Source organism: Hemiscyllium ocellatum, chromosome 18, assembly GCF_020745735.1.
Source record: "Hemiscyllium ocellatum isolate sHemOce1 chromosome 18, sHemOce1.pat.X.cur, whole genome shotgun sequence".
In the NCBI taxonomy this organism is placed as follows: domain Eukaryota; kingdom Metazoa; phylum Chordata; class Chondrichthyes; order Orectolobiformes; family Hemiscylliidae; genus Hemiscyllium; species Hemiscyllium ocellatum.
In genome coordinates, this window is record NC_083418.1 from 32,368,892 (window position 1) to 32,639,123 (window position 270,232).

General features: G+C 41.4%; 2 protein-coding genes across 2 annotated transcripts; one reads left to right on the forward strand and one right to left on the reverse strand.

Moving 5' to 3' along the window:
• Positions 1–31,751: 31,751 nt before the first annotated feature.
• Positions 31,752–232,543, forward strand: myrf (myelin regulatory factor). Its single transcript, XM_060838633.1, is given in 26 exon segments — positions 31,752–31,960; positions 126,397–126,498; positions 133,417–133,764; positions 148,910–148,971; positions 161,343–161,610; positions 162,377–162,477; positions 165,300–165,423; positions 171,200–171,395; positions 173,637–173,713; positions 174,782–174,892; positions 177,307–177,397; positions 191,318–191,518; positions 196,388–196,496; positions 202,548–202,657; positions 203,388–203,548; positions 210,144–210,216; positions 211,426–211,514; positions 214,475–214,540; positions 217,530–217,630; positions 221,357–221,542; positions 221,662–221,940; positions 222,797–222,884; positions 224,454–224,528; positions 228,862–228,964; positions 230,088–230,162; positions 232,287–232,543. Coding segments are annotated over 26 exon segments (3,495 nt in total). The 3' UTR covers positions 232,377–232,543.
• A 5,723-nt stretch (positions 232,544–238,266) lies between these two features.
• On the reverse strand, positions 238,267–249,912 carry tmem258 (transmembrane protein 258). The gene is made up of 4 exons (XM_060838838.1): positions 249,720–249,912; positions 247,097–247,206; positions 241,718–241,869; positions 238,267–239,776 (listed from the first exon to the last, which is right to left on the reverse strand). Exons 1-3 carry the CDS (start codon positions 249,720–249,722, stop codon positions 241,743–241,745), a joined length of 240 nt encoding a protein of 79 aa, XP_060694821.1. The 5' UTR covers positions 249,723–249,912; the 3' UTR covers positions 238,267–239,776; positions 241,718–241,742.
• Positions 249,913–270,232: the final 20,320 nt, after the last annotated feature.

Here is a 270,232-nt window from a genome sequence, read left to right on the forward strand (position 1 = left end):
AAACAAAAACAGAAATTGGCGAAGCTCAGCAAACCTGGCAGCATCTGTGGGGAGAAAGCAGCATTAACGTATCAAATCCAAACTGATTGAGTTCTGATGAAGAGTCACTAGACTCCAAATGTTAACTCTGTTTTCTCTCCACAGATGCTGTCAGACCTGCTGTGTTTTTTTCCAGCAATTTTAGTTTTGTTGCACTGAATAATGTTGTGCAGTTTAAAATATGGTGTCACTCCTCACTGAGACAGCACATTGTAAATCGAGCCCTGCTAATCCCAGAATCATCAAAAAGGTTGACAATTTAGTGCAAAGTGTTTGTCTTTTCAGACCCAGGTTGACAGACACACAGAGCAGGTTTCTGTACTTAACAAGAATGACCAACTATGACAAATAAATAGATTCCAGCTACAGGTAAACAATTCAAAACTATTGGTATATATATTTAATTTTTCTAGTTAAACCTCTAAGCTCATTATAAATCTTCCATTTGACACACACATACACAAACTGACATAAGAAACCCAAAACACAAAAATTGGTGTTTTTTTACTAGGATTGTGCCTGGACTGGAGGGCATGTCTTACGAAGAAAAGTTGCGGGAGCTAGGGCTTTTCCCATTGGAGTGAAGAAGGATGAGCAGTGACTTGATAGAAGTGTGCAGAATGATGAGAGGCATAAATAAAGTGAATAGTCAAAAACTTTTTCCCAGGGCGGAAATAGCTATCACAAGGGGTCATAATGTTAAGGTGATTGGAGGAAGGTTTTGGGGAGATGTCAGAGGTGGGTTCTTTACTCAGAGAGTGGTGGGTGTGTGAGCGGTAGTAATAGAGTCAGATACTTTAGGGACATTTATTCGACTCTTTGATAAGCATATGGATGATAGTAAAATGAAGGTTATGTAGGTTAGTTTGATCTTAGAGTAGGATAAAAGGTCGGTACGCCATCGAGGGCAGAAGGACCTGTACTGTGCTGTGCTGTTCTATGTCCTATCTAACAGGTGAGAGGGAAAAATGGGGAAGGTAGTTCAGTGGTCGTTGCCCACAGGGTCCATTTATATGGTCCTTTTGGCGTGATGAGAGTTGTTGCTTCTCAATCTCTCTTTTCTGGGTACTTTCACTTGCTTACAGGAGGCACAGGGCACCTGATACATAACTTAAAGAATCTCTGACTTATTGGCTAAAAGCCACAGCTCACTGCAAAAGATGAGGGAAATAAATAGGCTTCATTCAGGCTTTAGGTGTATGGTATTGCAGAAAGAAATACTGCAGCTCTCTTTCCGAAGGTTTGAAGGATTCTGGCTATCTTGCTCACACTAACAAGCTGTTCAGCTGTCTGGCATTCAATCAAGTAGCTTTTGGCAAGCAGAAGGCCATTGTCATTGACTACTGGTCATCGGTCTAAAGACCAATCAGCTATTTGTTGCCAGCTGATTCTCATTTTGTACTCACCATGCAACTAACCTTCCCTATCGGTTGAACAACAGCAGTTTCATCAGCACTTGCAATAATTGTTGATAACTTTAAAGTGCAGCAATCCCTTCCACAAACCTTGGTTCTTAAAACAGCCTTTTTTCCCAACGCTACTCATGATCAAAACTACACAAAAATAAAAACAAAAATATGGTCTTTACAATGGAAAAAAATGGAAGACCAGAATAGCATAAAATTACAAAGGGATATTGATAGACAAGATTATGTCCCACAGGAGGTAGCCCTGGAATATGACTCTGTGGAGCTGCTACCATTTCTTTCCTTGATCTTATCATCACAAAGTGAATTTGAAAGACTAGGTAAAATGACTGTCTGGACAAGGAGATATCTTCAATACGTTTTAATATCGGTAGTTCAGAGGACATACAAGGGCCGTGATTTAATACCTTGCGTAAAAGATGACACTTCAGACAATGTGGCACTGCATTAGAGTGTTAGCCATAATTTTGGAGTTCAAGCCTTGGACTGGAACCTGAATCCACAAAATAGTGATTCAAGGTGGAAATGCTCCCAATTGAATTATGGCTGACATCATAAAGGTTACAGGGCAGGTAGATAAGGTGATTACGAAAGCCTACAGAATACTTTCATCTATTAATCATGACATAGAAAACAAGAGAAGGGAGCTTATGCTCTGGCTCTGTATAAAATATTGGCTCACCACAGTGAAAATTGTGCAGTGGTCCTGACTTTAGTAACGTTTATTTGTGCAATTTGATAATTCTATATGTCTGCTGGATATATCTATTAATTGTTAAAATTCTAGTGAATTGGGTTTGTCTCCTTCAATAGGTGGCATCCTCAATGATTTGAGGGTCACTGAGGGTCATGGTGAATGCCATCACTTTATTATAGGGTAGGACTTGGAATGAGCTCTCAAGTTGGATCAGGGATCAAATCCTGTACCCTGTTATTCTGAGCTGAAAATGTGTTGCTGGAAAAGCGCAGCAGGTCAGGCAGCATCCAAGGAACAGGAGATTCAACGTTCCTGAATTCCTGAAGAATTCCTGAAGAAGGGCTTATGCCCGAAACGTCGAATCTCCTGTTCCTTGGATGCTGCCTGACCTGCTGCGCTTTTCCAGCAACACATTTTCAGCTCTGATCTCCAGCATCTGCAGACCTCACTTTCTCCCGTTATTCTGAACCATGCCCTAGCTATCAAGCTAACTGAGCTGACCAATCCCCATCAATTAATTATGATCATGTTATATTTACAAATAGTTTAAAGAATTGATTTACTTCTGAAATGGAATCTTTCTGTTGAGTGAATCTTTATAGAATATGTTCTCCCAGGCACTAATATCCACCTCTATTCAGTATGATTCAGCAAGTGGAGTTCCTTTCTCATTACCTGTCATGGCAAAATCTAGTATATTAGAAACTATTCATTGGCTGCAGCTTATCTGTAGATGGTTAAAAATCACACAACACCAGGTTATAGTCCAACAGGTTTAATTGGAAGCACACTAGCTTTCGGAGCGACGCTCCTTCATCAGGTGATAGTGGAGGGATCGACCATAACACAAAATTTATAGCAAAATTTACAGTGTGATGCAACTGAAATTATACATTGAAAAATTGATTGTCTGTTAAGCCTTTCATCTGTTAGAATACAGTGATAGTTTTACTTCTTTCATGTGTAAATCACAAAACCTTTTTTTAAAAGTTGCATTCTCAGGTTAGCTGTTAACAATGGTGATAGCTAGACAATATGTTGAAGGTGTTGGCCCCCTGTGTTCTCTGTCTATGCCATGATGTTTAAATTGATCCTAATCTAAAAAGTGAGATAACAGAGTTTTACATAAATTCATGCAGTTTTTGAGCTCAGAGTTCTACATGAATGCATTCAATTTTTGAGCAAAGTACAATGTAACCCTGCAAGTACAAATTCACCCCACAAAATACATGTGTGCATGTGGGTCTTTGTCTGTGTGTGTCTGTCTGTCTGGGTGGGGGTTGTGAGTGTGAGAGTGTGTGTGTGTGTGTGTGTGTGTGTGTGTGTAGTGAGTGCTGAGTGTCTTAAGTCTGTGAGGGGGTGCATGTGTGAGCGTGGGAGTGTGTTTGTCTATAAGAGTGTGTGTGGGTGTGAGCACCGCTCCGAAAGCTAGTGTGCTTCCAATTAAACCTGTGGACTATAACCTGGTGTTGTGTGAATTTTAACTTTGTACACCCCAGTCCAACACCGGCATCTCCAAATCATATCAGTAGATGTGTATGCTTGTGTTGACTGAAAAGTAGACCAATTGGTCAGAATGAATTCAAAGGAACAATGTGTGAAAAATAAACACCCAGTTAGATACTGAACATTTCGAAGACCCAACCTCAGAAGGTGCATGAAAAGTGGAAGGTACTGTAAGGGTCAGGTGACATTGTCTGGTAAAAGCTCCATTTCTGAATGTATTGAAGGAGATCCATGACCAGGTCAGGTAATCATCAAGCTCATCTTGCTCTTGGGATTTTGTACGTAAATCTCCAGCTGCTAATATTTTATCACTTTTGTCTTTGGACAGAGGTGAAGTTGTGAAAATTAACAGAAATCAGCCAGAAGCAACAAGCTTCCATCTTCTCTTAAAACTTAAGGTTTGATCTGCCTGTTCCTGTATTACCAATCTATTAAATTGTAATTTCATTTTGCTGTTTCGTTACTCTGATATTTGAAACAATCAGGTTTGGCACATATATGACAAATGTGATAGATACTCTGGATGCAACTTTTTTTAAGTTTAACATACATATGTTTCCTGTCTACAAAATCTTACATCCTCTTGTCAACTTTTCTCAATATAAATTCCTTTATCCATATTTAAAGCAGAAACTGTTGAAAGTAAACTTTTCACATTGTAATTATGCAGTTTGCCAGAATATCAGGAAAAAGTTATGGCCTTCATATAGTTATTTTGATGGCTACTGGATATCCCATAGCACCATACAGCTAATGGGACCCTTTTGATGTGCTATAGTACTATAGTAAACATAACAGCCAAATTGCACACAGCAAGCTTCCACAAACAACCGGAATAATGACCAGAAAATCTGTTTTGTGATGTTGATTGAAGGCGGACTCCATATCAGATTCCAGAACTCCAGGGATAATTATCCTGTTTTACTTCTTCTTCATTTGAAGCCATAGGATAGAACATAGAACATTACAGCGAAGTACAGGCACTTCGGCGCCACCCTGTGAAACCAATCTGAAGCCTGTCTATCCTACACTATTCCATTTTCATCCATATGTCTATGCAATGACCATTAAAATGCCCTTAAAGTTGGCGAGTTACTGTTGCAGGCAGTGCATTCCATACCCCGACTACTCTCTGACTAAAGAAACTACCTCTGACATCTGTCCTATATCTATCACTCCTCAATTTAAAGCTATTCCCTTAAGATAGCCATCATCATCCAAGGATAAAGGCATTCACTGTCCACCCAATGTAACCCTCTAATTATCTTAGATGTCTCAATTAAGTCACCTCTCAGCCTTCTTCTCTCTAATGAAAACAAGTCCATCAGCCTTTCCTCATAAGACCTTCCTTCCATACAAGGCAACATTCTAGTAAATCTCCTCTAAACCCTTTCCAAAGCTTCCACATTATTCCTATAATGCAGTGACCAGTACTGTATACAATACTCCAAGTACAGCCACACCAGAGTTTTGTACAGCTGCAGCATGACCTCATTGTTCCGAAACTCAATCCCTCTACTATTAAATACTAACATACCATAAGCCTTCCGAACAACCCTATCAATGTCGGTGGCAACTTTCAGGGATCTATGTATATGGACACTGAGATCTCTCTGCTCATCTACACTACCAAGGATCCTACCATTAAACCAGTACTCTACATTTCTGTTACTCCTTCCAAAGTGAATCACCTCACATTTTTCCTCATTAAACTCAATTTGACACCTCTCAGCCCAGCTCTGCAGCTTATTTATGTCCCTCTGTAACCTATAACATCCTTTGGCACTATCCACAACTCTACCGAACTTAGTATCATCTGCAAATTTACTAAACCATCCTTTTATGCCCTCACGGTCATTTATAAAAATGACAAACAGCAGTGGACACAAAACAGATCCCTGTGATACACCACTAGTAACTGAACTCCAGGATGAACACTTCCCATCAACCACCACCCTCTGTCTTCTTTCAGCAAGCCAATTTTGATCCAAACTGCTAAATCACCCTCAATCCTATGCCTCCATATTTTGTGCAATAGCACCTTACTGAAATCCATATACACCACATCAACCGCTTTACCTTCATCTACCTGTTAGGCCACCACCTCAAATAACTCAATAAGATTTGTGAGGCATGACCTAAACAAACCCCTGTTGACTGTCCTATCTCTTTTACATTTGCCTGAACAGACATTTCTGGCCTTGATTCAATATTTCAATCAGAAGAAGGCACTTCAGAAAATGCAGTGCTCCCTCAGTACTGCACTGCAAAGTTAGCTCAAGATTGTCAGCCTCCTGCGGAACTTGAATTCAGAACCTTGTGATTCTAAGGCCAGAGTGATGCCAACTAGACCACAGCTGACACAACCACTTGTTAAATATTGTCTGATATGCCATCAGCCAGTGTTCAAAATGTTGTAGCTTAAAACCAAGTCATTCAAAATATTTATAAAGCAAGAAAGAGTCATTTGGTTTATCAAATCTGATCCCGACCTTGGCCAATCTTTCTTATAAAATCTCTTCACACTCTACCCAATTTCTTAAAAAGTGGGAAACTAACCTCAGTAAAATAAACCTCAAGTAAAGTTTGATTCTCCCTATCAAAAGGTAAAACTCCAGGATCTTGATCCAATTCTACATATTCCAATGGTATACAACAGATCTTAATCAAGGAACCATTCTAGTTAGAGGTTATCTATTCTTACAGGCACAAACTTTAGTCTCATCACCTAATACCAATTGAATTAGATTGTAAAGGAATCACTCAACACATTGGGAGTTGATTCTATATGGGAGTATTTTGCCTTAAGATGTAATTTCTAATTTGCTGCAGGCTAGTTCGTTTAGTTTCCATGCCCACATCCCTGTGATAACCACAATGAAGAGCCTTCTCATATTCAGGTGGGGGAGGAACTAAGAACACCATGCTGTATCATTTCGGTGTTTGCAAACGATTTTTTTCCCCCAAAAAACACTCTTTTCGGATGATGTCTTTATTATTGAGAAATGGACGTGCCCTGGAGAGGAGTATAGGGAAGTAGGGACCACCCGTTGTCTTGGTGACGCCCGGATGGTGAGGGGATAACTGAGGGAGCTGGAGGTCCAAGGAAAGAGATGATTTCGAGAAGGATAACACAGAGTAAACCTTGATTTCAGGACAACAACCTGCATTTATTTCAAACCATTATCCTCATGTTTCTTTTCAGAAAACGTCTCTGGGACACAATGAAAACCTGAGGGAAAGAGTAGAGGCAGCTTGGCTAACGGGGTATGTTGTAAATAGGAATTTGTTGGAGGAGAGGCGACAGATCTCGGATAGTTGGAGCTCAGATGAGCAGCAGTCACTGCCGTCAGATCAAAGCAGCCCAACGGGGGAATGTGGCCGACTTGGAGTCTTCTCGGTATCCAGGCTTTCATTTGCAGAGCCAGCGCCCTTTGACTTGCCGGTCGAACTTTAGAATCGTTACATTGACACTTTAGAGAAGTGAATGCTGGAGTCCCTCGAACGGTGGAAGCTGCCTGTCTCCGGACAAATGGTCGAGTTTCTTGTCCAGCAGGTCGGCCTCTGAGACTGAGTGACGCGGTGTTGGAGCTGACATCACCTCGGCCGGCAGAGCGATAAGTGGAGAGAGAGAGAGGGAAAAAAATCTCATGGAAATGGGGGGGGTGGCGGGGAGGCAGGACGGCAAGGAATCTGTACCGGGAGTCCTGACGAGTACGTTTGCTTTATTAAAGGTGAAAGCTTTCATTTGTTCCCTTTCCCCTCTCAGTGGAAGAAGAACTGAGAGGTGTTAAAAATAAAACTCAGGTCTGAGAATTCTCTTCGTGCGGAAGGTTGAGCCAGTCCAAAATACAGAGAAAGTTTGGTCTGAAACTGATCAGCACGAAATTGACTGAGTGAAACTGACCTCCCTCCCGCAGGTACATTGAGGAGCTGCGAGGCTGGGGACTCCTACAAGGAGGACGGGGGCTTTTCCAGCCTTGTTGTCCCCTTCGGCCGAATCTTTGCTCGTATGTTATATTTCTGTGGGATTTCCCTGATGTTTTGAAGTCCTGGGGAAGTAGGCGATCTCTTTACATGGATGTGTCGGGGAGGAGTCGCTAGCTGATAGAGAAATGGAAGTGGTTGACGAGACGGAAGCGTTGCAACGCTTTTTTGAAGGTAAAAAAATTCCCTCAGATCTTATTTAAAAAGTGAAATTCTAAGAGATTCTGGTCGCAACTGTATATTTGCCAGTCACAATGCCCCAAATTTACGGGAAAACGAAAAGACGAACGTAGAATGCAGTTAAAAGGTTCAAGAGGTAGGATCAGTGTAACGTACTTTATTGTGCGAGTGGTCTTTTTTGTGTGTTCAAGACATGGCAAAACGTTTTAAAATCACTTGCTTAGAATTGGTTCGACTATTCGCAAAAGTGAAACCAAATTAGATCGACAATAATTTCTGCTGTTTCGCAGGGGTGTGTGTGTCAAATTATTGGGCTTAACATCACAAATTCTAACAAAATATTATTTACTCCAGCTCACATTTTAAAAGCTGTTCTTCAATATATATCCTTTAAAACTTGTGGAATTTATCATTGCAAACCGGTTGTCGATATAGATCGAGGTTTAAATTGCATTCCTTTAAAAATAAATATGGAATATTTATTGGGGGAAATTACTTGTTAAGTTTCTCTAGAATTTCTGTATTTCGTTCGTCTATTTGACATGAACCACTGTAACAAAATGCCTTCGAATTGCTTCTGTATAGTGGTTTGATCCAATGTTTTTATTTTGTTTCGTGTGATCTTTAGATTTTTATTGTTTATAACCGGTCTGAGGTTTGGGATTTCGACATGTACTTATTTCAATGGACCTGCTTTAAGAAAATGTGATGTGGGCTTGCAAGTCGAGTTGGTACAGAGCAGGCATATGACTCTGATTCCCACACACACACACACTATCTCTCTCACTCTCTCTAATCCTCCCTCCAACTTCCTGCAATTCTAGGCCACAGTAAAACTGCAAGGACCGGGGGAGTTTGCTGTTGAAACCGAAAGCCGGAGCTGGCGGAGGGAAATCTTTCTGTTAGACCTAAGTGGTACTGGTTGAGGCGAGAAAGGGAGGGAGAGAGAACGTCGCAGACAGGTGATGGACAGAACTTGTTTAATTTCTTTGAACTGGCATATTTTAAAGAGTGTGGGACATACTAAACTTAAACCTTAACATAATCCAATTCACTAAATACAAATTGCGCTAAAACATTTTTCTGTCCAAAAAAAAAATTAACAGGTCAAAGGGAATGAATCTTCCGGAAATCATGGGCAAATCAAAGTTGTTTTGTCTTAATTAGTGAGGGTTTAAAATCTCATTTCCCCAGTTGATGTATAAAGCCGGGTGTGGGTTGTGCTGTTTTACAAACTCTACTTGAGCCAATGATTCTTTACTCAACGTTTTAGCAGACCGAGAAAACGTCAGGAATATTGTGGAAAACCAGAGATAATCGGGTGGAGTGGAGTTGCTTTGGGGTGGTCTGATTTTTCTCATGAGGGCTTGCAGTGGCTCGACCCTCTTTGACTCCTGACCCAACGAAAGGGAAGAGGGAGTGAATTTAATCTTTCATTACTGATGGGCCGACTTCCAACGACAGGGGAGGGTCATGGTCAGGGTTGTCCATCGTGAACAAAGGGATGAGGAATTGACCATGTGATGGCGCGAGTTTTGACTCTTGTGTTCAGAAGGGAATGTTGCTGGCTGGAGGAAGTGAGGAAGTGCAACACTTGGAGACTGCGAAGGGATAGGAGGTGGCAAACCCAGGCTTGAAGAGGATCAAGATGCTGTGGAGGAGGAAGAGGCTGTGAACAGGCCCATTTGAAAGCTGGCATGGTGGGAGAGGACGTACTGAAAAGGTTCAGAAAAGATTTATAAGGATGTTGCCACGGTTAGAGGGCTTGAGCTATAGGGAGAAGCTGAAGGGGTTGGGGTTATTTTCCCTGGAGCGTCGGAGGCTGAGGAGTGACCTTATAGAGGTTTATAAAATCATAGGGTAATAGACAAGGTCTTTTCCCTGGGGTGGGGGAGTCCAGAACTAGAGGGCACAGGGTGAGAGGAGAAAGGGACCTAAGGGGCAACTTTTTCACGCGGAGGGTGGTGCGTGTAAGGAATGAGCTGTCAGAGGGAGTATTAGAGGCTGACAAAGGCAACATTTAACAGGCACCTGGATGGGTACATGAATAGGAAGGGGTCACAGTGATATGGGCCAAATGCTGGAAAATAGGACTAGATTAAATTAGGATATCTGGTTGGCATGGATGAGTTGGAGCGAAGGATCTGGTTCCGTGCTGTCCCCATCTCTATGACTGCAATGGAATCTACTGAACAGGACCATCAGAGTAGCAACCTGACTGAGGTGTGTGTGTGTGTGGGGCTGGGGGGGGGGGGGGGGGGGTGTCAACTTATCAATCAGCCAAGAAACTATCCCCCGGCAACAGGAACAGAACAGAATCTGAGTCCGGACCACCACCTCCTGAAAGGATGATGGGTTCAGATGCAGCAGCACATTTCCAGAGGAACTTGGGGGCCTGCGGTTTGCCCGAACGGGAAAGGATCCCGGGACCAGGGTTAGGGAGCAGAGGCGCCGGGTGTTTCTTTGCTCTCAAACTGCAAGCAACGTGTCCGATGGGCCGAGTGTGTTGGTGATTCCGTGAACAGATTCAGAATTTCTACAAGATCTTCCTCCGATCAGCGGCTGCAGCGTAGGCGGAAATCTGGGTCAGGCTGGCATGGAATGAAGAAGCTACTTTCTTCAGAAGTCGCTACGGAAATTTGAGGCGGATGATGGGACTAAGGGCGAGGGAGGAAGTTCTGGGGGACGCTTTGTCGCACCGAATTAGACTTTGCACTCTGAGAAAGCCTAGCAATCAAAAATCAAGATACTACTGAGAGTTGGCAGTTTGCATGGGAATTTGTCCTAACACTCATCAGGAAAGTGTAATGAGAGGAAGAAGATACGGTTGGGTACAGGTCTATCTGGGATCCAAAGAATAATCTGTATCCTTATAACACACTGGTGATTTCTTCCTCAAAACCCACAGAAATGCTTAAGATCCGTCAACACGCTAGCCAACACCCCAAGAAGCAAATATAAATTAATGCTTCAATGCTGAATTCATTCCATTTTAAAATGGAACGGAATTAGCTCGTTCCAAAGACTCCTCGTTAGATGTTTCTTGTTTAAAAGGAACCTACCCTGAAACATTAATCAATATTTCTCTTTACAGGCGGACGTTCAGAGGTTTTTTTTCTGTTTCAGGTTCCCAGCAGTAAGGGTTCTCTTTCTCTCTACAAGTTTAATTCTGAAATCCTGCCGTCCTTAAAATTTAACATTTCTACACCCCTAGCTTTGAGTCCATTGGAACTGAAATTTGTCACTCAACTGTTCTAACCCTGGACTAAGGACCCAGTCTGTCAGCGAAACTGGTCTGTTTAACGGTGTGATCATTGACACAGGGGACAGTAAGATTTGCATGGAAATGAAAGTGCAGTTTCGGAATGGTGAATAATTCCTCATCCATCCCCATTCCACCTCGGCGCATCGCAGTTTGCAGCTTCGGGGTGTCAGGTGAACCTGGGTTCTGGAGACTAGGTTAAAATCCTGTCCTATCACTTGAAGAGGAGCAGGCAGCTGCCCTAGTAAAATGGCCAATACCAGCAAGAGCAGATGAATTAACCAACCATCTGATGTCTGTGCGGAGGATCTGTGATCGTTTTATTTGACTAAATTGCCTGGCACTTTAAATAGGGCTTAACGCCTGTTTTGAGATATTTCGCTTAACTTCAGTAATACAAATATTTCTTTGTACTCATTAGTTTAGTAAAAATCTAGGGTTGTGTAAAGCTAGTGTAAAATACGCCGGTGACCTATTAATCAGCCTGGAGACTTTCAAACTTAATTTGGAAGTAATCTGTGTTGCTTGGTAAGAAGGTTATTTTCTTAACTGTGATATTCACTTTATCAACCCATTTCCATGTTGTTTCCAACATCAGCAACTTAACCAGCAGGTGTCTGGAACTATTCACACACATGATTGATCATGAGCAGAACTATTTTGTCAATGGGCAAAGGGTGGTGCATACCTAGCTGTATAATTCTGATCAAATAACTGCATAATATGCTCCACAGTTACCTGTGCATTTCAATCTCATAAATTGCTATTTCCCATTTGCCTATTTCTCCATGATATTTTAATTATCTGTCCTATGAAATTTGTTACAGAATGCTAATAATTAATGGGAAGATTTCTCAAACAATTACCCCTAGTGATTATTATTAAAAACCAAATCTTTTTTAAGAATGGACAATATATTGGGTCAATACTAATGACCAGTAGCCCATATTCTATCCAACGGATCTGTTCCACGCAGCTGGGATTCATACTGTTCATATTAAATGTGATTTTTCTTTGGCGTGATCAGCACTTTGAGGGTTAAATCCAAATAAACGTTATATTTATTTTTTATTTCGCTTGAACCTTTTTGTCCTTTCAATTTGATTTCTTGTTCATTTGCTGTCTAGATTTTATCCTGTCCTTTCCATTGTCGGCTTTTTAAAAAAAGTTGACAGTTTTGTTCTTTTTCTCCCATACCTTCCATGTTCTAGTATCCTTTAAACACGTCCCATTTCTCACATTCTCTCTTTCTGCATTGCTTGTGCACTCTTCCTCTCCATCTCATTCTATTTCATAAACTGTCTTGCACGCATCCACTGTCACAGTCTTCCTCTTCTATCTATCAAAAACTCTTTCGCACATCTCTTCATCTCCTTGGCTTCTCTCTAATATTTGCAGCCTCTTATTTTAATTATTTGTTTGGATTGTCTATTTGTCACTAATAAAAATGGTTGGGAATACAGAGGAATCGCTAGGTTACCTTATGTTCTCCTGCTGACTAATCATGTGCTTCTGATATTTTCCGTTCTTGTTTTGAATCATTAGCATTGATGCCTTTTGTTAATTAAGCGTAAAACAGCTATTGAGAAATTAATCACTGTCCCTCCCATTAATACACTAAACTTTAATAACTGATTCAAGTTTTCATGCCAAATTATTCTGGTATGTGTGGCATTAAGAGAACTTCACCATCACAATTCCATTCCTGTTTAAAAAAAACACATACGCATTCAGATCTCATTTAAAGTAAGATATTAATGATCAAGATTACATTTTAAGGAAATCTTGTAACATTGATTTTCACGATTTGGATATCTGTTTAAAGAGAGACTCTTACAAAATCTGGATCCCTCCCAAAGTTGGACAGACCTCCTTTTCAGAGAATGAAACTAATGTTGAGAATCTTACCAATAATTGGGGTCAGGTGAAGAAAGAAGGTTTGGTAACATTTTATTTCTCATTTGTGAAAGCAGAATAAGTAACCTTCAGCCTTACTCTGCCAAGGTGGCCTCACTGATGGGAGAATGTACTTCAACCCCTTAGATTTTCATTTTCCTCTGTTTGTAAATGAACAAAGAAGGATTTACCAATAGCATGAAGCTCTGAGCCTCAAATGCCTCTCACATTGGTACATTCTATCAGTTTTCAAATACTCCATTCTTTCTTTTGGTGCAGTGCTGACAACCCAGAAGGTCCAGCATCATATTCAAGAAATTACATAGAGGTTGAACGAAAAGAATAGGTTGATTGTAATTTCTTTTTTATGCCATGAGCAATAAAACCAGAAGATTTATCCGACCCTCTAACAGAATAGGAATCAAGCTCTACAACTGGACTAATAAAGTAAAATGGATTCAAAGACTTTGAAAGGAAAATCCACCCACAGATGTTGAATGAGGATAGGATCAGGGTTAGTTTGGGTGAAGCTGGACAGTGAGTCAACAATCTCCAGATTGACAGAGACTTTGACAGCATCTTCCCTTCCACCCTCTGTAAAGTGCTTACTCCCTAGGTTTTAACTCCTAATTGAAGATTGGTCACTTGAGGGAAGGTATTGAAAGATGATTAATTACAGTTGAACTGTATGTCCACAACAAAAACCATATACACTGCCGGAGTGAATGCCAATAATGTGATTGTGTAAGGTATAGAAATGTATAGTAGATTCTGAAGAGTAAACCCAATTATTTATTTTATAAAGTTTTTTGTTCTTCATTTCCTTGCCTTTTGATTCTTCCTCCTCCCCTTGATGTTCATTATCCCTGACTGCAGTCACAACTTGGCTGCCTGCTTCAAGACTGCTGGCTATGTTGTTCCCACTCAATGTGTGCAGGGTCATTTATTGAACGCTAACTGAAATTTTACTTGGTGGAATAATGGAATTAATTATGCCAGTATATCAGGTTGGAGCAATATTCCTCAGTTTGAGGGAAGGAGACCTGGTAAAAAATGAGGTCTGCAGATGCTGGAGATCACTGCTGAAAATGTGTTGCTGGTTAAAGCACAGCAGGTTAGGCAGCATCTCAGGAATAGGGAATTCGACGTTTCGAGCATAAGCCAAGGCTTATGCTCGAAATGTCGAATTCCCTATTCCTGAGATGCTGCCTAACCTGCTGTGCTTTAACCAGCAACACATTTTCAGCAAGGAGACCTGGTGAACTGTGAAACCTCTGGTGCCTGAAATAGGAAACTTGCTGAAGAGAGTTTTCACACAGAGGAGCCCAGAAAGGGAGGAGGTGGTACATGGAATCAGAGGCAACTCCCAGTAGTTGGATCTCGTACAACATTGGCAGAAAGCTGAACAGCAGGTTTACAACTTGCCTGTCATGTGTTGACCATTTTCCCTTCATGAATGTTTCCTTATTTCTAATCTCCCAACAATCTGTCTGAGGTTAGGATTACATAACATAGGGAATAGTGTCATTACATCCTGAATTGCCACTGAATTGTGTGTTGCACTGGTCCATACTGCTGCCCACCCGAGCAATCCTACTTACTTAGAGCAGTTCCTGTTCAAGTTGGACTACAGAATTGGATAAACTAAGAAGTTTCAAATTTGGTTTTCAAGCTCACCTGATCAAAGAGCTATAGCATTCTACAACACAGGAAAAGACACGTCAGCCCATCAAGTCTGCACCTGTCAAAATCAATCACCTAACTTTTCTAATCCCATTTTCCAACATTTGGTCCACATCCTCATATGCCTTGGCATTATAAGTGTACATCTAAATCCCACTTAAACATGAGGGTTTCTGCCTCTACCATCATTACTGGCAGTGAGTTTCAGATTCCCAACAACTTCTGGGTAAAAACAAATTCCTCATATTGCCTCTAAGCCTTCTGCTCCTTGCTTTCAATCTATGACCCATGGTCATTGATCCCTGCGCTAAGAGGAAGGAATTTACCAGAAGGCTGTCACTAACCGAGCAGGTGTATCTCTGGGAGAGGCAATGGTTTCAGGTAGCAGAAACTTGACGAAGAAGAAAAAAGTAATGAACATTATACATTTATTTATGATCTATTCTCACTTGTACACAGACCAAGAGGTAGCGCACTCCAGAATGGCTTATGCAGACGGTCCCTTCAGACATTACAATACAGGTCAGCATCACATATGTAACTTAACACTGTCTGTCATCTTGTACAATGAATTTTTTATTTAAAAAAGAAACAAAATATGATACAGTTATTCCTAGGCCCTTCAACATCTGATTTTTCAGGTTGCCAGGATTGACATAGACAGAATGTCTATCTGTTCTCCTAGTCAGATGCTGACTGGCCTTCCATGTATTTCTTCTGGTTGCCATTGTTTTTCTTTCTGTTTCTCATGTTTTATTTTACGCCTGTATGTTGGTTGGTAGCTTGTGCATTCTACATGGGCTGCATTTGTTGCACAGAATCTCTGATGACAGAACAATCCAAGAAATTCATCAATGTATTTTAGAATGTTTTATGCTGGATAGACACAGTTATTGAGTTTAGTTGGAACACTCTCCTCTGTTTTCACTGCCCTTTGCCTCCTCCCTCTGTCTCCCCATCCCGGCCCACCCTTCTTTAAGGAGCTTCACTGCATCATGTGCAGTCTTTGTAAAACACATCGTCATAATACGTCAATGCAGGCATTTGAAAGGCCTTTATGCACCCTGGTGATAGTGTGAAAAGTTCTAAGTGTTTATAGAATTTAATTTTAAAACAGCTCAGCACCTGTAGTTACTCAGTGGTTCAAAGCATTGCCTATTGTCAATTTGAGTCATATTGATCAAACGATCCTAGGTCATGTCCACTCTCTACATTGGTTCTATGAAAGTGACAGTCAGGCATTAAATTTGTTTAACTCAGTTCATTAGTGATGGGAATTGGAGGACAGGGTGTGACTAATTATAGGTGTAGACAGGATATTGAGTATTTCAGAACAAGAGAGGGCGGGTGGAAGGGAATTCAATATATTAGAGGTCTGTCAGTGCTGATATTGCGAGCAGGGCATGGATTGGATGTGGAAGAGATCACCTCTGCTCTTTATGAAGTGGGTAAGAAAGCTATTGAGGAAGTGTTATGTTCTATTCAGTGGTTACAGGTACACTGTCTCCATCAATGAAATAAACCATATGAAGTAAACATTTTGTGCAATTTATTTATTTTTACTTTTTGTGTCTCCCTGTTCACTGACCATACAACTAAAAAGGCACTAAGATCCACACTGTAATAGTGTGAGTTTAATCTGTTTGATGTTCCTTCTCTTATTATCAATTATCAATTTGATGTCAATATTTTTGGAGGACAGAATTTGTACAATTTTTGCTTTGTCTTGACTGAGATTAATGCTCTGTTCAATGGGTGAATGTCAATGTGAGCTGACTGGAGGACTCAGTGAATGGAGTTCAGGAACAAGTGAAAATTTGCTCTGAACAACATAAATCTGTGACTGTGAGCACTCCAGGTTACTGAAATTCCCACTGGTGCTGGCCCAACTCAGCAGCTATATAGAGTGTCCTGTGCAGCAAAAACTTGCAGTTCATCATCTGTTTTCTATTTAGATTAAGAAAGGTATGCTTTATAATACAGTACTCAATTTTAACTGTTGCACAAAACTCTGACATTTAATTCACACATGCACATAAGATACACTCAATTGGTAATTCCTTGCTATATGTGTATTCCTTGTCATCAACTGAGGTCTATTTTATAAAGAAAAATGCTTAGAACATAGTTGCATTTATTTCAAAGCATTTTTTATCTGTCTTATGTTGCTCTCTTTTTCAGTATCTTTAATAGCTCCTACACTGCATGCACACAAGTCCCACACAGCGAGTGACAACCTTAGTGTAAATTTGCCACATTCCCCTTAGCTGTTTTGTAGATTTGGTAATGAACATATTCAATCCGTATCCAGAAGAATTCAACAACCAAACATTAGGGTTACGAACATCTGGCAAGACCTGTACATAGAAAACCTGTGATACTAACTATATTTAAGGTTGTAAGAATAGTTTCAAGCTTATATGTTTGTATTTCTCCTCACTGAGATGCTTGTCTCTTTCACTCTTTCTCCCTCTGCCCTACTCTACCTGAATAAAATATCTGTGTAAGTACACAATGTCTTTGCCTATGTTTGCCTTTTCATTTATGCAAGTACACATATTTATTCCTTTATAACTATCCATGATTAGCTGTTTCCATTGATTCATATGCAGTGCTACAATGAAACTGTGTGTGCCTGCATCTCTTTCTACTTGTCTATGCACACAATATTTGTCTCCCTCTCTATATAAGTACAAAACATTTTTCTAACTACCCATCTCGCCATTCCTCTGTTATACTCTTGTTCCCAACTCCAATTCCAGTTTCAGGTATTTAACAGAGTCATTCGTTGACTGATTTGCTTCTCAGTGGAGGATGCTATTTTTGTATATTGCAATTTAGATCTTTAATGAAGAAGGGAAGGTGTGGTCAGCAGTGACTAGAGAAAACCAATGTACAAGGCTGATGGGATAACTTAGCACGAACAATACTTTGGGTCAGCTCTTGTTCCCTCTGAATCGCTGTGTTAGTAATCTTTGCTGTATCTTGCTGTGACCAAACATCATAAATGTTTGTTGCAAATATGTAATTTTATGACATCATAAGCATTCAGATATAAAGTTGTCCCCACAGTTACCAGCCTGTCTGTAATGTTAATGAACGGAGAACAGATAATTTTGATGCATTTCTTAAATAGCTCTTTTTGCCACACAGCTTATAAATAGTTGGATTGACTGTCGAGAAGGAAGGGTTTGAAGGATGTTAAATAATGGTAAACACATCTTCAACTGATAGCCACCTTGTTTCTTGCTTGAACCATGGCAGCTGGCTGGAAGAAATCTAGTTGCAACTCTGTCTGCCCATCTGTTTGCCTGATTTAATTTTCAGGCATACTCTGAAATAGGTGCTAGACCTTCCCAGCCAGAACAAGTGAAAGGCTGCTGAAATAAGCACACCACTGTGCTACACTGGTGCAGGGCTTCAAATACAGTTTTTATCCAGAAAAGGTGAAAAAAGGAAATGTCTGTTAATTGCTTTATTGTAAATTTCATCAGAAGTCCTAAAAGGGACTACTAAATGCCCCTTGGAAGAGATTATTCCTTCCTTTTTGTCGAAACAAAGTATATTCATGCTTTTCCTGCAGCTCATATACAAACCTAGCCTTCTGCCTGTCTATTTTTACCATTGTACACAAATCAAAACATAGCGCCAGTGACATCTGTTATTGCACATTTACTTTATTACGAAGAAGTTTCTGACTGAGCTACTTCAGTAATGATCTTTCACCCCATCATAAGGTCAGAACTGAGTACATGTTCTCTGATGATTACATGATGTTCAGCACCATTCACAACTCCTCAGACATTGAAATGGTCAATGTTCACATGCAACAAGATCAGGACAAATTTGGGTTTGGACTGAGAAGTAGAAAGTAACAAAGGCAAGAGCTATCTCCAACAAGAGCAATTCTAACTTGACGTTCAAGAGCATTATTATTGTTCAATCTCCCACTATCAAAACATTGATTGGACCAACCATGCCAAGCATTGTTGCTATAAGAGCAGGTCATTGGCTGGGTAATTCATGTTGAGTAATTTACCTTTTGGGCTATGAAACTTGTCCATCATTTACAAATTCAAGTCAGGAGTCTGATGAATATCTTCCTGAACATTTTCCTGGATGAGTGCAGGAAACTTTCTAACAACTTTCAAGAAGATTAATACCAATCAGCAACCACTTTGACTGGCACCCCATCCACCATCTTAAACATTCACTTGTTTCACCAATAGCCCACAAAGGCTTCGGTATCTACCATTTATAAGATCAACTGCAGCAATTAAGCGATCACCCATATTCGACAGCATCTCCCCATCTTGTGAACTTTCCCACCTGGAAGGGGAAGGATACCAGATGTTAAGGAACATTACCACTTGCAACTTCCCCTCCAAGCCATACACTATCTTGATTTGGAATTATATTGCTGTTCCTTCAATGTCACTGTGACAGACCAGGAGCCCCTATCCTGACAACTCTGTGTGTGTACCTACACCTGAAGGAGTACAGCAGGTTCAAGGGGGAAGGTCACCATCCACTGTCTCAGGAGCATTTCAGAATGGACAATAAATACTGGTCTTGCTATTGATGCTTACATGTCATGTTTGAATATAAAGAAAACCAGAAGGTTGTGGGTTCAGAACCTGCTCCAAAATTTCACAAAATTTACTTGGTTGGTTTAGTGCAATTCCTGGGAGTACTGATTATTGGAAACATTGCCTTTCAGATAAGATATTTAAAACACTGCCTTATCTGGCGCATGTAAATGTTGAAAATGTGTTGCTGGAAAAGTGCAGCAGGTCAGGCAGCATCCAAGGAGCAGGAGAATCGACATTTTGGGCATAAACCCTTCATCAGGAATAGGAGGGCTCATGCCTGAAACGTCGATTCTCCTGCTCCTTGGATGCTGCCTGACCTGCTGCGCTTTTCCAGCAACACATCTTCAGCTCTGATCTCCAGCATCTGCAGTCTTCACTTTCTCCTGTATGTAAAAGTTCTCAAGGAGCTTTTCAGTCAAGAGAGAGGATGTGTCCTGTCTCATACTTGTTCTTTATTCAACCCATACAAGAGAGATTGACTTGTCATTTTCTTCATTGCCATTTATGGGACTGTTCAAAACTGACTTCAGGGAGTTTTCCCCATGCTGTCTCAACAGTTATACCACAACAATTACAAACAACAGTGTAACTGATCATTTATCTCCTTGTTTGCAGGACCTTGTCAGTATGCAAAATAGGTGCTGTGTTTGTGTATATAACAACTGCACTTAAAAGATAAAACATTAGTTATGAATTGCATTGGGATTTTATGAGGACATGAATGATATTTTATAGAACATAGAACAGTACAGAACAATACAGCACACCCATACCACTCTCTGAGTGAAGAACCTGCCTCTGACATCTGTCTTAATTCTATCACCCCTCAATTTGAAGCTATGTCCCCTCGTACAAGCAGATGTCATATCCTAGGAAAAAGACTCTCATTGTCCACCCTATCTAATCCTCTGATCATCTTGTATATATCTACTAAATCACCTCTTAGCCTTCTTCTCTCCAATGAGAACAGACCCAAGTCCCTCAGCCTTTCCTCATAAGACCTTCCCTCCAGACCAGGCAACATCCTGTAAATCTCCTCTGCACCTTTTCCAAAGCTTCCACATCCTTCCTGTTATGGGGCGACCAGAATTGCACACAATACTCCAAGTGAGGCCACACTAGCGTTTTGTACAGTTGCAGTATGACATCATGGCTCTGGAATTCAATCTCTCTACCAATAAAACCTAACACACTGCATGACTTCTTAACAGCACTATCAACCTGGGTGGCAACTTTCAGGGATCTATGTCATTCATGTCCTCATGGACACTAAGATCCCTCTGCACACCTACACTAAGGATCTTTCCATTGACCCAGTATTCTGCCTTCCTGTTATTCTTCCCAAAGTGAATCACCTCACATTTATCTGCATTGAGCTCCATTTGCCACCTCTCAGCTCAATTCTGCAGCTTATCCAAGTCTCCTGCTACATGCAACATTCTTCCACACTGTCCACCACTCCACTGACTTTAGTGTCATCTGCAAGCTTATTAACCCATCCACTTATGCCTGCATCCAAGTCATTTATAGAAATGACAACAGTAATGGTCCTAAAACAGATCCTTGCGACATTCGGATTCCAGGCTGAATATTTTCCATCAACCATCACTCGCTGCCTTCTTACAGAAAACCAGTTTCTAATCCAAACTGCTAAATCACCTTCAATCCCATGCCTCTGCACTTTCTCCAGTAGCCTACCATGTGGAACCTATCAAAGGCTTTGCTGAAGTCCATGTATACCACACCAACTGCCCTACCCTCATCTACATGATTGGTCACCTTCTCAAAAAAACTCAGTGAGGTTTGTTGGACAGAACATGCCCTTGACAAATCTATGTTGACTATTTCCAATTAAATTGTTGCTTGCTAGATGATTATAATTCCTATCTCTTATATTCCTTTCCAGAACCTATCCTACAACAGATGTAAGGCTCACTGGTCTATAATTACCTGGGTCATCTCTACTGCCCTTCTTGAACAAGGGCACAACATTTGTAATCCTCCAGTCCTCTGATATTAAACCTATAGACAATGACGACTCAAAGGTCAAGAACAAAGGCTTGGCCATCTCCTTCCTAGCTTCCCAGAGAATGCTTGGAAAAATCCTATCCAGCCCAGGGGATTTATTTACTTTCACACCTTCTAGAATTGATAACACCTCCTCCTTACTAACCTCATTCCTTTCAAGTCTAATAGCCCATAACTCAGTCTTCTCCTCTACAAAATTCTCTTTTTCCTGAGTGAAAACAGATGAAAAATATTCATTTAGCACCTCTCTGATCTTCACAGGGTCTACACACAAATTCCCACTTCTGTCTTTGACAGGCTCTATTGCTACCCTCATCATCCTTTTATTCCTCACATATTTATGAAAAGCTTTAGCGTTCTCCTTTATTCTACCTGCTAAAGACCGCTCATGTCCCCTCCTTGCTCTCCTTAACTCACTCTTTAAATCCTACCTAGCTACTCTGCAACTCTCCATCATCTCATCTGAACCATCCTTGCTTCAACGTCACATAAACCTCCCTCTTCCGCTTAACAAGAAATACAATTTCTTTAGTAACCCATAGTTCCCTTACCTTATCACTTCCTTGTAGCCAAACAGGGACATACCTATCAAAGACATGCAATATCTGTTCCTTAAACGAGCACCACATTTTGGTTGTCCCCATCCCCTGCATTTTGCTGCCCCATTCTATGCCTCCTAAGTCTTGCCTAATTGCATTATAATTGCCCTCCCCCCATATATAACTTGTGCCCTGTGGCATGTATCTATCCCTTTCTGTTGCTAAACTAAACGTAACCGAATTAAGGCCACTCTTTCCAAAGTGCTCACCTATCAGCAAACCAAACACCTGGCCTGGTTCATTACCAAACACCAGATCCTGTGTGGCCTCCCCTCTTATTGACACTTCGATATATTGTGTCAGGAATTCCTCTTGCACACATTGGACAAAAAGTGATCCATCCAACGTACTAGAGTTATAGCATTTCCAGTCAATGTTGGGAAGTTAAAGTCTCTCATAATGACCACCATGTTTCTTTCACTCCTGCCCAGAATCAATTTGCCAATCCTCTCCTCCACATTCCTGGAACTTTGTGGAAGCCTATAAAAAACTCACAGCAGTGTGACCTCTCCTGTCCTGTTTCTAACCTTAGTCCATACCACCTCAGTAGACGAGTCCTCGTCAAAAGTTCTTTCAGCCACTGTTATACTGTCCTTGACTAACAAGGCCACACCTCTCCCTCTTTTATCAACATCCCTGATCTTAATGAAAGATCTAAACCCTGGAGCCTATGGCATGCATTCCTGACCTTGCTCTATCCATGTCTCAGTAATATCCACAACGTTGAAGTCCCAGGTACGTATCCATGTTGCAAGCTCACCTATCTCATTCCGGATACTCCTGGCATTGAAGTCGACACATTTCAAACCAGCTTGCTGTCTGTAAGCACAATCCTGTGACTGTGAAATCCTGTCCATGTCCTCCCTACTTTCATCCAACTGTGCACTGGAACTACACCACAGGTTTCCATCCCCCTGCTGAGCTAGCTTAAACGAATAGAAGTTCTTTCTGCTATCATAAAACAACTCTGGAAAAGGTCTGAGACAGGAATAAATGACAACTAACTAAATGGTGAAAGAAACTCCAGAGACTGGATACCCTAACACTAGTTACGTTCCTATATTTATACGTACAAGTGATACTAAACATAACGCTGTGGGCTTTTCTAGCAGATTGAGCTGCGCCGGTCAGAGAACTGGACTGTGCAGGTGAGGTTGAGTCATATGCGAAGACAGGGCCAATCTACACATGATTGAGCTATACAGAAAGCACCATTCTGTGCAGACAGCACCAAGCTGTGCATGCAGGACTGAACTATACAGAAAGGATTCAGCTGGACATACAGGGGGATTTCTACAGGCTGGATTGAGCTGTATGGGTAAACTGAGCCCTACAGCTTAATCGATTTCAGAAACATGATTGGATTGTAAAGTTGTGTGTACTCATCAGTTTGAGATTACTGATTACTCTGGCAAATACTCCTAGACCAGTGACACAACAGCAAAGAGGCCAAGCTTGTCATCATTTAGCATCTACACGTATGCTCTCCTAAAGGGGTCAGTCAATAACAATAAGAAGGGTAGGAATGTAGATCAAAATGGAAGAAGTTGTACCTGTAATTGTAGTTGTAAAGCATTCGCTGGCTGACAGCATTGATCAGAAATGACTGGTGTTATAATCTTTGTGGAGAACAAAACAAAAATGACAAGGAATCAAACATGCAAAAAAAGAAAACAATGGAAAGCATTTCATTTTTTCAAACTTTTATTAAACCAACATCAACATTAAATAAATGTGAATTAACAGGCAAATTGAAAGTACTGGAAACTACAAATTACACTGAAGCTAACTGATACAGCAATAGGTCTCTCAGCTAGCTGTCTTTGCATATATGAAGCATCACATGCAAACTCAATATTGATCTCAACTCTACCTTTCTCCAGAATATTTCAACCACCCTTCACACAGGATTTGATCTCCAAGTAAACTCAGACCACAGCCTTATTTCGTCTGAGTTCCATGGATATAGTTATCACCTACAGGACAAAAACATCCACATTCAGTTGGTGATCGTTCTAATTGCAAACCTGTCCAAGACCACCTTAATCCAAGCACTCAGTATCACTCTGCAACTGGTTCCTAAATAAAAATTCACAAACATCTGGCCTAACACTAGTTCTTGCTGCTTTGTATGCTTTAGTTTAAGATAGTCACAGGTAGTTCATCATTTTCATCAAGTACTTCTCTTTGACTGGAATAAATTTCAACTGAAGGTTTTGAAACGTCTATTTAAATATCTGCCATAGTTCATCTACCAACCTTTTCGTTGGCTTATTCTCTCAGTCTGCTTTAGACAACTCTTTCTTCATACCGTTGTCACTGCCCTTATTTAAGTTGAGGACACTGGTTTCAGACCCGAATTGCTGCCCCTCCAACTGACTTTGAAATTCTACCATGTTTTGATCACCACTCCTGGGGGATCCTTAACTATACAATCTCTTATTAATCCTTCCTCACTGCAAATCACTAGATCTAAAATAGCATGTTCACAAGTCAGTCTCCCCAATAAGTGTTTCCCATAATCAAAAGGAACAAAGGTCAATCTCCTAAATTGAAAGCCTAATGGAGAATTGTTTACTATTTGTTAAAAACTTTCCCAATGTAAACCAAATCCCATTACTCAACAGGAGCTTTCTTGTCACCAGTCGTTGTAACTGTGTGTATACCTGGCAATCGCCATACCAGTCTCGGTGCTTCCTGCTGAGATTCACAGCCTTCCCTGCATTGCACCTTTGGTAATGGCACTGATCCAACTTCCCATCAAACCAGACCACACCTGCCATTCATTCACTTCTCTGTCTGATCTGTATTCCAATGGCTTTGCCCTGGGTTGTCAAATGTACAACTTGACAGCCTACTCCCTTTATCTTTCTATTAAAGGAATTGGCTACGTGGAGCAAGGGAAGTTCTGCTCAGTCTGTTTGCAGACAATTTGTTGCCTTTTTTAAAAAGAAAGATCAACTCAGGGTTTGCCACCATGGCATCTTTCATCCTACAGATTCACTCATTATGTTCCTCTGAGCCCAATGTCCTTTGACTATTTGTCCTGGACAGATGCCTATTTGTTAATCGGTAGACCAATCTTGTCACACTCAGATTTAAAATTCCTTATAATGAGATCTAAAAATAATTACAAGATTAGAGGAACTTGATGTGAGGCTGAGAGGCATGAGGCTGGACAGTAAGTACAGCTCATTGTTTATAATAGGGTGTCTCTCCACTCCCTGGCCAGTCAGACAAAGCTATTATGATAGCGAATCTTAGCAGGGACAAAATGGGTTTAATAAAGACGAACTGGGATATTGTGATATTCAGGAATGAATGACAGTTACATTTCTCCTCATCAGTCTGTCAGTGAGAGGCTTTGTTTTACATGTGGCAGAAGTGATGGAGGAGGTGAGGTTAATGAAGGAAGATTTTCAGGAAAGCTTCCACTTTGCTCCTGTCTCATGGTGGTGCTGCAGATCTTGTGGCCAAGAGAGAAATAAAAAATGCAAATGTAAAGTGAAATGTTAGAGGCTAGAAGTGTCTGAGAGAGCTAATCTATCACATGAAGGTCAGTGCATACCTGAGCATATGTGAGTTGACTACACACCTCCAATATTCATTGTGATGATTTCTCATTGGTATTGGTTATAGTGGAGTAGAGGTCATTATGTTGCAGGATGCTCAAGTTGCTAAAGTGAAGGTCAGTGCATATGATCGGTGAAAAGTGGAAGAAATAAATTGAGTGACATAAGTGATATTTAAATAGTTTCTGCAAAATAAATAATGTAGAAATTACAGCATCACTGGGAAAACAATAGGGATTGAATGTTTCTAGGTGATGTAGCTATTAAAGTGTTGAGGCAATCATCCACACCTATAAAAGTATGTCACTGCTGGAGATTTTCATGACAGTGTCCTCAGCTCATATATTCTTTGAGCTTCATCAATGATCATGCCTGTGTATAAGGTCAGAAGTGGAGCTTTTCTCTGATGATTAAATAGTATTCGCCACCATTCCCAACTCCTCAGATAATGAGGCAGTCTGTTCCTGTATGCAGCAGAATCTCAGCAATATTTGGGCTTAGGTTTAAAAATGGCAAGTAACATTTGTGCAATGGGTAGACCAAGCAATGAATGGCTCCAGAAAATAACCACCTCCAGAAAAAAAGAGTCTAAACATCCTGCTTTAACATTTAACATTCAACATTTAACATTCAGTCCCCTACCATCTTTTGATGACTTTGATTTTATGGCTACGAGTACTCAAGTGCTAAAGTACAGGAGTGCACTGAAAAGTATATAATGTTGCCACATAAACTGCCATCTTAGGTACAAGTACCTAGTTGCAGAATCTTAAGAATGAGGTTGAAAGAAAGAACAAAGTTAAAAGTTAAACATTGCAATAATTATAACATAGTATAAAATATATGGAATAAGATTAGAAGTTACACATTGCAGGGTTCCTTTGTTTTAAGCAGAAGATAAATAAATAAAACTGGGAGTTCAGATATTATGGTCTTTCTTAAGTGTTTAACCATGGTGGAACCATGCTTCAAGGAATCACCTCGTGACCAGAAGTCCATTTGCAAGCTGAGGGTCACCATTGACCAGAAGCCTTACTGTTCCAGCCGCAGAATTACTGTGACTTCAAGAATTGGTTAGAGCTGAATATTGTATGGTGGATAACTCACCCTCTGACTCCACAAAAGCTTCTCCACCACTTACATTTACAAGCTCCACAAATGAGAAATTGCTTCTTCCATTCCTGTGTAATTCTTGGCAGTTTGAATTTTGATCTGTTAGTGGATTTTAAATCACTTGGAACATTCACCACCCTAATAAAGTTGTTAATTAATCAAACAGCGAGAGTACAACAGTGGCCACGTTGGCAGTAATGGGCATTCTGCCAGTGGGTACATATCCAAATGACTCCCTTTGTAGAGGCAAACATCCAATTTTCTTGAGGAGGGGAGTGAGTTAATTTTTCAGGCAAGTCATTTCCAGTTCTGATGTTTTTCATCTATCTTTTTAAATTGTGTAGTCTCTCAGCAATATTCAGTTCCATTTTGATACACAAAAGATACACCTGGACATGTTGCATTGTCGCTTTGCTACAGTCTTTGTCAAATGTAGCGCTCTGATACATTCCAAGATTTTGTGTTAATTTTGATGTTACATTGATACAAAAAGATTTTTTATTCTATGATATACAAGGTCATGTTGTAAAGAGGTTTGGTTGACAGAAGCAGTTGTAAAACTGTTATGCCTTCAATCTGTTTTACAAGCATATGAAAAATGATGGACAGGGAAATACTTTCAGGTTCCATATAGTTAAGATGCTGAGTGCATCATCAGAATATAGACATTCTGCAACTGCCTATAGTCATGAACTGTGCCAGAAGAGCATGAAAATCCAGACACTGGAAGAAAAGTTCTGGGAAAGCCTTCTCTGAACAAATATCAATATGGCCTTGTGTGTTTATGACAGGATGAAAACTACTCACTTAGTGTTTAACCAGCTTTGGAAATGATAAAATCTCACTCAGATTTTGGACTCCCCTATCTTGCTCCCCTGCAGTATACCCCTGAGGCTTTATACCATGAATATAATCTTGACAGACCCTGCAGGATAAATAGTGAAATGCAGTCGAGGTGGATTTCTAGATCATTGTTCTAAAGAACCAACCAGAGAACAGACTATTTTAGATCTAGATTTATGTAAAGTGACAGGGTTAACTAATAAACTTGACATGAAAAAGTCTCTGGGAAAGAGATCATTGTATGAGGAAATGCTATACATAGCTTGAGGATGATTTAGTTAGACCAAAAGTTAGTGGCTTTAGCTGAGCAAAGCAAACAATGTAAATATGAGAGGTGAGTTGGCTATGGCATCCTGCAATACCAGAGTGAGGAACATGTCAGTAGATAGGCATTGGGAACGTTTAAAGAATTCATTCAAAATTTGCAACAATTATACATTCTAATAAGAATAAAATCCCCACAGGAAAAAGTGGTCCTACTATAGTTAAGGAGGGAAGTTCCTAGATTAATAGAAGAGGTTAATTAGAGTATCAAGTCCAAGAATTGGGAGAATTTTAAAATTCAGCAAAGGATGACAAAGGAAATTATAAATTAAGAGAATTAGGATATGAGTGAACTCACCAGAAATATAAATAACACATTTAAAAAAAACTTTGGATCCTACGTGCAGTTCTGGTCATAGTGTTATTCAAAGGAAATAGAGAGACTGGAAGGATAGAGAAACCGACAAGAATGATTCAAGAAATATGTGGGTTTACAGATCAGGGAAGGATTAACAGGCTGGGTATCTTTTCTCTTGGTAAAAAAAGAGGCAGAGGAGTGACATAATAGGACTTTTTGGAAGATTACAGAAGATCTTTGCTTCAGGTAATGGTTCTCAAAGAGTTAATGTTGAAGTTGCAATAGCTCCACCTAATCTGATGTTGTCACCCTGTCCTTGGTGGAGACCATTGCATTCTACATGACAACCCAAAGGGGTCAGATGTATTCTGTACAACCCCTGAGAGTCCTGGTAATTGTGCCTGACCAGAAATACCAGCTGTACTTACTGCTATCATGCAACAGACCATCTTGTTATCTAAGTCAGGTTAAGACTCACCAGTGTTCTGTTCTCCATCATTGAAGATTAGATGGGCCTTAGAGACAGGCAAAGAAGGATTGGTGACACCAAATAATCTCAAGTTTCCCAAACCCATTATTACATACTGGCAAAGACAGAAAATATTACACGGTGAACAGCTCTGTGGATTCAAATGAGGAGCAAATTCCAGAGGAACCCGAAGAAAGATTTTTTTAAAGACAAGTGGTTTGCCCCTTCAAGAGCATTATTGCTTTAAGAAGACAGACAGTCAGCAGCCAAGAAGTGAAAACTGGCAAACAGTTAGCAACTGGGAACAGTAACAGGAGGAAAACTGTACTCCAAAAGATTGTCAGTTTAGAACTAGTAAGGGGCACAGGAAATACTGTGGGCTAGGAAGATAGTCAAAGCTTATCACACTGCAGAGAGACCTTAGAGAAGTGGGTTCTGAAAGAGGAGAGTGAAGGCTCTAGAAGTAATGTTGAGTATCCCTGAGGAAAAGATGAAAAGCATCAGGAAGATGGCATAAAGCAATAAAAGGGAAGGCAACAGGGTAAAGAAAAAGAGTGCTTACCTCTCAAAAATGAACATAGATGCCATTGTGAGTGTATTCCATGAAGGAACACACAAGGCACAATGATAAGGTCAGAAAAGTAATTTGTACCAAGCTGCAGTATTGGGAAGACCTTGGACTTCATTTAAGGTGAGAAGGAGCAAATATGGAGAAATTCCAGCAGAAGAACAAAAGGCAGAAGAAACTTTTAATTTATAAGGACTGGGATACACAAATTAATCCAAGTTATCCGTGGGAGATTTTTAAGAGCTGCGACAGAGAACTTCACTTTAACATTTGTGCAGAAGAAAGTTTTGTGCTGAAAAAGATGGGAAAACATCAATCTTACCCATCAGAATGCACAAAAAGCCCTATCTTTTCTTCAGAAGACAGGAAACCCTGAAAAAGATAGGACACCACTATTTTTGATTTTTATAAAAGGCAATCTTATGAAGCCTTCACATGTATTATTTTTGAGGACTTAGGTTTTGGAGGATTTGAATTTTGAGGAATTGTAGAAAAACTGTTTTATTTTAAGTTCTGTGGAAATCCCTGGAATGGCTTTGTTTAAAAAGTCCAGGAAAGTACATATTGGAACTTTTTTTTTAAAAAAAGAGAGCTACTACTGTGAAATCACTTGGTTTCAGTTATTTACAGGAGATCACCTAACTGGGTAACATTAGAGATTGTTTTGGCTTTCAGTTGGAGATTCCTGCTGAGGGATAGGCTGATTAGCTGATCTCTCTGCCTTTCTGAAATAGTATAATTATGCTTTCAATGTGGAAGCTGATTATTTTCTTGAAAGGCCATCTGGAAGACTTCTTGATACAATGGATCCTACCCAAGTTGATCTGCCAAGACTCTAGATGTAACCGCATGTGCCAGTAACTTCTTTCAGTGTGTCAGGAGCACCATATTGATAGCCATCTGAACATTCTACAACTTATCCCTTTGTTTCTTTCAGAATTAACCATTATTGGCTAAACCTGTTTTCCTCAAAGTAAACCTCTGCAGGTAGACATCCACCATTTTCTCTTTATCTGTTGTGTGTTTGTATGTTTTGCTTTAGTTAGAGGGACAAAAAATGATATTGCAAATTGTGTGTTAACCAATTCTGTATTTCTGTGGAAGTTTTGTTTAATAATAAATCAATTACTTGATGCATATCAAGGAATGCTGGTTGATGGATCATTTTATACTAAATTGAATATAGAGAAAACATATCATTGGCTATACTGGAAACTGGATTAACAATTAACTATGTTGTCACCTGTGGAACAATGGGACTAGAGAGTGACAGTGCATTCCTCAAAACTCAATTGTGAAAGCAGGAAATCCCAATAAGCAGTATAGTGAGATAATATTGCAAAGAAACAGAGTTTAAAAGCTTAAAAGAGAACAATATTTAGTAGAATTTAAAACTTTATTGGAAGAATTTAACACAATGCTGAAGTGGTATAGAGCAGACAGATAGGAAGTTTAATGAAAACTGCAGCATTGTACCTGTGCTCTAAAAACCCAGTAAACTTTATAAGTGAATTTAAAATAGCTCAAAGAATAGTATATTACAAACAATTGTGAGATGACACAGATTCAAAACAGCTGTAGAATAATAAGAACTAATAAACACATTAAGAAGAAATGGAAAGTGAAATAATATTCCCGGGCAGATTCAAGGTCAGAGATAGACGATGCAATTCAAGATTTGAGGCAATAAATCTCAAGATTCAACTTAGCCTCAAAATTAAACATTAAGTCTGAAATTGTAAGGGTTAAAATCATATTGAATTCTGCAAGTCAAATACCAGATACCAATAGTCAGTATTGAAAAGAAAAGTCTCACAGGTTTGGGTCCATAAAAGCATGACAGAAGAAACAGTGACCAGCAAGCCAAGAGAGACACAAGCATATTCACCAAGACCAAAAGAGTTATCAAGACTGTGTTATCATTCCCCTGCATTGCCCTGAAGAAGGGTTACACCTGAAACATTGACTTCTTCACCTCCTGATGCTGCCTGCCTTGCTGTGTTCTTCCAGCCTCCTGCTTGTCTACATTGGGTTGAAAGATAGCCAGACCAAGTGATCTGGCAGAAAATATGTACTTTGAACACTGACCGCATTTCACAATGATGGATGACTTATGGGTGAATGATAGAAGACTCATTCTTCCAGCTTTAGATGATGTCTTGAAAAGATGCACTGAGGACACTTGGGCAAGGCCAAATGTACAACAAGGGTAGAGACAGCAGTGTGGTGCCCAGAGATCTCTGATAGAGATTGAAGTTCTCCTAACTTATTGTGATATCATAGAGTTTACCCGTTTGTCATATCTGTCATCATTGAAGTCAGATCTGTAACTTAAACTCAGCAAAATTTGTGAGAAGTAAGAAATACTGAGAACAAGAATGAACTGTACAATCTACTTGAGCTCACTCAGGAATCTTTAACAGATATTGTTCAGGCAGCAGAATGTTCTGTGATCAAATTGACACAGCTGAATGATCAATGCCAGTAACAAAGATAGTGTTAAGTGAGCAGGAATCTTTCAGTAGCATGATTCAAGATGTGGAAAAGTCTCAATCACCAGTCAGCCAACCATACAAGATGACAAAAGACACCCAACTTGATTAATAAGTTAGTAGAAATGAGTTGCATATGACTCCAAGGGAGCCATACATGTCCACAGATTCAAGGCATGGTCAAGAACAATGAATTGCCTAGTCTCAGCAACCAAGATCCTACAAAGAAGAGAGCACCTGTTTCAGTCAGAAAGAGACTGCCTGATCCAGAAATCTGGGATACTTTAAACAAGAAAGTACTTGTTTCAACAGAACAGCTGTCTTCTATCATGGACACTTATGAGTTTAAAGGTCCCCCGATCATTTTATCGGGCAACTACCTGAGGTAACAGGGAGGAGTTCCTCTGTGAAAGGAATTCAGCAGATTAAATGTCCTTCAGATAAGTTCATGAACTGATGACTAGGTCTACCAGGAACAATGTGCTCTGTGAAAACTATTTAAGATATAGTATGTCCTCAAATAGAGAACTGAACTTCATATCAGAATCAAGGTCAACTGTCTTCAAGCAAAAGACCTATTATTCTTCCAAATCTGAAGAGCGTGTCTTTTGGGAAAATTGTAAAATGTCCATGTGTCTGCATTTGAGAAGTCAGAGATTTGGAGAGAGAGGTCAAGTAGTGGTAAATACAATCTAAGGCTAGCAATGGGGATCAAGAAAACTTGGCAATGGGGGCACACAGGGAGAGATGGGGGAGTGTAATTTTGTCTAATGTAATAGTTCTGAAAGGGTGACATGGTTGAGGTTGCAATAGATCCATCAATCTGATGAAAGCACACAGATAATTGAGTTCTGCATGAGAATGCAAAAGGAGCACATACATTTTGTGCAGCTTCCGAGAGTCCTTGTCATTATGCCTGGCTCATAATGTAAACTGTGCTAACGGCAAACAATAAACCACTTTGTTAACCAAAAGTACCTCCTCTGTTTAGATTTACCAGTGGTCTACCCTCTATCACTGATAATTAAATGGATACTTGTCACAATATAGACAAAGGAGGATTGGTAGCAGCAAACCTACCACATACAGAACGACCTCGGTTATCCGAACATCGATTATCTCTGTTTCGGATTATCCAAACAAGCTCTTAAGGTCCTGTTGCTCAGTAAACTGTGTTATCCTAATATCCGAACTTTTGATTATCCAAATGAAATACTCCCCGTCCATGTCGTTTGGATAATCAAGGTTGACCTATACTGGCATAGGTAGAAAATTTATCTCAATATTTACAGAGGAGCTACAAAAAAGTCCTCTTATGGAGAAGAGAATAAATACCAGCCATAAATGTAACATGTTACCAAAAACTTTAATCGGAAATTCAAAAGAAACTCTTTACCCAAACAGCAGTGCAAGTGTGGAACTCATTACTGCAGGCTGTCAATGATTTGAATAGCAGTGATGTATATAAGTGGAAACTAGATAAGCAAATGATGGTGTAGGGGATATGATGGTTTTTTAGATGAGGAAATACAGTAAGAATTACAAGTGTAGCATAAACACAAGAATGGACTGGTTGGGGCAATTGGCCAGTTCGTGTGCCACATATCCTTATGCTGTTTCTTAGGAATGTATAAGGGATAAGATTCATAACAGTTTACGGGCAAGGACAGGAAAAGTTAAAAATGGGAAAAAAATGGCAAAGACAATTAAATCTTTGGGTGTTGTGTTTCAAACTATGAATGCCAATGCATTTTGGAAGTAATGGGGAATGAAGGGTCTGTCATGGGTCAATGAGGGACTTAAAGGCCTGAACATTAGTTAATGATAGTACTGTGGGAATTAAATTGGAAATCACCAAATCCTCTGGTGCAGTTGGCTTTATGCCCTCAAAGGGGTGGCTACTGAGATGGGTGCATTTGCTTTTCTAGAATTCCCTTGATATTTGACTGTTTCTATGAGGATTGGATGGCAGTAACCCTGACATTGAAGAAAGGAAGCAGAGATAAACAGGATCGTGTAGCAAGGTGTAGCTCACAATCAAGTACTATCAAATCAAAAGGTGAAGCAAGGATGAGGGACCAAATGTCCTATTTCTTTTTCTATTTCTTCTTTTTTATCTGTTGATGGGATGTGAACATCACCGGCTGGGCCAGAATTCATCACTCACCTAAACTGCTCAGAAGAAGGAAGCGGGGAGCTACCTTCTTAAACTAATACATTCCTTGAGGTGTTATTCCAAATCTGGAGGATCAACCCAGCTAAAATGAATCTTCACTGTCCATGCTGAGTATAATTCATGAGAAATACCATCAGCAAGGCTGATCCTCAGCATTGATGGTTAAGTTAGTAGCTGTAAAGAATCCAACAAAATTCCTACCGATCTGGAGTCAGGCATAAAGGTCAGAATGGAAGACAGTTGCAAATTGGGTTAGTTGGTGAAATGTAATATTAGGCCCTGCCAACTGAATAACTCACGCTTCACAATGGGATTCAATGGTAATGGTGGTGAGGCAAGCCACTGTCTGGAGAGCTAGTAATAACCCGATAGTGGACATTTATGGGAGCTCTTAGGATTAAATCCCAATCGGGTTGCTGACAGGAATCCCGGCTAATGTAAGATTGAATGTCCTGCCTCTGGAAGCTGTCAGCCAATCAGAGGTTGGCACATACCCAGTTCAGACATCCCACTGGGAGCAGTGATCACTGCCAGTATTCCAGTAGACTCCAGCTGAAGATTGTCACTCGAGCTTCAGAAAATATGTAACTCGAGTCGTCTTGGTGGGCCAGCAGACTGAAGTGAAACACAGCTCCTGAGGTGGCTATTGATGTCAGTGGCTCCCTCCAGTGGTCATTGGAGACATTCCTCCCCCACCCCCTCATCAGGCCATGAGTATGCTCTCCAGGGTTAGCCTGACAGCCTGCCCACATGATATGGTGTCTATCAGCCACTGCTAGAATATTAATGGCAATGAATTGAGCCCTAATGGCCTCAGATGGCCAATGAATTGGCTTTTTGCCTCTTCCCAGCCCACTGAATTTGCCACCCTTTTACATGCCTCCCTCTTTCCCACATTGTAGGCTGCTGGCCATTTGGGAGGGTGCATTAACCTCCACCCCACATCTTTGACCTATTCGGGCCATTTGATGAGAGGTTTCTCCTAATCACTGAATGTGGTAAATGTTTCCCGACTATTCAGGTGCTAGTCTTTTCAATGAAAAGTGTCACTGACTTTTAACACAGAGTCGCACAGTGAGAATGAGCAATGGTAGGAAGAGCAGAGCCATCGTTCCCAGAAGCCACTCGGAATGTGTGTGTGTGGAGAAGTCTGACACAGGGCATGCTGGTTGCTTGCACTCTGCAGCCTACGCGGTTAATGTACAAAAGCATTGCCCTTGGACTTTGAGCTGGTTACATCGCTAGTCAAACTAGTGCTTTGTAGTTGTAGCTGTACAATGATTAACTTTGTATTTGTTTATGACAGATGAGGATTTTCCTCCTACTCACTGTTTCTCAAGTAGGAAATAATTTCGTTCAGCAAATTTATGATGGGCCCTGGGTCTTTTGTTGGGATGTCTAGTCATTGGAGCGGAACCCCCAGCTGCTTTATGAAGAAGGAGGATCAGAGACATGGGGGCAGACATCAGCATTGGGAGGCAGAGATAATGCTTTTGATGTATCAACGTTATATCTCATGATGATGGTAGCTGGGGGAAGTAAATGCCTCACCAAGCCCCTCCCTTCACCACTACATATTAGGCATGATAGATATTCAGAGCAGTTTTAAGGTGCGGCTTAGCGGTTAAGGTATTTTGTTTGTGATTTCAGTTTTATATGTAGGGGGAGCGTGCAAAGGTGAAAAGTAAAGTGCAAGTATCATCAAACAAGGGACAGATTGAGTGAACAGAAAGGCTGGCTGGCAGCATTGATGGGAGCTCAAAAAAAATATATTCTTGAATATGGATTTGAATTCAGTTTAGACAATGAGGATGGGATTCCTGTCTCTGTCAGGATAGTGCACTGGATTAAACATTCCATTTCTCAAGGCCTACGTTATAACCAGAATAAAAGTCTTTTGTCTGTAAAACATCGTTTCTACACTTTCCACACTGCATCTACTTCTTTAATGAGCTTGAGCAACAAGTTGTAGTTATTGGATGTAGGTTTGCTTGCTGAGCTGGACGGTTTATTGAGCAAACCTACATTCAGAACCTCAACCTGAGTACAAATCTTCTCAAAACTCACTAACTTGCAGTTATATACAATCTTTAGACCATAGAGCAATGCTGTCGGATGCATATTGGAAATGTAATTTAAGAAACACACTGTTAGGCCTAAAAAGGAAAAGATGGGTGATCTAAAGCTTATAATGAGAGGAAAAGGATGAGCAGAAGTTAGAAAGATATAGATTTAGGAATGGTAAGAATGCCAGGTAAAGGAATAGCCTACAGTTATGGTGATGTGTGGCTGGAATTAGTGAAAGAACAGTGGTGCTGGAAAAGCACAGCAGGTCAGGCAGCATTCGAGGAGCAGGAACAACGACATTTCAGGCAAATGCTCTTCATCAGCAATGAAGCATTCCTGATGAAGGGCTTTTGTCCGAAATGGCGATTTTCCTGAACCTCGGATGCTGCCTTGCCTGCTGAGCTATTCCAGCACCACTCTAAACTAGACTCTGATTTCCAGCATCTGCATTCCTCACTTTTGCTTTGGTGAAAGAACAGGCTGATGAGCGCCCACTCAACACAAAGGGCTCTCTCAGCACCACTAACTATTCGGGACACAAGCTGCGACTAGTGCATCCACCTGTATTCAGGATCCCTCCACATTTTATCTCTAACCCAAACTCATCCCTCATACCCAAAACTCAATGTCGATTACTACAATCAGCCTGAGTGACAGGAGCTATGTAAGTCAGGATGTGGCTTGATTCCATGTCATTTGGAGAGGAGCATCCACTTTGAAAATGTGTGTATTTTTACACCTAAATATACGATGACCTTATAAATTATTAACGTGAATGTATTATTGATAAGGCATGTACAACAATATCAACATGTTTGTATTTTCGTGAGAACCAAATAAAAATCTAAAAACAGCTAAGTTCTGTTAAAGGTTTTTTTTCAGTGATCACTATTAGGTAGACAATATTCTGAAGGTGTTCTCTGTATACTGTTCCCACTGGAATAGAATACCCGAGTTGAGTTTACATGGTTATCTCAGGTGCCATCCTTGTGTCATATCTGTTACTTGAAGTATTTCTTCACTCAACTTTGCCTTCAAAATGCTGTAATCTGAAATCAGCCTTTAGCTCCTAAAGTCTCAGGAAGTGTAAACCTGCGTACATCAATTTCACTTTATGACTATTATTAAAGTTAACTGTCCTTATTGAACTTCAATTTGACATTGTTATGTTTTGGGGTTTTACATTGTATGTTTTCTTTGTTTCAACATCACTGCTTCTACAAATGTTTTTGACAACCCCTTCTAACCAGAATGGGCCTTTTCAACCCGTGATCTAGACCCGATGATAGAGAGCCCTTATATTGTATGTTAGCGACTACATTGTGTCACCTTTGACCATGTGAATTCTCTTATCTCTCCAGAAGCAGACTGGGTAAACAGGCTATGAAATTCATTAAGGTAGGGCTTCACAAAATAATGGTCAGGATTCCAAGTGAGGTCATGAGCTGAACTATCGCAGACGACAAGTCTACACCCCTTCTGCTCTCTCTCAGTCCTCACTGAGGATTGGTGACAATTTTCAAGACTTAAAATGGGGTCAGAGTGGAGAAAAAGCTTGGGAAGGATTGTACAGTACTTGTAATGAGGTCAGCCAGCTGGACCTCATTGAATATGAGTTTCTTGAATGGGGCTGTTAATCTGGTCCAATCAGGGAGCCCTGGCTGACAGATATAAATTGCAGTGTCTCCCAACTGTTTGTTCTGTGGCACTGTGGAGTCCATGGACCACGTGTATATTGGGTGTGGGCGTTTGCACTCCCTTTTTGATTTTCTTAAAAACCTCCTCCTCTGCTTTTGGTTGCACTTCAGTCCCACGTTCCTGATCTTCCGGTACCCGGTACGGAAGAGGGAAGGTAGGTCTGATGACCTCCTCGTGGGTCTGCTCCTGGGCCTGGCCAAACTGGCCATAAACAGGTCCAGGCAGCGGACCATGGAGGGGGTCGTTTGGGCCGACTGCCTGCCCCTCTTCCACGGTTACGTTAGGGCCCGGGTGTCCTTGGAGAAGGAGCACGTGATCTCCACCAATACCCTGGAGTTATTCAAGGAGAGGTGGGCGCCACAGGGAGTGGAGTGCATTATTTACCCCTCCAACTCTAGTTTGATTTAATCCCTGCCCTCCCCTTCACTGTTTGATCACACAGCATTGCCCTTTGATGTGAAGGGCACTGTTTGTCACTGGCCAATCGGGTGTTTTCCTATCTTCCTGGTGGTGGAAATTGAATAAAGATTCGTGCACTTTGTGTCTCTCACTGTACCTCACACCTGCATGCACACACCATGGGTGCTGGGGAAAAATAAGCACTACCGCAGTTAGGCGATAGTGTGGGGGGGTTTTTAAAAATAATTTTAAAAAACATCAGTGTCTGTTCACTCTGAGAGTGGGCTCTGAGGAAGCTGGTTCAGTGTCAAGGACTCCCCACATGTAAATAAAGCATGCCTTTGTGACCGGCCTCTGTGGAATTATTTCACATTGTATTAAGGACTGAAAATGGATGCTGGAATCACAGTGCGTGATTAATCTTTGCATGTTGTTGAAGGAGCACACAAACATGCAACAAATACTTCAAGCATTGCTGGGTGGCTGCATGCCTGAATTGGGGTTGCAAAAACAAGGGACATTTTTAAAAGCGAACCTGCTCTTAAAACAGGAATGGATTCTGACCGCAAAATGTGCTGGAGATGACTGGAAAAAAGTGCCTGAGCAGGAAGAACATTGAATAATGGTACACAGTTTGCTCCAAGGTTCAATGGTGTAACACTGGAAACCATTGCATGAGTGCTTTAGTGGCTGGAGAATTGTGACAATGTCATGGAGCTGCTCCTCAATGGACATAAATATCACAGTGTGGGTTGAGTTAGCGGAAGAGAGTGAAACACATAGAGAGCTAGACAAAGACATTGAAGCAGAGAGGGTGCCTCATATTAATGGTCTCCTTTAGAATCAGCAAAGCCTCATTGTTGCTACAACAGGCAGCAGACCTCACAAATCATCAACCAGTTCAGCCCTACACTGACACAATTTGAAATTCTTGACATTATGTTTCAAGCTCTGAACTCTGAGCCATGCCTCCTCTGTTGCTGTAACTAGTTGGTTCCGTCTCCACAAGGTGCAGCACTTAATTAGTGGGGGACAGATGAGGCGAATAGATTCAATATTCCTTTGTAAACGTAACTGTAACACACTGTCCCTTTAAATTTTGTTGGGTGGTTGTGCATGCCTGTTATTTCTCACAGAATGAACCTGTGCTGTACCGGGTATTAAAATGTACCCTAGTGAGGTGCCACAGAGATCAGTGCTAGGATTTTAATGGTTTGCAATCCATATTAATGACTTGGATGAAGTGACTAAGTGTATTAGAGCTAAATTTGCTAATGATACAAAAACAGGTAGGAAAGCAAGTTGTGATGAGGACACAAAGCATTTGTTAATATATACAGGCTGAATGCTTGGTTAAACATTTTGTGGATTGTAGTATCAGGAAGTTTAGAAATACAAAGCACTATTTAAATGTAGACAGACTACAGAATGCCGCAGTCCAGAGGAAACTGTGAGTCCTTGCACAAAGTTAATGTGCTGGTACAGCAAGCAATCAGGAAGGTAAATGGAAAATTGACCCTTATCACAAGGAAGCTAAAGTATAAACATAGGAGGTCTTTCTATAACTGAACATGACATTGGTCATACCACATCTAGAGTACTGCTTGCAGTTTTGTTTCCTTGTTTAAGGAGTGTTATAGGAGGTCATTCAGAGGAAGTTTACTAAGTAGAGATGAAGGAGTTGTATCATAAGGAAAGTCAAGCAAATGTGGCCTGTAGTCATTGGAATTTAGAATGTGCTGTCCTTGAAACATGTAGGATTCTGAGGAGACTTACAGAGTAGATTTTGAGAGGGCAGTTCCATTATGGAGGCATCTAGAACAGGAAGCACAGTTTCAAAATAAGAAGACTTCCATTTAAGACAAAGATGAGGTGGAATTTCTGCTCTCAGATGATCATTAGCCTTTGGAATTCTCTTCCTCAGAGGCAGTAGAGGCTGGGACATTGAACATATTCGAGGTTGAGTGAGACAGATTTTTAATCTACAAGGGGACTAAAGGTTATCACAGTAGATGGGGGTGATGTTGGGGGGAATGGTGTGCGTGAGAGACTGGAAAAAGAATAGATTTGACCTCACAAACAATCAGCCCATGCCATGTGATTAAATACCAGAAATTGTTCAAACGGCTAAATTTCTTTTGTTCTTCTGTGGCTGTTCTAAGGGTCTCATCGGAATCCTTGGACATATTTCCCGGATTGTTGGAATGACATCCTAGGGGAGTTGTAGTAGCACCATGGAGTACAAACCTAGTGTTCCCTGCCAGGCTGATTGCATTTGTCTAGCCAGCATTATTGAGTTTGTTGCTATCTGTTTGTCAGCCTAGACTGCTGCCAACCATGTCTGCTGGGGCTACCACTGCCTCTCAAAGAAAATCAGAACCTTTCCACCAGCTTAGTTACACCTAAGGAGGTAGCACTGTTTAAGAATGTGAGGACAGGCAAAGGCACTGGCAAAACAGACATTGAGGGATTGCACAAAGCATGTCTGGCTCATTTGTTTTTTAGACAATACTGAATATTTTAATGAAGTTGACATGGAAGGTTTGTTTTGTAACTCATAGAATTCCTAAAGTGCAGAAAGCAGCCATTCGGCCCATCATGTCTGCACTATCCCTTCAAAGAGCAACCCTCCCAGACCGAGCTGCCTACCCTATTCCTGTAATCCTGCATTTGCCGCAGTGAATTCAATTAGCCTGCACATCCCTGAACACTCTGTGCAATTTAGCATGGCCAATCCACCTAACCTGCACATCTTTGGACCAGTGGAGGAAACTAGGCACCCAGAGGAAACCCACACAGACACAGGAGGAATATGCAACCTCCACACAGATGGTGACCCAACTGGAATCGAACCCTGGGTGGCACTGTGTGGTAGAAATGCTAACCACTGCGCTACCATGCTGCCCTTGTGGTGACCTTCACATAAGTGTTTTGGCTAAAATAGCACCACCACAGTCAGTAACAGAAGTGAGTAAGGTGCATACCTGTTGACGAATGGAAATTTGGGTTGTGTTCACTGGAATTGTATTCAAATGAGCCAGTTACAATAATTCGGACAGAATGTGACAGTATAGATCGTGCTATCCACCTCCTCAACCCCTCATTGTACCCAGACAATGGTAAAGCTTGTTGCTTTCTACAGAATCCTGACAAAATGTGAGAAGTTACAGACCATGATGAACCATGAGGTTTGACAGTCATGGATCAAATGGTCGGTCCATAACCCATGTTGCCCTGTGGTCACCCTCTGTTCCCTCTTGGGGACTATAATGCTGATAGTACAGTGGACTACTACAGAATGAAGGTATAATGACCACTAGGAGATTATTGGGCATTGATCTGTATGACACACTGTACAGTCACACATCTGAAAAGTGAATGGAACCTTACATCTTGAGGAAACCTGCTATCCTCTGAAGTAGTGTGCTCAGTTCTTCTGCTTTCCTCTGACCAGAAAGAATGAAGCCTATTCAATTGTCAGTGATGTCTGCTGTATAACAGTGATTGGCAGACGGGAGCTATTTCAAATAGCAGTTGCTCCAGCCTGGAAGGACCCCATGTGAAAGAATTCTTAGCCATTGCTACCTTCACAGCGACTGGCAGTGCCACGCTCATTCTCTCTGAGACTGTTGTTTTACCTGCACAAGGTGACAGGTTTCTGTGAGCACCACCTCACCGAAGCAGAATTGTTACTTAAACAGTTTCTTGCTGGGGTCCAGGAAAGTGGAGAGCTCTTTGAGGCTGCTGGATTCTGCTTCTTGCAAAGAACCCTTCTCTGCAAAAACAGCTTGTCCTTCTTCACGTGCCTCAGCTCATTCTCCCTGTTTTGCTGCAGGCCGAGGGAGAATAGAAGCCACTGCTTCCATGACCAGAACCAAGGCTTTACCCTGTGTCAGATCACTTCCATTGAGTTAAGCAACTTCAAGCAATGGTATAAGCTTACCAAACTCTTCAAAAAGCTCAGCAGCAGGCAGGAAAAATCAATCCTAAACTACCTGAAAGCAGTTGACAATCTCTTTAAATAGTCATATGGATTGCTGCTTCTTTTGACACATGTATTAGATGGATTGTCCAGGTTCAAATTGGAAATGTTGGCAGCAAATCAGTATTATTACATGCTGCCATCATCGGAATCTATCTACTTTACTTATTTACAGTGCACACTCCCAATGCATGCTCCATGACCTACCCAAAGTGGCTTTAAACATTGCCAAGCATGTGCCCATGGTGCAGATGCCATTTTGGACCTGGACTGGCACTCAACACCGCCAGACTTTATGACACAATCTTATCAAATCAGACTCCAAGTTACGCACCATATTGGTTTTATTTTTATAAATTAGATGAATTCATTGTTTGCTAGTGGAATAGAATGGAATACATGTTTTCCTACATCTAATAAATGTGCAGGAAAATAATTGCACAGATTTCTTTCTGCTATTCTGATTAAACAGGGATATTAAGTAAATGTTAAAAGTATTGCTGAACTTGTCAAAGCTTTTCATCTTATCAATTGGGACAATTTGCAAGAAGGGGGAAACTAAGATTGAGCTGAGTGATCAGAAACTGAGAATGACAGTTAATTAATCATTCTTGGGCTGAAAGAAGGTTTATTGTGAAAGTTTCTCAGGGCAGTCTTGGGACCCCTTATTTTTCTTATATATATTAATGATCTAGATGTTGCTTTGCAGGGGACAGTTTCAAGGTTTGTAAATAATATAAAACAAGGGCAGCACAGTAGCTCAGTGGTTAGCACAGCTGACTCACAATGCCAGGGACCCAGGTTCGATTTCAACCTTGGATGATTGTCTGTGTGGAGTTTACGTATTCTCCCTATGCCTGTATGGGTTTCCTCTGGGTGCTCTGGTTTCCTCCCAAAATCCAAACATGTGCAAGTTAGGTGAATTGGCCATGCTAAATTGCACATAGTGTTCAAGGATGTGTAGGTTAGTCAGGGGTAAATGTAGAGTAACAGGGTAGGGATCTGAGTAACAGGGTCTGAGTGGGATGCTCTGAGGGTTGGTGTGGATTTGTTGAGCCAAATGGCCTCTTTCCACACTGTAAACTGAAGAGTCAATATAGAACTTCAAAAGGATACTGACAAGTTGGTGGAGTAGTCAAAGAGGTGGCAGATGAAGCTTAATGCAGAAAAGTGTCAGGTAATACACTTTGTTAGTAGGAACATGGAAAGTCAGTGTATATGATAAAAGATACTATTGTAAAAGGTGTGCAGGAGCAGAGAGACCTGCGCCAAAGGTTACTAAAGGTAGCAGGAAAGATGGAAAGCACAGTAAATAAAGTACACAGTATCCCAAGCTTTTTTAATAAGGACACAGAATACAAGAGCAAGCGGTTTTGCCGAATTTATACAGTGCACCGATTAGATCTTAGTGGTAATATTATGCACAATTCAGGGTACCACACTTTAGGAACTTTGTGAATGCGTTACAGAGAGCGCAGGTGAGGATTCCTGGAATGGTACCGGGATGAGAACATAAGGTTTGACAACAGATTGGAAAAGTTAGGACTATTTTTCTTGGAGAGGAAAAGGTTAATAGGAGATTTGATAAAAGATTTGAAAATTAAGAGGACTTCAGGCAGAGTATATAAGGAAAACTTTTCCCACTAGGATAAGGGTTGTGAACAAGAGGGCAAACAACTAAAGTAATTTTTAAAAGAAGCAAATACAAATGATGTAAAAAAACTTTTTCACACAAGTATAGGGTCTGCGATGTTCTGCCTGTAATTGTGGTGGAAGTAGGCATTTGAAGAGACCATAACGATTTGAAAGGAACAAAATGCATGGTAACATTGAAAATGAGGGAGAAAGACAATTATACATAATGCACATTGGAAAGCCAGTGTTGAGATGGCCTCCTTCTACACTGTAACAATTCTGAGATTCGCTCAGATGAAAATGGCTGTTTTGCTCAGTTAATGTTAGGCATTTCTTCATAGGAGGAATGTTCATTTAAAATAATGAATTTTATTATAATGGAATCTCAGCATCTGTGTGAGAAAAACACTATAGAATCACAATTACAAAAAATAATAGGCTAGTTATTATCACATCACAGTTGTTAGGAACTTGCAATGCACAAATTGGTTGCTGCATTTCCTAAATTAAACAATGGCCACACTTCAAAGGTGAGCCACATTTTCTGTAAAGTGGTTTTGAATATTCTGTGATCATGAAAAGCACTACATAAATACAGGTTTTTCTTTAGTATGGCCACCACTGCTTTAAAGGCCTGGATTCTTGTAAGGAGATAATTGAGTTTTTTTTTACTAGTTTCAGTGTGATGTTACCCTAGATGAAGGGGGACATGTGGTACTTTCCAGGGTGACCATTCTTGTGCTATTTGCCACATCTGGTGCTGGATCAGGGTTCTATGAGATAGTTTTCTGCCAACAATCCTCCTTTATCATTGCTTTGTATTGTTATCAGTGGTAGAGGATACACTCGTGTAGTGTATCTCCTGAAAAGGCACCGTTCTTGGCTAATAAGAGGAATTGTTGCATGATAGCAATAAGAACAACTACATTTGGTCAGATATGATTATTAGGACTTAAGGAGCTGGTAAAAATACATCTATTCCTTCTGAAAGACTGTGTGTGACATCAGTAAATTTGATGGACCGGCTGTAAAATGAACATTAACCACTTCAGAACCATTACCTTATGCACACTTCCGAGTGCAATAAGTAACTAATGATCTGTTTAATCCATCTGTTAAATTCAGTGAATGGAACAACCTCATCCCAGTGATGCCTCACAGGCAGCCCAGCAGAGCTAATAATGTTGTTAACCTTCAGCTAATCACCACTACAGTCACAGCAACTGCCTGGCAACACCCATCAGACCTTGATTACTTGAATTGACCCTAAACATAGTGACTCATGAAGCGTACATAGAGTAGCTCCATGTGGATCTTTCACTGTTCCATCTGTTGCTTTCAGTTTTCAAGGAACCAGGCTGATCCATCAACCCCTAGATAATCAAATCATTTATGTGCCAACATTTACACTCTAAGAGTTCTGATTAAGCACTGGAGTGATTTTTCACAATTTTGTTTCAAGTGTGTTGGGGTGGGGGGGGTTGGGGGGGAGGGGACGGTGGGGTGAAGCTTGAATACAGTATGCAATCAAATTAGAACAATGACACTTGCTGCTCTCTTCCATCCTTTTGTTCTGACTGAATGGCAGTTTGGGATGTTATGTGTTTTCTGACTGGTTCAGCCAGATGATAAATTACCCCCATTTTAATGTTTGCTAAAAACTGACTCACAAAGTGAAAATTAGGTGAGTGAGAGAGGGAATAGACTGTTGTATAATTCAGAGTTCATGATTTCAGTGACCTCTCACTATCTTGGGTTTCCCTTTCCTCTGGCCTATAGTTGTTTCCAGGACCCTCTCCCCAACGCAATGAGAAACTATTTGGAACAACTGATGACTCCCACTAGCTCTTGGGCAGGAGGCAATTAAAGCTCTTCAGGCAACAGGGAGAAGTAATTGACTTTTTAAAAATTTACTCATGGGATGCAGGAATCGCTGGATAGCCCATTCGTAATTGCCCAGAGGACAGCTAAGAGACAACCACATTGCTGGGGGTCTGAAGTCACATGTAGGCCAGATCAAGTAAAGACAAGTTTCCTTCCCTAATGGACATTAGTAAACCAGATAGTTTTTTTTTCCTGACAATCAGCTAATGGATTCATGGTCATTATTAGACATAATTCCAGGTATTTATTGAATTCAAATTCCACCATCTGTCAAAGTGGGATTCGAAGCCGATTTCCTGGAATATTATTTAGTTCTCTGGAGTAACCAACCAATGATAATATCACTAGGCTACTGCTTCCCTGTTTTTTTGAAGTGGAATTTTAGGAATCCGTCATTTCTGTAACTAATCAATCAGTGATCTGTTTGGATTATTTATTCAGTTAATGGAAGAAATAATTTACATTTATGTAGCACCTTTCATTACCTCAATTGAAATGAGGTAGTCCTTGGATTTCTTTCTGCCATACTACACCTCAGGTCAGACTGAACAAGATTTAAGACTGGATTTATCTAGTAGCTCCACTGAAGATTCTGCATCAGTGAGGAGCAGAAACCTCTTTGGATTAATTCAAAATATTGTCTACAGCTGGAAGGATGAGTATGGTAAAAGACTAGGAATGATATCTCTCAGCTCACTGCATCATTGTAAGAGCTCTTTTCCCATCGCTGCAGGAGTTGAAACTCTGGGGAGCTGGGCTGACTGTATTTAAACCTGTGAAACATTCAGGAGCTACATTGTACTATTGAAATAACTAGAATTACCAGAAAGATGACCTTTGTGACAGAAACATACAGACGTGCACTATGTAATTAAGTCAGTACAAGTGAACGATGGGACTGGAGGAGGTTAAGGGAGAGAATTTGTAGTTCAGTTTGTGCAGGTGACACAGTCTAGGACAAGCCATAGGTCATTAGTTACTTGACCCTGACTATTTGAGGGGGAGTGACACTCAGCCACTGTTTGAAGTCTGCAGATAAAGGGAAGGAGACCACTTCTTATTTTAGCAGCACAGCTGCAAAAATGGCCTGCGTGATCATGACTGATCTCAGTCGAGTAACTCCCTGTGTGAACATTGACCTCCAATGTATGTTGCCACTATTCAGAAACCTCCCCTTTACTCCCATTGCAAACTTGCTGTCCCCTCTTCGTCATTCTCCGCAGACAAAGCGTTTGTACTCCTTGCAAATAGACTTGCGGTGGCTGGTCAGGCAGTTCATCAATTTCACAACACATTCCACCCCAACCTCAAATTCACCTGGGCCATCTCTGACACCTCCCTCCTCTTACTAGACCTTTCCATCTCCATCCATGAGGACAGATTAAACAATGACAGTTCTTACAAACCCACTGACTTCCACAGCTACCTGGATTACGCCTTCTCCCACCCTATCTCCTGCAAAAGTGCTATTTCGTATTCCAAATTCCTCCACCTCCACCGTATCTGCTCCCAGGAGGTCCAGTTTCACCACAGAACACACCAGATGGCCTACTTCTTTAAAGACCACAATTTCCCCTCCCACGTGGTTAAAGTTGCCCTCCAGCGCATCTCAGCTATGTCCCACTCCTCTGTCCTCAAACTCCACCCCTTCAACTGCAACAAGGACAGAACCCACCCCCCCCCAGTCCTCACCTTTCACCCTACCAACCTCCGCATAAACTGCATCATTCGCTGACATTTCCGCCACCTACAAACGGACTCCACCACCAGGGATACATTTCCCTCCCCACCCCTGTCCGCTTTCCGCAAAGACCATTCACTCCGTGACTACCTGGTCAGGTCCACGCCCCCTAACAAGCCACCCTCCCCTCCTGGCACCATCACCTGCCACCGCAGGAATTGCAAATCTTGCGCCCACACCTCCCCCCTCTCCTCCATCCAAGACACCAAAGGAGCCTTCCATGTCCAGCAAAGTTTCAACTGTACTTTCACACTTCATTTATTATATCTGATGCTCCTGATGCAGTCTCCTCTACATTGGGGAGACCAGATGCCTTCTTGTAGAGTGCTTTAGGGAACATCTCCGGGACACCTGCACCAGTCAACACCACCCCCTGTGGCCGAACTTTTCAATTCCCCCTCCCACTCTGTTGAGGACATGCAGTTCCTGGGCCTCTTCCATTGCCACTCCCTTGCCACCTGACGCCTGGAGGAAGAACGCCTTATATTCTGCCTCGGGACCCTTCAACCCCAGGACATCAATGTGGACTTCATCAGTTTCCTCATTTTCTCTCCCCCCATCTTACCTCAGTTCCAATCTTCCAGCTTATCGCTGTCCTCATGACCCATCCCACCTGTCCATCTTCCTTCCCACCTATCCGCTCCACCCTCCTCTCCGAACTATCACCTTTACCCCCCACCTCCATCCACCTATTGCACTCTCAGCTACTTTCCTCCCAGCCCCAACCCCCTCTCATTTATCTCTCCACCCTCAGGTCTCCCAGCCTCATTCCTGATGAAGGACTCCAGCCAGAAAAGTTGATTCTCCTGCTCCTCAGATGCTGCCTGACCTGCAGTGCTTTTCCAGCACCACACTCTCGACTCTGATCTCCAGCACCTGCAGACTTCACTTTCTCCCTGTCAGTGTAGTTTCTGCTCAGGACAATTAGTTCTCTCTATCTCCTCCTTTTTTTATCATACTAGCTTTTCACTCAGTCCCAAAGCATTGTCCTCCTGATGTAGCATCTCTCTGCATCACAATTGATTGCCTATGCTTCCCACTGATATATGATCATTGTGGCATACAGAAAGCAACTCCTCTGAGAACCCTTGAAGTTGTTTCCATTCCCTTTAACAGTAGTTGGCTCTCCGTGTAAGATAGTCTTGGGCAGACAGCTGTCATCCATTGGGCACCGTGAGCTGCCCCATGTAACTGGTTTTGCAGAAGGATGGGTTTGATGCTGGTGATGTCTGCTTTCTCGAACCTTGATCTTTGTGATGTGGTCCTACCTTGGACCTTGAGCAGTTGTGGAGGCCTCACTGATAGAAGTTCTCTCGAATTTGCACGTGATAGTTGGTACAGAACCATGACTCTGGGCCATTCAGAAGAATGGTCAGAATTGTGTTCTGAAGCTCTGGTTGCTCCATACTCATTGGTAGAATCTGCTCATTGTCCATTTTATTTATGAGGCTTCCCAAAGAGGAAAATTCCTTGACAGTTCATTTCCTCTAACACCAGTGTTTGGTGGTCCACATTCTTCTTGGAGTACAAGCTAATGCAGGACTTCTTAGCCCGAAGAGTTAGGCTACCTCAGAAAAACCTCCTACAGGTTGGAGGACTAGAAGCAGTGAAAAGTTTTCATCAGTGAAAATAAGTTTTTTCCATTGTCTTTGTGAGAACCTGAAGATACCAGAGGTTCAAAACACCTCCATCAGCTTGGAAGCATTTGTAAAATCTTTCCTTCAAGTCTTCTATTGCCTGCTGCAGCATTGTGCTAAAGAAGAGGAAGGATAAGATCAGAATCATTCTCAGGAGAATTCATACTCTCAACAAACAGGATTTCAACACCGTCTCCAAAAAGCTTTATTCCTGATGAAGGGCTTTTGCCCGAAACATTGATTTTCCTGCTCCTCAGATGCTGCCTGAATTGCTGTGTTTTTCCAGCACCACTCTAATCTAGAATCTGGTTTCCAGCATCTGCAGCCCTTGTTTTTACCAAGGTCAGGATCAGCACACATCCTGCTTTCCACCATTTGGAAGGGATGCAAGAGGTCAGATTCCTGATGAAGGGCTTATGCCCGAAACGTCGAATTTCCTATTCCTTGGATGCTGCCTGACCTGCTGTGCTTTAACCAGCAACACATTTTCAACTGTGATCTCCAGCATCTGCAGACCTCATTTTTTACTATTTCATTGGCCTGTCCATAATGTTTTTGTAAAATTATTTAGGTTTGGTGTTCTACTTTTTAAAATATTTTCCAAAGTCCATCTCTCTTCTATCAAATGCCATGGTAAAGTCCAAGAAAGTGATATATAGGTCTTTGTTTTGCTCACAACACTTTCCTTGTACTCATCTGAGTAGGAGCACCATGTCTGTGGTGAATTTGCTTGCTGTGAAACTGCCCTGGCTCTCAGGCCAGTTTTCTTCTGCAAGAATAGATGTAAGAAATATCACAGCCAGGATCTTTCCAGCAACTGAATGAGTATGAGCCCATGATAGTTGGAGCAATCTGATTTTTCTCCTTTCTTTTCGTACAACATAACAACAACAGCAACACAAAGATCCTGCGGGATCTGGACCTCTTCACAGGAGGCCATGAAAAGCTCATGAAATAAAGACAAAACACTGGAGAAACTTTGCAGATCTGGCAATGTCTGCGGGGAGTGAGAAACAGTTCATGTTTTGAGACCAAGATGACTCAATACGACTTCTTTGGAACCTGGTTCTGATGTGAGCAGTATCGGTGGACAGTTACGTTTATTTTCATAAGTGTTTTCGAGTAATAATTTCCAATGGTCATTAGTTTATATTGAAAGTTGAAGGATGCTGCTGGTATGAATGAGAAGCTGTTGTTTTCTCTTGACTAGCTTGCTGAGCTAGATGAGCCTGAGGAGTGACCTTTCTTTTTCTTGCTCACAGATTTTGGATTTCCCTATCATTTTCATAAAACCAGTCCTTAGTCTCCTTGCTGCTGGATCCAATAAGCAGGTTTCAGGGTGGAATCAGCATTGAGATCAGGATATGCCAGTCTTCTGTGTAAGGTGCTCACCTCTGCAAGATGAGCTTCTGGAAAGCAGTTTAAACTTTGGGGCCCTTTTTGAATTGTTTGGTCATGTTTATTGGACTCTGGGTGGGAAAAGTGGCAAAATATCTCACTGAACATTATATTGTGATATCAATGTCCCTCTCAGAGGCTTTAAGATGAAAATGAACTCCACCTCCCTCTTATGTCATTTTCTATCAATATAAGAATACCTTGAAAACAAATGTATATTTGTCTCAAAATTGATTTGACAGTTGTAAATGTTGTACCTATGTCACTTGTAGATTATTGTTGATGCGTCTAAACTATTAACATGATAGAACATGATTTCTAGTTCAATGGGATTGTCCATTAGGATTGATATACAGGGAGAGGCTAGCTGGATGGTGGGAAATAGAAGCTATCTTATCTTCTCTGAGGTTTTACCGATGTGGTAATGCCTTATGCTATACCTTCCATCCTTTGCTTAATGCATCTATATTTTTCTTTATAAGTTATTTCAGAGTCACAGGGAATTTGGTTTCTCACTGAATCTGCTCCAGCCTGCTCCTGGTGATGGCAACGGGATAGCCAATGGACACACGCTGTATTATTGCGATAGCATTTCAAACCAGCTTATACCAATTGTGCGAGACCACCCTGGTCCAGAAGCAAGTGTAACTAAGGGGAGAAGAGATGTTCTAAGCTCCAGGTGAAGGGTAATATGCAGTCACTCTCAATACAATTTTTGAAAATGACACCTGCTCTTCAGTCGCTGTCTAAAATGCTCCTGTTTGTAGCAAACAAGTCCTGAAATCGAACAGCAATGACTTCATGGTGTGATGATACAATGGCTTTAAGAGTGTCTCGTGTCCTTTTCTTTATGAAGAGAGATTGAGACAGAGATGAGTTGTGGTCTGCTCAAAGCAAATAAAGTAAACAACTTGTGAGGCCTTGGGTTCTTATTTGAAAGTTGGAACAATCGAGGCTGCCTGAATGGGTGGGGCCAAGCTCCCACAGAACCAGAACTTTTAATTTTAAAAGGAGCAGTTGCTGTGATTTGAAGGTGGATGTGAAGGCTTTTATTCCTCCCTCTGTTACAGCTAAACGCCGAGGTCTCTTCCTGCAGTTAGAATTGTAAGTGAGACAATCTACTTTACCTTTGCCAAGGGTGTGTTTGTGGGATGTTACTATATTGAAACAGTTAATTCATAGTAGTTTATATGTATAAAATGTTGTTAAACTTTTCAATAAAGTTTCAGTTAAGCCAATTATTTTCTTTTTATTTTGTCTGTATTTTACCTATAGCATATGAATAAAACATGTTTTGTGTCAAGCCTGTTAGTTTGACCAATGGAATTGCATCCGGAATGCAACACCTGGCATATACCTCTAAAATAAATTAGGGCCCAGGCTACGTCCTTGAGATGTTTTGACGTGGTTTGGACTGGCCCATAACAAACTGGGGGCTCTTGCGAGGATCAAAATCTCTAATTCTGGGTTGCGTTTAGGATTATTGAACTTAAAGGCAGTGAGTGCTGAGTGTTGGTATTTTTATATTTTGAATGTTGCATTCTGTTTATTTAAACAGGGTGTGCCTTGTATAATAATGGCTCTTTCAGCTGCTAAGAGTTTGCTGGGGGTGGAAGAAGTCACTTCAGGAATTTTACAGAAAGTGAGTAAGGCAAAGCTTTCCAAATTGGCAAACAAGTTGAAGTTGGAGTTGCCTGTGAGGAAAAGGGAAATACTTGCAGCAACAGCTCGGCATTTATAATTGCCAGGAATGCAGTCTGAATAATCGGAGATTACTGACATTCAATTACAAATGAAGCAGCTTAATTCAGAGGGAATGACAAGGGAAAAAGAAGGAGTAGCCCTGGCAGAACACAGAGAAAGAGAAAAGGAAATGGAACAGTTCAAATACGATTAAAAGTAGAGAAAAAAGAAAGGGAAAGTATGGCCCTTGAAGAAGAACAGGAGAAAGACACAGTTTTTGATCTTCAGAGGTTGGAACTGAAAACTCAAAAGTTACTTAAAATGGTGGAGGTGGAGGTGAAAGGTCAGAATAGTGATAAGGATGGTGATGGAGAGCGATCCCATTGTAGCCAAAGGCATGGTGGGAATCTGCTTAAATATGTTCAAGTGTTGCCTAAGTTCTATGAGAAGAGGTGGTACCTAACGATAATGTGTGGACTATCGCAAAGTCAATGCAGTTACAAAATCTGATTCACATCCTATTCCACATTTAGAAGACTGTATTGGGAAGGTGGTTCAAGCAACTTATATTTCTCAGTTTGACTTACTCAGAGGATACCTTTATTGGAAAGAGTGAAAAATATTTCAGCTTTCGTGACACCAAATGGATTGTACCAGTTTAAAATCATGCCATTTAGTATGCAAAATGTGCCAGCCACATTTCAAAGACCAACCAATCAAGTCATTTTGGGATTACTCGGTTGTTTGGGCTGCATTGACAATCTGGTGATATTTTAGTCACATGTGGAAGAAACATTTGGAGCATCCACTGGAATGGTTCAATTGACTCTGGGAGATGGACTTGGCCATAAACCTGGCCAGGAGCGTGTTCACAAAAACACAAGGCCTCACAAGCTGCTTACTTTATTGACTTTGAGCTGACTGCTTGGCACCTCTGTCTCGACCTCTCTTCATAAAAGAAAACCTGGACAAAATACACTTCTTGAAGCCATAGTATCATCACACTGGTTCTCAGTAATCCTCACACTAATTTCGTGTGAAATTTGTTGTGGGAGTACTTTTTAATTAGTTTTAACCCTTACACTGTAATTTGCTGCCATGGAATGAATGAAGAACCTGATCCTTTCCACCACCAGCAGCCATTCCTTTGTTTTTATTTGCCGTCAGTCTGGCTCACAGCTAACATTTAACTTTATCTCTCCCTTCCCCCACTGTCAACCAAAGTAAATTGTAGCAATCTGGAATATAAATAAATGACATAACAGTCTTTCTCTAAGAGACCTAGGTGATATCACTATGGTAACAAGCTCTGACAAGATGAAGTGGAGAGCAGCTCCATCTAACACACAATTCCCTTTAAGTTAAATTTATTGCATATAAACTTTGCAGTGTGCAGACCTTCCTGAGTAAAGAATTTCAAACTCAGTTTATGCCTCACCCCAGAATTACTCTAAATCTGTCCAGGCATCTGTGTTGCGTTTCTTAAAGCTTGACATTGTCCGACTGCATTGGGCTAAAATATTGTGCCATGAAATGAAGGAAGATTAAGGTCTTGAAAATCATAGAGCTAGATAGCAAACATGTCCCTTTTCTTTATATGGGTCAGACCTACTTCTGCTAGGATTCCATGCAATGTAGCAGTGGCCTTATGGGTCTTGGGAAGATTGTACCCTGTCTCAGCTCAGAACAGGGCTTCACTGCTGATGTGCCATTGCAGGCACTCATTGTGGCTGTGCAAATGATGGGAGTGAACAGTCGGATGTGGGCAAGGTGTCCAGAATTTCCAGATCAAAGCAGTTTTTTTAAACGTTCATTTCTCCCCCTCTCTTGAAGACACCAATCGTGTGCTAAGTACGGTTCACAATGTTGAATACCTCCACAGTCCCCCTCCAAAGCTTGTCAGTGTGCTATATGTTAATGTAGGTATTACAAACAAGTGTGTACTCTGACCTTTACCCAAACACCAATCAGCCATGTTCCAGCAGCTATAACAGGAATGTGGTGAGCAGGAACTCAAACTCATTTGTCCTCCCCTCCCACCAGGAGAGGTTGACTATATCAGCCTCGTAGGTAACAGATCAGAAGTTAATGTTGGAGCTGGATTGTTTAGACACACACTCACCGGAGCCATCAATTAGGATCACATTGTTATCACTATTGATGATTAAGGAGCATTCTATAAACCACTCACTTGCTTTGTCAACAGAATATAATTTGTTCTGTCATTGGCATCCATGTGTGTTGGTTGCTGAGGGTGGAGGAATTGAATCTCTGAGACTATGTGGCAATGATGAGGATTATGGTTAAAGGTAAAATATGTCCTTCTTATATTAGGTCTTTCACTTATATTAGGCTGCTTTTATCTTGAATCATTATTTCTAGTGAAACCTGCAGAAGTCTTGTTTATTTTCAATTTGGTGTGAATATTGTTCATAAAAGAAAGAAAAAAGGAGAACGTACCTTTGACACCCTCAGGAAATTCTAACATATTTCACAGTGTGATGATACTATGGCTTTAAAAGGTGTATTTTGTCCTGGTCATGAAGAAAGGTTGAGATAGAGGTGGAAAGCAGTCTGCTCAAAGCCAGTAAAGTAAACAGATTGTGAGGCCTTAGGTTGTTTCCTAAAGTTAAATAATAAAAGCAGCCTGAACGGGTGGCGTCAAACTCCTTCAAAATTAGAATTTTTAGCTTTAGCTTTCTGCAGTTGGTGGATGTTGAAGGTGGATGTGAAAACTCTTATTCATTTCTCTGTTACAACTAAAAGCTGGGGTTGTCTTCCTGCTGCTAGAATCTCATGTGAGACAATCTATTTTCCTGAATTTGCCTTTCCTAGGGGTGTGTTTATAGGATGTCACTACATTGGAACGGTTAATTAGTCATAGTTAATATATATTATTTTGTTAACCATTTTGATAGAGTTATAGTTAAGCCAATTCTTTTCTTTTTATTTTGCCTGTATTTTAACTGTAGCATAAAAATAAAGCATGTTTTTGCTTAAAATCATGTAGTTTGACCAACTGAACTGCATCTGGAATGTGACACCTTATACTTACCTTTAAAATAAGAAAAAGTTAGGGTTTAATATTTTGAGGGGGTTTGATCTGGACCATAACAGCAGCAATCACATTTGTTGTCCAGTTCATTGAGACAGAGTAATGTAATAAAGTGCTGTACAAATGCAATTTGAAGAACTAAACTTCATTTCAATATCCCTTAGCAAGTGGTGGATTGATCAACTAAGTGAAATAAAAGCAAGGCATAGTGGATGCTTGAGATCTGAAATAAAAACAGGAAGTGTTGGGCAAACAGCAGGTATTGCAGATGGAGAAAGAAATAGAGTTGACATTTTTAGTCTGATATGATTTTTTTTTAATCAGTCAGGTTCCCACTTTTATTCTGACCCACTGACTGTTCTAAGAGGCACATGTTGTCAATGGTGGATGATAACAGAAAGGCTAGTAAAATAATTGTCATCAGTCACCAGATCCAACATCCTGCTGCTACTTGGCGATTCTGCCAACTACTGGAAAGATGGCACATTGGTTCCTGCTTGGAGTCCATTGGGATACTTATATCAGTTAAGGACCACTGCCAATTCTATAGGTATTCTTCCACTGGTGGATAGGAGAAGAGGGCATCACCATATTGGCAGATCAATTGCCCCTCTCCCAGCTCACCTTTTCTGCTTGCCCTTGGTTTCCCAAATACCACTTATGTGTCTTTGAGAACGCACAACTGCCGATACTTCTTCGCCTTGGAGATCCAGCCCCAGAAATAACTACTGCCAGCTATGGCATTGTGGGATCCCTGGCCCTGTTTATGGCCAGCAGTTCTTGGGAACTGTCGCCATCCTTAAGAGGATGATGGTCCTGGTGATTATCATTTAATAGGCCACTGCTGGCAGGATCACCTCTCACTTTCTTCTCTGACAGGAGGAATCCTTGCTGGAGTTCCCCTGAGGTGGACAATGTTTCAATTTTATAGCAGCGCACTATCAAATTGTTGTTTAAGTTTATTATTGTTTACCTCAGTCAGTCTGCTCAGCAATAGGTCATTATCGTTAACATATGACAGCGAGGAAAGAAAACCCATCTGAGCTTGCAAAAATAATTTTTGTTGAGCCCGATTGATAACATAGTGCTGTGTTTGTCACTTGCAGTAAAGGCTTACCTTTTGTGATAAGATTGCTTGGGGTGTGATCTATTTCATAGTTGCTTAAAGCCTATTCCTGCAATAGCAGCTCTATTTAGTGGAGGAAGAAACAATGAACTTGGATTGATTTAACACATTTCACATCCCAAAGCACTTTGCTGCTTTATTACTTATTTTTGAAGCGTAATCATTTTTTGGTAAATCAGCTTATTCCATAAACAGCAGATCAGATAAATAACCAGGAAATGACTTTTGTGATAGTGGTTCAGAGATAAATTATGGACTAGGACATTCTATTCGACAGTCTCATGTGATTTTAGTTTGTAAACAATGTGAAGCATTTTTATAAACAGATGAAGCAAAAGGACAGCTTTTCAAATAATGCAGTACTCTCCCAGGAATGCGGTGAGGTGTTGGTCTACATCATGTGCTCAAGTTCCAGAGTGGGAATTGAGATCACACCTTTTGGGTTAGCACTGAACACTATTACAGTACTGAGCTGTCATCTATAGCAAAGGAGCTGGATCTGCTACAGAGAAGGCTGTCTAACAAGTGGACTATTGCACTAGTGCTCCTGTGGTATAGTGGTAGTGTCCCTACATCTGAGACAGAAAGCTCAGGCTTAACTCCCATCTGCCTTAACAAATCTGCATAACTGATTAAAAATATCTATACAATGCCAGGAGCTTGTTGTTTGGAATTCTGAAGGAAGTTCTGATGAATGGTCCCAACTTCAAAGGTCGACTCCCCTGTTCCTCTGACACTGCTTGACCTGCTGTGATTTTTCCAGCTCCACACTTTATCCATTTTAGAATTCTAAACAGTGGGAATAGAAGGGTCTGTTTTTCTGGAAATTTTGTGCAATGGAAATACAGGAGAAAGCTTTTGATTGAAAGGCAGATGTTGCTGTACTTATGGTGACTTCAAGGGAAATAGTAAGCACGACATGTTTGGATCGGCTACCACTGCAGTTTCTCAGGTTCAGGCTATGAAACTAATCTGCGTACGTTTAAGCTCAATTAGTTGCAACTCCAATGTAGCAATAAGGAATGCTTAATTTTTAGGAGTGTCGTACAATGGACAGTAATGTACGGTATATCACAAAACTGCAAACTGTGGCATTAGGCTGTGTGCTTAAGCTGCATATCAGAGTGTGAACCTGTTATTCAGGCCTTCTATACAATAACAAAGGAGTGCTGTATCATTGGAGTACTGTCCTTCAGATGGGAAAGAAATTGAGAGCAAGAAACTGTCAAAGTATGTTGGCCAACATTCTTCCCTCAACTAGTATCACCAGAATCATATGAATTAATCATTAACCTTGCTCATCTATATATAGTGTTGATAGGATATAATTTTAGTATTCAAAATAAGTCACAAATCTTAAATATTTTGAAATATTTCAGTATATACAAATATTTTTATTACCATTGGGAATGGAAGCAAATTATTTTCACAAATATCTGCCATTACAGATTCTTGTGACTGTCACAATGATGAATCAGAATTCCAAAGTATTTATGGACATTTCTTTGCTTTCAATTCCAAAATGTGTTCGTTTTAGAAAAAGGACCGCTGCAGAGAGAAAAAAAAATCTGTAGATATACATTGAATAATTGTCTGGCAAAGACCTAAGTGAAGCCCACAGAACTTTGTACCTGTAAAATGTCACAGAAATTTCAAACAGATAGCGATGTAATAAGATGGGATGATGAGGGGCACTGACTGTGATGTCTAGGAATATACAAAAAGGAGTTAAATACTGACTGCAACACTAGTTTGTGTAAGTTATTAACTAGATGTCCCAGTGTGTTGACTAGAGTGCTGTGAAGGCCACAGCTTTGTGAATAGCCATTTTAAACATCCTTGCACTGCAGGTAAAACACAGTGAGAGACTACATCACACTGCGAATACTGGAATTCAACCACAATTGAAAGAAAGAAAACAACTGAGTTTCAGCCTGCTTGCAAAACAAAAAATCCTAAACTGATCTTTCAACTACCAATATTAACATTATTGGTGACATCCAATAACAGCCACAACATTGCAAACAATTCAGAGGTGGATCTATTTTCTTCTTACTTCTTTCTTTTTGTACTCACTTCTTATTTCTACACCATATGTGTTCTGTGTAACTATTTCTTTATGCATTTAATAATTAGTAAACACTTCCTGTTAATTCAATGAAGCTGGTTAAATTGCTTCCTTTTAAAACATATTAATTTGGGGTTGGGAGAAAGTTACCCACAGTGGAAGAGATCATTTCTAGATTAAACTTGTTATGAGCAACTGAGGGACTGAGTAAATGACCAAAGGAGTGAGTGAATGACCAAAGGGAACCAATTTATCCCTCCTCACATGGGAAATTAATGTCTGAAACAGTAACAAATTGGGGAAATTTACTGAAGTCTGGTCATTACAAGGCTGATAGCAACTTTGGTATCTCCTAGTTGAATTTTATTTGAATTCTTTGAACTGTATTATCCACAACAAATTTAATTTGAGTGTGAGTTTTTTGATTACCCAGCTCCATTAGTGTGGCATTAATTCATACAGAATTTCCCAGGGCAATCTGACTGCTGGTTAGGACTGACTTGGCTGATCTAATTGCAAACCTACTGTCATTGGCTAGAAGAGATGTTAACTGGGATTACTGCTATCTGGAGCCAAGTTGGAAAATATACGAATATAACTGTTGAATGAGGATAGATTTTTGGGTTTGGATATACCTGTCATTGTTTCCATGAGCATATGACTGAATAGCACATATATTTAATCTTGTACATGAATGCCATTTATTTAGATGACATATTGCTCATGTAGCTGATGCTACATGATTAAGGGTTTATGCTCGAAACGTTGATTCTCCTGCTCCTCAGATGCTGCCTGACCTGCTATGCTAACGTTGGCCATGGAGAAGTGTGCTAAGAATTTTTTTTAAAAAAAGGAGCTAGCAACTGCACCGGGTTGGCAGTTGAAAAATAAACTCCAGACTGTGATTCTTTCAGCATTCTGATTTAACCTGAGGAGAGTGATGGACAGCGTATCCTAATAAGATGCTGAGATAGTGATCCTGAGCCAGTTCCAAACTCAAGATGACAGTCAGTCACAATAACTAACCGTTTACTGATAGTCCCAGATAATGGGTCAGAAAGAGGGCACTGGATCAGCCTAATATGTCAGTAATAAGTGCTCGGAGTGAGAGGAGCTTCAGCTTTACTTCCGAGTGGTCCAGTTTTGAAAATTTTTGTGGTATCCTATACTACAGACCCTGACTGCTCACCTGGGTTTTTTGAGGCAGTGCCACAGGAATAGTATATCCAGCTAAGGATGCAACTCCAATTTAACAATATCTGTCTTGTAAATGGGGGTAAAGGTGTCGCTTCAGTTCCCTATTTTATCTTTGGCTCATTTTGGAAGCAGTCACCGGTTTGAAGGTATTGCAAAATGTTATATTTTCATTTGTGTAGTTGAGCCAGTAGTTGCTGGGTAAGTCAAAGTACAGGACACTATTAGAATGAGGCGAGGAACAACCAGTCAGATGGAAGAGGAGTAAAATGTGGAGAGAAAGAAAAAGCATGCAAGGTGTCATATAAACGTGTGATGACAATGACTGCTGACATTTTGCATAAATTGCTGCCAATGACCTCATTTTTCTAATAGCACCTACTTGGTCTAAAATATTAGAGGAAAACCAATCAGCAGTCGAAGGAGAAGAGGCTGTTGTCTGAAACATGCCATTTATTGCATGATAATCAGAAACAAGTCGTATTAGTACGATAGATGTTGTTGCTAAAGCTATTGAATCCTCAGGGTAACTGGCCTATATTAAGATTCGAACGTGTACTGCCTTTTGTTACCCAAGTCCTTATAGCATAATCAGATTGGGTGGAGTTTAATGCACTTGTCAGCATTACCATTTCATTATAGAATTTCAGTAATGAGCATTCATGCATTCATGTATATAATTACAGTTACTGCTACTCCATCTCTACCTCACCTCCCAAAAATTTCTGACTTTACAAATCAAGGTATTTTGGGGGTTTTCATTCTTCTTCTAGAATGCATTCTCAATGTTCTTGGAAATTTGGTAGGTATTTGGCTACAAAACTGTTGATCTTGATTTTTGTTCTGGATTCTGTGAGGTCTGTACAATTTCTCTTCAATGGAGGATATTTATTTCCTGCATGTTCTTTATGGACAACGTGTTTCCTGCTGAACAAGGCAATTGATTTATTATCTCATCCAAGGGATCCTTATTTTCCAACATGTCCTTCTCAGAAAAACTCTTCCCTGCTGAAAAAGATCTTTGCCCCTAACATCGTCTGGTGCATCCTTGACGTGTTACTTCTCTTCATGAAAGATGGCTGCCCTGATGAAGTAGATATTTCCTACTTTGCAAGATCTCACATTTCTAAACCATGGTTCTTAACCATGTCCTGAATCTGTGGTCTCTTCTCAGTGGTGGTTTCCACAGAGTCTGCTGCAGACAATCTTCAATCTATGTGAACAAACTTCTATTCGCAATCTGTGCTGAAATATGTAGACTCTGCACTTCAGCTTGTTGATTCCATTGGATGCTTGCACTTCCTCCCTGGAGTTTCTCTACTGGTGATTCAGGCATTAATTGGAGAGCTCCAATCAGCTTCTTTAAAAGTTGACCAAATCACAGTTCTCGAAGTTGAGGTCCCACCTCATCAGAAGCTACTAGCCAATCAGAGACTGGCAGTTTCTAGGTCCTAGAGACAGTTTCTGAAGGTCTAACCTTCAGGGGATCCAATGGTAAGAAGATAAATCTTTTTCTTTCAGCTATCAAGGAGTAAGGGCCTTAGGGAGTGGGGATTGAGGTAAGGTTATGGGGGATGGGGGTCGATTTCAGTGGCAACCACTTTCTTTCCCATTGGTTTCAGATTGGGTTAATAGAGCCCTCTTCAACCCAGTTGGCAGGTTATCCTGGTTGAGAAACAAGTCACTTTCTCACCAGTCAGGCAGGCAGGTAATTGGGCTGGTAACATTTTAAGGTCCTGAAGTGGCTATTAACTGACTACTTACAGACTTTAATTGCTGGTGTTCATGAAGATTGCCAATGGATTTTCTCATTCAGCACTTAATTGCAGCAGAGATGAGCATTCGGCATGCTCGTAATAGGAGTGAGAAGTGTTTCAGCCGGACCTGAGTAGATTTCTATCCTGTTGACCACACAAAACAACTCTCTTTTAGAAACATTGACAATCTGAAAGGGAGCTTCTGTCGTTTTCTTCAGTTCTACCATGAATTGAGGAAGTCATAGTCATAGAGTCACAGCAGGGAAACAGACCCTTCGGTCCAACTCATCCATCCCAACCAGATATCCCAACCCAATCTAGTCCCACTTGCCAGCACCCGGCCCATATTCCTCCAAACTCTTCCTTTTTCATATAGCCATCCAGATGCCTTTTAAATGTTGCAATTGTACCACCTTCACCACTTCCTCTGGCAGCTCATTCCACAAACGTACCACCCTCTGCATGAAAACGTTACCCCTTAGGACTCTTTTATATCTTTCCCCTCTCACCTTGATCTTATGCCCTCTAGTTCTGGACTCTCAGGGAAAAGACTTTGTCTATTTATCCGATCCATGCCTCTCATGAATTTATAAACCTCTGTAAGGTCACCCCTCAGCCTCCGACACTCCAGGGAAAACAGCCCCAGCCTATTCAACCTCTACGTACAGCTCAAATCCTCCAACCCTGGCAACATCCTCGTAAACCTTTTCTGAACCCTTTCAAGTTTCACAACATCCTGTCGATGGGAAGGAGACTCTAACTAGATGTTCTACCTGTTGTCTCTTCACCAGTTTTTCAATGACTGTTTGTTTAATCACTGATATTCCCTTGACCTGTAGTTCTATAATTGACTGCTCCTTAACCGAGTATTGCCTGGTTGCCATGTCCTTCAACAGCCTTGACATACTGACCGTCTTTTGTTCTGTTAATTCACTGTTAATTGTCAAACTCATTGAACTCTTTTTGCCATTTGAATAAGATTGAGGTCAAGACAAGCATTCATACTTAAGAGTGAGAATTCATGATTATGAAGTATGTATACCTGTTTTAGTTTCTTACATCCATTGCGTTGTGGAATTGCTTGTGGTATGCTTTTAATCTTGAGATTTATAACTTCTGGACCATTTAGTTTCTCTGCTGTAGTTTAGTTTCTATGCTGTAGCTGTATTCTTTGTTTCTTCATCCATGGTCTGTTAGTGAAGTGCCATTCAGCCTGGTATCAAGTTCCAACTGCAAGAGATGTCAATGAATATAAATTGCTTCTTGCCAATATGAAATAGTTGGAACACCAATTTCCCTAGGAATGCATTGGATGTCAGTTCTGTTGCAGATTGTTCTACCCCATTGATACTCTGTGTGAGCAGCTATTTGACCTCCTGCTGCCTGTGGCCAGTGTCCTACTTTTGTATATCTCCTGGAAACTACCTACTGTTTTATAGATATAGCCTGCTTTTTTCATAGCTAAATATTGTTTGTGCCTGTGAGGCCCTTTTGATTTATAGTACTAAAACTGACCTTTGGTATGTGTTGTCTGGGCTACTCTCGTGTATTAGCTTCGCATATGTTTAGGATTTTTATACCTTATAAACTGAATGGATTCTGTTGCTCTCCAGTGGTAAAGTTGATCTTTTCCTCTGATGATTTCTCTGGCTGCTTTCAAGACAATCTGAATGGCTTTCTCCAAAGCCAATCATCTTCAGACTGTAGTAAACTTGACAAAGGTTCATTAGCAATTCCATCAACAATTTTGTCTCTTATGAATACTGATTTCACAGCTCCAATGTCACATTTTCCTTTATTCTACAGAAATAATTTGTGACCTTATCCATGGATTCCTCTGGATGCTGAAATAGACTCATAGAGTCATAGAGATGTATAACACGGAAACAGATCCTTCGGTCCAACCCGTCCATGCTGAATAGATATCCCAACCCAATCTAGTCCCACCTGGCAGCACTCGACCCATATCCCTCCAAACCCTTCCTATTCATGTACCCATCCAAATGCCTCTTAAATGCTGCAATTGTACCAGCCTCCACCACTTCCTCTGGCAGTTCATTGCACACATGCGCCACCCTCTGCGTGAAAATGTTGCCCCTTAGATCTCTTTTATATATTTTCTCTCTCACCCTAAATCTATGCCCTCTAGTTGTGGACTTTCCCACCCCTGGGAAAAGACATTGTCTATTTATCCTATCCATGCCCCTCATGATTTTATAAACCTCTATAAGGTCACCTGTCAGCCTCCGACACTCCAGTGAAAACGGCCCCAGCCTATTCAACCTCTCCCTATAGCTCAAATCCTCCAAACCTGGCAACATCCTTGTGAATCTTTTCTGAATCTTTTCACGTTTCACAACATCCTTCTGATAGGCCAATAAAGGAAAGCATACCAAATGCCTTCTTCACTAGCATAACTACCTGCGACTCCACTTTCAAGGAGCTATGAACCTGCACTCCAAGGTCTCTGTTCAACAACACTCCCTAGGACCTTACCACTAAGTGTATAAGTCCTACTAAGGTTTGTTTTCCCAAAATGTAGCACCTCGCATTTATCTGAATTAAGCTCCATCTGCCACTCCTCAGTCCATTGGCCCATCTGATCAAGATCCCATTGTAATCTGATTTCTTCGCTGTCCACCGTGCCTCCATTTTGGTGTCATCTTCAAACTTACTAACTATACCTCTTATGCTTGCATCCAAATCATTTACATAAATGATGAAACGTAGTGGACCCAGCACCGATCCTTGTGGCCCTCTACTGGTCATAGGCCTCCAGTCTGAAAAACAGCCTTCCACCATCACCCTCTGTCTTCTACCTTTGAGCCAGTTTTGTATCCAAATGGCTTATTCTCCCTGTATTCCATGAGATCCAACCTTGCTAACCAGTCTTCTATGGGGAACCTTATTGAACTCTTTACTGAAGTCCATATAGATCACGTCTACCACTCTACCTGCATCAATCCTCTTTGTTACATAGAGTCATAGAGTTATAGAGATGTACAGCATGGAAACACACCCTTTGGTCCAACCCGTCCATGCCAACCAGGTATCCCAACCCAATCTAGTCCCACCTGCCAGCACCCAGCCCATATCCCTCCAAACCCTTCCTATTCATATACTCATCCAAATGCCTCTTAAATGTTGCAATTGTACCAGCCTCCACCACTTCCTCTGGCAGCTAATTCCATACACGTACCACCCTCTGTGTGAAAAAGTTGCCCCTTATGTCTCTTTTATATCTTTCCCTGCTCACCCTAAACCTATGCCCTCTAGTTCTGGATTCCCCGACCCCAGGGAAAAGAGTCAGTTCTGTATCCAAATGGCTACTTCTTTAAGAAACTCAATCAAGTTCATGAGACATGATTTCCCTTGCACAAAGCCATGTTGACTATCCCCAATCAGTCCTTGCATTTACATGTACATCCTGTCCCTCAGGATTCCATCCAAGAACTTACCCACCACCAGTATCAGGCTCACCAGTCTATCGTTTCCGGGCTGCTCTTAACCACTTTTCTTAAATAGTGGCACCACATTAGCCAACCTCCAGTCTTCCGGCACCTCACCTGTGACTATCGATGATACAAATATGCCAGAAGCCCAGCATTCACTTCCCTAGCTTCCCACAGAGTTCTAGGGTACATCTGTTCAGGTCCTGGGGATTTATCAACTTTTATACGTTTCAAGACATCCAGCGCTTCCTCCTCTGTAATATGATCACTTTTCAAGATGTTACCATCAATTTCCCTTCCTTCTATATCTTTCATGTCCTTTTCCACAGTAAATACTGATGCAAAATACTTGTGTAGTATCTCCCCGATCTCCTGTGACTCCACACAAAGGCTGCCTTGCTGAACTTTGAGATGCCCTGTTTGCTCCCTCATTACCCTTTTGTCCTTAATGTATTTGTAAAAACCCTTTGGATTCTCCTTAACCCTATTTGCCAAAGCTATCGCATGACCCCCTTTTGCCCTCCTGATTTCTCTCTTAAGTATTCTCCTACTGCCTTTATACTCCTCTAAGGATTCATTCGATCTAGCCTGTCTGTACCTCACATCTGCTTCCTTCTTCTTTACCAAACCCTCAATTTCTTTAGTCATTCAGCATTCCCTTTCCTTTCACCCGAACAGGAATATACTGTCTCTGGACTCTCATTGTCTCATTTTTGAAGGCTTATGATTTTCCAGCCGTCCCTTTTACCTGCGAACATCTGCCTCAATCAGCTTTTGAAAGTTCTTGCCTAATACAGTCAAAATGAGCCTTCCTCCAGTTTAGAACTTAACTTTTAGATCTGGTCTATCCTTTTCCATCATTATTTAAAACTAATAGAATTATGGTCGCTGGCCCCAAAGTGCTCCCCCACTGACACTTCAGTCACCTGCCCTGCCTTATTTCCCAAGAGTAGGTCAAGTTTTGCACCTTCTCTAGCAGGTACATCTACATACCTCATTAGAAAATTTTCTTGTAAACACTTAACAAATTTCTCTCCATCTGAACCCTCAACACTATGGCAGTCCCAGTCTATGATTGGAAAGTTAAAATCCCCTACCATAACCACCCTATTATTCTTACAGATTACTGACATCTCTTTATAAATGTTTTTCTCAAATTCCTGCTGACTATTGGGGGCTCTATAATACAATCCCAATAAGGTGATCATCCCTTTCTTATTTCTCAGTTACAACTAAATAACTCGCTGGATGTATTTCTAGGAATATCCTCCCTCAGTACAGCTGTAATGCTATCCCATATCAAAAATATCACTCCCCCTCCTCTCTTGCCTCCCTTCTGTCTTTCTTGTAGCATTTGTATCCTGGAACATTAAGCTGCCAGTCCTGTCCATCCCTGAGCCATGTTTCTGTAATTGCTATAGTATTCCAGTCCCATGTTCCTAATCATGCCATGAGTTCATCTGCCTTCCCTGTTAGGTCGCTTGCATTGAAATAAATGCAGTTTTATTTATCAGTCCTACCTTGATCTCTGCTTTGTCCCTGCCTGCCCTGACTGACTCACTTCTTTTCTCATCTGTACCAGTCTTAGATTGATCTCTTTCCTCAATGTCTCCCTGGATCCCAACCCCTACTTTACTAGTTTAAATCCTCCTGAGCAGTTCTAGCAAATCTCCCTGCCAGTTCATTAATCCCCTTCCAATTCAGGTGCACTCCATCCTTCTTGTACAGGTCACTTCTACCTGAGAAGAGATTCCAATGACCCAAAAATGTGAATCCTTCTCCCATACACCAGCTCCTCAGCCATGCATTCATCTGCTCTATCCTCCTGTTCCTACCCTCACAAGCTCGCACCACCGGGAGTATTCCAGATATTCCTACCCTTGAGGACCTCCTTTTTAAGTTCCTGCCTTACTCTCTGTATTCTCCCTTAAGAATCTCATCCTTTTCCTTTCCTATGTCATTGGTTCCAATGTGTACAATGACCTCCTGTTGGGCCCTCTCCCCCTTGAAAGCATTCTGCTCCCTCTCTGAGACGTCCTTGATCCTGGCACCAAGGAGGCAACACACCATTCTGATTTATTTGCTGATGGTCGCTGAAATGGCTATATGTGCCTCGGACTCGACAGTCCCCGAACACAATTTATCTCTTGAAACCCAATGTACCTCTCATTGCGTTACAGCCAATCTCAATATCAGAAACCTGGTTGTTCATGCTATGTTCCCCTGAGAATCCATCACCCCCTACATTTTCCAAAACAACATACTTGTTTGAAATGGGGATAGCCATAGAAGACTCCTGCACTAGCTGCCTACCTCTCTTACCTTTCCTGGAGTTAACCCATCTATGTGAATGTGTCAGTAACTTTTCCCCCTTCCTATAACTGCCATCCATCACACTCCTTGCTCTTGTAAATTCCTCATTGCCTCTAACTGTCTCTCCAACCGATCCATTTGATCTGATAGGACTCGCAACAACAGCATTTATTGCAGATATAATCCTCAGTAACACGTAAACTCTCCCAAAACTCCCACATCCAACAAGAAGAGCATATCATTCTGCTCAGGGCCATATTTGCATCTTCCAATCTGCAGACCCAGAAAATAGCACAGTCTTATTCCTCTACAAAACACTGCTCCAGACTAACTTAATACTTACGGCTTCTATTTTTAAGTTTAATCAAGAGACATATCTCAATAAAACATATAATTAAGAAAAAAACCCACTCTACCTACTACTGCAGACTTACAGCAAGGTCATCATCTGTTGACTCTTGATTTTTCTAGAATTTTATTTGTTCTAAGATGAAAGCAATTGCCAAAATCTTAGAAAATACCATCAAAAGATTCTATGTTTTCTTTTATGCATTGGTGAGTTATGATATCATCAGCTATAGTCCAAATTGAATTCAAAAATATGTTTACTTGTTCAGCTTCTGATTTAACACCTAGTGTGGAAGCACTAAAGTATCTTAAAAACTGGTTAAGAGTTCTGAGAGAGGTGGCTGAGGAAATAGTGGAGGCATTGGTTGAGATCTTTCAAAAGTCACTGGAGTAAGGGAAAGTCCCGGATGATTGGAAGATCGCTGTTGTAACCCTCTTGTTCAAGAAAGGATCAAGACAAAAGATGGAAAATTATAGGCCAATTAGCCTAACCTCGGTTGTTGGTAAAACTCTAGAATCCATCATTAAGGATGAGGTTTCTAAATTCTTGGAAGAGCAGAGTCTGATTAGAACAAGTCAACATGGATTTAGTAAGGGGAGGTCATGTCTGACAAACCTGTTGGAATTCTTTGAGGAGGTGACAAGTAGGTTAGACCTGGGAAACCCAGTGGATGTGGTCTATCTAGACTTCCAAAAGGCCTTTGATAAGGTGCCACATGGGAGGCTGCTGAGCAAGGTGAGGGCCAATGGTGTTCGAGGTGAGCTACTGGTATGGATTGAGGATTGGCTGTCTGACAGAAGGCAGAGAGTTGGGATAAAAGGTTCTTTTTCGGAATGGCAGCCGGTGACAAGCGGTGTCCCGCAGGGTTCAGTGTTGGGGACGCAGCTGTTCACATTATATATTAATGATCTGGATGAAGGGACTGGGGGGCATTCTAGTGAAGTTTGCCGATGAAATGAAGTTAGGTGGACAGGCAGGTAGTACTGAGGAAGTGGGGATGCTACAGAAGGATCTAGACAGTTTGGGAGAGTGGTCCAGGAAATGGCTAATGGAATTCAACGTGAGCAAATGCGAGGTCTTGCACTTTGGAAAAAAGAATAAAAGCATAGACTACTTTCTAAATGGTGAGAAAATTCGTAAAGCCAAAGTACAAAGGGATCTGGGAGTGCTAGTTGAGGATTCTCTAAAGGTAAACATGCAGGTTGAGTCCGTGATTAAGAAAGCGAATGCAATGTTGTCATTATCTCAAGAGGGTTGGAATATGAAAGCACCGTTGTGCTACTGAGACTTTATAAAGCTCTGGTTAGGCCCCATTTGGAGTACTGTGACCAGTTTTGGTCCCCACACCTCAGAAAGGACATACTGGCACAGGAGTGTGTCCAGCGGAGATTCACAAGGATATCCCAGGAATGGTTGGGTCTAACATACGAGGAGCGGCTGAGGATCCTGGGATTGTATTCATTGGTGTTTAGAAGATTAAGGGTAGATTTAATAGAAACTTATATGATAATACATAACTTGGAAAGGGTGGACGCTAGGAAATTGTTTCCGTTAGGCGAGGAGACTAGGACCCGTGGACACAGCCTTAGAATAAGAGGGGGTCAATTCAGAACAGAAATGCGGAGACATTTCTTCAGCCAGAGAGTGGTGGGCCTGTGGAATTCATTGCCGCAGAGTGCAGTGGAGGCCGGGACGCTAAATGTCTTCAAGGCAGATATTGATAAATTCTTGATGTCACAAGGAATTAAGGGCTATGGGGAGAATGCTGATAAGTGGAGTTGAAATGCCCATCAGCCATGATTGAATGGCGGAGTGGACTCAATGGGCCGAATGGCCTTACTTCCACTCCTATGTCTTATGGTCTTATGGTCTTATGGTTTCTCTAAGATGTCGAGTTCTATATTCTATTTGACCTATTTCTGAAATTAAATCTTCCTGGCAATATAATTTATCCTGTCACTTCTTCCTAACGTGATTATTTATTCCAAATTACTTGAATTTTTTCAAGTTCTGCAGAAGCTTAATACTGCTTTACTCTCGTTGTTCTAAATGCCTTAAATCCTGCAGTATATTAATGCTGTTTTATTGTTTTTGCTCAAAATATTTCCAAATGTGCTAGATAGCTATAATGTTATATTTTCCTTGTCTTAAAGGCTTTTAACTGTGCAGAACAGCAATACTGCTTCTCAGTATTACTTATAGACGAGTTTTCCTGCACTTCTGTGGCTAAAATGAAGGTTTCCTGTCTCTCATGGCCTCATAAATGATGCCCCTCCTTTACCCCAACTTTACCAAATAGATCCTGCTGTCTGAAGCCTTAGTTATTAGCTCGGAAATGGGACTGAGGGTGAGAGGTAACTTCTACAAACTCCTGAGAGGAATTGTCATTCAGTGTTGTCCCCAGAGATTCCTGCTCCACCAATGTATAACAGCAGGGAGAGGATGTGGTTACCCTCACGGTGTTAACATCACCAGTCAACATTCGTTATTCAGACTTACACATGAAAAAGGCCAGGTACGAGACTGGTTTCGGTATTTGCAAAATTGAATCTGAGCAATTAAAGAAAGAAAATACTTCTATTTACAACTGTATCCCATAAAACACGTACAGAAGTGCTGTTGATATTTTATTTAAAATTGTTGTTTTTCTGAGGAAAGGATTCACAAGGGTGGGCAGATTTTCATCCAGGTAAATCTTTTTGAAACACCTGGGGGTCTTTGGACAGCTTTGGACCAACCAATAGCGACAAAAAATCATTAGACAGTTTTGTTGTCCCATCTGTCCTATTGGACAAACAACTGTGCTTTCATTTAGATACTGACTCTGCTGCGAGGGGATGCTCTGGTCTCTCTACCTACATTCCAGTTTGCAAATGTTGAATGGTCTGTAGCCTCTCCTGGTGTTACTATCATACCTCATTCAAAACAGTCAGTCCTTGCATTATCAGAACACCCTGTAATTTGAACCCCATTCCAATGTCAATAAACATTTAGGCAGAGGTTGGCCTCTCCACAAGCTGGGAGGGAGGTTGGGTCGGAGTGGGGGCAGGGAAGCAGTGAGCAGGCTGCAGCGATGGTAATGCTGACAGTTGTTTGTTTGCTGCTGATAATGGTGCATTTTTTCTTCCCTCACAAGCTGTGTATTGACGCGATGACAGTGACTAGGAAATTCAGCAGTTGGACAAAAGGCCTGTGTGCTGTCCAGGACAGAGAATCAGTGGGTGACAATGGGACGACTCAAGCCAAAACAGCCAGGTGTCAGCAGGCTTTGGGGAGGGAAAGATTGGGGAAGAACTCTGTGGCTTTAAGTCTCTGTAACTTTAACCATTTGAGATCTGTCAATACAAAGTGACAATTTTAATCCTACCGGCCTGATGGAAGCTGGACAAATAGTTTGGCAAAATTGACCAATTTACTTACCGGGTTGAAAGTGCGTGCCAGGAACTCATCATTCTAAAGTTTAAACTCTTGCATGAAGCAAGCAGAAATGATCTATATTCCTAAACGTGCCCTATGGTAAGGTGCTGCATTGCACCCTGTATGGAGCAAACACTGCAGTCATGATGCAAAATGATGGAGAGGGGTGAACATCAAGGCCTCACTTACTTGGACATCAATCAAGTAACCTGCTCTGTCTCGGATGGTGTCGAGCTTCTTGAGTATTGTTGTGGTTGCAAATCAACTAGGACAATTACAAATTCCATCAGCTGGCAACTTGAACTGTTGAGATGGTGGAGAAATGTGGAGGCATCAAGGTGTGAGCCACTTATTACTGAATATGCCAAAGTCCTATTTGTGCAACCACAGTGCAATTATGGCTGGTTTACTTCAGCTTCTGATCACCAAATTACTCCAAGATGTTGATAGTAAGGGAGTCAATCATAGCAGGGTAAGTTCAGGTAAAGGGAAAGTGGCTCAGCCTTCTCTTGTTCCTTCCTTTATCTCTTATGCACTGGCAGTAATCTTCAAGGAATCTTACAGCTATCATCCAAGTTGAATGGGTAATAAGGATAGCAAATGGAATATTGCCCTTTACTTTTATAATCCATTTCAGTTCAAATGGAGAGGTTTTGCTCCAACTATACAAAGTACTATTAAGATCACACAGTGAACAGTTTGGGATCCTAATCTCAGGAAAGATATACTGGCATTAGAGACAGTTCACAAAATGTTCACTAGGCTGATCCCAGGTGTAGAGGGGCTGTCTTATGAGAGATTGAGTAGGTTGGAGCTGTATTCTTTGGAAATTAGAGAGGCAACCTTATTGAAAAATATACAAGATTATTAAGACATTTAAGAAGGCAAGCTTGGAGAGGTTGTTTCCCTTTGTAAGAGATTCTACGACCACAGGAGGTAATCTAAGAATAATGGATTGCACATTTAAGACAAAGAAGAAATTCCTCCTCATCTCTCAGAAAGTAGTGAATCTGTAGAGCACTTTACCACAGGGGGCTGGAAAATCTGGGCCAATAAATATATTCAAGGCTGAGACAGGCAGATTTTTAATCAGTAAGGGAATTGAGAGTAATAGGGAAGGGCAGATTGTCAAATCAACTGTGATCTAATTGAATGATGCAGCAGCCTCGATAGGAGGAATTGCTTACCTCTGCTTCCAAGTCTATGGTCTTAGGATCTATCTGACATGGTCATTGTGTGGCATTTATATGTTTTGAATGTTATGTACCAGTTATCAGCCCAAGCCTGGATATTATCCAGAGTATACTGCAAACTACTGAAAGTTGCTTTATAATCAGAGAAGTTGTGAATAAAGTTGAACCCTATTGAATTGTTAGTGAACAGCTCCTCTCTGAATTTTATTTTGGAGTTAAGGTCATTAATAAAGTAACTGAAGAGACTGGGCCAAGCACACACTGCTGAACTCCTGCAGTGACATCCTGGAGCAGTGCTGACTGACCTCCAACAATCAAAACCATCTCCCTAGTGTCAGCTATTACTCTAGCTATTGGAAGATGTTCATTTTGACCGACGTGATTACAGTTTTGCTAGGGCTCTCCATATCAGTTTTGGTTTAATGCTGCTATAATATCAACTGCTAACCACTCCTTTGTTATTCAGCTTTGCATCTGTATTTGGGTCAAAGCTGTGATAATATCTGAATGTTACAATGGCTTGTTGATGAGTCGTTGTACCTGATGCCATAACTGAAGCCTTCTTCCATTATTTTACTGATGACTGATATTTCTCTCTCTCTCTCCTCCCTCCTCTCTCTGCCACTCATTCTCTTGCAGGTTTCGTTTCCAATTTTTTCTCCCCCTTTTTTCTACAGCACATCCATAACTGTCACTCACTCACATTCATGTTTTCATTTCCCTTGCTTGTTGTTTTCCTTCCTTTCTTCCCTGTGCTTCTCTTTATCCCTCCCTTTTGTTTTCTCACCTTTGTATTTCCTCATATTTCATCTCTTTCTCACCCCCTTCTCCTTCATTCCCCTCTTCCTCCTTAATTTCCTCTCCTTCTATGCTCACCCCATTTCTCTCTGATCATCCCATGTCTTCTTTCCCTTGTATCCCATTTCTCTCATTCCACTCTCCTTCCCCCACTTGATCATGCTCCGACTTCATCATTCTTCAAAATCACCCTTCCCATTTCTCTTTGCCACCAGTTCCCTCTTTCTACTTCACACTCCAACTTCTCTTTCTTTCTCTCTCTCCTTTTCCTTTTCAATCCTCCATTTCCATCCACTCCTCTTCTCTCTTCCACTCTATCCCTGATTTTCCTGCAGTGACTCTGTTTGTTTCCTTTTAAAATCTGCTCCCTCTCTTGATGTGTCCTTCATTTCATTCTGCCTTCCTCTCCATCCCTCTCCCTCCTTTCACTTTCTCCCTCTCTCCTGCTCCCAGTCCCTTATAATTCCTTTTATTCTTCCCCACCCCATGCCCCTAAGCTATCTGTCCCACTCACCCCCTGATTTCCAATATGAAAACTCAGTTTCAATGTTTCAGGGGGTGTGCAGGCCTCTGACCCTCTAACTATCCTGCAGCTTTGTATTGAGATAGTGGAGAATTTACTGTCCTCATGGGAGGCCAAATTCAGGCGTGTAATGATGCTTCTGCAGTAGATCCAATACATTTATATATTGCTTAAAGCCATGGGAACCTTGCACAGTAACCAATGTGATGCCACAACGGAAGGAATTCCGTGTGTGACTGGCATTGATGTCTCGAACAAGTTGCTTTATCGGGGGGGAGGGGAAGTGCTGGAGAGAAGGGGGATGTGGGGTGGGGGGTTGGTGGTAGAGACAGACCCTTGGAACAGGCTGTCATTTGTCTGAATACATGTTCCAGGACGGCTTCCAGTCAGTGGTCACAGTGAATGGGATTAGCATGCAGTAATCAGAAATGTGCTGAGTTTGTAGGAAAGCTGCAGTCCAGGGTGTGTTTCTCTGAATGTGTACATATCCAGGATGCTTAAGGAGCCACGTAAACACAGCTCGAATGCAGACTACAATTGCCAGTGGATGTAGAAGCTGAGATGATAGGCAATATTTGGAGGCAGACAGTACTCTGCGTTCTACTTGAGTGAACAACTGTAAAGGGACTGAAACACTTCTAAGCTTCATTTAGTTGCTAATTTAAATTAAGCTAGTGAATTTAGAAGTTTCATATTCACTCTTCTTCCTCACTTTTATTATGAACTTTTGTCCCTCACCAATCTGGATGATATGTGACTCTTATGTACATACACTTTTCATTAAGACTCATGATTTGGAGATGCCGGTGTTGGACTGGGGTGTACAAAGCTAAAAATCACACAACACCAGATTATAGTCCAGCAGGTTTAATTGGAAGACTATAACCTGGTGTTGTGTGATTTTTAACTTCATTAAGACTCATTGAATAATGGTCCTCAGCATAAACCTCATGTACACTTTAGATTGCTACATTCATACTATGTTTCAATATACTAAATTTTAATATGCTCTTTTTTTAATATACTGCATTTTATATACTTCACTTTCTACTTGAACATATAAGTTAGGAGCAAGTGTAGGCCACTTGGCCCCTCAAGCCTTTTCTGCCATTTAATAAGATGTTGATCTGATTATTCCATATTCCTGTCTACCTTCGATAGTTTCTCTTTTATCCCTCTTGCTTACCATGAATCTACCTTCCTCTGTTTTAAGAGCATTCAAAGACTCTGCTTCTACCATTTTTAGTAGAAGAGACTCCCAAAGAGGCAGAACTCTTGGTAAGAAAAACAATACCTCTTATCTCTGTCTCGATTGGTGAACCTTTACATTTAAACAGTGGATGCTAGTTCAAGGACTCGTATATCTGCAAAAATCTTTGTTGTGGCACCTTATCAAATGTCAACTGGAAATCCAAGTATAGTACCTTCCCTGTTTCTCCTTTATCCACGGCCTTCTCAAATAGATAACCTCCTCAAAGAACTCTCAACAATTTGGTTAAACCAATTAATTGCCCTTTCACAATACCATGTTGACTCTTTTTGATTACTTTGAACTTTCCAGATGTAATTTTGCAACATAGAGTCGTCAAGTTATACAGTATGAAAACAGACCGTTCAGTCCAATTCTCCCATGCCAACCAAGATTCCCAAACTAAGCTAGTCCCACTTGCCTGCATTTGGCCTATATCCCTCTAAACCTTTCCTATTCATGTACTTGTGCACATGTGTTTTAAATGTTGTAACTGTACCTGCATCTACCACTTCCTCTGGCACTTCATTCCACCCTCTGTGAGGAAAAGTTGCCCCTTAGGAACCTTTTAAATATTTCTCTTCTCACCTTAAATAATGTCTTCTAGATTTGAACTCCCCTACCCTAGGGAAAGGACCTTTGCTATTTACCATACCTCATAACTTATAAACCTCTCAACCTCTTATACTCCAGTGAAAGAAGTCCCAGCCTATCCAGCCTCTCCTTATAACTCAAACCCTCTAGTCCCAGTAACATCCTTGTAAATCTTTCCTGGACCCTCAACAATTGAATAATATGATTTCTATAGCAGGATGACCAGAACTGTGCACAATACTCTAAAAGTGGCCTTGCCCAAAACAACTCTCTATCATCACCGACCAACCCCTACCGTCAACCCAATTTTGTATCCAGTTGGCAAGCTCTCCCCAAATCCCTGTGAATTCTGTGAGGGCTGAAATTCCCTCCTCTTGGCGGTGAGGAATCTAATGTTGGGCAACTCTCCACCTATCTGAGTCCATTTCCAACCTATTATGAACTATTTTCTCCTGAAGTGAGGACAAGTGAGGGACTGAATGAAGTGAAAGTGGTTGGTATAGCTGCTAGTGATGGTGCAGTTGGTGGAAAGATGGTGAGATGTTCCAAGGGAGTGAGTAGGCAGTGCGGAGTGTATGCAAAGTTTGTGGTATAGAAAGTTGGCATAGGTGAGAGCAAGGGAGAGAAGATGTTACAGGCAGTAGTGAGAGTATCAGAAAATGAACCTTGGTATATTGAGTATTGTTCCCAGAACAAATGGTCCCTTAGCAGATATCTGCTGAAGGACCTTCATCCCCATTGCTTGTACCATCTTTAGAAAATTACTGTCCTCCCAGATGGTCACTTGGCATTCTGATGCCATGCTCAATGATGGACATATTGGGAAGGTATTGGAAAATGGGAAGGTGGTGCCCCCATTCTCCAACAAGGACATGGAGATCCTGGTGAAGGGTGTGATATCAGGAAAGGGCAAGGGGGCATCTTCTTCCTGGAGGACTGGAAGAGAAGGCTGTGTCAGCAGAAAATACCAACCTAGTCTGAGGAAATGACTTAGATCAGCGCCACTCCATGGTGCAGAGGATGAGGAAGCAGTCCTGTATGAAGGTCCAATGAGCTTTTCCTCTCCATCAGTGTTAGTGCCACCATCTACTCTCCAAGACCTTATTATCACTCCATCGCTGCTATTGCACCTATCTCCGAACAGCTTTACTAATAGCTTCTAACACCTTCCATATGATAGATGTTAAGCTAATTGGCCTTTATGTTTCTGTTTCCTGTCTTCCTCTCCTTGAACAAAGGCGTTACATTCATTATTTTTGTTTCTAATGGAACCTATTCCAAATCTAAGGAATTGTGAAGGCTTAAAGCCAATACATTAATTATCTCACTAGTCATTTTGTAAGACCTTAGGTTGAAATTCATCAGCCCATAAACACTTGTCAGGCTGCAGCTCCAACAATTTGCTTAGCAGCATTGCCCTGGTAATTGTATTACTCTTGGTTACCTCCCTCTCATTTCCTGATTTACAGCTATATCTGGTTTGCTGCTAGTGTCCTCTGCAGTGAAGACCAATGCACAATATCTGTTTCATTCAACTTTCCTGAACTTATTAACCAGTATTAACTGCCCAGGCTCACTTTCCACAGGGCCAGCATTCACTTTGTTACCTCTTTGTTTTAAAATATCTATCGAAACTGTTACAATGTGCTTTTATATTTCTTGAATTTCCTCTTATACTCCAATTTTCCCATTATAAGTCTTTTAATGGATGTTTACGTTTTTTTATACTTTGTCCAATCTTCTAACTTACCGCCTTTGTACAAGAGTATGCTTTTTCTTTAAATTTGATATTTTTTAGTTAACAAGGGATGATGGTTCTTTACCTTTGAATTATTCTTTCTCAGTTGAATGTTTCTATTCTGTGTATTCTAAATTATCCCATTAAATGTCTGTCTCTGTATCTCTATTGACCTATCCATTAATTCTCATTTCTCAGTTCACTTCAGCTAGCCCTGGATTCATCCCATAATTTTCTTTGTAAAAGTTCAAAATATTAGTCCTGGACTGACTCCTCTCTTCCCAAAACTGAATGGAAAAGCATAGAGTAATTTAACATCCAATATTCTAGTATGCTACATGCTAATATATTAAAATTTAGTGTACAGTTTGCTCTATTTTAATACACTACATTCTAGCATGCTCCATTTTCAGATGTTATGTTGTAGAATGCTCCATTTTAATTTATTGCATTTAAGGATGCTACCTTTGCCTAAAATTAGATGGACAGATTCAGTGTCCAGATTGACCAGGGAGCTAATATAGAAGCTTTACATAACTTTGTGTAACTGTTGACACAAATCTATTCCCTGCCTTTTCTGAAATCTGATTTTGAAAAGAAAACATGCACAGAAGGGAAAAGCAGGAGAAAGTGAGCACTGCAGATGCTGGAGATCAGAGTCAAAAAGTGTGGTGCTGGAAAAGCACAGCCAGTCAGGCAGCATCTGAGGAGCAGGAGAATTGACATTTCAAGCATTGGCTCTTCATGGGAAAGGAAAAGCAGGCCACTGCAATGAGCACCAATCCAAATGAAACACATTTTTGGGGAAAGGAACTAACTGGATTGCTCTTCAAAAGTGTCAGCATCACTTCAATAAAACAAGAGGTCATCTGTGCTAGATTGTTCTATGATTATATGATTCTGAGACCACAGGTTCTGTTACAGAGCTAAGTCGTCTTTTAGGGATTTTACTTCCTTAGCATTGGTCAGAATTATAAAGTTGACTTTTAACCAACTTCTCAAATCGTGTCCATATGCTGCTCTTCCAGATTTGGCTCACAATATGAAGAGACAGTAGGTGAAGGGAGTTCAGAACTAGTTCATAATGTGGAGCCACTACAGGATTTTCAATCTGCAAACAAATCTTTACTGAGATTCTTAGGTAAGTATCATTCAGCACTCAGCTGGTTAAAACTCTCAACAAAGAGGCGGCCACTGACTTGGTTTCAGAGGCTGGCTGCTAGCTCCTGACATATGACCTCTCCCAGTGTCAGAAGGCTGAGGCTCTGCCACTTTTCCACTCAAAACATCTGGAAGTTGTTAGTGAGGGTCTCAGGCATCCAGAAAGATTTGTCAGCTGATTCCCCCTGCTAACCCTGAAGCCGGTGGTTAATGAGGATTGGTGTGGCAGTGGGAGATGCGATATCAGCCGTGTTGTAGGGAGAGGGGAGATTCTTGTAAGGAGACGCTCCAGCACCATCCTGGTTTCAGATTACGTCTGCTCCATTGTATCAATAGTGTCAACGGTGCACAATCTCAACTCATTATGCCAAGGGCTCAACGAGCATTCTTGCTTCTCAGAAATTCATGCATGTTGACCTTAAACCTCTCTGAAAATAATTACTCCTTTCACTGAGCTAACGAAGAAACTGAATGTTTTTTTCTCATTAGTTAGTGTTGTCCAGTTGCTCAATTCATGCCTGGGAGATGTTGGAGATACTGAGCATATTTAACTGTCAGTGACCAAACACTGAAAGCTGGGGGAGGGGTCAACAGTCGAGGTTTTAGAATAGGCTTAGCTATGTTATGTACCGGGGTCTGCCCTAAGTGACTGTATTCAGTTCTTTTAGTTTCCTCCTTTAAAAGTTTTTATTTTTCCAATTTAATCCCTTTTTCTTCTGTGAACCCTTAACAAATACATGCTGCTTCTCATTAATCAGCTAACATTTGTCCAAATGCTCAGTCACTCTGTCCCTAATGATAGATTCCAGTAAACTTTCTCGCTTCTCCCTCCCAACTTTCCTAAAAAAAGGAGCGAGAATTACAATTTTCTAATCCAAAATCACAATTCACAAATCTTAGGACCTTTGGCAAATTATGACTAAATCATTAGCAATTTCTCTCCATCTGTTCCTTTTAAAACTCCAGGATGGAAACCATCAGGTCCAGGAAATTTGTCAATCCTCAGTCCAATGATTTTTGCTGAGGGAGTAAAATGTTAAAGGATTGTCCTGAAGATGAGTCATTAAAACAAGGTGCATTAGGTGGATGTAAAAGAACAACGTGCAGTTTTTCAAAGAATAGGGGAGTTCAGTGTCTCAGTACTTCTACCTCACCCAGAATTGTTAAAAACAAACAGATTATCTGATCATTATCACATTGTGGGACCTTGCTGTGAGTCAATTGGCTATCACATTTCGTACATTACAGCAGTGTAACATTCCCAAAATACTTAATTGGCTACAAGTGCGTTGGGATGAACTGAAATTGTGAAAGGCCTTGTTTGGAGATCTCTCTTTTTTCTTTTACACCAACTTGGAAATTTTCTAAAACCAGAGCAGGAATTACAGATTTATTCAATTCAATTAGATGACTTATCTTGGATTTGCTGGGTCAGTACTACAGCTATTACACTGACTTGGTACATCTCCAGTACTGTATCTTTCTGAATGAGAAGGATCAAACAAACCAGTATTTTCCACAAGGTGTTATTGAAGATCAAGATTGCCATTGTCAGAAAGACAAAACAGGATGTAATAATTTCTTCTGGCCTGCTTCATCCCCTTTATGAAGAGGAAGGATATTTTGATCTGAGGCATGTCCAAAAGCAACTCAGGTGAGGTTCATGGCATTTACCCAATCAGCTGCCTGAAGAAGAGGCTCCAACAGGTGTATGTTCAATGAATCAAGATGCTGCCAAGTTGGGAAAGTACCTCTGGTTCTCATAGCACCACAGGGGCATTTTAAAATGTTTTGCATGTAATAGCGTTTCTGGTGATTGTTGCCAAAGAATCCCAAGAGGATCAACATGACTGGCTATAGCTCTGAAAAAATCCAGTTTGGTTAAAACTGGCTTGCCAATTAGATATGTAAAGGACTAATGCTAGTTTTAAGTGGTTATCAGGGTTGGCTGAAAAGTAACTTGAACCAAATGTCATCGGCTGGGTATCTTTGATGAACTCTTATCATAGAGGACGTTGGCTTCCAAAACTGAAAGACACGAGAACATTTATTCTACTATTCAGACCTGAGGTATGGATTGTTCTTTTTAAGAAAAGCTGCACATGTTTGAAAAGCATGTTTTTTTTAAGATACTTGCAACATGACGGGGCACTTACAGTGCCTTGATTGAACAAGATGTTGTGAAGCATGGTGGGCAGGCAGACCCTCCAGATAAACTCTGTCTGCTTTCAGACTGCCTCTGTGGCATTTATAGAGTACATAACTGTTACTTATCCAAACATAGTTTGCAGTACTTTCACAGTTCATTCACTGTTGCTATGCAGACAAGCATGTCAGAGAATGGCTTTGGAAGAATTGGGAGCTGTATTAGATGACTATGCAAATTCAAGCTCAGGAAGTTGGAGGTAGATAATAAGCGAAGAAGCTGGATGATCATCAGTAATTATTTGTAAAATATTTCTATTTCTATTTTCGATTAACCATTTCCCTATTCTCTGCTCAGAACAGTCCACTGTCAGCTAAAAGCATAACCTTATTTATGATTGAGAGGAGGCACATTCTGTCGAAGGAATTCATCTTGCACTCATCAGGAAAGTTTGCAAGAGTACCAATTCAAAGGGAAAAACCAACATTTATATTGCCTGAGAGGAAAGTGCTGATTGGTAGAGGCTTTGCCATAAGGAATGCTTGAATGTACCCATTAATGCTGATTGACAGTTAATCGCCAGGTTTTGATTAAATTTTGCAGTTGGTGGGTTTATTTTGATTGGTCAAGACACTGCCTTGAGAAATGAACTAATAAATTGCTGTCAACTATCACATATTTTGTTGATTTGAAATAGCCACAGTAGAAGGCAATATGCAGGTTCTGTGCTACCAAACAACTATTTGTAATTGTCTTTGGTCATCGAATTTGATAGCAAGTGCCCATTAAAATCCCCCCATGGATACACCTGACTCAACTTCACGGAGAAACCTTGGGAGGGACTTTGCAAACTCAATCCATTTCAGATAGCTTTGAAATTGTAAACCATAACATATTATGAAGGGAATAGCACATCAGGTATATTAATCTGTAGGACACAGTGCACAAAAGGAGACATCACTTTGGTCATTGTCATATGCATATAGTATGATACAGGATGAATAATTTCCCCAGGTAGTGCAATGGTTTATTATACTTATCAGTTCAGTGGATTGTAAAGGTGTATTGCGCCTGTTGAAGAATTGGTAGATGGAATGTCTTCTTCATGGTTCAGTCTGATTTTTGGGTGGGATTGTACCACCTAATTAGGGTGTTTCTAATCAGATTCAAGTCTTTGAATATTAGGAAGGAACTGAGCTGTTGGCTATGAGTGTTGAATGTACTAATGCAATTCTGCTGTAGAAACTACAGTAAAAGTGAGTAATATCGACACAAAGACAGCATTGTATAGTTGTGTGCCGATGGGTTTAAATAGTGGGGAGGGAGTTTGAATTTCCTGTCTCCCTACATGGCTTCGATCTGTCAACAAGGTCCTCAAGTGGGCTAATTATTGTCAATTTGAAAGCTGCTTCCTGTCCAGCTTACTGGGAGAATTCAGAGATGGGAAGGAAGCCAGGTTGGTCATCTTGCTTAAGCGTTAACTAGGGCATCATCTCCTTCACAATCCTCCCGTTCCATATCTGACATCTCTGTCCTCCCAAAGTTTGACCCCATATGTGCTCCCTCCTTCCCTGTCCTTTCTATCAAGATCTCATCCATCCATCCCCATCTCCCAGACCTCTCAATTCCTTTCTGACATGAGACCTCCCAGATTTATCTGGTCTTGAACTCTAGAACTGAGGATTTTTGGACCGCTTGTAGTCCCAGTGCAATGTCCCACCTAATCTTGCTGGCTGGCATCTCACTGAAGTGTGTGAGGAGTAAAATGTTCCATCTCCAGCCAATAAACATTCCTCAAAGTGCTGTCATCCAGTTCTCCTTCCGAAAATGAATCACAATACTTAAGGAAGAATTAGTTAACACTTGAATAAGAAGAGGAAAGAACTGGGATTGAACAATCACAATCAAAATGTGATACAGAATTTCTTCTGCAATTACTCAGTAAATAATCCTTTGTCAGTTATAGTCAATGGGATGGAGATATATTTGAATCTGCAGTTTTCAGGACACTTGCTAATGGTATACGCACATGTATTGTTATGTGTTCATTGAGAAGAATGTAGCTTTTTACTATATATTTCCTAGAACTGCTTGTGAGATGCCAACCAAATAGCATGGTGGCTCAGTGGTTAGCACTGTCGTCTCACAGCACCAGGGATCCAGGTTCGATTCCAGCCTCGGGTGACTGTCTGTGTGGAGTTTGCACATTCTCCTCATGTCTGCGTGGGTTTTCTCCCACAACCCAATGATGCATAGGTTAGGTGAGTTGGCCATGCTAAATTGCCCTTAGTGTTCAGGGATATGTAAGTTAGGTGCATTAGTCGAGGGTACATATAGGCTAGGGGAATGGGTTACTCTTCAGAGGGTTTTGGGGACTTGTTGGGCTGAAGGGCCTGTTTCCACACTGTATGAATTCTAATACTCAAACATCCCACTTTTTGATACAAAAAAAGGAAAATATTTGCATATACTAATGTTTGCCCTGTGAGTTACTCAAGTTGCACACAACTACACGCAACTGTCCTTATACAATAACAAAACTGTTTATCATTCAGGTTAATCCCTCTTTTGAAGCCTCTTTACATGCAAAGCACACATCAGCTTCTCCTATAGTGTCTGTTGCTTGGGATATCCTGCTCTCCAGTTCCATTTCAAAATTCCATCAGCTGACTGTACTGACTTATGCTGTGCCGTAGCCACCTTCCTTTTGTTTCTGTTTCCCTGTATTTGTGTCTCTGATTTATTACCCCACCCTGGTATAAAGCTCTTCGTGCATAATTAGGTTTATTAGTATATGCTTCCAACTTGTCTTTGTTGAGATGAATGACTTTTGCTTACCATCCATAATCTGGACTCCTTACCTTCAGTCTTGTCGTTCTCAAGGGCTCTCAGACTAATTTGTCTCTTATCTGAGAATGTTGCCAACGGGTAGCCTTAACATTACTTCTTTTTTGGATCCCAATGTCAAGCCATTTCACACAGTTCTGTGAAGTCCATGATGTTGCCTGACACATGTATTTAGCTGACACTTTTTGGTCACTTCATGCTTTTCTCAATATGATTAGAATGCAATTTTGGACTTCTCACCATATCACCAAAGTTCTGTTTTCCCAGGGACTATCTAATTATCCATTTATGCTATCCATTTGAATGATCTCCTAACCCTGTAACTCCTTCCCACACTGATTCAATTACGTAGAGCAGGGAAGAACCAAGTTTCATCTGCAGTCTGAGGCAATGATGTAGGCACTACAATTGGCTCCAGTGTTTCTGTACTGAGAAACTGGAGCTGAAGAAATCAGGCAGAGTTTCAGGACGATGAGAATGTGAGGCAACCCAGTGGAAGTCAGCACTGGTAGGAAGGCAGGATCAAGCTTTACTGTGATTTACCACATTACCTGCTAGTGCTGATTACCCTGCTGATGGGCTGCATTAACTATCGAATGAAAATGAACCACTTGGGAGAAGTATTGGATAGGAAACTCAGCAATAATCAGTGGCCTTCAGAGAAGGAAGGAAAAACATTTTTAAAATTTTTTTAACTACATACAAGCAAACAACTGGCAATAAGGAGCAGAACACCCAGCACCAATAAAAAAGATGGCAAATTAATGTTACGATATACCTGAAAACAAAAAAAGATCCATAGACATTTAATTAAGTTTGAGGGTAATTTAATTAAAAGGCGGGTGAAGAGAAAGAGCAGAAACCTGAAATCAGAGTTGAAGGATCTGGTGACCTCATAGTTAACAGTTCACAAATGTAAATAAAATCATTTCACTCAGATAATGGAAAGTCAGCTAAAGAAAGTTATGCAACAAGTGAAGAAGGTAAAAACGCACGACGTGTTCATTCCAAAAATAAATTGAAAAATGAGGATAACTGGACAAAGAGAAAAAAACTTTGCAAATCTAAGGTTGTCATGCAGAGAGCAGAAGATGCTGACAAATCATGTTGAGACCGTATGTCCAGAAGCGAAGAGCAGACCTAGTGGGATGGGTGCACTTTTTGATATTGCTGCCTGTATTGTGTTCTGATAAATAGTCTATACTTTAAATGCTAGCATGTCAACTTCTTTGTCCCAGACCCTGGACATTGGCAGTTCCATTCCATATTGGGAGCAGCACTATTTGAAAATAAAAGTATGCAGTAAATGGTAAGTCCTAGGGACTGTTGCTGAACAAAGAGACCTTGAAGTGCAGGTTCATAGTTCCTTGAAAGTGGAGTTGCAGGTTGATAGGATAGTGAAGAAGGCATTTGGTATGCTTTATTGGTCAGTGCATTGAGTATAGGAGTTGGGAGATCATGTTGTGGCTGTACAGGACATTGGTTAGGCCACTAATGGAATACTGTGTGCATTTCTGGTCTCCCTGCTATAAGCTGAAGGATGTTGTGAAACTTGAAAGGGTGCAGAAAAGATTTACAAGGATGTTGCCAAGGTTGGAGGGTTTCAGCTATAGGGAGAGGCTGAGAAGGCTGGGGCTATTTTCCCTGGAGCATCGGAGGCTAAGGGGTGACTTTTAGAGGTTTATAAAATCATGAGGGATATGGATAGGATAAATAGACAAAGTCTTTTCCCCGGGATGAAGGAGTCCAAAACTAGAGGGCATAAGTGTAAGGTGAGAGGGGAAAGATTTAAAATGGATTTTAGAGGCAAATTTTTCATACAGAAGGTGACGTGTGTATGGAATGAGCTTCCAGAGGAAGTGGAGGCTAAGGAATTTAGGGTTTTTTCCTGTTGCTTACTTGTTCATCTGCAATTCTGTGACACCTCCTTCCATCCATATTTTCCTACCACCCCACATTCCCCTTAACCCCCCTGAATGCTTGCATTTGGATCTAGAAGGGAATAGCTTTTATTTCATATGGGGGCAGAGTTAAGAGAGAGGTTGCTGAAGTCAGAACAGGAAAGTCAACAATTTAGGCCACAGTTCCAGAGAGAAGCAAAGGCTTTACAAGTTACTCTGGTGCTCGCAGGAGTCAGAATGTTGTGGATTCAAGTCCTAAGCAGAAAGCCATGGGTGACACTCCAGTGTGATTCTGAACGATTGCCATACTCTGTCTCTGAAGAGTATGGAAAAGGGAGAGCAATGATCTGGTCATTATCATAGTGCAGTGTGTGCATCGCACACATTACAACCATAACTACACTTGAAAAAGATTTCCATAGCTGTAAATTTATTTTGTATAACCTGAGATCATGAAGAAACAACTGCAAAAAGGATGTGAAAATAAGATATTTGCTACTGGTAATCATAAATTGCAGAGAAAAACATAAAAATATAGAAGCAGGAGTAGGCCATTCTGAGGGCCAAAGGGCAAAATGGTGAGGCGAGGCAATGCAAGGCAGGGATGCTGTAGCATCCAGGTAGGCTCAGAATGAGTGAGCACTATGACAGTCGGCAAAGAACCGAGAGTTACACCCCTGGCCCAGCCTATAGGCATACAGTCTCCTTGCTGCAGCATTCCAACAATGACTAAAACAGAAATAGCTGGAGAAATCTGACAGATCTGTGGGGAGAAAGCAGAGTTAACATTTCTGCAGCAGAGTCACCAGCTCCAAATCATTATCTCTGCTTTCTTGGTGCTGCCAGACCGGCTGAGTTTCTCCAGCAATTTCTGTTGCAGATTTTCAGGATCAGCAGTGCTTTGTTTTATTACAATGATATTGGTTAGAATTTGATAAGTTTCCATGATATTCCCTCTCGTACTTCTCAACTCCAGTGAATACATTCCTAACCAACTCAATCTCTCCTCATCCATCCGTCCTGCCATTCCTGGTAAGCCTAATTGGCCATTCTCACTGCCTTGTGAGAATAGTGCTGTGCTGGTTGTGAAAAGCAGAAAGGGCGCAGCGAGATGCTGCCAGCATCAAGATGGGCCACACTCCACTTCTTGTCAATTCTGCCCTAACTTCACTGTCGCCCATATTGCCTCGGCTCCTATAAAATTCTTCCAATGACACCCAAATCCTAAAGTGCTGCACTTTTCATTTAAATAATAGTCTGCCTTTTAATTCTTTCAGTACAAGTGCAAGACCTGACAGGGAGTTTTGGATCCAGGAGGAAGCATGAGAGAGAGAAAGGGAGAGACATGTTGTCTGTTTCTAAGCAGCAGCTGTCAGTGACTGGGCTTACTCTGCCTGATTGAAACCTTCAGCAGCCGAGACTAGTGACCTGTTGAGAGATTGGGTACAAGAGGAGCCTATTAGCAAGGCGAAACTTCTTGCTGTTGGCTGGTGAAAAGAAAGAGCCTAATCTTTTTCCTGATATGGGGGAGAGGAAAGAAACACAGTGAAACATCTTAAGAAGAAGGACAGAAAATTTTAAGGTGTCTTTTTTTTTGCTGGAAAGGAACAACAGGCAGCCAGCCATCTCTGTTCTTCCCTTCCTGCTCCTGCTTTAACCTTCTACTCCTTTCTATCACTCTCTTAAGCACTGGAGGGGATATGTTGCAGTCCCATGTATCTCCCGAAATGTTTGTTTTGTTTATATGATGGGTTGGCATAGATCTGGAAACAATGGTGATTTGTATGTCACAATCATTGGCAGCAGGAGCCAGCTGCACTTATGTGAGGGGAGGGGGTGGACTGCCTTTGATGTTCCTGCAGCTGTAATGGCCCCATTACCTTTTTCAGCACTAAGCCCAGAGCCACAGAGTGAAGATCAATGTTCCCCTCACTATGACTATGGGGAGACCTGTGTAAAATCTAATGGCTGGGCATGTTGGCCGCTCTGCTGATGGAGTGGCCTTCAGAAAGCATGGCAAGGAAGGAGGTGGAGGGGTAAGGCTCACCATGGGCAGGACATTGATGCTGGTGGACCCCCTCAAGGCCATCCTGCAATGGATTGCCAGCTGCTCTGCCCTTTGGGCAGCACAGTAGCTCAGTGGTTAGCACTGTTGCCTCACAGCGCCAAGGACCTGGGTTCGATTCCAGCCTCGAGTGATTGTCTGTATAGAGTTTGCATGTTCTTCCCTTGTCTGCGTGGGTTTCCTCCCACAATCCAATGATATGCAGGTTAAGTGAATTGGCCATGCTAAATTGCCCATAGTGTGGGTTATTAGTAAGGGGTAAATATAGGGTAAAAGAATGGATCTCGGTGAGTTATTGTTTGGAGGGTTGGTGTGGACTTATTGAGCCAAAGGGCCTGTTTCCACACTGTACGAATTCTAATTCTTTACAGCCGGTGGGCTCGCCTACACTGAAACAGGGGAGGTGAGATTGGGAGTGGAACTGATTCTCCTCAGGCCCAGTGAAAGAGGCCTCTCTGTCATGTTTACTCCCTCTGAGATGAGGTGCTTTATACCTTGGCCCTGCAGGAAGTCCATAGAGGGCACCTTCTTTATCAATTACCAGGACTCCAACCTGTGGGTGGCAAATAGCACGTGGTGCTAGGCTTGCAAAATGGCTGGGCCAGCCATGTACAGAATAGTGGCACGTCCTCCAATGCCTTGAAAACCAACTGACATTGTCACATCTCACCACTCAGTGAAGTGTCTACTCTGGTGACCATGACCACCACAGCTGCCCATGAGGTCACAGGGATTTGTCCAAATGGAAGGGGAAGCATGGAAAAAGACCATGAATTGTGAGGTGAACCCTCAGGTATGACCCTTACATGAGCCTGCATGTCTGCTAAGTCAACACATAGCTCTGAACCCAGCGCTGGGCCCTTCAAGACCTAGCAAGTTTCTGAGCTCTGCCCCTAACCATCCTAATGCCATGTGATACCAATCCATCCATTGGTGCAGAAAGACAATAAAGGAATGCATCGATCGTGGGGCCCTCTGTGAAAGATGCCACTGCTCAGAAATGATGGAGGCCACAAACCAGACATTCATCTCCACTGAAGAGGCAGGGTTGCCCCCTATAATCCCACCCCCGTTCCTCATCACCATGGTTACCCACAACCAAGTGCCTTGGGAGCTGAGGGTGTTTGCCTAAAGACAAGAAACATTCCATAATCCTATTGTCAGCCAGGGACTGTGGCAGTTACAGCCACAAATCACTAGGTCACTGGCTGGTGGCAAGGATGGGCAAAATCCCCATCTCAACACCAAACATTAACATGGGGCACCTTGGTGTTAAATCTGGACACACCAGCTGATCCAATATCAGAGCTGGAGAGGGACTCTGAGGTGCTATATAATGGCCCCTTGCCAACCTGGTGCTGGAGTGCCATTCCATCACTGTAGGGTGGCTGGCGCAGAGAGCTTGGAGGTTTTGTCTCCTTGAGGCAAGGAGATGTGGGCAAGACTGCTGTGTGTGTATTCTGCCAGCTGTACACAACAGGGTCACAAAGAGCTGGAAATCCAAGATCGAGAGGCTGGAGATGGCGGTTCTCAAACTTCAGTCAGGTCACCTGGCAGCATCTTACAAAGTGGAGAAGGGTATGCTGAGCAACCAGCAGCGTGTGTCATGTCCTTTGCCTCTTGCGGAGGAGATTGTTGGGTTTGATTCCAAATAAGCCACTTGCAGGGGTAGTCCTGCAGCTTACACTGATGATATGTTCCTCACATTCACAGACTGACCAGACCTGTGGAGGAAGCAACAATGTGCAGGACAGTAATCTGAAGCACTTCTGCAAGGATCAACTGGGGAAAATGTTTCAGACTTCCTGCTGGAAGGGGTCAGGTCCTTTGCCATGAGCACCACCCATCTCCTTTACTGAGGAGTCTATCTTACCCCAGCAGAGTAATCCTGGCTGGTAACCTGGCAACAGCCAGAGGCTCAAGTCAATGCTTGCCGAGTGCACTGGACAGGATTGAGAGTGCTGCCCTGCAGGGGTGGGTCATAAACTAGCCAATCGCTGCCATGTTGTACTACCAGTAGGCCACTTGGATCCCTCCCCTGGAGTCTGATTCAATGATACAGAGATGCTCCCAGACTTCTCCTGGGACAAAAGGCAGCAGTGAGTCACTTCTGAGATACTGTGCCTCCCACTTATTGAGGGCGTCACCTGCTGGGGTGTGCTTTTACCCCTACCCTCCCCCCAACCTCTACTCCCCACTTCCCACTCCCCTCTCCCCATTTCCCACATCCCACTCCTGCTGGAGGTAACTTGCCTCTGTCAGATCCTGCAGCAATACTTTTACATCAAGCCCCTCCAGACGGTGTCCCCTGTGAAATCTTTCTTCAGCAAGGTACCCACCCTTGGTTGTAACGTGCAGTTCCTGTTTGTGGATCGCTCTGGTTGTTATAATGTGTTACAAGAGATGCCAGTCCGTTACCAGGACCTGGTCTGGGTTCAGGACACGGTCACTTCCCTCCGTGGCTCACCCTCATCAGGAATAGGGCGCTGTACCTCCTGAATTCCTACCTCCGCCTGTTCATTTTGAGGAGGCTGGAGGGAGGAGAGGGCTCAGGCTGCTGGGGTGGCAGCCTCAGGGATGTGCTGGATGCTGGCGGAGTGGGATAATGCTGAAAAGGTTTGCCATGAGTGCATCTAACAATGGCTAAAGGCATCCGTTAAAGCTGTGACACTCAGGCCCAGTTGTGTTGTCATGGTCACTAAAGAAAACATCCATCTAAACTGACCACTAATTCAGACAGAATTTCACATTTCCCCAGCACTAAACCTCCCATGGAACTTGAACAATCATGAAGAAATTCCCCTTGTGTCCTTCTGATTGTTGTGAAGGGGTTTCCTGCATAGGCTGCTGTTGCACATCCTTACCTTTGCCTGCTGTCTGAACATGCTTTGGAAGTCCACCTTGCTGTCCATCAGTGACAGAGGATCATAATGAAGGGCTGTCTGTGTGAGAATCCTCTCCCTTTCCTTTGGGGATCTGGGGCTGGACAGGGGTTGCACACAGCAGTCCTGCATAACCATAGCTTAAGTAGGTTCAGCAACTCCCAGAAACCTGTAATTTTATGGTTTTGATCTAGTCTGTGGGACATATATGTAAAAATCCCCTGTTTTGTTTCCTGAAGAGACTATTTCTGAATTTGTATTTGCACTTCAGTCCCATGCTCCTAATATTTGGACACCCAATATTGAGAGACGTGGGCAGACCAGAAGACCTCTTTGTGGGTCTGGTCCTGGGCCATCAACAGATCCAGGCAGTGACTCATAGTCTTGTAAGAGAAGGATTTCCTCTATGTCCATGCTTGGGTGTTCTTGGACAGGGAGCATGTGGTGTCAAATATGTCTTCCCTGACCTGTGGGTACAAGGCTGCATCATCACCTACCCCAGTCCCAAAATATAGATTTGTAAGTTACATTTGACTTTTGTTACAAGCACCTTTAGGCATTGTCAATTCTCATTTTTAAAAATAATTGCTCCTGTTTTATTATGAAAATAGTCAAAAGAAGGATTACGGGGTCTGAAAACTACATTTTGATTCATAATTCTGTAAATTTCTATTAAAATTTAGATGTTTTGTTTAGGTGGCAGCACAATGCCTGAAACCACAGTCACTTATAGTTGATCAGCAGAAAATATGACAATGTATTGGAGGAAGATGAAGATTTTATAATGTCAGTCGTTAACAAAGCTGGGTCCTGCAACTGAAGTGGGATATAATAAACGTATTAGCAAGTGCCCGGTGTATTTTCTGTGCCATTCAATGAAGAACAATACCAACGTCCTCTGCCTGAACCTCACCTCCCCCCTCAAGTTCACTTGATGACAAGTGAAGTATCTAAATGGTAACAAATGTTGGATGATTAATGGATTGAGTCAATGATCTGTCCACTTCGGTATGCACATTTCCGCGTAATATTTACAGTGTCACCTGGAACTAATTGAAGGCCTATCAGAGATTTGTGGGAATCCCTGAAACTGTACTGTAGTAACATCCTCATAAGCTCCATTATTTAAAGAATCTAGAAGTTTCAAGGGAAAACCGGAGAGTTCCAACATAAACAGTAGGATTCCTTGAATTCTTAAGCAGAGTGGAATACTATGTGAAAGCTAGGTGCATAATTTCAGGAGAAGGACGTGTATATGTGACATTTATGTATTAGTAACATTTTGAGAACCTGTCTTAGGGAAAACATAAACAGAAAAAAGACCTTCACAATCTTTAGGGTCAGAGTTGAGGGCAAGATTGCAATTTTTTTGTAGATTTTAAAGCCTTAAGTACAGGCTAAGGTTTAAGTATTGCCATTAGGAGCTCTACTAACAGCTCAATGGTTAAAACACCCTCCACTGTTTTATTAAATCGTCAATCTCTGATCTCCTGAATCCTGCAGCAACACAGACATTGCCCTTAGTACCAGAATTTGGAGTATGCTATATTGGATTTGATTTGATTTATTGTCATGTGTACCTAAGTATTGTGAAAAGCTTTGTTTCTGACCAGTGCAGGCAGATCATAGTAAACAAGGGCATAAAGATCATAAGGTGCTTGGACAGAGTGAGATATACAGGTTACTCTGAACAGGAATGTGCAAAGTAAGATCAGCATTAACAAGAGCAATATTATTTGAAGTTAGACAGTTCATTCATCAGTCTAACAATGGCAAGGAAGAAGTTGTCCTTGAACCTGTTGGTGCATGTTGAAGCTTCTGTATCTTCTACCTGATGGAAGAGATTGTAGGAGCGCATAACCAGGGTAGGAGGGATCTTTGCTGGTGTTGGCAACCTTTCCGCAGCAATGGAAAGTGTAAATGGAGTACATGGATGGAAGGTTGGCTTCCGTCTTGGTCTAGGCTGTGTACACAACTCTCTGTAGTTTCTTACAGCCCTGGGCAGAGCAGTTGCCATACCAGGCTGTTAAGCACCTGGATAGAATGTTTTCTGTGGTGCACCTTTAAATGCTGGTGAGGGTCCTTATGGACATGCTGAATTTCCTGAGCCGCCTGAGGAAGAAGAGGCATTGTTGTGTCTTCTTGGCTGCCGCATCTATGTGGGAAGTTCAGGACAGGTTGCCAGTTATCATCACTTCCACGAGCTTGATGCTCTCAACCCTCTCAACCTCCACTCTGTTAATGTAGAAGATGTTCTCCTCTTTTATTTCTGATGGCAATGATCAGTTCTTTTGTTTTGCCAACATTGAGAGAGAGATAGTTATCATTGTACCATGTCACCAAGCCTTTTGTCTCCTTCCTGTATTCTGACTCATTGTTATTTGATATCTGTCCTACCACGCTGGTGTTGTCCGCAAATTGTAGATGGTGTTCATTTGGAATTTGGCTACACAATCATGAGTGTGTGAAGAGTAGGGTGCTGAGAAGGCATTGCTGGGGGGCAATGGATTATTGCAGAGGAGGTGCATTGTCTATCTTCACTGATTGTGGTCTGTGGGTCATGAAGCTGAGTATCCAGTTGCAATGGCAGAGTTGAGACTGAAGTCCAGGAATTTTGAAGATGAAGTCTGATGTGGGTGTCCTTGTTGTCCAGACATTCCAGGGATGAGTGCAGCGCGAGGGAAATGGTGTCCTCTGTGGATCTGTTGCATTGGTAGGCAAACTGCAGGGAATTGAGGCAGGCTGGGGGGGCTAGAGTTGATGTGGGCCATAACCAGCCTCTTGAAACACTACATAATTATGGAGGCCAGAGCCACTGGACAGTAGTCATTAAGGCACATTGCATGTGCTTTCCTAGGTGCTGAGATAAAAAAAATCAACCAGGGTTATTGCTGTTGATCACCCTTCAATGACATCCATTGGAGAGTGTGTTTGTAGGTGTTTTTGCATACTGGATAATGACTTTTGAGCCACTCCAGAACTTGAGAGCTAAGGTGTATTTGTAACTAAGGAAAACAGGTTGAGGGCCAATTTGCAAATGCTTCCAATGTTTGCCCATGGCAGGCAGTAAGAATGGGAGAGATTCCAGGTCAGCCATATGACAGAAAGAAATGGAGCCTCTATTTGTAGCTCCAGGCTACAAAGTACTTCAGAAAGTGTATGTAGCCACACTAACTCATGCACCTTCATAGGTCCAGAGGGTTGATGTGGATCAGATTGGTGCCAATCCCTGTGGCTGGAGTGATATCAGGACCTGCCTTCTTGCTGTAGCCATGTTAGAGGTTGAGATTCTGTGACCTTCAGGTAGAGGGCTCAGGAAGAAGATATTACATAAGTAGAAAAACAAGCTTGTACTGGATACCAACCAAAGGTTAAGAACTTACTGCTCCCTCAGCTTAAAAATGATGAATGGCCACTTGGCTGAAGCACTGAGGAGCTAACAGTGATTGAAGAGCCATGCTGGAGCAAGGAATGGAGGAGGAAGAACATTGGGCTGATCCCTGAATCCTGGCTTTGAAAACTTATCCCATTGTGAGAAAAATAATGGATTAATCACAAATTAAACTCTGCTCAGAAATGGACATTGTTGGTCACTTGCGATCCTTACAATTCTATATTCCCAAGGTATGTTTGTATATAAGCTGGAGTAGGTGTAGGAGTAACTAGTAGGAAAAGAAATAACATGAAGTATGTCTAACAGTAAAATCTCCTTTTGCCGTTAATCTCAATTCCTTTGCCTTTTACAGTTTAGTCCCAAATTCCAGCAATTGATTGGAGGAGACTTGCTTGATAATGTCCTTCTTCTGATTTGCCTGATGGACATTGTATTTAACAACTTCTTGCTGCCACTGGAATATGTAAATGTTCATGCGTTCAGATTTGCTAACCTTATATGATTGCGCACCTTGTGAACAGTCATTATTTGGAATGACACAAAGTATGAAAACATGGGCCAGGTACTCGATAGTGACCGTTCCAATGGTCTGGTTCCTCCTTGTGATTAGACTCAGTACTTTAAGGAGATATGCGAAAAGAAAATGAACAATTTTTAAACATACTGAGAAGTAAATGGATTTGCATCAGGTCTTTGTGGGCTCTGATCACCTCCTTTGCAGTCAGTTGGTCCTTGTTTTTATTTACAAATTGCACAAGCCTATTCTTTGAGCACTAGTGGGCAGAAGAGAGGTCATTCGGATATGATGACAGCTGGTTGGACTAGAATGAAGTCTGTGTAACTGGGGTGTGAATGAACGTGTGACCTTCAAATGCAAACATGATTTGTACAGAACTCTGATAAGGGCTCTCCTGAGTAGGTCAGGTGGCAATAAGATAAACACAGGAGAACAATGCATATTTTACATATCATATTATAGTGATTAAAATAAGAGTTTTATCAGTGTGAGGTTACAGTTATTAATGGAACTGTCCTTTTATTATCTGATTGACTGTTCTCATGGGAAATATAATTCATTTCTTTGTTCATTTCTTTCTCCTTTGTTTGCCCCTATTAATCCTTGGTCATGGGGTCTCCTGAGTTCTGTTTCTTTTTCTGTATGTCAACATAGGAGTCATTTTCTGGATTAGACTAGCTCTGCATCTAGCCTCCAACCTGTGCTGTCCTTCACTGAGTGTAGGAAGTCTCTATCCATGACTATGAATTGTATCACATTGTCCAAGTGTTGTGCAGTCACACAGCCTCACAAAATGACTGCGCTACTCCAATTCTGACCTCTTATTTATCTCCAATTGTCATCACTGAACTATCCCTACTACTCTTTCTTCTTTTTAAGACACTCCTTCAAATACACCATTGTTTGACCATGCTGTTCTAGTATCTCTTTGTGGAGTTCACTGCCATGATATGTCTGATTTGGATCCTCTGAAGTGCCTTAAGACTTTTCATGACTTTTAGGGGTGGCACGGTAGCTCAGTGGTTAGCACTGCTGCCTCAAAGCGCCACAGGCCTGAGTTTTATTCTAGCCTTGGTCGACTGTCTGTGTGGAGTTTGCACATTCTCCCTGTGTCTGCATGGATGCCAAAGATATGCAGATTAGGTGGGTTGTGTAGGTTAGGTGGGAAATGAATGGTTATAGAGTCAGGAGGTGGGATGCTCTTTGGAGGATCAATGTGGACTTGATGGGCTGAATGGCCTACTTCCACACTGTAGGAATTCTATGAGAAAGATGTTATTTAAATGCAACTATTGTTGTTGTCATCTTGGAACATTGCTTTCTGAACTGTTTTCCCCGTATGTATCAGATGAGAAAAATAAACAATTGAACTAATTCCATGTGTTTCTCGACCTGCCCTTAATCAAGAAGAGTGTTAGCAATCTTGGTGGCCATTTTAGGAACTTGGTCGACACGACTATGTAGATTTTTCAGCTTTATTTCTCCAAGAACTTTGGGGCATGAATTTGGTCTGCCAGTTCTGTTACTGGTCTCAGAAACCTTCTGAGGCTCAATGAATTTAAATATTTGTGATGGGCTCCTGACAGAGTACTTAACCGTGCTGGGAAGATGCTATGGAGTGGTTTGACAGAGGCAGGTGGGCAGCTCTGCAGAAAATCTGATAGACTTTAGCAATCAATTTTGGACAAGCTTTGCTAATTTCCAAAGACTCCCCCAGCTTACTCAATGCTGGAGCTCAGTTACATTCCTGATATATTCAGTGTCTAGTGTTGCTCTGAATGCTCTATGGAAACAGTTGTGCACAATGTCACTTTTTCATTGTTGCCTTATCTTGTTACCCTGTCCTGTTTATAAAGTCGTAGAGATATAGAGTCATACAGCATGGAACAGACCATTTGGTCCAACTTGACCAGGGCAATCAGACATCCCAATCTGACCTAGTTCCATTTGCCAGCATTTTTTCCATGTCCCTCTAAACTCTTCCAATTCATATACATCCACATGCTTTTAAATGCTGTAATTGTACTAGCTTTCACTACCTCCTCTGGTAGCTCATTCCTTATACACATCACTCACTGCGTGAAAAAGTAACCCATCAGGTCCTTTTTTAAATCTTTCTCCTCTCACTTTAGACCTATGCCCTCTAGTTTTGGACTCCATCACCTGAGGAAAAAGATCTTGGCTATTCACCCTACCCATGCTCCTTATGGTTTTATAAACCTCTATGAGGTCACCCCTCAGCCTCCAACGCTCCAGGGTTAAAAGCCCCAGTCTATTCAGCATTTCTCTTTTGTTCAAGCCCTCCAATCCAAATAGCATCCTTGTAAATATTTTCTGCACTCTCTCAAGTTCAACAACATCCTCCCCATAGGAAGCAGATCAGAATTATACTCAGCATTTCAAAAAGTGACCTCACAATTTTCTGATGAAGGGCTTTTGCCCAAAACATCGATTTTCCTGCTCCTCGGATGCTGCCCGTTCTGCTGTGCTTTTCCAGACCACTCTAATCTTGACTCTATTCTCCAGCATCTGCAGTACCCACTTCAGCCTCACTAATGTCATGTACAGCTACAACATGACGTCCCAACTCCTATACTCTATGCACTGACCGAGTGTACCAAAAAACTACTCACCACCCTGTCTACCTGCAACTCCACTTTGGGAAAGCATCTTGAGTAAACTTTCCCTACTGTATCAAATCAGAGCCCTTTACTTGAGGAAACACATTATTTCTATTTTGTATCAATGTCTCCCTTTCTTACGTCTGCAGGTGAAGTCACTGATTCATGGCCAGCAGATAGTTCAACAAAGGTTGACATTTCTCTAATGTTTTGCCATTTTCCAGATGTAAGGTGTAAGTCAATAGAAAGGAGATCAAGAGGACCATAAATGAACTACCATTTCAATATATCATCCACTTCGACCCTTTACTCGGGGTATAATTATCCCAACTGTATCCAAGGAAATTGCAGTGTCTACAACATAAATACAGTTAGCACAGGTTGTACCCATTCCCTGTGGGCCCAGGGAATGTTGACAAGAGTAAGCTGAGTGCCTCTCAGCTTTCCAGTCAATTTTCCACTTTTTTTGGTCACCATTTTGTTGCATTTCTTCCTTTTACTGATTTTCAGGCACAGTTGTTAGTGTTTTTATTTTACTCTCCAGTAAGAGTAATGTTGTGAATTTCTGATACACATAGGAGTGTGATTACAATCCTGAGGTGGGAGTATGATGATCATATGGGAGATTCCTGCTGGATACAGTTCTGTCATTGAGGGATGCAATGTCAACAACATAGCAATGAGCAATTTTGCTCTGTTCGGCACACTGAATTTTACCCATGGCACTAATTAAAAGAGCACAAATTAGGGAAAACTTTTGTGTGTGTGTGTGTGTGTGTGTTTGTCCTCACACTAATATACTTCCCTTAGATGGCCCGATTTTGTCCTTTGCTAATACAGTGTTGGAATGGGATGTTATGGAGAGTTCTGCTGGGAATACTGAGTGCCTTGTCTTCCTGTGTGTTCTGTTGTTTTCTTTCAGCTGGGTTGTCTAAGTGGGGCTGAGATGTGAGTTGCTTTGTACCCTAATCTCATTGACCCTGATCCTTTGCTGATCCTCTCTGTGTCACTGGCTGTACCCAGTCAGCAGACACGTGACACTCAAGTGAATGTTAAGTACTTAATCGCATTGTTAACCCCATGATGGACAAATACAATTTCTGCCAATGTATTTTCCCAAACACACTCGTCCTCTTTTGGAAGCACTGGATTCTTGCTTGAGAGTGTCCACAATCAGTGGGAGCCATTATTAGGCATTAACAATTAGTGTTTGTGTCCTGACTGACGATTGGTTGTGGATTATAACCCTAATAAATTTTGCTCTCTCGCATGACAGTCACAATGGATACTGTCTATAAACATCATGAGCAGACCCCTGGATAATTCCTCCCTTTAGGCTGAGACTGGACGAGGTTAGAGCTGGGAGTTGTCCTTGTTACATTGCAGAACAGAATTTTCAGTGACTTCACTGCCTTCTCTTGTCTGAGAGTCACTTAAAGGTTCTGACAGTCTGATGAGATGAAACGAAGTGCAATTAAAGTAGCAGTGGAAAGATACCAACAAATGAGTTGCTAACCAGCTGGACGTCAGAATTGCTGCTAGGTTGGTAAGTTCAAATAGGTTTGGCAAGTGGGGTAGGACTGCAGTCACTTTTCATTTCTGTATTGTGCCGATAAATTCTCCAATTTAAACATTATTATATAATTCCCTACACAATGCTGCTCAGGTATAAGTAAAATCAATAGCATTGTATTTATAAATAAACTTTATTAGGCCCATTGTTCTGAGGCTCGAAGTGTAGGTCACAGATCTGACACTGAGGTTTGGCTTCCCACTTCACAGCACAATGTGTTTCATGATTAATAATTGCTATGCATTTCCAGAAATATTCTTGCTGTCTTGCATGTAACTCAGTTACCTACATTTTTTCTGGCAAAAAGTCTGATAGACAGGTTCCTGATATGGGCTGGGCTGGGGGATGGTGTTGGTTGTCCTCTGTCTCTTTTGCCCCCATGTAAAACAGCCCATCAATGACCTTTAAGGTTTGACTTCTTAGAGGAGATATCTTATTTATGTTTGTATTTAGACCTTGATTTTTATTTTCCCTTACCAAATCACTGTGTCTGTATTTTGACTCATTATTTACAATAGGAAAAAAAAATGTCCATGAAAACCTCAGGGCACTTGGGGATACTTTTGAAATTGTTAAGAAATAGGAGCAGGAGGAGGTTTTCCAGCCCATTCAATAAGATCATGGTGCATGTGGTTATGGCTGAAAATGTGTTGCTGGAAAAGCGCAGCAGGTCAGGCAGCATCCAAGGAACAGGAGATTAGGCCCTGACTCCATCTTCTTACACTCCACCATAACCCTTGAATCCTGTAGAGAATATAAATCTGTCTAACTCAGTCTTGAAGGTAATGAAGCGAAAGTGAGGACTGCAGATGCTGGAGATTAGAGTCAAGAGTGTGGTACTGGAAAAGCACAGCAGGTCAGGCAGCATCTGAGGAGCAGAAAAATCGACGTTTCAGGCAAAAGCCCTTCATCAGGAATCCCGATGAAGCACTTTTGCCCAAAACGTCGATTTTCCTGCCCCTTGGATACTGCCTGATCTGCTGTGCTTTTCCAGCACCACACTCTTGACTTGAAGACAATGACCTAGCCTCCACTGGTTTCTGAGCATGAGAATTCAAAAAACGTATGATCCTTTGAGAGAAGAAATTCTTCCTCATCTCTGTCTTAAATAGGAGTGTCTCTTTTTTCTCCCATCAGCACTTTGTCAACTCTTATACATCTCAATAAGATCACTTCACATTCTTCTAATCTTCAATTAGTATGGGCCCGACCTGCATTTACTTTTGAACACTCACTCTGAACAGCTTTCAATACAAATATATTGCTTCTAAAGTTAGGAGATTCGATCTGTACATTGTACCCTTAATATGTTCTGTCAATGTTCTGTACAGTTGTACTAAGATTTGGTTACATTTATACTCCATTCCCATAATTCCATAGTTAGCAGCAGATGGTGCATCCTTCTTACAGTGTCAGCAGCAGCAAGTAAGATTTAATCCTGAAAAGTGGGAGGTGATGCTATTTGAATGAATGAATGATTTTATTATTGTGTATTTTACAGTAAGCATACAATAAAATATCGAATAGTTTTTATTTATCGCCATGATTTGGTGCCATTTTGAATAACTTAAGAATGGGCTGAGAAGTGGCAGATGGAGTTTAATTCAGATAAATGCAAGGTGCTGCATTTTGGGAAAGCAAATCTTAGCAGGAGTTATACACTTAATGGTAAGGTCCTAGAGAGTGTTGCTAAACAAAGAGACCTTGGCGTGCAGGTTCATAGCTCCTTGAAAGTGGAGTCACAGGTAGATAGGATAGTGAAGAAGGCGTTTGGTATGCTTTCCTTTATTGGTCAGAGTATTGAGTACAGGAGTTGGGAGGTCATGTTGCGGCTGTACAGGACTTTGGTTCAGCCACTGTTGGAATATTGCGTGCAATTCTGGTCTCCTTCCTATCGGAAAGATGTTGTGCAACTTGAAAGGGTTCAGAAAGGATTTACAAGGATGTTGCCAGGGTTGGAGGATTTGACTATAGGGAGAGGCTGAACAGGCTGGGGCTGTTTTCCCTGGAGTGTTGGAGGCTGACAGGTGACCTTATAGAGGTTTACAAAATTATGAAGGGCATGAATAGGGTAAATAGGCAAAGTCTTTTCCCTGGAGTCGGGGAGTCCAGAACAAGAGGGCATAGGTTTAGGGTGAGAGGGGAAAGATATAAAAGAGACCTCAGGGGCAACTTTTTCACACAGAGGTTGGTACGTGCATGAATGAGCTGCCAGAGGAAGAGGTGGAGGCTAGTACAATTGCAACATTTAAGCGGCATTTGAATAGGTATATGAATAGGAAGGGTTTGGAGGGATATGGGCTGGGTGTTGGCAGGTGGGACTAGATTGGGTTGTGATATCTGGTTGGCATGGACGGGTTGGACCAAAGGGTCTGTTTCCATGCTGTACATCTCTATGAGTCTATGACTTTAATAAAGGACCAAATAAGAAGATATAGCTTAAAGAGAGTCTATTGGTCTTGAGCCAGCTTATCATCATCAACAATGCCCACACCTCCATCCCTCCTCCACCCCTTTTCCATTATCTACAATGGACCCAACAAACATCGAAGTTACCACTGTTCAGGTACCATCTTTCATTGCTGGGCGATGCTTCATCATCACCTGTGCTAGACAAACCAATGCAAGAGAGTACACATTGGATGATCGGACCCTAGGTAGTACATTGGATCAGAGAGACCTTAGTGTGCATGTGCGCAGATTCTTGAAGACATTTAGATAGGTGGTTAAGATAGTCACAAAGGCATGTGGGATACTTGCCTTTATTAGTCCAGGCACTGAATACAAGAGCAGTGAGCTTATAATGGAGCAGTATATGAAGTTAGGCTGCAATTGATATTGTGTGCAGTTCTGATTGCCACATTAAAGGAAAAATGTGATTGCTCTGAATAGGATGCAGTGAAATTCACCAGAAAGTTGCCTGGTCTGGAATGATTTAGCTGTGGAGAGAGACTAGATAGGCTGTTGGTAGAGACATGGACCCTCAAGACATTTAAAAACCACCAGAATTATTTGGATGAACACTTGAGACACCGTAGCATACAAGGTTATGTGCCAAGTGCTAGTGCTACTAGGTTATGTGCCAACCCCCCAGTCGTCACCTTCCACCCTACCAACCTCTGCATAAACTACACCATCCGCCGACATTTCCGCAACACACAAACAGACCCCACTACCAGGGATATATTTCCCTCCCCACCCTTATCTGCTTTCTGCAAAGACTGTTCCCTCTGTTTCTACCTGGTCAGGTCCATGCCCCCCCAACAATCCACCTTCCCCTTCTGGCACCTTCCCCTGCCACCGCAGGAATTGCAAAACCTGTGCCTACACCTCCTCCCTCACCTCCATCCAAGGTTCCAAAGGAGCCTTCCACATCCATCAAAGCTTCACCTGCATATCCACCAATGTCATTGATTATATCTGTTGCTCCCGTTGCAGTCTCCTTTACATTGGGGAGACTGGACACTTTCTCGCAGAGCACTTTAGGGAACATTTTCGGGACACCCACACTAATCAACCCCACTGCCCCATGGCTGAACATTTCAACTCCCCTTCCCACTCTGCTGAGGACATGCAGGTCCTGGGCCTCCTTGACCACCACTCCCTCACTACCCGATGCCTGGAGGAAGAAAGCCTCATCCTCCGCCTCGGAACACTTCAACTCCACGGCATCAATGTGGACTTCACAAGTTTCCTCATTTCCCTTTCCCCCACCTTACCCCAGTTCAAACTTTCCAGCTCAGCACCATCCTCATTGACCTGCCCTACCTGCCTATCTTCCTTCCCACCTATCCGCTCCACCCTCCTCTCCGACCTATCGCCTTCATCCCCACCCCTATTCACCTATTGCACTCTTAGCTACCTTGTCTCCAGCCCCACCCCCTCCCATTTATCTCTCCACCTTGGAGGCTCCCTGCCTCATTCCTGATGAAGGGCTTTTGCCCGAAACATCGATTTTCCTGCTCCTCGGATGCTGCCTGACCTGCTGTGCTTTTCCAGCATCACTCTAATCTTGACTTAGACTAGATGGGTGTTTTGCATTCAGCTAATGGGCTGAAGAGCCTCTTTCATTTTGTGAAAACTCTGACTTTCTGTGACTCAATAACCTATATCACTCCTTTCATTGGAGCATGAATTTATCCTGACGTATCTCTTTGCTCCTTTAACTCAGCAAATTCTTACTTTCCAATTAATATATAACGTCTGTATTTTCCTTACCAAAATATAATGTGTCAAACTTTTCTGTGTTGAATTTAATTTGCCAATTATATGCCCAATCTGCAAGCTTATTAATATATTCTTACAATTCCTCCTCACTGTTAACTATGCGTACCCAACAATTTATTGTCATTCACACATTTGGAAATTGTGTTCTTGATTCCAAAAGTCTAAATCAGGAAGGTAAATTGTGAAGAACAATGATCCTAGTGTTGATCCTGGTGGTTTTTACTTCATTTACTTCATTACCCTTATCTATTCTAGCTTAGCTTTTGAAAGACACTAATGCACCAGCCAATAGTCATCAAAAAGTTCAGCGTGGCCTGAATGTTTGGTTTTATGCTGCACTTGTGTAGAAGTGTGATGTCAAAAGTGCTCCTCATTAAGAAGCAAAAACATGTCCTGATGATAATAATAGTACAATTCTCAGGTGCCAGTGGTTTAACTACTGGTCTGGAGCAAACTCATTGTAGCTGGCAGAGTGGCAGCTTCACTCAGCATTGACTGAATTTTGTTTACTGCCCCACCAGGGTCTGACAGAAGTGACAACTTCACTTAAACCTTCAGTTTTCGTATAACTTTATCCATAACTAATTTTAACACGATATATTAAATATTACATTTTTTGTCTTCATATATTCATTACTTTAATTTGCTATCTTAAATTTGATCCACCAATCCTTCTGCCTATTTATGCATTTTGTCTAATTCTTGTTATATTCCCAAGATACATCCTGAGATTCAACAGTCCTTCTTACTGGTTTTCTGGTTTGCATCAATATTTTGAATACTAATTTTAATACACATTCAGAACACTGATCCCTAACACATCATGCTCAGTACTTCACCCTGACTTAATTTCTCCAGTAAATAATTTTTGCTTGATGTTCTTCAGGCAAAATTTTCATATACTGCTAGCTTTACTTTTTCTCACTATTTTAAATGAGACTAGCAGATTTCCATGTAACATTTTCTCACACGTGAATAAAATCTGATGCAAACAGAGGAATTGGATGTGTCACTTCTCTGATGGACGAAGAAGTAACACAATGATTTAGACACTAGTTGTTCATCTCTGCAAGCGAGGTTAAAGTTCAACAGAGAAAGCAGGAATATTGGGATGAGCACTGCCTTTCCTCTGTCTCTATCTTTCTGCTTTGAAAAAAGAAGGAATAAATGACCCTCAGCTCGATTTATAGCACACAATGACAATTGGTGCAGTTTGCCATGCCCAATTGGCATCGAATGAGGAGAAAGAGACCTTTAGCTGGGTCCCTCAATGATAATATAGTGTGGGAAATCCTGAACATCTTTGTGTTGAAATCTGGAGCAGCCTGTACAAGAAGCTGAGTTGGAGTGGAATGTTAATGGAAGGCTCCAACCAGTGTGAGTCAAACAGAATTCATATGAATGTCACTTCAGTGAACAGCAATAGCTTGAGTGTTTAATCTGTACAGTGAGGCAATAACTCACCGCAATCACACATCACCAGCTCCTTCTCAGTGCACATTCCTGCAGCATGTTAACCTTTACTTTGCAGACTCACACACAAGCTGTACAGTACCAGATGGGATTGAATCATTCTCCTTTGCCCAGCTCGTATTGCAACTGCAGGTAGTGCTACAAGAAATCAGAGTGAATCACTCAATTCACACCAGCCCTGCTGTCTGTGTACAGCAGTCAGTGCTAGGTTACACAAAAACCAACAATGATGTGTTTTCGTCGAGTCACTACATGAGAATGAATGACTGAGTAAGCTTTAAAATTATGAAGAGGTTAGATAGGGTCAATGTAAAGTTGTTTCCACTTGTGGACTGTCCAAAGCTACAGAATACAAATATAATTTGTTTAATCCAAACTTTAATTCAAGGGGAACATCTCTACCCAGAATGTGTGAATCTTGCTACTACATGAAATAGTTGAGGTGATAAGTAATAAGCTAGGTAAGTGATTGGGAGAATAAAATGAATTAGGGTGAATAAGATGAAGTAGTCCATGTTGAGAACAATACCAGCAGAGGCCAGTTCGGCTGGATAGTTTGTTACTGTGCTGTGAATTCTAAACAGTCTGATTTCTGACCTTTGTTCCTGTCTTTGATGAACTTGAAATGCAGACTCGTTGAATTTCCCTAAAATAGCCTTGGTCTAAAATTGTACTCCAGGTTAAAAAGGCAGCCTCAGCAGCACAGTAGATTGGACTGTGTCCTTTGATCTCTCGGCCCAGGTTGGTAGGTGTAAAGTCTCTTCTATCAGCTAACAGTAAGGTGAACCCTCTCTCATTCGATGAAGCCATAGTATGGTCAGAGAATGTAGGACATGTAGGGTGTACATCCTTAATCAGATCTGAAGACTGACCTAGGAGATACTCGATACTTAAAATGGGAAAAAAAACCTGCTTTCCTGAATACTAATACTGCTCACCTCGAAGAGCACAATATTCACAATTATCTTTCTTAACTGTTCTAAGGGACTATTAATTCATGAAGACGTGTTTTCATTTATTTACAAATGCAATACAGTGACATCAAATTATCCTTGATTAATTGTTATGCTTTTGAATCCTTCGATCAGCTAAGAAGTAACTAACAAGCTTTAAATGTCTTAATGTCGGAGAGTGGAAATCTATCTTGAAATAAGATATTTTTTATTGCAAAAATATACTTTATTCATAAAAAGTTCAGCTAAAATACAACCAAAAGACTGTTCTGTCCAATCGCTCCAACAAGGAAAAGCTAATACAAATGATGCACTGGAATTTTACATCCCACAGCACTAGCAGGTTATTGCATCTTTAACTCATGCAGGAAGAAAATATTTACATTTTGAAGCAATGAGATAATCCGATAATTGAGTGGATTTCTATTGTACTTTGGCAGAAAGACCCTAGATGGTGGTCTTTCTCCACTGCAATTTGACAGCAGTTGCCTCAAATTTTAGTGCGTCCCTCTGCATGTAGTCCTGGACCTTGGAACGGGCCAGTCTGCAACACTCGGTCAAGGTCTCTATACACAGGAACATCAAAGAGCATCTTTCACTGCGTTAATGATCTTCCAGGTGCAGGAAATGCTTATCTCGGTGTGCTTCTTGGGAAACAACATGGAGTGCTGCATCATGGGATAAGCCTCAACAAAAGCCATTGCATCTCTCTCCAGACCTTCTTTGTAAAAGGACATTCCAGAAGGGGGTGTGTTAAAGCTTGTTCCCCGACCTCCCACAATTGCTTCCAAGGCAGTGCGTGGTGGCAAATCTCCCTGATATGGAAAAGAACTATCCAGTGAAACAATACAAAATACCCAGGACAGACAGCTGTCAATTATCATCTTGGTTATTGCTGAGTGAAGTAATCTCCAAGAAGTTCCCGCCTCAGGCGACTGACTGTGTGGAGTTTGCGCATTCTCCCCATGTCTGCGTGGGTTTCCTCCGGGTGCTCTGGTTTCCTCCCACAGTCTAAAACTGTGCAGGTTAGGTGAATTGGCCACGCTAAATTGCCTGTAGTGTTAAGTGCAGGGGTAAATGTAGGGGAATGGGTCTGGGTGGGTGCGCTTCGGCGGGTCGATGTGGACTTGTTGGGCCAAAGGGCCTGTTTCCACACTGTAAGTAATCTCATCTAAAAAAAAGTGATAAAGAAAGGCTGGATAGGCTGGACTGAAGGACATTGAGAGGGGACCTTATCGAAGTTAATAAAATATGAGGGGTATAGATAGAGTTAATGGTAGCTGTCTTTTCCTGAGGATGAGGGATTTCAAGATTGGGGTTACATTTTTAAGGTGAGAGGAGAAAGATTTTAAAAAGAAATGAGGGGCAAATGTTTTATACAGTGGGTGGTTCTCATGTGGATTGAACTTCCTGAGGAAGTGGTGGATGTGGGTGCAAATACAATTTAAAAGACATTTGGATGAGTACATGAATAGGAAAGGTTTGGAGGCAAAAAGGCCAGGAGCAGGCAGGTGGGACTAGTTCAGTTTGGAATTACGTTTGGCATGGACTGGTTGGACCAAAGGATCTGTTTCTGTGCTGTATGACTCTATGATTAAGTTAACAGTTGGTATCATCACTCACAGGCTGGGAAATGGCAAAGTAATCAGAGTCCCCACTGCTTATTACTATCATGAATGACACTACTAAAAATGACTTTTCTTCTGAAAGAAACTATCCTTGATATGTGGTAAATACTGGCAAGACTGCATTAATTGCTCAGTCCTTGCTTTCCAGTGACACATGCCATGTGATCTGGAGTAAAGAGAATAGACCTCCACATATCAAAAGTTGTAATAACCTCATGCTGCATGAAAAGTCTGTACTGAATGGTTCTGAACAGTTGCCCAGAGGGAAGCAGTACCTTTGTTAGGGATGAGGAGAAAAGGAATTTGAATTGATGTTGGGCTGGGGATGTTGTCAACAGTGTGTCATTCCTGACATTGTAATTGGAACTGTACACCATTCTCTTTTCCCATGTAATTGTAATTCCTAATTGTAATTAAAATTTGAAGTGCCAACACCATGCATATAAAACACATTCGCTGTAGCAGCAATGGGAAGCTTTTCATTGGAGAAGCTAGCCACCAGCTGACAATGTAGCATCTATGGGCAGCAGCCTATTAAGGGTGTTCCTGGCCCAGCAGGAAGGCTCTGCATTCTGGCCATAGCCTTTCAGTCTAATTCGATTGCCATGAGGCAATCAACTTTATATTAAACACATAACAGTTAACGTTTCCATTAAACATTGTTCAGCACAAAATCTCAGGCAGGTTCTGTGAAATGTTACAGCAATGCTGTCTCTCTCTCTCTCTCTCTCTCTCTCCCCCTCTCCCCTCCCCCCACCATCTTTGTCCCAATGGCTGCTTGCCCTCAGCTGTAGTTTTCAAAGTTAAACTGTCAATAACAGATGGATGAACAACAAAGAATGATATTGCTTGGCTGTCTCCTGGAGTTCCCATGACAGATGTAGCTTGTCAGTTTTAACCGTGTTTATGTCTTCAATGGATGGTATAATCAGCTCGAGTATCAATGGAGTGTCTGACCCAAATATGCTGCATTCCTGCCAGTGTGGTGAGGTTACATTTGGGGCTGATGCCTTGGTGTGAGATCATGCCCCAAAATGCAAAATTCTCAACTGGAAGTCTTACACCTGGTGGCTCAGGCCCTGCCCCCTCAGCATTTGAAATTCCTTTCAAATCATTGCTGCTATTTTGTCAAAAGCTGACAAGTCTCAGAGCATATTTATTTATTTATAGACAACTGGGCTTATTGAATATGAGCCAGAGACCAAGACAGACTGCACAACTCCAATCAGAAAATCCATTTCACACTAACTGGGAAATCTGCAAAACACTTTCTAAACTTTCAATGTTCCAGGGCACAAAGCCCAGGAAAAAATATCCAACACTTAATTCCCACAATCACTGATTTTTTAATTCCATTAGTGTCAGGCATCTGGAATGTAAAGTGACTCAGGCCTGGGGCAAAGGAACAGGAACAATTTGATTCTGATTTGGAAAATGCAGATTTCCTATTATGAATCTTGTGGGGTTGGGGTTATACATGACACCAGGGTGACAGGGGATGGTGACCATCTAGCACCAGGGTTTTTGGGTTGGGGGGCTGGTGATGGTGAGGTGATGGTGGGAGGGTGAGAATTTTGACAGCATGGCTGCAAGGAAACGGGTAATGCTTTTACTGCCATGTAGTTATCAAGAACCTTCTATGGAGGGTGAGATGTATCTGAGTTTGGGGTGGCAGGGAGAAGTGTTATCAATTAGCTATGTGAGTGGAGAGCAGGGTTATTAATGAGGTGGATTTAGTAGGAGATAGGTTTATTGATCATATTTAGGTGGTGGGTATCTCTCTGATGTAGAGTCAAGGTTAGATTGGTGCTGGAAATACACAGCAGGTCAGGCAGCATCCGAGGAACAGGAAAATTGTCATTTCGGGCAGGAGCCCTTCATCAGGAATGAAGCTGGAAGCCTCGAGGGTAGAGAGATAAATGGGAGGTGGTGAGGCTGGGGAGAAGGACCATTTCAAACATCAAAAACTGTAAGTACGACAAGCATTTATATACCCACCTCAATAACCAGCGCTCCTCGATACCCCACCCCCTCCCATTTATCTCTCTATCCTCGAGGCTTCCAGCCTCATTCCGGATGAAGGGCGCCTGCCCAAAACGCTGATTTTCCTGCTCCTCGGATGCTGCCTGGCCTGCTGTGCTTTTCCAGCACCACTGTAATCCTTACTCTACTCTCCAGCATCTGCAGTACTCACTTTTGCCTACCTCTCTGGTGTATCTGAGTGGGATTAAAAATCTGAACCATAACACTGCAGTAGAGGAGAATTTGAATTCTGTATCATTCCCTTGGAGTGATCAACACAGGGAATGTTCTCTTCGAAAGGATAGTGGGGGCAGAAACCCTGGAATCACTTAATAAACAATGGGATTGTATGATGGACAAAATGGGATCCATTAATAAACAACTGGATTGTATGATAGACAGAATGGGATCAGTTTGGATGAATAAGTAAGAATGGCCAACCACATCAAAATCAACTTGTAACAGGTCAAGGGCACCAAAAAGGTTAATGAAAATAAGAAAGGTGAGAGAAATTAGAAGATGGCAGCTTGTTAATGCTAAACTTACGTTTTAAAGGCCAGTAGATTATATTTACAGCATAGAAACAGGCTTTTCAGCCAATGGGTCTACACTGGTGTTTGTGTTCTGCAGCAAGACACCACAGTTTTCTTCCTCTGGCACCATTAACATACTCTATTGCTTTCTCCCTCATGTTTATCAGCTGCCCCTAAATGTACCTATTCTATGTCGCCTCAAATACTCCTCGTGGTAATGAATTTAAATTTTAACAACTGTGGGTAGAGACGTCCTATCCTGAGCTTTATTAACAATTATCTTTTATTTATGGCTCTTACTTCTGGTGTCTCCCACAAGTGGATATATCAAATCTGCTTCGCTTCTATCAACCTCTTTTGTAATCTTAAAAACTCTATTTGTCGTCTCTTGTCTTTAGAATACAGCCCCACACCTGTTCAATGTTTCTTGACTGGTATAACTTAGCAGTCCCAGTGCTATCCTTGTAAATCCTTTTGCACAATACCATTTTTTTTGATCGTGGAGAAGGGAACTGTGTTCCAAATGTGATCTAATTAAGATTCAATTCAATTTAAATAGTATACTTCTACTTTTCAATTCTGTTTCTTTACAAAATGAATATTGATGCATTGATGTGGAGGTGGTGAGAGACCTGTGAGAGTGGGTGGGGGCATGGGGAAGGGGAGGGCAATAGACGATGACCGTCGGGAGTGTGCGTGGGAAGGTAGAGCAGACAGAGTGAGGCAATTGTTCGAGGTAGGAGTACAGGAGAAACTACAGTTCTGCAAGCTCTGGCTTTGATGCTTCCCTATGCTTACTTCTCTTATCTGTTTTCACTCTTTTCCCTATTACTGAACCCAACACTGCTCATTCATTTATGTGACTTTTGTGTTCAGGATAAGAATAAGGATATTGTAAATGAAAATATGCCATTCTATTGTGATTGGAATCAGGTGGACCTTGCTAATTACAAGATTCTTGAATGGGTTGTTAACCTGGTCAATCAGGAAAGCCCTGGCTGACCAATATAACCAGGAGATTAGAATCTCCTCAGTTGAGGACTGACTCTGAGCTGGCTGGCCACAGACTCTTTAGAAATAGACTCTTCGGTCCAACCTGTCCATGCCGACCTGATATCCCAAACCAATCTAGTCCTACCTGTCAGCACTTCGTCCATATCCCTCCAAACCCTTCCTATTCATATACCCTCCAAATGCCTCTTAAATGTTGCAATTGTATCAGCCTCCACCACATCCTCTGGCAGCTCATCCCATACACGTACCACCCTCTTCATGAAAAAGTTGCCCCTTAGGTCTCTTTTATATCTTTCCCCTCTCACCATTAACATATGCCCTCTAGTTCTGGACTCCCTGACCCCAGGGAAAAGACTTTGCCTCTTTACCTTAACCACGCCCCTCATAATTTTGTAAACCTCTATAAGGTCACCCCTCAGTCTCCGACCCTCCAGGGAAAACAGCCCCAGCCTGTTCAGCCTCTCCCTGTATCTCAGATCCTCCAACCCTGGCAACATCATTGTAAATCCTTTCTGAACCCTTTCAAATTTCACAACATCTTTCCGATAGGAAGGAGACCAGAATTGCATGCAATATTCCAACAGTGGCCTAACCAATGTCCTGTACAGCTGCAACATGACCTCCCAACTCCTGTACTCAATACTCTGACCAATAAAGGAATGCATACCAAACACCTTCTTCACTATCCTATCTACCTGTGACTCCACTTTCAAGGAGCTATGAACCTGCACTCCAAGGTCTCTTTGTTCAGCAACACTCCCTAGGACCTTACCATTAAGTGTATAAGTCCTGCTAAGATTTGCTTTCCCAAAATGCAGCACCTCGCATTTATCTGAATTAAACTCCATCTTCCACTTCTCAGGCCATTGGCCCATCTGGTCCAGATCCTGTTGTAATCTGAGGTAACCCTCTTTGCTGTCCACTACACCTCCAATTTTGGTATCATCTGCAAACTTATTAACTGTACCTCTTAAAGGAACGGCCCCTGTGCAGTTACTTCATATTCCTTGCCCTTTTCACTTCTTCTTTTAGGTTATTTGGGAGCAATTTAAATCTCTTGAGCTTCTTTTTCCATGTCAGTTATTCATTTCACACATCTACTTACATCATTCTTTATGCACCTGTTTTTATGATTGGGTGTTCAATGCCATACCTCTATTAGCTTGTTTGACCCCAACTTTCATTTTGATTCATTTGAATTTTGTTTCTGTCAGTTAGATCCCTTCTATCTCCTGCTGTTATAAACGACACAATTGTGTCCCCAACTTGGCCTTTCCTTCTCTATCCTATCTGATTATGCCATAGGCTGCAATTCCAGATAAACAAGCAAATGGAGGGATTTGAAGAGTTCCACAACCTGGGATCGGAAGCAATCCAATTGGATTCTGCTGAAAGAGTCATGTAGTTTCAGAGGCCAGATGATCATCTCCTCAGAGTAATACTCTCCCCACGTCATTCATTTGCAGTTTCTTTCCTTTCATCATCTCTCTTACATTAAATATTTCATTCTGAAGTTTTTAGGTGACAGTCAAAAGTGGCAACATTTAAACATCCATGAAATTGGTCTACAAATGTATTCTATCCAAATAACATTGATGCTCATTACGATAGACATAGTTAAGCTTCTGTGTTGGTCTACTGAATGAAGAAACAACATGCTATGACATTAAGCAATGTCGTGCCAGACCCAATCTCTACTAAGCTGTGTTGGAGCTTAGAGATTGCGAGATGATCTATCTAGTTTGTCTTATAGTAGGTTTAAGTTAAACAAAAACAGGAATACAATGATGAATTATTGAGATTGTACTCTATGCAGGGGAAATTTAGGAATTATAGTTAGAAAAAATCTAATGGAAATCTTTACAACCATAAAGTGGTTTAATAGACATAAATTAGATGTTTCTACATGTTGGGAAGGCCAGACTTAGGGATATGGTAGCTCAGTGATTATGGGCCTGGACTGGGAGATCCAAATAATCTAATATTCAGAGACATGAGCTCAAATCAGGTCATAACAATTGGGTAACTAAGTTCAATTTGTTAAATAGAGCTGGATTTTAAAAAAGAAATAGTTGGTGTCATTAATGATGACCACTAAATTAACTTAGTCTTTAAAATAAATCTGGTTCACTAATGCCCTTTCGGGATGGAAATGCGACATCCTTTTACTATGTGGATGGCTCTTAATTGTTCCTTAAAATACCTGACCAGCCATCAAGTTGCATCATGGAATCATAGAGTCATACAGTATGGAAACAGACTCTTTGTTCCAATTAGTCCACATGTCACCACATTCCCAAATTTAACTAGTTCCACATGCCTGAATTTGGCCCATATCCCTCCAAACCTTTCCTCTTTATGTACTTATCCAAATGTATTTTAAATGTTATAACTGTACCTGCATCCACCACTTCTTCTGGCAGTTCCTTCACGCACAAACTACACTCTGTGTATAAACGTTGCCCCTCATGTCTGGCCTTTCTCCTCTCACCTTAAAAATATGCCCCCTGGTTTTGACCTCCCCTACCTTAGGAAAAAGACTCTTGCTATTCACCTTATCTATATACCTCATGATTTTATAAACCTCCAAAAGATTACCCTTCCACCTCCTATGCTCAGGTGAGGGAAGTGCCAACCTATCCAGCCTATTTTTATAGCTCAAACTCTCCATTCCCAGCAGCATCTTGGTAAATATTTTCTGAACCCTCTCCAATTTAATAATATCCTTCCCATAGGAGGGCAACCAGAACTGCACACAATACTCCAGAAGAGACATTACCAACTCCAAAAGAGTCCTGTTCAACCTCAATATTGTGTCCCAACTCCTTTACGTAATTATGAGCAAGGATGGCAAGCGTGCTAAATACCTTTTTAACCACACTGTCTCCCTGTGATGCAAATTTCAAAGAATTATGTACCTGAACTCCTTGGTCTCTCTATTCTACAATAGCACCCAGGGCCCTCCCATTAATTGTATAAGCCCTGCCCTTGTTTGTTTTATCAAAATGCAACACCTCGCATTTATCCAAATTAAACTCCATCTGCCACTTTTCAGCCCATTGACCCAATTGATCAAGATCCCTTTGTAGTCTTAGTTAATCTTCTTCATTGCCCACCGTATCACCAATTTTGGTATCATCTGTCCATGTTGCTGTCAAATAATACAATACAGATAGAGTGCCTGAAACCGACAGTCTTGGGACAAAGACCATGCTGAATTTTGAATATTCCTGCATTTCGGTTCAGGTAATCAATCAAACAAAGCAACGTTTGTTCTGTCAAAATGTGACTTCATGTAGGTATATGTGTTACACATGTTCAATCTGTTGATTTAGACCTCTCCCAAATAACTCCCTGAAGTCATGCTGACTTGCTTTTAGCATCATTGGATGCCTCTCAACGTCAGCTATGACCAGCCAATGCATGCTGTAGGTTAGTGGAAGAATGGCAGAATTATAAGTCAAAAGTCAGTTTCTTTTTCAGCTGGATGGGGGGTTAGCGAAAGGGCATTGTTATTGCTACCTGCAGCTCAACAAATGCTGCAGGTATTAATGCCTTTAACCACAAATGGGCCTGAAATTCCCTCCCAGAGTTAGGGCTGAAGAAATGAAGGGTGCCTAGAGCTGCGTGTTTGCAGCAGGGCTTTGTAAATTTCACCTTCTCATTCGTGATCAGAGCATCAATGTAGTGTGTGCATGAAAATCTACTCTTACTAGTGAGACATCCCTGAGCTGAATTAAATGCATGTCACCAGAGCTAGAGATATTTGTGTATAAGTATCATTAAAGCATGTTACAAAAAAAAATTAACAATGTAATACTGCAATGTCCCTCCAGAGGGCAGCACTCATTTCCATTTCCAAAACTCTTCAGTTTTCAGATATTACTGGTTTTCAGACAGTCAGGATTGAGGCACTGTACCTATAAGAATTAAATTAGATAGAGCATGTGACATTTGTCTAGGCACTAGCCATGTCAAAGGTATACAGAATCCAAAATTCCCCTCACTAACTTATAGGGTCTTGGACCAGAATTAAGGGAGCTGTCCCATAGACGAGTAAAGCAATAGGCCGATGTGGTCATATCCACAGAATTAAACCTTAGAGCAAACATAAAAAACTCTTCCATCACCATACTGGGGTCACATCTTGTCCAACCAGCAGGAAAGACCAACAGACATGAAGGCACAGTGGTTGGGAAGGAATGGTCCTAGGAGTCCTCAACCACCTGGATTCCATGAAGTCTCATGGGACCAGGTCCAACATGGACAGGATAAACTCCCGTGATTTACGATATACTGACTTTTCTCAGGTGAGGAATCAATAATATCCCACGTGGAAGAAACATTGAGGATAATGGTGGCGCGGAATACACATTAATGGAAAGCTGCAATATCAGAGGTACCGTCTTTCAGATGAAATACTAAACTAAGGCTTTATCTACCCTCTCAGGGAAGCACCAAAAATCCTACCATCTTAAATTTCTTAATCTTTGATGAATTATATTTATGGCACTGTGAACGTCACAAAGCAGATTATTTGGTCATTAACATATTGCTGTTGGTGGGTGCAAATTAACAACCACATTTCCTACAACCGTGACTATGCTTTGCTCTGCAAAACGCTTTGGAACATTTGGGGATTGTGAAAAGCATTACATAAATGTAAATCTTTATGTCTATTAGTCAACTAATAAATCAAAGAATCCATATAGTGTGGAAACAGACCATTTGGCCCAGCAAGTGTACACTGACCCTCCGAAAAGTAACCCACCCAGACCCACTCCCCTACCCTATTACTCAACATTTACCCCTAACTAACCCAAACATCTCTGGATGCTCTGGGCAACTTAGCATGACCAACTCACCTAACCTGCAGCGAGAAATTCAGGAGGAACCTCTTTACCCAGAGAGAAGTTGAAATATGTAGCTTGCCACTAATTGTAGTAGTTCAGGTGAATCGCAGAGATGCATTTAAAGGGAATCTAGAAGAGTACACAGGGCTTTGGCAGCTCAGTTGTTTAGGAGACTAGAGTGTGGTGCATAACAAAGCCAACAGCGCATGTTTACTCCCCACACTGGCTGTAGTAGCTCATGGAGGCCTCATTTCCTTAACTTACTCAATGCTTGTGGAATAATTACCTTCAAGCTATATATAACTCTCTCATGGAGAGAGATGCCCATGATTCTTAGCAGACAATGGCTCCCTCCCAGAAAAGTATAGGAAGCAGAAAGGGATAGAAGAATGTGTTGGTATGAAGTAGGGTGTTAGTAGACTGCTGAGGGACATAAGCATTGACATAAATCAATTGAGCCAAATAGAATTTGCCACACAGCCACAGGCTATGTAATTATGCAATATACAATAATAATGAAATAATAATGAAATCAATCTCTGGCCAATTATTCTACAACCATCCCAACATGCTGGGGACAAGCTTTGTTATAATAAACTAGTCTCTAATAAGCATTATGCATTTACAATGTGTAATATTTCAAATACTATATGTAGTGTTGTCTGGAAGACACTACATTAATCAATACTGTTTCTGAGATTTATCAATTTGCCATTAACCCAGACTAAAAATATCTCTGCAAACTAGTTTCCCCTCCCCCACACCTTGTTCTATTGTTCTGGATATGGTAAAATTGCTCTTTACGCTCTACATTTATTTGGTCCTTTTATTATATATCACTTGACAACTTTCACCTTTCAATGTTCAATTTACATAATCATTGTTCATAGTCCAATCTTTCTGCTCCTTCATCATACAGATTGTCCTTTCAGCAGCTGCAATATCAAAGCACTTACAGAAACCTAAATCCACCAGACATTGTGTTATGTCTGTCTAGATCCTCTCGCACATTTTCAAAGAGAATCAAAAAGTTATATTAACAAGATTTTCCTTATTAACCTTTACTATCATTTATATTTTATTTTCAATCAGATCATTATGACCATTTCCTCAGGTCCTTTAAATACATTTTTCTCTTGTTTTTCCCCAATCCCTAACTCTCTGGTATTCCGTAATTTCTCTAAGAGTTGTTCCAGAGCTTCCGCAGTTTCAGTTGTCTGGCCAGCTGGTGTACGATGCAGAGTTCAATTCCCGTATCCGCTGTGGTTACCATGAAGGACTCTTCTTCTGAGTCTCTCCCCTTGCCTGAGACATGGTAACCACCAGGTTCTGTCTTGAAAGAGCAGCCCTCTGGTCTGGTAAGGCTATAGCGACTACCTTTACCTTTGCCTGACTAGGGATGTTTGTTGTAGAAGTGTCATGCTTCTCTTCATTCTATACCTGATCAGAGAATATGCTCCAGCATAGTCCTGGAGAGGTTGCAAACTGACTGATGAACATTGTGGAAGAACTTTGCTAAGTGATTCCTAAAGATATAAATGTTGAATTTATTGCATCAGTTTGTGTGAAGTAGAATCAATGTCTTAACGGTGTGAAACTGACAATGTTGCAATTCCTGCACAAGACAACTTATAAATCTTTGTCCAAGGTGATCAGCTAGTACTCAGCATTCTGTATTATTAGGTGGATGACATTGAATCTTGTTGCAAATTTCATAGGCCACATTTATTCATTTTGTGGCTCTCAGTCTGGTCCAGGTGACCACAGTCATGTACGGGGCTGTCTTTCAAATTGCACTCTTGAAGGAAATGTGGTGTTCTGGTGTGGAGAGTGTGGGTCCTGTCAGGAGTATGTCTGTGTTTTTGGAGGAGGTTTGTAAAAGGTCACGCCACTTTTGAAGAAATGTTGCAATTCGCTAATTAGCCCTCTACAGGAAGACTATGAACCAAAATTGAATTGCTGAGCAGTTCCACGTGATGTTCTAAACCCTGAAATTTGTTGTAGTCAATAAACTTGAAAAACAAGCCCAAAACCGGAAACGTACGTTAACCAGCAGCAAAATGTCCAGCTTCTTTCAGCCAAAGGGAGCAGACAAAAGACAAAATAGTCTTGAATACAATGATATGAAATGGATCTGAGTCTCTATAGATTTTGATGCATGTTATCAAGGTGTTGTCAACTGCCAATATGGTGGAAGTTTCTTTAGAGCTCCCTCCTGGAGATTAAAACTTATCCCCCAGTTGTTCTCTCAACATTTGCTAACTGTCACAGGAGCTCAGTTTCCACTGTCACCAATTGTAACTGTTCCAAGATTTAGCATCATGGTATAACCATATTGCCGAGATGAAAAGCAAAAAGTATTGATCTATTTTTTATTTGGCTGTGCATTGCACTTAACAAAAACTTATATTGCTTCTTAATGCCAACACTATCATGATTCAGTTATATCATGAGCCAGGTGATGGTACAAGTCCAATTCATAATCCTGGTAAAACACGCAAAAATTAGAGTCCATCAGAAAACGATGTGAAATGAGAAGAAAAGAGGGATTTTTAAAAGAAAAACACTCCACTCTTCGGAGGTGTGTGGGGTTTGATTCCATGGCCACCAATGCACCGTATGCAACCTTTGTATGGTCACTTTTTACCTGAGTCTGGATCATTGGTATTGACTGAATATTTGGCCATGTGGGACCACCATGACTCAGCCAGCTACTGTCGCCAGCTGGTGCACTCTCCAGCAGGAGTTCTGAGCAGTGATCAGGAGCCAGAGCTTTTGTGAATCTTCCTCCCAAGCCTGCACACACACAATCTGAAAACACCATTGTGACGCTCGCCTAGAGGTCAGTTAGCTTCCGTATTTACCTGGGGAAACATGTGGAGTGATGATTTTCATCTTCTCTGTTGTTGTGGTTCTGTTCACCGAGCTGGGAATTTGTGTTGCAGATGTTTCATCCCCTGTCTAGGTGACATCCTCAGTGCTTGGGAGCCTCCTGTGAAGCGCTTCTGTGATCTTTCCTCCGGCATTTGTAGTGGTTTGAATCTGCCGCTTCCGGTTGTCAGTTCCAACTGTCCGCTACAGTGGTCGGTATATTGGGTCCAGGTCGATGTGCTTATTGATTGAATCTGTGGATGAGTGCCATGCCTCTAGGAATTCCCTGGCTGTTCTCTGTTTGGCTTGTCCTATAATAGTAGTGTTGTCCCAGTCAAACTCATGTTGCTTGTCATCTGAGTGTGTGGCTACTAAGGATAGCTGGTCGTGTCGTTTCGTAGCTAGTTGGTGTTCATGGATGCGGGTTGTTAGCTGTCTTCCTGTTTGTCCTATGTAGGGTTTTGTACACTACATTGGTTTTGCTCATGCTGGGTATCAGGTTCTTTGTCCTGGTGAGTTGTTGTCTGAGAGTGGCTGTTGGTTTGTGTGCTGTTGTGAGTCCTAGTGATCGCAGTAGTCTGGCTGTCAGTTCAGAAATATTTTTGATGTATGGTAGTGTGGCTAGTCCTTTGGATTGTGGCATGTCCTCATTCCGTAGTCTTTCCCTTAGGCATCTGTTGATGAAACTTCATCTTCTCTACTCTGTTCTCTGTGAAGTAAACAATTGATAAATGTTGTCAATTCTTTACAAACACAGCACAGCCTCCAACAGGGTAAAGAAAATTGGCCCTTAGATAAGGAAACAACAAGTAACAATTCATAATTGAAACTGAACTCAGTTCATGTGGGGGGATTAATGGGGAGGAGAATTCTGTTCTTGCTATTGAAGCCAAGACTCTGTAACTCAGCACCATGGTGTTTACTAACACTGCTGAGAACTCCAGGGGGATCCTGGCTGAACTTCAGACAGACTGCCAGATGCTATGACCTCTATCAATACCCACAGATTAGATTTAGACTCACTGTATCACTTTTTAAGCACCATGTCTACAAGTGAAGAAATAATGTCTCAGTATACAATCAAGTATTTTCCTTCCTTTTTTTGTTTTCCCATCCTCTTTGCTGATTCCTTCCAGAAGCCAACTCCACTGAGGCTGACTTCTCGGAATTACCATTCTGCAGGTTAGTCTTGACATAAGAACTTGGGCTGGACCCGTATGCTTCACTCTGTCTGTTGTGGGAGGTAGGTGGGTGTATGCAATTGTGCAGGTGGCAAAATGACAGCCTCCTCACTGCACAATGCAAGTCGATACTTATATTGGCAGCGGGTTGAAGGCTTCCCAATGGCAAGCATTGGGAACATATTTTTAAATCAGTAGAATGTTGTGCACACTCACAAAAACACACGTTCACCAGATTAAATTGTACCTTTGCAATCGGATTTGCTGCAAACAGGAATTGAGTGCAGTCGGATTCGCAACTGGCAGCAGGCGAGGCAGTCTTCCTGATGGATTGGCATTGAGTTGAAGTTGCTTTTCTTGTATGGGAGCTTTGCTGAACTAGGGAAGAGGGTTGATGCATTGTGACCAGGTGGTAGCTGTGATAGGGGAATGGATACGGTTGACTGAGTGAGGGATGGAAGATGCAGTGGTGGTAGTTCTACAAAAGCCTCACGGGATGGAGAAGGAAAGGCTATCTGCACAAGCAAGGTCAGTCTCTACAGATGGGAATCTAATCTTATTCTTTTAACCTCTTTTGGCTCAAGGTCCAGCCTATTTATTGATTAAGGGCGTTAAGAAGGCAAGTGAAGTCTTTTCCTTCAAGCAAAGATCCATCATTTAAGAGTAGGGTGTTTATTCTGGGATCGTTAGGCCACAGCCTGAGCACCCTGTGTTCACCTCATTACAGATTGTAGTAACTGTACTAGACAGGATTTACAAGGATATTACCAAGACTGGAATAATGCAGGTATGAATCAAAAATGGATAGGCTGGCACAGAAAAGACTGAAGAGAGATTTAATTCAGATGTACAAAATTGTGAAGGGCATGGATAGAGTGCATGGGAAAAGCCGATTTACCTTATCAGAGGGGTCAGTGACTTGCAGTCCTAAAGTTAAATTAATTGCATAAAGATTAAATCGAGTCACAGAGAAACAAAACTCACCAAGAGGGTGGTAGGACCCTGGAATAACCTGAAAGGGTAGAGGAAGAAATCCTCAACTTTTGTAAAAAGTGTATTTGGATCAAGTGTCATAACAGGGCTATGAACTACACACTGGGGGGCAGGATGATGCTGGGTGCCTCATGTTCTCACACACCTAAAAGGCCAAGCAACCTTTTCTATGGTGTAAACATCAATGATTCTATCCATATTTCTATGGAAACACCATATGTCCTTTTCACAGTATACTCGCCTAATTTTGTTTTCAACAAATTTAGCCACGATACGTTCGATTCCTTTAACCAAGTTATTAATATAACTTGTAAATAGTTGAGGGCCCAGCACTGATCCCTGTGGCACTTCCCTCATCACATCTTTCTAACCCAAAAATTACCTATTTATGCCACTCCTCTAAGTACATTATTGTATTATTCTCTATGTCACAAGCTCTTATTTTAATATATAGAATCCCTACAGTATAAAAACAGGCCCTTCGGCCCAACAAGTCCTCACCGACCCTCCGAAGAGTAACCCACCAAGACCCAATCCCCTACCCTATAACTTTACATTTACCCCTGACTAATCCCTAAACACTATGGGCAATTTAGCATGGCAATTCACCTAACCAGCACATCTTTGGATTCTGGGAGGAAACCAGGATGCCCAGAGGAAACCCACGCAGACACGGGGAGAATGTACAAACTCCACACAGGCAGTGGCCTGAGGCTAGAATCGAATCTGGGTCACTGGTGCTGTGAGGCAGCAGTGCTAAGCACTGAGCCACCATGCCACCCTCCGTGTTATCAATGTGAGATAACACTACGGAGCAACCTTATGCATTGCTGATTTGTGGCTGGAACATGAGAGACGGAAAATGTATCCTCTGATGTGCTATTAGTGAATGTGTTAGTTTGCACAATATATAGTAAATATGTTTCTTTCAGCAAACGAAAACATATTCAGAAATTCATTGTGTGTTTAGTTTCCCAGGCTTTTTACAATAAGAAGTTTCAGCCCAAAGTAGTTTTAGAAGATAAATTTTATTGAATTTTCAACAACAATCAACATTAATCCCTTTTTTTCTAGCATTCATTTAACTAACAGCAAAAGCCTTGGTAACAGATGTTTTCTATTTGTTAAGTGCTGTTGCCTGTGAGCAGTCCCTAACAGGAAACAGTGTTTTTGTAACAGAAGTGCCCATTCACCTGAAATAAAACCTGAGGATTCAGTCTCCCATTTCTTAAAGTCTTTTAGAAAATCAAATAAACTCTGAAATCCCAGAGGATGAAGGAACCATGCTCTTCTTTGCTTCACCTCCTACAGATAAAGATGAGATACTGAGAAATTCTGTAACAACATATGATCAGATGGAAAACTCTTTCATTGTTGTGAGGTATTAATAACCCTCTGATAGGCAGAGGCTTTGAAATAAAATGTAATTGTAGTTATTAAAAGATATAGTATCGAATGCAGCTGTTGTGAATTCTGATTTCTTTTCATGTTTTGTTTAAAAAGTTTGTTTTGGAATTAAATATTTTGAATTCTATGAGTTAATATGGCACCTGTATTTTTAAATTTGAAAATATTTTTACTTCCAGTTCTGATAGCTAAGGATACACTTCATACTTTGGAAATGATTTGCCCATTAAAAATATTTTCATGTAGATTTTCAATGTCAAATATTGAAATAAATAGGTGATTCATACTCATATATAGCAAGTAGCAAATGCACTTTGAGTATATGCCATTTTTAACATCTTGAATAAAAATTGAATTATAAGTGCAATATTACAAAGTCAGTCTCATGTGCAGGAAGTCTCTTACCAAAAGCTTACCTTGAGCATTTTCTAATGAGAAATTCAAATCCAACAATCATCAGCAATACTCCTGCAATCAATCGTACTTGAAAGTCTAATTGTTTATAAATCGTTGGCCCCACTTCTATTTTAAGTATTATGGAAAAATAATACTCTGACTCACAATGACTAACACCAAAGGAAATTTACAAGAAGATCCTCTTCACACTTTAATGTGTAGAGAACAAAAATTGCAGGCCAAATTTATGCTGATTTTCATCTAATCTGGAACTGGAACTTTATAATCACGATATAAGAACTTTATTATCTGCAATCTTCACTCAGCATCCGTAATTAATCACTAATTGATTTAAGAATTTGTAACATTTAAAGTGCCAGGTCAGACTATGCACATTGGTGGAGAATTGTGTGCAGCATAATGCAACCTTGCTGTTCTTGTAAAGAAGCCAATCTGCTGAAATATACATATAGTGCCACTGAATTTCCATTAATTGAAATGACTGACTTTTGAAAGTGAGTTGGTGAATATAGTTCACCTCAATCTCGTCCCAAGTAATTATCATTCTAATTAGTTACCACAAGACTTTCTGTGAGTCCCGTCACAGGAATATTTTGTAGTAATTACAGGATTCTGTCAATTATCACATTATTTCAATGTGAATCCCATTCATTCTTTATTTGATTATCCCAATTCCCATAACTAAAAGAGAAGGACTTTGGCCCCAGTTTCTGTCGATGACTCCTGTTGCCAATTACCAGAAATGTGGCAGAGATATCCTGGGAGGGATTCTTGCTCCTAAATCTCCCTCTGTTCTGGGTAAAGATGAAAAAGCCTTTTTGATCAAAGTGCCTTAATTCAGAAACTGAGCAGAGATTGACTCAAACTGAAGCTGATTATTATCATCTAACATCTAATTGTATTGCCTGTACAATAACCCCAATTTAACCTTTACTGGTATTATTTTTATTTTCAATTCCGCTATTAATCAGAACAGAAGACAGAGAAGAAAATGAGATTGTAATCTAATGTGACCTTCATCTATCACTTAGGTGTGTATCATTGTGTCACCTGACTTGTGAGATTAAATAAATGATTACTCATAACCATAACTATAAATATATATCATGATAAGGGGAAACTCTCAATAATCTGCAATATTGTCTCAGCAAAGTTTATTCCCCTTTCTTTAGGAAGAATATTTTGCTGATAGTTTGTTTTTAAAACTTTGTTAGCTCCTCTAAAGAATCTTTGAGTTAATCCACTGGGGTCAAACACTCATTGTCTTCACCCAGTTTTGTATATTGACCATTGCTAAAGTACGAAGGAGTTGTCTGGAGTCTGAGAATCTCTATCCATGCAAAAATTTGGGATCTTCATGGGGAAAGTAGAAAACAGTGGCTAGCACTGCTGCCTCATAGCACCAGAGGCCCAGGTTCAAATCCAGCCTCAGGTGTGGAGTTTGCACATTCTCCCAGTGTCTGCGTGGGTTTCCTCTGGTTTCCTCCCACAGTCAAAAGATATGCAGGTCAAATGAATTGGCCATGGCAAATTGTCCATAGTGTTAGGTGCATTCGTCAGAGAGAAGTGGGTCTGGGTGGATTACTCTTTGGAAGATCGGTGTGGACTTTTTGCGCTGAAGGGCCTGTTCCCACATTGTAGCGATTCTAAAGTGATCAAGAAAAAGCGCATTTCTCCAACATTTTCCTTCTTCACCATGGTATGGTCTGTTTGACAAACCTAAACAGCCATTCCTTAACACAATATCATCTGAACTAGTGTATCCATTAGCTCGCCTGTCTGTTGTCTGATTTCATTTCTTAGAAGTGCTTACGAAAGGCGTAATATAACTGCAAGCTGCTGTTGAAACAGAAAGTACAGAGGCACCAGGGAGATCCAAAGGCAAAACTCCAGCTCACAGAAATCCAGAGTTTCAATAACTTTTACTTGTGACAAATCTCTGAAGAAAGATTTCTCAAGAATTTTTTTATCATTGCAAATGTTTTGACATTATTATAACTATAATATTCTTCTTGCTGGAGCATTGGCAGAATAAATGACCTTGGTGCTGGGGAACAAGGTGATAAAACAAATCTAGCGCAGATTTATATCTATAACATTTATGTTTGGATTGAAATGCAATTACGTACAAATGTCCTTCCTTGTCTGTTGTAGTCATGTGACCTCTACCATGCAGCCTGTAGGCAGACATCCACAATGTACACACAAAACAAGGTAATAAAAGTAATGCTGAAGTGAGTGTTGCAGAGTTGCGAGAAAGCGCAGAGCCAGACAAAGAGAGATCCAGGTATATATAAAGCTGGGAGTTGCTAACAAAATAAACAAAAAATGACAAACCGAGAAGCAAGCCACAGTTAAATGGCTGCAGCCTTTCCCCTACCAACTCCAGTTGAAATGGCAGGATATGAAGCAAAACTGGACCTTTCTCCATACACCTTGGGAGAGTTATGAAATAGCAACAAATCTGTTGAGCAAGCAAAAACAAAGACAAGTTGCTACAATTTTATCTCTGGTTGGCTGTTTCAAAATATATACCATCCTAAATCTCTCTGCAGAATAAAAGAAATATAAAAAAATTAAAGGCATACTTTGAATCTCAAATGACTGTTATATATTCAACATTAGGAACCGAAGTGAAAAAAGTACATAAGGTCACCAAATAGCCTGCAGGAAGCTGTGAATTTGCATAATTAGAGCATGAGCTAGTTATACAGGATTGAATTCTGCATTTGGGATCCTGCAGTGAGAACATATTCGGTGAGAGAACAGGAATTTAAGCTCAGCAGAGCTCCTGACATGCACAGAAGTGCTAATGTTGTAAATTAGCAGATGAAGCATATCTATTCCAGGTCTTACATTTTGGTTCACAGTTCCTTTCCATGCTAATGCCACTGTTACTGCATGCTGTCCTCTGTGATTCTGTGATCTTTCATGTCATCTTGGCCATTCCATTCCCAATAGTTACATGTTATCGAAGACAACAAATTTAGATTTAGTATCCCACTTTCTTTTTGGATTGAACTAGGAATGGTGTTTCAATATTGGCTGTCTACTTAAATACATATGGTTACTATATCACATTGATTTAGCTTTACATTATAAGAAGTTGGATCCTCTAACAGTTTTGCAAGTCTGAACAGCAACATTATTTTCAAGTTTAAAATATCAGTCATTTATGCAGGATAAGCTGTTATTGGTTTGAAAGATAACATATAGTAGAGCTCATATGTAATGAAATATGCTTTTTGGAACATGTTGGCTGTTATGTGCCCCGAGCAGATACATCCAGTGCCATCAGCATTTGCATCATTTTTAAAAAAGTTTCATATACTTCAGTTTTTGTTCCTCTCTTGCAAGTGATTAAATATTAGGTAACATTAAAGTTTATCTAATTCACAACAAATCATTTACGCACTGTATTTCTGATGTATTTGTTCTCAGGTGTGATTGGCCTATAATCCAAGTTTCTGTTAAGTTTATAATTCGTTTTGAAGCTGTTTCAGCTTTTGCTAGTTTTGAAGATTTGCAGCACAAAAAGAGATAGATTAAGAATGGTAATGGGACATGGCAATTCCTAAATTGCTGGAACAAAGGAAGTGGAATGTGAAAGAGAGCATTAATTGCTAATAAATTATAGCTAAATGTTAGGCAAACTGGATTTACTTTGAAGGGATTTGAGAGGTTTACACAACCCTAAATGACTAGCATGTGCAAGACTTGATGTGATGTGGACTTTTTGATCCATTGCATGCCTATTAATCAACCCACTATCCTTCTAAATCTAGAATCTGGGCTCAAATCCAGTCCTGACAAGGAGAATAAACATTCATTCTTTTGTAGCATAAAATACCTTAAAAATATGTGTCTTATATCAAAAACAATGAATTTTAAATCCTTTGGCTGGAAACATGAAATTGGGCTTTTAAAAATAGTGATTTTTTTTCAAAAAATGGATTAGAAGTAACCAAACTCTCACCTCAAGATAGCTACCCTAGTTAGCCTCACTGTACACTTCATATTCCAACTCCATTGGTATGAAAATAGCAAGTTTGCAAAACCCACCAACCAAAGTTAATGTTCCCACAACCCAACATCTCCTGCCTCCCTAATAAAGCACCCACGGCAACCATGAGGCTTTGAAGTTATTATTGACTAATTGCTTGGACACTGAATGGGACCTGGGTTTTAAGATAGCTTTTCAGCTGAGCTGACAAATTAGGTCACTTGACAAGCCAAAGTACTTTGGGTGTCAAGCACATGTTTCCTCAGCAGAACTCTATAAACAGCTGAGAAGCTAAGTGAGGTCCATCTGAAATCTTTCACCTCTCTCTAGCCATGCAGTTTGAAAGTTAGGCGTTGCTGTCATTGACTTTCTTCTTCAATTGGAGCAAACAGAGCCTTTAAAGACAGTCCTCAACTTCACAGCTGTGACTCTAGCGAAACAACCAAGTCAGTCATCAATATCTTTAAATTGGAAGCATGAAGACAATTGAATTCATCCCGAAACCAGCCAGGTCACCAAACTACAAACTGTGCACTCATTTTTTTTTATGGACTCTAGTTTAGGCAGCTCATCCCTCCCCTGTCTGTCATCTGTATTTATGTGTATGCAGACCAAGTGTTTGTGGGTATTTGTGCACGCTCAAACATTGGTGCGTTATTTTACTCTGATCAGTTTAAATATAAATAAACTAATCTGCTTCTTTGTTAAACTCAAGAAAACCTATCCAAAGGGTTCTTTTATGATGGCAGAGTGTAATCAGTTGGGTACTCACTGAATTGACAAGTGTCCTTCTAAAATAAAAGCTCTGGTGCACTCCTCACCTGATTTTAATAAGAGAGTTTAGAGTTTAGTCTTCTTATGGATACTTCCTTAGACAATAAAAAAAGTCCCCAGAAGCATCTCAACTTTGAAAAGAAAAACACAAGCTTCAAACCTGAGTAGACAATGTTCGTGGTAATAACAGGACTTCCTACCTCACGGGTTATCTCATTATCCTTCTGGTAACATCTTCTTTTTCTATTTTAAGGACATGAAATCAATGGGGCTCTTGATACTTCCAACATTGATACAAGTATTCTGGAGGAATATATCAGTAAGGAGGACTCCACAGACATGTAAGTCCAACCAGTCACGTTTATGGCATGACATGAATGGATCATGTCACCAGAAGATGGTGCTTTTAATATTGTTTTGATTCTTGCCTCAGTTTTATAGTTGAACCTCATTGACTCTCAAAATTTGGCTTTAAAGTTGCCGCATTATATCTTGTTTTGAAATTACTATAAGTTGATGAGCAACTTTAACAAACACCTTTGAAATTATAATCATTATCCCAATCTTTATTCATTAAAAAAAACACTTTGTGACAATTTCCATTCGTACTTGGGAGCATTCAAAATGGGATATCTTCAAATTTACATCTGAAATGTAAAAAGGCATCATATCTATAACTGGATAGTCACTACAATTTTGCAGCAACTATTTGATAAGGATTGTGTCATTGCTGAAGGGAGGTATGCCAAAATGGTTTTCTGTCATGATTTTCAGGGCACCCACAGTATTATGTACAGAGTGTGCCAACCTGGATTGTGTGGATGCTCTAGACTTCCATTGCCACAATTTGATGCTTTTCTTAGCTGTTAACATTGTTACTGCAAGGTGAAAGAGCAGTTTACAACTACGACATAGACACTTGCAAATATATAAATCAAAAATGCGCACATATCAAAATTATGTGTACAGTAGTGCCCCCATACCCACGGGGGATACGTTCTAAGACTTGCCACAGAAGCCTGAAACTGTGGATGAGTTCGAGCCCATTCATTTAAATGTGAAACATACTTTCCCAGCAGCCCCTTGGTCTCTAGTTCTGGAAGGTTCCCTGTAATATGTTTGGGTTGCGGTAAACCACAGAGTAACTGAAACCATGGAAACCAGACCCGCGGATATGGGGATTGCTCTGTATTAACAAAATAGATGAAATGTTTGCATGTCGTACGTAAGTTTTAAAAATTCACTTTCTTCAAAGTCATTTTGCATTTTTGAAAACTAGATTCGGTATCTTAGGTAACTAACTATCTTGGCATTATAATTTTATAGCCATTTCAAAAGTGAGTAATTTTAAAACTGGACAATCTTGACTGAAAACCCCTTTTAAGTGTAGATTGAAAACATTGGTGTAACTGTGCCTGAATCCCTGATATACGCACCAAGCAGAAGAAGCACTCTATCAAAAGTAGGAAAACAACCACCTTTTGCCAGCATTTTAAAGATTCATGAGAAAAGTCACCCTACACTTTGGGATCAGAGGCTGTCAACTTGCTTGGGTGTGTTCTTATTTGACAATCAGCAGCTTCATCTGAGTCAGTCTGCTTTTCATGGTGGGGCACAGTTGATGAACTGAACAAGTAAAACTCTTAAGAGCAGCCAAGTGCTTTGCTATCCTGTGTCTGACACATGGTTCCATTCTCCTGCACATTGTCACAGAGTTGTCACTGTGCAATATGGGCAGATGACATTAAATGTGTAATAGTGTTTGAGTTAAATGATTCTGTTAATGAACTGATGTGTAAATGTAATAAATAGGAAAAAAACATTGTGACATTGTGTTTTCTCATTGTTGGTTATCATAAACTTGTGACAGTAAACCTTTTAGACAGAGCTGAAGGTTTCACGAAAAGCAGTTGCATTTGTTCCATTTATTCCCAAAGATTCTGAGAAAATAGGGAACTAAAATGTAGGTTTTAACAGCATTTTATTTTCCTCAAAGGATTTGTTTCTGAAAATGGTCAACTACTAACTTAGGTGAAGGTTAGTGTTGGTAGTTTTATAGGTTGGCATGTAAGCTCTCACCTAGTGGTATCTGTCACAAAACCAATCACATTACTAAAAACATTGAGACAATAAGAAAACGCTGACAGAACATCCTGAATACTGCTCATAAAGCAAAGAACAAAAGTAAATACTATAAACCTAAATTGCAGTCATTGGAACACATGCAGTTGTCATTAATGTTTTAAGGCTTCTGTTTTTACTGGGGACTTATGTTAATATCTAGTATCTGCTGTTTTATGGGGATGTGAATAAGTGATTGACAGTACATTAAGATAGCATTTACTAGCACAGAACATTCACAGGCAATAACTGTGAGTGCACACAGTTCTCTATTGGCATCTGGGAGCATGATGGGTAACTGCTGAACTATAGAGGCCAGTAACTTGATACATTTAGTTCAAGGTAACTTTGCTGACCAAATAAGGATGATGATCAGGATGCTACAATTAGACTAAGCACGTTTGTGTAGACCACACCTGAATAGGTTGGGTTTCTTCTAGCGTTTGCTCCTTAGCAACTCCTACTAAAAGATTCACAGGTGAATGTTGGCTGAAGATAGTCTTGACTGTAAAGTTATTCATAATCAAACCATCTGCCAACAATCTCACACATGAAGAATAAACTAGAATGTCATTGGTTTCACTAGGCTAGATATTCAGAATTGGGAAGACATCTCAAACCTTTAAAAATGGCAATGGGATCGGGATGTGGATTTCATTTTTGTTGACAGAAGTCAGGGCAGGGAATGAGTCATATGGACAAGAATTCTGAACACAGCAAAGCCACTTAGACTTAGTGCCGTGTGTAAAGATCCCTGTTGGTTGTTGTAAATGTGACCCACAGTATAAGAGTTGGAAGTTGATAGAATGGAGGTGTGTGCTCTGGAAGGGCAGATAGGATCTAGTAAACTGCGACCAATGCCCTATTTGTAACCATTTGTTTATACTGAGTAAGCCAGCAATCTATGACTGGGAGCATTTTATGTAACAGACTGTTCCAAGATTTGAGAGATGATAACATTCAATCCAGCCCAGCAATAGTCGTGGGGCTTATTGCAAAGTTCACAATAGGAAACTTAGGACAGTCTGGAAGTCACTGAAAAGCAGTTCAAATTGACTGACGAGGTGTGAGAGAGAAAAACTGCACTAGACTTCATATGTTAAGAGTGCTGCAGTTAGCTGTACCTCTGGGAAGGTAGCCAAGCTGTACAGGTTCTGTGCAGAGGACTCAAAAAGGAGTCAAGAGCAGTTAGATGACTCTGTATTTATAAAACCTAAAAATAAGTTTGAGTAATTAACGGGCACCTATGGATGGAGTCAGGATTCAGAAGAAGTCCTAGGGAGCTGAGAATTGGAAGGTTACTCACTTTGTGTTCAGGGAAATTGTGAGGGGCTTGGAGGGAGCCTGTGAGCACCAATACTTCAGTGCAGCAAAAGCTCACAAGCAGAATTTGCTTGATGCATTTGATCAAAGGCAAAGGTGGATCTCAATTGAAGATAAAACCAGGAAATTAGCAATTAGTGAAAAGGTAGTGTGATGCTTGTGAATGAGTACTGGGGTGTAATTTTGGAGTCCTGGCGTGTGTAGACCCAGGAAAGGCAAGTGATCAACCCCAGAATGAGAGCAGATGTCTGGGCAGCAGATCTTGAGAGGAAGCTTCAAGGTAGACTGTTAAAAGTGAAGAATTGCAATTCTTTGTGAAATCTAATGAAATTTAATGACTTATTGCATCATTAATGTATGGGAGAACTGCTGCAAAAACCCATGGGATCTATATTGATTGCATTTACCATTTCAAGTGCACTCTGGAGTGTTCAATAACTGAATCAAAAGGGGTGGTACTGGAAAAGCGCCATTCCTGATGAAGGGCTTACACTCGAAATGTTAACTCTCCTGCTCCTCTGATGCTGCCTGACCTGCTGTGCTTTTCCCACTGCTGTTCAATAACAGCCTATTGCCAATGAGTATTATTCATATGAGCAGCATGTTAATTCAGAATGTTAAACTATATGCTGTACATTTATTATATAATGTCTTACTTTTCGAAGTTGTATAGTTAAATTTATTGTTTGTTCAAAATCTTGTGACTTTATTCTCTTAGTCCCCTGGATCTCAGTTTATCTTCCTAAGTAATTAAAATTGCTGGTCATTAGCCAGGTTGCAGTTTAATGTCTGGTAAGACATTGTGCTTCACAATTTCATGCTTTTTTCTTTAAACATTAAAATAAAGGCTGAAGATGTCAGTGAGAATTAAAATAAAATGCTCCTAGGGACTGCTTTGATAGGCTGTCTGGTATAGGTTAGAAAAACCATCTGCTCATGCAGTTATAATAGAGTGATTTACTGACATTTTGCTAGAGGTTGTTCATTATGAATGGTTGGCTGAGTTTCTAAACTAGATTTGTCTCAGCAGGGGGTTGTGAAAGCTGCTACATAAATACATGTTTGTTTTAAAATCATTTGTTTCAAATTCTACCTCTCAAAGTTTTGTTTCCTCCATTAGATCTGTTCTGGTTGGCTAAGAATAAACACATTGTTAAAGAATGAGGTTATAGATTTCTTCACTGAGCTGATGTATTTTCTGCAGACATTTCATCACCTCACTAGGTGACATCGTCAGTGTGCCTCCAGTGAAGCACTGGTGGTTTGTCCCACCTGGCATTTATGTGTCTCTGTTTTCTGGTACTATCGGTTCTGCATCTGGGTGGTTTGTACATGGGGTCCAGTTCAATATGTTTATTGATTGAGTTCTGCTTGGAGTGCCAGGCTTCAAGGAATTCTCTCACACGTCTCTGTTTCGCTTGTTAAGATGGTCTAGTTGAGTTTGGCCTGTTTGACAAGTGCTCTGCTTTTCCTAGATGTAACACTCAAGGTGGTCACAGCAACAATCATCACTCAGGACATTAAAAATGATGGTGGGGGTGTTGCAATTTGTTATTTTTTCTTTTTGTTTAGGAAAGTGATCTGTTGTATGTTACAAAACTTTTTTATTGGAAGTACAAAGAATCATAGAGATATACAACACTGAAACAGACCCGTCGGTCCAACTCATCCATGCCAAACAGAAATCCTAAATAAATCTGGTCTCATTTGCCAGCATTTGGCCCATATCCCTCTAAGCCCTTCCTATTCATATACCCATCCAGATGCCTTTTAAATGTTGTAATTGTACCAGCCTCTGCCACTTCCTCTAGCAGCTCATTCCATACAGACATCACCCTCTGTGTGAAAATGTTGCCTCTCAGATACCTTTTATATCTTTCCTCTGTCACCTTAAACCTATGCCCTCTAGTTCTGGACTCCCCTACCTCAGGGAGAAAAACTTGGATATTTACCCTCTCCATGCCTCTCATGGTTTTATAAACCTCTATAAGGTATAACTCACTGGTAATAGGGTTCCATTCTTTGATTTAGAATGTGATGCCAACCCTTCCCTGGGTAAAATGGGTAACTTGCTGTCAACACACGCCAGATCGACCAGTCTGTTCCATTCATGAACTGACTTTCCAGTCCTTCACTTTAAGGTATCACAAAAGAACATGTATGGATCTAATAGAACCTGTCTCTAATTGACGCTTTGAGAGAAATAATGCCGGGTATTCCTTTCTTGTTCCCTGCTCTTCAGAACCTGTTTCACACTGAGTACAGTGGATGGAATGATAGTGGATTCTTACAGTTTGACAATCCTCTGATCCAACCTATTCCTTCCTTACTTCCCTAATTACCTACCCTGTCCCTGCAGCATCCATTCCCATATGATTCCAGCCCCATCTTACCACACCATTCCCGAGGCAACTCACCACCAGCATCCCTTCTCATTTTCTTACCGGCTGTGTGGGCCTTTGAAGCTCGCATGTGGAAGTGACTTCCAAAACCAAAAGTCAATGCCGTGATCAGAGGGTCAACACTGGTTGCCGTGTTTGAAATATTGGAGTGCGCTGCACATTGAGAGGGAATGTTGCTTGGCAACCAGCAGATGTCTGGAATTCACCAGCATCCATTGTGGCTGCACCTTTGTGCACTGTCAGCCCAGAACTGCACGGTTCCTGACCTTTGCCCCAGACACAGCAGACAGGCTGCCCTGTTTTCAGGCAACTACCAGAAGCTCCTGCTCGACAGGCTGGTGCAGAGTTGGGACTTCCTCTTCCCCCAGGACAAGGAGTGGTGGCCATTGGCATCACAACATGCCAGCCTAGTCTGAATTTGCCAGCTGGGTTTAGTAGTCTCAGCCATTTGGAGGAATGCACAGCACTGTAGGAAGAAGGTCAATGATTTTTTTCCAGCAGGCTAATTGCCTCCAACTTCTCTCCATCCTTTCCACTGTAACTGTCTCCCATCAAGGCCCATGCTCTATCACTCTCACTAATTCCTGAAATATCTTCCCTCACTCATTCCCCCATCCTTAAGCAACAGTACTAACTGTGCCCTCTGTGCTGCCCAGTCACTTGGAACACTTCCCTCGCCTGCAATGCCCCCACTTTCATCCCCCTGAATACCAGTCTCTCCCACTTATGGGGAGCACAGCAGCCTATCAGAAGACAAGGGCTGTCGGTCTTCCAGCGGACATCTGCAAAGTGGTGAATTGTTCAGGGAACAGCACATGGTAAGGTTGCACCTGAATCAAATGTGAGCAACTCCATCAGGGTGGGGTAGGTAATTCATGAAGCAAGTTTGGTATGGTACAGTGTGAAAACTCACTGGTCCTCATGGCAGAAATCCCTCCAAAAATCTCCATTCGTCCCGAGTAACTGTTGCTCTGATTTTACCAACGTGACTCTGTGGATGAACCTGAGCATTTCTCAGGAGATATGTAATTAACAATAAAATCAAACATAGACACAAAGCTCTTGACAGTATAAAGGCACCACATTTCCCCACTGTGCAATGAGGATTGTTTTATTAAAACAACTTGCTTAATGTTTTTCAGGTCCTTACTTTTTTATTTTGAAACAGGTTTGATTTGTTACAACCTTCTCTGGAAAGATAAAATGATAAAATGATATCAGTTCCTATTTTGCCAGGCAAAGAAAATATTCTATTGCATTTACTAGGCATTGTTCTGTGGTTGCTACTACAGTGATTTTATTCAGCTTACGAGATGAGGTATTGTCAGCCTAAAGTTGAAAGCACATGTATAATCTTCATTGAATATGATGGTTGTATTTTTCTTAAATTAAAGAACATTTTTTTTTCTGCAGTTGTTTTCCAGATCTCCCAGTCTCCGTAAGTTATTCCAATCCTCAAGCATCTGGCAGTGCTTCAGTTGGCCATCCTATTCCTAGCGCCCTTGGGAACACAGGCCACCTAAATAGTCCTTCCACCAGTGGAGTCAACCACCTTTGCCATGTAACCACCAGCTGTATGCCAGTCGCAGCTAGACATGGCGGTCTCGTGCCAAACCCCGTACCTTGTGGTCCAAACCTCAGCGGCCACATGAACTGTAATGGCAACAGTGGAATGCTAACCAAAAGCTATCCCAGCAACCTTTGCATGAACAGCAACACAACTGCTATCAAAGTGGAACCAAAGCCCTCCTATGCACCCGGGTAGGTGAAAATGAAAAAAACGTGTTCAACATTTGAAAGTATTTTAACCGGAATTCTAATGCTAAACGTTTAGATTTACTAGAATTCTTTCCTTGTTACACTCCTAATCATACAAAATTCTTACTGAAAAATAATGTTCTTTCTTAGCAATCAAAAATCCTGCATCCGGTATGTAGCGGTAAATAACTTTAAAAATCATATGGTTACCTGTTCACAATAACATGCTTAGGTGTTTCCACTGGTATGTTTTCTTGATTCCTTTAAGATGGTTTATTTTCAGGCTGATCAACTATGCTGCAATATAAGAGATTGCGCATATTTTTACTGGTTTGTACTGGTACACAAAAATAATAATGAAAGTCTGGAATTCTCTCCTCCCAGAAAGCCCTTAGGCACTGAGACAATTGAAACCTTCATGACCAAGATGAACAGGTTTTTTTCTCAGACAAGAGTATCACAAGATATGGAACAAGGAAGGCTCAAGGGGTTTGGGGTTCAGATCAGCAGTGGTCAGATTGAGTGGAACAGGCATGATTGGCTGGATATTCTTACGAATGCAGATTGTAGTGTAACTTTCAGCAGGTTAGGCACATTTGCTTTTCAGAAATATTCGAAATAAAACTTTGACAAACTTCAAAAGCTTATTCAGGTAAAGGTTACTTGTATGGTTTTAAAACACAATGTCTGCATTTAAACGAATGACTAACTGATAAATATTTTGTTATTCCATAAAGTACAAGGTGACCCCATATCTGCAGGTCCTGTTACCGCGGTTTCAGTTACCTGCGGCCCGAATGTATTATCGGGAATGTTCCAGCACCAGGGACCAGGAGGCTGCTGGAAGGTACGGTTCCCCATTGAAATGAATGGGTTCGCACCAATCTGCGGTTTCTGGCTTCCGCAGTAAGTCTTGGAATGTATGGGGGATGGGGGAACTCCTGTACTGAAAATAAATCATTAGGTGTTGTACCTACTTCCCATCAGAGTTTCAGTGAAAGGCTGTTAGAACCTCATAGATTCTCAGAGTCACTAAACAGACATGGGGACCTAGAATTTGGATAACCCTGTGTTTGGGTTGCAGGGGTTTATGACACCCAGGAAGATCAAGGTGGGCACCATTGACATTTGCCCCATTTTCCCTGAATGATTGTAGTATCTCTCTGAGCAGGTCTCACACTGTTAACTGCAGCTTCCAGCTTCCTGCAGTCTCTGTGTTCAGCAGGTGGACCCTGCAGCATTCCCATATCCGTGAATTCAGTTTCCGCGGTTTACCGTGTCCTGAAAATATTACAGGGAACATTCCAGAAATAATTCCAGAGTGCTGCTGGGGGGGTTAAATTTCCCATTTAAACGAATGAGTTTGCTACTATCCACCGTTTCAGGCATCCGCGATAGGTCTTGGAGCATATCACCCGTGGATACGGGGGGACACCTGTATATGATACAGTCAGGCTGTTCTTCTTATAGACCAGTTGTACCTTAAAGGAAAGGTGCAGAAAGATATCGCTGCCATGTAAATTATTATACGGTGAAGACCCAGCAGAGAGAGGATTCCATAGCAACAGATGCATCCCTGAGTAATTAGGAGGACAGCATGTCCCTCAGGGTCTCACACTCTCTCAGGAATATTTCCTGTTGTAAATATTCCTGGAGTGCTCAGACTGGATGGCCGTAATGGTAATATCCCTGGAGAGTGATGGAGTAGACATCATGGAAGTTGAGGGCATGTTCCGTGTCATCTCTGAGAATGTTCACCCTTAGAAGGAAGTATGAGCAGAAGGTCAACGAGGTAAATGTTCACCATTTGTTCTCACAGATGCAGGAGCACTGTCTCAAGAAGTCTCATGGCCTTACATGGGTGGTCAGTGCCTGTGAATATATTGTCAGATGTTACCACCTACCCATTGTATCACAGCCTTTCACGCTCCACAGGCGACAGCACCCCTTTGATACCTCTTGTCGTACTCTCCCTGGCACTGAGGACTCACACCTAGTATCCAAATATCTCAGTGCCCCCTAAAATGCCTGCTAATGCTACCAGTCTCTCCGCCACCTCTCAATGCCTCCATGTACTTCCAGCAATTCAGCTATTAAATGCACATACTCCAAATGCAGTGTAGTACAATCAATGAGATTCTACTGCTCTCTTGAAAGATGGTACACAACAGAAGATAGCAGAGCTAGTGGAGATCAGGAGTCTGATACAGAAGATGGTTCTCTGAATCACAATGTTGGAAAACAGAGCCCCATTACCCAGTGTCATGGAGAACATTAATAAAGGAGTGTGTTCTGACTTGATTTCCACCCTTCAACCCTCACCTGCTCATCATCCTGCTACCTCACATCAACGTGCCACAAATCTTGACACCATGGTGCCCTTGCTTCTTACCCCAACACCCTTCCCTCCCCACAATATTTCCCTTCTGAGTTTCAGTGTTCAGGCACTGAACACCTGGTGCCTGTCCAGCCTCACTTTATATTTTGATCCATTATTGTCACATATACCGAGATACAGTGAAAAGTATTGTATTGCATGGTATCCAGATAATCATACCTTACATAAGTACATCAGGGTAATAGAACAGAGTGCAGAGTTTAGTGTTACAGCTACAGTGAAGGTGCAGAGCAAGATCAACTCTAATATATGAGAGGACGGTTCATAAGTTAGGTAACAGTAGGGAAGAAGATGTTGGTACATGTTTCAAACTTTTATATCTTCTGTCCGATAGAAGAGGGTGGAAGAGAAAATAACCAGGGAGGAAGGAATCTTTGATTATGTTGATTGCTTTCCTGAGGCAGTGGGAAGTACAGATGGAGTCAATGGGTGGAGGGCTGGTTTGGTTGATGGACTGGGCTGTGTTCACAACTCTCTAATTTCTTGGAGTTGTCCTATGGAGAGAATTGATTGGGCACTCACACCAAGTTGAAAATGTGTTGCTGGTTAAAGCACAGCAGGTCAGGCAGCATCCAAGGAACAGGAAATTCGACGTTTCGGGCCAGAGCCCTTCATCAGGAATTAACCAGCTTTAACCAGCAACACATTTTCAGCTCTGATCTCCAGCATCTGCAGACCTCACTTTTTTCACTCACACCAAGTTGCTGAGTTCATTGACTTGTCTGCAGACAGCCTCCTTCCTCAATGTCAGAATGAAATGTTAACTCTGTTTCTCTCTCAACAGTTGCTGCCAGACCTGCTGAGTTTCTCTTGCACTTTCTATTTTGTTTCAGATTTCTGGCATCCGTAGTACTTTGCTTTGATTTGAATGAAGGGATGTTGTGAACCTTGAGGTCTGCCTGTCCACTGGAGGGTGTAGCTAGTGCTGTGTACTGTCAGGCTGCCTCGCTTTGAGGAGTGAACCTCACAGAGGGCCCCTATACTGATAACTGGCCTGGTTAGTTCAGGGGCCACCAGAACAGAGTGTCACTGGGGGCAACTGTTGTCACCAGATTTGAGCACTCTTCTTGCTTTTCAGCAAGCGGTTTTCAGAATTGTTCTCCTTTTCTCACTTTTTGCCGTGAGGTTAAGAGTTAGTGTTTTGGACCCTGTTGCAGTTTGACATTGTTAAGAGATGCTAAATACTTGCAGATAGCCGGTGGGGTGGAGGGGAGATCAACCTTTGCTTTAACCATGTTTTCTAGGCCCCTGTCCACTTCAGGAGTGAACAGAGCTGTCAGGCTGACCATGTCATCTCCAGGTTGCCATCAAACAGATCAATATCCTGAGCTGCCTGCATGTAGGATTGGAACTGGGGCTCACGGTGTCATCTGCATTGTCACTCCTGGGTTACAGTTGAGGTGGATCAATGTTCCATCTTGCCTCCTGCAGAGTGGATCATTAAGGTGGAGCATGTGGTGCTGACTGACCCCAACCTTTAAGCCTGGATCTCGTGTGTCATGGCCCAGTGGTAGGGGTAACAAGGTCTCCGAGACCTAGAGATTCAGGGTCTCTCACCTCAAGGTGGGTTGCTAACCAAGGTTTGAGGGGACACTCCTGTTTTATCTACAGCTGGTCTGTAAATGGCATCCTTTTGGTTCCAGGACATTATGATCACATGAAATAAAACAGAAAGTGCTGGAGAAATTCAGCAGGTCAAGCAGTTATCTCTGGAGAGAAAAGCTGACCTCACATTCCGAGTCCGATATAACTCTTCCTCAGAAAAGGTCATTTAATCCACTTACAATCCTTCCACCAATGATCTTTATCAAGACGGTAGGATGTATCTGACTGAAAAACAAAACTACATCTCTATCTAAAATTTCCATACTCCTCTTTACTAAAACTAGGATATCATATACATGCAAGTTGAATAGTGATCACTGAAAGTTAAAACATTTCAAATCCTGTTACCTGAGAGCAAATTAGATCGATGAACAAATGGAAGGGGAGATTGAGAGGAAGATGAAGAGTGAGCAGAAGAGAAGGCATTTACCTTGTTTTGTTTTGAATATTTTATCAATTAAATTTTGAAAACAGATAGGAAGTTTGTAATGGTCACCAGATTCCCAATTTTGATTGTTCAAACATCTAAACATTATATTTATTAACTGCAATTAATTTTCAAACTGGACCCCAATCTGATCAGATTGCAGTAACAGGACCTTTCGTGGATTACAGTGTTGTAACTGTCCCATATTGGAAGAAAAGTGAACAAAATTGGTCTGTCCTGTTCCTAAACAGACAATCAAAATGTGAGCCAGCAGCCTGAAGTTAGCATTAAGGCCTGAGTCAAGGTAGACATGGGATAGGGCAGGATTTCTGCCACAGGCTCCTTGATCTGGCTCATTGCTACCCACTGACATCTGAGAGGCACTGAATATGACAGGCTTTCCTGATAGGAGGTAACATCGGATTCTGATGGATGCAACCTCACTTCCATTAAATACCAGCTTGTGTTTTTTAAAAAATCAACAGGCTGTGAAGCTCTTTGGAAGTTCCTAAGCACAATGAGTGTTTCTGGAAATGATGTTTGGTCTTCCTTGTTATTCATCATAATCATTCTTATTACAAATTTGGTTTTGGCCCAAATATTTAAATTTGTGCTTTAAATTGGCTCTTTACTCATCTGATTTGCTAATTACAATCTTAGTAAACAGTGCAAAGAAAGCATTGTTTTTAGAAGTTTGCAAACATACAGAAGACATCGACTGACTGTGGAGTTTGCACATTCTCCCCGTGTCTGTGTGGGTTTCCTCCGGGTGCTTCGGTTTCCTCCCACAGTCCAAAAAAAAAGTGCAGGTTAGGTGAATTGGCCATGCTAAATTGCCCATAGTGTTAGGTGAAGGGGTAAGTGTACGGAAATGGGTCTGGATGGGTTGCGCTTCGGTGGGTCGGTGTGGACTTGTTGGGCCGAAGGGCCTGTTTCCACACTGTAAGTAATCTAATCTAATCTAATCTCATACTCATAAGGATAATGTTCCATTTAATTTCAGACTGTTACATGCTACAAGATTAAAACTTGTTATTTTTGTTTGGATTCTTCATGCCCAGACTTGGGTGGCCTTATTTTACACTCCTGTTTCTCTGTTGGATGGAAATATATGCCTTCTGGTTAAAATGCACATTCTACTTTTGTTTGCAAATTCATCAGTATATAAAAATGCAAAATATATACTCCATGCTACACCTACAGCTTCTTCTATTCCAACTTGCAAAGTAAGAGTTTAGCACATTAGAGTCTTTTAATGAGTCAATGGTTCTTCAGGAAGCAGGCATATTTGTACCCGAGGGGTTCTGTATCACTGTTATGATTTATAAATAAAAGTGGAGACAACAAAACTATGGGATATAAATGTCCAGGAATACAAGCTGTTGTAATGATTTTGGGGGTAATGTTTCTATTAGACACGTCAGATCTCAGAACAAAATCTGGCCTGATAGATCATGTTTTATTTTCTTTTAATTTGATGTGGTAATTTTAAGCACACAAAACTGTAGGTTTTGTTGTAACAGTTACAAAAAATTAGTTTATTACACAAGATAAATGAAAAGTAAAATGCACCAAACTATCTAAATTTACACTGTTTGAAAGATTTCATAGCACATGGAAAGAAAGTGTCTCACCTACTCCCCACTATCAACATCTAAGTTATTGAACTCCAAGAAATTTTCCCTTCCCTGTAAAATCTGTGAGTTTGACTCAATCTCTATCCCTGTCCTATGAGATGTGTGTGGAATGATATTTGTCCGGGAAAGGAATGGAAAACTGTGCCGAAGGATCTGCCAACCCGGGATCTGAGCTGAAGCAGATATTTGTGTTTAGCTTCCTGGCACCAGTGACTTTCACCAGGCTGGGAGGTGGGAGGTCTTGCAACAACTGCCTGATCCAATAATAGTGGTCACTCAGCTAGATAAGAAGCTCCATGTCTGCACACTGAAGGCTACGTTTAGATTTTGACAGAGGTCGTGGCCTCTGTACAGAGCTGATAAGTGCAGCTGTGGTCCTTGCGGGGAGAGTGAGCGGTAAGTGCTGAAGGAGTTGTCAACTTTCTGGCATCACAGAGGTACAAAAGCAAGGGCCAAAGGGTTCCAACATAATTGGTCGATCACCATGGCTCAAGGAAGGGCACAGCTACAATGGGAGTGTCACAGTCCTTCCTTCAATCCTTCATCTTCTGACTATCAAGGCTGCTTCATCTTTGCACTTCTTCCCTCAAACTTTGTGGATGGATTCTAATGGGCAACCTATATTCTTGAAGAGGTGTTACTCACCCTGTCATGTGACCCTGAGATGGAGGCAGAGAAGTAATATGACTGAAGCCATGTACTCACCCCTGAGTAAGTTGCTCTGCTTCTGAAGATGAGATCCCGATGCCTGGATGGTGCGCTGATGCAAGGGTCTTGCTCTGGTCCTCTATTCTCTGTATTTCATGGGTCTTCTGAGAAAGGTGGACCTTGAAAAAGAGCTAGCACACAAAGAGCTCAGAAGAGAAGCAGAACATAATAGAGGAGAAGGAGGAAGAGTCAGAGGTGAAAGATTGAGTCGAGATGCCCAGGCTGCAGAGGGAACTAGCCTGGTAAGGCCTGGGACATGAGACTCTTGACCCAATGCTGTCGATATGTGGAATCATCTGAACCAGGCATGTTTCACATGAGTCCTTTGAACCCAGAAGGAACAGTGTGCAGTGGAACTCAGTTTGAGTTGCCTGGGACAACATGTCAATTGAAGACACAGCCCGAGGACATAAAAAAAACTTACAGCCAAAGAGGGAAGCCCATCTGCCCAGATCTTTCAAGCTCACTATTCACAAATCCTTACTCCCTTCAACGTTTCAACCCTCCTCTCCTTTAGCAGTTTTAATAAAAGGAAGCTCACACATCAAGCCTCATGGATCAAGATTTACATTTCATTGGACAACATGGTGGCTCGGTGGTTAGTACTGATGCCTCACAGCACCAGGGTCCCAGGTTCAATTCCTGCATCGAGTGACTGTCTGCGTGGAGTTTGCACATTCTCCCTGTATCTGCATGGGTTTCCTCCGGGAGTTCCAGTTTCCTCCCACAGTCCAACAATATGCAGGTCAGGTGAATCGGCCATGCTAATTTAGCTATAGTGTTAGGTGCATTAGTCAGAGTAAATATAGGTTAGTGGAATGGGTCTGTCTGAGTTACTCTTCAGAGGGTTGGTGTGGACTTGTTAGGCTGAAGGGCCTGTTTTCATACAATAGGGAATCTAATCTAATCTCACATGCTGCTGGAAAGGACAACAAGCGCTCCATAATACCTGCTCAGTGCTCTGCTCATTGTGACGGTCTTTGCTCTCAGCACATCTTGTGGTCTTGAATGAGATGGAGTTACCTTACATTCTTGTCTCTGTTTTGACTGAGATATTAGAGCAGAGACTGTTGTTGTAAAGGTGTCTGTGGGGGCACAATCCAGTAGTTGATGCATTGTCATCGATGCCGGGGCATGCTGAAACCCAGCTGCATAAATGGGGCAAATTGGATGATGCTGGTGCCCCATGGGAGTTCAGTGCCTCAGCTTTTAAATGATACTCTGGGTCAATGGAGCAGGCCACCAGCTTGGGCACAACTGGTATCTACATTAAATAGTTCAGCAATCACAAACTGGCCAAGTTCACATGGTGCAGCATCCAGCCCAAGAGCACCAGTGCTCAGTTCCTGCATTTACTCTGTGCTGCTGCATATAGCTCTCGGTAAAAGCAGTCACGTTCTCATCTGTTCAAAGTGACACACCTGTTGAACAGACTCTTCTATCCTTAGCGCAGGGCTTCCACACTACTCTGGGGAACTCTGACATATAGGAGGATGTCTATTCCTGCTGGCCAAGGTGTTTAGATGGAGTTTAGTCTGCAGTCAGCTCCAGTACTTGGCCTGGTGATTGTAATGGAGTCAGGCATAGCATCTCAACAAAAGATCACATCATGACAACTAGCCTTTGAGAGAACAGAGCTGAAGCTTCCAAATGCAATTCTGTTTTTGAAAAGCTGTCAGATGGGGCTGGAATGCAATGCAACCCGATATGCGGATCACCAATTTCTTATGGATTCCAATCTCCACAAATACTCGTTTTGTTGTGACAATGACATGCAAGTATGGACCCAGTCCTCCTGTCTGACCCTCTCCTGGCTAAGAGAGACCCCCACTTCCATTGCCAGAATGGAAAAACACAAGTGAAATTGAGCACTATTGGCCTCAACACTGTGGCTCATTGATATGGGAAAATGCAAACCCACATCAGCACCATGGCTCTGAGTCCAGCTGAGGGCTTAGTATGTACCCAGAATATACTCTGTCCATGTTCAGGAGCACCTTCATCCCCCTCAACTGCTTTGCTAGTTGATGTTTGAAAACACAAAGGCCTGTTCTGGGGGCTTAGCATTGCAGTGAGTGTGTTTAGTGAATAAGATCATTAAATGGCTCCCTAAATTGGAGATAGTTTCTGGGGATCACACCTATCACTGTGTAGATGTCCTCAATCTAAGGCCTTCTTCATTTTCTTTTGCCACTCTTTAGGAGAGATCTCCTTCCTCTCCCTTGCTACATCAATGGTGAGCTCCAAGTTCACACACAGGAAATACAGTCAACCCTTCCCTGGATTACAGCCCTTTGTTTTTCTTACTCTATCTTTCTTTCACTAGAAAATGCCATTGAACTGTAACCACTTTAATGGCTGCCATGGTTAATGTAAACCAGACTGGCTTCCTTTCTGCCCTACCTGTTCCTATTCCTCAGCTGTTCATTAGCTACAGGTAGATTGGGCAGCCAATTAGCAGTCTGCTCTCATAATACCTTGAGTCATAATTTCTGTTGTTGTGTTAGGTTTGCAAATAATGGAGCCCTCCAATATTGAACCTCCCATATTAACACTGAAGCAGTCAAGATGGAGTTAGATGATCATTTGAAAAGGAACATTATTAGATTACCTACAGTGTGGAAACAGGCCCTTTAGCCCAACCAGTCCACGCACCCAGCACTATGGGCAAATTATCATAGTCAATTCACCTGAATTGCACATCTTTGGATGGAAACTAGAGCACCCGGAGGAAACCCACACAGACATGGGGAGATTGCGCAAACTCCACACAGACAGTTACCTGAGGCTGGAATCAAACCTGGGACCCTGGTGCTGTGAGGCAACAGCGCTAAAAACTGAGCTACTGTGCCACTCAATATGCATGGTTACAGGCAGAAGGCAGGAAAGTGGAAGACATACTGGGCTGAATGGCCTTTCACTATACCGTGAGCCTATGAACATGAAATGAACAATCTCAAGTGCCACTTTGACTACATCACTGGTACCTATAGATCCTATTCAGGCAAAGACTGCAGCGACACAGAGCCAGTTCTGTTGTCATCCTTCCTCCCTGACATTAGGAATTGACAGACATTTCTCTGTTTACAGGAGAAATAGGAGCAGGATTAGGCCATCAAATCCTGCCCCTTCCCCACCAAGTGTGATTTATAAATCAGTAAGCATTTTGCTGTAATAATGCATCAATCCAATTTTCTGTGCTATCCCCTTACACTGGAGGGTCCAATCTCCTTGACAAAGCTGGACTTACACCAATGGCTCAGCCTGATGGAGTCCAGGATCTTTTCACCGATACTTCAATCTCTCAACATAATTTCCGCCATTGTAGGCTGAGGAAGGGCTCACCTCTAGTACCCTGACATCCATGGAGTAATGTGCCTCAATAATTGGACAGACATTCTGTCCCTGACAAGGTATTGGTGGATTTCCCAGGAAGTGGAACCTAGGCACTATCAGACCCCCACTGATTTCCTGGGGCTTTCATGAGGTGTTCTGCTGCAATCCTAGCAAGAAACCAGTCATCAAAGAACTTCTAATTCATTCCTACTATAGATAGGTACAGTAAGCAGAGTACTCTGTGGGACTTTCTACTGTATACTGTATTCTTTCTACAGTGGTGTAGTTGGAACCAGATATATACAATATGGAAAAGATGCTTTTAAGGAAAGTTTCCCCTCCCCCATTCGCAGAGGTATGTAGATTAAGTCCATCTTGTCAGCCTGGTACAGACTAGCTCCCAATGTTTAACTTGTATCCACCATGCAAACATTGCTTTAAAAAAAAATCTGATAAACCTTTACATTATAGAGAATGATTCAAAACAGACTGTGTGGTCTGGCTGCAATTAATAAAAATGGGTCAGTTTTTATGCACATGTTTAACCCATGGAGCCCCTAACTGAATCAAGTTCAATTATATGATTCTAACTGACTGTTTTTGGCAATGGATTTTTTTTTCACAGGCCTTTCAGAGGGATTTTCTCTGCCCCCATGGCCTACAAACAAGAAATGCATACCTTGAAAATGTCAAAGAAGTTATAGAACAGATTGAACTTGGCCACCTCACCTTTCCTCAGATTAGCTTGCTTGCGCAGTTCATAAACACCTTGCTAATAGGCAACACAGAATAACAATCGATGAATTTATAGGGTATTGACCAGTGAACAATAATCTCTTAGTGATCACAATATTTATAAAGTATTATCTTAGAATGTCTCTAACATCAAATTACATGGATGCTGAAGTAAATTGATAAAATTCAGAGAAATATAAGAAAATGAAAAGAGAATTAGCTATGGAACAGAAGAATCATCATTGACATATAATATTGAATATTGTTTATTAGTTTATACTGGGAATAAAATAACAATTATGATTGTTGCTTAAAGAGTTAACCACTAAATGAAGTTCATAAAGCTAATCCTGGTCGAATACTTGGCCACACATTGAAAGCTTCCCATAGTGAAGGGCAGCATAGAAATAAAATTCTGACTGTATGACATGTTGGTTAGATGGTAGGATTAATTTTCATAGCCTAGCTAAGGTGTGAAGAGGGCAGTTGTGCGAAAAACATCACTTCATCTGACTTTCCCATTCTGTGCCGGTGAGGTTCATGGCTTTACAAACAGCAACAAAAAAACCAGAACATGACAGTAGATGCTTTTATCAACACAGTAATGCCACACTTCTTGCTGCTGCTTTTCTCATCATGACCTACTTGTGTTGCTCCATATGGTGGCCTCAAGTGAATGTGATATCCAAATTGCCATCCCAATAGCACAACAGTACAGTTCCCAACTAGTCCACCCTCGTTTGACTGAGATCTTTGCAAGCATGCACTTTTTCAGATGGAAGCCTCAATATTGTACAGAAAGAAGAATCCCATGGTATCAGAAGGACTCTGAAGCTGTTTTATTGTCTGTTTTCTCTCAGTATTGGGTAGCACATTTCTAAAATTAACTATTGGAAGTGGAATTTAAATGATCATTCACCTGCAAGCACTTGAGTCATTGGTATTTGTTTGGAGAAAAATCATGGCACTTTTACCGTGAAGCAGGCAGAATGGATATTGATAGGTTTATGTACGACCTGCCAGAAAAACCATCAAGCACAGAGCCTGTGGATGCTCAGGACATAGGATTTGTCTTGGTCCTTCCATTATGTCTGGAGAAAGAGCAGCAACAGTAAATGAGAACACTACAAGCATCTGCAGCAGGGCTAGTTAGAAATCTATTCATGAAGAGACTGATTGAGGACACTGCTGTTCATCTGAAACCATTTTCAGAAAGGCCTGCACCTCCTGTTCAGAGTTGGCACTGAAGCAATGAAATTCACTGCAGCCTGCACCACTCACTTTCAGATCTTTCCAGGTTCCAGCAGTTGAGGTCAGCCATTTTCTCAGTTTGGAAGTCAGGCCTGCACCAAGCAGGTGAGTAAAAGTCTCTTTACTATGGCTTTACCAATCAGGAGATCATGTTCCTGAGGGACACCAGGAAGCAGCACAAAAGGCTGCAGCATCTTCTCAGATTGCAGACCTCTCCAACCACTACAATCAAATTACTCCTGAAGTGAAGGCTGGCCCTCCATCAGTTCAGCACCCCTGTCAGTGGTTATGAAGTGGTTTATGCAGCAGAATGAGTAGGAGTGAATTAATGCGTGGTTCTGCAAGGGATCCCATGTGGATGTGAGGAGCAACTCAATCAGGAGTACCAAAAGGAAGAGGCAACACACTGTGGGTCACAATGTGCAAAAAAGTGGATCCTGTTTGAGCATTTCAGGTATCATTTGTGCAATAATGAAGAAATCAAGTGTGAATGTGCATGTCTGTATCTGAACGTGTCACGTGTACATGTGTATGTCTGGTATGTGTGTGTGTCTGAATGCGTCAAGTGTGAATGTGTGTGTATTTGTTAATGTCTGTGCCAGGTGTGTGTGTCTATTTGTTGATGTGTGTGTGTGCGGGTATATATCTGTCGATGTGTGTGTGTGTGTGTGTGTGTGTATATCTGTCTGTCTGTCTGGTGTGTGTATATCTGTTGATATCTGTGTCTGGTGTGTGTATATCTGTTGATATCTGTGTCTGGTGTGTGTGCATCTGTCAGTGTCAGTGTTTGCCTGTGTCTGGTATACCATGTGATTATAGGGCAGTTAGGGAGAGCAGAGAAGGTCACGATTGGAGTGTGAGTGGGAGAAGAAATGAAATTGAAAGACCCAGTGCAGCAAATGTCATGTTACAAAACATAATAATAGTTGTTGCTGCTTGTGTAAGCAACTTGAACCTCACACAGCATTGAACTCATATACTGAGTGCAGCTCCCATCCTTTCCATTTTCTTCTATCTCTGTCCAAGTCTTGTGCAGCATCTCCCTTAACATCAGTGGGAAGAAGATCTGTTTGTGGGCTCGTGACTCTTCCAAGAAGACCTTCAGTGCTAATTATATATTGAAGTCTTTACAAATAATGCAGCAGAGTAAATGACTGCTCACTTTTAAGAGGATCACGCAATCTATAATCGGTACCAGAAAGACTGGGAATCCTGCACTCTGATTCAGAGTCAGTCATCATTGCAGAGACATGTGGACTGCTCTCGACTGAGATTTGGTTAAGCCTCACGGACATCATTGGATGGCAGCCTATTGTTCCATGTACACTCAAAAAAGCCTGCCAAAAGTTAAAACTGGCCTGTGTAAATCTAAAGAGTTAGTGTTAACTTGTTGTAAAGAATTAATTGGCCTAAGTCTACAGCAGCAGCTTCCTAGCAGCATCTCCAACTAGCTGTTACAATTGGTTGAGACATGTAAACAGCAGGCAACTGACAGACATCATCAGGAAATTCTCTTACATCTTACAAAGATGGTGAGATAGTGTGCAGGATTCAGTGAAACCCTAAAGACAATTCCAGATTTTGTGATTACATAACAAGAGATAAGTTTTGGTAGTGTATCTCTTCTTATGTAGTTCACAAAAATACATGGGCATATTGAAGGGAATTGGAAGTAAACGTTTTGTGATAAATCACTTTAACCTTTTCTAACATGTTTTTCGCATTTACCTCCTTGAACCAACTTCTAAAAGTTTGATCTGGCCATTTTTCATATTTTTCTCTGCCCAAACTCCATGTTTATTTCTGAAAACAAAAAATGCAAAATACAGTGGGTAAGGTCACATCCATGGAGAGAGAGCAAGCTAATGTTTAGATGACTCTTGATCAGAGCTGACGTGAAGTGTAGAGGGGGCAGCATTTATGCAATAGTGGGGAGGGTGGAGTGATGGAGGAGAAAGGCTGCTGATACACAATTGGAATTCCTGTTGTAGGGAAGAGCAAAACGTCTTCAGGGTGGGCATTCCTCAAAGAGACATGGCAGTTGATTAAATGATGAGTCATCTAGGCTCAAAACATTAGTTTGCTCTCTCTCTCTCTCTCTCTCTCTCTTCCCCCCCATGGATGCTGGCTGACCCACTGTGATTTCCAGCATTTTTTTGTCTTCAGTAAAGATTCCAGCAACTGCAGTAATTTGCTCCTACATGTTTAATTCATTGGTTCTGATGCAACTCCCTTCTGGACAGTTCAGCATAAGTTCACCGACACTGACTTAACTAATTTTCTCTCCGAATTTGTATTCTGTAACTTTGTGCTTTCTCTGTAGTTTTTAATTATAATGAGAAATAGAGGCAGGTGGCTGAGGGTTGGGTGAGAAATTCCTCTTCAATGTCTCAATACTGAATTTGTCAGAAGATTGAGACACATTAATTTTAACATGGGAAATGTAAACAGTTTGTCTCATCCCTATCCTGACCTTCTTTTAAAATTGCTTTTCCATGATACTTTTTCCTCTGCTTCTGTGGATTTCCAGGGGAACAGATGGCGCAACTTGTGTTTGTATATCCGTCAGTGACACATTCAAACCAGCCACCATCCAGAATTCACAAAATGAACGATCTTCACCCTAAAACCTGCCAGTCCACTGGGTGGGCCAACCATTCATTTGTGCTATGTATAATGATGTTCCTTTTTTAAAGGATCTTGTGAGAATATTGTTCCAGCAGCTTTGCCCAGCCCTTGCCTGTGTATGTAAAGGATTGATAAAGCTACAAGGAAGAACATTGTGACGCAGAAATGAATGCACATTGTTTTGATTTTAAATAAAAGAAATAAGGAAATGATTAAAAGAAAGCATAACAACATATTTCCTTTTATGGTTTTTGATTCATTTCTAAAGACAGTTACAGGAATTCCAACCTGCCGTTAAGAAATGGTTCAGTATTTATGTTATATTTGTTTGAATTGTCTTCAAGTTAAGCTTTGGGCTAAATGATAGCTTTCAATTATTTTTATCATATAACTGAATGTTGTGCAATGCTTTTGTCTTCTCAGCACTTTACCTGAATCCCCTCCTGATTCTGGATCCGAGCCGTACTCCCCTCAACAGGTGAATGGTAAGCCCCATGTCTTCCTATTAGGGATTGGTTTGCTCTAGGCGCTACCAAACCTCTGTCTGAATAAAGGTGTGACCACATGCCTGAATTATCAGTGAAAGCAGCCATTTATTAATATTATCAAAGCTCTCAGCCTTTGTTTAGAGCTTCACTACACTGAAAGGCTTGCCGTGCTAAAATTAGTGAGTAAACAAAGCTAGCAAATGAGAAAAACTGCAGTCGTGACATTGGAAACCTGTAGGGTAGAGAATTACTGGCCAGTGGGCACTCTTTGAAATGAAATGCTGGGGACTGAAGGGGAAAAGTTAAAATAGTTAAAGGGAAGAGAGTCTGGATGATCAGAATTTCTGCTTGCTATAAGCACCTGTGTTCTGTTTTAATGAGCTTTCCCTGTGCTTCTTGTGTTGTTGGAGTTGCATTGCTCTGCTTATCAAATGTTCCTTTCGTCAGAGATCCCACAATTCTGAAGTTATTGGTAAGTTATTTGCCTGCTTTTGTAATTCTGTGTTAGATGTTTAAGTACGGGCATGGGAAGTGCTTTGTGAACTATACAGGAGAAAAGGTAATGAAAATAAGGAAAGAAGAGACTGGATGAAAGGGAGGGAGGGATCAAGCAAGAAAAAGGAGAACGCTGCTGGAGAAAGAAAGGAGCAGGATTGAAGGCAGAGAGTGGGAGAAGTGACAGATGAAGATAAAATGGAATGCAAATAAAAACAGTAGAACAGTATTGTTCTAGTCCCGTTGTATGGGGATTTTAAATTCAAGGAGATGTTTATAATTAATGCCTGTGTAAGCTAAGGTCTTTCTTTTGTAATTGTTACGTTTTACTGTTGGAGATTGGAGGGGAAGTGGGAGAGGCTTATCGTTTATCCCGTGGGGAATGTGAGCCATCTTTAAGACCATTATTGTGTTACAAGGATGTATTTTCCAATTCCTAGTACCGATAATAGGCAGCAGTCAAGTGCAGCAGTCTGAAACAGCCAGGACATCTCCAAAGGGATAGCGAGCTGGCAAGTGGGGAGATCACTTGCAAATAGCCAAAATTGCAATGAAAGTGGAGCAGATTTTAGCTTTCACATGCTGACAGGCAATGGTGTATGACTGATGAGATTAGAGGTTGATCAGGGAGTACACTTTCTCTAATGGATTTTTAAGTTTTTAAGTGTTTGGATGTGAGCGCTAATAATAGAACAACAAAGATTTGGATTTATATTATGCATTATTGTGCCTGTCAGAATTGTTCCCAATAACAATGCCGTTAAATACTTCTGGCATGTACATGAACATATGGCAGCAATAGAACAGGTAAAATATGGATAATCTGTTTGTGATAGTGTTGTTGACAGACAGAAGCAAAACTTCACATTCTTCTATCAGTAATATCTGCCTGAACCAAAGGAACAGGTAGACAGGGCAACAGTTTAACAGTTCATTTACAGGGAGGTGCTTTTCACAAGACAGTGGCCCCTCGATACTGCAGCAGACAGCACCTAACATATTGAAATCCTTCTCTAGAACTTGCACCTGAACCTTCTAACACATTGGTTGCTGCTCCACAGTGACACCTGTAAGGCAAACAGGATGTTGGACTTTGTAAACAGATCAGTGGAGCATAATTCAAAGCAAGTTGTGCTCAAATTGTATATTGCTTCAGTCAGGAACCCTTGAGTACTGCTTACAATCTTGCCCCGAGATACCCAGAAGTCATTACTGTCTCTGAGGTGGCTAACAGAGCAGCTATAAGGCTGGTCCTTAGACATTTGAGATATTGGGGCCAGATTGGAGAAAATAGAGCGTTTCCAGAAGTGCCTCATACACAAGCTAATAACAAGTGGAGGCAAGGAAGGTTCAGCACATTAGTTCAAACTTAATTCTGACAGTTGGCAAGTGGCCATGACTCAACTTCTTAAAGAGCAAATTGAGAACTGATATCAATTGTTCTTCATGTGAATAACTTCCTGATAAGGAGGTGGACTTCTGGACAGAGCAGTAGAAATAACAACTTTGAATCAATAAAAGAAACAGTCAGGATGTTTCAAACAGGTCTGGAAGTATGAACTTGAGTTGATCCTTTCTTAAACACATTTATGATAGTATTACCTGAGAATGTTCCAACTGTGTCATGTGGACACTCTCATTTGGAGGTGTATCTGAATATAGATATACTGAGCTAGATTGGTTGTCAGAATGCAGGGAGGAAATCCTCGTGATGAGGATCACATGCCTTCCGTGGAACTGACCTGAGTACCATTCATTGATACGGAAGGAAACTCAGACAGACTCTGTTCCAGGCGTTTGATCTTCCCTGCAAGATTTGCTTCTCTGCAGCTCATGTACAATGACCTGGTTACAAGAACAAAGATATAATGTGTTGTTGTTACGAGGTGGCAGTTTTAATTGTGTGGGCCAGCAGTAGCACAGAAGTGATTGCAGTTTCAGGGAAGTGCATTAGCTGTAGCCTGGAGGAGGGAATCCATTCTGCAGCAGCGGGAGATAAGGATGGTCCTCAGGAAGGGTCATTAGCACAAGGTGCACCTTTGGTAGCCTCCCAGCTCAGTCCTTTTGTGCAGTACAAGCATAATGGAGTCTAGACTGGAGATAGCAAGCGTACAGTACAGTATTAAGGGCAAGCCATTTGATTTGAACACGGTGCAGGAATTATGGTGCTTGATTAGCCATGCTCATGGATGGGTATCCTGTTAACCTTTTTTGCTGCCCGCTGTTTCTCAGAATGTCAGCATGCAGCCAAGACTGTCTTGTTAAGTGGCTGGGGCAGTAGTCAGTTGTGTGAATGACTGACACCAGATAAATATAAGCGGCAGTATTAAAAGCTAGGCTTTACCTCTAAAAGGAGAGCAGCACTGGGCTGCTAGAAGCATTGGGAACTGAACAGAACCAGGAAGAAAAACCAAAGAGTGACACAACAGGGAAGAGATCAGGCTCCCATGTTTGAAGATGCTACACTGAAAGCCTTGGTGAAGGATGCGGTGAAGGAAGGGAAATGTCCTGGGGGCAACAGAGCCTCCTGAAAACAGAAGTGGATGAATGTAGAGGTAACACCAGGCTGACTTAACAGGGTCAATGACAAGATTCAACGACCTCACTCAAATGGCAATGTCAGTGACGGAATATTCAAATTCCATGTCTCACCATTGTGTCACCAACTTCAGACACTGCTTAACTCACGTTATCCCCAGTACCCATCTACCAACTGCTCTATTATCTAGATTCATACCTGACACAGGAACATAAGGGACCATGAAGTGTTGAGGCAGGGAAGGCCATTTAACCTTTTGAGCCTGCTCACTCATTCAGGTATGTAGTTTTCATACACATGAGAAATTATGTATCCATTTAACCATTGTATCCCCAGTAAATCCTGTCCTGGGGAAAAGTCTCTGGCTACTGACTCTATCTACTCCACTCATTATCGTGTATACCTCGGTCAGGTCTCCTCTTTTCCTCCTTCTCTCCAGAGAGAAAAGTCAGAGCTTACCTTTCCCTCCCTCCTGCAGGACAAAGTTGTGCACAACTAGAGACAATCAGAGGTAATTGGAGGGTACCATCTTCATCTTTCCCACAGTGGGAGCGATGGCACTGACTGATCATGGACAAAAGAAGTGCTGAAACCATCAAAGACGACAGTATCCTCATATGTAATCTTACAGCCCATCTTCCTTCCATCCCACAGTGCCTCTGATTTAGAGACAGTGAAAGCATGCAGCCCTTATTTTCCCTCTGCCTTTTACCACAATCGTTCTCATTTATTTCTCCTTTTTGATAGCCAAGAACCATAACCTGGCCAGGCAATGGAGAACTGAGTGAACATGAAGATACAGCACCTGGATTTCCACAACCTGCTCAAATACAAAAACTGCATAAACTTTAGAGGATTTCACAGAGATACAAACTGCGTGTGATCAAATACTGAGGACGGGTCACTTGAAATGAGGGCACAGAGCAGGTCAAACAGAGTTTGCTGGAGTGGGGAGATTACAAACAAGTGATGCTGAGGAGGACTCTTGGGGAGGGCACATTGATCCTAGAATGTATAGAAGACATCGGATGTGCACAATAAAATACTTGGTGCATTGGTCGACTGCTAGAAAGTGTCAACTCAATGCTGGTAAGAAGGAATCCATGCCAACTTGGCACAGAGGTTTCCTTAGAACTTGAGGCCCTTTCTTTCCACGGAGGAAGTGGTAACCAATGCATCATCAGTCTTGTATTCCCAACCATAATGCAACATTTGTTGACTGATGCCTCAGTTTCTCCATAATGCAACAGCTTCCAGCAGTAGGTGAGTGCTGCAGTGGAAGCTCAGCGTGCAGTCACCATGGCTTTGGAGCACGGGTGTGCAATGGGGCTTGCAGTCAAGCTTTTTGTCCTCCAACCAATTGCTGGGATTGCTGAGGTATGGCTCACAGAGGCGGGCAGTGACTTCATGAAGCATGTTGTCATGTCTCAGAATAACATCGTAACTGCTGCTCAACCCTTGCTGCTGCCTGTCGCCCGGTCAGCGCTGCCTCTCACAAACAATTTGAAGGTGCTTCATTCTGATTCTGGGCCTTCTAGACCCTGAGCTGCCAGAGATTGACTAATTCTCAACCACTGAAAGACAACAGCCTTTCACCAGTCATGTTACAACCACCGGGGATTGCAGCCAGAGTCAAATCCATGGCTACAAGAAGACTGGGGACACTCACTGATAAGTGATTAGTCTGAGCAAGAGAAAGAGAGACTTTACTACAGGCCCAGAATTGAATCCTGGTTGGTGAGTCAGAATCAAGGACCTCACTGTACTGCTGGGTGAACAGCCAGCAGGCACTACAAAAATAGCAACTTGGATTACACCCAGTGACACACACGAATATTAGAAATAGAAAGATAAAGCAGACGAATTGTGGCTGGAAAGTTGAGACAAAATGGAGGAGTTAGGACATTGCAAATGATTGTAGAGAGATGGGACCTCTACGGGTTGGATGGTTCACACCTGAACAGAACTGGGACTGAGCTCCTTGCACGATATTTTGCTCGTGCTATTGGGGAGGGTTTAAACTAACTTGGTAAGTGTGTGGGAGCTAGTAGAGAGTATCAGAGAGGAATTCCAAGGTGCACCAAATTTGAGAGATAGATTGCTCTACAATAGAGGAGTTAATTGGTGGGTTCAGAATGTGTGAGAAAGTAATGAAATAAAAGTCAGGGTTACTGTGCAAGTATATGAATGCACAGAGAATGGTAAATTGGTTTGTGAGTTGCTGGCAGATTGCCAAGTGGGACATGGAGCTGTGGCTAGAAAGGAGACCTGGCTTCAGGAAGGTCAGGACTGGTTGTTAGATATCCCAGGATACAAGGGAAACTAGAAAATAGCAAAAGGGTGAAGGTGGTGTATTGATTAAGGAGAGTACTGCAGTGCTGGAGAAAGAGGATGTGGAAAGGGGACAACAACAGAATTATTTAGCCAGTGCTAAGGAAATAAAAGATGCAGTTCAATTGCTTGATGTGGTCAATAGACCATCAGCCACTGAAAAGGATATAAAGGAACAAATTTGCAAAGAAATTACAGCGAAGTACAAAAATGGTATAGTAGTTATAACAAGGGACTTTAATTATCTGAATATAGAGGGATAGTAAAAGTCCAATGAGAAAGAGAACACTGCTAGATGTGGTTCTTGGGAATGACATGATCCAATTGGATCAAGTGTCAATGGGGGAGTATTTGAGGGACAGTGAAGATTTAGGGTGACCCAGGAAAATGACAATGGACAATCCAGGCCAAGAAAGTTAATTGGCAGAAAACTAGTGTCAGAGGAGTAAGATTAGATCAAGGTTGAATAAAGTGGAGTTATGGTTGGCAGGAGAAGGAGTAGCTGGAATTACCTTCAAAAATGAAATGATTTGGGCACGTTGCAGGTACATTTCCTTGAAAGGGAAATGTAGGGCAAACAAATCCAGAATTTGCTGATGACAAAAGAGATGGTTGTAATAAAGCAGAAAAATTGTGCTTATGACAGATATCAGGGAAATTGCTGTTGAGGACCAAGCTGAATGTAGAAGGTTCAGAGCGGTGGTGGGAAAACAAAGAAGCAAAGAGAAAGTCTGAAAAGAAATTGGCAGCTAATGTAAAAGGGAATTCTAAAGTCCTCTAGAGGTATATAAATAGCAAACTGATGGAAAAATGAGACATTCATGCTGGTAGGACACAAAAATAAATGGATTTAGACAGAGAAGCAGAGAGAATAAGCAAAGTATTAAATATGCATTTTGCATTTGTCTTTGTTGGGGAGGAATATGCTACCTAGGCCGTGGTGACAGAGGACGACATTCAGTTTCTAGCGGGTATAAACTGATAAGGGGCGGGGCTGTTGGATAGGCTGACTACACTTAATGTTGACAAAGCACCAAGACCAGATCAGAACCTTCCAGATATCCAAACTAAATGAGAAAGAATGTTTCAAATAGCCAAGCAACAATTTTTCAAGGGTGGTGCCAGAGGATCAATGTTCAGTCTCAGGCTGTGGAGTCACTGTGAGGGTCTGTGCACACTGCTCACTGTGCAGATGCATTGACCTCCTATTTCAGAAGTCACTGCCATACACTGACACCAGAGGTCCATGGAGTGACAGGAGAAATTAGAGGGAATGTAGAGGAGTACTAGAGAATTGCAAACATTACAGATGGTGCAGATACATTGGGCCAAATGGCTGCTTCCTGGACTGCAACAATTCTGTGAAGAGAGAATGTCCATGATTTTTCTCACGCAAGATATTGTGAACATCTGTAACTTCAGTGGGAGGGACCTGAAGTTCATCACTAAAGTTACCTTCACATCAAATGGCAAATTTCAGTGAGGAAACCTTACTGAAGCATGAATGTCTCTCATGTTGGGCTGGATAATATGGAGGTATCAGAGTCTCACCTGCTTACCTCCCTCCAGTTGTCCTGCCATTATTAAGTGATACTCAGGCAGCCAACCTCTGGTGTCTCCCAAGATTAAGATCTCTAGGGACAGAGATCCCACCCAGTGACAGCTGCTCTCCAATCAGAGCCCAGTAGCTCTTTAGAAAGGCAGTGGCCATGGACAGGCGGTGCCTGTTGCCCAGACAACATCTGCTGGAGCCTAAGGTTGAGGAGAAATCCAGGCCACGGGGAAGTAATGGCAGGGAGGATTTTTTGAAGAGGTTTTTGGTATCACAGGAAGGGGAACTTCTCAAAGAGCCCTGCTCTTTTATGATATTGTGTACCTCCATTACCTTTGAATGAGTGACCAGTCTTTCAGGAGATGACATACAGCCAGGACAGTTTTACTCATTGCATTAATGTCAGTGACTGCAGGGTGAGGCTCATCACAGTAATCATTAATCACCCACTTAAAGGCTTAAGGGGCAGCAGGGGGGCAAGGCTGACCACAGGCCATCCTGGCAGAGGCAGGAATATGGCGAACCTCGGGAACACCACCATCTTGCCAAAGAGGTAATGGCCTAGTGGTATTATCATTGGTACATTAATCCAGAGATCCAAGTAGCATACTAGGACCTGGCTTGAATCTGGCCATGGCAAGAATTTGAATTCAATAAATATCTGGAATTAAAGAGTCGAATGATGACCACAAATCCATTGTCAATTATAGGGAAGACCCATGTGGTCCACTAAATGTTGTTTTGGGGAAGAAACTGCCATCCTTATCTGGTCTGGCCTATATGTGACTCCAGACCCACAGCAATGTGGTTGACTCTTAATTGCCCTCTGGACAATTAGGGATGGGCAATAAATGCTGGCCCAGCCTGTGATGCCATCATCCTGTGAATGAAGCAATAAAAAATCCTGCCTGGATATAGCCTCCTTCCTGAAAGCCAGTATCCCCCTCTTTGTACTCTGTCTTCCAGAAGCTAGTCCTTCCATGTATGGCCTCAGTTTACCTTCTAAATTATGCTGCACTCCATTGTGAAAGTCTAATGCATTCTGTCTGGAAGCAATTGGTTTATGAAGAATCCAAAATATCAGCAAAACTCCTTCAGCCCCTGCCCACACCTCCTTGTAATTTGGCAACATTGAAGAATGAAGAGAGTACTAATTGCTTGCAAAATCAAATGAGAACTTCAAATAACGCAGAGGGACGATTCCTTTTTGCTGGTGAACATGCAGCTATCTGGAATTAACAGAGGACTTTAGCTAAAGCATTGAGCTCCTGTATGAAGTGCAGGCATCAAATTATGATTTTCTAGATATTAAAGATGTCAAGGGATATGGGGCAAATGTGTGAAAATAGCATTGATGCATAAGATCAACTGTGATCTTGGTGAATGGCAGAGCAAGAACTGGCGGGCTGAATGGCCTGCTCCTCCTATTTCTTATATTCTGAGCACAGGTTGCTTCATTTTATCTGCTTTTCGGATGGATCAGAAAGAGTTCAAATTCTAGTGTTGAAAATGGAAAATCATCATACTGTAGCCTATAAATGTTACAGCAGTATCGATGTATATGTGTACATGGGGATGGGGAGGGGTTACCTGATACATACTGGACTTTCCACATGCGAGCTGTCGATGTAGGGAAATGTTTCCAGGTTTTGTGAGGATTTGCACTCTGATGTTCATTTATGCCTGTGCTCAGGTGAACAATAAAACTCCAGTTACATTGACCATAAGTTATACTGAGGCCAGCATCAGTTAAAACTTTATCCAAACCACCCCAACCACGTGGATTAGTTTTAATGCACCAAAGATTAACTCACAATCAGTAGTATCATCTTCTGGCTTCTCTTTTCCAGTTGATATTTAATGTCAGCTTGTTTGAGGTTTGATTCAGCTTTGCGCGCTGTCTCTCTCTCTCTGTGTCATTGAGGCTCTCTCAAGGACATTTCAGATTGTATTAAAAAGGTAGAAATTTGATGAGGCTTTAATTCCAATTGCATGGACTGGATTTGAACCTAGATTGCAGATGTGAAGTACCAATTCTAACTCCAGCACCATGTAATCCCATACATTTAAGGACACCTGGGGAAAGGGGTGGAACCCTGATATTTAATCTCTTAATTATAATAATAGAGATTTGATTTTTGCCTATATCAATTCTATAATTGATTCAAAGTCGTGTTCAGTTCCAGTGTCTGAGCTTGTGGATCTGAGAGTCAGATCAGGTGTCAAAGTCTCCAGTCCTGTGCTGTTCCCCTTTGTCCTGCTCCTAGGCTGTTGCCACTCAGCAGGCAGCAGTTCTTGGTGCGTGCCTGAGAGCAGCACATTCAGAGGGGAAGGTTGGTGTAAGTGAAGTGGGTGAGGTGGGAATTAGGAATCCATGGTCAGCAGCTGCTCATGGATTGTGAAAGAGCAGAAAGCAAGAGCATAACATCGAAATTGTGAAATTATTCCCAAAATTCTTTTTTTACAAGCATGGTTTTTAAGAGGGTTATCCAGATTAGAGAGGCAATTTATAACAACTGTTTGTTTAAGAAACTGTGTTTTTAAAAGTGAGAGAGTTATTCAGAATGATAAGAAACAGTACACCTTGTAATGTCAAGGAAAAACTCCCTGCATTAGGTTGGCAGGAAGCCAGAACAAACATCATAAAATCTGGGATACTGCAAACTTCATAGCAATTTCCACACTCCAGCTTTCTGATACTGTTTGCATTCCTCCCTATTTTGGATGAGATACAAAAAGATATTTTATTTTATTGCCATCTAAGATTTTAAAAATGATTTTTTTTCTTTTATTTTCAAAAGTCACTAAATCCTCAGCCTTTCACCCTTTGGTTCCTCAACTGAAGAGTCAAATCTCTTGCAAGAAGTTTGATAATGGATATTGGCACTTGAATGCTGAGGACACTTCAGTCAATCTTACTTCTGTCCTCCAATATTTCGTCCTCACTTTTACACTGTGGTCAGTTGCTAGCTCTGCAGTCAAGCAGACCAAGTAAAGGGAGGTAATTTCTGCTCTCTCAGATCTATTCAGTGCCTGAGCTGGAATTTCTTCAGCGACCATTCTCTCTCCTCATCCTTCCTGGGTGAATGAAACCAAGCTGAAGCTCAGCTCAGTTTGGTATCTAACTTAGATTAAACCTTCTTACCTGTATGAAAAAAACAAGAAACACTTGCATTTATATAGCATTGCTCACAGCTACGGGATATCTTAAAACTATTCACAGCCAAAAAGTATTGTTGAAATGCAGATACAATTGTATCGTAGGAAAATTGGCAGCCAATTTGCACTAAGCAAACTTTCAAAACACCGACATGAAAATGACCAGATAATCTGTTTTTGTGATCATAATTGGTGGATAAATATTAGCCAGGCCACCAGGAATACGTCTACTGCTCTTCAAAATGGTGCCATGAAACCTGTAACCAGCTGAGCAGGCCTTAGTTTAACGTCTCCTCTAAAAGAGAGTTAAACAAGTAGGCAATTGTAACATCATTTTATAAGACCAGAGTCTTAGTGAAGGCAAGAAAGGGGTCTTCAATATTTCTTTTGGGAAACAAATTTAAAAATTATGGTACACTTTTCTTTAGCTGATATGACATGGAAAGGCTATGGGAAAGAAAAGGTTTGCCCATCTGATGTTAGTACTAAATAGCCTTGTTTTGAGTTTGAACAATGCTTAAATCCCTGACACAGAACATGAAATTCCTGTTGCTGGCCATTATTTTTTATCGCTATGATTTGTGATTCCTGCCTATTATCCCAATCTATTCTAAATTACAACCTCAATATTTTATACTCAACTTTACTGTGTCAACTGTCATGCTGTAGTTTTGGACTCTGGCCACTAGGTGAAACATTTCTTTCCTCCAAGCACAACCATTGAACCTACAATTTATATATAGATTAAACATCTTGCATAGTTGCACATATCTTGTCAGGAGTCACTTTACCATGCAAATTCTCTCATCAAAATGTATCCATCACATAGTGGTGCAAGCCTCCTGTCCTATTTTTTGGTCAGTCAGTGCAACTTCTCTGTACATTTTTGTGCTGTAATCAAGGGATTTAAATAAAAATTAACCTTGCATTCAATCTTCAAAGAGAGGTTACTGTTTAAAATGCAAAGACCTCCCAGCTACCCTCCCAGATATGGTATTGTTCTCTCAAACAGTTTGCACAATGAAGCTCCTATCATTCAGCCTCTGGTTGGAAACTACTGCCTCAGTCCAAACTTCCCCAGTTTGTGGCTGAAAGCTCTGAGGACAGTTGTGGTGGGTGGGGTTTGGTTACAGCAGGTAAGGATGGAAACTTGTTGAAAGGTTTTCCTGGCAGTGACCTGGAAAAAAATGCATATTATCTAAAATAAATACTCAGCATTATCTATCTTAATAGATTTACAAGTCACATGAGTGTTACAAAACAAAGACAAATTTTGTCAAAACTTTTTGACTTGCATGAGAACGCCAGTGTAAAAGGGAAAGACATGTTTACTCTGTATGTAAGCCATACTGTGCTCATTGGTTGGGAAGTGGACTCTGACTTGTAGAGATATTGCCATGGAGATTGTACCAATTTGATGATGACTGACAGTTAACTGCCAAGCATTGTTTAAATTTAAACCAGGTAGATTGAATCTGATTGGACAAGACATTAGCCTGTAGAATGAACTAGAAAATAGTTGTCACCGATTTTGATCAACTGAACTATACTCTGTACAAAGATCAGGGCCAAGTATATTAATACATGCAGCTTCCAGTATGCACAAGTGTGCCATAATGCAAGCCCAACTGACAACTTTAAGTTAATTGTCAGTATAATTCTTACCACACTCTGAACAATGTTTGCTAAATAATCCTATCTGTTCTGATATTGGGCATTGTAATTGAAGTTTTGCAAGCATGGGTGGTTAGGCATGGTCAGTATGTTGCTTGTTGTGAACAGACAAAGGGGCATGCTTTTGGATGCAATATGCAGACCTGTGTAAGCCATAGAGCCTCCACACCTAACATCATGACAGTACTGAAATTCATAGAGCATTCAATATAATTTAGGTGGAAGGCAGAATATCTTTTGTCTTGATAGATGTTGCCAATTGTCACTAAAACATGCAGTGTGTTATTGCACATTCTTTGAAATTGTCCTGAGAGTGCACGACAGGAATCTTCCACAAAATCTTTTCAGTAATACCCAAGGTTTATGCTATTTGTTTGAAGAGAATTGCTTTTATATAACTGTCCAAGATTCAGTTAACTTGCTCTAATGTTCACAAATTTATTACTCATTTAGAATCATCCAGGGTAACAGCAATGCAGATATTGTCAGTTATTGGCAAGTGCAGCTGTTAGAACTATTACTGGTGAATCAACAATGAGATGACACTTAGTATGAAGGGAAGTTTGCTTAAGCATACTAACTTTTAAAGCATTAAAGTCTGGTTATCTTCTTCAGCAGAATCTCATCTCTTGCGTACTATGACGCCTGAGCATTTATGTCACATGACACCCCCTTCACGTCTGGAACATCCTGCTCAAGCACATCTCCAACCACCGCACCCTCATCAGCCACCCAATGCACATTATCCAAATGTCCCAAGAGAAATGTACATGAAGGCTGAGCCAATGATGCCCCAATATCCAGTATCGGGAATATCTCCAAATGAGCTCCACCAAGCCCAGCAGTCACAAATGCTTCATCAACTTCTACAACATCATGGATCAGAGTAAGATGTGTGTGTGTATGTGTGTGGTCTTAATGTGTGATTATAAAGTAAAAACATTGCTGAGACCAACCTCTGTAATATAAGAAGCATCCTTTTTCTTCAGTGAGTACTGCAGATGCTGGAGATCAGAATCAAGAGTGTGGTGCTGGAAAAGCACAGAAGGTCAGGCAGCATCCGTGGAGCAAGAAAATCAACATTTCGGGCAAAAGCCCTTCATCAGGAATTTTGCCTGAAACATCAAGTCCTGCTTCTTGGATGCTGCCTGACCTTCTGTGCTTTTCCAGCACCACAATCTTGATCCTTTTTCTTCAGTCATTCAACATGCAGTGGTCTTCATGATCCTCAAGCTTTAGATCTTCATGATTTTTGTTGTATTCTGAATGTATTTCTTCCCATCAAGTGCATCAAGAATTCAACTGTTAAACAACTGATGGATATTCTGTTGATCGTTTAGCTGCTGCTAATTTGGTATCTACCTCAGAGGGTCGGTGTGGACTTGTTGGGCCGAAGGGCCTGTTTCCACACTGTAAATAATCTAATCTAATCTAAATCTAATGTTTTTGTAAAGTCCATCGCATTTGTGTTGACTTTGAATTTAATGTTGTGAAGTATCTGATAAGCATGAACTCTGAGCCTGGTAAGGAAGAATTTTCGGATGAGAATGCATGAATGAAATTTGTCTTTTGATGTCACCTTCAAATCATATCTCACTCTGTTAGTCAACATCTTTCTGCAATCTGACCTGAATGCTATTTTGTCTCCATAGTGGTATTCCTGTGCACCCAGCCAAGAAGCGGAAACATTCAGACTCTCCTCCAAACACTTTAAACACTCAGATATTGAATGGAATGATAAAACAGGAGCCAGGTAAGAGCCTCAACTTTGTTTCCTTATGAGACCCATTCCTCAGCCAAATCCATTCATTTCTCAGCCTCGAGCCGTCTCCCTCTGTTCTTTCCAGGTCATAGTCTTACTTGTGTGCAGTGAGTCAAATTTTGAACTAAATATTCACAGGTATTATCTCTGTATTAATATTTATACATAAGGGACCCAATTGGCTTGCATAGATCGGGAGACAATGGGAAATAGGTGTCTATAGGTAGGTGCAGTGGTTCGTGAAAGTGTCTCACACATTCCTGAGCTGATCATTTGTTCTGACTTCAACTGTTGAGACAGTTCTTTATAATGCTGCAGGTCTATATTACTCCACATGGCCATGATGTCGTTCATCTCAGTGACACATAATCCATTTAGCCCACATTTGGACTTAATGCCAACTTGTTTCTCCCTGATTCTTCTTGGGCAAATACAACTTAAATACAAATTTCAGTAAGTTCATTTAGAATTACCATCAACCTACAGAGTCTCTTGTGCAAATATCTCCCCTTTCTGTAGATTCGAGGTGATTCTCCTTTGGTTGTCCTTCTGTACTGTTGATTGTGTGTCCTTTGGTTCCTCTGAAAAGATTTTACAACTTTTGAAGTTCCATGGGGATTTCACTTTAACAAGAGGTGCAGCTATCTAGTCCTTTTGAAAAATAGTCTTTGAAGACTAATAGATGCCCTCATAGCAAGGACAGAAGGTTAAAAGAATGTGAATAAGGTACTTGAGTATTTGGAACAGTTGCCCTGAGACCTCAATTCTGACAGAGAAAGAATATGATAGGTAAAGAGATTATTGAGCAGAATGAGTGATTCAGGATGTGTACTGGCACCAGAACCTTGGTTTGCCATCATGACCAAACCTGGTTAGCCTGAAGAGTGGTTTGTGAACTGAAAATTTGGATAGTTTGTTTAGGCATCTTTTAGTTTTTCCAAGTCAATTTAAAAATAACCAGGAAAGCTTTAGCCTGAAACAAGTTCAAAGGTCAGTTTATTCTGCAGCTATTGCTGAAAGTCACTCAGTAAAAGAAGTGATACCATCATGATCGAAAATTCAGGTTCAAAGAGTAAATGTAGCCAACTAAAAGATACTTATAAAATTGAAAGTAAGCTCAGTTGTGTCATTGCAGGCCTGTTAATTGTTTAACAATTTCACTTTATGAGGTGAAGGAGTTAAGAAATGAAGACATGATTCAGCAGCTGGAGTGATTTCTGTAGTTGAAGAATTGGAGGTTGCTTGTACCAGGGGACTCAATAGGGTCTAGCAAGCTTTGGAAGAGAAAGAAAAGGTTTCAAGTTTCTCATAATTGGGCAATAAAAGCACATATAGATTGCCTGAATGGGTTCAACAGAATTGTGGCTGATTTCTGAACATCATTCTCAACATACTCCCTCAGCACCCTCTCCTAGGGTATCTCTCAGAGTCTTTCCTGGGAGATTCTACTCAAAGTAATGCCTCTTAACTCAAACAAAGCAAAATGACAACCTTATTAAAATAAAACTAAGAATTGTGGATGCTGAAGACCTGAAACAAAAACAGAAATTAGTGGAAGAATTCAGCAGGTCTGGCAGATTCTATGGGGAAGAAACAGTTTCGAATCCAGTAACTCTTAAATGTTAACTCTGTTTTCTTTCCGTAGATGCTGCCAGACCTGCTGAGTTCCTCTAGCAATTTCTATTTTTATGACTGCTGTATTAACCTTGATCAATCATTGTTCCACACTGCAAAGTCGATTATACGGAAATTTCCTGGGATGTCTTTCCAGCCTTCTGTTTTTCTCAGAAGTTTTAAACTCTCATACCTTTGGAAATACTCATTGTGTTGTCCAAGGGTTAATGAATTCTAAATTGATGCTGAGATGACACAATAGTCTACCTGCTGACTGGCTGACAGTGAATCAACAGAGTGAGGTGACTTCCAAGAGCCACTTTGCAGGATTCAGTTCTGAAGCAAAGTCAAATTGGACTCAGAATGTTAACTCTTCCTCTCTCCACAGATGCTAATAGACCTGATGAGTTTCCTCATCATCTTCTATTTTTATATTAGATCCCAAACATCCACAGTATTTTGCTTTTATTGCAGGAATCTGTGCCCATTGATAGAGACAGTCGAATCTGCTTTACAAAATATGTATTATAATTACACAGACGTAGCATTACCTCAGCCATGCTTCTGAATGTCCTAGTGCATTGCCAGCAGTACTTAGGCTGTGAAGATTGCTACTATTATATCTACCATCTCCTTCCAGACAACCTGCATCACTTTTCTACAGTGCCTTCTGATAACAGTGTCCATCAGATTATCCCTTTTAGAACCCAGTTTAATAGCATCACCTCCACGAGTGGACAGGAATTTCTGGAGGTTCTCAATACTCCCAAAACTGCACTTATTCTACCACTTTTTTCATGCTGTCCTTCAACTAGTTGCAGCCTTTATTTAGTCCCTCCACTCTCCCATGGGTAACAAGAGTTCTCGGAGTCACTGTCAGTGATGCTAGAACACCCTCACTGTTAATGCAAATGAACTCTGATTTCACTGTCTGATCTCACACACATGATGGTCATTTGGAAAAGACATGAGAAAGTATCTCACCCCTTTTGGAAACATAATCTTGCTTAGAGAAATTTAGAAAGAATAAAAACTCTGTGGTCACAATACAATCTGGGTGAAATTCATAGAGGTTCTTAGAAATGTTAAACTAGGTCTTGGCACTGTGTTTCCTGGGGAGCAGATTTTTGTCATTGTGAGAAACAAATTTTTTTCTGTTGGCTCTCATATCAAAGCTCTCTCCATCTATCTTACTTCAGGGTTGATGCAGGACAGTGACAGCCTGAATGGCTCTTACCTGGATCCCAACTATCAGTGCATTAAATGGCAGCCTCACCAGCAGAACAAGTGGGCCACTCTCTGTGATGTCAACTGCAAAGATCTGTGAGTAACAGCTAGCATGAATTTCTCCACCTTATTCATATTGCAGCTATTCATAAAGCAAGAGTCAGTGGGGAAATTCCTTAAGAATGCTCTCTCTCTAGTAGGGGAGTCCATCCACTCTCAACTTCCATTTTGGGTTTCATTGTCACAATCTTGTCTGTGCATCCAGATTCGATGAAATCATCAGCCGAGCCAAGTTGCAATTGTGTATCCCCAAACAGCATCGAAGGAGACACTGTGTATATCAGTGAATTGACACACGCTATCATCACACACAGCAGAAAAATGGTCACCTTTCCTTAAATTTGAAATTCAAGCAGATCATAAAGAATGAGGGCTACATGCTAAACTTTTAGTTCTGGACCCATGGTTCAACATCAGCCAGAATTAGGGAATTACACACCCTTTTCACCACTGACGGTAATAGGGTAGTGTGAAATGCAATTGCAGTCCCAATCCTAATCCTTTTGGCACTAACCAACACTTCCTCCTAACTTAGTAGGAACTGGCACCAGACTGGCATTCAGCACAGGAGATGCCACAGAATAGCAGGTGTAGGAAATAGAAGCTTCTCACACTGGTACATCATTTGGCTAACCTGAGAACATTAGAGAATTAGTGCAAAGGCAGCTTCATTTACCATTTAATCCTAAATGGACGTATCCCAGGAGTTTTGATGTTAACTTCAATTAATTCAAGTAAAAAGTAAAATATTCCTTTCCCAAGCATACTTTTAAACAAAAAAAATTAAAAATTAACTAAACATAAAGCAGTCTTGGATTATGGTAGGAAGTTCTCCGAAACCTAGAGACAGTGTCTTGGAATGTTGAATAGCAAAACACAGGCAGCAAGCAATCGACAGACCCTGAGGAATTGCTCCTCCCTACAACTCCTTAAATTCCTGTGCATTTGTTAGAATGCACAACATGGGATTAATTTCTTGTTGATTGTCAAATGTTTCAGTATGAGCAATTGTGAAGCAATACCATGTAACACAATTCTGACAAACGCTTATGGCTAGCAACCGATAACATGAATCACAATGATTAGTGTAAGCAACTGTATAAACATGTGTGATAAAATCTCTTTCTGGTGCTTTAGGACAGTATAGTGACATCAGTTGTTTTGGAAACACATCACTACATCATTTGCAGGTGCTATCAATATAAGGAAAATGATGCAAAATCTCATGGTTCCTTCCTTTTGTCAAATAGCAAGCAAAACACAAGTTCTGAATGCCTTCCCAAAGACAATGCCTCTTCCAACCAACACAATTGGGAAGTTTAAAATTAAAGGGAAAATATATATCTTCACTTATGAATGGTTAGGAGTGCCCATATATGAGCTACAGATGAGGATCTACCTGAGTGGGTCAGAGAGCGGATACTATTCAGTTTAATTGTTGCACATTTTAATTGCTCTATTCTCATCATCCTCTGCTCCCACTGACTGCTGCCATGACCATCACTGTGTTTGTCTGCCAGCCTCTGTCCATTAGCTTTGATGTATTCTCCATGTCCTTTTTTTCTCATAAATATTTCTGTTGTTCAGTTTGCTTCCACTCCCCTGATCATATTCAGAGCATCTCCAGCAAGTGGTTCCTTTTGCTGCCCTGACTCCAGGACTGCTGGAGTGTCTTTGGCCATTCATCTTCTATACCCACCTACGAACCTTTGCTGGCACTACCATTTGGTTGACTGGGAAATCTAGAAATCATAATTTTGGTCCTTGTTGCGAACTCTTACTCAACCTCTCTGCAATCTCATTCTGAACCAGATTATTAGCGTCACATCTAACTCACTGTAGACAGAATTTAAACTCAGAAGTAGATCTCATGCCAAGAGTCTGGCATTGGTTTTCGTTGAGGAAGGCACCACAGAATAAGTGTCTATCAAGTACTTATCTGGCCAGAGTTTTCCAGAAATGTGGAGCTCAGGAATGGGAATGTCATCCCCTCACAGCTAAGGACTGATCAGATGCCAGCAGATCTCCATGCTGGCATCCACAGCTTTCCCAATGCCTTGACTTGCAAATGCTGCAATGGCATCCCTTTCTCTTTCCTCCCATTTTTATCCCTTTATTTCCACTCTCACCTTCTCCATTATCTCTCCACATCTTTCTCTGTTCCTTTTTTTTAACCCCTTTTGCTCAATATATGCATTCCTCTGACTTAAATCTCTTATAGATCAGCATAGTGATGACAGATTGCATGCTGATTTTGTTGACGTTGCTGCTTGGATTTTCCAGACAGCTGCTACTTGTTGCTGTCATACTCACTTATTAATGTGCATTACAGATAGGACATGGAGCTTCAGTATGTGGTTTAAATCCCATTACCCACTCCTCTACAAACACTCAACGAGAGATGACGTTTGACAAAGTCCTGGTGGAGAAAGAATTTTTAACCAGAATTTACAGCTTTCTGAGTTGTTGCTGCACTATCCTGAAATACATATTTCTATCAACAAGACTGAACAGAACTTAGAGCTGCATGGGGGCCAAACGAGTACATCACTTGCCCATTTCTTATCAATTACACTATACACAGACAAGAGCTAACTGAAGTTCACATGAGCCACATAATACAAAGCAGCACTGAACTGTATTGTTCCCTAACACCTATCTTCGCAGGAGCTGACACAAGCTGTCTTGTACCTGTACCTTCAGCTTTCTCCTTGCAAACCACCTGAACTATTTTTCTGGTAGTTCGTCTTCTCGTGATGGTATAGGACTAGAGCAACCTCACCACATATTTAGTGCCATCTAATAAATTAAATACACAAGCTGGTGTGATCCAACTTTGGACAGGAAGGATATGGGTAAGTATCACAGCACGCGATTGAAAGCTGCAGTTAAAAATTGCAGGCTAAAAATGAGAGAACAAGAGAGTGTGTAAGGGTGAAGAAGAGGAATGAGCAAAAGGACAATCTCAGAGTTTTTCCACAGCATAATCATAAAACTTCAGGATAACAAATGGCTGTATGTGAACTCCTGGGTGTCTGTCAGTGCTGGATGGAGCCTGTTTGAGGAACTGTTTGATGACCGAGCTGTAATTTTGTTTTGGATGGCAGTCTGTTCTATCTGCTGCTGATTGACAGAGAACACATGCTCAGTGCTGTCTGTAGCTGATGTGTGTTTAAATGTGAGCTTAAACATTTCCATTGGAGTTGTAATTTCTTGGCTGGTCTGGGGAATATTGGGGTTGGTTTCTTAGCAACTGGTCATGAACCTGCTGCAAAAACATTCCTTGCATTGTAGTGGGTGCAGTGTGACTCTCAAAAGAGCTGTCAAATATTTCTACATCATTAGTGGACTGACCTTCATGGGATCCATTTCATCTCCAATTGCTTTTGCATTTTTTAAAACTAATTTATTCCCCTTCCCCTCTGACCCCAAATGAAACCTCCTAAAATGTATCCTTGAGATACATACATATAAACTGTTTGGATCCTGTGATTAACTTCCAGCTGTAACACAATCCCTAAATGTGTTGCTCTCTGTTTAAATGATTTACGATGGTTTATACTTGGTATTAATCCAGGAATGAGTTAACACGCTCATTTGCCTGGCCAAAAATGGGACAATTGTACAGCCAGCCAGTACGTAAATGATGACCAATGTGTGCTGTTTTGATGAGTGTGGGGGGGGTGGGGGGTGGGGCTGGGGTGGGGGGAGGTGAAATGGATTTCTCTTCAGGTGTCCTAAATTATCTCATTGATATGACTTGTAAATGGTTAGGATTCTTGTGGTATAGTGGTAGTGTTCCTGCCTCTGAGCTAGGTTTGAGTCCCACCTGCTCCAGAGGTCATAGAGTCATGCAGCATGGAGACAGACTCTTTGGTCCAACCAATCAATACCTATCACAATCCCAAACTAAACTCGTCCCACCTGCTCCTGATCCATATCCCTCCTGATCTTTCCCATTCATGTAATGTGTAAGAATGTCTCCGAGCAGGGTGATTATAAATATTGACTCCCAAATTGTTGGGCTTGTTAGTTCCAATGATGCAACTCTTTCTTTTGAAGGTACTGAGTTTTGCCAGAACCTATTTTGGAAAAGTGGCCATGTCAGAAACAGAATTCGCATTCCAATGTCTAAGGCTTATGCTGTCCTGTGCCCCTTTAGTACATTAACATGTTTTGTTGCAGCTACTATAAAGCTCTACAGAATCAATAGAAGAGGCATTATGGTTTAAGTATTTGTAGCTACCTATGGGGAACCGCAACGAGGCAGTTTTAAAACCTGTGTGTGTTTTTCTGTGTCCTGTAGCTCATTGAGTAACGCTGCGAACCACTTTTCATTTGCACACGTTGTTTTGATTGCACAGCATCTCCCAGTCAAACTGGATATCTTCAAAATACTGAATAAAAAGACAAAGAGCTGCTGATTCACAAAGCACAGCTCAGTTGCAGAATCCTCCTGTTCAATAAGAAAATGGAAACTAAATCCTGATCAGTTATTGACTTTGGTCCAGAAATATCATTCTGCTCAACCAAGGTCTAGATCCTATTTTGTTTGAAAGTTAGCATTCAGCTCTGCTGTAAATCTAATACTGTCTCAGGGTTGACTCTCAGCTTGGTTTGCAAGTGGATGTTACTGTGAGTGAGAGGCTCAAATGGAGAGAGAGTGGGGGTAGGGATGTTACTCACAACAAACAGAATCATCAAGATCAGGAGACAAGAGGAGGTAAATCAGGAAGAAGTGGCTAGGAGGAGACTGAACTTGACTTAAAAAAGGAGGGAAAACTAACAGGGAAGAGGTGGGGGGGGGCGGATTTCAGTTATGGAAATAGTGAGCTGAAATAAAATGAAGTAGAAGACAATGCAGTGATTCTAATGCAGTGACAACGCATAACAGGGTGTGTGAGCTGAGATACTTACAGGTGAAAAGGAGTAAGAGAAGAAAGTTCAGAGGATCTTTTGATAAAATAGATCAAACATGTTTGTGATAGAAAGTTGGCAGTGTATTTAATTAAGTTTATTTATGTGGTCACGTTGTTGGGGAGTTGGTTTATGGATCTCTGCATTTTAAAAACAAACCACTTTTCATTTCAGTTGTAATCAGTAGCCACATATTGATTCATGCCTGTGCCTCCAATTAGTAAGTGTGTTCAGCTGAGCTGTTACATGAACAGGAGAAAACTAATTTGTCAACACATGATATATTCCAATAGCTGGCATATGGGGCAAGAGTTTTCTATTCATGACCTTAGGGCATGGTATTATTTGGATTTTCAGCAGAGAAAGGTTCAGCGTGTTAGTTATTTTGTCTATGAAACTTCATGGATCAGTTTTTACATCCCCAGTAACAAGTCCATAAAATATATGTCCAAAATTTACCACCCAACATTACTACTGCCACTGTTTTATCAGCAATAGCAGGACCGTCAGGAGGCCATCTATGTCAGACCAATTAAGATCTTTGAAATTGTTAATTAATGGTCTTCAGTGCTCTGTTCTACCATTAGAGGGATTGTTCTAGTGTTGGGAGATGTCCATACCAAGTGTCCAGCCCAGTAGCTGTCATTGTGTTGGCTAGTGGCAGGTTACATCAGCCATGCCTCATGAACAGGTCTCTGGGCCTATCTATGAGTCCTTCCACAGATCAAATAACCCATGGGGTGGGGAGTAGGAGTTGTAATCCAGATGCTCCCTTAAATCTATCTCCATGCAACATTGTCAACATGAAAGGTATAATGTGAATGTAACTCAATGTCATCCAATGCCTATGGCTATATCTCAACTGATGTTAGAGTCTGTTCTATTTCTTTTGCAGGCCCAATCCCAGTTATAGAGTCGATGCTGACAAAGGCTTTAACTTCTCTGTTCCTGATGATGCTTTTGTCTGTCAAAAGAAGAACCACTTCCAGGTCACAGTTTATGTTGGCATGATGGGTGATCCAAAATACGTGAAAACCCCTGAGGGACTCAAACCAATTGATTGTTTCTTTCTGAAGTTACATGGTGTAAAGGTGAGAGATACCTATTGGTGGGGAGTTTTGGGAGCAAGAGGTTTGTTAGTCAAATTTGGTCCTTAGAGGCATTTACTTCCATTTACCAATCTTCACATAGAAGTCAGCATATTTTTCTGTGAGTGCCTGTCTATGTAACACTTGTCTACAAGTGTTGTGATCTTAGTTAGGAACAACAAGATTATCATTTGTTTGGATCTAGGTCCAAATTTACTGTCTGCCTCTCCCCCACCACTTGTCTCCCAGCAGTCAATGAGCACTAATAACTTGCCCAGTAAATTCAACAAAGCCTGATCATGAAAGTGGTACTGACCTTTGGTTAAGGCCTCTAGAGACTGTTTTGTTTACCATGTTTCCCTTCCCCTCAACTTGCTTCTTTTTGTTCTTGGAAAAACATCCTACTGTGTCAGTCTGACATTTTATTACTCCCCATGCAGCCATCCTGTTAGATTAGATTAGATTAGATTACTTACAGTGTGGAAACAGGCCCTTCGGCCCAACAAGTCCACACCGACCCGCCGAAGCGCAACCCACCCATACCCCTACATTTACCCCTTACCCCTTACCACTATGGGCAATTTAGAATGGCCAATTCACCTGACCCGCACATCTTTGGACTGTGGGAGGAAACCGGAGCACCCGGAGGAAACCCACGCAGACACGGGGAGAACGTGCAAACTCCACACAGTCAGTCGCCTGAGTCGGGAATTGAACCCGGGTCTCCAGGCACTGTGAGGCAGCAGTGCTAACCACTGTGCCGCCCACTTTCCTTTGTTGTTTCCTTTCTTTCAGAAATTTTAGAGTGTGGGCATCATTAGCCAGGCCTACATTTCTTACTCCTTCCTAAGGAAGGTGATTGAAGTTAACTGCTTTCATAGAATCCCTACAGGGTGGAAACAGGCCATTTGGCCCCACAAGTCCACACCAGCCTTCCGACAGTAATCCACCCAGACCCATTTCATTACTCAACATTTACCCCTGACTAGTGCATCAACCTACACATCCCTGAACACTATGGGTAATTTAGCATCCTTGGATGGCAGGAGGAACCGGAGCACCAGAAGAAACCCACACAGACACAGGGAGAATGTGCAAATTCCACACAGTCACCCGAGGCTGGAATTGAACCTGGGTCCCTGGTGCTGTGAGGCAGCAGTGCTAACCACTGAGCCACTGTGCCGCCCCAAGTTAAATTGTCTCATTTAGTCGTCATAGAATCCCTACAGTGTGGAAATGGGCCATTTGGCCCAACAATTCCACCCCAACAAGTAACCCACTCAGACCCATTCCCCTACCCTATGACTCTACATTTACCCCTGACTAATGCACCTAACCTACACATCCCTGAACACTACAGGCAATTTATCATGGCCAATTCACCCTAACGTGCACATCTTTGGACTGTTCGAAGAAACCGGAGCACCCAGAGGAAACCCACACAGACATGGGGAGAATGCACAAGCTCCATACAGGCAGTCACTTGAGGCTGGAACCGAACCTGGGTCCCTGGTGCTGTGATGCAGCAGTGCTGTGTGATGAAGCCATGTCCATAGTGCTGTTTGTGTGGCAGAACCAGGATTATGGAACAATGGAGATGGAGGAACAGTGATATATTTCCATGTCAGATTGTTGTGTAACGTGGAGAAGGCTCAGAGGCATTGGTGTTCTCAAGTACCTCCACGTCCTGCTGGGAGGTAATATGGGTAGATTTGGTAGGTGCTGTTAAAGAAGAATTGGAGCATTCCTGCAATGAGGCCTAAACATAATTTAGTCTTTATATATTGCTGGTGGATGGAGTGAGTGTTTAAGGAAGCAGATGGGAGAAATAGTGAGATTGTGAGTTAGTTACTGAGCTGTTTACTATAAATTCATTCAATGTAGAAGGAAACTTACTGCTGCTTAGTTTTGGACAGGTTTTAACTCATGTTACCTTGTAATCAAAGCAAGTGTGCTATTAACTTAATGTCCCTTTTAGGCTATTTTAATTGGTTCTCTTGAAAATTGGAGGGTTGGAAATTAAATAAACAAAGAACCACTTTGAAGAGTCTCATCAGATTGGAATTGTTGCCTGTTGAGGTGGCAGGAGACAGTCACGTTAAAGTCTTTTTAACTTCCTTTCCTATGTTATCTTGTGGAATAAATCAGTCTGGTTGGGAAACGAATCCTTTCACATATCAGTAAATGTGGAAAGAGCTGACATGTATATCTGATTGCTGATTGTTAAACAATCTTTTTTGGTAGTTGGAAGCAATGAACCAGAGCATCAACATTGAGCAATCACAGTCCGATCGCAGCAAACGGCCCTTCAACCCAGTCACGTGAGTACACAATATACATTGTGCATTTTAGGAACTGGAACAGCTCTCCCTATCCACGGAACGTCACTTGTAATTGTCCAAGGTTGGCTCAGTCAAGAGCACTCCGAAGACTTTGGGTTTAAGTCCATTTCTAGATCTTGAACAGACACAAGTGAAAAATTGAATGCTACATTGTACAGTCTTCCAGATGAAATGACTGAATCAAAATTTGTTAAATATAACATGACTTTATCTGAGCAACAGTAGCGAATTCTCCTTTTTTTTTGGACAAAATTACTCCTTTAAAAATACAACCAAGATGTCAATTACCAGTCTTATTGATGCTGTGAAATATTGCTGTGCATAAGATGGTTAACACCTCTCCTATACATTATTCTTCAAAAGAATGTAAGAGTTTTGAAGTTTGTAGAAGATCTGCTTTAAAAGACCTAAATCTTTCTTTCAGATGATCGTGTGTTATCAACAGTTTAGTCCTCAAAATAAATAATATGCCATAGCTTCTTCTGTCAGCTACTTGCTATGCACTGGCGAGTCTGTCTAATGTTCTGGTCTTATAAAATGAGGAGACGGTAAAACCTCAAACCCCTCAGTGTACCCAACTTCTTTACATTGTGTTAGGAGGTACAAGTAATATCTCGAAATGTGTCTAATAGCTACAAAGCATACATATCATGTGGAAAGTTATTTAGTTTATTCAGGACTGGGTTTCTCCTTGTATGTTGTATATTGTGAAATGTTTTCTTGCTTTCAGTTGAAAAATTGTACAGAAAGGTATAGATCAAAAGTGAACATTAAATTTTAATCATTATTGAAAAATGTTCTAGTTGTGAGTGAAACTAGATAGGAGTGAGAGCTGTATGTGAATTTGGGAGACACTTAGGGATGCTAATAGATGTTTATGGATTTTGGGAAACATTGACAGTTTGTAATAATTTGGGATGTTGTAGGATAATAAGAGATGGTGGATTTTGAGAGATTCTAAGAGATATGGAAACATGATGACGGTATTAATCTGTAAAAGGGACATTGAGCGATATAGCATGCTGATGGATTTTTTTCCTTCTATAGGATTAACATCCCCTCTGATCAGGTCACAAAGGTGACGGTTGGAAGGTTACACTTCAGTGAAACAACAGCCAACAACATGAGGAAAAAAGGCAAACCCAATCCAGACCAGAGGTGAGTACCATTATGAGTGTCATTGTGTCTTGCAAGGCAGCTAAGATTCCAATTTCTACTGATGTGTCCTGGCTTAAATTACTGTAGGCTAGGAAGATGCTCATGAAGCATCAAAAGAGGGAAATGTAACAGAAAGATCAAGCTAAAATCAAGTATAGAAGAAATGAGTCAAACATTCCTCTTGAGTGAAGTTCAAGCTCAGTAAAAGTTGAAAGTTCAGTAAATTTGTCTAAATTGGCAGCATTTTCTTAGGATTTGTGTTCCATGTTTCATGAAAATTAAAGATTAGATGGCAGACATCTTTGTCAAAGTCCGCGTGGCCAATTTTCAATGTCTCTGCTGTATGGAAATTGAATTCATGTCACTTTGAAACTTGTGCTGCTGATGTTGGAGACCCGCTCCCAGCGCCATCCTGATGTGGATCAGAGGAAATTGGCACATTGCCAAGCAGATTGGGATCCTGTGACAAATTGATTGGATGCTGGTGTAATTTTCATGGTTTAATAGGCAAACTGCAGGTGATAACTCACTCTGGGCTTTAGACTTCATGAGTACAGCTGTATCTTCACCCAGAAAAGAAACAGGAAAACATATGAATGACACATAATAGGTCAACTTGTCTTATGTTCTTCAAAATGAAAGGTCAGTACATTAATTTCAAAGTATTACTGACTTTCATTAGTCTTTGCCTCTGGGCAATACTTTCATTAAGTGCTTTGGAACCTACAAAGGATGTGAAAGCATTATTAGAATTTCATATGCCAATTGGCAGAATGTACACTCCATTTCCTCCACTCCTTCCATTGCTACTGAATCTAAGGCTGAAACCACAATGTTACATTTTCAATGTAACCTTTATGAGGATAAAATAAACAAATTCTAACCCATACCTAGTTCCCTCATGGGTCTCTCCTTTTTATTTGCATTTTTCAGCTTGGGTGTGCTGCCCCATTCCAATCTGTGATCCCTGGGCCAATGCTTACAGCACAACAGTCTAAAGCAAGGAAAGTGTCCAAGTCATACAGATTCAGGTCCATGCCCCCGTACAACCCACCCTCCCATCCTGGCACCTTCCCCTGCCACCGCAGGAATTGCAAAACCTGCGCCCACACCTCCTCCCTCACCTCCATCCAAGGCCCTAAAGGAGCCTTCCACATCCACCAAAGTTTTACTTGCACATCCACCAATCTCATTTATTGTATCCGTTGCTCCCAATGCGGTTTCCTCTACATTGGGGAGACCATATGCCTCCTCACAGAGTGCTTTAGGGAACATCTCCAGGACATCCGCACCAATCAACCACATCACCCCGTGGCCCAACATTTCAACTCCCCCTCCCACTCTGCCGAGGACATGGAGGTCCTCGGCCTCCTTCACCGCCACTCTCTCACCACCAGACCCCTAGAGGAAGAACGCTTTATCTTTGGCCTCGGAACACTTCAACCCCAGGGCATCAATGCAGACTTCAACAGTTTCCTCATTTCCCCTTCCCCCACCTCACCCCAGTTCCAAACTTCCAGCTCAGCACTGTCCCCATGACTCGTCCTACCTGCCTATCTTCTTTTCCACCTATCCACTCCACCCTCCCTCCCTGACCTATCACCTTCATCCCCTCCCCCACTTACCTATTGTACTCTATGCTACTTTCTCCCCAACCCCACCCTCCTATCACTTATCTCTCCACCCTTCAGGCTTTCTGCCTTTATTCCTGATGAAGAGCTTTTGCCTGAAACCTCGTTTTACTGCTCTTCAGGATACTGCCTGAACTGTTGTGCTCTTCCAGCACCACTAATCCAGAATCATACAGATTCAGGCTTCTTGGATAGTTGACCTAATCACTCCATTCACCAATGACCCAATATCTGCCGGGAATGAAGATTGGCATCCATCACATATTGGACTGCAGCCATTGTTGTTTTAATATGTTTGTAGATGAACATACCAAAAAGTAGCATAAACCTCTTTTCTGGGAGTCACATGTTGACTAATTAAAAGGAACTAATTTTTATAATAGAATTACAATGGAAGGTATTAGCTAGCAGCGGGTTGTTTAACTGAGAAATAGTGCCATGAAACTAAATAATGTACTGTTCTAAGTGTACTGTCATATTTAAAGATATTCATACAGATATTAGTTAAGAGTGTTTTCTTATGCTCTCACTCTACCTCACCCTTTTTTCACTCTTCCACTTTCCATATCACTCTTTTTCTATCACTTTCTCTCTCATCTTTTTACCTCAATCCATTCATCTCTAACCCTCATTTCTCTCCCTGTTCTATTTCCATTTTTCTCTCTTCATTCTCCACCTTCTTTATCTTACTGTCCTTTTCTGACCACACCTATCTCTTATTCTCCCCTCCCATTCTTTATCTCATCCATCTTGTCCTCCTCTTGATCCCTTCACCTCTCGCAGGTACTTCATGCTGGTAGTAGCCCTTCAGGTCCAGGCTCAGAATCAGAATCATCTTGTGGCAGCTCAGATTTCTGAAAGAATCATTGTGCGGGTAAGGCTATTTCTTATTTACACATGTACTGTGTATGTGATCTGACAGTACTTTGTGCCAAATTGTCATCTTTAGCTATTTTTGGAATACCACATGACTTGGGGCCACAGTTCTCATTATACCTGTGAATGTGTTGTTTGTGCAGCTAATGCAGTATTTTGCTATTAGTTTGTGATTGTTGCTTGGTAAATGATGATTATATTTGTATGTCATGTCAGCATATCTATGGAACTCGGGGGTATGTCCAGTAGAATACAAATACCTGCTGATATCTACGAGAAATTATGGGATGACAGGGATATCAACAATAGGTTGCTACATTGTAGGCGATTGGGATATCATTAACAGGATTTGACATTCTGTAACCATTTGGTTTTCTACTGATCCGATTACTACAGCATTACTAGTTCAATACTTCATCTGAATGTCAATTTTGTATCTGAGTGTCAAGATTGTGGAGAGAGGTTATTTGCAGACTATTTTATTGTATGAGCTATCTCAACTCCAGCTGTTCTGTTCACATCTGATTTCCACTTGGAGGTATTTCACAAAAGGAGTCTTCAGATATCCATTCAAAATGGACCAGGGCAGACTTTCCCACTCCACTGGACAGCATGATGGCACAATGGTTAGCACTGCTGCCTCACAGTGCCAGGGTCCCAGGTTCGATTCCAGCCTCGGGTGGCTGTCTGTATGGAGTTTGCACATTCTCCTTGTGTCTGTGTGGGTTTCCTCCGGGTGCTCCAGTTTCCTCCCCAGTCACAAAGATGTGCAGATTAGGTGAATTGGCCATGCTAAATTGCCCATAGCGTTAGGTACATTATTCAGAGGGAAATGGGTCTGGGTGGGTTACTCTTCGGAGGGTTGGTGTAGACTGGTTGGGCTGAAGGGCCTGTTTCCACGCTGTAGGGAATCTAATCTAAAATAAATGGGCAGATTGAGGACAATCCACTGTTACTGTTGCCATGGCTGGGCTCAGTTATGTCAGCACAATGTGGTTTGGAACCTGTGATGTTGCAAGTCTGCCCTACTCAGTGCTACAGCAAGGGGTGTTTTATACACTGAAGATCACACATACAATTTCAGCCTTTGTTTCTATATGTAAAACCTGACCGTGAAAGGAGCAATAAATCCCTTTTATAACAAATACACTCTTAGTGCCTGCTGGGCAGTTTCTCTTGTTTAATAGTTGTGTTTATCTGAGACCTATTTAAATCACTATTGCTTTCTCCATTAATCATGCAAAGTGGTACTGCTCCCAATATAACTACTTAAACATGTATACACCTATCCAACTACTGAGGGTAGTGTGCAGCTGGTTTTGAAACGTCAAGCAGCATCACACAGGAATGGATAGTTTTTTTTGATCAAATATATAGACTCTGATACCAAGGTACACATAAACCCTCTCTAAAAGATGGGAGTGAATTAATTTGTTGCTTTTTGCCCAGTATTTAATCTATTCAGGGAGGCAACAGTGAGTCACCCACAAATTGTGCATTATTACTCAGAATGAACGATCAATTTTTACAGATCTTGCCATTCTGGGCATTATGCTGTCAGTAACCAGGACTATTTAGATGATGCATAAGATGTCGTCACTTAATTGTGTACAGTTTCCATAAAGGCCTAATGGGTAATTCCGACACAAAGTAGAAGACACTTAGCCTTGCAGTGTTTATTGAGTTTGTAGTGCTCTTCATCTCCGAGGTTATGGAGTATGATGTTGATGGCTTACCAAAATGATTTCTTTGGAGACCACTATAGTCCAGTGGGTGTAGAGGTGTTGGGAATGGAGGACAGCAGTGGGCTCTTGGAATTACCTAGAATGGAATCAAATGCTACCAGTGAAGTTTATGTAATTGGCGCACATTTTCCCTCCATCTTTTAATACTGTATGTTGAAGGCAGTTGGAATTTACAAAGTGGTTGTGAGTGGGGTGAAAATAATACATTCACGTATGCAGAACATATTACCTAAAAACAGAGTGAGATATCATTGCTATTCGATTGTTCAATTATTGATGCAAATACATTGAAAAGGATCAGCTGAAAGATAAAATAAATGTGGAAAAATAACTGAAAATCAAAGAAAAAAGAGTTTGTTATATAAAAGATTCTTACAAATGTTCTTTATCACTAAGAATGGATTATAACTGATAACAATTGGTCTTTATTAAGTTACTGGATAATTACCAGCATTGAATAGTTACTGATAATGGACAATTAATACCAACAAATTGTTATTAAGTACAGCTATTTTAAAATGTTAGTAAGATTGGGTAACGTGGAAGAGTTACAAACAATTTATCCCCAGAAATTGGTGGTTATTAAAAACAGGTACTTTTACTAACAATTGTAATGAACAATGGGATCATCAGGTAATGCAGTACAATTAATGATATGTGCAACTATGACCAGCAATGGTTAGGGTTGCAGATAATGGGTTGATAGTAAGGGATAGTTCCTAGTCCTGGATTATTATTGACTATGTGTAGCATAACATCTCCAGCTGTCTCTGATTCCTCTGTTCTTCATTCACAGAACACGGCACAGGTGAGACATTTTAATGCTAAAACACTCACACAGGAGACTATTTCAGAGCGTAGGTACAGTGGAGCCCTTTATTATCAGTAACTAAAGAGAACTGTACAGAGGAGGTAAGTTTCAGAACTGAAGGGGACAAAATTATTGCTTAACAGGTGAGAAAAACAGGCAGGTTTCTGTGCCTGTGAGAGACTGGGTGAAAAGATCAGAATGTAGAGGGCATTACAGCAACATGACTAACAGAGTGGCTGAAAGCAAAAATGTCTGGTTCAATAAACCTGTCATAATACGGCAGTGATGGTTTCGTGTTCTGGAACAATTTATATATGATGGAATATAGATGTATGATAATAAACAGGCTCCACTGTATCGGTTAACATTGCACTGAAGGCATTTTGTTCAAACTTACTATATAGCCCCTATGATAGGCTGACAATGCACTCCTTTCTGGTAACATATCTTGTGTATTCTTTTGATGCATCACCTTAACATTATTTATTCAATAAAACCTGATCCCTTTCTGGCACCTAATATTGTGTTGTGAATCTGGCAACATGCATGCATACCATAGTAGAAGCATCACAACTTGAGAAAGCAGGACAAATAGCACTGGTAATGAAACCAGTATTCACTGGGCTGGTATAAGGAGTGTATATCTTCGAATCAGAGGCTTTTCTGTGTAACAGAATGACAGTAGTATAAAACTTCAGTGGGCTTTAATTAATTTAACTGTACTGATTACAAAAGGATCTTTATCAATTGGGCCAATGGGCCAAGGAGTGGCAGATAGAATTTAATTTCAATAAATGCGAAGTATTGCATTTTGGTAAAACAAAAAAGAGCAGGATTTATACAGTTAATGGTAGGGCCCTGGGTATGTTGTCAAACAGAGAGACCTAGGGGTTCAGGTACATCATTCTTTGAAAGTTGTCTCACAGGTAGACAGGGTGGTTAAGAAGGTATTTAGTACCCTTGCCTTCATTTCTCAGACCATTGAGTACAGGAGTTGGGATGTCATGGTGAGGTTGTATAGTACATTGGTGATGCCTTGTTTGGAGTACTGTGTACAGTTCTGGTTGCCCTGCTATAAGAAGGAAATTATTAAATAGGAGAGGGTTTAGAGAGGATTCACCAGGATGTTGCTGGAACTAGGGAGTTTGAGTTATAAGGAGAGGCTGGGACTTCTTTTATTGGAACGTAGGAAGTTGGGGGTTGACCTTACAGCAGTTTATAAAATCATGAGGGCATAGATAAGGTTACTAGCAAAGGCCTGTTCCCTAGGGTAGGGGAGTTCAAAATTAGGGCGCACATTTTTAAGATGAGAGAAGAAAGATTTAGAAGGGACCGGAGGGGCAATATTTCACACAGAGAGAAGTTAGTGCATGAAATAAACTGCCAGAGGAAGTGGTTGATACAGGTACAGTTACAATCTTTAAAAGACATTTGGACAGGTATATGAATAGGAAAGGTTCAGAGGGAAATGGGTCAAATGCAAGCAAATAGGACTAGTTTAGTTTGGGAAACCTGTTGGGCATGGAGGAGTAGGACCAAAGGGTCTGTTTCCATGCTTTATGACTCTAAACATTCTTTTTCTACGTCTTCCTGTCATTCCCCATTTCCATTTCTTTTCATCGTAACTCTTGACCCTCTTTGCCTTCTCCTTATCCAGTTCTGGGGTGTCTCTCTCTCTCTCTCAACAAACTTTGACTTTTTTCTCCTCACTCTCATCTCTTACTTCTCTCTCTCTCATCACTTTTTTAACAGTCCTTCCCACCCCTCTCCATCTGTCCTGTCTCTCTTTCTCCACTCTCTCGCATTTTATTCTTCTTTTACCTACCTTTTCTTTCATCTTTGTTGCTTTCCCTCTCTCTTTCTCATGCTTTCACTCTATCTGACCCCTGTTTCTCATTTTGTCTCTCTCCTATACCATAATGTTTCCTGTCATTATCACTTCTAATCTTTCCTCTATCTTTGATCTCTCTTATTCTCTAGTCTGCTTCTTGATTTCCCTATCTTTATTTCCTCTTGTGTTTATCTGTCTATCTCATGTTGTACGCTCTCTTATTTTATTGTATTCATTTTTCTCCCTTTCATTTTTTCTTATATCTCCCTCTCCATTTATCTCTTGACCCTCATTTCTTTCACACTATATCTCTCTCTTTCTCCCTCCTTCCCAACTTTCTTTTGTACATGGTTTTCCATGTTGGTCCCTCTTTTGCTCCAGTTTCCTCTCTTTTCATGTGATTTTCACTCTCAAGGCTTTCTGTCTCCATCTGTCCATTTCTGCATCTCTCTTCCTGTCTTACTCTTTCTACTTTCTTGGATTTTATCTCTCCCTGTCCATCCCCTCATTACTTCTTTTTCTGTGTATTGGTATGACAGAACGTATTTTATGCTCTCAATCTGTATGACCAGTGATTTTGCTAACATTTCACCATGGCATTGCATGAGTCCTTCAACATCTTACCTATCCTGCCAAAATTGCTGTGAAGAGGTCATAGCAATTGATCTAGTCTAAATTAGTCTGATTTCCTTTGGCCGCACAATGTTATTAGACTATGAGGGATCTAGAATTAAAATACCTGAGGTCTGAAATGGTCTAGCACACTGGCTGTTGTTATTATGGTACTTGGCTTCTTCCACCTGTCTCATGTCTCTGTGTGTAGTCACAGACACAGCAATGCCCTTTTTCTTAACTGAATGTGATTTGAAACCAAGGAATTTGTAGGGCTCCCGTACGCCATTAGCCTCTCAGGTGGCTGATTGCACTGTGCAGCGTGCAGTGGCCCAAAAACAGCACAGAGCTCTTTGACTGTGGTTAGTCGCCTTATCTGATTTGCAGCTGTATGGATGGAAAGTGCAGAGGGAAATGGAGCAGAAACGGGACTGGCTCAGCTGAGATGCCTGTCAAAGTTGATCACTTTGTTGACTCTAACTACCTAAGCTCAAACCACAAAAGCAACCATGTTTGGGTTACATGCCAGAGAACAAATACATCCATGGACTGTATCTAACCAATTGTTTTTGAGCAAGGTTTTCCGGTTCCACTGTTGATACATTCAGTTGCATGGACACAGTAGAGGGAGGAAGATCATGTCCAAAGGGTTTCTTGCCAGGGAACCTGCCTGATTTTCTTGTTGTGCAATTTTAAGAGATGTAGAATTTGGTGAGTTCTCTAATACCTGTAAGGTATTTCTTCCCACCAGACTTTCTTCCCTATGTTGTATCCAGGTGTTCTGGTGCAAGTACAGGGAAATCTGCCCAATTGTCATCAGGAACAGAAATGAGAAAAGAACGGAAAGATGAAGCTAAGAGACTTCAATTCTAGAGACATAAACACAATTCAAGTAAGGAGCTTCATAAGTGGGAAAAGATTACATTGTACCGTTGCCAATGGAATGACAGATTGTACAGTAGCCGAGTCTCTTGAATCAGCTCCAGCGCAAATAAATTGATGGAATGGTAACAGCCAGAAGTGAGTCCTTAAAAAACCCTAAACAATATATAAACACTCATGTGGCTTGGCTTTTTTTTAAGTCACAGGCAAATTATAGCTGTTAATAATTACCAGCTGCCTGAGGGGGAGGAAAGCCCTTTCACTCTTGAAACAGAGCAAGGTCGGTCTCCTGTCAACAGAATTGGACTAAAGCTACTGTGCAGATTTCCTATCCACACGTTCAAAATTGCATAGGAAATCTCTCTCTATCTACATTTCCTGAACTGCCCCCCCATCCCCTCCCATGTTTGGAAAAGGAAATGAAGTTTATATAAATGTTTGGAAAGCGCAAGACAGTAGCAGTAGAACTTGGCTCTCTCCTGCTAAAAAGATCTTTCTCTTGCAATTCAGATCAGTCTGACTCTAGCAATGGGACTTGGCTCTTTTCTGTAACACAGGACAACGTTTCTCCCTCCTGTAGTTTCGATCTATCACTCAAACCTTTAGAGGTTCAGGTCCAGTTTAGCCTTGGCAAAAGATCATACGCTTAAGCAATATACTTAAAGTTTATGTCATTACTTCTCTCATCTTTATAATCCCAATCTTCTTTTTTGATAATTTTTGACTGTTGCTTACAGTTTGTATGATGAATGCCACTCTGACTTGCTGCTCTTCTTCAAATAAAATATTTTCTTTCTCTCAGTGTTTTGGTATTAAGGTTCATCACATTGTCACCAATCCCAGTGCACCCTTCAGAACCTTAAAATGATATCATTCCTCATGTCCCTCTTCCCTTCCTCCTACAGTCTACAGACCAATAAATCCAATTCTTCTGTCACTTCTGATCCCAATTTTCCTCGTTACTTTTACTCTTTGAAAACCTGGAAACTTTTTGCTGTGCTTTTTTAACCGATTTTCTCAACAATAATTTAAGAAAATTGTATAGTATGGAAGGCATTCCGACCTGGATTATCATTACTTTTGCCTCATTTGCACTCTTCTTGCCTGGAGAGAGCAAATAAATGTTCAAGCTTGTTAATCACTTGACATAATGAGAGGAAGAATTTAAAAAGCCCACAGTTGGCATTAATACAGTTCTTCTCACTTCATGTTATGTTTTTGCCATACATTGACATGCCAACTACATTGACATCCCTTGATTAATGCCCTATCTAGAATTAGTGTAAATGTTCCAATTCCTTAATATGCCACTTGGTTGTAGAGTCATAGAGTCATAGAGATGTACAGCATGGAAGCAGACCCTTTGGTCCAACTCGTCCATACTGACCAGATATCCCAACCCAATCTAGTCCCACCTGCCAACACCCGACCCATATCCCTCCAAACCCTTCCTATTCATATACCCCTCCAGATGCCTTTTAAATGTTGCAATTGTACCAGCCTCCACCACTTCCTCTGGCAGCTCATGCCATAAACATACCACCCTCTGTGTGGAAAAGTTACTCCTTACATCCCTTTTAAATCTTTCCCCTGTCAAGTTAATCTATGCCCTCATTATCTTTTCATCTCTTCTCAGTGCCCTTGGAAAGTTTTTATGTATTTAATATTTGCGTTGACTATAGCCTCCCTGATCCCCCTCAAGGAAGGTGAAAGCGCACAGCCTTCTGTCTAACGAGACCTTTGTTTCCTAAATCTAACTAACGTCCTAGTTATGTCTGACCCTTTTTAATCTTTTAATTCTGCAGCTACAGCTAATTTTCCACACTCCACATATAGGGTCCCAGCCTGTGGTCTCTCTGATGCATGGACATTGCCTCAAATACAAAAGCTCAGTTGACTTAGAAATCCCAGCAGGGTCAGCAATGATGGGTGAAAATATTTCACATTCTGCCTCCAGGCCAAGGGGATTGCGCCTGATAGGAAAACTATTCTCTATGCACTGCAAAAGAAAGTCAAACCTAGACTTTTCACTGCTGGCAGCCCTTTTCAAAGCAGTAAATTAAAAGTCTGCCCAAATCAGCTGCTGTTTTCATGGGTGGAGAAAGTGGCTGAGAAAGTGTCATCTCAAACATGAGTTGGTCGTAGGGTCAATCCACACCCCAGCTCTCAACTTCCAGGATGTTGTTTCTGAAGGATGACCAGGTGAATAGTAGTGTTCTGTGCCCAGTAAATCAGAGCTGCATAGGATGTTGAATACTACAGTCACTGTTTGACCATTTCTGGTCATTTTAATTCTGTGCTATTTTATTCTTTGCCCAATTTCTTTCCCATTAAATTCAATGGAAAACATTTCTAACATTCCAGTCTAACCAACTGCGTTGGACAGAAACCAAACTTGGTTGGAGGTAGAAACCTAGTTTTCAACCAGGGCTCAAAATATTATTTTCCATTTTGCCGGCTCCTTGAGATTTTTGATTTTTGGTGTTGACTTTTTCATTCTCATTAATTCCCATTTGTCAGTTAATGTCATCACATGGTAACAATGCCTTCTATATTTGTCGTGCGGTATTTGGGCTGTCACAGAAACAAAATTAGAATATTTCTTCAATTGTCAGTTCTCTAATAAAATTAAAGCACCATGCACAAGGAAAGCATTAATTTTCAAGACACCACGGTATACAAATTGGCACAAGACAACAGGTATAAGTTAACAAAATGTTCCTTTTCAAAATTAACTGACAAACACTTCTACACCCAGGAAGCTATCACCCTAACCCAACTTCTGCAATCTAGTGAGGACACAGCTAATTCATCTCCATTTCATCAGCACAAAACTAGAACATTTTAACCAGGGAGTTACATCTCTGCTTATTGCATCTCTGATTGTAATCTTAACTTGAAATTTAAGAATTGACAGTATTCATTACAATAGGATCCACTACAGTTTTTTTTCACAGTTATTGTAGCTCCTGAAGTTACACAGCCTTAAACTAGAGGTTCCACATTCACTTGCAAGGAATTCATTATCTCCATGATTTAAAGGTTTCTTGGGTCCCAGTTAGTTTGCTATTTCTTTGTTCTCAGTTTTAAAACTGTTCTCTTTCCTTTGAAGATTCCTATCCCCGTCTCATACCCACATGCACAAATTGCAGCACCTTTTTCCATTACACTCTACCTTGACCACGGCCATTCTTGTTCCAAAACCTCTTGCATATTCCATTTACCTCATGCCCTGTTGCAGCATCCTTCTACCCTATATCCCTCTTGCAATACCTTTTTTGACTGCAGCTTTCTTGCAGAGCTCTTGTTCCCAAATCCTTTTTGTAATCTCCCTCAGCTTCCACGTCCCTCTTTCAGCCATATGTCACCCTCACTCTGCTTGCAGCTTCCTGGATTAGTCTCTTCCCCTCCATCCCCTGCCCTCCACATACAGTCACACCTGACCTAATGGATGGAACTCCTGAATCTGGTAAATGACCCTGCATTCCACCAGTCATGGTCCCCAACTCCCAGACACCTGCTCCTGGAGCTCAGCCTTTTCTCCCAACTCCCTGTGGCCTTCCCACTGCACTCCACGCTGAAAATCAGAATGTCAACTCCCTGTCCCGCCCCCAATGTTTACCACCATCTGAGTATTATTTGCCACCCTTATATATAGGGATACATCCTGACAACTGCAGATGCAGCTCACTAAAGGCTGTCACGAGTAAGCGTGAGTATATAGAGCAGCATGGATAGAGCCATGTTTATCACCTGCTGCTCCTAGCAGGAAGTGACATGTTGCTAGCATATTGTGTTCACATGATTGATGCTTGAATTGGTCTTGAACGATTTTCCAAGATTCAGTTCACACATGCATTGCATTTCAAACCAGCATTGTCCAAATCAGGACCAATTTTGTTTTGCTGTTCCCTGGTCAGCAGGAAGAGGGCAGGTGTGGGAAGTGACGGAGGCCTGCAAGATCAGCTTGCTCAGGTCATGAGGGGTATGAGGATGATGTGGGGAGTAAGGCCCATTTTCCAACAGTGGGCACCATGTTCCAAAGTTCCACCCCAACTACCATCTATCATTAAGATCTCTACTTCCTCTTTCCCCAGTTCCCCCCAAACCCTTTGTCACCCATTCAGTATTCATCACAAAACTCCTGCATTACAATCTCCGTCTTGGCTTCAGGACTTAGAATCTGAGAATTCCCAGGATCTGTTCGCTGCTAGGTAGTGGTTTGGGAAACCCTGCAATTCAACCCTACCATCTGCTCTTTCACAGGGTGACAGTCAGTGAACCTGCAAATCACTAGAAATCACTGATTCAATCTGAGTTTCTGCTTTTTTTGCCTTCTAGACTTGTAAAACCCTTGACACAATTTTGCCTTATTGAATTAGATGCATCTGTGGTTCTAATGGTTTAATGAGTCATAATTTATTCTGAAAAAGCTCTTTGGGCAAGCAAACTGAGTTTGGTTTTGGAGAATGTCAAATTTCTCTATTTCACATGAAGAGGGTCACAGATTATGATTAGATTTGATTACATTAGATTACTTTCAGTGTGGAAACAGGCCCTTCGGCCCAACAAGTCCACACTGACCCTCCGAAGAGCAACCCACCCAGACCCATTCCCCTACATTTACTCCTTCACCTAACACTATGGGCAATTTAGCCTGGCCAATTCACCTAACCTGCACATTATTGGACTTCGGGAGGAAACCGGAGCACCCGGAGGAAACCTATGCAGACACGGGGAGAATGTGCAAACTCCACACAGACTGATGCTTGAGATGGGAATTAAACCCAGGTCTCTGGCGCTGTGAGGCAGCAGTGCTTCATTGAAAAAATTGTTTGATATTTCAGATTTTACTATGTTTGTAGACGCATGTCCTAATCTTTATTTCACTTCCTATAAAATTATAAAAATTTGAATGCTACAACCTACTTGTTGCTTCCTGGTTTTCTATCGTTAGTATTTTTCAATCTGATTGGCTGCTTGGCGATATCACTGTTGCTGAATGCCTGCTATCTCCTCTCGCTAGTGCCAGAATGAAATTAAGGTCTAGAATGGGGGAATCCATGCCATGCTTAATGTCTCCAGACAATCTTTGTCAAGGTCAACAGTGATCCCATCATTTCACCAGCAACTCCACCTGCATCCAGATTTTACAGATCCTGATGAAGGGCTCTGGCCCGAAACGTCGAATTTCCTGTTCCTCGGATGCTGCCTAACCTGCTGTGCTTTAACCAGCAACACATTTTCAGCTCTGATCTCCAGCATCTGCAGACCTCACTTTTTACTCCAGATTTTACAATCAACTTTACCAAACCCTCTGCAAACATATTTAGAATTGGTCTGCAAACATTCCCTATCATCCTTCCGCACCCATTCCCCTACAAAATGATGCATCAGATAGAAGTCCCGAATCTAAATAGCTGCTTGAAACCAATGTTTAAATGGTTTCTCCTTGACCCATTGCTTTTCCCGACTTTACTTTCCCATTCAAAGTCCTGAAAACACATGTTCTACACAGTGATATAATTTATCCTTCTTTCTATTTACCCTTATACTTAATCCTGACTCTAATTGGATATTCATTTGCACTTTTTTTAATGTACCATTATGGGAATTCATTGCATTGTTCAGAATGCTGCCACTTTCATAGTAAAACAAATTCAAAGAAATATTCTTTGCTGGGGAACATAATAATTCTTCAACCATGCGTCGACAGATCTGTAGATAAGCATCCACTGCCATGCCAGAGGTCTAACATAAACTCTTTATTAAGAAGTACATTTTAATAGTTTATTCATCAACTGATCTCCAAGCATTTTGAAGTCACATTTTGCATATGAAATGAGAAAATCACAATAGCACCATCCTAAACCTCTATTTCCCTGTTAATGCTGGAAAGAGTGACATCATTATAGCTAGCCTGTGCTATCCATTTATGCTCGTAAACCCTTCTGGAGAGCTGCATAAAGATGCAGATTTATAGACTTTTTCCTGAGTTGTGGGTCTGGAGAGTTTCTTAGCATAGATATAGAGTTTTATAGCAGTAGTTAATTGTCAATCGCTATGGGTGGGTTTGAAAGCGATGGTAAACTTTCAAGTTACTGGTTCCATTTGTTGCAAAGAAAAACCAAGAGGGGGTTGCATGTAACAAATAATCGCATTGCTGCACTTAACATCAACTTCTATCTATTGGACCCTTCTTATCTTGCATCTGTCATTGTCGTCATTTTTGTGTGTTTGTGTGTGTGCCTGGCTATTTTTGTATATCTCTCTATCTAACCAATTTAGACATATAGAGGTTCAACAGAATGCCTTCAGAATGGTGTTATCCTGCAGCTTTGAACATCAGCCAGCCTTGCATTGCTGTTGCTATTGCCCTGTATCTGTGATATATTGGGGATCTTGTCCACATTTTGTGGTAACGTTTGACTCACCAGTAAAGAACTCAGCCGGTGCTTCAAACGATTTAATGGTTTCACGAGAAACGTTTGACCAGCCTTTGTTTATTTATGTCTGTAAACAACTGACACAAACAGCATTTAAGCACTTTGTTCTTTTGCTTGTTTACAATGTCAGTTCGGAATATGACTTGCCTGTCTCTCCTTCCCTGAATTTAAAACTTTAAGCATTGCCAATCACATTTTTTCATGAAGTCAACACATTTCTGAAAGTACAATGTGGGAGTTGTTGTTGTACCTTACTCTGTGAAGAATGTTGTGCTCTGTTAAAATTTTCAATTGATTATCTAAGGCTTCTTCTCCAGCAGTTTTGTTGTCTTTATGGGCATGTATAGGTGATGTGACTGGTGTCTTCTGCTTCCCAGTCTGAAGGAGTGCACAGTATCAGTCTGGAAACAGTTGAGATGATATATACCATGAACATAGTAATGATACCTGCAGTCTCCACAAATAGCATATTTTAGACAGGGAGGTGAATGCAAATTTGGTAATTACTCTCACAGATACTTCTGCATCCTGGAGCAGAAGAACACTGCAAGATCAGAAACTTGAGGAAAATCCCTTCCCCAGTGTCACATTGTCAACTTTTCATAAATTGGGATGAACGATCGTTCTTAAAATGGACACCATCGCTCTTCTGTAAATAAAGATCAAATTATCACCTGACTCCTTTTCCTCTCCTGCTTTTCAAAGAATAAGTTCTTTCCAATGCGGAAGTTACAAGATCAAAAAAACTCTTCATAAATCTGTTCTAAAAATAAATCTTGTCAAACTCTATCTGGCCGTCTGTTGAGTGCCCACTCTCACAAGCACAAGGGATTAAAGGTGCTGTTGTTGCAATAAAAGAGATGTATTCCAATATAAATTGGACAGAACTGCCCATTCTTTATCAATTTGATGCTTATGGATGATGAGGCCCCTTGCTGTAGATGCCTCCTTTTTGAGCATGATGCTGTTGTGTTGGTATGTTTGAACGTATTCTTTCTTCCCTCTTGTCCTATGGTGCACATTGACAAGCTATTGGACCAGGGAAGGCCTTGCAGTAGTATCTAATCCCTGATATCCTTTGCTTTTCCTATTTTCAGCAGGAGTCAATTGTTGATGATAGGGAGCAGGGTCTTTGGCTGATCTTAACTGTCACAGTGGCAGCGAGAATAATGGGGAGTTGAAGCAAATTGTAATGGCCCAAATAATTCCTGAGATAATGGCAGCAGACAGAGCAAAGATTGACAATCTAGCTGCCCAGCAGACTCTGTCAGGATGGTTAATCATAAGTATTTTCGACCAACCTGTTTGAACATGTTAAGACACACCTCTGTGGCAATGGAATTTGAATATGGATCTTTCAGCCTGGCGGTAGGGGCAGCACTACAGCATCATAAAACCTCGACAGTTAACTGTATAATTTACCTGCCTTGTAGAGGCAGCTGATTTTAACTGGTGCTTCTAAAGCATGAGATCTAAAGTGATAGTTAGACAAGGGCAAAAATAGATTGCTTTAAATAAAGATTCTGAGTGCTGCTTTGAAGTTAGCTGGTGAACAGAACCCAGGTTCCTTAAAATTTTATGTTCCCCACAGGCTTCAAACCCCGGACAGTTTGAGAGTGACACGGACGTTTTGTGGCAGCGCGGACAGCTTCCCGACACTGTGTTCCACCATGGCCGTGTCGGCATTAACACAGACCGTCCTGATGAAGCCCTGGTTGTCCATGGCAATGTCAAAGTCATGGGCTCGTTAATGCACCCATCAGACATGCGGGCAAAGGAGAACATCCAGGAGGTGAGTGAACCGTGCCAGTCACTGATTAATGTGGTGATAAATGGGGCATATTGGGCTACAATTCCAAGAGAATTTCTATTTTTTTAAATGATGGTGGTGAACTGTTATACTTTTACATGCATGTTCTTGTCTGAGCTCTGGCTGGTGAGGGTAGAGTCTCCACAGTTCTTTCCATCAATACAGCTGACCAGGTCTCTCTCCCACTCTCACCACCTCCCACCTCTCTCTCTTGGCATATGTCGGAAGTTGTTGTTCAATGTATTTTGTTGCCTCATAAATGCACCTTCCTTGGTCATCAATTTCTGGGGCGGGACTTGAACCCAGTGTTTTTGGTTCAGAGGAAGGGATGCCACCCATTTTACCACAAAATCTCCTTTAAATAAAGATACAGTTAACCAAGTTTCTCAATCCTGAAGGAAACAAAAAAAAGACTCCTGTCAAGTTGCACTAGGGGTCAGTTAGCTCAGTTGGCTCAGTTAGCTCAGTTGTGGTGTAGAATTACACAGGGTGTAGGTTTAATCTCCATTCTGGCTGTGGTAGTTTATGGAGGCCCAACTACCTCATGCCCTCTCTCTCTGTCTAACTGACAGGGATGCCTATCATTCCTCAGATTACAGCCAATTAACTTCAAGTTGTATGTCCCCAGTGCACTTGATCAAACCTTTCTCTGCTAATTTAGATGTTTTTCTAAGCAGCCTATTCAGAGATGCTATACACCTGTGGAGCAGGTGGGACTTGAAACCAGGCCTTCTGGCTCAGAGGAAGAGACACTACCACTGTACCACAACAACCCTAACCCTGTCACTAATTTATAGGCTGACTGCAAGGTGCACATAGACTGTTTATTCATGAGAAAAGTGATCACCCAAGGAGTCTGTCTCATTATTTGTGGGAAATCATGTCTCACAAACTTGATTGAGTTTTTTGAAGAGGTAACAAAGAAGATTGATGAGGGCAGAGCAGTAGATGTGATCTATATGGATTTCAGTAAGGCGTTTGACAAAGTTCCCCATGGGAGACTGATTAGCAAGGTTAGATCTCATGGAATACAGGGAGAACTGGCCATTTGGATACAGAACTGGCTCAAAGATAGAAGACAGAGGGTGGCGGTGGAGGGTTGTTTTTCAGACTGGAGGCCTGTGACCAGTGGAGTGCCACCAGGATCGGTGCTGGGCCCTCTACTTTTTGTCATTTCCATAAATGATTTGGATACCAGCATAAGAGGTACAGTTAGTAAGTTTTCAGATGACACCAAAATTGGAGGTATAGTGGACAGCGAAGAGGGTTACCTCAGATTACAACAGGATGTTGACCAGGTAGGCCAATGGGCTGAGAAGTGGCAGATGGAGTTTAATTCAGATAAATGTGAGGTGCTGCATTTTGGGAAAGCAAATCTTAGCAGGACTTATACACTTAATGGTAAGTTCCAAGGGAGTGTTGCTAAACAAAGAGACCTTGGAGTGCAGGTTCATAGCTTTTGAAAGTGGAGTCGCAGGTAGATAGGATAATGAAGAAGGTGTTTGGTATGCTTTCCTTTATTGGTCAGAGTTGGGTACAAGAGTTGGGAGGTCATGTTATGGCTATACAGGACATTGGTTAGGCCACTGTTGGAATATTACGTGCAATTCTGGTCTCCTTCCCATCGGAAAGATGTTGTGAAACTTGAAAGGGTTCAGAAAAGATTTACAAGGATGTTGCCAGGGTTGGAGGATCTGAGCTACAAGGAGAGGCTGAACAGGCTTGGGCTGTTTTCCCTGGATCATTGGAGGCTGAGGGGTGACCTTATAGAGGTTTACAAAATTATGAGGTGCATGGATAGGATAAATAGACAAAGTCTTTTCCTTGGGATCGGGGAGTCCAGAATTAGAGGGCATAGGTTTAGGGTGAGAGGGGAAAGATATAAAAGAGACCTAAAGAGCAACTTTTTCACGCAGAGGGTGGTACGTGTATGGGAATGAGCTGCCAGAGGATGTGGTGGAGGCTGGTACAATTGCAACACTTAAGAGGCATTTGGTTGGGTATATGAATAGGAAGGGTTTGGAGGGATATGGGTCAGGTGCTGGCAAGTGGGACTAGATTGGGTTGGGATATCTGGTCAGCATGGACGGGTTGGACTGAAGGGTCAGTTTCCATGCTGAGTATGCCACCTTCCATGTGGGCTAGACTGCTCTTCCCCTTACAATTCTCAATGCGATTTGTTTTCAATGCATTCTGGGAGTGCGGGTGCCACTGTCCAGCTTGGCATTTAATGCCCATCCATTGTCAACATTGAGAAGATAATGGGCCTTCTTTTTGAACCATTATAATCTGTGTAATGACAATAATTCCACAGAGCTTTCAGGTGGGAAGCTGCAGGAGTTTGCTCAAGCAACAAAAAGGGAACATAGCAACATGAGAAATGAGCTTGAATAGGTCATGCAAACCTTGGAGTCTGCTCTGCTAGTTGGTAAGATCCTGACTGAGGTGTTACATTACCTCCACTTTAACACCTTTTCATTTCACTTGATTTCCTTAGGATCCAAAATCTTTTGATCTCAGTCACGAACGTACTCCTCAATTTAGCCTTCATAGTTCACTAGGTTAGAATATTCCAAAATGTGCATTTCTTTGAGTGCAAATTTCTCTTCAGCCTCCCAGCATTTATACTGTCAAGACTTTTGATGATTTTTACAGATTTCAATTAGATCACCTCTCACTCTTTCGATCACTCTGGAATATATGCCCTTCGACTACTGATTCTCTCCTCATAGGATAATTCCTCACATGCCAGAAATTATTCTCGTGAACTGTTGCTCTCTCTCTGAGGCAAGAAAAGTAGATCAAACAGTATCATTGCTGTGATCTCATCAACCCCTATGTACAGTTCGTTCTGCTATAATGTGCGTTTTGTTAATGCAAATTCCCTGTAATACGATTGACGAATTGGGGACACTGTTTCCAAAGTGTGAACTTTAAAACGTGTGTTGGCTGTAACACAATTACATCACCAGCTCTTTAAACGCTGTTTCTAAAGTGAGATTTTCCTATAATGCAAGGTTGCACAAGAATGTAACCATTGTGTTATAGAAAAGCTACCTAGAATTCTTCTTGGCCCTGAAGCTCCAATTCCATTGTAATAAACTAACATACCATTTCCTTTCCCAATTTCTTGCTGTTAACTTTCTATGCTTCATGTTCAAGGACATCCGAATTCTTCTGAATGCCTGCAATGTGAACTTTTCACTGTACTCATGTGAATACATGTACCAATAAAGCTAATACTAATTCCAATTTTAAGAATGGTTCCCCGTCTCCCAGCTTAACCTTGTGTCAATCCAAGTGCATAACTTCATATTTCTACATATTTGATTTTCCATCTGCTAAATTCTTGCCTGCTCACTTATTTTCATTTGCAGCCTCTTCACATCATCCCCATCATTGAGGGTTCTACTTGATACCATCAGCAAACCCTTTCCCTGTTCTAATTCATTGATATAGATTGTAAATAGCTGAGGCACCAGCACTGATCCTTATGGCAGCCTTAACACTTCGCAACCTGAAAATAATCCATTTATCCTCAGACTCTGTTTTAATCAATCTATGTTATTATATTGCTTTAATCCTATTAGCATGAATTTTGTGTAACAATCTCTTGTGTGACACAAGATCAAAAGTTTTCTAAAAATCAAATTATACTACATCCAATGGATTCCCTCATCCGCACATTCTCACTCTCAACAAGCTTGAAAAAAAATTGTCAAACACATTTCCTTTTCATAAATTAGTGTTGATTCTGACTATCCAATCTGTACATCACTCAATTTTCTATTAATTGGCAATATTAAAAATCACACAACACCATGTTATCATCCAATAGGTTTAATTAGAAGGACTAGCTTTCAGAGCTCTGCTCCTTCATTAGGTGGTTGTGGAGAATAACCACCTGATGAAGGAGCAGTGCTCTGAAAGCTAGTACTTCCAAATAAACCTGTTGGACTATAATCGGGTGTTGTGTGATTTTTAATGTTGTCCACCTCAATCTAACAGCACCGCGTCCAGCTTAACTGGCAATGTCGCTCTGAAAAGCCAAATGGTAGAAAGGAAAATGTTAGATGAGCCCAATGAAGTTTTCTTCTGCATTTGGCATGAGATAGATTTACGAATCAATAGAATCATGGGGATTGATTTTTAATTTAGGGATCTGACATCTGGATAATTTCTAGCTCCTGACCCAATGTCGCCTTTACGTCACCGACACATTATTTTCGAATGTGTGTGTCCTAATTGGATTGAGGAGGAACATAGAAATCAGTTGATGATGAGGACTTGCCTGCAGAATGACAGCAGCAAAGGCAGATTGCAGCCATAATGGGGCTTGGTGTTGCCTTGCTAAAGGAATACAATAGTTTCTACACTCATACAAGGCCAAACAAAAGGTAATGTGCTTGATATAGACGCTCTATGTGTCCAAACCTTTCAGGATATAAATACTTGAACTATTAGTGTGTCTTTTTATGGACACCAGTGAATAATGTGCTGTCTATATTTTTTAATTGTCCAAAATTGTGCAATAAATTCAAGGTTCCAACATGCTGCTTATGTTCGTATCTTGTTATTGTACTGCATAGTATGTTCCAGGTTGCTCTACAGCCATACTGCTAAGAGGGAACATTGCTGATGGACCTTCGATGCATTTACTGCAGTTTTGGTGTTCTTTTATTCTTTTTGATCCAGTTTCCAGATGCACAAGGCTATCCCTTTGCACCATCAGGTCTCCAATTAATTAGTTCTCAAATGTTGTCAGATGCAGAGAGAGACACAAACTGAATTTTGAGAATTTCATGGAACATACTTGGTTTTGGTTCCATTGGTGATTTTCTGTCAATGCAGGTAGACACCACAGAGCAGCTGAGGAGGATAACCCAGATGCGGCTGGTCCAGTACCAATACAAACCTGAGTTTGCTGCCACAGCTGGCATAGAGAATGCGCCTGAGACAGGTAAGCACCACCAGATTGGGAAGTGGGAGAACAGTAATGCATTATGCATTCCATGATTCTTCATGGAATTACAGTTCTTGGCTTAACATATTGAACTGGGTAGTCAAATGACCCCAGAACTTCTCTCTTAGTCATGCGTTACTGACTGACAATAGGGAGCATATCATCCTTGGAGGGAACCTTTGAGCATAAAAGCAGAATCTTCTGAGTTTTACAAACTGAGCAGGTTTGAGGTTAAATCCTTAGTCTGTTCTGAGTTAGTCGATCTCAAACAGAGTGTCGATTGCTTCAGTGACAAAAAGATAAGTAGTTAAGGTTTCCACTGCTAATCACCCCTATAGGAATATTATGTGAACATGCATGTGATTGTCACCATAACTAAGCAAATGTATCAATACCTTGATAAGAAAAAGTGGAGGATAATCAATCATTAACTGTATGGCTAGAGTGCCTAATTGGTGATGCCAGACCTTACGGCACTAGGACCTGTGGAAAGAAAGTTCTAATGGAATCCTACTACATCATGTCTCAATACATTGTTCAGAAATCTCCATTAGTTTACACCAGGATGATTTCTAGTCCTCATTTGACTTACAGTCCAACTTGTCCATGCCGACCAGATGTCTCAACATAATCTAGTCACGCCTGCCAGCACCTGGCCCATATCCCTCTAAACCCTTTCTAATCATATACCCATCCAGATGCCTTTTAAATGTTGCAATTGCACTAGCTGCACCATTTCCTCTGCCAGCTCATTCCACCCTCTGCATGAAAAGGTTGCCTCTTAGGTCTCTTTTATATCTTTCCTTTCTCACACTTTCTCTCTAGTTCTGGACTCCCCCATTCCAGGGAAAAGACTTTGCCTATTAACTCTTTCCATGCCTCTCATGATTTTATAAACCTCTATAAGGTCACCCCTCAGCCTCCAACACTCCAGGGAAAATAGCCCCAGCCTGTTCAGCGTCTCCCTGTAGCTCAGATCCTCCAACCCTGGCAACATCCTTGTCAATCTTTTCTGAACCTTTTCAAGTTTCACAACATCTTTCCGATAGGAAGAGGACCAGAACTGCATGCAATATTCCAACAGTGGCCTAACCAATGTCCTGTATAGCCACAACATGACCTCCCAACTCCTGTACTCAATACTCTGACCAATAAAGGAAAGCATACCAAACACCTTCTTCACTATCCTATCTACCTGCGACTCTACTTTCAAGTAGCTGTGAAACTGCACTCCAAGATCTCTTTGTTTAGCAACACTCCCTAGGAACTTACCATTAAGTGTATAAGTCCTGCTAAGATTTGTTTTCCCAAAATGCAGCACCTTGCAATTATCTAAGTTAAATTCCATCTGACATTCCTCAGCCCATTGGCCCATTTGATCAAGATCCCATTGTAATCTGAGGTAACTTTCTTCATTGCCCACTACACCTCCAATTTGCAAACCTATTAACTGTACCTACTGTGCTCACATTCAAATCATTTATATAAATGATGAAAAGTAGTGTTCCTAGCACCGATCCTTGTGGCACTCCACTGGTCACAGGCCTCCATCTGAAAAACAACCCTCCACCACCACCCTCTGTCTTTTACCTTTGAGCTAGTTCTGTATCCAAATGGCTAGTTCTTCCTGTTATCCATGAGATCTAACCTTGCTAGCCAGTCTCCCATGGGGAACCTTGTTGAACACCTTACTGAAGTCCATGCGGATCATGTCTACCACTCTGCCTTCATCAATCCTCTTTGTTACTTCTTCAAAAAAACTCAATCAAGTTTGTGAGACATGGTTTCCCACGCACAAAGCCATGTTGACTATCCCTAATCAGTCCTTGCCTTTCCAAATGCATGTACATCCTATCCGTCAGGATTCCCTCCAATAACTTGTCCACCATCGACGTCAGGCTCACTGGTCTATAGTTCCCTGGCTTGTCCTTACTACCTTTCTTAAACAGTGGCACCACGTTAGCCAACCTCCGGCAAAGTGCATCACCTCACATTTCATCTGATCTAACAGGCCTGTTAAAGCTACTAATACCTCCTCTCAATGCTAATTAATTCCAGTATATTAATGTCCCTCCCCGATTTCTGGACTTGCATCAAACATTTTTATATTTTTATACAATGCAAAAGTGTTCATGATTCTCTAATATCTCAGTTTGAATTTTCTGTACTGTATCCACCTCTGGTCACTGCAACATGGAAGTGCTGGAAGCAGTGCAGAGAAAAGCTACAAGGCCGACTCCCTTGTGTCAACATACTGACTTCATGAGGAAAGTTAAAAAAAACCCTCTGCTGTTATTCAGCATTTGAGAGCTGATCTTGTTGAAGTATCTTGGTGTTGAAACTTCCCAGGACAGAAAAAGAATAAATCGGAAAGTAAGTTTAGTGAAATTAGTTAAACCTCGACTAACATCGAAATTGGCCTGATCATCTATACATTGCTGTTTGCTCCATGGAAATTGTTCTTGCAACATAGTGGGTCAGTATGGGTGAAAGTTAGGAACAGCAAGGGAACAGACACCGTATTGGGGATTTTCTACAGACCACTTAATAGCAGTAGAGAGATTGAAGATCTCATAGGCGGGCAGATTCTGGAAAAATGCAAAAGTAGCAGGGCTGTTGTTATGGGTGATTTCAACTTTCCCAATGTCGACTGGAACCTCCTAAGTGCAGATGGTTTGGATGGAACTGTTTTTGTCAGGTGTGTTCAGGAGGGTTTCTTTACTCAGTATGTAGACACGCCAACGAGGGGAGAGGCCATTTTGGATTTTGTGCTCGGCAACGAACCAGGACAGGTGTCAGATCTCGCGGTGGGAGAGCACTTTGGTGAAAGTAATCACAACTGCCTCACATTTAGCATACCGAGGGAAGACATTTAATTGGGGAAAAGGAAATTATGACACTATCAGACAGGAGTTGGGAAGTACAGACTAGGAGCAATTGTTCCACAAAAAGGGCACAGCAGACATGTGGAGACTATTTATGGAGCAGTTTGTGCACAAATTTGTTCCTCTGAGACAGGTAAGAAGGAGTAAGATTAAGGAATCTTGGATGACGAGAACAGAGGAAATTCTTGTCAAAAGGAAGAAGGCAGCTTACGTAAGGTAGACGAAGCAAGGATCTAGCACAGCTTTAGAGGATTACAAGCTTGCTAGAAAGGAGCTCAGAAGTGGACTAAGAAGAGCCAGGAGGGGTCATGAAAATGGTTTGGCAAGAGGGATTCGGGAGAACCCAAAGGCATTTTACTCATACGTGAGGATCAGGGAGAAGGTAGGGCCGATCAGGGATAGCGGAGGGACCTTGTGCGTGGAGTCTGAGCAGATAGGGGAAGCCTTAAATGAGTTTTTTGCTTTGGTTTTCACTAAGGAAAAGGACCTTATTGTAAATGAAAACTTAGAGGAGCTGGGTACAGTCTTGACCCGGTTCGAGATTGATGAAGTTGATGTGCTAGAAATTTTGGAATACATTGTAAAGTCCCCAGGGCCAGACCAGATTTATCCTAGGCTGCTCCGGGAAGTGAGAAAGGAGGTTGCTAAGCCGCTGGCCAGGATATTTACCTCCTCACTCTCCACAGGAGTAGTACCGGAGGATTGGAAGGAAGCGAATGTTGTTCCTCTTTTCAAGAAGGGAAATAGGGAAATCCCTGGCAATTACAGACCAGTCAGTTTTATGTCTGTGGTCAGCAAAGTTTTGGAAAGAATGCTGAGGGATAGGATTTATGACTATTTAGCAAATCATAGTGTGATTAAAGGCAGTCAGCATGGCTTTGTGAGGGGCAGGTCATGCCTCACAAATCTTATTGAGTTCTTTGAGGAGGTGTCAAGACACGTCGACGATGGTCGAGCAGTGGATGTGGTGTGTATGGACTTCAGCATGGCATTTGATAGGGTTCCCCATGGTAGGCTCATTCATAAAGTCAGGAAGTATGGGATACAGGGAGATTTGGCTATCTGGATTCAGAATTGGCTGGCTGACAGAAGGCTGAGAGTGGTTGTAGATGGAAAGTATTCTGCCTGGAGGTCAGTGTTGAGTGGGGTCCCACAGGGCTCTGTTCTTTGTCTCTGCTCTTCATAGTTTTTACAAATGACTTGGATGAGGAGGTTGAGGGGTGGATTAGTAAATTTGCAGATGACACAAAGGTATCATCGATAGTATAGAGGGCTACTTCAGGCTACAGCATGACGTAGACAGGATGCAGAGCTGGGCTGAGAAATGGCAGATGGAGTTCAATCTGGATAAATGTGAAGTGATGCATTTTAGAAGGTCGAACTCGAATGCTGAATATAGGATTAACGACAGGATTCTTGGCAGTGTGGAGGAACAGAGGGCTCTGGGTGTGCAAGTACATAGATCCCTCAAAGTTGCCACCCAAGTGGATAGGATTGTTAAGAAAGCATATGATGTTTTGGCTTTCACTAACAGGGGGATCAAGTTTAAGAGCCGCAAAGTTTTGCTGCAGCTCTACAAGTCCCTGGTGAGATCACATTTGGAATATTATGTCCAGTTCTGGTCGCCCTACTATAGGAAAGATACAGAGGCTTTGGAGAGGGTGCAAAGAAGGTTTACCAAGATGCTGCCTGGACAGGAGGGCTTGCCTTATGAAGAAAGGTTGAATAAGCTCAGACTTTTCTCTCTGAAGAGAAGGAGGAAGAGAGGAGACCTTATCGAGGTGTACAAAATAATGAGAAGAATAGACAGAGTCAATAGCCAGAGACATTTCCCCAGGGCAGGATTGACTGGTACGGGAAGTCATAGTTTGAAGGTATTAGAAGGAAGGTAGAAAGGAGACGTCAGAGGTAGGTTCTTTACGCAGAGAGTTGTGAATGCATGGAATGCGTTGCCAGCGGTGATGGTGGAAGCAAAGTCATTGGGGACATTTAAGCGACTGCTGGACATGCACATGGATAGCAGTGAGTTGAGGAGTGTGTAGGTTAAGTTGCTATATTTTACATTAGGATTAAATCTCGGCACAACATCATGCTGTACTTTTCTATGTTCTATGTTCTAACAGTGACAAGGCTCGAAAAATTCTTCGTTTTGGTTTATCCTTCTTTATATACTGATGTATCATTGGCACTCTCCAAACCTTAACCTTTTTATGTGAAAATCAAAAAGAAATTTGTATGTTCTTGGTGGGTTAACCATCATAGTTGCTTGAGCTACCTGTGTCTTTACTTCAGTCTTCAGATCAGTGCTGTGCTTCAGTTATTTACAGTGACTTTGAATGAAGGGTGCCAAATGTGTGGTGGCTAATTTTGCAGATAGCACAAAGGAAAGATAGAAAAGTATGTTATGCAGAGCTGGTTCACTCAACTTATTCCTGGATTGAAAGGATTGTTCTGAGGAAGGTTGGGCTTGTACATATTGGAATTTAGAAGGTTGAGAGAAGCTCTTATTTGAAACATACTGGAATGAGAGGGCTTGCTTGAGCAGATGCTGAGAAGATGTTTTCTGTCATGAAGAAATCTAGATATAGGGCTCACAGATTAAAAACTATGGGGTCTCCCATTTAAGACTGAGATGATACATTTTTCTGACAGTTGTTAGTCTGTGGAATTTTCTTCTGTAAACAACAATAAGGGATGGATCATTGAATATATTCAAGGCAGAGTTACGTACATTTTTGATCATCAAAGGTTATGGGGCAAACAGAAAAGTGGAGTTAAGACTTCAGCATCCAGAACCTGATCGCGGTATTCATACTCGGAGGAAAGTCAGGAGATGATTGGGGCAGGTAGGGAAAGCAGATTATGTGATAAAACACAGCAGCCCTGAAACTGACCAGATCGAACACTGGAAGAATGGCACGAGGTGCATTGCACAGTCAGAGAGCCTGTGTAGACAAGATGGGCTGAATGGCCTCCTCCTTTACAGTTAGAATTCTGTGATTCTGGGTGAGGGTGTAACTGGAGTGAAACTGTTTAGCAAATACCAGCACAATTCCCAATGTCACTCACCCTTTCCATAGGAGATATTGATGTTAACAGTGTCAGAATTTTGGCATTGCTTTTTCCTTCTGTCCTAATGTTTGTGAGTTAATTTCCCCATCAGGTGTTATTGCACAAGAGGTGAAGGAAATTCTACCCGAGGCTGTGAAAGAGACTGGGGATGTGGTGTGTACCAATGGAGAGACCATTGAGAACTTCCTGGTGGTTAATAAGGTAAAGTGGCCCCCTGCTGGCAGGGTGAAAAATCCAGCATTGTTTCTGGTCTCAGATTGCACCATTTCCAATGCTACCCAGCTTTTAGCTCATTACAGCTGCAGTGAATCGCTGAAAGAAAACATACAGACTCTGTTACAAACATGAAGAAGCATTTTTATTTTATTTTCACCCATAAACCACAGAATATCAATTAATTATTTTAGTATTTACACTAATGTAAAAATGTGATTCTAGATACTGACAGTCCATGGAATCAGCAACAGTGTGGAACTGTCAGCTGTGAAACAAGCCTAAATGGAGCTGAATCGTAAAAGTACTGAGGTTACCTAACTTAGCTTTAGAAGTGATTTTATGCAGAATTCTTCCTTGAGATAATATAGATTGGGACAGGATTTGAATTGAATTGAATTAGCTTTATTGTCACATGTACCCAGTTGAATTCAGTGAAAAGTTTACCACGTATGGCACTATCTTAGGTACAAAGGTACTGAGGTACAGATTCTTCAGTCCAAGTTCTTAGGAAAAAAAAATTAGAAGATAAAGAAATAAACACTCCAGCATTGCAAATTATAGGAATAAATTAGAAAACAGAGAAATGATATATTGGTAAGAGCAAATGCGATCCTTCTCTTCACATGAATTTAACTTTACAATATCATATTAATCATTATGATTTATTACTTGATGGTTTTAACTTTCTTCTGGTCATCCTCATTGTTCCATGCAGGAACGGATTTTCATGGAGAACGTGGGTGCTGTCAAGGAGCTTTGCAAGCTGACTGATAACCTCGAGATACGAATCAATGAGTTGGAGACATGGAGCCGGAAACTGGCCAAACTGAAGCGATTAGATAGTATGAAGTCCACAGTCAGCGGAGGAACTCTCAGGTACAGGAATGCAGTGAGAACATTGTGAGGTCAGGGACGGAGGGTACATTAACTGCTCAATACAATATTATTCAGGTTACTGTTTTCTCTGTCGTAACATACTAACAAGTTAGTGTCATCATTGTGAGAGTAGCAGGTGACTCAGTAGATAGTGTCCCTGCTTCTGAGCAGGAAACTCTGACTGGACTTATTCACCATTTAAGGAACAAATATAAGGTGGTGCCACAGCCTGTCTATCCTTCCTTCACTTCCTGTGAAACTTTGTAGAGGAATATAGATACTTTAAGTGAGTGGGCAAAGGTCTGGTAGATGGAATACAATGTTAATGAATGTAAAGTCATCCATTTTGGTAGGTGTAACAGTATAAAGGACTATTACTTGAATGGTAAAAAGTTGCAGCATGTTGCTGTGCAGAAGGACCTGGGTGTCCTTGAATGAATCACATGAAGGTTGGTCTGCAGGTACAATAGGTAATTAGGAAGGCAAATGGGATTTTGTCCTTCGTTGCTAAAGGGGTTGAGTTTAAAAGTAGTGAGGTTATGTTTCTACCTATATAGGGTACAGGTGAGGCCACACCTGGAGTACTGCATGCAGTTTTGGTCTCCTTACTTGAGAAAGGATGTACTGGCACTAAAGACGGTGCAGAGGAGGTTCACTAGGTTGATTCTAGAGTTAAGGGAGTTGGCTTATGAGGAGAGACTGAGTAGACTCAGATTATATTCATTGGAATTTAGAAGAATAAAGGGAGATCTTATAGAAACATAAACAATTATGAAGGGGATAGATAAGACAGATGTTGAGAGGATGTTTCTACTGGCAGGTGAAATTAGGATAACAGGACATAGCCTCAAAATTAGAGGGAGCAGATTTAGAACTGAATTGAGAAGGAACTTCTTCACCCAGAGGGTTGTGAATCTATGGAATTCCCTGCCCAGTGAAGTCGTTGACGCTACGTCAGTAAATATTTTAAAAACTAGGATAGATTTTTTTTTGAATAATGAAGAAATTAAGGGTTATGGTGTGAGGGCGGGTAAGTGGAGCTGAGGCCTTGAAAAGATCAGCCATGATCTTATTGAATGGCAGAGCGGGCTCAAAGGGCCAAATGGCCTACTCCTGCTCCTAGTTGTTATGTTCTTATGTTCCTCATTATACCCCAAAGCAAAAAGTGTGTGTGAAGCGACAAAATATACGAACAGTGTGGAACTTTAAGTGCTGGCTGCAATCAGCATATTTAAGCAATAATGAGGCTCAGAGTTTTTAAACTGAGAAACCGAGAGAAAGGACAGAGATTATGCAAGAAACCACCAAACCTTTGAAGATTGAGTGAGAAAGTGGGTTGGCTCTGTGAGAAATGATCAGGCAGCAGAAAACTTGGCTTTTCAAATGTTGTTGGACTGAAGGAGATCAGGTCGATCGTTTTAAGGTAGGAACCAAAGAGTTATTGGAAGGAGAGAAGATCTTCAGGGATGTGATTAGAAAGACAAAAATATAGGCAGAGCTGATAAGTAAGTCTGCCAATTATTTCTGACTACTGGAGTATTCTTCTGTAAGTTAACAGCTAGGCTTCATGTTCCTATTGTTGTTTTTCTTCAAAGATAATGTGTTCTGTTACTGGATGCAATCTGCTGCTCTGATTTCACAGGCTCCATGACAGTTAGCCCAGATGCTGGTGTATTATAATTATTCATATATCATGGTCTTTGCGCTTTGTGATTTAAACACTGACAACATGAAATGTGTGAGGTCCAGGCATCCAGGGTACTCCTGGTGGAGAGGACCCAGTTATTTTGTTGTTGGCAGATCCTGTGGGTTTTCACAGACTGAAGAGAGGACCATGGAATCTATTTTTAGACAGATAAAGTTTATCCCTGGATTGTGATAGATCAGCTTCAGCAAAGCCTGCCAAAGGCCTCTCCTTACATTGTTCTATCTATGAAGGGATTGTGTGGTATTCTAGCTATCCTTTCACACAGCATTCACCAGCCTCAGCTCATTCTTTGTCAGATTTCTGTGCATATCTGTATTCAGTCGCTGAGCTGTTGCTGGTGGAGTTGTGCTTGTCAATGTAAAGATTTTTATTTTCAAAAAGGGCTGCTTTCCCTGAACACTTTCTATCTCTGCCTCATCATCCTTAGTCAGAAATGTTGCATTCAGGCATGTTTTGCTGATGAGATTTGAAAGTGGTCACTAAGGGTCTGTGGTTTGTCTCTATCTTGATGTGAAGACCAAGAAAATGATCTCATAATCACATGAAGCTCCCTGCATATTTCTAGTCAGTTGCAGTCAGTGAACAGGATGCAGGAGTAGTCTGCACTTCTGATCTACTTGTATCTGGAATCGTACAACCCTTGGTATGTAGAAGGTGTAAGTGCAGGAATGATAATGAGTAGCCCTGGGTCACAGTCAGCTAAGGTATCAGGTAATATCACCATCGCTTTGATTTTTTCAAAAGACCTCTGTAACGTTTCCTCTCAATGTCATGAATTGTGTTTTTGTAGCCTATAATCTCTGGCAACAACAATGTTGGCCAAGGATTTTCTGATTTATTTACCATAGTCTCGACTCTGCAAGTCAATCATGTTGTGAGAAGCTGGAAGCTCCTTAATTGCTCTGGCCTTCTGTGGATCAATCCTGACGTGAGATGCTCAAGGAACTTGACAGTAAGCTGGGAGAATTCACCCTTGTTGTTGAGTGCAATCCCCGATTCCCATTTACATTGCAATGTGGCTTGTACTCTTGTGTCATGTTTTGTCCACATGACACAGAATGCTTGATGTATACATGGAAGATTTCTGGTGCCGGGGGGTGGGGATGAGAGGGTTGCCAAAGGGTAATCTGCAGAAATAAACTTTCCAAATAATGTAATGAAGGTTTTGGACAATAAAGACTCATTGTAATTGCCTTTCCTGAACACCAGCTTGTTGGTTCTGTCACAGGTGAAATACTTTCTTCAACATCAAATTGATTTCCATGTTTTCCCATGGCAGGAGTGGATGAGGACCTTTCCTCCATGTAAACAGACTCAGTGGCTCTATTTCTGGACCTGGAGTTACATAGTATGCTGTCTTCAGCTTTCTCCAGTTTGATGAACAGTTGTGTCAATTCAGCTCTGATTAGTGGGCGGCACGGTGGCACAGTGGTTAGCACTGCTGTCTCACAGCCCCTGAGACCCGGGTTCAATTCCTGACTCAGGCGACTGACTGTGTGGAGTTTGCACATTCTCCCCGTGTCTGTGTGGGTTTCCTCCGGGTGCTCCTGTTTCCTCCCACAGTCCAAAGATGTGTGGGGTCAGGTGAATTGGCCATGCTAAATTGCCTGTAGTGTTAGGTAAGGGGTAAATGTAGGGGTATGGATGGGTTGCGCTTTGGCGGGTCGGTGTGGACTTGTTGGGCCAAAGGGCCTGTTTCCACACTGTGAGTAATCTAATCTAATCTTTGGGCTAATCTTCACAACCCCTGATTCCGCTGCTCTGCAAACAACTGCAAGCAATTCAGCTTCTGAGTCACACATGATTCTTTGTTCACCTCCATCCATGTGGCATCAAGCTCTTTGGAGAGCTTTTTGCTGTGAGGCCTAGGAACTCTTCCACAATAGCCTACTCAATGCATCTCATTAACTCCCTACCACTCCCTTATGGCGATCCTTAAGTCCAATTTACACCCCATTTCACCACATGCTTTCCAGAATAAATTGCCAGGCAGTGGATATCCTAAATTTGTAGATATATTGAATCCATACAGTGTGGAGGCAGGTCACCGGACCCATCGGGTCCACAGGGCCCTCCAAAGAGCAGCCCAGGCAGACCTATACCCCTATCTTATTCCTGTAGACCTCTATTTCCCCTGGCTGGTCCATCTAGCCTGCAAATCCCTGTACACTATGGGTACATAAGCATGGCCAATGGTTTGGTGTGATGTGAGGATGAACATTAAGAAGGGGAGTTGGACTGTTTGAAAAATGATAATCCCCATCTATTGGCATCTGCCTATTGAGAATCTCACCATCTCAATTGCGAAAAGATATAAAAGATGGTACAAGTTGCTCCAAACTTCGTGATCAGTATCGACCTGCTTATCACCTGATTCTGTCACACGTCTCATCATCGGCCACATCGCTCAGACCCCAAGAAGATTCTGCCTAATGTTTCCATAATTCTTTCCCTCAATATTGGAGGGTGGCCTTCATTTCTCCCAAGCCTTTGAGAGAGATCTTGCCTCCAACCATACCGTTGGGAATATATATTGATATTTCAGGACCATATGGGGAAAACCAGGATATTTTGAACTATTTGGACATTCTCTGTACTGAAACTGAAGCCATCAGTTTAATATATGCTGTGGCTTATCTGCTGTTTGCTGGAAAACAATGATGACATTTCAGCTCAGAGGTTAGAGTCTGTCTGTATTCCAGTCTTAAGTCAGACAGGTTCTATCTCCAAAATAGAAATTTATAAAATATTACATGGATTGACTGCCTGCATTGACTGCCTGCAGATTATGCGATTTTTGGGCAAAAAAGAATGTACCTGCAAATACAATTCTGCAAATGCAAATTCACCCCGTAGACGTATATGTGTGGGTGCATGCATGAGAAAGAGAAAGAGTGTGAGTGTGTGCATGTGAGTGCACATGAGATAGTGTGTGGTTGCATGTGTCCATGTGCCTCTGAGTGGGTGTGTGTGTGTAGGTGTGATTGTGGGTGTGTATGTATGTGTGTATAAGAGAGAATCTCCAGGAATATGTGCGTACGTAAGGGAGTGTGTGTGTTTAGAGTGTAGTGGGGTCACATGTAGTGTAAAAATCTTCTAGGAGAAAGTGAGGACTGCAGATGCTGGAGATCAGAGCTGAAAATGTGTTGCTGGAAAAGCGCAGCAGGTCAGGCAGCATCCAAGGAGCAGAAGAATCGACGTTTCGGGCATGAGCCCGAAGAAGAAGGGCTTTTCCAGCAACACATTTTCATCTGTAGTGTGACATGAACCCAAGGTCCCGGTTGAGGCCATTCTCATGGGTATCAAACTTGGCTATCAGCCTCTGCTCGGCCACTCTGCATTGTTGCATATCCTGAAGTCCACCTTGAAGGATGGCCACCTGAGGGTCCGAGGCTGAATGTCTTTGACAGCTGAAGTGTTCCCCATCTGGGAGGGAACATCCCTACCTGGTGATTGTTGCACGGTGTCCATCCATCCGTTGTCATAGCATCTGCTTGGTCTCGCCAATGTGCCATTTCTGGGGGCTTCCTTGCCTGCAGCGTATAAGATAGATGACATTGGCCGAGTCACATGAGTACCTGCCATATACATTGTAGGTGGTGTCCCCACGTGTAATTGTGGTATTCATATCGACACTCTGACAGGTCTTGCAGTGGTTGCCATGACAAGGTTGTAGGGTGTTGTGGTCCATGTTGTCCTGAAGGCTGGGCAGTTTCTGCCTCAAGGAAAGCTAAAAGGGACACTGCTTTGTAAACCTCTGTAAAATAACATAGTATATGATGTGGTGTCTGGGATCATGGTCTTATCTGAGAAAGGGCAGAAGAGTGGACGTGAGGAATGTTAGATCATCCACGATCCTATTGAATGGTGGAGTAGGCTCAAGGGGCTGAATAATCTACTCCTGTTCCAACTTCTTGTAGTCTTATGGTGTTCTTCAGCCTGCCTCATATGAGAGAAATACACTAGTGTAAGAATAACTGTGTTATATGAACGGTTATTTCACATGCCTAGTATTTTGTTCTCCATTGTTTTAATTGGAACATTTAAGTTCTTCTGTTGAAATAACCTAGACAGATATTTGGTACAAGCAAATTCAGTTTTTAACATGTTTGTTCCTCTCCAGTGTAGAGTACCCTTGACTTTTCTTTTGTTTTTGTGGGTGTCAATACATTCCTGATTGTACAACAGAACACATCTCTGTTGTATCCTGTGGTTGTATATGATGTGGATGCTGTAGATTGGATCTTTGATATCAGTAACATAAACAGCAGCTAGGGCCTGTCAATGAAGGCTGCGTCTCCCTACACCTGTACATCCGCGCCATGTGGCACTTCCATTTGATCATGCACATTTAAATAGATTCAGGGGATGGAGAGATGGAGGGATGGGAGAGGAGATGAGTGAGGAAACGGTAGCAGGGAGGTACAGGGAGAACAGGAGAGTGGGAGCAGGCATGGGTGAGTTTGGGCAGGGGAGTTGGGAACCTCCCCAAACACCAAGGTACCCCCATCCCGCCAACCCTGATCCGATGTCCTCACTCTTCCCGTGCTGTATCCTCACACCCCTGCCACTGAAGTCTGTATCAAAATCGCACCTTTTCTCTACGTGGCACAGCCTTTGCGTATGATGCCATCCATAATGATGTGATGACATAGCAGGTCTGAAATAGTGCCCTTGCATGTCATGAGTGTCAACAGACATTGCCTTCTATCCATCTGGCAGCAGTTAGGTACATAGAAAAGGCCTCCAACAACTATAGAGAGTACAGTGCTGGCTGGCACTTTGGCACACTCGGTTTCAGTTATTAGACTATCGACCCCAGAGTGTTCATTGCTAAAGAATACACCTCTGTGGCATGATTGAGCAACCACTTCTGTTTATTTTCAGCCAAACTGGCAGTCATTTGAGTCGAGCAGGAAGTGGGCCATATAAGAAAAGGCATCCCAAGGTTGGCAATAAGGTAAGAAGTTATTTTTTTCTGTCTGTTTGACTTCAACTCTCCCTCAATTACTCAACATTTTCGTACTTCCCTACCTGTTTGTTCAAATCCCACCCGTGGCGATGTGGGAATTTAAGATCATTTTAAAAATTGGAAATTCAAAGTCAAATGAAACCATCAGATTGTCATTAATTATCCAATTGCTTTGCTGATTTTCTTTGAGGAAGAAAATCTGTCCAGGCTAGTCACAGACCATATAAGCCACTTAATTGCATCAAGCAGGATAACAGATGGGTAATAATTGCTGGTTTTGTCAGTGATGCCTATCTTGAAAATTACATTTTAAAATGTAGCTGTTTTCCTTGCCAGTTCGCACTCTGTATCTCTGCCTTATCACTTTTTTTCCATACTTCTTTATCTAAGTATATCATGTCTATGCATACTATGAATACCAAATATACACTAAATATACCATATAAATACACCAAATACCCGCTCTACAAATAATTTTTTATTGAAAATCTGTCCTGAGGCTAAATGAATCTTATTACAAATGAAAATTAAACTCAAATAAACTAGAACAAAAGTGAATTGTGGATATGAACAGAATTTCTGGTGTTTTAAATGGAATCAGCAACATGTTCCTCCAATAATGATTGATTCCTTTTCCCTACACCTCCACCAACCCCACCTCACTTTTGCTGAGTGAGTGAGTGAATCCACTATTGTGTGTGACTATACCGGACAGCATGATCCTAGCTGCTTGATGTCTGCCTGGTATCTGCCGCAATAGATGTCTCCAATAATTCAATGAAAAGACAGCCTCAGGGTCCTGACACTGTGAAAGAGTTGCCAGGACTTAGTCATTTGTTTTGCTGTATCCACCCCTCACCACCAAACAACACATGAATTTAATAATTGAAAACAGTGATCATAAAATAATCTGTTGATTCTCAATGCAGATGCTTAGGCATGAAGCATGGAGATTTAGGTGAGGTACTGAAGTGTGTCTGGTGCCTGAGAGAGCAAAATTAAGACTTTTGCAAGGTATTGTAAATGCTAATGATATTTAGAATAATGTTTCTAGGTGCTGAAATATCTTGTGCTTGACCAGCACAATCAGAACTTGCACCAGACTTTTTCAAATTGCCTGTAATTGTAGTTGGGGTTTGTCTATAACATAACATTGACATTCTTACAAAGATAACCCTTGTGTGTCTCCATTCCCAGGCTCAATCCAATGCAGCAGATCATGGTTGCCTCAGCCAGAGGTTCCTCCAAGGCACCATCATAGCTCTCGTTATAATCATGGCTTTCAGGTAAGGATTAAGGATTTCTGAATGTAGCCTTGTTCTTGCAATGTTCAGATCTAAGTTTATGCCTGAGGCTTGTCTTGTTAAATTATTCTGTGGTAGTCAGGATCAGGAGCCTTAAGAAATACTCAGATTTGTACATTTCCAACATTGTCCATTTCTGATTGACAAGAAGACAATGCTCCAAACATGTACAAGTGTTACAATTATTTACATAAGTATAGACCATCTCTACTTTACCAACCAAAAACCACACACCTCCTAATTGATCATTATCACGTAATATCCTGTTATATCTCATATTCCAAGCTTGATAGCCCACATCCCAGTTCTGATAATGCACTGAATTTCACCACGCTATCCCAGTGTTCCGCAGGATCCCACACCTCAACTCTTATATCACATGGGTTCAAACATTGTGGAGGATTGTAAACAGTATGGAGGACATTAAAGATTTTCAGAAGGACTGGCACATTGGTGGAATGGGCGGATAGGTAGCAGATGAAGTTCCATACAGCTAAGTGTGAAGTGATACATTTTGTTGCAAAGCCAATATGAAATAAAAGGTACTATTCTAAAGGGTGTTGTGACCAGAGAGAGCTGGTAAATCTTCCCTCTCGTAGCCACACAACTGTTGAGAAGGTCCTTGTGTTTGACCCTTGGAGGTCCACATTGCCTTAGGGAAGTTTAGAGGGGAAAAAGGATCTGACTGTATATGTGCATAAGTCATTAAAGATGGCAGAGCTGTTAATAAAGCAGGAGCGGTGGAGTAGTGGTCATGTCACAGGACTAGTAATCCAGAACCCCAGGTTCTAATATTCTGGGGATATTGGTTCAAATCCCACCATGTTGAAATTGGAATTCAACAGAAAATTAAACCCATCCAATTCACTGATGCCTTTACAAGAAGGAAATCTGCTGTCTTTATCTGGCCTAGCCCACATGTGCATTCAGATCCGAAGTTGACTCTGAACTGCCCTGTTCAGAGCAAGTTTACTGGACTAATACCTGGAATGGATGGGGAAAGGTTGGACAGAGTTGCAAGGAATACAAGAATGGGGAGGTTATAATGAACTTACGTAAGACACTGATTGGATTTCTGCTGGAGTGTTGTGTATAGTTCTGGATACCACACTATAGGAAGGAATTGACTGAACCAGAGAGAGTGCAGACAAAGTTCAGGATACAGCACTTCAGCTATGAAGAAAGATTGGAGATGTTAGGACTGTTTTCCTTGGAGAAGCAAAGGCTAAGAGCAGATTTGACAGAAGGTTTCAAATTCGTGAGAGGTCTGGAGAGGATAGATAGGGAGAAACTGTTCCTGCTCATAAATGGATCAAAAATCAGTTGGCTCAGTTTTAAAGTCTTTTATAAAAGAAGCAATTGCAAGTTAAGAAAAAGGCTCTTTCACCCAATGAGATTTTAGGGTATGTAATGCATTGCCTGGAAATGCTGAGGAGGCAGTTTCAATTGAGGCATTCAAGAGTGATGTTTATATCATCATTCAATATGCAGAATTATTGGGGTAAGGCAGCAGGAGATTACTACTAAGTCATACTGCTCAGACTGCTAGAGGTTCCAAATAAACCTGTTGGACTATAACCTGGTGTTGTGTGATTTTTAACTTTGCTCAGATAGCTGGTATGGATATGATGGCCAAATGACGACTTTCAGCATCATAAAACTCCTGGGAGGGTCCCGCATCAAGGTCTCAATATCCCAGGGAATATCGCACCACCAGCTCAATATCCCATGGGATCCCACACAACTATCTCAAATTCCCACACAACTATTTCACATAACCATTTCATACTTCCATGCCACCTTCCCAATATCCTATAGGATCTCACATCACCACATCAATACCACTAACCTCACTGTCAAATAGGATTCCACATCTCAATCCTAAATTTCACTTTATTTTCTCCATGGACATAAGAATGACAAGTGAGACTTGTGCTTATTGTCCATCTCTAATTGCCCTTGAGAATGTTGTAGTGAGCAGCATTCTTAGCATTAGCAGTCAAGTGGTGTATGCACACCCACAGTCATATTGGGAATGGAATTCCTAGTGATAGTGAAAAAAACAGTGATTCATTTCCAACATAAGGCGTGGCTTGGAGATTATGATGCTCCCATGTGTCTGCTACCCTCGGTTTTTTCCTAATGGTAGACCTTGTAGATTTGAAAACTGCTTCTTGGTGAATTTCTGCAGTACATCTTATATATAGTACACACTGCAGCCACTGTTTGCCAGAATTTGAGGAAATGAATGTCTAAGGTGCTGGATAGATTGCTGTGTTATTCTGTTCTGATGGTGTTGAGCTTCATGAGTGCAGTTGAAACTGCATCCATCCAGGCAAGTAGTGAATATTCCTCTAACAACTGACCTGTGATTGGGTAGGTTTTAGGGAGTCAGAAGGTGAAGTGTTCAGTACAAAATTTCCAACCTCGAACTTGCTTTTGTAGCCAGAGCCTATAATGCTGGTGTAGTTAAGTTTCAGGTCAATGATAAGCCCCCAGAATGATCATGGTTAGGGATTCAGCAATTGCAATGTCAAGATTTCATTCTTTGCTGTTGGATACAGCCATTGCCTGACAGTTGTGGTTTCTTGCTGCTTCATTATCTGAGGAGTTGCAAAGTGTAAAGAACCCTGCTTGGTTATTTATCAACATTCCCACTTGGTCCCACCTTTCTGTTTCATCAGTGTAGGTTGAACTTGAAACTCCATTCCAGAAGTGAAGGCAAAGTGTTTAATTCTCTAACACTCAATTAGGGTTCAGCTTGCCTTGTTCCGCTATTGAGTGATGGTCACTCTGAAACAATATAACTTTTATTACCATTTTCTAAAAACTATAATAGAGGTTTTTTTTTTCCTGAGATATGCTATAGACCTCCAGTGACAGGAGTAATGAATTTCAAACCCTAGTCTTTGAACTAAACTTGTGTTTTTTTTCCTCATCAGTGTAATATCCATGTCAACACTCTATGTGCTGAACCTGCGCAATGATGATGGGACAGAAGCTGATCGGTGAGTGAATTGATCTTTGAGCTCCAGAGCAGTGAGAAATCTCCAGACTCTCTAGGCAACAGACACATGAGGAGGGGAAGCTCAAGAGAAATCAAGCCAAATTTTGCTCTTTATAGATTCAGGATGTATTTTTTAAAAAAAATCACTGAAGTTGTGATCAAGAATCCAAAGATGTGCAGGCTAAGTGGATTGGCAGTGCTAAATTATCCGTAGTGTCCAGGGATGTGCAGTCTGGGTGGATTGGCTGTGCTAAATTGTCCATAGTGTCAAAGGATGTACAGGTTAAGTGGATTGACCATGCTAAATTGTGCGTAGTGTCCAGGAATTGTGCAGGTTAGGTGGAAAGCCATGTTAAATTGTCCGTAGTGTCCAGCGATGTTCAGGCTAGGTGGATTAGCCGTGGGAAATGCAGAGTTACAGGGATAGGATTAGGGGCTGGGTCTGGGTGGGATGGTTTTCAGAGAGTCAGTGTAGACTCGATGGACTAAATGGCCTTTTTCCACACTGTAGGGATTCTATGATTCAAAGTCATTACACTTATTTTGGAATTGGGCAATGGATTATGTTATCTTTTTACCCTACTAGTTTTAGAGCTTGATCATCTCTCAGATCCAAATCTCTAATGCATCTATTGGTTCCACTAAAACCCTCATTGTTACCAAGTCAGAGTCACAATAACTGTGTCAGTTGATCAGAAAACTGATACAAACCTACAGTGAGAATATCAAAAGACTTGAATATTGAAAGAAACATCCAGGCACTGTCACAGTGAATTGATGTGCAGTCCACCTCTACTCTCGGCTTATTTTAAACTCCCTCCCATATTATTTTAGATATGCATTCATTCTTCTTCTGTCAATTCATGTCTTTGTCTGTCTGTCCATCTCTCTCTGCCACTCCTTTCACTGCCTCCCACAGCCCCATCTTCTCCCCAACTTTCTGTCCCATCTCCCTCTCTTCCCCACCCCCCACCCCTTCTCTCAAACATTCAGGTGTATCTATCTTTGCATCTGCCATTGACTACAGTCTGTATAAAAGGCAAAATATTGTGGATGCTGAAAATCTGAAACAAACACTGAGAATCCCTGAAAAACTCAGTAGGTATGGCAGCATCTGTTGAGAAATAAATAGAATTAATGTGTTGAGTTTGATATGACTCTTCTTCAGAACGGGGGTTCTGTTTCTAAGATGAATGGGATATGACCATTTATGTTGTATAAAGAGGAGGAAGCTTTGTTTCTGCTCTACAAAGCCCTAGTTAGACTGCAACTTGATTTCTGCACCCAGTTCCAAGCACCACACTCTCGGAAGGATATGTTAGACATGGAAGGAATCCAACATAGGTATACAGAATGTTGCCAGAGATTCAAGGATTTCTATTATGAAGAAAGATGACATTAAATAGGCTTGTGTTCCTGCAGTGAAGAAGGTTAAGAGGTGATTTGATTGAGATTATTCAAGTTTTGAATGGTGACAGAATCGGGTAGACAGTATTCTGTAGGTGGGGGAGTTGGGACAATGGGACATGACTTTGAAATCATATCATTAGAATGATGTCATTCAGGAAGGAAATTAGGAAGTGCCTTTTCAGGCAAAGTAAAGCTTTTTATACAAAACTCTTCGATGTAAAGCAGTACACGATAGCTCATTTAATGATTTTAAATCTGAGATTGGTAGACCTGTGCTAGATCAGGAATGGAACTAATGTGGGTAATGGAGTGAGAATATAGATCAGCAATGATTTCATTGCATAACAGTTTAGACTGAAAAGGCTACACTACCTGTTCCTTTCTAGTGTTTAACCTAGGTATATTCCTGCTTAGAATCTACTTTCCCTTTCTAGACCTGTATTTATCTCTGTTTGTAAAATCATCGTTATGGAAGATCATTGCCTAAACAGATTTGAGGGCCTTGCTGAATATGTCATCATTTAACAGACAGTGGGCTTGAGATTGAGGTTGGTGGCCACACTGCATGTGATAGTTGTGAAAATGTGACTTCACTGAATCAGAATACTGTTGACTCAGGTTCTGTTTCAAGATTTAAGCAAGTAATCTAGACTGAGACTTCAGTTCACTACTAAAGGAGTTGATGGCAATGCTTTGGCAATATTAAACTTGAACGAAGTAAAAACAATGACTGCAGATGCTGGAAACCAGATTCTGGATCAGTGGTGCTGGAAGAGCACAGCAGTTCAGGCAGCATCCAAAGTGCAGCGAAATCGACATTTCGGGCAAAAGCCCGTCATCAGGAATAAAGCTTTATTCCTGGTGAAGGGCTTTTGCCCGAAACGTCGATTTCGCTGCACTTTGGATGCTGCCTGAACTGCTGTGCTCTTCCAGCACCACTGATCCAGAATATTAAACTTGAAGGCCTGTGGATTTGAGTAGATACTGAAGGATACAGTATCTGAAGAGCTAGGAATTCTCCTGGTGTCCTAAACATGTACTCATAAACAAAAATCACCAAAACTGACTTTATTGCTGATTTTCCCCTTGAATCAAGTTGCATCTTACTGTGTGCTATTTTTACACAAGTCACCAAATTTCAACTTTATATCTGAAGTACTTAATATTCAAATGCAAGTGATTCTTTCAGTTCTTCCCCAAGAAATAAAAGCCAATCTGTGGGGAGACTTCCTCTTCAGAATTTGTCTTAAATACATGACCAAACTGTCTCACCTGGTGCCATCTAACTTATCTCAGAATCAACACGCTACCTCTGCCCTGGAGAATAATGTCTCTCCAATATTTTAAAGTGACCTTCTTACAAATCTGAAATTGGTCTATGAATGAAATTATGGGCTTCACCACAGGAGAAATGGAACTGAGGGGAGAAAACAATCCAAGAAAATCTTGGCTCCCAGTTGACTCCCATTTCCATAGGAACTTTTCAATAATAATAGGTGAGTGTACCTATTATTCATGAAATTACCTAACCATCCACAATTAATATGCATGTTGTATGATTGCTTTTTTTTAATATGCAGATCACCTGCTGATGTTAATCCACGTACAACCTCGAAAGAAATCCATTGGCCAACAACGCCTCTCAGTGCGCAGGACACGGTGGTAACTCACCGGCTGCCTGGTATGTTATTCTCACCATCCTTTACTCTTGGAGGCTGAAATTGGGTTTGGACAATAGGAGACCATGCAGCCAAAATTCTGAATGCATATTCTTCAACTTTGGCATTGTCAAGCCTCCTGTTTGGTAAAATAATCACATGGGAAACTATGCCTGTGGTTTCCAAGTCCATGCATAATGCTTCCTGATATAAGTCTGCATTCAGAATATGAGCTATTGGCTACCTGGAACTTGGCCACTTTAAAACTCTTGGCTGTACTGCATCACTGAGTATATTAGGTTTGCTGTACCATGTACCTGATAGTTACACCAAGGTGACGATGATTTTCTGCTGTAATCATGTACACGTTATGCTGAAAAAAAGATATAATTTAATTTTGAAATAAAGCCAATTATGCATAGCTTTAATTTCTAGAAATGATTTTGAACATAATTACTTAATTTGTTTGCCATTAAACTTCTCTACTAAACCACCAAATGCTAAATCGCCCGTCCCTATCTGTATTATAAACTGTTACTAATAATTAGACAATAAAAACAAATTATTTCCTAGTTGTTGATGTCATGTTTAACTCTAAAATGAGCATCCATCCCTTATATTCACTCCATCTTTAAGATTACCCATTTCAAGCTCAGTGACATTTCCTGACTAGGTCTCAGTTTCAGCTTGTCTGCTGTTGAAACCTTTGTGACCTCAAGACCTGATTATTCCAATATAGTGCCAGCCATTTTATTATCAGACAAGTCAGATCCCAGACTGAATTTTCACTTGATAGATCGTAATTTGTTTGTTTTTGTTAAACAATTGGACTTGTACTGTATCACAAGTACCATAATGCCGCAGATCTGATTTTATCAATAAAACAAGTTTATTACACAAAAGAAATGAAGATGAAATAGAATAAACCAAGCTATTTACAATAACACAATTTGAAAAAATTCAAAACATGTATAACAATGCTATATTCCACCTATCCCAAAAGCATCCCTTTACAGTACTGATATACCAGAGAGAATTCCTTTCTCTATCATATACATAGATTTGAGTTAATTATTGCTTTTAATTCCTCATCTTCAGAGTTTGATAGTCTTCTAACTGAAAGCAAGCTAATACTTTTCAATGTTTACTCTGCTCATAAAACTCTTCCAATTTGAACAAATTCCCATTACACTTCATGAATCTCTTTCTGATATTGGTATTTTTAAAAAACCTCCCGAAATGCTGGCAAGTTAATCATTAAACCCGCTCAGACACACAAACCAAAACATACATATCACGAGTTCAAAATCCAAAGTCTAAAATATATGATATTAAAAATATTTAAATCATACCTTACCTTGCCATATCTTCCCACATTCTATCTCTATAAGTGTAAAGTCTTGAAACCTCTGCTGAACACTAAGTGCAGTTCAATCATCTGCCGCTGTGCTCACTGACCTATAATGGCTCCTGGTCAAGAAATTCTTGATTTAAAATTTCTCCTCCTTGCTTTCAAGCACTCCATGTTTTCACTCCTCCCCGAGTCTGTAGACTCTTCCAGATCCACGTACCCTCCCAGATATCTGTGCTCATCTAATTCCAAGCTCTTGAGCATCCTGTATTTAATCACTCTGCCATCTGTAAGCATGCCTTCAGTTGCCTAGCCATAAACGCTGAACCTTCCAACTAAAACATCACCATTTCTTAACTTCTCCTTTTTGCCCTCCTTTAAGACCCTCCTTAAAACCAATTCTTTGATCAAAGCTTTTGCCCATCTGCCCTAATATCACTTTGTGTGGCTCAGCATCCAACCTTGGTTCTTGTGAAGCATGTTTTATTGTGTTATGGGTGCTATGTAAATTCAATTTGTTGTTGTAAAATACACAGCTTGACATCAGTGCTATTTAAAGATTTGATCCTGTTGGTATTATTTAATTAAAGATTTATCTGGGGCACATCGGTTTTCAGGGTGCAGTTCTCCTCTAGATCCCTAGTTGGGTCTCACAGTGGTTTGTTATGCCTCTGTTGGCCAGTCCATCCTTACAGGTTTGGTTTCAGTCTCTCTGCTTCTCCTACTCTGTCTCTATTCCTCCCTTCATTTCCTATCAACACTTTCCCACCAGATTTTATTTCACTCGTCCCCAAACCCAATTCTTGTTCCAATCTTAGCTGTGTCTTCTCACTGCTTTCTCAGCTGTATTAGATTTTGAAGGCATTTGATTTAAAATGCAGTCAGCACTTCCAAAATGCTTGCTGATTAGGAACAAGCATTTGCTTGTGCTTCTTTAGTTGAAGAGGAGACTGCACAGAGGGTAGGATGTGAGACAAAGTGACGTTAACAAAAAGGAGAGAAAAGAGGAACAGAGGAGAATAAAGCACAATAGAAGACCAGGATATAGAGGCTTCGGGAGACTGGACTTCTCCTTCTCACTGCCTACCCTCGAGGTGATCAAATCTGTGATGAGGAAAGTGCATGCAAAAGCAAAGGGGGAGGAGGAAAATGATATTGGGAATCAGCAGGATATTCAAAGGGCAAGGGATATACAAAGTCATAGGAGAAAAGAGGTCACAGGATGGCAAGGGGTAATGGATAGACAAAGGAGGTGGAGTTCGAGCAATAAAGTTATTAATCTTTTCCAAAACATCGTGCTTAATTCGCTTTAGTCTGGCTGCTGCCTTTTTGACAGTGTAAGTGTTACAAATCTTTGTGGGACTTTAACATTACCCATCGGCACCAATCAGTTTCTAAATGTGTGATGTTGATACCCAGCTCCACCTTCCTATTACTTCCTTTCCCAATGGCAATTAGCTGCGTCAGGCTGCGAGTCAGAAAATAGTCTAGATCAATGTGAGACCACTGTTTTTGGATCCCTACTGTAAAATCCCGTCTGTCTCTCACTCCTTTCAGTCATTTGCTTGAGCTGAAATAGTCCTTGTAAAGCTGTCCTTGGTGTGAAAGCTTAAGAGAATTTGAAGGGATATATATGATGGGGATGAGGTGGGGCTGAGAGCTGCGAGGCTGCAATGATCGTTACTGGAATTTAGAGATTGAAGCCCTCAGCATGACCCTTCCCACCATTCTACACCAATCACTTCATTCCCATCATTCCACACCAATCACTTCTCGACACTGAAAAGAGAGTTTGAAGCTGGAGAGAGAGAAACAAGAAGAAGTGATTCTGGGATTCATTTCCTTGAACAACCTCAACCATTAGAGTGAAACATATATGAAAATAGCAACCCCAACTGTTTACTCCATTTTGCATAACAATCAATCCATGGTCTCTGAGTGCAGTGGTTCACTTAGAATAAATCAGTGTCCTGATTTTCTGCTGTGTTGGTGGAACAGTGATCAAGATGATGCAGGAAGGCAGCAGACAAATTATACATTCACTCCAAAATCTGCATTGAATTCAAATTCATTTAACCCTTGTAGAAGCACTGATGTAGATGTAAGAGCTGACATAAAGACATCCATGGAGTGTACAGATGGGTAGTAGAATTACCTTTTATCTTGAGGTTCAGGAGCTGACACTTAAGCTACAAGGCTGTACTGTAAAAGGAGGGTGTGAATCATTTTTGTTTACTTTGTATGAATTGAAATGAATTTGACCTTACAATTCTCTTTCCTGAAGTACTCTAGTGTGAAATGCTTTATTTCTGCCAGTTGGAATTATATGACTAGAGTTTTAATCATTGATAAACTGCCTCACTTTTTTATGTTACAAATATTTTCTTTCTATTTGCAGTTGATATACCTTCTCCTGCTTCTCCTGTGTCCCACTCCCCTCGACCACTTAGTCTCTGCTACACCCTTCTATGTGAAGTACTGTGCTGCCCTGTTAACTCTACATATCCACCTGCTAGTAGCATCCTGCCAGTGACTACCAACCCATTGACCCCTTCATCAACCAGCACTAACCATTCCACCGCTGGTAAGTGCAGATGCCTTTCCCTCCTCAAGAATAGCACATCCTTTTCTTATATGTGATGCACAATTTAAAGAAAATGAAAACACCAGTGTTCTTTTATAAAATATTCTTGGTGATTCCAGATCAAGCTGGCATATCCTTCACCAGCAATATCAAAGCCAAGTCTTCAATAAATGAGAATGCGAACAGCTACAACAGCAGGCAGACATCTTCCAGGGATGTGGTTAGCACCTCCAGATCCAGCTCTAACAGTTACAGTCCCCCACCACAGATCACCAACATCCATGGCAAATCAAAGTTCCCTCCTCGTTATGCCAGTACACAAAACAAACTGCCCAGTTTGCCAGCAAGAAGACAAAGAAGCACTGAACAAATGGACACTACCAACAACAACCCAGACTGTGAGTTATATACACACTGATGTCATGCATGCTCAGCTATTTCTGAGATACCCGACTATGACGTCCATTAGCGCAGAAAGTATATGTTGCAGGGAAATAAATAACTGTTCAGCATGTAGTTTGATTCAATGTAGCTTTCTGCAGTTTTGATTCAGTTCAGCACGAGTATGGGCTACAATTCAAAATGGCTTCAAATCAGGACTAATTGGCACAAAACTGCAATCGCAGAGAGAGAGAGAGGTCAGGATGGTTGCCATGGAAAATGGGAAAATGTCACATTGATGTAGGAGGATGAAACTGAGACTGAGATGCATTGTTTGGATAGGGCAGAAAGAGCAACAATTGGGCTGCAGTTGATAATGACACTGGGTACCTGAAATGAGGATGTGTTTCATTTAGAGCACATGCCTCTTCTGCTGCTGATGACGTGGTGAGGTGGAACTGAGTGACAAGAGTGGCTTTAATTGATTTGATGATCTTTGCAGGGGTCAGGAGATGAGGAGAATAGAGTCTGAAATAGGATAGTTTGTACATGTGTAAAAGAAACAGTTCTGAGCCTTCTTAGCAATGTGACAGTAGATAGTTGGAGGGGTAGTTTGAAAAGATCAAAAGTAAGTTAAGGGACCAAGTTTATATTTAATTAATTATTATTTTATTCTTTTCATATTTAATTTATTGAGGAAATATTAAACACAAACAACACTATACACACAACCTAAACATCCAACATACATTAGAGTACCAAAGACATACACATAACATTTGCGGTGCTGCATGTACTGATATTTTAAAATTATACACAGAGGCAATGTTTCTTTGTGGGAACTTTGTAACTATCCCATTTCTCCTCCCAAAGGGAAGAACACCACCTTGACTTCTATCCAGATCATTGAGGATGGTCTGGAGATCTCAGAGCAGTACTGTCTGAGCCAAGGATCCTGCAGGTAAGGAATATTAGCAGCATAGGATGCTTGCTGTGTTAACTGTAGTACTGCCAGTGTTAAAGCAGGACAATACTGTGAAGAGAACTATGTTCTCAGTCAGGATACTAGACCGGACTGTTCACAGTTTGGGGAATCAGATCCATATATTGAGAAGAGGACAAGAGAAACAATTTGAGCTGAAGTACAAGACTTATATTTGCACAAAACAAAAATGATGGAAATCACAGCAGGTCAGGCAGCATCCCTGGAGAGAGAGCAAGCTAACATTTCGAGTCTGGATGACTCTTCATCAGAGCTGATGTGAAGTGATGAAGAGTCATCTAGACTCAAAACACTAGCTTACTCTCTCTCCATGGATGCTGCCTGACCCTCCATGATCTCCAGCATTTTTGTTTTTAGTACAGATTCCAGCATCTGCAATAATTTGCTCCGATATATACACAATCTGTATGCAGCATGTCTGATGAAATATATAACGGACGCAGGAGGACTGGCGTGACATATTCAATTGGTGTCCTATATGCAGGATGAGTTCTCAGTCAGGCTACAAGAGAAGTATTTGATAGATAAACATTTACTTCATCAGTCAAATGTGCACAGTGACAGTGTGAACTTGCTTAAGATGCCTTTTATGCACAGACTGCATATGTATATTAAATCAGATTCACTAACTGGACTTGGATGGTGCATTGACTATTGTACCTACTCCAGCTGCAAAATAGCAGCCCTAGGTATGTCATATATTGGTGTTTCTATATTTATATTTATCAGGGGATGTGAACTAGATCAATACTACTCTATATACACTTAGTTAATGAAGAATGCTGAATGAATTTCCATATTAATTTGCAGATTGAATGAATTAGTACAATACAGCAATATTTAAGTTAAACAAATAACTGTGGATGCTGGAGATCTGAAACAAACCAAAACAAAAATTGCTGGAGAAACTCAGCAGACCAGGAGAGGGAAATGGAGTTAATGTTTCAAGTCCTCTGAAGGAGGGTCACAGAAGATTCAAAATGTTAACAATATTCAAGCTAGGACAATAGATAATTTAATATGAATGTTCTGTGCCTTTTTAAAATAATTCTATCAGTGTCAAGATGTCTGTGCTGTGGCATTATTAAAATATCTGTTTTTTTTAAAGAAAATGTGCACTAACCAGAGACCAGAAGCAAGTTATAGCTTTATCTCAGAAATTAATTGGTGAAATGTTTTGAAAGATTAAGCTCAGGTCAATTTTACTAATGCATTGAAGCCAGTACCTGTAATGGGTAAAGATTGAGAAGATTAATTTGAGCCCAAAATAGCATATAAGTAAGAAAAGGAACCAAAAATCATTGCTCCAGAAATTTGCACCTAGGTTTGGAAATGAGGCAAAGTAGAAATGCATTTGTGTAATCCATTGGTTTCTCTAGTGGTTATAGTATTATTAATCTTATAATTATATATTTTATGAAATGTTTATAGACAAGTGACAAAACTGTGATTGTAAGAGAGGAGTAGCATTGCCTGCAGCTGCCATCATCTGTTTGAACACTAACTGATTTCTGCTCCTTTCTATAGCTCAGGGAATTATACATACTCAATTCCAGTCAGCAAGACCACACCCATAGATATCACCATCACTCTTCAAATGAAGTAAGTGAGTTGCTTTCTTGAAAGTAGAGTTTCTGTTAATATATTTCTTGAGCTCACTTTAAAGTTGAACAAAATTCTTTAGCTTAATTTTCAGGGAAAATGCATTGCTCCTTACCTATCAGTGATATTTCAACAAAATGATTAATCTTAACATAAGCCAAAATAGTATCAATTCTTAAGGTATTTAACAGAATTACACAGCAAGGTATCCATTGATTTGATTTGATTTATTATTGTCACATGTACCGAGATGTAGTGAGAAGTGTTGTTTTGCATGCTCTACAGCGATTGTACCATACAAATTGCACCAGGATAACAAAACATAGTGCAGAATGCAGTGTGCAGGGAGACAGATCAATATTAATATTTGAGAGGTCTGTACAAAAGTCTGATAACTGCAGAGAAAGAGCTGTTCTTGAATCTGGTCGTATGTGCATTCAAATGTTTATATCTTCTGCCTGATGGAAGAGATTGGAAGAGAGTACAACTGGGGTGGGAGGAGGTCTTTGATTATGCTGGTTGCTTTCCTGAGGCAGCAGTAAGTATAGATAGAGCCAATGGATGGAAGGCTGGTTTTTGTGATGGACTGGGCTGGAATGACTCTCTGTAATTTCTTGTGGTCTTGGGAAGATCAGTTGCCATACCAAGCTGTAATGCATCCACATAGAATGCTTTCTATGGTGCATCTATAAATATTGGCAAGTGACATGACAAGATGGACATCCTGCTCCTTTCCATAAGTTGTGCACATTGATAAACCAGTGGGGATTGCTGATTAACTATCAGGCGATGATTATGTTTTCCCTTTCCCAACTCAGGGGTGTTAACATCAATTGAAATCCCCTGCTGATTCCCTGGCTGTGATGAGCCACTCAATAGTTGCCTGGTATTTATCCTGAAGTGCTGAAAAGACCAGGCAAGGGATTTGTGCACTACTGACATTCAATACATGGCTACCATTGGACACTGGGGAAGAATTACAGGATTTGAAATAGACCGATGAAACATCCATTTGCAAAAACATGACTAAACAGATAGATAAATAAGGACCAAACAGGCTTCTCTCCATTGATATGATTTAATCAATCCTTGTATGTTTGAGGTTTTCCAAAAATTACTTGAGGTTTGGTTATTTGTAATGAAGAAACAAGCAAGGTATTAATGTTATATTCTGTTTAATTGTGGTCAGTAATCAAATCATCTAGTAGGATCTGGCAGGAATACCTGAAACCAAATGGAATTGAGGAACAGACGATGGGTACATGTTAACTCGGGGATAATTGGATGAGAACCTGAAATGTATGTGGAACTGGGTGTGGGGGAAACAAGTAATGTTGAGGATTTTGTGATGTGTGAGCTGAGATAAAACTATAAAAGTTTTACGCCCTGGTGTCTATCAGACACTAGAAACACATCCTGTAAACCTTTGTATGTGACTATATATCTGCTGTCAATTGAGATTTGCCATATGGCTGAAGACCAAATGTAAGGTCATGGGTTTATGGTTTATTGATTTAAGTCTTGCAATTAAAGTTAAATTGAATGCTTCAGATCTTAGATCATCAGGACCATTTTAAAGATTACCTCTACAATAGCGTAGTTCACAAGGGTAAAATCATGCCTGAGCAATCTCTTTGACTGTTTTGCAAAAAGTGACAATTTAAGTGTTCTAAAGTAAACAGATCGAAAAATTTTCTATTGACTTCCAAAAGGATTTTAGAAGGATTTACACATGAAAATCTGAATTAAATTCAAAATGTGGGGGTTAGGATAAACCGTGAGAATTGACCAGAAATCATCTAAAAGAACGCAATTGAGTCATGAGGAGAAATATGTCAGAGTAAAGTAATTTCCATTGGGGAAGACTCATCATATTAAGTGGGTGAGGTATTTAAGTGGTCAGTAGCAGCCCTTACACAGGATCAGGGACCCCTGGGCATGGAAATTTCAGAAAGCAAACATGGCAATGTTTGAAAAATTGAAATTTTAAAACTGAGAAGCTGCTTACCCAATTGTCAATGTCTCAGTGAGCTCAGGATGATTGGAGAATGGAACTTTGGTGTGTGTTTGGACACAATTTTAGATGAGCTTAAGTTTATAAGGGTGATAACTTGGGGGGGGCGCGCAAACATGGTTGCATTTGAATAGTCAAAATAATGGCTAAGAATTTCACCAGGAATAACTGATCTGTGGCAGTAGTAGAGTCTGAGGTGGAATTAGTGATGGTGTGCATATATGGTCTGTAGCTCATCTCCAGGTCAACATTGAAATCAGTCTCATTCATCTTCAGACAATTGCCAATGAGGAGGTTTAAACTGAGAGGTAGTGAATGGAGTTTGTGGCACAAACCAAAGACAATGCCATACGGTCAATAACTCCTCATTTGGCTCAGTGTCAAATTTGACTGATGATGCTCATGTGGGACTTGGGGGCACTTTGCGACTTAATGATGCTATATATACACACAATTGTTTTGAGGGTGTTGTCAATGGGCATCATTGCCCTCAGTCCTCTTTTGCATCCAAATATGGATTTCCTCATCATAGCCACTGAACATGATTGGGAGACATGAATGTAGAAATCCCACTGCTGCTTTGGTGGACATGAGCTATCTCAGCACAAACCATGAATTGAATATTCTGGCTGGTATGCTTTCTGACATTTTCAGTCATAAGCAATTAGGAGAGCTAATTAGGAACTTTTTGAAAAGTAACATCCACCCTGATCTTCCAAAGATCCCAGTGTGCTCACCTTGAATCCACTGTGTTGCTCTTACTCCTCTTGAGTGAGAAGTTATCACACAGGCTGTCAATGTACAGTTGTCAATCAGCAAATATGTCAATGTACACTCCATACAGTGGAAGTGAAGGATCTAAGTAGCTATGAGGTTTTTGCTAACTTGTTTTGTTGTGTGTAAATTTTCATTTTCTCTGGGTGGAATGGGGAATGGTGGGAGGGCCAATATGAATAGGCATGTTTCTGCTCATCATGTTGAGAGATGTCGGTGTGAATGTTGTGTTTTTTTGGACTCGTTGTTCATCTCTGTCTGCATTATGGATATTATTGGGCTGGATTTCTCAAATTGTTTTTTACCAGTGAAGAGAGCTGGACATTTGAGAAGAGATTCCATACCTGACTCCTTCAGAAATCTGGAGGTGGACTTCCATTCTGACTTCTGGTATAGCGCAGAGCCATTGGAGAAAGAGAAACCACACTCCATTTTCACAGCCTGACAGCCATTTTGACAGCTGCTATCAATAACAAGTCCATAAGGGTAACTGTGAGATTAGGCTGCTGGGAGAGCAAGGGATGCCAGATGGGAAGGGGGTTGAATGCCAGGTAAGTATGGTCCATCTGGGTAGGGATAAGGTGCCAGGGATTAGGATACCAGATGGATTGGGTGTAATGTCAAATAAAGAGCATGCTAGCCGGATATGGTGACAGCTGATGAGGGTTAAGCTGCCAGAATTAGAATCTCTGATGGGTAGCTCGTAGGGAGCCAGTTAAAGTAAGTGCCCATTGGGAAGGGTGCTGGGATACCAAGTGAGCAGGGTGCAAGGTGACAGGCAGAACGGGTAAGTGATGCAGTGTTCAGGTTAGGTGTGCAGGAGAAATTGGTTCTGGTGGGTGGGAATGGGGCGGAGAGGGTGGTTTTGGGTTTAGAGGGTTTCAGATCCAGCAGCAGGGGTTCCAGGTTGGATCCAGTGAAAGGGTTTCTGGTGCGAGCAAAGTGAGGTCGGGTCTGGAGCAGGTGAAGCCAGTTTGTGTCCGTGGAGCTGTCAGGTCACAGTCTGGGGGAGGTGTGGTTAAGGATGTGTGAGTTAAGTATGGATCTGTTGAATAGTTACTCAGAGATTAGACTCTGTACTTTCTTTGAGTGACATTTTGCTTAATTTCTTTGGAAATGCTTTGGATTCTCTGATTTTAAATGGAGACCATGAGGGAGTTCCTGGTGCTCAGGAGTCCCCTAGCGGACTCATCAATTTCTCAGGCAGTTCCTTCTGAGACATCTCTGATGGGGATTCTGCAGGGTCTTCAAGCCTAACTCCCATCTGTGCTCCTGAAGCATTCATGTCTTTTCTATACTATGATGTCCAGATTTGGACACAATACTCCAGTTGAAGCCAAGTTAGTGTTTGTAAAGGTTCATCATAGGTTTGCATTCTATGCCACTGTTTATAAGGTTCAGGATGTCAATGATCTTCTGAACCACTTTATCAACCTCCTGAAGCTGCGTGGGTGAAATTCAAGCCCCCAGGCCCCAAAGTGGAGTATACCAAAGTAGCTCACTCCTTCCTGGTGGCCTTACCATTTTACCTTTTTTCTTCTATAGGACCTCAGTGCCTCTGGCCGTTTACCTGTGCAGTGTCAACTACGGCAATTTATGTGGGAGTATCTCAAATACGGACTTGAAAACTGAGACATCAGTCACCCAGGTAGAACCTAAACGCTGCAGTATATATGATATTTTTTAGCTTTTATTTTTCCCATCATTTCAAAACATTGTTCTATTTTTGGCCATCCCAAGATTGTGTGAGTAAACCTTTCTTGAAATGTGATTCTTTATTCAGTTGTTGGGACTGGCATATCTTCGAAGTGGCATTTGTGTCTTTATTCTTAAGGAATTCCAATACCAAAGTTTTTCTTCGTTCCGTTTTCGTGACATTCCGCTGAAGAACTTAATGGACATTCATTCCCTGGAGGAATCTCGCCTAGATTCCTGATTTAAGATCCATTTCTTCACAGATTCCACATCAAGAACTTGAATGATTCCTCCTCCATTAGGTAATGATCAAAGAGCCTGGCTGAACTCCATTCCCTTCAGATAGCCCACACAGGAAGCTGTCTGAGCTTCATCTCCTTGAGGTATCCATCCCAGAATGCTGGCTGAAGTGCCATAACCTTGAATTATTCACTGATGAAGCTAGCGGTGCCATCTAGAGTTGAGCTCTCCCAAGTGTTGCACCATCTTCAGGCATTCCCGCTCCAAGAGTCTTCCTGAATGGTTTTGCTTTGAAGTGTCTCATCTAAGTCCCTAACGCATCAAGAGTTACATTTCTGAAGTTGAGCTGAGTTCCATTTCCTCCACTTGTCCTACATGGAGCCACTGAACCCCAGTCATAAACTTGCTGAAAGAATGCCTGTGCCAAGTTATTTACAATCATCAGCCATTTGTTATGGTCATGAATAACAATACATTTTGGATAAATTATCCAAGTTAAATTTATAAAATTGTTTGAGCTTTTGTTAGCATTTCAACACACAAAAATGCAGATTACTTTGCTCTTGCCAGTTTTTAAGCACAAATGTTGCTGAACCTGTTGAGTTTCTCCAGCAATTTCTGGTTTCATTTTGGTAGATGACATTATCTCATGGAAATAAATGACCCTATCAATAACAGGAGAATGATGCCAAAGTTTGGTTAGTGAATGCTTTCATAAAGAAGTCAACAATTCTGAATAAATAACTGATGCTAAAGAAAGGCAGAAGAATGCGGTATGAAATCCTCTTGGGGTTGACACTGTGTACTTACATTCCACTGTCCTCTTGCTACCGCAGGGAACAACACACAAGTGGCCATTGGTGGTTGCTCCATACTTTGATATCACCTATCACTTCCGAGTGGCTGATCCAGTGAGTATCAAGTGAATCTCTAACATGCAAGCAATCTGAAGGCCATTTTGCAATCTGTCATTCCTTTTCCCACATGTTTCTTCTCAATACATTTTCACCATTTTCAATCTGAAATCATTGAGCTTTCCCATGTTTAGTGCACTCTATAGCATGGTTTCTGTTTCTGTGAAGACTGGACGTCATGGGCAAGTGGATTCAAGGGCCTGTTTCCATGCTGTAAATATTTATGATTCTAGAACCAGATTGTTGATGGCATGCAAGATCTTTTCTTTGCCTAGCCCATCCAAACGATAATTGAAAACAATTTCCAGTGCATTATTTCTCTCTACATCCTCATTGGGTTGCATTGAGACTCATTGGACTATCCCTGACTTGTATCTCATTGGATTGGATATTACATATACAAATAATGCCAGAAAATGCAGCATGATGATACCAACATTCTGTCGTCTGTATGTTTAGTGACGTGCCAGAGAGTCAGTTAGTGGATGTCAGACAGGAAGGATAGCACAGACCCATTGCACAAACCTTTCGCCTTGTTCCGTCCTAACCTTGCAGTTCTAGGAACGCACATGGATGCCAAACCATTTTAAAATCATTCATTAGCAATCCGTAAAGCTAGTCAACGATCCAATCGTCTGCAATTTTTCATTGCCCACTATATTTTTTGGGCATGGCTAAAGATAAAGGGTCAGTAGAAAAGACCAATCACTGGGAACATAATTAAATGTATTAGCAGGAAGGTGGCAACATCTGAATGAGTTTTAACAACATGCTTTATTGTTTGGCACATTCAATGAATGGTAAAGACCAATTCTGGGAGTAGAGGGACTTTGCAAGTCTAGCTGTGACTGCAACATTACCCCGCTGCCACATCGCAGCCGGTACTACCGTATCAATTTGCTCCTTTTTGCAAATCTGTTGCTCGGAACACACAGGTGTGATTCATATTCCACTGTGAATGTGGCTGCAACAAAAATTCAAGACTATGAAACATTTATATTAACTCAATGTCAGAAGAGCTGACTATATTATAGCATCGAAAAACAGACATGAGAAACATGAAACCTGATAATAACTGCAACGTTGTAAAGGAGCAAGGGGAAGGGTTTGTGCAAAGGAAGGAGTGAAGCCTCCTTCATGTCAGAACAGCTACTAACTGGCCACCTGAACATGCAGACTGTAAGGGCGGGTGGACCCTTCACTTCCAATCCATCTTCCCCACTCAACCAGAAGCTTAAAATTCAGTCCATTGTTTCTCAGTGGAACTCTTTACCTCATTCAGCTCTTCACTTCCCCTACAGTCAAAAGACATCTAAACCTCAATTGGAATTTCAATTAAATTGGAGTCGTTTTATTGCTACATCCAGGTTTATCATAATCTTGGTGGTTGCAAGGAAATTGATATGATGGAAAAGATTGAAAGGAATTCTTTGTGGCTAGATTACAACTACTCCAACAATGCATTTGTCCCTTGTGCCATTAAACTTTCACAATTCCAAGAATAAAAGCCTCTGGTCAACTTGTGTAAACAATTGGCCAGCTTCAGGCATGTTAGAAAGTAACAATACCAGATCATTTCACCTTTCCCTGACTGGGTTTTATCTTTCTTTTAACACAAACCCTGGCAGAATGACTCCAGGAAAAGAGTCCAAATTGCACAGGAAATTCATTCATCTTCTACTTGCTCTTTACAAGGTCAGCCAGAGTGTTGGGGTGGGCAAGGAAATCCTTCCACAGTTTCCTCCTGCTGTCAGGTGGAAAATATTGACATCGAGAATGGTACAAGTGGGTCCAGCAAGGAAACAGATGAGATGCTGCCAAATACAGTCAAATTATTTTTAAAACTTTACATATGGGGCTAAAGATGACACAGAATGGGATGCCCGATTTTGGCATTTCTGAAAGCACGAATCTGGCATTATCCAAGTCATACTCTTAAAGGCTTGGCTACCCGCTGGCTCACCATTGATGATCTCAAGCTTTGATAGTCTGGACTAGATTCCAAATTGCTGTTTCCCTACACAACACACACTTTGTACATGGCACAATCTCAGCTGTATTGCATGCATGTTACTGTGACTGTATAATGTGGAACAGACTACAACAATCTCTCCTTCACAGCAGAGCCAGGCTACATGCAACAGTGAGAGCATTTCCACAGGAGAGATCTTCACACAATACAGCTTTCACTTCTACAGAGTCTGCAATTGAACAGGAAAGGGCTCCCAAGTGAGACAGACCACTCACTCTCCTCTTGAAGAGATACAATGTCAGCGAGGAATCTTTTCTGGCCCCAGACAACAAAGTTATTCAGAATGACCAAAGGAGATGTTGGTGTGATTGGGAAGTTCTGTATGTCTCACACCCACAACCCTGCACTTACCACTTCGCCATCCTGCTGGGACAGGAGCTTTTACACTTTGCTGGGTGGGGGGGGGGGGGGGGGGGGGGGATGAAATATTCTATGCAGTGCAGGTTATTGTAAAAGACACAGTTTAGTGAAAAGATCGTCAAAGAAAATGATTTTGTGCTGCTTGTTGGTTCAGACCAAATGGTTCTTAGAGCTTCTATAAGAAGTACACAATTTGAAATTGCATCCTGAAAGCCAAATTTGCCCAGCTATGCACTAAATAGGAGAGACTGTGTGGAGGTTGTGTAACTAGCAGATATCCCTGTCCAATAATCACACAGAATTAAGTAATTCCACACGCTGGTGTTAAAAAATAATTTGAACTGATCTCTGGTGCCTTACATATTTGCGCTGCCCTGAATAAGGAAGAAGCATTAGCTAAAAGTTGCTGTTCCAGCACCTGGCCCCTCCCAGCTCCATCTCCTCACCGCTACAAACTCTATCTGTGGCCAGAATTCAAATGAGCTGCACTGACCTCCACTGTAAAATTGCTTATTAGCATTCACCATCCAAGCGATGGTCACTTGACTGAGGTACTAAAGAATATTGGACCTACGGATTCACTGTCCAGAAGAATCCATATTCCAGAAAGACAAGGATAACTGGAAAGCTGACAAAATGAATGATAAGTGTGTATTGCTTAGCAGAGAGCACGTATGGAACTAAAAGTTATGGATGAGGGAAGAAATACGAGTTGCTAGTTTGGCATTCAATCAGTCAGTCATTAAACTGGTCGAGATATAATACTCACTAATACCCTTACACTAGAGAGGCAGGATTGAAAAATGCTCCAAATTGCTAATCCAGTCCCTACGAGACACAGATAAAAAAATACCTTTTAGGTTGCAAAGAGCTACATGAGTTACCAAATCAATTGTTGTGCGTAGTAGATTCAACAGTACTAAATGATACACCGCAATTACATCAAATGTTCTGGAGGATTGAGTCATTGATGTTGACAATGTAATTTCCTTCAAATTATCATGTGTTTTGTAGCCTTCCAAAGTTTCATGGATTACATCACTCATTGAAGCATCTAATTATTTCCAGCTTGTAGCCCTAGATACATGACAAAATGTTATGTGTATTATATTTATGAATGGAAACCTATCTCAAATTTAGAAATTGAGAATGTGCAGAATATTGCAAAATTGCAGTGACCTGCAGAGTATGCAGGTGTCAGAAAATGGGCTTCAGCACAGCTCTGTCGATTGAAATTTATACATGAATACTCAGACCAGTTAAACTGAAGCTGGGTAGTGTTGAAAATTAGACACTGGCTTTTCATCTCTTGAACCCAAATTCAAACTGATGCGACGAAATCTCAGTCTTCTGGCTGGAATGCTTCAATCTGAAATGAATTTCAGCCATTTTGATCCAAGGGCAGGGTACCCAACAGATTTGAGGGAGCTTTTATCCTTATCTAACTGCTGCACTTGACTAAAGAGAACTTGATGCTAACACTGGATTCTGAATGTAGATAGTGTTCCAGATCCACAGCACTATCTCCCTCAATGAGCACAAATGTTCACAAAAGGCCATTCCCCAAATACTAAGTGGGTAGGAGGGAGTTGAGAAAGAATTCACCCTTCACCTAATTTACTACTTCAAATGGCCTGCGAGGACAGTGTCTTCCTGCAGTTCCCATTTCCCAATGTGCTTGTAAAATCCATAAATTCCATAAATCCTCTTTGGATGAATAGATTTAATCTTCATTCGTAGGAATCTGGGATATCTTCATTTTAACTACTGTCTAAAGTGACTGTTGTAAATATTCCCTAATGTAAATGGTATTTTAAAAGAAAGGACGTCAGTTATTGTGTAATAGCTCATGCAATACTATATCCAGTGCATATAATGTGACTGTTACTGAATCAGAAAGAATTAGCTTTAACGTTCCTTTATTGTAGCAAAGAATTTCTCAATTCCCATTATTAACTTTTTTACTTGGGGGCTAGTGACCTGTTTGCGTGTGAGAACAAATGGTTTTTGAGTTCTTAGTATCATAATCTCAGCAGTAGGGATGCTACAGTTTGACTCAGAGAAAGGAAGTGCTTGTGTCGAGATACAAGTTAAAGCTGTGACACATACCATGGGTATGCTCATCACTGGTTGGCCTTATACATAAATGTTGCCACTTGGGCAAGGTACTAAAGGACAACTGGCAGCCGAGGAACTCAAATCCCAGAAAAGAGAAAGCACCTTGAGGAAAAAGGGAGAAGACTTTGAAAGGAGGGGGGCATGGATAAGTCATTGCTGGACAAAGAGCTGTTTTGTCCTCAGCAATTAACTTTCTCATTATTTGAATGGCCCCAGTAACTGACACAGCACCAGAGTATCGTGTCTGGTAACTTCCTTCATACCTGCACAACTTAACATAAATTCACATTCGAAATTTGCATATAAAGTCTCTTGAAACGTTTTCAAGAAAACCAGATTGAATCAATCACAAGAGGTCAATCAACTGCTGAGAAAAGGTCAGATCATAAGGCATCACAATTAACACTAGCAGGTATCACTGCTCCCCACTGCTTAAAGTTCACAATAACTGTACATTTAAAAAGTCAATTGCTAAATAAAATAGCTCAAAGCTCCCTGTAAATACCATGTATTTTAATTGCTGTTGCAATCATTTCTTAAAGCACTAATTTTTATTTTATTTTTACAATCATGTGTTAATCGCTGTACGTACATTAGATTTTTTTTTACCTGTCAATAGGATTTTCCTAATGTGTTTTTTTTGCTGTGGGTTGTAAGCTAGGCTTACAGATGTTCCTGCTAGTTTTTTTTTAAACTTCAAAGGATTTGAGGTTCCTTGTATTATTGCAAATATATTTATTGCTCTTTACTGACTTTTGGACAGCTGACTGCTTTTGTTTACCTGTGTCTGATTAAAGACCCTTGGAGTAAATGCAAAGATTTCTTTCAATTGTGTTTGTCTCAATGAGAAGAAGGAAATAACAAGTGCAGGATAACATTGATAGTCCCCTTATAAAATCCCTGAAATCCAAGCACCTGTGTTTTGTTGCATACTGGTGAAGGACAGAGGACAGATTTAAGTGAACTGATGACTTTTTCAAAATCACTGAAAAATGGCCAGGTTTCTCATTTCAAAAAAAAAGTTACCCTTTTTATTCATTTTAAAAATGCTTTTCTTTATCAAAATGCAACTCAATGATACTTTCATTGCAAACACTTATGTGTATGTCTCAATGGATCAAAAGGAATCTCCACTTAAAATCCCCTGTAAGAGAACATTTTTCCCCTAAATGAGTGTTTCTATTGGTTTACTTACAATGTAATGAATCCATCTACATTATGCTGCATAGAAGGCAAATTTCTAAGACAGTCAGTTCCTTCTGGAGAGGAGGTGAAATGTTAAAATATATAATTCTACCTCCCCCACATCAAACTTTAGCCTTTTGCTAATCAAATCCAGAGTATTAATGATAGGATGGCACCATAATGCTAGCTAAGGTGGCTAATAATTTGAAAAAAAATGTGGCTTATTGTATTATATACACGAATTGTTTCACCCCTTCTTTTGCAACACTCTGAAACCTTTTTGACGAAACGCATTGTGACTGTTGAATATGTTCATTAGCTCTTACCAAATAGCACTGCAATTGTTAATATGCAATAAATATTTTTAAATAAAACATTCCTATGGTTCTTGGTACATTCAGCTGTCAATTATAGCGTGAGATAACACATCACTAAGGGCTTTTTTTACATCTCTTGTAAGAAAGACTTTAATTTGAAATATTAATTATGAAGTTGATTTGTATAATTTTTTTACCTGGCATTTAACAATAAAGCATATTATTATCATCTCTGGATTTCTCTATTGATTTGCTTTCAGACTCTTGTATCCTTCAAATTTGCTTGTAATGCTTTGGTCCCTCAAAATTCAATCTACAGAATCCTTGCATTTTACAGGTGGGAAAGACAGTTGTCTTTAGCTTCACTCTACACTCACCACCGCCCCCAGAACTTGGCAGCTCATGTTCTATCCTGTATTTAATATCACTTTTTTTCTTCTATTTGCACTGACTCCCTTTCTTTGTTATTTTCAAAGTTCTTATCCTCGTCTTCAGATGGCCTCCTGCTTCTATAATGTTCTTTAGCTGTAAATAAATCTGCTGCTTCTTCAATCATTAAGATGCTCTGTGTCATGATGTGGTAAAATATCGACTCAAGATTCTTTAATCACATCATTTATGTTTGAAGCCTTGGGTTTGAGAAAAGGCAATTAAACATGAGCCTGGGACACTTAAAATGCCCAGCAAAAACCATCTGACCTGAAAGTAGTCAAGTTCAGCAGGAATTCATAACAGAATGTCTAAATAATATGGCTGAAACTGGCTTCTGCCTTGAAACTGCTCTATCCACACCTTGAAAAGGCTATCCAAAAATAAATACATGTACATTGAAATGCATCCAGTGGCGCGCGTAACTCACGCATTGAGGCTCTTGAGATGTTTTGACTAGGTACTGCCCAGACCAAAGACTATTCAGTGAACCTTGGAATGTCCAGTGAAGGAATGGATCCTCACCTTCTTCCTTCTCTGTATGAAAGTATAATGAGAACTTTGACAATGGACCAGGTAAGTTTTGTTAACAAAGTAGTCCCCTTTACGACCAACCCCAGTATTCCCACATCAGATATGCAAAACCATGATTATAAGCTGAAACCAAAAGAGAAAATGCTGAAAAATCTCAGCAGGTCTGGTAGCATCTGTAAGGAGAGAAAAGAGCTGAAGTTTCGAGTCTTAACTGAACCTTTGTCAAAGCTTAAAAAAGGGGAGAAATAGGGAAGTATTTCTACGATGCTGAGATCATGGCTCCAGAAGCAAAGGTAGCAATAAAGACATGATAATGACAGTGCAGATTATAGGGAGATTAGGAGCTGTGAATGACCAAGGCTGAAGCCAGTGCTGTGTGACAAATATGTGGGGGATGGGGGGGGAAAGAGGTGAAGCAGAGGCAAAATGGAAAACAGGGGAGAAGGGTAGCAAAGGAGGAAGAGGAGGAAAAAAGGTGATGAGAGAGTGGGGAGCGAAAGATAGAGACAATCAAGAAATAAGAGGTACAGAAGTGAAAAAAAATTTTTAAAAATAAAATAAATGAAATTAAATTATCTGAAGTTGAATTCAATGTTGAGACCAGCAGGCTGTAACGTGCCTAGTCAGAAGATGCGATGCTGTTCCTCCAGTTTGCATTGAGCTTCACTGGAACATTGCAGCAGGCCAAGGGCAGACATGTGGGCATGGGAGCAGGATTGTGTGTTGAAGTCCGGGACCTGATTGTGTACAGACCGAATTAGCACGGCCAATTCACCTGACCTGCTCCGGAGGAAACCCACGCAGATATGGGGAGAATGTGTAAATTCCACACAGGCAGTCGCTCGAGGCAGGAATCTAACCCGGGTCCCTGGCGCTTCGAGGCAGCAGTGCTAACCACTGAGCAACTGCGCTGCCCTTCAAGTTCCCCTCCAAGCCATAGGCTGTCCTGACTTGAAACTATATCACTGCTCCTTCACTGTCACAGGGTCAAAACCCTGGAATTCCATTCCTAACACCATTATTTATGTACATAACCCACTGAGAATACAACAGGTCGGGAAGGTGACTCACTAGTTTTCTCCATGGCAATTAGAGATGGACAAAATATAACAGTCCAACCACAAACTCCCATATGGTATGATTTTATTAACATTTATAATCTGCAGTAAAATACAAATACTTCCCAACCATTTCAAATATTGAAATGATTAGACTTCAGGTGGGTAGAACATTAGTTTTGCCCATTTACTTTTGCATCATATGCAGACAGGGTGGTTATGAAGGCATTAGCACACTTGCCTTCATTGCTTAGACCTTGGAGTATAGAAGTTAGGGAGACATGTTGAGGTTGCACAGAACATTGGCGAAGCCTCTTCTAGAGTACTGCATCCAGTCCTGGTCCCCCTGTTACAGGAAGGATATTATCAATCTGGAGAGGGTTCAGAAAAGATTTACCAGGCTGTTGCCAGGAATAGAAAGTTTGAATGATAGGGAGTAGATAGGCTAGGACGTTTTTGTTTTAAAAACTGATTCATTAGCAGTTGAGAAGTGACCTTATAGAGGTTAAGATCATGAGGCATATAGATAAGGTGAATGCTAACTTCTTTTCTCTATGGTGGGGGCTTCAAGACTAGGGGGCATGTTTTTCAAGTGAGAAGATTTTAAAAAGATTTGTTCATTTAAAAACTGACAGAAATAATGCAAAATCCCTAACTCAAGCAATTCTATCTTTGATGTTCTCAGTTGATGCCACACTTAATCAAAGCTATCTTAATATCAATGGCAGTTACTCATCTCTGGCATTCACCATTGATGTCCATGGTTAGACTAAAGCATAATCAAGGTCTGGAATAAAAGAAACTGAGCAATAATCTGCTGACTGATAATGTCATGTATCATTTGTTAGCAATGTCAACAAAATCACCCCATCATGTGGATGACAGTAAACTGATGGGGTTGTAACTAGCCAGAAAGGATTTTTCATGCTTTCAGTGATCAGGATATACTTGGGAAATTTGTCCCACGGTCAGGTAGGATTGCCCTACTGGAATACTTGGCTACATGTGTAACCAGTCCTGGAACACCAATTTTCAAGACAATAGGAATCAGGGCCTATCACCTTTGCTTTGTTCAGGATATTCAGAGATTTGTTGCTATTACTTAGCTGAATCAGAGTTTGAGATATTGGGGAATCTCATGAAGTGATGGATTATGTACTTCTGAGAAATAAACATATTAACCAATACACTAATTGTAGAAGCACAGACAGTAACATGACAATGACCAGATAATGTGTTTTCTGATTTTGATTGTGGGATGAAACAGAGTTAGGACACCAGAAAATGCTCTTGCCCCTCTCAAAAGTATGCCATAGCATTATTTCACATAAACTGAACTGCAGATTGTCCTGAGCTTAAAAAGGTCTCATCTAATACAGTTCAGCATGAAATGGTTCAAAATAACAGGAACAAAGACCAAAAGTTTTTTCTCTTTCGTTTTTATAAGAACATATTCTGTACAAAATCCAGGTGCTACTCAGTCGTTCTTGAAAAACTGGTTCTGTGAAAGCCAATGATATGAGACTATGCTGAAGTCACCGTGGAAATGGGAGCTCCTGCTGGAATGGTCCCTCTTTTCTATACAGGAGAGAAAGTAGACGTTAAAAATGGACAACAGTTTCTTGTATTCAGTGTCTTTAATGTTGAACATGTTTAAAATGTTTCAAAAAATCCACAAGGCAAAACCTGAGTTAAAAAGATTTTTTTTTTCTCTATTCAACTTGTTCAGAGATATTGACATCTCTGCAGCAGGTTGGGCTTGACCAGGGCCTCCTGTTTCAGAGATAGGAATACTACCACTGCATCACAGGAACCCTTAAAAAGGCAAGGCATAGGTTAGCTGTGGTGACCATACTCTTTATTAAAAGAGTTAGTTTTAAGCAGTAAAGATGGAGGAGTATAAAGAGGGAATTCGAGAGTGGGACATGGTAACCATGACTTCAGCTGTCAGAGAGGAGAGGGATTAAATATGGAAGACTAGAGAACAAAAAATTCAGTAGTTTAGCATTGGGAGGACATGAAAGATGAGGATGCAGCCAAACAAGAAATTTATATAACAATAGTCTAAAATAGCCAGTTAATATATAAACATCAAATGCCTATCAGAGATAAGGTGGAAAGGAAAGCACAATTCATGAAGATTGCTCATTATCATTTCCTCAAGTCTTTTTTTCAAAAGAAAGAAAGAGGCTTGCCTTTGTATGTCTGAACTGACTATCTGATTCTACCAGCAGATTATTCATATTCCCCTCCAGTCTTCTCTCCATTTATTCTAGGGACATTGACTTGCATTGAACAAGTCTCAAAATAGTTCTTCAGTATGTACAATATGGCCATTATCCCCACAGATAAACCTATGCTGTGAACTGCCATTAGAAAATCTGACATATCACAACTGAGTCTTCACTTGCGTCGAGTGTCATCTATTCCAATCCCTATTCTTAGAGCACCAAAGCAAATTATGGAACTCTACTACTCAATGAAAATAGCAACCAATGTGAACATTAATCTAGACCAGTCTGGTGTGACTGGTTCAGGCCCTTATCAGGGAGTCGACTTACCAAGTAAGTTCTCAGTGCTAACATTCAATGTCTTTCCCATTATCACTTATTACATTTGATCTTCCACGATACACTTTTGAACGTAGGATAGGCTCTTTGCCCCATGTACTCACTGAACTAGGTGAAGAACCAGAGGAAAAGATAAACTACCTCCAACTTCTGTCCTTCCCTCTCCAACATCCAGCACGTTCAGTATAACTAGCCTGAATTAAATATAACTTGCAGCATGAAATAGCACTGGAACAGCTCATGAGTGTTGTTATTGCCAACAGGGCGATCTGGACATGTGTAATTCCAGAGCATTTTATCTAGGCATTTCCATTTAGTTATTCATCAACACCCTTCCAGATAGTTACTGACAATCTCATGATTGTAGATCACTATTTTACCCTAAAGAGCTGACAGAGAAGAAAAAGCAGATTTAGAAACAGTGTGCAACTTTCAAAGCAAAATTAGTAAATCTATTGTGAAATTATTCTTTTCTAAAAACTACATGAGTCAGGACAAAAGGTCAGCTTACTTTACTAAGTCTGTAAGTTAGGAGGGTGGTCATTTGATTCCAAGTTCGCCGATCCCAAATAGGGGAATAGCACTTATGTGGACTAATGGCTGAGTTCCCACTTTCTAGCACTATCCAGGTACCCCTGCCAAAAAGTGAGCATGCACGTGACATCAGATAACAAATAAACTTCAATGCTCTCCAGTGTCAAAAATTCTGTGCAAAGTATCAGAGGTTAGGCTGTACCAATAGACAAGTCTGCACATCTTCAGGAAAAAATAGTAGTTGTGGGGTTGTAAAAGAAAAACTAGGGCCTTGTATAGTACAACTGGACATTATGCTAATAAACCAAGACATTAATATCATGGTGTACATGCAATTTCACTGTATTATGCTGCTGCCCTAAAACAACATTACTGAGAATCAAGTACCCTTTTACAGAAACAACCTGCTCCTTACCTTCCGCACACACTCCCAGTTGCTGTCATACATAAATCCCGACCCATAAGAGGAGGAAAAGTACTCCAAATCCCATGAAGAGAGATGCCACTAAGGAAATCAGCAATTCTTTGTAGATATCTCTTGTGTATTTAGTAGATGTCACCTCATAGCTAATAAAATAATTCAGGAAAACAGGTTCAGGATTTAGTTTCTGCAGTTTGGACTCAAGTGGAAGTATTGTACATCACATTGAGTTACTGAATATTTAGAAAACTTTCCCCTTACTGACCATGGTATCTCAGAAGAGATGCTCTATATGGATGTAAGAATTATACCATGCAACAGTGTTGCTCTGGCTATAGCAGAAACCTGGCTGTGCATTTAAGGCCAATTGGCACAGCCAAAGATTACTGAGTAAAGATTCTATAAATGAGAGATCTGCTTGTAAATCCCTAGCTTCTGATCCCGATGAAGGACTTATACCCAAAACGTCAACTCTCTTGATCCTCGGTCGCTTCCTGACCTGCTGTGCTTTTTCTAGCACCATATTTTTCAACTGACTCTCCAGCATCTGCAGTCCTACCTTCTCCTAGAAGTACATACAGATATTGCACAAATTAAATTTAACACTTCAAATGAATTCCAGTTTCTTCACTTCAACATCTCCCATTTATTCTGAAGTCAGTGTTTCACAATGAAACACGGTTCCACAGCTCATTGCCATTCGGCACACAATTCTTTGTGTAAACAAACATGGGGTGACATATCAGAGTTGTACAGCATCAAAACAAACCCTTTGGTGCAATTTGTCCATGCTGACCAGACATCCTACATTAATCTAGTTCCATTTGCCAGCATTTGACCCATCCTTTCAGTATATTAATAGAGTCAAAGCCTGATCCTACAACCCACCCAAAGCCAACATGGATATGCTGATTGTGCCTTCATCCCCTTCTACAGCCCAAGTGCAGAGGTCAAATGTGGCAAGCCACTCCAAAGACCAGTTGAAGTAGGGAATCTAGGAACCATTCTATACTTGAGATCTTTACATCCTGTGACTTAATACTTAAGGTTTCTGAAAATAATTTTGACACTATCTGCATGGAAACATACTACCACTAATGATGAGAGGGAGGAACTATTGAGTAGAATCAACTTTCACTTTAGCATTGAACACTTCCAAAAATAGCTTATAATTTTATAGCATCCTGAACTTGAAGTGTCCCAGGGTGTTTCACAGGAACATCATGAATCATCTTTGGCACTGAGTCACCATAAAATTATACCAAGACAGAGTAGCAGTTATCAGGGAAGCAATGGCCTAGTGGTATTAATTGCCAGACTGTTAATCCAGAGACTCAGATAATGTTGTGTGGACCCAAGTAAATCCCAACCTAATGACAACCATTGTCAATGGTTGGAAAAACCCATCTGGTTCTCTAATGCACTTCAGAGAGGAAACTGCCATCCTTACTTGGTCTGGCCTACAAGTGACTACATTGTGACAGCAATGTGGTGAACTCTCAACTGTGCTCTGGGCAATTAGGCATGGGCGATCAATGCTGGCCTAGCCGGCGATATCCTCATCCCATAAGAGTGAAAAAAAATCTTGGACACAGATGAAGGTTTAAGGAATGCCTTATATAAGGAAAGAACAGCTGACATTTTCGGAAGAAAATGGCACAGTTTAGGGCTGAGGCAGTTGATGAGACTGCTTGAAATGATGAAACAATTAAAAATTGTGATGCTCAAAAGGTCAGAATTAGAAAAATGCAGATAAGAATTTATATTGCTAAACCAGAGTTAGGGCAAGGCCCCCTTGATATTTAAAATTCTTGTTTTCACATCCATCAAAGTGTGGCTTTATCAAGAGCAATGTAGCACAGGACGATGGGTGAACAGGATTTGACATTAGTAAGGACACAGACATTTGAACCATCCCAAATTTACAGAAGGTAGAATTTTGGAGACTGACGGGGAGTGCATTTGAAAAGCTCAGTGTAACAAGGATCTGCACAAGGGTTTCAGCTACAGATGAGCTGAGATGGGGCAGGATGTTTCAGGTATGGACAAAAGCAACTTTGGTGATGTATAGATGTGGTCAATAGCTCATCTCAGCATCAAACATGACAAAGTTGTAAATAGACTGGTTCAGCCTCAACCAGTTGGCAGGGAGAAAGATGAAGTTGGTAGCTTGTGTTATGAAGAGATGGGTATACTGTACCTGACACAGCACCAAGTGTTGTGAATAAAGTAACAATGTAACACTTGTTCAAAAGCTAGATTAGCTAGTTGCCTGGAAACGACAAAACAGATTCAAATTAGGCCAATCAGTTTAAATTATACTCTGAAAATACCAAATTCCAATCAAGTTTGAATTTAGTATACTCTCAATCTTAAAAGCTACTGATAATGCAATGCTTGGGGGTATAAGAGGACTGCAGATGCTGGAGATCAGAGCTGAAAATGTGTTGCTGGAAAAGTGCAGCAGGTCAGGCAGCATCCAAGGGGCAGGAGAATCTACATTTCGGGCACAAGCCCTTCTTTAGGAATGAGGAGAGTGTTCCAAACAGACTAAGATAAAAAGGTAGGGAGGAGGGACTTGGGGGAGGGGCGATGGAAATGCAATAGGTGGAAGGAGGTTAAGGTGAGGGTGATAGGCCGGAGTGGGGTGGGGGCGGAGAGGTCAGGAAGAAGATTGCAGGTTAGGAAGGTGATGCTGAGTTCGAGGGTTGGGACAGACAAGGTGGGGGGAGAGGAAATGAGGAAACTGGAGAAATCTGAGTTCATCCCTTGTGGTTGGAGGGTTGCTAGGCAGAAGATGAGGCGGTCTTTCTCCAGCCATCGTGTTGCTATGGTCTGGCGATGGAGGAGTCCAAGGACCTGCATGTCCTTGGTGGAGTGGGAGGGGGAGTTGAACTCAATGAAAGTTTGAAGCAAAAATCGACATTTCGGGCAAAAGCCCTTCATCATGAATAAAGGCAGAGAGCTTGAAGCGTGAAGAGATAAGCTAGAGGAGGGTAGGGGTGGGGAGAAAGTAGCACAGAGTACAATAGGTGAGTGGGGGAGGGGATGAAGGTGATAGGTCAGGGAGGAGAGGGTGGAGTGGATAGGTGGAAAAGGAGATAGGCAGGTAGGACAAGTCCTGGAGACAGTGCTGAGCTGGAAGTTTGGAACTATGGTGAGGTGGGGAAAGGGGAAATGAGGAAACTGTTGAAGTCCACATTGATGCCCTGGGATTGAAGTGTTCTGAGGCGGAAGATGAGGCGTTCTTCCTCCAGGTGTCTGGTGGTGAGGGAGCGGCGGTGAAGGAGGCCCAGGACCTCCATGTCCTCTGCAGAGTAGGAGGGGGAGTTGAAATGTTGGGCCACGGGGCAGTGTGGGTTGATTGGCGTGGGTGTCCCAGAGATGTTCCCTAAAGCGCTCTGCTAGGAGGTGCCCAGTCTCCCCAATGTAGAGGAGACCGCATTGGGAGCAACAGATACAATAAATGATATTAGTGGATGTGCAGGTAAAACGTCGATGGATGTGGAAGGCTCCTTTCAGGCCTTGGATAGAGGTGAGGGAGGAGGTGTGGGCGCAGATTTTACAGTTCCTGCAGTGGCAGGGGAAGGTGCCAGGATGGGAAGGTGGGTTGTAGGGTGCGTGGACCTGACCAGGTAGTGACGGAGGGAACAGTCTTTGCAGAAGGCAGAAAGGGGTGAGGAGGGAAATATATCCCTGGTGGTGGGGTCTTTTTGGAGGTGGCGGAAATGTCAGCAGATGATTTGGTTTATGCGAAGGTTGGTAGGGTGGAAGGTGAGCAACAGGGGCGTTCTGTCCTTGTTACGGTTGGAGGGGTGGGGTCTGAGGGCAGACCCCAAGGTATCCTTCCATATCCACCACAAATTCACCTGCACCTCCACACACATTATTGCATCCACTGCACCTGATGTGGCCTCCTCTACATTGGGGAGACAGGCCGCCTACTTGCGGAACGTTTCAGAGAACACCTCTGGGACACCCGGACCAACCAACCCAACCACCCCGTGGCTCAACACTTCAACTTCCCCTCCCACTCCACCAAGGGCATGCAGGTCCTTGGACTCCTCCATCGCCAGACCATAGCAACACGACGGTTGGAGGAAGAGCGCCTCATCTTCCGCCTAGGAACTCTCCAACCACAAGGGATGAACTCAGATTTCTCCAGTTTCCTCATTTCCCCTCCCCTCACCTTGTCTCAGTCTGAACCCTTGAACTCAGTACCCCCTTCCTAACCTGCAATCTTCTTCCTGACCTCTCCGCCCCCACCCCCACTCCGGCCTATCACCCTCACCTTAACCTCGTTCCACCTATCGCATTTCCAACGCCCCTCCCCCAAGTCCCTCCTCCCTACCTTTTATCTTAGCCTGCTTGGCACACTTTCCTCATTCTTGAAGAAGAGATTAGACAAGGGAAAACTGAACAGTTGGGAGGAGAACTACCAAACTAATGACACCTGCAGACTGCCTAGACAATAGCTCTCTTTAATGGTACTTTTATCGATTTGTGACCTGTGAAGCATAATCCTCAGGAAAGATGACATAGGAAGATCCAAATAGAAGATTCGACAGATGGCTGATTTTGAAAACTTTAATTTTTGGTAAATCTTAATGGGGAGCGGGGGTTATTGGACTAGTATTACAGAAGGGAAGATAAAAGAGAGGTTAGAGGAAGGAGTTGTAAATAGTTGTTAGTTAATTATCTCAAAGTATAACAGAGAATAAAGTTATTAAATTTTATTTTGAATAGTTCTTGGCACCTCAAATTTTCAGATTACTGCATGGGATAAATCTTTTCTGTGTTGTTGGTGTAAATTAAGCAGGAAGGTTTACCCCGTGTCGTAACACTTGGGAACAGTTATAACAGGGACTGATGACATTGCTTAGGTCTTCCTAATATTTTACTGGAGGGAGAATTTCTGCTCACTGAGTAATGGATGGTGGACAAGTAGGCTGATAATTTAGAACAGTGAATGAGTTCAGAGCTGACATTTAGGCATAGTGGGAGTAGTCAGCATGTAAACAGTGTGCTTTTGGATGGAGCCAAAGCTCAGCAGACAGATGAAAAATTAGCTGATGTAGCAAAGAACTTTCCCTACAAAACTCCAAAAAAAGCACCATAATCTCAACCTCCCACTCTCTAGTAGTCTGGCATGAGCTGTTCATCCTGTTAGCATGACAATTGCTATCAAAGGCTGTCACCTAGGAAAGTAAAGGAAAGGGTAACAGTTGAATAACCTCATTTCAACCATGGGAGAATCTTCTGCTTACTGCTCTAGATCTGAACCTCAGTCTGAGTGAAAAGTGAATAAGCTAGTACATTAAGTCACACAGGCATTATGATTGGTTTAAACCAGTCATCGTCTGAAAAGGATACACAAAGAACCATGCAGTAAAGAACATCCCAATTGCAAGAAGAACTACTGTCAAATGTGGGAAGACAGCAGGGTTGACTGGGCTTGTATATCTGGTCATAGCCTCCAGCTCCTAAAAACAAAAATGCATGTGCAATTAATATACCACAGCAGTGATACATTCAGACCTTGTATCAGGCTAGATAATTATCAAAAAAGGTAATTGGACTATTGAAAGCAGCACTACAAATGGCAACCCAACCCTTAGCTGATATCCATGTACATATTCAATAACAGTCAATGAATAGGAGTTAGAGATTCACTACACAATGAGGCCTTTCAGTGCAATTATTTGGTGGTGACACTATGAACTACCGGTTTATTCCAATATTCAAGGTCTTGATCGATATCCCTGTTGATTACAGTACCTCAAGTAAATCTTAAAAGCTTGCAAGTGTTTTCGTCTCCGCTAGCCTTCCAAGCAGTGAGTTCCAAATCTCCACCATTCTCTAGATGAAGAATTGTGGGAAATATTTTGTCTCCTATCCTGAATCTACATCCCGATTGTGAATCCTTCAACCTACAGGGACACAGCTTCCTATCCACTATCTAGAGATAAATTTTATACATTTAAATCACATTTCCTCCTAGCTGCCTGCTCTAAAGGAAACAATTCAAGCATATTTAATCTGCCCCAATTAAAATTCTTAAGTCCAGGTGATATTTGCACAAATCTCTTCTGCATCCTCTCTAGTAAAAAGACATTTTTCTGAAAAAGATAGCAGCCAGTACTTTAAGTGGTACTCCAACTAGTACCAAACCAGACATTTGAAGTATTCTATTGTAACATCCTAGCTCTTACATTCTCTGCCATAGTTAGCTGAGGATTGCAGCTGTTCACAGTGGCAGTTCTTCATCTCTCGAGTACAACTTGGATTGGCAAATGCTAGCTTAGCTAGCACAGCCCACAGAGAACAAATGAATTTTTAAAAATTTAAGTACCCCACAAGCCTTCTTGACCATCTTATTGACCTATCCAACCAACTTCGTGACGTTTTAGTAAGTTTGCTAAGGTCCTACTTCTCAGTATGCTACCATGTATTGTGCATTTCCTTGCCTTGTTAACCTTCCTCAAATGCCTTACCTTACACTTTTTTGGATTGAATTCCACTTTCCACCATTCCATCCATTCTACCAGTCCACTGATAGCTTCCTATAGCTTTCTTCATTGTCAATCACATGACAAACATTTGTAAAATCTACAGGTTTTCTGATCTGACTCCTACATTGGGAGTCAAAAATCACTGGTATATACAATTAAAAGGAAGGAAATTACCACCTAACTTTGCAAAACCTCACTAGAATCAGCCATCCAGTCACAGAAACAAAACTGCAGCCTCCAAACCAATTTGGACACATCTACTCTACAGTTAATAGACCTTTACTTTTGCTGCCAATCTGCCACATACAGCTTGATCAGAAACTCTCTTCAAATTCATATGAGCAAACACATACCGTCACTGTTACCTCAAAAAATTCAAACAGGTTAGTCAGACACAATCGTTAGTTAACAAATTTACATCGACTTTATTTGCTTAGTCATGTCCTTCTAAGCAAAGGACACAGGATTGTTTCCAATTTCCCAGCCTGGGATATATTAGATCTAAGCTGAGGATTCCTCTGGAATTTAAAGTCCGTTTCTCATCCATGGTAAGTTGGTTTAAAATGTCACATTCCTCCGCCTGATTGCAATGTCTACTTTGGACCTCTCTTGTAAAAACTAAACATTGTAAAAGTGACCAAACCAACGACCTGCGACTCCAGGTGTACAAGTTACTGAATGGCAACCACCTGAAGGAACGGCGCTTCGAAAGTTATACTACTTCCAATTAAACCTGTTGGACTATAACCTGGTGTTGTTATTTTTAGCCGACTACACGGTTTATTTATCCATGTGATCTTTATATTCTTCATTCCATGCACAGAAATTAGCATATCACTATCAGCGTAAACGGGACCAGCGCGGAGCGGGGTCACACTCCCCTCCGCCTCCGGGACGGGACCAGCGCGGAGCGGGGTCACGCTCCCCTCCGCCTCCGGGACGGGACCAGCGCGGAGCGGGGTCACGCTCCCCTCCGCCTCCGGGACGGGACGGGACCAGCGCGGAGCGGGGTCACGCTCCCCTCCGCCTCCGGGACGGGACGGGACCAGCGCGGAGCGGGGTCACGCTCCCCTCCGCCTCCGGGACGGGACGGGACCAGCGCGGAGCGGGGTCACGCTCCCCTCCGCCTCCGGGACGGGACCAGCGCGGAGCGGGGTCACGCTCCCCTCCGCCTCCGGGACGGGACGGGACCAGCGCGGAGCGGGGTCACGCTCCCCTCCGCCTCCGGGACGGGACGGGACCAGCGCGGAGCGGGGTCACGCTCCCCTCCGCCTTCGGGACCGGGACCGGGACCAGCGCGGAGCGGGGTCACGCTCCCCTCCGCCTCCGGGACCGGGACCAGCGCGGAGCGGGGTCACGCTCCCCTCCGCCTCCGGGACCGGGACCAGCGCGGAGCGGGGTCACACTCCCCTCCGCCTCCATCAACCCCCGAGTCCGTGTGATTATCAAGAGCCCGATCCGAGCTGGCGCGGCCGGAGACTCACCATCTTGGCTGTTTTTAGGCCACGTACCCATGCGGAAGATGCGTCACACACTAACACCGCAGCACTGCATCCTGGGTCGTGTAGTCTCCTATTTGATAACTCCTTTACGCTTCCACTTCCAGACCAACAGGACACTTTAACATTTTGCAAACAAGACAGAATTCGAATATGAGCGGCAAATGATATTCGTCGTTCCGCCTAACGGTGAATGACTACAATTCCCATGGGTCACTGCGGCATGTGCGCATGCGCGTCTTGCGTGAGTGGTGACTGATCACGTGGGTATCTCTCCCTGATACAGAGTTCCCAGACTGTCACTCAGATTGAACTGAGAGGGAGTTTGTAGACATTATTAGACCATGGACATTAATGTTCCCTGGTGTCTGTCAACACCCTAAAGTAGATTAATAGATAAGCAGGGGAAGAGTGTACCCAATGTTGCCTACATCCTGATGCCACCTTTGTGTGCAGCTGTATTAGGCTGTGTGTAAATCCTCAGTGTGCAAAAACCAAGTATCAACACATACTGGAGTTCTACTTGTCCCCGGTGTTAAGGCCTTGTTGCCATGGAGTGCTACAACACGTTAGACCATTCTATACCACCTGTCCTTTTTTGAGAAATTTGTAAAGATAAACACTGTTGACCATAAGTCCATCAGGAAGTGGTCAGCACATGGTGTCCTCGAGATCCTGCAGGAACAGCAGGGGTGGATCTTATTAAGTTGTTTCCTGAGCAGGCTGTCAAACTCATTTGGAAGAACTTTCACCAGAACTTTCCAACAAGTACCAAGACATCACTTGACTGGTAGCGAGAAGGGCACTACCTGTGAGATCCTTCTTATATGCTCAGACTCACTATGCCTTGGCACATTGCCCTTGAAGCAGCTATAAGTGGGTTGAGACTGTCACACCTTATGCTGGAAGGATGTCTGATGAGAGATGTAGTGGTTTTTTGTCAAGGTTTGTCCCGAGTAACTCTGTGATATAGGACTCTGTGCTTTACGGTCTGTTCCCTAACACCCACAACAAGAGAAACATTCACTGCATCTGGAGGACCATCAACTTGGTGAAAGACGCTCTTTGATCTGCCCAAAGCTTGTTGGTCTTCCAGTGCATGGAGTTGACCTGACTGAGTGTTGTGGACTGGCATGTTCCAAGATTGAGCTCTATGTGCTGAGGGACACACTAAAGCTTCAAGCAGCTCTAAGGTGCAGTAGGGCAAGACTACCACCTGTCAAAGTACCATGCAGGTCTGTTCAGTTATCCGACCCTTCTGGTGCCTCAAATATAAGTAAATAGTATCTTACATAAGCAAGAAATGCCTTGGGATTATTGGAACTGTCGGAGAAGTCAAATTCTAATGTGTCTTTGTTCTCCATATGCTATGACTGTACTGAACTGAACTGCTTCAGTGACTATAATATAAAGCTTTTTTATAAATAAAATATAATTTTAAAATAATAATGCATGGGATCTTGTGTGCAAGATGATACTACAGCAATCATTGTATTCCAAATGCATTAAATGGGAAGCATTTTAGAAATGTCCTTAAAGCTGCAATAGGAGACACCACCAGAGAGTTTTTTGACACCACAAGTTTATATACAAACAACACTCATTTGTAGCAGGAGTAGATCATGCAGACCCTCAAGCCTGCTCCACTATTCATTGTGATTTATCTAATTGTAACCTCAAATCTGCATTCCTGCCAACCCTCTCTTGACACCAGTACTGGGGAAGAAGGGACCTGTTCCTACGAGATGGTCTTCATCTGAACTGTGCTGGGACCAGAGTCCGAGTGAATTGCATTACTAGGGCTGTAGACAGGGCATTAAACTAAATGAGGGGAGGAGTGTTCAGTTATAGGGGAAATTAGAAAACCTGAATTAAAGGAGGAAGTAAGAGTGCAGAACTCAGGAGAGTTCATTAAAATCTCCAGCACAGACACAAATAGGACAGAGTGTATGCTAAGGGTTAGCAATCAAACTTCAAGTACTGGACAAATGAATGGCAGTGAGAAGAGGGATGGTTAATACAGAACTGAAAATGGTATACCTGAAGTTCAAAGAATAAGATAAATGAGCTTTTGGCACAGATTGAAATTATATTGTAAATTTGCTGGCTGAGCTGGTAGATCTGTTCTCAGATGTTTCAGCACCATGTTAGGTAACATTGTCAGTGAACCTCCAGTGAAGCATTAGTCTTCTGTCCTGCTTGCTGTTTCTATCTCAGTTTGTTGTGGTACTGATAGCATTTCCAGTTCTGTTTCTGAGGGGTTGGTAAATGGGAGCCAAATCGATCTGTTTGTGAATGTAGTTCTGGTTTGAATGCCAGGCCTCTAGGAATTCCTGTGCATGCGTTTATTTAACCTGTCCCAGGATGGATGTGTTGTCCCAGTTGAACTGGTGTCTCTCTTTGTCTGTGTGTATGGATACCAGTGATCGTTGGTCATTTCTTTTTTGGCAATTTGGTGCTCATGTATCCTGGTGGCTAATTTCCTGCCTGTCTGTCCAATGTAATGTTTTCGTATTTTGTACATGACATTCATTCTGCTGGTTGTTGGTACAGTTTCATTGTGGGGGTAGGTTTGTGGGCAACCATGATGCCTAGGGGCTAGAGTAGTCTGGTCATCATCTCTGAGGTCTCTTTGATGTATGGCAGGGTGACTCGAGTCTCTGCACATGTTGTGTCCTCTTGTTTAGGTTTGTTGTGTAGGAATTGGCGGACTGTGCTTATCAGGTACCCATTGTTCCTGACTACATTGTACAGGTGTTTTTCCTCAGCTTCTCATTGTTCCTGAGTGCTGCAGTGTATTGTGACTCATTTAAATAATGTTCTGGTGCAGCTCCATTTGTGCATGTTGGAATAGTTGTTCCTATAGTTGAGTATCTGATCAGTGTGTGTGTGGCTTTCCTGTAAATGCTGGTCTGCAGCTCTCCATTGGCTTTTCGTTCTACTGCGATGTCTAGGAAAGAGAGCATGTTGTTTCTTCCTCTTTGGTGAACTTCATAGCAGCAAGGATGTTGTTTGGGTTTGTGGGTTTCTTCAAATCTGTCGTGTTTTGTGATGACAAAGCTTTCATCCACATAGCGGACCCAAAGTTTGGGCTGATCATGGGAAGGGCTGTTCGTTCTAACTCTACATAATTGTTTTGCTATTGGTGATCCCATAGGTGTCCCATTGATTTGTTTGTAGGTCTTGTCATTGAAGGAATGAAGTCAGTAGTGAGGCACAGGTCTACTAGTTTTAGGATGCTGTCCGTGCTGATGGAGTGGGTGTTGTCAGGTGTTTGTGTCCTTGGTTCGTCTGGCAGTGGAGCCAGTGTTTTTTGGCTCAGGTGGTGTTTAATAATGTGAATAGGGCGGTCACGTCAAAGAACAACCTCATCGTCCTCTACCTTTGTGTCTTTGATGATGTTCAGGAATTCCTGGATGGAGTGGATGGAGTAGGTTGAGTCTTCTACTGGGTGTTTCAGTTTGCGTTGCAATGCCTTTGTTAGTCTGTATGTCAAGGTGCTGGGAAGTGAGACTATGGGTCTGAGGAGGGTCCCCTTGTTTAAGTAATCCATAGAAACGGGGTGTGTTGGATCCTTCAGGTTTCATTCTTTGGAGGGCTGGCTTGTTAATTTCACTGTCTTGTGAAGTTTCCTCAGGGTTGCTGTCATGCAGTTTTCTAGCTATGGAGTCAGGTCCATCACCACCTGTTGGTAGGTATTGGTATCTGGAAGTAGTATGTTTGCTTTATCAATGTGTTGTGATCTGTTCAGGATGATGGTCATGCGCCCTTTGTCTGCCTGTAGGATTAAATACTTCTGTCTTTTCTGAATTCATCGAGGGCTTTCCCTTCCATTATGTTGAGGGTGTTCCCTTCTTTCTTTCTGCTTAGTTTTGGTGCTACTGTCTGTCTGCTGGATTTCTTCCATAAGTCCATTGTCTTTCAGGGTGGATTCCAGTGCTGCTGGGAAGTTCTTTTTGTCTGCGTCCCTATGGGTGAAATTGGCAGGTATTTCATGGTGGGCATCACAGAAACGTGGCTGCAAGAGGATCAGGTTTGGGAGTTGAATATTTAAGGATATACATCCTATCGAAAAGATAGGCAGGTGGGCAGAGGTAGTGGGGTTGCCTTATTAGTAAGAAATGAAATTAAATCAACAGTAAGAAACAAAGTACAGTCAGATGGTGTAGAATTTGTGTGGTTGTATTGAGGAACCTCCAAACAGTAGTCGAGCTGGGGCACAAGATACACCAGGAGACCAAAGAGATGTGTAGGAAAGGCAAAGTTACAGTGATCATGGGGGATTTCAGTTTGCAAATGGATGGAGGAAATCAGGTTGGCAGTGGATTGCAAGAAAAGGAATTTGTAGAATGTTGACAAGATGGCTTTTTGGAGCAGTTTGTGGTGGGAGGCCATTAGGGAACAATAATATTGAGTTTAGTGTTGTGCCACAAGGCAGACTTGACAAGGGAGCTTAAGGTGAAGGAATCCTTAGGAGGCAGTGATCATAATATGATTGAATTTACTCTGCGTAATGGTATTACAACTGAATAAAGGGAACTACGGAGGAGCTGGGTAGAATTGACTGGGAGAAGAGCTGAGCAGGAAAGACACTGGAACAGCAATGGCAGGAGTTTCTGAGAGTAACTCAGGAGACGCAACAGAGATTCAACCCAAGGAAAAAGAGGCGTGGTATAGGGATATAGGGAGGATGAGGCAACCATGGCTGACCAGGGAAGTCATGGAAAGCATTAAAGCAAAAGAGAAAGCATACAATGTTGCGAAGGGCAATGGGAAACCAGAGGATTAGGAAACTTACAAAGACCAACAGAGGGCAACAAAAAACAAAATAAGGAGGGAGAAGGTTTAATAGCCAATAAGCTCATCAATAATAAAAAGGTAGGCTGTTAAAGTTTCTTTAGATATGTAAAGGGCAAAGGAGAGGCAAAAGTGGACATTGGGCCACTGGAAAATGATGCTGGAAAGATTGTAGTGGGGAACAAGGAAATGGCTGAGGAACTGAATAATTACTTCATGTTAGTCTTCACAGTGGAAGACACAAGTAATATCCCAAAACTTCAAGAGACTGAGAGAGAGCAGAGCTGAGTATGGTGGCCATCACCGAGGAGAAGGTGCAAGAAAAACTGATTGGCCAGAAGGTGGATAAATCACCTGGACCAGATGCACTATACCCCAGAGTTCTGAGGGAGATAGCTGACGAGATCGTGAAGGCATTAGTGGTGATCTTTCAGCAATCACTAGAATCAGGGAGGGTCCTAGAGGACTGTAAAATCACTGATGTGACACTCCTGTTTCAAAAGGGAGTATGGCAAAAGACTGAAAATAATAGACTGGATAGCCTAACCTCAGTCATGGGTAAGATCCCAGAATCCATTGTGAAAGATGAGATTTCTGAATACTTGGAAATATATAGTAAAATAGGGCAAAGTCAGCATGGTTTCACCAAGGAGAGCTCATGCCAGATAAATCTGTTAGAGTTCTTCGAGGAAGTAACGAGCAGGTTAGACCAAGGAGAACCAATGGATGTTATCTACCTGAACTTCAAGAAGTCCTTTGACAAGGTGCCGCACAGTAGGCTACTGGATAAGGTAAGGCCCCTTGGCATTAGAGGCAAGGTGCTAGTATGGATAGAAGCCTGGCTGTCTGGTAGAAAGCAGAGAGTGGTGATAAAAGGGTCCTTCTCAGGATGGCAACTGGTGACAAGTGGTGTTCCACAAGGTTCAGTGTTGGGACAACAATTTTTCATTTTATACATTAACAAGCTAGATGAAGGAACTGAGGGTATTCTGGCTAAGTTTACAGACGATACATAGATAGGTAGAGGGACAGATAGCATTGAAGAGGCGGGGAGGCTGCAGAAGGATTTGGACAGGTTAGGAGACTAGACAAAGAAATGTCAGATGAAATACAATGTGGGAAAGTGTGAGGTCATGTACTTTAGTAGGAAGAATAGAGGCATGGACTATTTTCAAAATGGAGTGAAAATTCAAAGGTCTGAAGGGCAAAGAGACATGAGAGTTCTAGTCCAAGATTCTTTCAAGGTAAACTTGCAGGTTGAATCAGTAGTTAGGAAGGCAAAAACAATGATGCCATTTATTTGGAGAGAACTTGAATATAAAAGCAGGCATGTACTTCTGATGCTCTATAAAGCTGTGGTCAGACCACATTTGGAGTATTGTGTGCAGTTTTGGGCCCCATATCTCAGGAAGGATGTACTAGCTCTGGAGCGCGTTCACAGGAGGTTCATGAGAATGGTTCCAGAACTGAAAAGCTTAACAAAAGAGGAATGCTTGAGGACTCTGGGTCTATACTTAATGGAGTTTAAAAGGATAAGGAGGGATCTAACTGAAACATAAAAAATACTGAATGGCCTGGACAGTGTAGATGTTGGGGAGATGTTTCCATTGTTCGGAGAATTTAGGACTCGAGGGCATAGCCTTAAAGACCTTTTAGAACAGAGATAAGGAGAAACTTCTTTAGCCAGAGAGTGACGAATCTGTGGAATTTACTGCCACAGAAAGCTGTGGAGACCAGGTCATTCGGTATATTTATGACTAAGATAGGTAGGTTCCTAAAGATCAAGAGGAGAAAGCAGGTGAATGAGGTTGAGAAAGTTATTAGCCATGATTGAATGGCAGACCAGGCTCAATGGGCTGAATGGTCTAATTTCTGCTCCTATGTCTTATTGCCTTATGGTCTTAACTTTCAAGGATCTCTTTATCTCTGCATTAACAATATTCATAGGTTCTGCTTCTAGTAGCTTTTCAGAAAAAGAGTTTCAAAGACTATCAATGCTCTAAGAGAAAATAAAAGTTGCTTAATCTGTTTTAAATGAGAACGTCCTTATTTTTAAGTAGTGACACCCTACTTCTAGAATCTGCTGTAAGAGGAAACATGCTCTCCATACCTACCCTGTCAAGACCCCCCGAGATCTGACATGGTCCAATCAAATCATTTCTTAATTTTCTAAACTCCAGCAGATACAAGGCTGTCCTGTTCAAATTTTCCTCATAAAACAATCCAAGAACAATTTATATCCTTCTTTCGTACTGCGAACATTCAGCAGACACGCTCTGCCTGCAACATAACCTCCCTACTTTTGTAAACCAAAGCAAAGAACTGCAGATGCTGGGAATCTGAAATCAAAACAAAAAGCGCTGGAGAAACTCAGCAGGTCTAGCAGCATCTGTAGACAGAGAAACAGAGTCCGGTGATTTCATCAGAACAGAAAAGCGAAGAGCCACTGAACTTATAACATTAACTTAATTCCTATCTCTATAGATGCTGCCAAACTTCCTGAGATTCTCAAGCACTTTGTAATTTTGCTTCCTACTTTTTGTGTCCAATTCTCCGTGATAAATCGTAACATTCAATGAGTGTTCCTAATTATTTGCTCTGCTTACACATTTTCTTTTTGCAATTCATGCTCAAGGATACCCAGATCCCTCTGCACTTTGGAGATTTGCAATCTGTCCCCATTTAGATAATTTTTAAAATTCTTCCTGCCAAAATGGACAATTTCACATTTTCAAACATAATAGTTCATTTGCCCACCAACATCTTTGCCCATTCAGGTAACCTATCTATATATCGTTGCAACATCCTTATGTCTTTTTTACAATTATTTTCTTTAGCAAAGAAGAAGTGAACCTCAAGTTTTGCTCATAAGCATAAGCTTTGGTGTAAATACTACTGTATTAAAAGGGGTTAAATGTGACTGTGAAATGCCAGTGAGACCCAGTCTACACAGGAAGCAAAGCTTTGTCATTTGATCTTGCTCTCTCTTGCAGCTTGATGGTACAATGAAGCCACACTAAGATTAGGAGCTCATTCTCTCCTTATCTTAGCAGACTCTAAATATTCTTTAGCAGCAAAAATATTATATGGCAGCAGCTAGTGAAAGAACATTATGGAAAAATCTCCACCATTAGCAAAAATCTTTTACATGTTTCAGGTTCCAATCAAGCAGATGTATAGCTGAATTAGAATCAAAATGTTACAAGATATTACACCACACCTGACCTCACTGCAAGGTGAGGCAGAGAACAAGCCAGTACACTATTGTGTGCAATGCATGACTGTGCCACTATCCTCATCCAGTTAAGGATTGATGAAGAAAACTCGGCATATAAGTGGGTTTAAAATGCCCTTGGAAGCCTCATACAATGTGCAAAACAGCTATCATGGTTGAGAGAGCTCCATTTAATAAGTGCACCCTGAGACAAGGGGGAAGTATTTGTACCTTTATCAATGATCTATACAGTGAACTGAGAAAAGACAATTAAAAAGACAAACTACTTGTGGACAGCATTGTTGTTGAGTCTTAGGTGAAGTGTTGTCTCACCACCTGCAGTTAAGTGGTGACTTACCAAGAACAAAGGCATTCAAATGAGCACACAGGCTGCCAGGAAGAAAAAAAAGCAATCATTGACAGGGAGAATAATGACCGATTAATTGGAATATGCTAAGTTTAAAAGCAGAGAAGTGACTGTACAGAATGAGTATGCATCAAGTACCTCAGCTTGCTTCATTGGGAAAAGACACAGCTACAAAAATTGTCTCAGTGAAGAGATACTATTGAACTAGTCTAAGAGATCATGTACATTGTTGTTGGGCAGAATGTAATTATGATCATAACTCACTTAAAATCAGTAACTGGCGATGCAATTTAACATGATGATGCCTAGATTAAGCTGACATTAACAATCATGTGGAAACTTCAAGTAGTAGAACAATCTGGATTCTCAACCATTTTGCACAGGATTACATTTTATACAGCTCTCTCCAAAACTTTGATTGACTTCTCTTCCCACAATCAGTCCTGGTGCAAGAAATGGCAAGTAACAATTACCTGCTGCAAGCTAAGCTGCCTACTTGAACTAAGTTATATATTTTGAATCAGTAGTAATATATTAAATGCTGCCTGATCAAACATCAAAGTGTAAATGTTTGAAGATTTATTTTTTAATTGATGGTTGTCTTAATGCTTATTGAAAGAGATGTCAAGGAAAACTAGTGTACATGATAATGGTATAGAGTTATAGAGTTGTACAGGACAGAAACAGAACCTTTGATCCAAATTGTCCATGTCGATCCAATACTCCACATGGATCTAGTCCCATTTGATGGCATTTGGCCCCTATCCCTCCAAACCCTTCCCATTTATATACCCATCTAGATGCATTTTACAATGCTGTAATTGCCCCAGCCTCCACCACTTCCTCTGGCAGCTAATTCCATACATGTACCACCATCTGCATGAAAATGTTGCCCCTTAGGTTCCTTTTAAATCTTTCCCCTCTCAATTTAAACTTATGCCTTCTAGTTCTGGACTTCTCCACCTCGTCTATTTATCCTATCCATGCCACTCATGATGTTATAAACATTTATAAGGTCACCCCTCAGCCTCTGATACTCCAGGGAACACAACTCCAATCTTTTCAGCCTTGGCTTTAGTTCAAATTGTCCAGCCTGACAACATCTTTGTAAATCTTTTCTGAACCCTTTCAAGTTTCACAACATCCTTCCAGTAGGAAGGAGACCAGAATTGAATGCAATATTCCAAATGTGGCCTAACCAATGTCCTGTACAGCCGCAACATGACCTCCCAATTCTTTTTCTCAGTGCACTGACAAATAAAGGCAAACATACCAAACACCTTCTTCACCACCCTGTCTGCCTGTGACTCCCCTTTCAAGAAACTATGAACCAGGACCCCAAAGTCTCTTTGTTCGGAACACTCCCAGGACCTCACCATTAAATGTAGAAGTCCTGCTCTGATCCTATATTCACATCCAAATCATTTATATAAATGATAAAATAGCAGTGGACCTAGCAACAATCTTTGCAGCATTTGAATTCTTTGAGGATGAAACATTCAGGTTAGATCAAGTAGACTAAACGCATGTTATCTCTGTGGACTTCAAAAAGCCCTTTGACAAGGTGCCGCAAAGGAGGCTATTGAGTAAGATAAGGGACCATGGTGTTAGAGTTAAGGTGCTATCATGGATAGAAGCCTGTTCTACCAAAGTAGAGTGTGAGGATAAAGGGGCCCTTCTCAGGATGGCAGCTGACAACAAGTGGTGTTAGCAAGGCTCAGTGTTGGGAGAACAACTTTTCGCATTATACATTAATGATCTAGATGAAGGATCTGAGGGTATTCTGGCTAAATTTGCAGATGATATAAAGATAGGTAGAGAGAAAGGTAGCATTGAGGAGGTGAGGAGGCTGCAGAAGGATTTGGATAGGTTAGGAGTGTAGGCAAAGAAGTGTTAGGTTGTGCACTTTGGTAGAAAGAATAGAGGCATGGACTACTTTCTAAATGGGGAGAAACTTCAGAAGTCTGAAGTGAAAAGAGACTTAGGAGTTCCTGTTCAGGATTCTTTCAAGGTAAACTTGCAAGTTGAGTCAGTAATTAGCAAGGCAAATAAATTTTGGCATTTATTTTGAGAGGATTTGGTAATAAAAGTAAGGATGTGAGGCTCTATAAGGCTCTGGTCAGACCACATTTGGAGTATTGTGTGCAGTTTTGGGCCACTTATCTCAGGAAGGATGTACTGGCCCTGGAGTGTGTTCTGAGGAGGTTCACAAGAATGGTCCTAGAAATGAAAAGCTTAACATATGAGGAACATTTGAGGACTTTGGATTTATATTCAATGAGTTTAGAAGGATGAGGGGGGCGTCTAATTGAAGCATACAGAATACTGAATGACCCGGACAGAGTGGATGTAGGAAGATGTTTCCATTGGAGAGACTAGGACCCGAGGGCACAGCCTTAGAGTAAAAGGAAAACCTTTTAGAATTGAGATAAGGAGAAACTTCTTCAGCAAGGGAATGGTGAATTGATGGAATTCATTGCCACAAAAGGCTGTGGAGGCCAAGTCATTGAGTGTAATTAAGACTAAGATAGATAGGTTCTTGAGTATCAAGGGGATCAATGGGAGAAAGCACGAGAATGGGGTTGAGAAATATATCAGCCATGATTGAATGGCAGAGCAGACTCGATGGGTTAAATGGCCTAATTTCTGCTCCTTTATCTTATGGTCTTATGGCACACTGCTGGTCACAGGCCTCCAGTCCGAAAAGCAACCCTCCAACATCACCCTTGATGACGATGATCAAATTGAGGGAAAAGCACAGAAAAGAGAAATTGAGTTTTGGCTATAAAGGAATACAGTTGAATGTGAATTAAATCTTTTTTTTATTCCGGCAGCTCTTGCTGAGACTGAAGAGCATGTGCATTAACAGCGATATCGCTTGTAAATATAGTTACAAACATTTACTAAGGCCAATTATTTTTATGAAGAAAATTATTGGTTTCCAGAAATTAACTAGAAAATGAAGTACAACTTTTTTCTTAAATTCCAAAAATTGCCTTAGTATTATTGCATGATAGCAATAATCAGCAGTGCATTAGTTACAAATGCCAATTAATTACACTATTCTGATAAATCAGTATATTGTAATAATACTATTTCAGAATGGTCACTAAATAAAGTGTGCAATCAAAGTACAGATTTCCTTTTAATGTTCAATAGGTGTCTTACTATTATGTGTATGCACATAGTGCATTGGTGTCAGCAAACATTTGATGTTTTATTCATTTATTTGTTTATGGGATGGGGCACTACCATCAAAGTATTATTAAATCACTAAAGTCCTTGGGGCTGGAGGTACACCTATAGTGCTGTTAGTGAGCAAGTTCCATGACCCAGAAATGGTGCAGCAACCAAGTTCCAAGTCGCAAAATGATGTGATTTGGAGGGGAACATGCAGTTGGCAGGATTCCTATGTGTCAGCTGCTTTTATTTTTTTATGTTGCTAAGGATAAGATTTGGAAGGTCCTGTGCAAAGAACGCTGTCAAGTTGCTTCCAGTGGTGTGTGGGGTACCAATCCAACAAATAGTTTTTTTTTCTTAGGAGGCTGGGGGTGTTGATGGAGTTGTACTGATCCAGGCAATTGGTGAGTTTTCTCTCACCCTCCTGATTTGAGTTGTGTAAATGGTGGGCATGCACTGGGAAACAGGGCGTGAATTAATTCCCAGTCTCTAACTTGCTTTTGTAGCTAGGGTATGTATGTGGCAGGTCTAGTTAGTTTCTGTTGATAGTAACCGCCAGGGTGTTGATAATGGGGATTCAGTGATGGTTAAGCCATTGAATGTCAAGTGGAGTTAGATCCCCCTTGTTGGGAATAGTTACTGTTTGCCATTTGCATGGTGGAAATGTTACTTATGATTAATTGAAGCCTGAATGTTTTCATGGTCTTACTGCTTATGGGCATAGGCTGTTTTCTTATATAAGAATTGCAAATGGAATTCAGCATGACAATCTTCAGTAAATATCCTTGCTTCTAGCCTTATGATGAAGAAAATGTTATAGATGAAGCAGCTGAAGACAGTTGAGCCTATGACATTACCCTGAGGCACTCCTGTAGAGATGTTCTGGGGCTGAGATGAGTGACCTACAGTATCTACGATTATCTTCTTTTGTGCCAGGTATGACTCCAACCAGAGAAGAATTTCCCACTAATTCCCTTTGACTCTAGCTTTGCTCGGACTCCTTAATACCATGCCCAGTCAAATGCTGCCTTTGATTTCAAGGCCAATCACATTCAAGTCACCTCTGGAATTCTGCTCTTTTCTCCATGTTTGGACAAAGACTGTAATAAAACTTGAAGTGGTGTGGGCTTAGCAGATCCCAACACCAATTGGTGAGTAGGCTATTGCTGAATAAGTGCCACTCTGATAGCACTATAGGCAACACCTTCCATTATATTGTCGAAGATTAGGAATTAATGGGTTGTTAGTTGGCCGGGTTGGTTTATCTTTTTTTTTGTGGGCAGGACATACTGTACCTGGGCAATTTGTCACATTGCCAAATCAATGCCAGTTTTGTTGTTGCATTGGAACAGACTGGCCAGGGATAAAGCTCATTCTGGAGCACATTATTTCTGTACTGCAGCAAGGCTATTGTCAGAGCCCAAAGCTTCTGAATCCCGTGCCTTCAGCTCTGTCTTGAGTTCACCTGAATGGCTCAAACTGTCTGACAATCAGCATCTGTGATGCTGTGGGACAGCTCAGGAGGAGGCTGTATGGATCTGCAAAGCCTTCAGCCTTGTCTTTTGCACTTGACCTGCTGGGCTCTCCCATCATCATGAATGAAGATATTTGTTGAGTTGTCTCTCTGGTGAGCTGTTTAATCACCCACCACCATTTACAACTGGATGTTACAGGACAAGAGATATGTTTATCTGATATGTTGGTTGTGAGATTACATTGTTTTTTATGTAGTACATTGTTTCCATAGTTTAATAAGCACATATTCCTGCCATAGAGCCATACAGCATTTAAACAAGCCCATCGGTCCACCATGTCTATGCTGACCAGCAAACACCAAACTACACCAATCCCATCCACCTGCACCTGGTCCATAGCTTACTGTGCCCTGGCATTTTCAGCCCTTATCCAGACATTTTTTAAATGTTATGAGAGTATGTGCCTCTACCATCTCCTCCTTCTTAATCCTAACATGTTCCAGAACCTCACCATCCAACTGAAATCACCAGCCACAATGTCTTTCACCTCTATGAATACAGATGAGAAGTATTCATTTAAGATCTCGTCCAGGTTGCACCTTTGATCTCTAATAGGTCCCACTCTTTCCCTAGTAATCCTCTTATTTTTGGTATATTTATAAAAAGCCTTAGGAGTTTTCTTGACCCATCTGCCAAAGATATTTTGTGGTTCCTCTTTGCCTTCCTCCTATGCTCCATATTATTGAAGGGACTCCTCTGTTTTTAATCCGCTGTACCAGACATATGTTGCTTTCGATTCTTTGCAAAATTCTCAATATTCCTTGATTCCCTGGACCTGCACCCTTTGTCCCTTTTTCTTAGAGGAACTCACTGGTCCTGAATTCTCACCATACTGCCTTTTAATAGGTTCCCACTTTCCAAATGTACCTGCAAGTAGCTGCTCCCAGTCTACGCATGCCAGATCTTGCCTACCAATATTGAAATCAGCCTTCTCCCAATTTTGACACTTAACTTTTGCACTGTCCTTATCCCTTTCCGTAATGACTTTGAAACCTACAAAGTTAAGCTCACTATCCCCAAAGTGCCCATGCACTGCCACTTCAACCACTTGACTGGCTTCATTCCCTAACATTCCCTGCCCAGCTTTGCAACTTGTCTATATCCCGCTGTAACCTGCCACATCCTTCCTCACTATCCACAACTCCACCGACTTTTGTGTCATCCGCAAACTTACTCACCCAGCTTTCAAGCCCCTCCTCTAGATCATTTATAAAGATAACAAAAAGCAATGGTCCCAAAACAGATCCTTGTGGTACACCGCTAGTAACTGCACTCCAAGATGAACCTATACCATCAACTACTACCCTCTGTCTCCTTCCAGCCAGCCAATTCCTAATCCAAACCTCTAATGCACCCTCAATGCCATACCTCCGTAGTTTTTGCATTAGCCTACCATGGGGTACCTTATCGAACGCCTTACTAAAATCCATATACACAACATCTACTGCTTTACCCTCGTCCACCTCCTTAGTCACTTGCTCAAAGAACTCAATAAGGTTTGTGAGGCACGACCTGCCCTTCACAAAACCATGCTGACTATTCTTGATCACGTTATTCCTATCCAGATGTTCATAAATCTTATCCCTTACAATTCTCTCTAAGACTTTGCCCACCACAGAAGTCAGACTCACTGGCCTATAGATACTCGGGCTATCCCTACTCCCCTTCTTGAACAAGGGGACCACATTCGCCATCCTCCAGTCTTCTGGTACTATTCCCGTTGACAATGACAACATAAAAATCCAGGCCAATGGCTCTGCTTTCTCCTCCCTAGCTTCCCAGAGGATCCTAGGATAAATGCCATCAGGCCCAGGAGACTTATCTATTTTCATCCTTTCCAGTATTCCCAAAACCTCTTCCCTACATACTTCAATGCCATCCATTCTAATCACTTGTGACTCAATATTCACACCAGCAACAGTGTCCTGTTCCTGAGTGAATACTGACGAAAAGTATTGATTTAGTGTCTCTCCAATCTCCTCCGCCTCCACGCACAACTTCCCACTACTATCCTTGACTGGACCGATACCTACCCTAGTCAAGTGGAATTCAATGTAGCTAAGTGTGAAGTCATTCACTTTGGTAGGAGTAACAAGAAGATGGATTACTGGGCTAATGGTAGGCTACTTGGTAGTGTGGATGAGCAGAGGGATCTTGGTGTCCATGTACACAGATCTCTGAAAGTTGCCACCCAGGTAAATAGTGCTGTGAGGAAGGCATATGGTGTACTGGGCTTTATTGGCAGAGGAATTGAGTTCCGGAGTCCTGAGGTCATGTTGCAGTTGTATAAGACTCTGTTGCGGCCTCATCTGGAGTATTGTGTGCAGTTTTGGTCGCCATACTATAGGAAGGATGTGGAGGCATTGGAACGAGTGCAGAGGAGGTTTACCAGGATGTTGCCTGGTATGGTAGGAAAATCGTATGAGGAAAGACTGAGGCACTTGGGGCTGTTCTCATTGGAGAAAAGAAGGTTTAGGGGAGATTTGATAGAGGTGTACAAGATGATAAGGGGTTTAGATAGCGTAGACACTGAGAACCTTTTACCGCTAATGGAGTCAGCTGTTACAAGGGACACAGCTTTAAATTAAAGGGTGGAAGGTATAGGACAGATGTTAGGGGTAGATTCTTTACACAGCGGGTTGTGAGTTCATGGAATGCCCTGCCAGTAGCAGTGGTGGACTCTCCCTCTTTATGGTCATTTAAGCGGGCATTGGATAGGCATTTGGAAGTTATTGGGCTAGTGTAGGTTAGGTAGGATTCGGTCGGCGCAACATTGAGGGCCGAAGGGCCTGTACTGCGCTGTATTTTTCTATGTTCTATGTTCTATTAGGTCTAGCACTCCCCCATCTCTAATAGGACCATGTTCTGGGACAAAAAGCTCTCCTGGATGTACTTAAAAAAATTCAGCCCATCAGATCCTTTCACAGTAGTGGGATCCAAGTTAATGTTTGGAGAGTCCCTACAACTGTAACCCTGTTTCTCTCACTCCTTTCTGTGATTTGCTGAAGTAACTGTCCCTCTATCTCCTTCTGGCTGTTGGGAGGCCTGTAGTATAATCCAAGCAAGGTAATCACCCCTTTTTTATTTCTAAGCTTGGCACAGATAGACTCATTTGAAGATCCTCCTATGACATCCTCCATTATTACTGCAGTGATGGTGTCCCTTATCAATAATGTAATGCCCATCTCTCTTACCTCTCCTCCAAATCCTGCTTGAAACTTCTGTACCCTGGAATGATGAGCTGTCTGTCCTGTCCTTCCTTCAACCGTGTTTCAGCAACTGCAACATTATGATGTGCCCACATGCTGATCAATGCTCTGAGTTCATCTGCCTTACCAGTCAAGTTCCTTGCATTCAAACAGATAAAATATAGCTTTCCACATCTCCTATGTGCTATATCCTACCCATGTCTTCTCCACCTATTGGACTGTCCTCACATTCCTTCTATATTTCCTTGGCCCTTGTTCCTGACTTTATATGTATTCTGTGCCCCTTCCCCCTGCCAAATCAGGTTAAAAGATCCCTAGCATTATGAGCAAACTCCGCAGCAAGGATATTGGACCCATTCCAGTTCATGTGCAACCCATCCAGTCTTTACACACCTCACCTTGCCCAGAAGCTGTCCCAATTATCCAAAAGCCTTTCCTCCTTCACTAACCCTTTAGCCACATGTTCATCTGATCTATCTTTCTATTCCTATACTCAGGACGTAATTCAGAGATTATAATTTTAATAGTCTTCCTCTTTAATTTACTACCTAACTCTCTAAATTTCTGCTACAGGTCCTCATTTTTTAAAAACCATGTCATTGGAACTGACACGTACCACAACTATTGGTTTTCACCTTCCCCTTTCAGAATGCCCTACAAGTGGTCTGAGACATCCCTGACCCTGGCACCAGGAAGGCAACATACCATTCGAGAATCTTGTTTGGTGTAGCTTCAAATACCGTTTGAAAATAAACCTGCATAAACTTTCCTCCATATCCACTGTTAAGAAATCTCAACCAAAAACATCACCCATTTACTCATTCATGCTCCGTTAGATGTGATCATATATATTACACACACATATATATATATTATATATATATGAGGAACAGAAGCAAAGTATATTAGGGTGGGAATTTCAGAGCTTAGGATCTGTGGGCAACTGAAGGGACGGCCATCAGTGACTAAGAGAAGAACACTGAGTATGTGCAAAAGGCCAGAATAGGAAGATCACAGAGACACACACACACACACACACAAAACTCCTCACATTCTCCATGTGTCCTCAGAAGTCATCTAATTTTTCAAATCTTCATTAATTAGAAAAGGTCTTGAAGAAGATAATGGAATGTAAAAGTAATTAATAATTCTGCAAAGTTGTCTGAATTAAAATGAAATCAGAATGACTGTGAGCTTTTAATATGATGAGTTAAGTGCACATGTCTCACTAAGCTTCTTCTCTGGGAGTAGGCATTATTTGTGTTCCTGAAGCACTGCAATGGTTATTATTCCTGCAGCTTTAATTTTGAACTTATATTGTTTCACCGTAGATGTGCCATTCTGCCCCAGTGTATATTATTGACACAGATTAATAGATTAGGCAGCAGGTTATGTTGGACAAAATTAAAATATTGTGGATGTTAAAAGGTAACTGACCTAAAATGTTTGCTTGATTTCTCTCTTTCCTGGATTTTGTAGAGACTGAACGTGCTGAACATTTATTTCAAGACATTGGCTGAGTACATCAGAGCTGACACTAGGTGGCAGCAGATAGGTGCTTGATGGTTTCAGTCTGAAATACTGCAGCGAGAGTCCTTGCGTTACGTGTTGACACTAGGTGACAGTAGAAGTGTGCAGCATATCAGAGCAGCTGTCAGAATGTGTCATGCAGCAGAACGTCGTTCCCTTCAAGGTTAGGTGTGAGTGCAAGTATTAAAATGGGAGGAACTTCCACCTCAGGGCAGGGCAGGGCAGCTGACCCCACATCATCATTTTTATGGGTACGTATCCATGCGTGAGTAAAACACTAGATTTTAATGGGCAGCAGGATCTGAAGTGATAAGATGAGAAGATATAAGAGCAGAGATGGGCCATTCAGCCCATCAAGTGTGTTCCATCATTCAATACGATTATGGCTGATCTGATTATCCACTTTCCTGTTTTTTGCCCCATAAACCTTGATTCTTTTCCTGATTGAAAATCTACCTTTAATGCATTCAAGTAAACAGGCAGGAGGCTGGAAAAACACAGCAAGCCAGTCAGCACCAGGAGGTGGAGAAGTCGACGTTTTCAGCGGAATGAAACCTCTACAGTTGTCTGCAGTAAAGAATTCCACTGAATCATCAGCCTCCCAGAGACGAAATTTCTCCTCATCTCTGACCTAACTGAGCAATCCCTAATTTAGGATTATGCCCTCATACCTTTGATTGTCTCACAAGAGGAACCAACCTCTCAGTAGCTATCTCAGTACTTAGAATCTTAGAGAAAGTGAGGACTGCAGATGCTGGAGAGTCAGTGTCGAAAACTGTGATGCTGGAAAAGCACAGCAGGTCAGGCAGTATCCGAGGAGCAGGAGAATTGATGTTTCAGGCAGCAGCGCTTAGAAATTTCGATGTTTTAATGAAATTGCTTCTCATTCATCTAAACTCTAATGAGTTCAACTCGATCTACTCAACTTCTTCTCATAAGGAAACACTTCAATACACAGGATCAAGCTAGGGGTTCAGCTCTTTATTGTCTTCAGTGCCAGTATACCTTTCCTTAGGTAAGGGAACTAAGATTGTCCACAGTATTCCAGCTATGGCCTCACTAGTTCCCTAGTTTTATACTCCATTCCCTTTCAAATAAAGGCCAACATTTTATTTGCCTTCTCTATTTCCTGCTGAACTGGTATTAAAGTTATTTGTGATTTATGCATGAGGATTCCCGAATCCATCTATAATGTAACTTTCTGCTGTCTTTCCCCATTTCAGTAGTATTAAGCTGTTATATTCTGCCTGCCAAAGTGTATACCCTCACATCATATTTGATCTGCTAAGTTTTTGCCAACTCACTCAATCTATTTCACACTTTGTGTCATCCTTCCCACTTTCCTTCTCACCCACCTACATCTGTTATATACAAACTTGACAACGTTTGGAGATGCTGGTGTTGGACTGGGGTATACAATGTTAAAAATCCCACAACACCAGGTTATAGTCCGACATGTTTAATTGGAAGCACACTAGGTTTCGAAGCGACGCTCCAAAAGCTAATGTGCTTCCAATTAAACCTGTTGGACTATAACCTGGTGTTGTGTGATTTTTAACTTTATACTTGACAACAGTATACAGTATGCAGTATACATATAGTAAATAGTTGTGACCAAAGCACCGAACCCTGCTGCACTTCACTGGTTACTTGTTGTTATCGTGCATATGCATCTCCTACCCCCACCCTCCACCTGTCCCACTTATTATTAATCTCTGTTTTCTATTTGCTAGCCAATTCTTTAACCATGAGTTCTTCTATTACCCAAATCCCATGAGCTCATTTCCAATAAAGTAACTTTAAATGTGATACGTTATGTGGAAACCCAAATATATCTTCTGATTCCCCTTTACCTCCTCAGAGCTTAATAAATTTGTCAAACATGAGTTTTTTTATAAAGCGATGCTCTTTGATTTTACATATTCATTTTTAAATGCTGTGTTCTTACAATATACTCTAATATTTTCCCGATGACAGGTGTTAAGCTAACTGGCCTATAATTGCCTGCTATTTGTCTCCTCCCCTTTTTCTATAAAGGTGTTATAGGAAGATTATAACCAGTGCATCTAGTATTCCTGTAGCTACTTCCTTTCATAGGCAACACATAAGATCTAGGGGACCTTTAATCCCATGAATCTCCCTCACACTTTTTCCTCCAGCAATAATTATTAATTGCTTCTCCGGCTGCTTAATTATTCAGTATTTTTGGAATGTTATTAGTGACTTGAATCCCTACAGTGTAGAAACAGGTCCTTCTGGCCCAACAACCCTCCACGCCGACCTTCCAAAGAGTAACCCACCCAGACCCATTCCCCGTGACTAATGCACCTTGCTGACACATCCCTTTATGGGCAATTTAATATAGCCAATTCACCTAACCTGCAAATCTTTTGGATTGTGGGAGGAAACCAGAGCACCCAGAGGAAACCCACGCAGACACAGGGAGAATGTGTAAACTCCCCATAGACAGTCTCCCGAGGCTGGAATTGAACCCAGGTCCCTGGCATTGTGATGCAGCAATGCTAACCACTGAGCCACCGTGCCACAGGAAGACTGATGAAAAGTGTTTATTCAACCCCTCTGCCTTTTCCTGCTTCTTTATTAATAGTACCTATGCCTCATTCTTTAAGAACCATGTATAAAGTTTGGCCTATCTCTTCCTTATT

Bases quoted from the DNA above. Each gene is read 5' to 3' on its own strand.
- tmem258 (XM_060838838.1), bottom strand. The intron at 241,870-247,096 runs GTATCCTTTTCA...TTATTTTATTAG, and splicing joins TTTACTGCATGGTTCTTTGT to CTATGAGGTGACATCTACTA.